Genomic DNA, 288,358 nt, shown 5'->3' with positions numbered 1-288,358 from the left:
TTGGCTCCTCTCTCTTTCCAACCTGCTCGACAGCTCTTTGAGAAATGGGATGTGCAAACTTTGCAAGCAAAGCTTGGGCTGTGGCTGGACCTTGCAACAAGGGTTTGTCAGGTTTCTGGAGCCAGATCAAAACCACATCATTCACCAGTATGTTTCCTCTGTGACACGCTCACTAGTTCAGCCTTGCTCAAACAGTATTAACGAGTTAACTCTGCACCAATGGTGTTTAGGTCCAATCATGTATTGTCTGTGCTACTTCTAGTTTCTGTTGGATTAGGTAATGCCTGTGTTCCTGCAGCTGGGCTGGAAGCACAAACTTTCTGTCATGTGGCTGGGTTAACCCATATCCAGCCTGTGGACATGCCTGAACAAGGCTGAAGTTGTTCTCTTCCAGGCTTCAACATTAATCCAGTATTAATGAATGAGGGATGCCAAGCTCACTGACTTCTGCAGGCCAGTGTAAAGGACTAAGCACTAGTGAAAGAGTGGTGTCCAGCCCTGAGAGGTTGTCTCTGTAAGTCTTTGATTTAAGCATACATACTTCCTTTTTCAAATGATATTTTGTTCTCTTGAAGGTTGTAGTGCTGACACCCAGCTTTGCTCAGCAATGAACCCTGTGTGAAGAGTGCAAAATACACTGCCCTGGCAGTCTGCCCAAAGCCTGTTTTTCTGTGATACGCCTTAAAGTGGAGGTATGGAAGATCTCCATATGCTTCATGGTGAGCCTGCAATGGAGGTGTCCTGGCACAAAGACAATGAGACCTGCCCAGGAGCAGGGTGGATGCAGTGGTAGGGAGCCAAGCACCTGGGCAAAGGGCGGGAATTGAGAAGAAGAGCTATGGGAGCAGCTGGAAGATGAGAAAAGAGGTACAGTTTCCAGCATCTTGTTGCGAATTTCAAAATGGATAAGGCAAAGCCTATCCTCGACTAGCCCAGATAACATACAGATTACACATGTCAAACAGTTGCTTCTTTGCATCAGTACTATAAAACAAGCACAAATACGTGCTTTGCTTTTCAGAGATTTAATCTCTGGGTTGCTGTCTTTTGACTTTTCCCATTGGAAGAAACTGTCTCAGCTCCTGTGAGTTTGTTCTCACAAGTCTCCCTTTCAACAAGGAAAGAAAGCTAATGTACAGAATTATATTTCAAGTTTATGTACAGAGGCTTATTATAATAATTAAAAAATTCATAGCGCAATCAGTAAATAGTTTCTATGCTTTCATTCATGTACACCAATTTATCTTCTTGGAGTAATATGTTGTTGCAGGGAGCTCCCAAGATCAAAGTCTGGCTAGTGCAAAGACATTATCTGATCAACTCCATGCTGCTAGGGATTGAAATTGAAATTTAATGCTGCAAGAAAAGAATGCAGTAGTTCCTGCTGTAAAAGCTTATTTCATAATACTGGCCGACATATATGTTGTTTTAAATGCTGGTTAGCATGCCATTGTCTACTAGTTGATTCCAGCTGCTGCAAGTAACTTGATACGTCATGGTCAGGAGCAGCTCCAAGAATAATGCAAATAGTGCCAGATGCTGGAAGCCCATATTAGGAGAAGTGTTGCTCTGTCCTTCCGCATCAGCTGAGTTTACGCCTTTTCTTTCTAAGTGAACCTTTTTTCCTTATCCATTCATCAGTGAGTCCGTTGTGGGTTTCTGATTCACTTTTCCAAGGGAATGCTCTGGTCTTCCACTTTAGGGGAAGAAAGTGAGCCTTACTTTCAGATTTCTTAAGGTCATCTTCACCTATAAATGTAGCTGTTATTGACATCAATTAATACAGTTTTACATAGCAGACTGTTCCATTGTTATTCCTGAAAAGGTGTGTGTACCTGTGCAAAAATATAGATGGGGAGGGCCTTTTTGGTAGCTGTAACAGCTCCCCATGCTCCATCAATATGATCAGAAGTAAAAGAAAGTACTTTTGTTTGAAAGACAGAAACATCAGAGTGGTCCAGGGCAAAATTCATATTTAAACCAGTCAATTTTTTTTCCTTTCTACCATCTCCAGTATCTTACATGTCTTACATATCTTTCATTCTCTTCATTCTCCACTAGCAGTAGATACAAATGTCAATATTTCCAATATAACTGGATACCCATGGAAAGAAAAATTGTGACTAACTATTTCATCTGTATATTCATATTTTCTTCAACTTTTCAAGGATATTCCCAAGACGTTGGTTTATTATCTGTTTGTAAAACAACTTTTGAAATTATTTGGGATCAGGATTTAAAAAAAAAAAAAGGTGCAGACAGCCAAAATTATGAAATTAAAAACACAGATGAAGATTTTTCTCACAAGTAACTCAGCACTTTTAAGGGACTTCTCAAAACCAAGAGAAGTTCGGTGAATGCTGTATACTCACAGAAACAGCCTTCTTGCTTTATTGTATTTTTGAAAATCAAATAATGGCTTTTAGAATTCAGTTTAAAGGAAACTATTCCTTTCTTCTTTGCATTCACCATCAGTTTTTTTAATACTTTATCTAAGGTGTTTTCACTGATTTTCATATTTGGAGATTTTCACTCGCATAATTGAAAATGGTGATTGAAAGTTTCTACTGGCAAATGCAGTCTAGTACTTCATCGAGACAAGTTTACATCACAGAACACAAACCTCACTATATATTGACATCCTGTCCATCAGAAGAGAGGATAAGAAACAGAGAGCACCACTATACTATATCTATGCAGTGCATAAATCCTATATACCAACCAGTTAAGCATTAATTTTGTTTGCCTACAGTATCATCCTTCACATGGTACCTACTTTTCATGGAATATTACAACACAAGCTCAAATTCTTTTATCCCTTCTGGTTTTGGTTTTCCATCAGCTTTCAGTCAAAAATATTATTTTTAGAGGCACTATTAACTGACCTTTGATGTGATGCCAAGATCTTGCCTTGAAGCACACTCAAATTTTTCATACTACGACATGGTTCCTGATGTTGCATTCTGACATAAAATAGTATGCATTGACCCCTCATGAGTTTAAAAAGTCCACACATTATTTTAACTTTTAATTTAGATCCATAAGAAGTAAGCGAAAGGAAGAAAGAAGTATCTCTGTACCAAGCTGTGACCAGCACCACCAGTGTTGGGAGCAATACGAGTAAAAATATATCCTAACTTTGATCTACTGTTGTAGACTGTTTTCACAAGAAAGATACTATATTTTCAACATTTTTATTGAATGTTCTGTGAACTAATTTGTTGAATATATGAATATTCGTCAAGCAAACAATTCAAAATATTAAGGTCTGACGTCTGTCCTAAGGCATGCAAGGACATCTCAGGACAATGGTTCAGATTCATCTCACCTGTTTCAGGTTCTAGGTGTGCTGGGCATGCTCTGTCATCAGTAGGCCACATAGGCATTTTCCAGCTGGATAGTTAGTCCACTGAAATTTCTCTGTCGACTAGAAAGGAAATCAAGGTGAATACACGCTTCACTTAATTAGATGTCTCATTTCAGCACGATGCAGTAAGTGCCAGCAAGCTTGAAGTTATAAGCAGGAGATCACAATTTGGCACAGCCTGTGCATGGTATTAAACCATACAACAGACATCGACTTTCATTCAGCAGAAAACCTCACATTACTTAAAGTGCTAATTAAAGTACATGTCAAAGTAACATACCTGTACCCACTACAAGGAACAGGTTTATAATGTTGTTCTGTGAGGACTGTTAAGTATAGACAGCCTTATGTATGGAAGTCATTAATAATTATAAGTAACAAATAACACTGAAAAGCAGTAACCTTTTGTTGCAACATTAAACTTAGTGAAGCTATCGAACCACTCACTGCATTGAAAGGTTATGTCTTATTGCAGCAGCAGTACATTTAGATACAGATAAAACAGCTCTGGAAGTAGCACAGTTAAAGAAGTCATAATTACAACCAGTCCTTACCAACAATCTGTCCCGTCCTTGCTTAAAATTAAAATAGTCTTTTGTGCACCTGATTAAACTCTAAGAACTATAAATTACTGATCGCTTCCCTGCTACATGCCTCTTTTCTTGCTCTAATCTCTTTATCCTTACATTTTTCTCTCATAGCTGTTGTGAGGAGGGACATAATAATTTGGGCTCAGGAGGATTTGCATCAGCATTACATCAATGTGTTTTCAGTCTCTTCTATCTTCTTTAGGCAACCGAGAGCACTACATAGTGCTTAGGTTCAGAAGCCTGCATAACCCTAACTAGATGCTCTGTATCACCTTCATTTTTGGAGCCCACAGAAAATGGCAGTAACACCTCTACAGGGAAGGCTGTATTTGCTGTTTGAACATCTGCAAGAACCTGGCCTCTGTGATTATATAAGATGCGCACGTAAAGCCAATTTTGATGTAACGATGATTTGACAAATGTAAACTCCTGCTGATAGAGCTACTAATTACGTTCTGCAACTGTGCTATTAGATCAGAAGGATTAATATATGATATTCATAAAAATTCCTAGTTTGATGGATACCATGCATTAATTTAGTAATTCTTCATACATCTCTGTTCAGTGAAACAAGGAATTACTGGCTCGCCAAGGACATATAAAATCACACTAGTGTTTAAGGGGAGGTATCCCCCTAAGTTCCTTCCATCTTTGCTACTATTTCTTATTTTTCTTTGGTATTTACATTTTTAGTGCAAGAGTAGGGTTTCTAATCTTGTGCTGTGAAAACTAATGCAGTTACTGTTACAAGTGAATAGGTGACAAACAAATGTAGATACAACACCTGAACTGAGATTTCAAACAGTATTCCACCAAGCCATTCCTTACCTGCAAGAACCATCTTTGAAAGAAACAAGATAATCCAGACTACACATCAATTTACTACTTAGTCTTTTGAATGGGATTACAGGGAAGGACACAGTTTTTGACCATTTTTGTGATGCTTCACATGTTCCTGGGGAATTGTGTTGCCAGGACCAAAAAGTCACCTGCAAGCACCTGGGCAAATTTTCATCAACTGCCTGCAGAGAGCTGAATGATTCTGTAAATATCAGAGACCCCTGAGATACTCAGATTGTGAGGAACTTTGTTTAAAAAATAAAGCTTCCAAGAGCTCAAGCTTATGGAATGTATACTTTTAACTTCCTTGCTGCTGTACTTTTAAAGCAAGCTATCATTAGTGATCAGTTTGGTTGAGACTCCAGGCTCCGACGTTCTTTTGTGAAGACTCCGTATTTTTCTAAAACCGGCTCCTAGTCCTGTAAGAATGATCTAAGCCATAGCAGATGCCACTGACTCCAGAGGAAGAGTGTTTTTATAGGATAGCAACATGGCCTGATTCTCCTTTCCTCTGAAATCACCATATAGGTGACAAGTAGTTTCACTGGAGTTAGAAGAAACCAGCAAGTGCAGGACTGAGGCCAGTCAGAAGGGAAACCAAGGCTCTGCAAATGAGTCATTTTTAGTGTTAACTATGATGATTGTGGGTCTGAGAGTTGCCTCCCTCATGCCACTCATCACCCATCAGGCTCAGGCAGGGACCCTGCCAAGTTGGAGTCAGATATTTCATAATGACAGCTTTACTAAATCCCACTCTCCTTAAAGAAAAGTGAACCTTACAGAATGAATACTGAACTTCTCCAGACATTATCTTTCTTATTTATTTGCCAGCTTTTCCATTTTCCCAGACCTCTCCAATCCAAAAGCTTTCTGCATGGGGAAACGGAGATCTTCATAGTATGGGATGCCCTCAGGGACAGTTTTAGCTAGATGTGATGATGTGGACATAGTTTAAGCTAAAATATTTGGTAGTCAAGATAAGTGGCACATGAAGGGGTAATCCCTCAGTTTTTCACATGGTCCTAAGAGGCTGTTTGGCAGGGCTCCCACAGGACTGTGGCAGCTGAGCATGTGGCCAGCAAACATGACATTAGGGAAACAATTAATCTTCATTCCAGATTATCTGCCATTAGTCACTGTGTACATGTACGCAGTAATTAATCCCTTTTCTTGTTGAAGGGCTGGTTCACTGTCATGTAACACAAATTTCTGCACCCTCCTTTGCTGCTATGAGTAGCTTTGCTTGGGCTTTCTCCTGATCACATTCTTCCTTCTCTCCTCCTGATGCCAGGTGCAAAAGGGGTAGTCAAAATTCAAACACTATCCCAGAGGTGTATCTCTTGGACAAGGTAAATTTATAATTAGCCAGGTGCAAAAATCTGTTAGAGATGATGTAATTTCTCTCTGTATCCCATGGTATATATAACAATGATAGGACAAGGGGTAATGGGTACAAACTGGAACACAAGAGGTTCCACTTAAACTTGAGAAGAAACTTCTTCTCAGTGAGGGTGATGGAACACTGGAACAGGCTGCCCAGGGAGGTTGTGGAGTCTCCTTCCCTGGAGGCCTTCAAAACCCACCTGGACACATTCCTGTGTAACATTATCTAGGTGTTCCTGCTCCGGCAGGGGGATTGGACTAGATGATATTTTGAGGTCCCTTCCAATCTCTAGCATACTGTGATACTGTGATACTGTGATTGACAAAAAAGATGAACTATGCAGGCATTTTTCATAACAAGATAAGCCTTTAAAAAAAACGTGGGGTGCAAGACCAAAGTACGTGACTTTCTCCCTGTTTTCATTCAGATGAGTAAATCCTTTTTTCATTCTGGAGCATGGAAGGTGGGTTTGGATCAAATCCTCCAACAAAACACCTTAAAATAATTCAGACTTGAATTGATGTTGCTCACATTTTGTATCCTGAGTAAGCCATCTCTCCCAGAGATGTGACATGCAAAGGCAACTTTTACAATGTTCTGGGTTTTTTATACTTATTTATTGCTATTCTAGCCAACATAGTAATAATAATAATAATAATGTAGGATTGGGAATTTGTTGCCCTGACATTATTTATTTTGATTCTTTTTTGTAAACTGATGTGGGAAATGTTTTTAGAATGAAAATTTATGAAAAAAAAAATATTTGGTGCACAGGTTCATTTCATTTGTATTATTTTTAACTTGAAATGTCAAGTTTTGTTTCCACACATGGTAGCAGAAATCATTCTAGAACTAATGTCTGATTAGAATAAAATGCGTATCTTTGGACTAATTATTTATGTACATAATTCAAACTATGATTACCAAAAATAGGGTAATCTCTTTCAAAATTAGCAAGAATCAGTAATTCCTGCATGCAGAATACAATTAGCGCAAAGTTACTGCTGCAGCAAATAGTCTTAAATGCATCACAGCTGACTAGCTGGATGTACCCAGAATACACAGAAGGTGGTCCATGCAATTAGAGATTCCAGCTCTTCCTTTAATAGTCTCAGTAGTATTTGCATAATTAAGCAAAGCAGTTGTAATATTAAGGAATAACACCTGGGGAGGGATCTCTCTGAAATTACACCCTCCTCCCCTGTTCATGCCACATGATACCATTTTACATGCAATGGCTTAGGTTGAGTCCACCCAAAGAACAGCTTTATGATGATGTCCACCACTATTACTTGGTTAATTATAAAGCTAGTATAGTGGTATGCAGATGCTACATTGGGGTCTGCAATGTCAGTGAGCTGTAACTGTTAAAGGAAATGCACACTATGGTTTTGCATTTCCTCATCTTATTTTCCCAGAATGTACCTTTTCTGAAAACTTCCATCTTCTTTTATCTCTAAATGCTACCTTATACTTCAGCTAAATAATGGTCCTAAATTAACTGTTGTTAACCTTTTCAGCCTAACAATTCTCCTTCTGTTACTATGCAAGCATAAAACTATGAGCCAATTTAATATGTCCCCAATTTTTTTTTTTTCAATTACTTTCAGCTTTGTAAGGAAGGAAGAACAGTTTGAAGCATCTTAAAAAAAGAACAGGCGGTGGATTCCTGCATTTTTTTCAATGGTTTTGCCAGTAAAGTGAAAGACCTGTCATATAACAGATATCATAAGTCACAAAATAAGGAATGATTTTAGCATTCGTTAATGAAACTTAAGGGAGGGAAAGCATAATATTTAAAACATTGAAAGAAAATCAGTAAGGCTAAACTTTCTTCTACTTATCTGTATTTGAGTCAAGTGGATTATTTGGAATTCTGATGAAGATGCTCAGATAGCTGGGGTTTCGCTGGTATGGGATTTAGCAGCAACCTCCCTCATGCCTCTTTCCCTGTCTCAGAGATGCTCAAAGTAAACGTCCACAGAGTATGGGTAAAATATTGTTTAAACTAAGCTGCCTTGTAAAGCAACACAAACCAACTGCACAAAGCAAGGCACAGCAAGAACAGTCAACTGTAAGTCAGCTTCTGCGTTTGAAGCTTGCAGATCATATGGCACATGACCCAGTCAGCCACCCTTGATCTCAGATTTACTCCACTGCCACTAAAATGTCTTCAGATATGTTACTATTGTTTTCTCCTGGCTGTATTTAGGAGGAAAATGTTTTAGCGCACGATTAGATTGGCTCCAGATGGCTAAACTGGACTCTCAGACAGACTCCTGGTTTGGGTTCTCAACATCTCAGATCCCAGGTTCCATAGTTTCTTTGGCCTTGGCAAACCCCATCTGATACCCAGGCAGAGTAGGGCTGCAAAGAGCATTCTCCTTGCTGGTCTCCTTGATGGCATCCCCCTTTTCTCCCTCTTCCTTAATACAGGATGCTTGCTGTTGCTGGTGCAGCTCCTCAGTGGTTATTCCCTTTCCCTATCTCTACTGTTCTCCACCCCCTGACAAACTTTCCTTTCTCATTAGGTAGCAGGAGGGGAGCTTCTGCTTCATCTTGGCCCATGATGTTAACTTCAGTCACTAATCTTCAAACCAGGACCTTCGTGCATACTTCCCTGCTTGGGGGATACTCCCTGTAACCACCTACAGAGCTACCTCACTGTCCTCTTACAGCCCCTTTCTTAAGCCCCCCTCCCCTTGCTTTGATAGCAGTAAGAGACGTGTGTCAACAAGGTTGTAGACGTGCTGTAGCTTGATGCTTCTCTGCAGAAGAAAACCAGAAGAAACCTTCTGCAGAAGAAACCTTCCTCACAAAGGAGGCTTTCAGGAATGTGTATTTTTTACCTGGAACTGCGTCAAGATTTATAGTGTATTCAGTGACAATGGCTCCACTTGGAGTCAGGAATATCTTAGCTAGATGTACCAGGCATCAGCTCATTCCCACTGCTTCTGGGGGCTGGCCAGGGACCCTTTCTTCCATCTCCTGAGGTCAGTCAGACCTTCAAGAGGTTCCCAAGCATGATGCCCGGGCGCCACATGAGCTCTCTGAAGCAGTCACATATCTTTCTTGGATGATAATGGCTTGTGAGTAATGGATCGCCATAGCAAGGCATGCTGATGATCTATTATTCAAATGACAGCCATACCCAAAAAAGAAAAAGCCATGCTTGGATTCTGTATAATCATGGGACAGCAATCAACCTCCAAACGCACGGGTGGCTGCTTCCCTGGCACCACACGTCTGGTAGAAGAATGCCAGGCTTGCAACCCTTAATTAGTACTTAATAAACTGAAAAGGTGTAATTTACACTGCTCATTTACCTCTGGGAGAGAGTCTTATTCTTCTTGCTGGCTCTGCTTTTCCAGGCTTCAGGCCTTCCTGTTTTCCTTTTGCTCTCAGCAGCGACTGAGAGAATACAATGGCATATTTGAGCTGAGCAAGACAGTTCCTTTATTATGATTGGTGGCACTGTTCTTGCAGCTAGCTTGCAAAGCCAAAATCACATGTCTTTTTACATATAACACTCAGCTAAATCGATTCAGGAGCAGTATTTCAGCAAAATGTGCAATGCAGCTAAGGCAGTACTCTCCAAGAGCACAGACGCTGAGTCTCCCCAGTGAAGTGAGTCTCCATTTGGCTGCATTTAACCCAATGAGGACATGGTCTTTAGACACTTTGTGTAGTTATTTCAGATTGCTGCATCTATGCAGAGAAACACAGCCCCACCACTATGGGGCAGGTTATATTCTAGTAGTCAGGAAAAGACTGAGGACTCGGGACATCCATTCTGGTGCTGGATGTTTCAGTTGCCCTTTCTATAGTTTCCAGCAGACCTGGCAGTGTATATGTCTTCTCTCGTTAAAACAGAAGCTGTACATAAGGAGGCCATGCATGCACACACACCTCTGCTGTTCCTCATGAACATCAGGAAACTTGGTAATTTCCATTTGCTGTGCAAAGGAAATGCCTGGGATGATAAACCGTAGCTCACAACCCTGCTGTATAATGGGATACCAGTCACTGAGCAAGTGGTGTTGACAGAAAATGTCTTCAGCCAGATGGCAAAATTGCTTGCAACTGTGTCTTTATGTCCAGCCAAAGTATAAGGAATATTGAGAGTGTTTATTATTCATGATACAAAAAGGAGAAGTCACTAAACATAGTTGCAAGAAAATGAATGTGGAGAGCAGGTTAAAATATAAAGCACATAAAAGCTTAAGAGCAACATATATTCTTTTTGTCCCAGAGCATTTTTTGAAATACTGTTTCAAAATACACTTACTCTGATACTGTAACGATTCTACTTCTTTCAAGAAATTAATCCATCCACTTACATCTCTAATTTCTGTCTTTTACTCAGCCTTAGCAATGGTTTTGAATTAACTATCATTAAGCTTTTCAGCCTTGTCATTCTGTTTGTGTTGCCATGTAAGCATAAAACTGCCAGGACATTTCAGCTGACCTAAAACAAATGAAGCAGTATTATGGATAAATACCTAGAAATCACAGTTGGAGCTCTCGTTGACTTCAGAAGTGCCAATGTTTCATCCAGATGTTCTTCTCCAATACAGTGTCTTTCTGAAGCTACAAAAGCACTTGACTGTCTGTAGCAAAGTACACACAGATCCAGCTGAAGTGCTGATCCTTGAATGGTGGGTTTCAGCCTATTGGCAATAGATTTGCATTTCTTAGTTGCCTTTTAGCCCGTATGTACCTGTGGACAGAAGACCAAAAGCCTGGTCCCCACTGGAATGGCACAGACCTGTAGCTGCATGGCAAGTTCAGCAAATGGCAAGAACTAGTGATGTGCAGCTGCAAAGCTTTGAAAAGCAGTCTTTGTACACCACAGAAAGTGATCTGGAGCTACCTTTTCTACTACTTTTGTATTACAATTGCCCAGTATGACTTTGACATCTTCAGAAACGACAATGTGATTTAAGAGTGTAAGATTCTTTAGGTTTCACTCCTGAAACTTTTCCAAGCATTGCACAGAGCTTCTTCCCCATTAGTTGCCAGAATTTGGTGTATCAAAGGAGTGTTAAAGTTGAGATTATTCACATATTTAAAGGTAATACCTCCCTTTCATAGATTTATGTCAAACCTTTTGCAATACATCCTGGATCTGAGGGTTGACTGTGCAGACAGGCTTATTTTTCTGGGAACACAGCTGTCCTGTCCAAGCCTATGAAACATGGAAACACAGTTTTGTATAAAAAAAGAGAACAATAAATTGCTGGGTTGCCTTTAAAACACCTTTGCACAGCTCTGCAGCATCCAGACACTGAACTCTGCAAGATCCCCTGTAGAACCTGCTGTGCTCACAGGAGCAAGTGAACAGGGCTCCCGGGGCTCAAAGCTGGCTGAAGAATTTAGAGGTTTTACATTGGATCTAGCGTCAGGAAAGTTCCTTTGTTCTGGCCATAGAGGCATAGTGGCTAATGCAGCAGAGGAGACAGGTTTGCAAAACACAAATGTTTGGTGATCACAAGAGGGAATCTTAAATATGGACCTTTTACTTCAGTGAGAGAGAAAGAAATATCCAGTTCTGAGATTCCAAATACTGAACTGAGATAAAAGGAAAAGGGCTTCAGGGAAGTGAGGATTCATCAATTTGCAGTACATTTCATTATTTAAAAATTAATTATCTTTCTGCTAAATTAAGCTGAATCAGTAGCTGAGTTTAATTCTGTCTACTGTAGTGAAATCCATCCTCATTTTCTGATCACTCTCCTGCCCTGCAATGGGAACCATTCTGTGTGATGAATCATTGGTCTAAATAAAGTAAGCAAACATAAACACTTTGGTTATGGCCATTTCAATTAGAAACCCAGTGCCTTCAGGAAAATAACACTGAGTGTTGATCCATGATACATTTGAAGAACAGGCCAATATATTCATGCTGGTGGTTTGCATCTGTGGAATGATTTACGCAGGCATCTTGATCTTTCAATAATCTGACTGTGGAGATGTTTTCCTCTTTTTTCCACCTCAATTGTTTAATTTTTTTTTCTCTCTCTTTTTTCTTTTCTTTTTAGCAGAGGTGTCATTCCACATCTTCCAGGATGTTTCACATATATTCTAGCTTTTTTTGTTCCAGAATTGCTTTTTACTTAATGGACAAAGTTTAACAATACTTGTTAACCTCATCTCAGCCAATTAAGCTTTGAAAGTAATAAAGTATAACCCTGTACTTGAATTAAATAAATATCTGAGATATTGTTTTCAGTGAACACCAAGATATTTATTCTAAATAAATAATGAAGCCGATTGCCATATATTTTTAATGCTCTCTGCTGCAAAAAAAGATATGTTATTGCTCTAGATCATGCACGTAGTTACTAGTTTAGAATGTAAAAATAACCAGTAAAAAGCTAAAATATCTTTTCATTTATAGGGAATAACAGAAATGTTGTTTCTCCTACTACTGTCTTTGGAAATTGCATGTACCATTAAATATTCCTAGTTTAAAGCACTTGGCTGCTTTTGACTGGCAACATTACTTACTCCCACCCAGAATGTTTTGCACAGTGTTCACCTCAGGATTTTGTGAGGAGCAGAACAGCCTTTACTGAATGCAACACAAATCAAAAAACAGTGATGAGGAAGACTCAAGTAAGGAAATTATTGCAGTGGTAACTCTATTCCTGGCAAATCAGGTGTGTTTGTACAGATGATGCTCTTAACACCCAAGAAAGTAAAGGGTGGTGGTAGGAAAAGCCTTCCCTTCCCTTCCCTTCCCTTCCGCAGTTCCCTGGTAGGACTCACTGCTCAGCCCCACAGACAGTGGTGGCAGCATGCCACCAGGACATGTTGGCCCAGAGAGCCTGAAGCTGATATTGTGGCTGAGGAATGCAAAGGAGGAATCAAGCACCATGCTTGATATCCACATTTCTGGGACTGCATGGAGACTCTCCTGGCTGGAAGTGAAATTGCCTTAATTTGGTTTATTGAAAGGTTGGTGAACATCTGTGTACCACAGTCTGCTGTGCTTTAATGAGGTATTTTACACACTCACCTCTAGTTAACGCATATTTCCTGAGGATGTGCCTATACAGGATGTTGTTTTGGAAAGGCAGCCCCTGAGTGCTCCTGTGTGTGCAGTTCAACTCCCAGAGATGCCCCAAAGCCCCGCAGCAGGGTAGGAGCTGCCCCTGGCCTCTTCCCTAGCCCCAGGGGGCCATTCCTTCTCCTGACAGGAGGCCCAAGGACACAGAAGCCAGGAGGGCAATCCCAGGGGATTTCCGGCTGATGGGATGGACCCCCCCTCAGCTCAGCTTGTTCCCTTTCTGGTACCCCATAACGGGACAGACAAAAGGCAAGTTTCTGGCCTGGGGACAACATGGCCTTCTGCAATTTATAATGAAGCTTCCATGAAATTACTTTGTTGTAACTTTGTCAGTACCAAATGAATGCACCATAATTAGTGCCTTCTGTGTGAATCCCAGTGGAAGCAATAATGATTCCCAGTTTTTTCAGAAAGGTTGCTATTTTCCCTAACAAAAAATGATGACCTAAAAATATCTGATGTATTTCTCATTACTTCAGTGACTGTAATGATATGTTTAGAAGAAACACCAATTTTCCTGTCTACTGCTTTTGACACAACAACAATTAGTCATAAGCAATGAAAAAAATACTTGCATTAGTTAAGAAGTGGTGAGAAATCCACAAATGTTTCTGTATTCATAGCTGCTGCAACATTGTTTTGTTATATCCATCTGACACAATTTGTAGGAGCAGGGAGTTGGAAAGCATACCCTGCAAAAATTAAAACTTGTTGATAGTAAAGAGGCAAAACAATTGTATTTCATCAGGATAGTCCTCCCAGAGGAAAAAGATGCTCAGTAGCATGCCAGCATCATATCAGGTAATGAAAATAACAATGCTGTTGTCAGAAAACAAGTGCTATCCTAGTAGTGTTTGTCTCCTTACAGAGAAAGAACATAATCACATCATATTATCTCTGTGTTTTGTCACTAAGACTGGGTGCTGTACCTGTAGCTATTCAAGTGAATATATAGAAAAAATACATTTTATAGAATGGTTTGGTTTGGAAGGGATGTTAAAGCTCATCCAGTTCCAACCCCCCTGCCATGGGCAAGGACATCTTCCACTAGACCAGGTTGCACAAAGCCCCATCCAGCCTGGCCTTAAACACTTCCTGGAATGGGGCAGCCACAGCTTCTCTGGGCAGCCTGTGCCAGTGCCTCATTTCCCTCATAGAAAATAATTTCTTCCTAATGTCTAATCTAAATCTACCCTTTTTCAGTTTAAAGCCATTCCCCCTTGTCCTATCACTACAAGCCCTTGTAAAAAGTCCTTCTCTGGCTTTCTTGCAGTCCCCCTTTAGGTACTGGGAGGCTGCTCCAAGGTCTCTCCTGAGCCTTCTCCAGGCTGAACAACCCCAACTCTCTCAACCTGTCTTCACAGGAGAGGTGCTCCAGCCTCTGATCATCTTTGTGGCCAGCTCTGAATGTTCTTCAATACATCCACATCCTTCTTATGTTGGGAACCCCACAGCTGAACAGTACTGCAGGTGGGATGTCACAAGAACAGAGTAGAGGGGCAGAATCACCTCCCTCGATCTGCTGGTCGTGCTCCAGTTTGATGCAGCCCAGGATATGGTTGGCTTTCTGGGCTGCGAGCGCACACTCCTGGATCATGTTGAGCTTCTCACAACCAATTCCCCCAAATCCTCCTTCTCCTCAGGGCTGCTCTCAGTCTAGTCTCCAGCCAGCCTTTATTTGTGCTTGGGATTGCCCTGACCCAGGTGCAGGTCATTTACTTTATTGTTCTTTATTGGCATACTCACTGGTAACTTCTTTTATTCATGTATTTGATAAACATAAAAAGCTATTATAAAAATAGTCACTATTACTATTTCAGAAATTTAAAAAACATTCTCTATCACAACTTGACTGTATCAAGTTTTGCATTTACTTTCGCCTTCCTTACTCTTCACAAGTCCTTCTCCCTCCAGATATTGCTCTTCCAGTTATTCTTTTTGCACATGGTATCTTACACTTGCTTTCCCATGTTGCATCATTTTCTGTGCATCCATCTTCATCAGTGATGCATGGGGGAAGAATCTACAATTTCTCTGTCATTTCTTATCTCTAGGATAGGTTCATTCTCCCAACCAGCACCAACAGGTGAGTCACTGACACACATCACCCTTGTCATATAGACTAGTTCTCTCAAGAGTGAGCTGCATCTTTCTCAGCTTTTCCTAGCACTGTGTACTTATTACATAATTATGATTTTTTTGCCTGTTAAACATAAATCTAACTTGGTTTTGAAGTCTATAATCCCAATGCCACCATCTATGCTCTTGATGAAGGATGGACAGTGGCTGAGGTCTGGGGCTCTGTGAAGGTCCAAGCTGTTTTGTTCCTTCCCATGTAAGGATGGGACACGGGTTAGGCTACACATGCCATCTACCTCTCTGGTAAGAGAAATCCTGAGCCTGGATGCTCCCAAGCAGAGTATTAATCCGAGTGCGAGCTACAGCTAAATGGGTAGAAGACACATGGTCGTGGGCCCAGTGCATGGAGCTCTGATGAGAAGTAAGGTTTGTAGGAAGAAGAAAGAAGTAGGAGTCGAAAGGAAATTAGCCTCTTGTTCAATGCAAAACCAAGTTCTACCACAGCATGAGGCTATTTCTCCACTTGTTTCTTTTTCTGTCAAAGTTGGATAGCTTCCCTCCCCCACTTCTTCATTTCTTACTATTTCTGGTAGACTGAGAAATCTCATTCTGATGATTTTTATATTTTGAACACCAAAGAAAATGTTTTCATTTCATTACTGCTCACCCAACAGAATTTGTGTTTCCACTGTGCATTTTGCCATCCAGTTTCCAACTACACACAAAGATACACTATTAAAATGTAGAATAACTTGCACTATTTGCACTTTTCTAAGCCCTACTGTTTATAGGAGTAATTTAAACAGCACCTACTGCATCAGCTAGACAACTCTGTACCGTTGTTTTCTACAGATAATGGGGATCATCTGTTATTAATGAAGCTTTATTCATTCACCTCATTTTCGTTGTTGAGTTCCCTCAGCAACAGACCCCAAACAACAAACAAATGAGGTTGGAAATTTTTTTTAATGCACTCAACATTAGCATAGAGCAAGCTTTCCAAGACAGAGGCTATGAGGACCCTGCCATGGCAAGACAAACCCTCTTTGAGGCTTCTTTAAAAAGCCCCTCTGAGAGTATCTTGCCTCTGACACATGGGGGGCCAATGAGTCCCACTAAAGCTGATGTCCAGCAGTGCTGCATCTTCACCTCTCTCCCTGTACGCACAGGAGCCATTTCTCAGAGGGTGCTAGTGTGGAGAACCAGCTTTAAGTAACACCAGAGTTAGGAAAAATCACTGAAGTGGAGAACTGTCTGCACATCTCCTCCCTGGGGCAGGGTTCAAAATGCTTTATGAAATAAGCATTACACCTGGTGAAGAGCTGAGTTGTTCAAAACTCATTTTGTTTTACTTACAGAATTGCTATTTTCTCATATGGAGCAGAAACATCAGACTGTAGGTCACAAAATCAATATATATGAATGTTTCCAGGCCTCTTGCTCCCCTCCCTGATCTTATAAAGCTCTTTGAAGATAAAAAAAAACCAAACCTCTAATTATCTTAAGAAAACCTGTGTGAACAATGGGCCTTACCATCAGAGTAAGAATTTTACCCATCATCTATTCTCTCCTTTATTCCCATGTAAAATACTTATTTGCACACTTTCTAAGGCATCTTCCCTCTGGTTGACTTCTGAAGGACTTGAAGTGAAGGTTCATTTGTACCAGGAGACCAGAAGAATATGCCTTTTCTCTTTGAGTTCCTTGTATGCCCTATAGAAAAGTTGCACTGTGGTGATATTTGCCAATAATATCACCAATCATGAAATATTTGGTTTAAAAAATGTAACGAGAAAATCTTACATTTATTAAGTTCATTGACAGGCCAGACTGTAAGAGAAGATGGCCTAGGTTAACACAATAAAGTGGCCCCAAATCTGGATTGTACACTGAGAGAGACAGAAGTGTTTGGGTGAGAGGTTTCTCTCAGCGCTAATTTCAGGCCTGTTGCAAACAGAATGAATCATTTGCAGGCACTCAGGTGCTAAGTCAGTTCCAAGTGCTCAGAGATACCTATGATCAAGGAGAGAAGGGTAATTTCTCTATCTCAGTGGGTGAATGAGTGATCTCAAGTCCATCAGCTGCCACTGCTGCAGATATTAATGTTAATTATCACCAATTTGGAAAATCAGGTCATCTGTGTAAATCCTTCACTATCAGCACATTCAAATTTTAAAATCACAGATATAAGTAACAAGACATGCAGACTTTGCCATGGGGGTCACCAGCTGTGCTTGAGAATCCCACCAGGCTTCAAAAGGCAGTAAGAGAATGAGCTGCCCTGAAGGAGGAGAGAGCTGACTTGGTGGACAAGGTAGAGCTGACCCCTTTACTTATTTGTCAGCATATTCAGCTAGTTCAGAAATTTTACACTGAATGCATTCTCTCTTGATCCTGTGGGCAGCACAATAGATCCCAGGGATGCAGATGGTGAGAGACAGGAGGTGAGCTGTTCCGCATGCTGCTGCACAGCCATGCTGGCTGTGTCTTAGCTGTAAATGAAGGAACTTGGAAATTGCCATAAATTACTTTGCCAGCCCCAGAGGCTGTTCCAGCAGTTCTGAGCCACTGCCATGTCAGAGTGAACACCAAAATGCCAGCCCCCAGCCTGTGGAGCTATGCACAGGCAGATGCAGGAGCTGTGTGTCCCCTGGGGACTGCCTGATGCTGGATACAACCTCAGAGAGGCAGATGAACTGTGTTAAGTGCTGATTTGCATGTCAGTCACTTATACCAGTACTTCAGAGGCAATGATTTGGTTCTTAGCATCTTTGAAGATATCAGTTGCTGCCGAAAATAATAAACAGAAGTTATGTGCATCCCAATCAGCTAATACCCATAAAAGATCACATAGCATAAAAGGTGTTGCCAGAGAAAAAGATGCACCCACTTGAAGCTCTCGGCAGCAGCTAAACTCCAGACTGATTGGCTTAAAATTAGCCCCAAAGGCAGCTGAGAGCAGTTTCATACATCCCAAGTCACATGTCAAAATTTCATTGCCTGAAAGGGTTCATAAATCGCAAGGCAGTGCAAGAGCACACCAAGTAGAGGACCATTAATTGCATGCTAGAAGAAATAACCTTTTTAACAAGCAAGTTTACTGGGTCTACCATAACCAGAAGGGAAAAAAGAAACTCTGTATGGTCTGTCCTTGAAATTATTTGCCTTCATCTGTTCTGCCCTCAGAAATCTCTAGGTTTCTTCAGTGTAGTCTTTAATTCTGTTTAGCAGCTGGAAGGCCAATGTTCAGTTTGATAGTGCAGAAGGTATAGACTGCTTTGCTGAATGAAACACCAACGGTTGAGTCTGACCAAGGACCTTGGGAGAAACAGGCATATGCTATATAAAGACTGTTTCACGTGCTAGGGCAACAGCATTTTTGCTGCCCTTCTACCCTTACATTATTGGGCCTCAAGATAACCATATATGCTGGGCTTGCTGTACCAAGGATGCATTGAGCATTGTGTCATCTATTGGTCAGATGTCTCGAAAAATATGGGTTAGTTCTGAACAGTGAAAACCAATAGATTTTCCACTATATGTGCATGCATACATGTGCCTGTGTATCATGTGTACATCACAATACCTGTTTGTTGCAAGTGTTGACTCTGTGAGCGCCTGTGCATCCACATGGGAAGAGGAGAACTGATGTAACTGTGGCTAGCTTACGTGTCAAAAGCGAGGCATGTGCAAACTTGTGAATTTGAAATATAAAAGAATAATCCACACACACACTCTGAGGCAGGAGGAAAAGCCCGCGGACATGTGAGGATTGACGGCGTGCCAGACTCTCTGGAGAGCTGGTTGGTAGAGGGCTTGCTGTTATAAAACTTGTAAAACAAGAATTCCCAGAAGGCAGCCAGTCTGCAGGCAATTAGGAGGAATCCGCAGTACCTCTGTGTGGGGCGCTCCGCTTGTACGGAGGAAGCATGTAACCGGGTGGGTATGGGTGTATGGGTATTGTCACACACGCCAGAGCCAGTGGGACAGTAGGATCACACTAAATCACTGCCTGAGTTTCTGCTGCATTGCTCCACTGATGGTTTTTCAGTATCATTTTGATGTAGATCAGCCAAGGGGCTCCTCCCCAGGGCTGTGCCTGGGAGGAGCATGCTGTTATGCTTGGAAAAAGAAACCTCTGTCTTACAGCAGCCTTTAAAATCCCCCCGCCCCAAGTCATTAAGTCCCAATAAAACTGGTAGCACCTCCTCAGATGTCCTATTTTCTCATACCATCTTTCAGGTGTGCTCTGTGGGCTTCCCTGTTTCATACATGCAGGATACGTTTTAAGAGCCTCATGAATTATTTTGGGTAAAGCAAAAGGAAACAAGCTCCTGACTTCTGAGGGGAGTTTAGTGTGATAGCAGCTCCACAAATAGGTACCCTGGATATCAGCCCAATCCTCTGTCCTTCCCAATCTCCTTTCCACTTAGGTATGATTTCCAGGCAGGCAGCTGGACAGCAGGAAGGAAGGAGATACCTCGGGTGGATGTGGAGGATCCAGCACCAAGTGCTTGCCTTGCAGCAAGAGTGAACAAAGCATGAACAAAGGATGCTGATAAAAGTGCAGCATGCACAAAGAGGACACCCATGGGCAGCTTTTGTAGCAGGCAAAGGAAGGTCCTGTAGATGTGAGCTCATTGGCTTTATCAGAGTACACATCTGCACTCCTCAGGATTTGCTTCACTTTTGCAAATGCTGGGTTTTGTTCTGGGCTATATTGCTCCAAAGGGATAAAAATTAAAGAGCCAGATTTTTACAAAACTCATTGCAACACTGTTCCAATATGAGAACTTTACCCCTTCCTTTCCTTGGCACCGCAAAGACCTGCATAAATTTAATTACTCTATTTACTTTGCATTAATATATCCCTTCTCCCTTGTCAAATCACCATGCATTAGTTCCTCAGTTTAGGATTTCTTGTATTTCAGAAATTAGCACAGAAAGGATCAGGCTAACGCGGGGAAAAGGCATTAGAGCTACCTTCCAAAAATCGGTTTCTCACACAAACACATTTTTGCAGGTATTTTTCTCCTTTGGGAAACTTTTGTTTTTCTGACTTGAAAATGAAATATCTTCATTAGCAAGTATGGATTTTGGTGGTTTTCTCAAAAAAGAAAAATAAATATGGTATAGTTTTTTATTCCTTTTCCCTAAATCTGTTGAAAACTGCTGAAATAATAAGCTACCTAGGCACTCAGCTTGCATTAGTCCCGATGGGAATAAGATATCTAAGAGTTAAACATCTAAATAGTCTAACTAATTGCCTCCTGAAGAGAGACTTTATGGAATAAGCCATTCAGCCCACACAATTGTCTTCGTTACCTTCAGAGAATACCATTACAGCTGTCAAAGGCCTGGTAGAAGCTAAGGGTTAACTGAGGATAGATTGTTAAATATCTTGATTTTCATGGATAGATTTGATGTGATTTTCTGCTTTCCACAGACTTTTACATACAGAAATAATCAGCTTAAGGACAGAACAGCAAATACAATATTGCTGCTTTCCACAGGGCCAGTGTAGCCATAATGGTGGGCACTTCGCCCTCTTTCCTCATTGATAGAATAATATCAGCATGCTAAAACCATTACAAATGGCAGCACATCTTCTGGCCAGATATAAATTCCCACTCTTTGAAGAGCTTGCCTTGACTCAGCAGCTAACCAAGATCCCACCAGTTAATCCAGTGCTCACCTTGGAAATCCATCTGGGAGATGAAAGTGGGAGCAAGCATCATCTCCCCATACAGCACAGAAGTTCTCATTGAAGGTAGGTTCCAGGGGATGGTGCGAGCAAAGCCTGGGAAGACCCCAAAACAACCTAAAACATCTCCATCTTCATCTCTAGAGAAGAGAGAGTTCAGGGCTGGAGGGATCCCTGCCTTTTGGGATGTTTTGCCGGGTTGTCCCAGTCCTTAGAGCAAGACTGAGGTCATGCCTGAGAGCTAGGACAGTGTGCTACAGTGAGATAACCAGTCACTGCAAAAACTATGCCGAGTAGAGGTATAAGCAAGAAACAAAAGCTGAGAGTTGGATAAGAGAAACAGCACACTGGACCAGAGGATATGTCAAGAGCATTGTCAGGCATTAGAGGCAGAGAAGACAAGAAGCTCATGGTGGACCAGGTACTGGAGCAATGCAAGGTAGGAGCAAGAACCAGGGTAAAACAAGAAGAAATACAGCTCCATGCTTAGCCAGGAATAGTTGCAGCGATTGCCTGCTCTGATGTCTGGGTGGGGACAAACCTGGGCTGCAGGTGGATCTGAAATTTATTGGGCCCTGAAATCAACCAGGATAGAGGGTGCATAGGCTGGCATGCACCAGAGGCAGGGCTTGAGTGGAGCCAACACCATCGGGGAGATATGACAAGGTAACACCCTCTCACTGAAGGCATGTTTTAAAATATAATACGGGTTTGAAAACCACAGCTAAATAATGTGTTGTTTTAGGTACTTATATATTAAGAACCTTATTCCCACAGACAAATAAAGCCTGGTTTAAATTAGCACATTGCCTGATAATTAAGAAATTTACTACAGTAACAACAACACGAATACCCAAAACCAACATTGTAAAAATAACTTTGTGAAAAATCTCTGACTGTTTGTTAAGGTCATTAACTAGAGGAACTATGTTGCAAGGATTCTTTTAAGCCAGTGGTCATATAAACTGAGACATAGCAACTGCTGGTTAGCAGATATGTCAGAGCTATTACATTGTATAAAAGGAGAGAATATTACATACAGACTATAAAACACACCATTGTGTATCTCATGTATTTTCAGTAATCTTAAATTGATACGTGTACTAGATAGCTAGAATTGCTACTAACTCCAATGGTTTCAAATGAGAGGGGTCATACAGCTAAGTGCTGCGTGGATGGGGAGTGGAGGAATTAACTTTCAGCAACTATGGTTCTATTACCACAGCATTTTATTTCATTCCCTTTGGCCTCCCATCCCAGAACATATTGAAACTTTTTTTTTCTTTCCGATCTATGAAGCCACAGGCATGACAGGCCCCAGAGGCCATTCCAGGGCTTCTTTTCATTCCTTTTGGGCTTATTTCTGTACCTCTTTTGAGGAGGACAAGGGGCCCAGTGGTGCCATCTGTAAACATAATTACCTGTTCCTTCTATGTGATGCACATTTGTTTGAATCCTGCCCCACTCCCTTCTTGGATGACTGCTTCCAGCACTGACCACCACAAGCTTATTGTGGGAATAATTCTTTCTATTTCTTACAGTTTTACTGCTCTTTCAAGTAAACATTGTTCTGTTCTTTTAATATAAAATACATTCAAGACAACGGTTTGATCTGTGTTATACTAATCATAATCAATCAATTCTTACTATATAGTCTTTCTGCTGAAGATAATGATTCCCTGGGTTTGTATTGTCCTCACTAAATCTGAGTCTCACGAAATCCCTACCTTTGTTACTCTTCCCTGGATCTTTCCTACTTTATGTTCTTTCTTGAGATGAGAAACGGTACTAAAGAAAACATTCCAGATTTATGCACACACATACATTCTGTTTGCACTTTTCAGCTCAATAGTTTCTATCTCTATTTAATGACCTTTAATGAGTATTTAATCGGCATTAATGCATGATGTTCACTTCACTGACACCCAGAAATTATTAGTGTTTTCCATAGACCCAGCCTAGAAACCAGCAACATATGAACAGAGGACTTCTTTTTTCTAACATCCACACCTGTTATACCTAATAAAATAAAAACCTTTTTAAAAAGTTTCTTATAATTTTCTTCAACTCTTACTAATCAAATCATTTAAGGATCAAAATTCCTCAGTTCATATAATAGGCACAGCAGGAGGGTGCATATCTAAGATCTGCTTAGCATGGGACCCTACATTGTTACCTCCATGGTTGTGAAGGGCTATGTGCAGTATGCACTATATTAAAGTTCTCTAATGCTGATGTACGTCAGTGTTTTAAGTGGGAGGATACTTGTGAGAGGAAAACATAGCACTTTAAAGGGAAAGGAGCTGCCAGAGCTTCCTATATCACTGAGTAAGAGAGGAGTTGAGAAAACAGGAAAAAAGAGGAGTAGGAAGAAATGTGGGCAGTATATTTTTCAGATGTGGAGGTCACTTACCCTAATGCCATTCTGTCCTCAGGAGATGTGCTCACACAGGCAGTGGTCAGGACAGCAGGTCTGCTGGGCCAGCACTGCTCAGAGCAGTGAGCTGTGACACTGCTGCTTCCTGCAGCGTGACCCGGGAGGCGGGCAGGCTTCCTGCTGCGATGGGTTCATTTTGAGCCCTGCACATGAGCAATTGCCACAACCACAGATGAACTGGTGACAAGGCAAAAAAAGCCATAAGAGACACTTAACACTTGGATGTGAACCACCAGCTTGGTTCCCTCTGTGCATTCCTTGAGATGACCTTGGGTGCATGCACTCGGTAACATATGCTTTCTATCTGAACCCTATGCCTTTGGGGAGCCACACACATAAACTGACTGTAGTTACCTAAAATGCGGCCACTGAGTCTTACCCTTCATAACTTCCCACTGACCAGCACTGCAGCACAGGCAGACCATGCTCTGCAGGATGCTTCATTTCTGCAGCAACCTCAGAAGAGGCCAACAGAGTCAGCAAATACTGTTGGTAAGCAGCAAGGCGAAGATTACAAAAGGCAGATGGGCTGAGGTCCTTCGGTCCTCCCAGGAGCTTTTCAGGATGCCAATGTAGGCCTCAAGAGCTCTGGGCCATTTCTTGAATGCCCTCAAGAGTCAATAGGAAGGGAAGAAATTCAATGCCTCCATGGCCGTGTGGGAAGCATTTCCGTTGCAGCACCCACATTTGCTGTCTCACATTGGGTGAGGTTAATACTCTCCCTCTTCATGAACACCTGCCTGCTTACTAATTGTATACAAATTGTCTTCTCTTTCTGCTGTTTGAGCTCTGTCACATTCTTTTTTGCTTATTACCTCTGACATTTACTTGAAGTCCTTCAGATTTATCTTCTTTGAAGGACGCGGTCTTGGTAGATATTACAAGATATTTGTGGCGTGGCCTATAGGTTTTCAATATATGCAGCTGAAAGATACTCAGGAAGATAACAATATTGAAATATAATTACTTTCTACTGGAAATGAGTTCTGTACTTCATGGATCCTCAGCAGGATGGATGGAGGAGAGGATTCATTTCAGAGGAGAGACGTAGCCCTGGGCCCTCAATGCAATTCCTACAGACTCTCAAACACAGGTTTGTCAAACCAACTTCCTTGTGTAAACACCAACTTCATCATATTAATTACATTCTAAAATTCATATGCACTCGCTCAATATTTGCAAATGATCTCCTTGCAGCAGAATTCTTTTCTTTCCCCCCTGAACTAAGTACACACACTTTGTGGCCCATAAGAAAGTGCACGATAAAAAGAAATTTAAATACCAGCTGGCCCAAGCCTATACACGTTTGCACTGAGCTGCAATTTACTCAGCTGAATTCATTTCCCAACAGTATATTTAAGGGTAGAATGTAATTTCAAGGTCTAATGGCTGATAAAGTTAATGTGCAAGCAGGAGACACAAAAGGTGCTGTCACTGCTGCAGATGATTCCAGTGCAGATCCACACACATACATTACTGTGCTGAGATGATTCTCCTCGAAAACATGACATGCTCAGCCACGTTCCCTGGGCTGAGCTGGGGGTAGGGGCTGTGGGGGAGGACAGGGGATACAGTGGGGTGTTGGGGGACCATGGGGAGGAGACAAGGGGGCAAAGGTGCTGGGAGCCAAGGACAGGCAGGGTGAAGGGGAGAGGAGGGTGTTCAGCAGGGGTTCAGGGCACATTAAACAGCCTTTTCACCACAGCTGGGAAGAGAAAAGGGATAAGGAGCAAGGGGTGAGAGAATACAGGGATCAGCTGCTGAATATAGTCTGTGATCCTGCTGCTGCAGCAAGGACAACCCCCAGGTATCACACGATTGACTCTGCTCAGCCTGGAAAGGCACCATCACTTAATGGCTCGGTGCGCTAAAGCCATTTTCCTTTCCGAGGATACCAGCTGGCTCCTCATTGCTAGAATTTGGCTGAAGATGAGTTTAAAAACCAAGCTCTGCTTTTTTTGTGCTTTTCCATTGTGAGAAGTCCTGTTCTCACTTGGGATCTGAGGAAATGCTGAAATAAAAGAAAGGTATTGTTTAAAGTATTCCTCACAGGAGAGCTGGAAAAGTACATTTGGGGCTGTTCTAACCCAAACAATCCTCATTTTGCTAACCTGAACTGTGAGAATTTTCAGTACTGAGGGCCAAAGCAAAACTCTTATCTTTGTGTACTTGTCAATGGGAATTTATTTTATAAAGAGTGGTTCAATTTGGAATTAGTAAAGACAATAAAACCAGCATTGAAATGCCAGGGAAAGCTTCACTTCAACTTTGAAGAGGCCACAAATGCGAAGAGTCAAATTTATGATAGTGCATCAGGACAGACCTGAAAGGAGATCCTGGTGCCTGAAGGGGAATGAAGCATTTTAACCCCAAACCCTGATCTGCTCAGCTGAAGTTCACAGTTCTTTTTGTGCTACTGGAAAGCTCTCCTGCTCTCACCATTTATCCCGCTGGAGCTATTTACCCCTACAGAAAATAATTTGGGGTACCTTATGCCTGGTGGCACAGCATACAGAGGAGAAAGGCATTGTCTGTCCACCTTCCATGGCTCAACCTCCACAGTAGAAGTCCTGGCCCCTCTCCCCTGTCCCTCCTGCAGCTCAGTCCCATGGTGCCTGGGAGAACTGATAAAGAGGCATAGATTCAGACCTACTTCTGAGCACAGTGACATAAGAGAAGATGCTACCCCAGGAGGGCAGGTGCATGGCTCTCCCTGTCTGCAAAGAGGGTTCACCTCTCTGGGGGGGAGCAGCCGCTGCGAATGCACCTCCACAGAACCACCCTTTACAGGAACTATTCTGTGCTGAGCCTGCAAGAGCCTCAGCCTTGGGACAGAGATGTATAAACACCATGCTGCGCACCGTGTCCTCCACACAGCTCTCCGAGAGAAGAGAAGGTCTCTGAGACCTGTAAAGATTGTGTCATACATGCCTCAGGCCAGAGCTGCCGTGGCTGTGCAGAGAGCCTGTCAGAGCTATGAAACATCACATCAAGGCAACGAATGTTAATCTGTGCTCAGAGAGGGTTTCAAATGCTATCGCATGGGGCCGTAGGTGGTAGAGCTCCTGTTTAACCCTCAGCAAAGCAGCAGATGCAGATTCAACAGCAGATAAAATAACTGGACCAGCAAATTCATAGCAAAACCCTGAATGCTTTCTGTGATGAGGCAGCCACAAAGCCTTATATTAAAAAAAAAAACCAAACAAAACGAATCAGACCTAGGAAAGAAGACAAATGAAACCCAGAAAGGCAAAGCCACTGATACTAAAGGAAAAAGCAGGGGCTGGAAGTGAAAGGTTTGCATCCCTTCCCCCTCAGGATCTCCCAATGGGACTGAGAGGTGGAGGCGATGCATTGGCACAGGAGTGCAGCCACCAGGTGCTCTGGACCCTGCAGAGAAAGGGGCTGCCCCAGCCTGAACTCTGGATCTAGGACTGGGAGAGCCCCTTTTCTCTGCCCTTCTGGAGGCCACATGGAGATGTTGTTTCTAAGCAATTGTGCGTCCCACCAAAGGCCAGAGCTTTTGACTACTCAGCCTCCCAAAGCAGTCTCCTGCTAGTCTGCACTACCACAGCAAGGCACCAATAACCTGCAGTGTCTGGAAATGGTCACCCAAATTGTGACCTGAGATCTACTTCCAAGCACAGGGTAAAGGTGGTGGAACAGATGAGCTGAAAAAAAACAGCAAAGCTTCATTTTGCAGAGAAGTTTGTACAAAACAAGGATTTTAAACCAGTTCTCCCTCCCCACAGAAGCATTTATCACTTGTATAAAAAAGGTTGTGATAAAAATCACATTCATAAATGGGAAAATGGTCAACTGCTAATCCTCACTCCAAAAGGGAGGGAATGCAATTGTGAGGGGAAAAAAAGAAAATGGGCAAGTTGTAAAACAGTAGATTGGAAGCTGGTGACAGCTTAGGACAATCTAGTGGTTCATCTACTCAAAATTCTTCTGAGTAACAGAGATGTCTGCCCCGAGCACCCTGGCACTGATGCTGCTGACACAGGATGTGTGACAGCATGGGGACCTTTGTTGCCTGCCTACCCTCATCTGCCAGGGCTCTGTCTGTGACAGAGGTAAAGTCCTTTGCAAAGGGCAGGGTATCAACTTGTCTTTCAAACTGTCCCTTGCACAACCCTGCCTTTGTCTTCCATGGAGTTTCTAAGTGTTACAGCCAGGTACCTAGAGAAAGAGGGAAAGCACTTAATCTCCAACACTGAGATCCACAATTAGACACTGTAACACTACAAGCACTGTAACAGTCTGGGGAGACTGTCTGATTATGCCATAAAAAAAGGTCATTAAGATGTTGGATTTAAAAGAAAAAAAAACTTAGGCCTGGAAAAACTCATTAAAACCTCAGTATTAGGTGGGACCGCCATTGCAGAAGGAGGTGGGCGTTTGGGTAATGGACCTTGCATATGCACAGAAGGACCTCCTGGTGATGCCATTACAATGCAAGATTATAGCGGCTAAACAATTTCAGTGCCAATCTACAGAGACCCCATTGAGTTGCAGAAATGAAGCGAGGTTCTGCTGTGCAGAAGTCCCGCTACCGCTTACAGACATAAGAAAAATATGTATATATTGCTTATAGTTTTCTTTTGCACCAGAGGCAGTCTCATAAAGCAAACCTCCCACCTTTCCAAGGGTTGCTACATGCTGGCAGTCAGAGGCTGCTGCAAATCAGCCTGCATGGCCAATGCAGAGCACACACCAGCAGCACACCCTGGTGTCAGTTCAAAATGCCATGATAAGGTATGATACACCTAAATACACCTGCGCACTTTTAGCCTACCATCAGCAAATGGGTAGCTGCAAAGAAAAGAAACACATAACATCATATTTTGCTAATAAAAAATGTTTACCCTGTCCTCATTAAATATTGAGCTCTGCTTCACTGGGAAACAATTTTCCTGAGTGTTTGGCATGGCTTTTGCCCTGTCCTCATGGGAAGACATGTACACCTGGTGCACTGTGATGAACCCGACTGCAGTTTGCTCACATTTCCTTAAGTTATTCACAGTAGCTCCCATCCATCAGGGAAGGCCCTGTTGCCAAAGAATATGCTTAAGTCTGGTAACTTTTGTATTTTTAACCAAATTGCTTGTTGCACAAGAAGTCACAGTTGCATTGGGTGCATTTAAAACCTTTTGATTTCTCAGTTGAACCCTGCTCAGCTGTGGAGGTTGCTGGAGGGAACCGAGGGCCCTGGTGAGCTGCAGTTACAGGTACAGAGTCTGAACTGGTGTGCGATGCTCCCAGCAGTGACCCTGCTGCCTGCTCTGAAAATGGTCCTGCTTAAACAAAATAAGCCATCTTTGATGAAGGTGTGCAAGTGCCTGGTCTCAAAAATTCCTGAATCATTAAAAGGTAAGGTAACCCATAACCCTTTTTTTCCCTGCACTGTGACTCTACTCCCTGCAGATATGACAGCCCTGCACAGCAGCCAGAAGCCTGGTAATGCATACTGCATACACTAGTTTCTTTCTGGACAACATCTGCTTCCCATTAGCCTGTAAGTGACAGTTTACATCTATTTCAGTAACCATACCATTGTGGTAGCTGGAATCAAGACTTGGCAAATAATATCCACTTTCACGACAAACAAACTGCAGCTTCTTTTGTTTTCTATTTCCATCCAGCTGCAGTTATCAGGAAAAAAACTGTGCAAAAGCTCAGGTAGGTTTACTGTTACGTCCAGAGGAACTCCTGAAGCCATCTACCAGTTCACAGGGGTATTTTCCTACCTATTTCCAAAACCTCTGCCATATTTACAGGAAAGGTTGCCATAAACTGGTTGCTCACCTACCTGGATTGCAGTGACACAAATCCCTACACCCGCTGGCAGCCAAGCTGCCTATGCTTCTGTGCACACCAGCAACAATTTAGGGGAGAGAACCTCACCCCTTGTTATGTCCATATGGGAGAGGGTCCCTCCAGTTTTCAGAAAAGTTTTGTATGCCCATGGAAGCAAACATCAACCAAGGTAGGAGCTACCAAACTGCACATGAAGGGCAGGCTGTTGTTCTACTTTTAAGCATATTTATAATATTCCAATAAAGGTGTAACTAAATAAGTAATTAAAGTGGAGCCAGGTTTCTTGGAGCATAGCTTCCCAATTTAGCTCTGAATATAGCCTGAAATAGCTACATACAGGCAAAACACTGTTTGAGGAGAAAGCCTTTGCTAAGAGGGCTTGCCTGGGAACCTCCCCAACCCAGGTGGCTCAAAGTGGGGGCTGGCCATTTGCCATGACTTGTCCTACTCTTTGGATTAATTCCCGGAGTAACTTCAGGAAACTTCCTGGCCCTCCTGCATAAAAACCACCTTTCCCTATAAAAGCTTAAGTCTTAAAATACCCACTGGGGAGCAGACCTTGGAAGCAAACTGTGTTACAGACCAGCAGTTGATGGCCTGAGGAGGAAGAGGACTGAATGGTATTAAGAAATAAAACCTCTCCTTGCATTTCTTGGGCCCCTTTCTTTCCACTTACAATAAATGAATTTGTTGTGCTTAAGCTAAAGCAGATCATTTGCTTCCTCTGCAATATCCAGGTTGGTTATTTGAGTAAGGTGGTGAGCAAAGGTGTGAATTCAGCTGAGATTATCAATGTGGATGAGATGCTGACTGACAGCTCTCTAGGCAAGCTGTGCTTGGGTCAGCATGAAGGGTAGCCATCTACTACATCTGCAGCGTGAAGTGGATTCTGCGGACCTGACTGCTGTGTCCAGGACAAAAGTACCACTGACTTGAGGTGTTCACATGGTTCCTCCAGGGAGAAGGAGACAGTTACTGCAGAAAGGCTCTCACTAGCTTTGCTGAGACCAGTGTCCATCTGTCAAATCATTCCTCACCAAAGGGCGCAGCAACCTAATTACATTACCTGTATACCTGCAGTAACCAGCAACCTCGATTATGGCTTCAGATCCCACTGTAATATTTAGCTGCATTAGCTTCTGTCACAGTTAAATGCTAAGAAAAAAGGGAATAAATGTAAACTGCATTCCTGCCCTTAAGGATGCAGGTGTGGAATGGACATGATTAGTTTGTGAATGGGACTCTAGGTGAAAACATATGCCTTCATTTACTTACTATTATTGTGGAACCCTACATGTCATATGCTATACTTAAAATTGCTAATTTTAAGGGTTCAGAAAGGATGCTAGGCATTCTAATTTGAAGGTTTTGGCTATTCTCAACTCATGGTTTTAGGGGGTTTTGTGTTACCAGGAAGAAATATAAGCATGGATCACAGAACCAGGGCTGGAAAAGATGTCAAGGATTATGTAGTCAATCCTTCAGCCTGATGGCTGGATTCAGTGCTCCCTAAACCACTTCTGTTGGTTTACCTGGTTCTTAAAGATGTCCAGAGACCTCTGCAGCAATTCCATCAGCACAATTTATTTCCATTTGCAAAAGAAATCCTAAATCTGAATGGAGAATGGATGGGAAAGTCCATCAGAGAAACAGAATAAGAATGGCAGGGTTAATAGCATCTTTCTTAGCAGGTCATCAGGATCCCATCACATCTAAAGGAGCTTCTCCAGTCACCCAGACTAAGAAAACAAGGAACTACCTAAAACGGGGAGCAGCCTACTAACAGACTAAGAGAAGTCATTAAGACTTGCAGTCCAAGCTGGTGGTTAGGGTGGTGGCTGCAGAGGACAGCTCCTGCAGAACCATCCCATTTATCAGGAGAGAGAAAACCAGAAGATAAGGCAGTGGGCTAGGCTTGTGTGATCGCACCCAAGCACCACTTTCACTTGCTCAGGGCAAGATTTTGGAGGTTGTAGTTTCCATCGAAGCAGAAAAAAGGAAGTACATTTATGAGTAGGTTAACAGATACAGATTCAGCACTCAAAGCCACTCTGCTGTGTCCATACAATCAGGTCCCTGTGACAGCAAGGTAGATATAACTGCTGTGAAATAGAACTCCAGTGACACAAAACAATTATATTAGTGTTAACTAAATCTCTCACATATATGAACATCCTTCATCAGACACTACCCAGGAAATATGCACTTTAAGCAGCATTAACGAGTGTATCAAGACAGCCATAACCTGAAGACAAATACTTCCTTTATTCTGTTATTAAGATTATATTAAGGTTAAGATTATTATTAAGATTATACAGGTGAGAGGAATGAATCTCCAGTTCATGCATATTCTATCAGTCTGCAAGCAGGGGATCTTGCAGTGCATTCAACCTCCTTCCTCGCAAAGGCACCTTTTCCAGTTCAAGGTAATTTCACTGACCTGATGTGGAAGGTGGAACTGTGGTGCTGTAAACTATCTTCTTTCCTTAGCACTAGGCACTGTTCCAGCTCTAAATGCCAAAATCATAGTGATGGGTATTTAATTTTCTACTGCTGTATCTAGATGTTCAGGAAAATGTTCCTAATTGCAGATTGGTTTTGCTGCATTTGTGGGTTTGTACCTCCATTGAAAAGTCCAGCCCCTCAACTACAGTCAATTCCATTGACATCAATATCAGGCTTAATGCTTGCAAGTTTACAAGCAAACTAGGGTAACAACAAACTGGAGAATAATACCTTGATACCTCATTTGCCATCACTTGATTCTTACAGGCCACAAGTGCCCATGTTATTAACCCAATAGTTTTATGGGGTTATGTGGTTCTTTATGAGCTATTAATCACTTGATTGTGGTGAATTATTGCAGGCTGTGATATTTTGTATAGCACTCCCTGGCAGTGCACTGCATCACAGCTGGGCACCCAGCCCCAGCTCGGAGGTGCTGCCCAGCAGAAGTGTTTAACCAGGTGGCTGCAGCATGAGGTCAAACCTGGATGCATGTTTTCCACATGGGGCTCCCATGTACAGCATAATGCATCTGTGGGAAGCAAGAGCATCCACCATGTCCCTGCTCCAGCATTCATCCATCACAGCCTTCCCCGTAAGCCCAATGCAGCCAGAAGGGAGACCTGAAAACTTGCTCTTGAAAACACCTGGTTTTCTCAATAGCAGGTGTGCTGCTGGATTGATGCAGAGGACACAGATGCTGGTGTGCAGATGAGCAAGGGCAAGGAGATAGCCAGGTTGAGCAGGATGTGTCCTAGGAGAGAAAGGGATCCCTTGGAGAGGTGGGTAGAGGAAGCCACAGCACGTGGGAGAGGGCATACACCTACTGTCACTGTGTCCTTGCCCAGCACTGGGTTGCTTTGCAAGGTGTTAATTCTATTTCTTTCCTGCAGAATGCATAGAATACAGGTAACATTCAAAGGGCATTTCTCATGTATACAGCACTGATCACTCCAGAGCATGTCACACATACAGTGGCCAGTGTGTCGAATTCAGCATCACTTCCATGACTGCAAATACCTTACCTCCACATGCAAAAGGCAGTGGAGAGCCCAGCTCTGCAAGGTATAAAAGCTGCATGGAAAGTTATGATTTTTGACCACTGTCAGGGACTACTAAGAAAAAGAGGGGTTGTTTTAATGTTACTACCACTTTCTGGAAAGTGGAAGGCAGAAATGTATTATCTATGCACTAACCTCAGGATTGCTACTGCAACCCAGTGACCAGGATAACACCAATAAGCTTTGTGCACAGAGCAAACCAAATTCAGAGAGGCCATCCCATAGGACAGATAACAGACTAGATGGAGTGACAGCCCTGTCACCTCTTGGTACCTTGCATACAGCCTGTGGCCTTTCAGGGGTTAGTTTTCAACTTTGCTTTCCAAAATGCTGGCAGAGGATTCGGGCTTCCTAACAGTGTTCCTGGTTCTGTTCTCAGTTGTCCTCCACGGACCTGTCAGACACCACCTCCAAGCACCACTTGATCACGGTCTGAGAGCTACTGCTCAAAAGCACCAGTGAGAAGATTTCACCAGAAACAAGCACTCAGGTGAGCAGGGAGCAGGAAGGTTGTTCCTCACTAAGACTTTCATTTCTGTCCCCCACCCTCTCAGCAGGATTAACCACATGTTAACAGTTTAATTCCTAGAACCAGATACACAATCATGGATTTTGAATTCTGGGAAAAAAAAAAAAAAAAAAAAAGAGGGAATCACACAGACAAATTATCAGGAGAAAGGTACAGTGGGAATATGCCTTCTTTCCCTGCTTATAGGCACTGCTGTGGGTCACAAGACAAGCCACTTTACTGAGAGGTGCCTCCGTAGGTGCTGCTGTTAAGTTCCTACTCACAGCTCCCATACACAAGTAAAACTAACATCAATTCCAGCTTCTACAAAGAAGAAAGGCTGTTGGTAAAGGTAATCACATAATTTATTCCTAGAGTTCAGTTTTCAACATCAGTGCATTTGTTATAATCCACCATATGGATTTGCCTTGGATTTAATACTTAGAAAGAAGTTTTTTTAAGTTTGGAAAGATTGCTTAGGAAATCCAGGACTTCAGCAACCAGACACGAGATGAGATGATTTGCAATCTGTGCAGGATATATCTATTGCTTTGAACCTGGCTTTCATTTCAGAAATGGGTATTAACATGGAAAAGGCTCAGTATCACCTCCTTTTCTTTAAAGAGGAAACATTTCTGTTCCTGCTTTAAATTGTTCCTGGACGTTCTTGGCTTTCACATCAGCTCTGCTGTTGTCATACCGGATTTGGGTGCACAGCTGGAGTGACCCTGCAGGAGCTAGGGGCTTTGCCCCAACTTTCCACCAGTGTTAAGGAAATCAAAAGCTGGGCCTTGGAGTTTTTCTTTGCTCCAAGTAAGGACAGAGGCAACTGAATGAGAGAGGGGAGATGCAATTTCTGAGGCAGAAGTTAATTCTAATCAGTAATTGTTATTTCCACCTCTCAACAATGCTTTGATCTTTCTGACAGTGCTCAGCATGTAGAAATAAGTCTTGGCACAGCTCCAGGCTCAGCAGGAGCCAGGAGATTTTGTCTTGTGTAGCTCCTTGCAGGGCCAAAGTTCCAGCCTCAGGGAAAGCAGCAGGGAGTCATTCCTGCCTCTCGTGAGCTGGGAGGTCCCAGGGCATTGGAACACCCACTGAAGCTGGAGAGGAAGAAGAGGAGCTTCTCTCTTTGTGCTCTCCCACTCTAGGGGGGAGCCAGACCCTCCTGTTCCTGCCAGAAGCAAAGTATCAAGGCCATCCTGCCGGGGGAGAGGCAGTAACTCCTAAACCAGTGTGCTCCAAACTGCCTGAGGAAACCAAGCAGGGCACATGTTCTCACTGAATGCATCATCCCAAATGCAACACATGACCCCAGACCTGACAGTGTATTTGTTTTCTTGATTTAAAATAAAGCAGGATTACACTTCACCACATCCAGCCTAACCTGGAGCACTGAATCCCATTCCATTGAATGCTACTCCGTTCATACAGGTGCCAGATTCTTACAGAAGTCAGTTACAGAAGTTGCCTTTTGCAAGGGATGTTGTAATGAGGCAAAACATGACTGAAAGGAACTGATCCCATCTGGTCTGCAAAGTGACCAAAGATGGTTGATTAACGCTTAGGACAGGAAGAAAACTCCATTATCTGGATGACATTTTCTGGAGACAATCTGCCTTTTTAGGACACACTTGTGACGTTTGCTTAGCTTTGGACTTGCTGAGAATTTGCAAGAGGATGCCAAAATACCATGGCCATATGCTGGCTGTTCATGCCACGCAATACAGGACAACAAATGAAAAGCAGCAAAGCAGCAATCAGAAACAAAAGAGTGTCTGGCCCACCATATCCAAGCCTTTGTGCAACCCACTGCTCTTTGTGAACATCCTCAAAATAAGGAGAGAATCCATTCATATATCAGACGTTAGTGTGAAATGGCATTCCATGAGTTACACAAAAATAACCTCCTTCTATAGAGCTCAAATCAAAGTGGGTTGCACTTTTCACCTAGAATTAGTACTTTCATGTTTGCCAGCAAGACCCCAGCAGCACGGGTTCCTAAATATTCCTTTATGTTGAGTTTTTATATTAAAAACTCAATATAAAATCCTAACAAACAGCCCAGTAAAATTGTTATGTTTGCTGGTTTTCATCTCCAGCTTGGACGCATCAGAGGTTGTTGTATCAGTCTGCACTGAGGCAGCATGCTGTTGCAACATGAAAAGCATAAAAACAGCATCAAATGTTTCACTCAAAGGTAATGTCATGGTTTAACCCCAGCCAGCAACTAAGCACCGCACAGCCACTCGCTCACTCTCACCCCAGAGGGATGGACGAGAGAATCAGAAAAGAAAAAGTGAGAAAACTCATGGTTTGAGATAAAGACAGTTTAATAGCACAGAAAAGGAAGATAAAAACAGTAACAGTAATAACAACAATAATAGAATTAGGATTTACAAAACAAGTGATGCACAGTGCAATTGCTCATCACTTGCCAAGCAATGGCCAGCCCACTCCCAAACAGCAGCCCACAGCCAGCTTTCCCCCAGTTTATATACTGAGATGACATCATATGGTATGGAGTATCCCTCTGGCCAGTTGGGATCAGCTGTCGTGGCTGTGTCCTTTCCCAGCTTCTTGTGCACCCACAGCCTGCTCACTCGCAGGACATGAGAACCTGTAAAGTCTTTGACTTAGTATAAACACTGCTTAGCAACAACTAAAAACATCAGTGTGTTATCAACGTTATTCTCATCCTAAATCCAAAATACAGTGCTGTACCAGCTACTAAGAAGAAATTTAACTGTATCCCAGCCAAAACCAGGACAGGCAGCCATTTATACTTTTCTCCTAGAGACAGACAGTTATTTCCTCATTATTTGATAGGACCTAAACCCTGTAAGAGAAGCTGCAAGTTAATGGTCTCCTTATGTCTCTACAAAGAAGGTTTCCCTACTGCTGGCAGTAAACCAACTCTTATTTGACAGATGCGCTATAATTACATCTAGGTCAGAAGACATAAACTGACAAATGTTATATGGAAACAATAATTGGGAAAAGAAGCAATAACCAGGCAGAGCTAATAATTTGGGATCCAGTTTTCCTTCCTGGAAAGGCTTTTCACAGGTTCTTATTAGCATAGGAATGAACATAAAATGCATACCCTGAAAACTATAGAAGAGAAAGCATGCTAAAAGTATTAGGCATACCCTGAAAATTGTGTAATGAGCTCTGCAATCTCAGCTGAACACTCCAGAGTAGGAAAGGGAAGCAGTAGCCCAAGAGCTCCTGTAACAGGGATTTGGACAGTCTGGTTGGAAGACAAAGTTCCCTTTTCCACACCTCTGGGAGACAAGACACCAACTTGGTCATCCATTTTTTTGCTGCGTTCAGTGCTGATTTCTGAACTCTTGCTAATTACATTGACTGAATGATTATACCTTTAAAGTAGTCTATCACAAAGTGCCCAAGCACTGGTTAGGATACCCTAGACCAAAAGACACTTGTGGAAGGCAATTTTTCTTCCATTTTGGAGCTTCTGATAGTTCAAGCAGATTCCTGACTGAATGAGATCATCAGTGACTGAGCTGAGGAGAGAACATGTACAGAAAACAGAGACTGGTTAGCTTCAGATGTGTTTTGAGAAAGTTTCCTTTAGGTGGAGGGGACCTGTAATACCCGCATAAGATCCTCTCCCTGCTGTGTCAGGGAATTAGACATGACATCAGGAGAACATGAAAGAAGTGGTTGCTGTGTCTCACTTTGCTGTGGATGCAAGACAATGTAGTATATAGGTTGTGCCTCTGAGATGCAGAGATGAGTAGCAGCTGCGTGCCTGTGCTGGCTCCTAGCTTGGAGAGAGGTCAAGCACAATCACAACAGTGAGTCAGAAAGGAGCAGAGGAGACTTTTCTCCCCTGTGCTTTCACAAGCCCAAGAATCAGGCTCATCTTGGGTAGAGGCTGTCTGGGAAAAGGATAACAGGAGAGAGGGACTAGGGTACAGCGGAGAGGAGGTGAACTTGTCTAAGGATGGAGGAGAAGCCCTAAATGTATAAAATGTGTAAGGTCATAGAAAGGAAAGGGAAAAGTAGAAAAAGTCCAGGCAAGGATGATTTTGGAGAAGTCAGTCAGGGAGGAGTATTTAAGAGCATGGAATAAGTTTTAATCCTAGCACAGACAATTAAGGTACATTTTCTTTAATGGGTTCTAGGTTAAGAAAGGTACCTAAAGCACATGGAGCACATTGCCTCAGTTGAGCAAACTTCTCTGATACTCCATCAAGGGTTTAATGTCTTTCTAGCATTTGCCTTTGTTACCTACACCTCCCCATGAGAAGATCCTCAGCCTATTCAGCCTAAAACCTGCCTGAAGAATGAAAGAAACTTCTGATGGTCACCAGTGTGAGGTCAGGTCCTGGTACGTTGCAGCCTCTTTCACTCTTCCCAGTGTTCTTTCCAAAATACTGATATCACTTTGTTCCTAGAAAATATCAAAAGATCAACACAGAGATGTGGCAACAAACAATGCTTGTTGTTCCCACACAATTCTCCCCCTCAAGGCTACAGATCATTTAATGGGAGAATTGGTTATTTCACAATGAACTGTTCATTACGGTATTTTCATTGACAGCTCAGTGAAACTGTCAGCTCTTCTCTCTCTAATTGCTTTTGATCAACAAAAGAAGAACATGCACCCTCAAAAGAAAATTATTTTGACACAGCCAGAATGGCTTCCTGTTTAAAGAGACTGACGTGTAAAAGAGCAAGCAGCAGACAATGATCAGAAGAGAAAGAAAGGGGGAAAAAGTCTAACACATTTTCCCCCAAAACAATCACTTGTTCCTTCTGTATTTCTGCAGACAAATGCAGTTACTCCAGAGAAAAACTTCCATGTCCTTCAGCAACCTCTGCCAGATGAAGAATTTATTTGGATCAGCTCCTCCCAGAACTCAAGAAAAAGGCAATTCTCAAGTACTTCTAGGGGAGCAAGTTGTGGCTTGGGTTGCATGAGTCAGATTTCTCACTGGTGCCATTCAATCAAAGTACGGAGATTAACTTGGCTATACAGTCCAGAAAAACCTGCCATGGAATACCCATAATTGAATTTGGGCTACAACTGTATTCATAACACAAGTAGCAGATGTGTAATCCTAAACTCTAGTGGAAAGTGTGATCCCTCAGCACTTGGGTTTTAACTGATTTCTGTAAAACACTTTGCATAAAAAACCTGTGGTCCCTCATTGCTTGTCCTTGGTAATTCACTGAGCATTATTTCACACTGAAAACTGACTAATACCATAGTTCTTTAAAAATTAAATAGAAATTTGTGTTCATTTTCATCCCGCTTCTTTTCCACAAAACCTGAAATATGAACAAAAGAAAATATAAATCTCGAATCCCAGTTAGATTTTGGGATCAGAATAAAAGACCTTGCACATTCAGAAAAAGCACAGGAATACTCCCAAACGTTGGAAAACTGTCAGCTCATTCCTTCATGGGACACTGGAGTAGTCAAGGCTCTGTTCCCTCACAGGGTACCCTCTGCATGAGGCAGGATGGGTCTTTGAGGCTGGATCTTGACCCTCCTGCTCAGCTGCAGCATTTGCTGCCTGAATGTTGGCAACCCTTCCCTTCTCCCCTCCTGGTGCTGCAGACCCCATTGTTCAGAGCAGAAATGTGTGGGACCCTGTGTCAGCCACCAACCCCATCCTCCTTCTTGGCTCAAGGCTCCCCTTCTAGGACTAGGAGCATCAGGCTTTGACTCCAGGAAAAGCCGCTGCTGGAGAGCTAGAGGGACCCAAAAGGGTGATGCTGATGAGAGTCACCATTAGGTTCCTAGCCAGAAAAGTTGGATCTGATATATGAGCTTAGGAAAAATAAAGCCTCAAGACCAATCACTGAGAATATTTGGTTGAGGCAACAGTGTGCTCTCTGGGAAGAACATGGCTGCGCACCAGGCAGGTTACTCATTGTTATGCTCCTTTCTCTTGACAAGGGCCTTGATTACTGAACATTTAAAATAAGAATTTATTTGGTCTGGTTTTAAAAAACCTTTATATATAGTGTACATTATCTGCTAGCCAAAGTGGTCACCCTTAGGATTTCAGCAGAATATGTGAACACTCAGCTCTTACAGGAAATGAGTAGCTCAGATTTATGTACCTAATTATGGATTTAAAATCTTTGTTTCTAATACGTCGGTTTGAAAACCTCCACCTCCTTCATGGTTATACACAGTAGTTGTGAAAAAATAAAAGTGACAAGTCAATGTCCCGTAGCCTGAAAGAGCTTGTTTTGGCATCTGGAAGTGTGTCCCGGGAGCGCATGGAGGATATCTCTGCTTAAAAAAAGAGAGATGAACTGACCAGATGTGAGACAGGGAGGATGGGAACATACCTTGATTTGTCACATCAAATCCAACCATTGTGTGAAAATCCACTCCCAATTTAATCCACTAGTTCAAATAGCTGTACTCAGGCACAACAAAGACTTTGAAGTTGAACTGCCGACTCCAGAATAGCAAAGGGAAAGCAGGAGCTTTCCTGACACCTCCCTGACAGCCTCTGTCATCTCCATCTACCCATTTTCCCAATACATGTCTTCCTTCTGGAGAAACAGTGCAGTATAGAAAATCACACTGGGCTTCATGCGATCGTATTTTCCACATGGTCTTGAAGAAGACAAAATGAATACCCAGGTGTTACGCCATACCTTTGCAGCACCGCTCTGCCCAGCCTATAAATGATCAAGCCAGGGGACATTTAGATTGGATATTAAGAAAAAATTTCTTCACTTTAAAGGGTTGTCAAGCAGTGGAACAGGCTGCCCAGGGAACTGGTTGGGTCACTGTCCCTGGAGGTATTTAGAAGATGTATAGATGTAATATATAGATGTATAGAAAATGTGTAGATGCACTGGGAACATGGTTTAGTGGTGGACTTGGCAGTGCTAGGTTAGTGGCTGGACTCAGTGATCTTAAAGGTATTTTCCAACCTAAATGATTGCATAATTCTCTAAGTGTAAGAGCTGCAGGAACCTGCAGAGCCCACATGCTGTATCTAATCCTGCAGCAATAGCAAACTTCTTCACTTTCTGATGGTTTAATTTTTTTAACTCCTTGCTCTGTAACTCCCCAAGAAGCCTCCCAGTCAGATTTCTCCTAATTTTGCCTTTTTTCTCTATCAGACATTGGTTATTTTTACTTCTGCATTCCTAATGTAGCTTGAAATTAACGCAGCCTTTTTATTTATGTATCAGTCTCCTCAATGGTGTATGCACAGTTTGAGGAGAGAAATAATTACAGGCTGTTGTGGAAGAGCACAACAGGCTGGTGTCATTACATCCCAGGCAAACTCCAGCTTTGTTTGGAATTTGCGGCATATGGGACTTTTATTTTTTTTAAAGAAAGATGTTTGATCTGAATGTTGTTTCCCTAGACAACATTTTAATTTGAATCAGAGCAGGATGCAGGCGGTTTCCCACTATTCATAAGCAGCTGTCTTGTGCACCGTCAGAAATCAGAGAGAAAAAGGGCTAAGAAGACTGGACAGGGCAGTCCCTCATCTGGGGATTTTTGAAAGCAAATAACAAATACGACTGCTTTGACTAATACTTTAAATAAAAGCACTCCAGATAAATGTATCTAAAACCAAGTGGTGAAGATACAAAGTTCAGGTGAAAAACCTAAGTCCCCTTTGCAATGACACTTTGCAAATGCAAAAGTGATCTTAGATCACTCTTGGATCTGTGATGTGTTATTAAGCTATGGACAACACGCTTCTTGCCAGAAAAAAGAATGTAAACCTTGCACTGCTATTTGAGAGAAGAGGGTCGACTGTGACCCACTAGGCCCAGCTGTGGCTGTGGATTCCATATGGTGAGGGCTACAAATGAGAAAAACAAGGGACGTTTCATCTGGAGGCTCTGACCTGAGGCAGCTGCTACGTAAGAATAAAAAGAGAAAAAAGAGAAAAAGATTAATTTTCAAAACATATAAAGCCTACTTTTGACACAAAATAGAGCCCCATCCAGAGATGCTATGTATGTTTGCTTTACAACAGGGATTTTAATATACTTCTTGAGGCAACTGAGGTTTAGCCTTTTGATTTGCCATTTCTATTCATAGCTAAACTCATTTTCCCTCGAAGAATATTTGTTGAATCTTCTTAATTTGTCCATTGTACAAATGGCATATATAATAGAAATAAAGACAAGAAATAAAGAAAATGAGACAGTCAAATTCAATTTAAATACTATGACACTTATTTTTATTTAAATAAGGCAGCACTTTTTGTTTAACACTCTTTTTTTTTTTTCCCCTAAAATAAATTTTACACTATGGTCCAGGAAGCAAACCAAGACTATTCTGAGCATTCTAAGTATACAGTCTGGACAGTGGGATATTGCACAAACTTGTGGTCAGAAGACTTTGTGTTTAAGTTGACTTAAGGCACATGTCTTACCTAGGTGTAGGCTAGATTAGTCTTATCTAATCATGTAGATTTCCTCCTCTGGCAAAAAGGAAAAAGAATATCTCCAAATGGCAGTTCATCTCCTTAAGTGTTTAAGATTTGCACGTAAGATAGCCTTCTGTAGGTGCCTCTCGCCTCTCTCCCTGATCTGAACACGGAGGAGGAAGTAGGAGAGTACTTTTGGCAACTATACTTACTATTAGATGAATAAAAATGAAGATGAATTTATTCTTTAATAAACTGATGAAATTAAAGCCAGGAATTTCATTTATTTGCTTTGGCATGAACTGTTGCACTAATTACTAGGAAAAACAGGTGCCATATTTCAGGAAAAAAACAACCAAACAAACATAGAAATAGTAGAACATGCAACACTTCAAAAATGACTGTTCCAGGTACAGAGTTCTATGTAAAATGGTAGATCAGAAACCAATTTAAAAAGACAGAGAGGGAAAAAAATTATCTCTGTAGTCTGTACAATTTCACTGTGATAAGAAGCCACCTTAAAGCTGCCTTTGGTTTGGTTCTACTCTATAAAGTACATAAAAGCATCTCAGAAGAAAATCTCATTACACTACAACAAAAACAATCAAAACACTTTTAGGCTGACCAGCAGAACAATTATAGAGAAATGCCTATGAAAGTACTTAGCAGAAAAAAGTGGATGGATTTTTCTTACTTTTACACAAAAACTCACCTAGGGAAACCTAGGTGAGCCTCAGCTCAGCAGACCTCTCCATTTAGCAGGAGGTGGGATCTGTGCTGCACTGCGTGCTCTACCACATATTCATCAGTCATGTAGCAAAACCAAAGAAGATTAGAGATGGGCTTTACTTAATGGCACTGAGAAGCACTGTAATCCACATGATAACTTAGGGGACACATAATAAAATGCCTAAGACAAAAACCAAGGGGCAAGGAACCAGTGATTTGACCTGTTCTCCTGATGACGCCACAGTAAACGCTCCTCAAGTCTGGAGCAAGACTTAGTCCCTCCCTATGACTGCAAAGATCAGAATGACTTCTCCTGTGGATATCAAGAAGAAATAGCTACTACTTATCAGCCACAGAAACATTAAGTGCTGTATTCCTACCCCAGAGCATTGCCTGGGCAGATCAGAGGTGTGCCCCGCTGCAGCTCGCACAAAGCCCCTTTGTTTCTTGAGAAGTGAGTGTTGGATTTCATCCGCATCTCAACCTGAAATCTCTCTGCTATCTTTTATTTCTTTTCACTTACCAGGAAAAAAAAAATCTGCATGCTCAGCCCAAGCTAGCTATCAAACAAATGCCCAGTTATATATTTGAAAAGGAGATGGTGAACATTAAGCTTATTCTGACTGTAAAACCACCCTACTCTTGACAGGAACCAGTATACATCACCAGAAAAAAAGCTGTATTTCAATGTAGTATTTTGTAAGAAAGATGGTAATACTATGATGGCCTTGTGATTACTGCAAAGGTTGCATAATTGAATGATTTAGGATACACAGGGCTTTTGAAATACACTGGTTTTGATCCTTTCAGTAAGATTACTAGCACTTTCTTTTAAGTTGCTCATTTTACATTAATGCATTCATTTTACAAAATCCCCTCTTACTCTAGTACTAGAAGGAAGTTCAGTTGGGCCAATTTCCTTTCTCTGTACCACTTATTATTGTACATCCTTCCACCATGTCTCTGCATTCATCTCTTCTCTAGCTGAGAAAAACTTTTCTTTTTCCCAGAGATCTTTTCCTGCTCTCATTAATTTTTATTGCCCGGTTCAGAGCACTCTCTGCTCTGCTAAACAACAGGCAAATAGAACAGGAGCCACATTTCTGGTTAGGTGGACAGCAAATTCCTTGAAAGAATAATTGTTTGGTTTTTTTTTTCTAGTCTGTCCCTTACACAGTCTGGCACTTGGGTTATTATTTTTAAATCACTAAATATATCAGCTAGAGGTTTTCTGTGATCTGCCAAGAGTCACATCTAGCTTTTTCCCTCCATCCTGCCTGCGAATTAATCCAGCATCCCCAGGGGTAAATCCGTAGTTCAGTTCATTCCTGTCAGCAGCTCATGAAGGACTTGGCCGGCTCACCAGCACAAGCATTGATTCCAGACCTTGTCACCTCAGTGGGAGCACAGCTGCTTCGTGCCATGCCAAGCTTGGTCCTGTTCCTCAGCAAGGGTCATGGCACCCCGTGGCACAAAGCCACTGTAAATTTTGTCTCTCAGCAGGAGACATGGTCAGGGCTTGCTCTCATTCGTCATCCAGGATCAACAGAAGTACTTTTTGCCTCCACCGCATGCTCTAACCCTCTCACACACCAAAACACAAGACTGTTAGTTAATTGGTCTTCCCAATCTGCCTGTTCTAAGGGGAAATAGCTACTGCCAAGGAATAATAAATTGTAAATTTGCGTATCTTCTTTTTCATCCTAACTTACAGATTTGATGTAATTTGCAAACTATGAATCTAATTTTTTTTCTAGCCTTTTTTAGGGTTATTAATACATTGAAGAAATAACTCCATGGCTCACCTACAGAAAGTGGAAGTGCTGGTCTGCTGAATGGTGACAGTTTCAAAATGAATTATTTTTTTTCCTTCTTGATTAAGAGAAAAAGATCACAAAAGGCTGTTTGCTTTGCCTACTGTCTAACTCCTTTATTTGAGCTAAGGTATTTCCACAAGACATTCAAGGCATCAGGGCTACTTTGATGGAGAGCCTTCCCTCCAAGCTCATGGAAAGGACACCACCACAGCTCCTGAGAAGCAATTCCTCTTGGGAAAGCTGAGATGGGCCAACCACCAAAGGGTAGAGACCGGATTTGCTTCAAGCCCTGAGGCACTGACTTTGGGCAACACAGCCTCAGCAAGGTGAAGGAACATCCTCATGAGGAAAGCAAATCCTGCCTGGTCAGCTGAGTGCAAAACCTAATGGAAACAATGCCTTGATCAATATATTATTTTAACCTGAACACCACTGAGGTGGAGCTCAATTAAACAACATATAGGCTTGGGCTCACATAGCTGTGGTAGAACAAGAAAAAATAACTTCACTGGTATTTTTAGGTTATAGGAGCTATTTCAGTGCTTTTACAAGATTGCAAGATACTCCCACACCACAAGTGACAACTACTCTTCCTTGCAGGGCTTACAATTTGTTTTCTTCTCCCTTAAAAAGCTTCTTGAAGGATAATATCTAAAAGTAATTAATTTTCTAGTTTATCTGCAGAGAGATTGAGTAGAGATAATTGGTTTATGGTGCTTCAGTAATCCAGAAAGCAGTTCAATGTCATCTTTTCTGCTGAGAGGATCCAAGCTTGCAGATTAAATATCAGTAAACATACTGAAGATGCATAACTCTCAGTAAAAGCTAAAGCTTGTTATATTGTGTGATTTTGATGATGACTATTTTGCCACTAATTCCAGCCACCTGTCATAGTGTTTGAAGTAAGCAAACTGCTGAATTGACGATGCTGGGAGCTGTACTTCTTCGATCAAAGATGTCTTAACAAGACAAGTGCAGCATCAGCACCTGCAAACTGCTTGTCTCTGACTTTCCATGTCTATCTGGAAAAGCTGTGGCTGTCACAGCATGAAAAAATTCCTCCTTTGCTTGTTCCCATTCTCTGTGCCAAAACAGGAGATAGCAGCATGCTTCTGAAGTACCAGCTTTTGCAAGGAGTTCCCTTGGCTGGTAGTTGAATAACACACAGAATAATGTCCATGACCCCACATCCCATGATTAGAACAGCTGTGGGTGAAAACTTCAAGGGGCAGAAACCTTTGCCTCCAACCCATCCATGGGAAGGTCCATTTGCTGTCATCTGACAGAGGGTAGATTTAGATTAGATATAAGGAAAAGGTTCTTCACTATGAGGGTGGTGAGGCACTGGCACAGGTTGCCCAGAGAAGCTGTGGCTGCCCCATCTCTGGCAGGGTCCAAGGCCAGGCTGGACAGGCCTTGGAGCAACCTGGTCTAGCGGAAGGTGTCCCTGCCCATGGCAGAGGAGTTGGAACTGGATGAGCTTTAAGGTCCCTTGCAACCCAAACCATTCTAGGATTCTATGATCTCATGCTCTGCCTCTCCAAAATCCTGCTGCTGGACATTCCTGTATCACCTGGTACTTTCCTTACTGATATAACTCATTTATCCCTGTTTATAATGTATCAGACACTGTGTGCCTTCCATACTCTTTTTGTAATAGACCCATGAGAAGAAAACCTAAAAGTTAACCATTAACCATTAACTTGCCTAAGACATGTCAAAACATATGTACCAGAGCCAGTGTGGCACAGCACCAGCTTCCACTGCTTTTCCATAGGCACAAGTCAGCCCTGAGTTTGCCATGCTCCTCACTGCCAAAGCATGTCCTCATCATGGCGATGGAAGGAATGCAGGGTGCCACAGCAGGGTGGGCACTGGCAGGGTCCCCATCTCATGCTCGCACCCTGAGCATCTGCCCCAGGCAGCACTGATGGAGCTGCACATGCCCTCGGCTACCAGCCAGGAGCAGGTTTCACCACACACGCCAGGGAGGTATTCCAGAGTTAGAATCATAGAATAGTTAGGGTTGGAAAGGATCTTAAGATCATCTAGTTCCAGCCCCCCTACCATGGGCAGGGACACCTCACACCATGTCACCCAAGGCTCTATCCAACCCAGCCTTGAACACTGCCAGGGATGGAGCATTCACAACTTCTCTGGGCAACCCATTCCAGTGCCTCACCACCCTAACAGGAAAGAACTTATACACCCTTATATCCAACTTAAACTTCCCCTGTTTAAGTTTTAGCCCATTTCCCCTTGTCCTATCACTACAGTCCCTAATGAAGAGTCCATCCCCAGCATCCTTATAGCCCCCCTTCAGATATTGGGAGGCTGCTATGAGGTCTCCATGCAGTCTTTTCTTCTCCAGGCTGAACAGCCCCAATTTCCTCAGCCTGTCTTCATACAGGAGGTGCTCCGGTCCCCTGATCATCCTCCTGGCCCTCCTCTGGACTTGTTCCAACAGTTCCATGTCCTTTTTATGTTGAGGACACCAGAACTGCACACAATACTCCAGGTGAGGTCTCACGAGAGCAGAGTAGAGAGGCAGGATCAGCTCCTTTGACCTGCTGGTCGCGCTCCTTTTGATGCAGCCCAGGATACGGTTGGCTTTCTGGGCTGTGAGCACACACTGAAGCCGGCTCATGTTCATTTTCTCATCAACCAACACCCCCAAGTCCTTCTCCACAGGGCTGCTCTGAATCTCTTCTCTGCCCAACCTGTAGCTGTTCCTGGGATTGCTCTGACCCAGGTGCAGGACCTTGCACTTGGCATGGTTAAACTTCATGAGGTTGGCATCAGCCCACCTCACAAGCGTGTCAAGGTCCCTCTGGATGGCATTCCTTCCCTCCAGCCTATCAACCGAACCAGACAGCTTGGTGTCATCAGCAAACTTGCTGAGGGCGCACTCAATCCCACTGTCCATGTCTGCAGCAAAGATGTTGAACAAGACCGGTCCCAACACTGATCCCTGAGGGACACCACTCGTTACTGGTCTCCAGCTGGACATTGAGCCATTGACCACAGCTCTTTGTGTGCTGCCATCCAGCCAGTTCTTTATCCACTGAGTGCTCCATCCATCAAATTGATGTCTCTCCAATTTAGAGACAAGGATGTCGTGTGGGACAGTGTCGAACGCTTTACACAAGTCCAGGTAGATGACATCAACTGCTCTACCCCTGTCCATCAGTTCTGTAGCCCCATCATAGAAGGCCACCAAATTGGTCAGGCAGGATTTCCCCTTAGTGAAGCCATGCTGGCTGTCACCAAGCACCTTGTTGTTTTTATGTGCTTTAGCATGCCTTCCAGGAGAATCTGCTCCAAGATTTTGCCAGGCACAGAGGTGAGATTGACTGGTCTGTAATTCCCAGGGTCATCCATTTTCCCCTTCTTGAAAATGGGGGTTATATTTCCCTTTTTCCAGTTGTTGGGAACTTCACCTGACTGCCATGATTTTTTAAATATGATGGGCAGTGGCTTAGCAACTTCAGGACCTGCAGATGGATTTCATCATGTCCCATGGACTTGTGCAAGTTCAGGTTCTTAAGATGGTCTTGAACCAGATCCTCTCCTACGGTGGGCTCAAATTCTTAATTCTCACAGTCCCTGCATCTGCTTTCCAAGACTTGGGTGGCATAGTCAGAGCCTTTGCCAGTGAAGACTGAGACAAAGAAATCATTAAGAACCTCAGCCTTCTCCAAATCCAGGGTAGCCAGTTCTCCTGAGAGCTTCTGGAGGGGGCCTATGTTGTCCCTAGTCTGTCTTTTATTCACTATGTACCTATAGATTCCCTTCCTGTTATCCTTAACATCTTTAGGCAAGTTTAATTCTAACTGGGACTTAGCTTTCCTAACCTGGTCCCTAGCTTCCCGGACAACATCCCTGGATTCTTCCCAGGCCGCCTGCCCTCTTTTTTGCTTCAAATTTTCCTCAGGAGCTCCTTATCCATCCAAGGAGGTCTCCTGACCCTCCTGCTGCACTTCCTTCTAGTTGGGATGCAACACTCCTGAGCTTGTAGCAGGTGATCCTTGAATATCAACCAACAGCCTCGGGCCCCCCTGCCCTCAAGGGCTATATCCCACGGAACCTTACTAAGCAGGTTCCTGAAGAGGCCCAAGTCTGCTCTCTTGAAGTCCAGGGCAGTGAGCTTGCTGCACGCTCTTCTCTCTGTCCTGGGGATCTCAAATTCGACCATCTCACGATCGCTGCAACCAAGGCTGCCCTGGAGCATCACATTTCCAACTAGCCCTTCCCTGTTGGTGAGCACGAGGTCAAGCATGGCACCTCTCCTTGTCAGCTCCTCTATTACTTGTAGAAGGAAGTTGTCTTCCACACAATCGAGGAACCTCCTGGATTGCTTGTGCCAGGCAGTACCGTCCCTCCAACAGACGTCAGGGTGGTTGAAGTTCCCCATGAGAACAAGGGCCTGCGAGCATGAGGCTTTTCCTATTTGTCTGTAGAGTGCTTCAGCCACAGGTTCTCCTTGATCAGGCGGTCTGTAACAGATCCCCACAGTAATGTCTCCCATCACTGTTTTCCCTTTAACCCTGACCCACAAACTCTCTGTGGACTGCTCACCTGTCCCCAGAAAGAGTTCCATACTCTCCAGCCTACCCCTAACATAAAGGGCAACTCCCCCTCCCCGCCTGCCATGCCTGTCTTTCCTAAAGAGCCTGTAACCTTCCATTCCAACACTCCAGTCATAGGAGCCATCCCACCATGTTTCTGTGATGCCTATTATATCATACCTCCGTAGACGTGCACGCATCTCTAATTCCTCTTGTTTGTTCCCCATGATACAGGTGTTTGTATAGAGGCATCTGAGCTCCAAATGAAGCCGGCTCATTGGCTGGAGCGGCTGGAATATCTACATTGCTCCGAGCATTTATTATAGGTGCTGGCAACTGACTGGGAGTGTTGGGATGGAATGATGTCCCCCACCCCCAACACATCTACTTTAAAGCCTCCTTGACCAGTCTGGCAAGCCTCCTACCAAAACCGCGTGCAGCCCAGATCCACCAGCCCCCAGTAGACCTGGCCTACAAACCTGGGTCCTGTGTTCAAGACACCCAAACCCCTGACTATGACACCACCATTCTAACCATTTATTAACCTCTTCAATCCCCCTGGCCTTTTTGGGCACTTCCCCTGTATCCCGGAGAATTGACAAAAAGACTATCTAAGCTCCAGAGCCCCTAACCACCTCTCCCAGGGGTCTGTATTTCTTCTTTATGTTCTCCAGGCTACTGCTATCTGTATCACTAGCACCCACATGGACCACTAGAAGTGGGTAATAGTCAGTGGGACTTACTAGAGCAGGCAGCCTCTCTGCAACTTCCATGATCCGTGCCCCTGGTAGGCAACACACCTCCCTTGAGACGGGATCTGGCCAACAGATGGGTGCCCCTGTTCCTTTCAAAGTAGAGTCCCCTACCACTATGACCCACTGCTTTTTCCTGGCAGCACCAGTAGCAATCTTCTTTATCAGTGCATCAGCCGGTTATTTCTGGCGCAAGTGTGTTTCCCCATTAGCCCCCTGCAGGACAGCAAAGAGGTTCTCGGTGGGGACAACAGATTTAAGAGGAAGCCCCTTGCTTTTAATTGTCCTCTTCCTCTTTTTTTTTTTGTTTTGTTTTTTTTTTGTTTCCATCATTCACGTGACCAACACTAATTTATTGCTTAATTACATCTCAGTGAGAAATGGTCTTTCTCCTGACAGAAAATGTTACTGCCAGCACTGTTAGGGGTGCAGGGCGGGCAGCAGAAATCTGTACTTCGCTTAAGACAATATCAGAGCAGATTGTTTCCCCCTCTTCTATTTTAAGTAATCAATCGTTATTTAATTAGAATTCAGCAATCGCAATACGTGTTTAAATACAATGCAACAACTGTAGATTAATTAAAGGCTACTTGATTAAAAACATTTGAAGGTTGATAACTTTGCAACTAATCTTACGTTTCATAATTCCTGTTCTCCAATATTGTTCGCAAAAATCGATTGGCATTTAATTAACCTTATACCTTTGCCCCATTCAATCAAAACTAAAAGAACTTTCAACATAAGATTCCATTTGTTAACACCCTTGTTAAAGAAAATAGCCAAAGCCCCAACAATATTTTCATCATTAAATTTCTGTCCCCAACTTCTTGTAAAATAAGAATGAGTAGGAAGAAGTAATTTTTATCCTGTGGGACCCTTTGCTCACCTAGTCAGAAACTGCCATTGACCCACTAATGGAGAACACTGGGAGTGCTGAGGACCATGTACTAAGCAATAAGTCTAGTAACAGATGTATGTGGACATCAGCTATTCAAAGCACTACCGGATGGAAAGTCTTTCTCAATGAAATGTTGTTTGTCAGCCACAGTCAATTAGCATTACAGCTGAAACATCTTTATAAATATGTCATATTTCTATAGCTCACAGAAAATTGGAGACATTAGAGAGCATTAAAGAGTCCTCAGGACACTTTCTCTAAAATGCAGCCTGCAAAAAAGTTCTTATTTTCCTCAACACACTGGAGAAGGTAACAGTCTTATTGCTACTCTGGCATCACAGATAAGGTTAAGGGGAATGCAGTAGCAACATATTATGGAGCTTATGGGCAGTTTTCCCAGTGACTTTGGCTGGTATTGAACATAGGACACTGACCTGGGTGTGGACCAGGGGTTATCCTGGAAGGCAGTTCCTACATCCATAAAACAGTGATGATGATCCATTACCAAGAAGCCTTCACAGATGTTTGTTAATTATTTTCTGACACAGAACAGGAGAGAACAAAGACTAGGGAAAGCACTTCCCCATCAGTGATTTATGGCCCCATATAACCCCACCTAGGCACTTGCATGCAGAGAGACAGCCACTTCGCACTGATAACAACCACACCTTCAGGCAACCAGGCTTCAGGACAGCTGTAACCTAAAATGTAGCTCAACTTCTCTAGCTTTCAAAGGTGCTGAAATTTGAGATGTTCTTTCTTGGTTTCACTTTCTGCCTAGGAGAAAAATTACACATTTTTTCAGGGTGGACCTGGCTCCTCATTCACACCACAAAAATCCACTAAAATGAAAAAGATTTGGAACCACTTCAGTCCGTGATACTGCAGGATGGCAGGTGAAGAGGAGTGCTTATAGCATTTTCTAACCTTCTCTGGCTTTGGTTAATTAACAGAAAAAATAATTGTGCTAGTGACACTGAGTATTGCATGGACGTTTTACACTCTTATAGCCAGCAATGTCTGGAGCAATATATGAGGTGTATTTGGAGGTGCCATAGAGAAGTGCTTCAAGCTTGGCATGCCACACTGCATGAGAGTCCCATGACACTTTCAGGCACCAGCAGCTTTTGACAGAGACTCAAGACTTTGAATCTGGGGTGCTCTGGTGGTACTGTCTTCAAGAAGTTAAAGTCAAATGGTGAATTGCTTCCTCTCTTGCCAGAACAATGTCTAAAGCATAGGCAGAAGTCCATTTGCAGAAGGTGAGTCTATGCCTTGGAGGTGCAAAAGCCTGAAATACAAGCTTGGTTCTGGTGGCTGATCATAAAACACACAGAGAGAAGAGAGAAGAGCACTGCTAGGACCTCTGCTGAAGAGCACTGAATTAAGAGAATTAGTAGGACTAAATATGAAAATGCAAATCACTACTCTGCTCTGCCACTTAACTGGAAGGTAACTCCAAGAGGCCAGTTCATACATAAAGGTACTGAGCCTAGGGCCTTGGACATTAAAGGTCAGCCTGTCCAAAAAGCCATGCTACCAACTTTAAGAGAAAAGACTTTGGAAGGGTTTATTCTTTTTTGTCTGCTTCCTGGGTTTACACGGTGGGATTCGTCTTTAAAGGAAGAATTACAAGCTTTTAATAGATCTTCCTTTTTGTTTACAAATTCAGTTGTGTAGGCTAAGGAAGGGCATTAGAGGCAACTTCTCACTGGCAGATCATGAGAAACTGAAAAGCCCTTAACTTAGGGTAAGTGCTACTTATAAACAATTAACATATTGGTGTGTTACCAGCATTGTTCTCAGACTAATTCAAAAACACAGCACTGTACCAGGTGCTTGGAAGAAAATTAACTATATCCCAGGTAAAACCTGGATAACCACGCAGTGACACAGTAGTGGAGCTACTGACGCCCAACACAGGGATGAGTTGGGAGCATCGGGATGAAAAGGGCAGACCCAGACTTTCTGAGGAAGCCCACTCCTACATCTGCTTAAGCACATCAAGGTAGACTCAGGCAATATTGGAGATGTTTATACTGAGACTTTGGATGTAAAGGAGAACCTCTCTACCATTCTCCACACTGAAACAAGCAACCTACCAAATGCGACCTTATTGCTTTTGCTATGAAAACTCAGTGTTGCATGAGCTTTAAACATTAAAGAAATACCAGAAGAAGGTTCACTAAGGACAAGCACCACACAAGTGTGGTTGGCTGAGAGTTAAATGCATTGGCTGCCAGCAACTTTACTGCGTGTCTATGTATACATATTTTCATGCTTTTCTGCATAAAGTATGTGAGGGTACCTGGAGGCAGTAATTTAAGGGGCGGGCACAAAACACACTCAAAAGCCAGACCTGTAAATAGGGTTTAATTGTGTTTCTCAATTTGATTATCCCAGCACCAGAGGTTGAGATTGGGATAGGTTTGAATCAGCTGACTAAACTTTTTTTTCAGTGCAGTTCTGGATTTTAAGGTAGAACCATCATTAGCCAAAGTTTAAGAAGTAGACATGATCTAATACTTTACTGAGCTTAATACACCTTAAATATCAGTGATTAAGATGTCCTTTCCAAGCCTTGTTTTCTCTCACCCACAAAATGAGTTAGAAACACATACAGGTCTGTCTCATCTCTCGGAGAAGATGCACTTTAGTATTTCTCGCATGATTTTACTTTTTGGACAATGTCTAGGTCACTAGTTATATTATTTTTTTCCCATCTGAATCTTTCTTACTGTTTCAGAGGTATCCTGCTTTGCCTCGGTGCGTGTTTGGTAGTCTCTCTTTTCAAGGGTGTACAGATGATTATAAGTTTATTTCCACAAAATATATGGAGTGGTTATCTCCTAAGTACCCGAACGGTATTCTATCAGGAGAATTAAGCTTATGAAAGAGATGTTAAGCCAATGTCAAAGATCTTTTAGGAAGACAGAACTTCAATGCAATAACAACATGGTTGGATTAACTTTACAACAAAAGGAAATTAGACTGGATTTCTATAGAGTCAGTTTTGTTATTCTAGCTAACAATATGGTTAACATTGAATGAATGGTAAAGGCCTCATTCATGCTTCACTTAGCCCAAATTAATGTAACTGATTACCCAGGCTCTCCGTTCTGGCATAAATTCCCGTGCCTTCTAGGCTCATTTATCCAGGGAGTATCACTTTTAAGGAGGTTGACCCCAGGCAGAAAGAAGCAGTAGCTGAAGCTTTAGAAGCTTTTGCACTTCATTGCCCTTTCCTCTGGACAACCAGCTCCAACTTCATGTTTAAGTGGGTAAAAGTCTACAGCCCCAGCTACTGTGGGAGATGCAGCTGAGCTCCCCAGTGGGCATGCAGGTGTTTGACATATGATTGCAGTAACTTCAGGAATCACTCCTTCCTCAGGGTGGTTCAGTTTATTCTGAAATTATTCCCATGATCCACATTGCCAATAACCAGACCATGCTAGACAGAGGCTAGTGTTAGTTTTGGGATTAGCTGCTCACCCTCCTTGAGGAGCATCCCTGACTCCCCAAGGAGCTGTGAATTAAGCTGCTGATGAATAACCCCTTTCTGCCAAGCACCTGAGGAACCTAAGACCATATGGGCTGTGAAAATGACAATATGCACATCAAGTGCTGTTTGTGTTTGCTGTGAGAAAACAAGTCGGCTCAGGCTGACATCAATGTCAGCATGATGAAGGCTGAAGAAAAATAAATGCAAGCTGTAGATTTATCCTAAAAGGCAAGAAATCAGCGGAGCAGGTAACTCCTGTCCCTCCTTTCTCCCTCTGCCCTATCCCATCAGTAATGCCCTCTCACTGGAGCAACCCACTGCCAAAACATAATCTGCATGAAAAGCCTTGACTTTTCCTTCTCTTCACCCTTAGCTAGGTACAATACAGATAAAATTACAGGCAATGGAAACAGTCCACATACACATGCAGAAGGAGGCAGGCAGCTTTCCATGGCATTCACCTCTGGAGTAGGCAGGTGTCTTTCCATACAACCAAGACAACCATCTTTCTACCGCTTACAGCAACTGTCGTGGTGCTACAGAAAAAGGTGACCCTTTACCACTGATGCTCCTCACCAGGAGCTCACATACTCCATATGCTATCCCCCAAAACACTTTCCATGTTCAGTTGGAGGAGCCCACCTTTCATAAGTGCACGGGAGGCACCTGCAAGGCTGATGCCTTTGGTGGTTTCAAAATCTGGTAATGCTTGAATCCAACACACAACCCTCACCAAAAACATCTCCAGCTGGATTTCTGGAACTGGAATTTCTGGTAAACTGAGTCTGACTTCATCTGTACACATTCATGGTTGACTCAAAGGGAATCCACTAAGGAAGTAGCTATGCTGCACTGCCAGGATACTCACCAGGGTATTGGCACTGACCAGCAAGGATCTTATTGATCACCCTTCAACTTCTATCTTTCAACCACCAGAAAAATTACCATGCTTTCTTAAATGGCACTTATTTTCCAGCTGGACCAAGTGCAAGTCAGCCCCAGGCTCCACTACTATGAGCACTTTGTGCTTATGCATTTAAATGAATGCCAGTGTGTAAATACTGGGAAGACCAACAGTGCTGTGTTAGGGGCAAAGCAAGGGAGGCAGCTGACCCAAGCACAGCCTGGAAGGCACAGAATAGGAGCAAATGCACTAAGTAAGTAGCTTAATAAGCTACCTATAACTTATTTGACTTCTGGTGTTGAAAGGAGGGCAATGGAGATAGAGAGCTCTCGGGAGCCAGAGGAAGCCATGGGGACACAGAAGGAAGAGACCTGAAGAAGGCTCTGTTGGTCTGTGGGTGGGAAAGGAAGAGAGCAAGCCACTCAGATATCCAGAGTGAACATCAAACACAGCTAGGGAAGTCCTAATATTCATAGAGTTATAGAATGGTTTGGGTTGGAAAGGACCTTAAGATCATCTAGATCCAACCCCCCTGCCATGGGCAGGAACGCCTCAGTCTAGAACATGTTATGCTATTACTTCCATTTTTAAAGGCACACAATGAAGTTAAACACCCTACACAGTACAGCGAGTTTATCCAAGCTATAAAAAAGGATCCTAGCTCTGGAAAAGTGAAGGCAGCATGTCCATTTGTTGTGGACTTTGCCCATGAAGAGTGGCTGAAGGAAACAGTTCAGATATTAGTCATTAGGCAAATTACTTCTATTACAATTCTTAATACTACAAGCTAGGCAAATCTTAACTGCTATGTTAATTCAGATGGACAAAATCCAAAACCAATCTTGTAGCAAAGCTTGACATAAAACTAATTACTGCTGACTGTGAAACATATGCATATCTTGGAGGCCTTTGATCTTTCAGAATAGGTGACAGAATTTTCTCCTTGCAGCACACTTTATACTGAAGTGATCTGGCAGTGGTGTCATGACTCTGAATGCTGACACAGCCAATTTGACTCAAAAAACAAAAGCTTTATTCCTTTACACCAGTCACTGGTTTGAGCAGTGGAAACCACTGTTTCGGTCAGTTTTCACAAACTCCTGTCAGAAGCACAAAAGGAATTGGTGAATGTCTTCTCTAAATTGCATGCAGTCATCAGTACCAGTAGCTCCTGAATGTCAGTGTTTGAGTCTCCCAAAGGCTTATTTGGCATCTGCAACGCACATGTTGGTGCCAACCAGAACCGAATCAAATACCCTGAGTCCTCTAAGATGAACGAGAGAAGAATGGAAAGCATCCTAATATTCTCCCTGGCAAAACTCTACCAAGGCTTGATTTTTATTACCATAGTGTAGATTATGTCTGCAAAAGGAAACGGAAAAGAAAAGAAAAGGTTTCTCCAAGATATGCATATAATTTTCATAGCAGAGTAAGTCCTTGAGTCATGCAAAGGACAAAGCTGTGAGAAAGCTAATGCAGCATCACCGCATTTTTCAGCCCTACAAGCTCTAATCATTTCATATGTAGCAATGTTTATGTGCATTTTAAAAGGTAAAAATAATGAATGCTCACAGAAAGGATTCATACATACATGTAATATATATTTGGCTCTTGGCTGGAAAAGAAAGAGGTTTATAAATTAAATTGGAAGGCCCTGTAGTACAAACGATGGTTCCAGAATGAAAAAAAGAGAAGAAAAGAAGACCCCATTCCAATAGATTGTATTGTCATAGTTTGTCCTCAGCTGAAAGCAAATCCGTGATTAATTTTAAAGATTTGGCACTGGGACAAATATATGTAGCAGTCCAAGCAAGAAACAGGGAAGGCAATTGGATTTTGTTACATGGTGTGTCGTTTGTTCTTTTCATGGTAGTTAATTAATCTATAAACCTAACTACTTGTACAAAAGGTTTTGTAGAGCTCAAAGGCTATGCTTCTGAAGTCTATCCTTTTGCACAAAAAAGGCATCCTGAAACTGTCAGTACCGCAGATCATTGTTTCGATGATGGTGATGGCTTTGAAAACCAGTGAGATAGCTATCCACCTTCCTGAAAAAGCACCTTGCTTTTAGGAGCATTTCTAGAAACAAAATAACAATAGAAATACGGCACTGCAGCACCAAAAGGGTGGGTATATAAGAACAATAAATTTTCTGACAGAATAACATTAAAGGATTTGGGGAGAACAAATAAATGACTCAGCTCCTGACAAGACAAACATGATCTCAGAATCCAGGACAGGATACATATGGGATTCATTTCACAACAGGACAAACATCTACAGTCATTGATATTTGTGAAATACTATATATACAAGTATGCATTAAACATCTGCACACTGCATTATGTACTGTCCTTTTTTTAATTGTGCAAGTTTCCCTGCTCCATCACACACATAGAGCTTTCCAGGCTGGCTGTTACAAGGACAGAGCCCATTTACCCAAGGTGACTCTGACAGCAAACCCCTCAGGATGGATGAGAAGCTGGAGCTCTCCAGGGCCTCCTGCCCAGAGCTCTTTGATCTCAGCTGCAGGGAGTACGGCACATGACGGCGCTGCGCCAGCCGCACTGTTCGTCCGTGGCTCTTGGCAGGGAAAGCGTGTCATTCCTGGGGAGGAAAACCTCCTCTGGATGCCAGGGGAACAAAATGAAATGACTCCTGGCAGGACGCAGAGCAGGGGTTTTTCGTGTACAGCGCGTTTAGTACTGGTTTGCAGAGTCAGAGATTGAACAGCTGACAAGGCAAATGCAACTGGGAAGAGGAGCAGGGATAGACAGGCACTGAGAAATCTCCCTCCTTGCAAACAAAATGTGATTAAGATTTAATTACTAGGTAAGAGCAATCTTAGAATCCCCAAGGGAAAATCTTGCATTGTTCATGGCAGGAATAAAACACCAAATCATTTTTTTGTCAGCATATATACAATTCAGACTGACAGAATTCCTGGTAGAGCAAAGCTTTGTCCTCTCCTGACAGGGATCCAATGCCCATGAACACACTCACTTGAGGTATCATAAACCAGTAGGATTTCTGGTAAAATAAACATACGGAATAAGTTTTACAGAGCTCGTTTCATAAACCAGACCAGGCAGTAAACTTGGAAAGGCTGCCAGTGAACCCAGCTTTACATCTTCACTCTAAGATGGACAGGAGGACAAGTTGAATTCCAAGTGGGAACATGTGGCTGCCATTCTCTCCCCACAGCCTCAATTTCTCCTCCAGAGAGACACAACATAGTATATTTTCCATGTTTTCACAGAGGACAGAACAACAGAGTAACGCAAGTTTGCCAGCTGAACATCTGCTTGGATAACATCACCCAGCAATCGCTGCATGCTCAATAAGCCCTGGGGTGCAATCACTGAGCTTAGGTCAAGTGCTACCATCAGCTGGTTTCAAGCTCAGCACTGGTTTTAATACCGAGCTGAGTGACTAGTCAGACATCTATTGTAACATCCTGGGTTGATTTCCAAGCAGCACATAGCTAAACACATCAAACACAGTAGACTGAGTGGCAGGAAGACAATCACCACATCCTCCTTTAAACCTGTTGGCTTTATTCCCAATGTCCACTCTTCTTCTGCAAAACCAGAAAGAAGTGCCAGCTTACAGACTGATTATAAGAAATAGGGATACTTCCACAAAATACTCAAGAACAGCCAAAAAACTAGCGGAAACTTTCCCTGAAGCCCAGTTAAAATACTATTCTGAATATCAGTTGTCAATGTTATCACATTTTCTCAACATATGGGGTAGAGGTCCGGTTTTTAATGCCTTTATTTCCCTTATCAAGAGAAAGTTAAGTCAGTATAATAGTAGTAAGCTCATTACTTTGGTGAAAACCAAAGGATCCAAAGGAACTAGTATCTAGTTAGAGGCTGGGAAATTGATTGCAGCAAATTTCCATTATGCAGTTAGGGAAGAGGGTGTTTAAGATTCCCGGAAACCTAAGAAATTAAAGCTAGTTAAAATAACTCCTCTGAAAAATGTTTTCTTCAGTAATAGCACAATAAGCTTTGTTGGTCTTCATGTTGGCAGCAAATTTCTCATGAAGTCTTAAGACATTTATTAATTATTTTATTCACAAGCAAGCTTCTAGTCCTTTGCTGCAGGCAAGTTTTAAGGGCAAGCCAGCTGGTAGAGAGGATCAAGGGAAATAAAGCATTCACTCGAAGTTTGAGAACTGGGTGTTTCTTGCTGGTCTCAGGAAAGATCATGAAGAAAGCTGTAGGCAGCAGCTAGAAGTGTTCAGAGATCTCAGTTCTTCCATTAGTGAAATGGACTCCCAGTCAGGACTCCACATTATGTCCTTGACAAAATAGCAAATAAAATGGTAAGTATTAGAAAGAAGAATATGAAAGGCTTCCTCTACCAAGCTGCTATCCTCAGCTGATGGTAATGGCAGTGGGTTCAAACCAAAAACATCCAATGCTCTTAAAAGGCAGATGGACTCCCAGTTGAATTCCATGTGCCTTCCAAACTCATGCAAATGGGGATAAAAAAAAGACAGTGGCTTGATATTTCAGCAGAACCTTGCCACAGGCTCTGACCATTGTTGGTTGAAAAAACATTTCCTACTGAGTCTGTGATAAAATTCATAAAATTATTAAAAACCCCCACAGACCGTGTTGTGGTTTAGACCAGGTTGCTCAAAGCCCCATCCAACCTGACCCTGAATGTTTCCAGGGATGAGGCATCCACAACTTCTCTGGGTGACCTGTGCCAGTGCCTGACCACCCTGACAACAAAGAATTTCTTTCTAATATCCTGTCTAAGTCTACCTTCTTTCAGCTTAAAGCCATTTACACTTGTTCTATCCCTACATACCCTTGTAAAAAGCCTGTCCCCATCTTTCTTACAAGCCTCTTTTAAGTAGTGAAAGGCTGCAGTAAGGGTTCCCTGAAGCCTTCATTTCTCCAAGCCAAACAAGCCAACCGTTCAGCCTGTTTTCACAGGAGGGGTGCTCCAGGCTCTGATCATCTTTGTGGCTTCCTCCGGACTTGTTCTAACAGGCCTACATCCTTCTTATGCCGGGGCCCTAGAGCTGCACACCGTACTGCAGGTGGGGTCTCACCAAGGCAGAGTAGAGGGAGAGAATCACCTCCCTTGACCTGCTGGTCACTCTCCTTTTGATGTTGCCCGGGATACAATTGTCTTTCTGGGCTGTGAGCACACGTTGTCTCATGACCAGCTTTTCATCCACAAGTACCCTCAAGCCCTTCCCCCAGCCTGTATTGGTACTGGGGTAATCATGGCAGTTAAATAAATTGAAGCAGCAAAGTACAGAGACATTTTATAAGATGATGCACACAGACACATGCAGGGTTCCAAGAAACTGGGAAGACCTCATAGTACAAAACTATAAATATTTCATCAGCTGATGCAAGTGAAGCTGCACAATTTTGGGTTGCTTAAGAGCAAAACTGGATGTTACTGCCTGAGGTCTGAAAAAGCCTTGTGGGTACAAACCCACATCTGTTAGATCTGTTCATACAGCTAGAAAACACAGATGATACCTGTATTAGACTCCAAGCCTCACCTTGCTCTTTTTCACAGTGACCAGGACCAATGCAGCTCTGAGAACTGGGGATGCACACCTGCTGGAACTCCCAGGGGTGCCATGAGCCCTGGCAGTCCACTCACCCCACAGCCCTGTGCCACAGATACTCCATTCCAGAGCCAAAATGTCCATGTCCACCTGAAGGCAGCTCTGGACCAAAGCACTGTAGCTATTTCTGAGGACCAGGCTCGAATGGTGTGCATTGGCGCACCATTCCCCAGGCACACACCAGGCTGCCCAGCAACAGCTTGGCTACCTCAAGCCTGCCGTCTACACCCTGTGCACATAAATAAGCCCTCTGCAGTTGTGCAACTCCTCTGGATGTTTCACTGACCTATATTCCCACATGTGCAGCTCGCAGAGCAGCACACGCCATTTCTTCTGCTCTCCGCAGCAGTTTTCCACTGTGCTCCCCAATTGCATTGCACACTGTGAAAAGGATCACTTGCAGCACAACCTCAAGCCTCAGATGAAAGCACAGATCTTTGGCTGAGTAGTCTGGTGTCACCCCAGCTCTGATACACTCACCAAAGAGGTGCAGGAGATGGAGCAGTGGATGTACATTGGATCACCAGGTATACAACTGTGTCTGAACAGCAGCGGGAACTCACTAAACAGGCCTATTAGCCAGGGAACTGGAGCACTCTGCCAATTCAATTATTAACCTCCAGGCATATATAAGTGCATTGATCATATTTACCTTTTCCAGTTTTACTCCTTTTGCTACACTCAGTAACATATATGTGTCACAGCGCTGCTCATTTCTAAAGAGTAAGGTGCTTTATGCTGCTAGGGAAACATCTTTATATCATTTTGTAAGAAGAAAAATAGAGGCTAAGTCTGCAGAAGATCATACAGCAAGTCAAGGGAAGAGCCAGAAGGTACAGCTCCTGACTCACTATCCAGATCTCTATCCACCACAACACGTTTCAGTGTAGGGACATTACTGCATTAGCCATGTGCTAATAAAGTTGTATGAGTTGAAACAAAGGTGCCAAATGCACAGGCTAAAGCACATGGGATTTTTGCCTAAGTAAGTGAACAGTCTCTTGCAGTTCAACTTCTTACATGGATGAAGTTATATGCACCTTAAAGTCTTTGTAGGCCACATTTTTATAAGTGCAAAGATCTTGCATTTCAAAATCTTTAAGTATAAAAATAAATTAAAAAAAAAGAATTGTTCAATAGAGCAGGGCCATCTGTATTAATTAGTTCAATATAAGAATATCAGAGTGGTTTCCATAAGTTAACATATTTGACAGGCATTTTGGGAGGCTTGGGGAAGTAGAAAATACTTTTACACAGTCAGAGCAAAAGCAGCAGGCAAAACCAAGTGTTAAAAAGACTCTAGCACTGAAGAGTTTCCCTTATTATAGCTTCTTTTGACCACTGTGTTGTAGTTTCACACAGCTGTTAGGTGAACATCATTTTACTCATATGCTCTAGCACCATCTAGCTTGCGCCTAAGGTAACTAAGTTCCATTACTTTCTCCTGAAGTAAGCAGATCCTTAACCGTGTAATTTCCTGTAAGTATGACTGTCTGTATTTGTCTATAGTTTGGTTTTTTTAGTTACTTTGACATTATAATCCAAATGAAGGTAAATATAGTGAGTGCAAATCAGCCTCATAGGTTAAAGAGGCTGATTCATGGAGCAATTTCTTCTACTGCATCCTTCTCCATCTGTTGATTTCTCTGTTCCCTCTTTTCTGTGTTTGAATTCTGCCAAGGATGCATATGCTTAAATATTTCTGAAGTTTACATTTCAAATTTTATTTGCTTAAATGAGGTTCCTTAGAGGAACTCATTAAGAAAAACAACAACACAATACCAATTCTTGTTCCAAAGGAAAAAGCATGAAACCATGAAAACCAGATAAGAGCTACTGCTTATCACAGGCATGGCTAATGGTCAGTATTGGGAGCGGGTTTGCTCATGGAGGATTGAGGTGGGACCCAGTGGCCTTCTTGGCCCACAGAAACCACCTTGCTGCACCCTCTGGCTCTCCATCTCGCAGCCACAACCAGCAGCCAGAGATCAGACATGAGCAAGGCAGGTGAGAAGAAAAGCTTCCAGTGAACAGTTATGTGGGAGCCGATGTTTAATCTGGATCACTCAGCATATTATACATTGTGAATCCATTCAATACTTCAGCTGGCATAAACTCCCCTGCCCAGCTTCCAGAGTGAAATTCACAGTCAGGACAAGGAGCTGCAGTTATGCAAACTGTGATAAGGACCACCATTACCCTGTGACAAATGTCAGAAGTCATCTCCTGAGGAGTCAAGAGGTTTGCTCCTCTGTCCTGGAAAAAAGATGCCAGAAGAGCTTTTGCAAGTTGTGAGGACTCTCTAGTCATGCCTCTGCAGGGCTCATCAGCAATACTTGTGATGACCTCACATTTTGGGGTGGGCTTCTAGCTGGCTTGCCCCCTTCTACCTAAAAAGCATCATGTAGATGAACCCTCACTCACGTGGCTTACACTGTAGCACCGAGAGCAGAGAAAGCCAAGTTAATAAGTTAAATTCTCCTCTTCTTGGTCACTAACAAAACCAGGCAAATGACAGCACCTCGGTCTCAAGTGCCCATTGCAAGAACCGTACCACCTGCTCACAACAACTACAGCTCATTTCTCACACATGGAACAGACACAGGCTTTCTGTTTGAGTGGCTTAGTTAGGTTCACTGAAACAACTAAAGAAGGAATTAAAACAAGGCCTCCAGGATAAAGCAGAGCACAGGGTTTTTTTTTGCAATGTTATGCACCAGCTTGGTTACACAAATGGCCAGTTTCCTCTTCGGACATGCAGCACACTCCCTGCAAATGCAAGCATAGAAAGAGGGGAACATTTGCTCCAGAGACATACTAAGGTGGATGCCTGACCCCCCAGGTGGACCAGAGCACCTTAGCATGATGCAGCATGTAGATTCAGTAGAAGCAAATTCACACGTACTTGCCACAAGCTGGTTATTTTCCTGCATTTGTTGTTAAACACAGGCTTATCTATTGAAAAGAAAGGACTAATATTCCAGGATATGTTGAATGAGACGTTTTAAAAACAAAATCCAACAAGGCTATACTGAAGCAGAGCAGTGCACTGACCATGTGTCCTGGGAGCCTGCAGGGCCTGGGGAGGGAGCTCCGTTTGCACTGCTAAAGTAGATGTGGAAAATGTGCTTTTCATCACATTTTGAAATGTAAAATCTTCCCAGAGGGGAGGCAGTAATTGAGAAGAGAACTGCACAGGAGCTTCTGGAGGCATTATCAACATCCAGCTGGGCATATACCTGGAGAAGAAAATCGACACAAGTCTGAATAAAACCTGTAGAAGAGGGAGCAAAGACAAGACACACAAGTGTCAGGATCTTATAACTCCACAGTCCACAGAAATGCTGTAAGTCTAAGGCGAATTGTAAGGGAAGTGACCTTGGCTCCCTCTTCCCATTCTGTGTAGAGCTTGTGCTCCCAGGTAACCCATGCAACAGTGGCCGCTTTTCCTCCCTCCCCAGAGTAAGAGCCAACAACTCCAAACAGCAAAGGGACAACTTCATTTCTTCTGAGATAAGCACATTTTTGTACTAGCATTTTTGGAGAAACATCAATTTGATCCCACAGTCAGTGAGATTTCACCCACATTGAACTCTCTGTTACACCATCAGCACTATGCCAGCTGTTGGAGAAACATTATCGGACTACAGAACCCCTTGTGAGCCTACGTGAGCTGGCTCCTTGCCATTTACTGAAAGGCAGACACACAGCAAAGTTCAGGAAGAGGGGTTAGGAGACATCTGTGAAAAGGCAAAGCCTTGGAGGCTGTTTTGCAGTTTGGAAGATGCAGTTTCTGCTTCTTGCTCTGCTAGGGCCCTCCTGGGTAACCCCAGGTATAGTAACCTCACCTCTGCTGTACCTAGCTCAGCTTGACAATTTATCACCTTGTCCCTATTTCATGCACATCTGAGTTGCCTGTCAGTCTAAGTGGAATTGTTGTACTGACATTTTAAGGTATACCACCACCACTACTGGTTTGCCCTAGACATTATTCTGTTCAGGGGTGAGCCACCTTCAATTTCTTGGTATGAAGAATACATACTTCTTCACAACTACAGTGAGTGAAAGCTTGCAATTGCCCCAAAAGCATAAATAACTACAAGTTACAATGTCTTTCTGTTAAGCAAAGATTATACTGCTTTCCCCTTTCCTGTGATGCATAGGTGAAGGTGCATAACCCATTTGTTTCAGATTCGATGTTGAGGCAAGAGCTCGAATACAATACCACAATTTGCAATCTAACACTTAATTTTAAAGCTTCATTTTAAGATTCCACAAATGTCCTTGGCCTTCACAAGGGAATCAAGCCCAGAAAATCACTTCTGGAAATTGCCCATGCTGGGAAAATGCGCAACCAAGGTTACACACAGCTGAAATGAATGAACTCATAAGCAGCAGTAACTGAGCGAAGCTCCTGTTTTCTAAGGATGTTGCCAAAACCCTAAACATTATATAGTTTATTGATGGCAACAGTGCTTCTTACAAGTTGCTTGAACTACATTTGTAAACCAGGCCATCACCAAAAAAGCATCAGCTAGCACCAAGGCAATGACACCACCACTTCAGGAGAGCTTTAGGACACCAGAGACAGGACATCAGAGCTTCTTCTCCTCTGCTAGTGCAGTGGGAACAGCCCTCTTCTGTACGCGAGGCAGAGGATGAGGCTTGCAGATCAGCTGTGTGTAATGTCACTGGGGTGTTGTGGTTTAAGCCCAGGCCATAAGTCAGCCACGCAGCCCTCTTTTTTTCACTCACCCCCCTCTTTCTTGCCCTCCTCCCCCCCCCCCCCCAGGGATGGGGAGGAGAATGGAATGAATGTAACTCCCAAGGGTTGAGATAAGAACAGTTTAGTAACTAAGGTATAACACAAATCACTGCTGCTACCACCAATAATAATAATGATAAGGGAAATAACAAGGGAAGAAAATACCCTTCGATACCCAGCCTGACCGAGCAGTGAACCAGCCCTTCCAGGTAACTCCCAGTTACAGCCTGGGCATGACGTGCTGTGGCATGGAATACCTCTTTGGTCAGTTTGGGTCAGGTGTCCTGTCTCTGCTTTCTCCCGGCTTCCCCTCCTCCCTGTCAGAGCATGAGGCTCAGAAAAGTCCTTGGTCAGACTAAACATTACTGAGCAACAACTAAAAACATTGATGTTATCAGCGCTGTTCCCAAGCTGAAAGTCAAAAACACAGCGCTGCACCAGCTACTAAGAAGGAGAAAAAATGACTGCTACTGCTGAACCTAGAACATGGGGTAAGTCACATCGAACTGGCACTCATGTTGTCTCCTTCCTGATTGCAAGCACACAGGCCCTAAGGCCACAGTGTCTGCAGCGCTGGCTCTGGCAGCCCTGGGAAACAGCCTCAGCTCAGCTCAGTTCCGCCACCACAAAGGACTTTGGCAAAAGGGAGAAGGTTTTGATGGGGGGGATCATTCCCATTTTTGCTGTGCTGAAGCTTTAGGGAGGAACTCAATTGGTTTGTTTTCCTGTCAACAACTTCAGCACTAAATTAGCTGGCGAGTTATGAAGTGGTGATGCCAAACACACAGCAACATAGGGAGCTTGGTCACAAGCAGGTGTATCTAGAAGCAAGCAAAACTTATCCTTCTGTCTAAGATGCAAGTATGCATGTTTATAGCAAAAGCCCTTAAGGCTGTCAGCAAGGGGCTTTCAAATTTATTTTGCAAACATGGTAAGTCTCCAAGACTCGAGTCTTTTCTATACAAGGTGATGTAAAACACAGGAACCTGGCTGAGCAGGAACAGTGCCTGTCAGAGCCATTCAGAGATCTCAGGCTCAGTGCTATACCCAGGCAAATCATTATTAAGACCTGCATTTTCCTGCCTGCAGGTTACAATATGCTCACAGAGGCACAAAGCTCATTGCAGACCCTCATTGAGAGCTCATCCTTCCTGACTTGATGTCTGCACATGCCCTGGGGGTGGGCATATCCCTCAGAGCACCCCTGGGCAGGGAGCTCACGGGGTGTGCAGCCAGAGCACGTGCACGGTGACAGACAGCTCATATTCCGGCGGTGTTTGGCAACGCGGCATGATTTCACAGAGGACGCTCCATCTGTCACTGTGTTCTGTGGCACAGCCTGACCTTGCTAGCACTAAGGAAGCCCCAGCAGATTAACATTTAATGATGCTTTCAGTTTCAGCCCTTGTAATTTTTCATCTTTCAGAGCACAGACATAGAAGAGGAAGGGAGTCGTGTATTACGTACAGCATAAGGGTCGTCTTTTTTCAACCATCTCCTTTAATATGCTTGACTTTGACAGGTTCAGATTTTTTTCTGCTTTCTGCATTGAAAAAACTTCTCTACGTATATTTTACTCCAGAAACAGAACATCAGCTGCTTCTTGTATACACAGTTTTTCGTTTGGCTTGTGTAACCATCATACCTGATGCAGTTTAAATAAGTAAACATGGAGGGGGGGCGGGGGGAAACAGCTCTTGCTAGCTGTCTGAACAGAAGCAAGGAAACTAAACCTCTCCAACATGGATATAGACTGAGTGAGATTCTTCAGTTCGCTCTTTGCTGTCTGGAAAAATAAATTTAACCACATAATGCAAAAAGAAATCCTTAAGGGACAGTAAAGTGAACCAGAAATGCAGAGTTTGCACTCTTTTTGTTAAGCAAGTCTGTTCATTTTTGTATTTTGTGCTTGTGAAGGGCTCAGCTTGTGTCCCATGCTGAGAAGCACATGTGGACAAAGCAAACACAGACCTGTTATCTGTACCCAGAGGACCACCAGTGCTACATGGAGCACCAGCTCAAGTCAGTAAGACTATCCCAAGCACAGAAGACATTGAAGAAACAACGCTACGATATGAAAGCTCCTGAGATACTTATTTAGTGCATGGCTAAATCTGTGACAATTCAGGTTAGAATTTGTAGGAAATAGTGATGTGGAAGAGGCATTTACATTAGAAAGCACAAGGGCAAAAAGGGGAAGAACATAAAACCCAGTAGAGAGATGCTAAATATTTCTGGAAGACAAGGGCACGAAGTTTGAATTGAGATGATATTTACCAAGAGATGAAGCAATAGACAGATCCTTAAAGCAAGTAGATCACGAAGGAAAGTGATACTGCCAAGAGGATAATTTGATCTGCTTCAGCCATGATGCTGCAGGGGGAAGCTAGATGGGAAAGCAGGGGGTTACAGGGGAAGAGCATCAACTGGATGCAACTACTTCTGCATCCAGAGCCCAGCTGCTACAGGGCGTATGTTAAAGGAAATGTGTGAGATAGCAAAAGTCCACTGAAATTAAGAGCTGTCCAGTCATGAAGAGGAAAAAGAAGACAATTCATCTGCCCCACCCAATAGCCTTTTGGGTTTGTTTTTTTTAAGTAGTGACCATGAGCCTTCAGCAGCCAGCCAAGCAATGCTTATCAGCACTCTATAAGCAATGAGGTTACCACAGCAAGCTGCTAGTGCAAGTTTTTAAGTCTGCAGAAATCAGAGCTTCAAAAACCATTATCAGTGCCTGGAAAACTGGCAAAAATAAACTGGGGAGAGGGGAAGTCAGAACTGACATTTTTGCAGCCAAGACCCTCCAAATTAAGAAAAAAGTAATTGCTTTTTGAAGACTCCAAACCAGCCTAGAAACTGAGAAACATGATTTTAGGGAAAGGGCACCCTACAAAGGCTAAAGACACCTGCAAGAAGATAAAGAACAGCTCCATTCACAAAAGACTAATTCCCAAATAATCACAACCTGTGTTCAACAGCTCAGGTCGTAGCAGTGCTGGCTCACAGGAAGCTTCCTTCTTCTTAGTGTCATTCAAGGCCATGGGTTTAACACTGCAAGTACTTCACATCTTCACGGACCAAATCTGCCCTACTCTGCTGTAGGACAGATACCCCTGCAATGGTGAGAGGCACACTGAGCTGAAGCATATAATTCCTCAGAGTGAGAGAAAAGTTTTTAGAAGCTTTTGGGGCCCTGAATCTTCAACCTGCAAACCTTATAGCCCCTTGCTAAAGCCCAAAGTGATAGCAATGGCATAGAATTTGAAAGGCAAGTTATTTGGAATAGTAAAAATGGGTGTTTGTAGTTAATAGGAACAAAAGAGTAAAGCCTAAGACCAAACCAGACTCCCTGTAGCAACATTTTGAGGCATTAATATGTGTTATTTATAAGCATCCATCACCACTTTGTGCTCTCTCTGTGCCAAATGTATGAACTCACTGACACCGTCCCCAGCAGCAACTGATACAGTAGGGAAGGGTGCACCTGTAGGCAGATCTGTCTACCTATGTAATGTTTTCATTGAGTAGCATCCTTAAATGTAGGATCTTGGCCTAAGTATGGTGACATAACCACTTTAACCATGCCTAGATGCAAAGATATCCAGACCCCTCAGTAAGAATATCCACAGTCTTAATTAACCTTGTGAGAAGTCAGGAAAAGATAGATCATGCTTAGTTACTGCCTCATTTTGTTAACGAGAGATAATTGAAAAAACACACTAATTGCTAAAGCAATTGCCTAATCATCGCATCAAATCAGTTTTAAAAAACATCAATTCATCAGGATCAAATAGCTGTTTACAAAAAAGCAACAACACACAGAGAGCATTACTTGTTTGGGGTGAATCGCATCCACTCCGGACAAACGGTCTTTGTGCAAGGAGCTTTGCAGAGCAAAGATCAAGGCTGTGCCCCAGTAGCCTTTGCGCTGATTTTGGGAATCAGAGCCGCCTTTCCAGTGTTCCATCACTTCCCATTTGAAGAACATTTCCTGACCTTCTGCTGTGCATCCAGAGGAACCTCTGATCAGTGCTCCCTCTTGCAGCAATAACCCAACCACATGCGTTTTCCCTTTAGCGTCAAGGTAAAGGCAATGAGGGGCCACATGAAGAGCTCACACAACTCTACATTGACAAAAGGCAGGACTAGGCCTATTGACGAAAAATCTTTCTGTCACTCCTACCCCCTAATGACATTCTCTTAATCTAGGTTTTCAGTGAGGAAATGCGTCAGCCAAACACATAATGAATTATTTGTAAGTAATTTAACCTGAAGAGTTTTGTTCCAAACTCATACAAAGCTCTGCAGATGTAACAAAGCCTTCAAGATACAACTTATTTTAGGAATCAGCAATATGCTTGAGGCAGAAATCTTGATTTGTAAATATTGCATTCTGGCCCAGCAGATTTCCTTCCTGATAGACCATGACCAGTTCATAATTCTAGGGCAAAACCATGAAGATTAATAAAAAACAGAAAGAGGATTTTAATCAACACAGCCAGCTGGTCTGTGGTTTAGATTATGTTGTGGAAGGGAAAGTGTAACATTAAGACTGAATGAAAAATGCAAAGCACTGATTACCCCACAGGATATCTTTACCAGCTAAATTAACACTAAACTTGAATTTGCAAATCCTGTGCTTATACTACTGCATGTAGGCAATTGTGATATATTTAACATCAACTAGAAATTAAAACATCTGCCCTTAAAATAATGAGTTTTGTTTTAAATCCTGTTCATAGATGTCACTTTTCTTTCTATGTGTAACCAAGATGACCTGTTTTAAATCTCACCCTTTAAAAGTATTGTAATGAGTTCCTTTTTTGGAGGGAGTAAAGCAGGACACAGGACGGCTGGAAAACAACTAGTGAGGGAAGAGGAGAGGGATCCTACTCCAACCCAGGAGCAGGAAGATGAAGGCTTTTCCAGTACAGGAGCATGCAGTCAAAGGATGGGAACTGTGGTCTGCACGAGAATAGCTTTGTGCGCCAGGCAGAAGGTGGCTCCTCCAGGAGGTTGGCCTAGAGAGGCAGCAGAGGCTGCAGCCTGGCTCCTGTTCCTGGCCAGCAGATACGGGCTGCTGCCGGCTGCTGCAGGGTGGAGCAGGAAAGGGGGAAACAAGCTGGCTGGACCCAGGCCAAGGAGCAACAAAAGGCTTGTGTGCCATGGCCACATCGCCCTGCCTCGCCAAGCGCCCAGCCTGCAGAGCACCATAGCAACCAGGGTTAAAACTGGGTCATGAAACCTGAAAATGCTCATTCATGTGCCATTTTGACAGAAAGCACGCTATTTGGGAAGCTGGAGGGAGGAGAGGAGGCTATATTTATGAGGATATCAGGGCCCAAAGTGCTGTACATGCATGAATTTTTTTCCTTTTTCCAACCTACTCTGGAACTGGGCAAGGCACACTAGGACCGGCTAAAGTGCTTTAACATGTCTTGAACCTTGCTGCTGCTCTGGCTGTGTTCAGTAAGTCTCCACATCCCGACTCTCTCTGGATAACACAGGGCCAGGCAGGTATCTGAGCCCATCCCCTCCAGGCAGCACCCACAGTCCTGACCATCACTCAGCACTCCCCAAAGCTTAACAGGAGGGGAAGCAAGTCAAGGGACAAAACACATGGAACCAAGGACTGGAACATGCTTATGCCTTGGCCTTTCCTTAGAAAGCACTGTTCTTTCAGCCAAATGATACTGAGAGCACAGGACATAGACAGCAGCCGCCACTCCAGGCATTAATTAAAATTACTCATTCCACAGTGAGCAAATGCATCCATATATTAGAAAAAATTAACAAATACTATGCATGCTTAAGAGCAAGGGAGAGGTGTGGAAATGTGACAGTGAAACCGGTTTCTTCCAATTGTCCAGAAAAAAAATGTGCTTGCTTTTTCTGGAGAAATATTTCGATAACCTAACTTTGAGTTAACATGCCAAGATCAAAGCATTCAAACTGAAAAGCTAAAGTTAAAGCTATATGCTCCCCATTGGGCCTGACTTTTCAAAAGTGCTGAGCACACTGTTTTACTAAAAGAGGTTCTGTTTGATGAGTCCCAAACATACATAATCCTGACACGAGAATCTATGTATTAATACATTTAGCCTTACAACAATGCCCTACTTCCAGTTAGTCTTCCCCTTCAAGAAGGGAAAATACTATAAGCAAAGTTTTATTAGTGAGCAATGAAGGCACGAAGGCTTCATAGTGGCCCCAGGTCTACAGAGGAATGAGACTGAATCCCAACCTCCTTGTGTCAAAAGACGTTATCCAAAGCTCTGGATCAACAATCTGAAACTTCCCCAAAAAGCACCATCTTCCCTAAGAAACCTGAGAACCATCACTGAGGATCATTTTGTCTGGAATTAATCGAATGGTGGCTTTAAAAAGAACATCAGATTTCCAAGCTGATATAATCAACCTCCCTGCTCTGCTTAGTAATAACCTTTAATGTGTTGACCAATTACAATCAAATTCGATAGAGGCTTGGCCATGTCTTGTTTCTACAGGATTCAAGAAAACATGAAGCCAAGAAGAGAAAAAGACCCAAACTGGTGCCCACACAAAGAAACAGACAGGAACAATTTAGTATTTCCAAAGGCAGGTAGGAATTCTTCATGTGACAGAGCAGCCAGCTTTTCCCTCAGCTCAAATCAGAGCCAGTCCTGCCTCTTGCCTCATCCAGCAGGTAGGGAATGTGGGAGGAAGCAAATGTTGTGTGGAAGAGCAATCCATGGAAGCCAGCAGAGCAGCTGGGATTTTCACAGTCACAGACTGCCAGCAATACCCAACACAAATCTGCAGGACATTTTTGCTCTGTAGCACAGTTTACCTGGGACATTAAAGAGAATTATTCCAAGATGAAGTAAGATCATTAAATGACTCCTATAATGAGTTTCCATCAGTTGTGTTCAATGTTTTTAAGTGTACTATAATGTCATATATAAAATCCATGTCTTCATAGAAAGCAACATATCATGCAAAAGTCTTAAAGCACTACAACTAGATTATAAATTATGAGTAATTTTCTGTGTATCTTGAAACTAGTTTCTCTACCTACTGATGCATTTTAAACATACTATAGCACTCAGATCAACAGAAAGAGTAAAACTGATGTAGATCAGGTTTTCATTTTGCAGCTGGATTGACTCAGGTTCTATGCAATGGACTCATGATTTAAGAAGTCAGTGACTCCTGAGTGAGCAACTACTCACACTCTGAGCAGAATTTAACCCACTAACAATTCTTAATGCAAGTATTTTTCTGATCCTAGAAAGCAAGCTATGATCCATCTGATCCCCAGTGAAGATGGTCAGAACACTACTGTTAATATGTCATCCCATTTTAAAAAGTCTTTCAGCTCACTGTCATTCACAGATTTCAGGAGCCTGAAAACTGTTCATCACAGCTTTTCAATGCCAAGTATTTAATTTCTCCTGGTTCCTTCCCAGCTTTTGTCAAGGCTGATTTTTGTCACCTCGGACATGTTAGAACACAGTTTTTGTACAGCAACTTGGCATCTTAAAAATCTGAATAAAATCTTCAAGAGTACCTTAATGAAAAATATAACATGAGTACAGAACTAGCTGAAAATTCTTGAATAAGCAAAGTAATGTGTCATAAAATCACAACAAGCTTTTTCACAAAGAAAATAGTGGCTATAGTGCATCCCACATGCGTCTACAGCAGACTCGGATCACAGAAAGTTTTTTGATAACCGGAGACACTGGGAGCTTATATTCTCCTACTGCAGTGCTCTGTGCCACTGGGAAGAGTATTTCAACCCAGAACAGTGTGATGAAAACCAGGTGGATCTAGAAAGGTGCAATTTTTGTTTAAAAAGTGCATTATTACCCATGACCAGGTGACACTTTTTAGGTATTACCCTGAAGAACAGACCATTAAAAAACCTAAAGGCACAAACTTCTGATGCTTTTGGATGCAGAGTTCCAAGTCCATTTAGTCCCTGCCATATTACAGAACGTGTGGTCTGCACCATAAATATTTCCCAAGGGGCAAAAGAAATTAAAAAGGGACAATACAAACACATGTTTAAGGTCAAAGTAGTGAGTCATTTAAGGCAAAAAAAAACTCCAAACCCACAGACATTGCAGTTAATCCCAACTGAAGCACATACTTCTAAAAAAAAACCCAGTGAGAAGGTCAATCCTTAAAGGAAATCCCAAAACAGTAGCAAAAGAAATGCCAAATGAAGGCATAGAAACAAATTAAACTCTCCCATTGCATCAGCAGGCAATAAATATAGAATTAAGACACATTGGTGTTTAAAAACACCCTGGTCAGCTCTTTTGTAGAGATTAATTTTTCTTCCTAATGTTTCTCTTTCATTGCTAAATAAAAAATTTCATTCAGAGTAAGGTTGTTCAAATGTAACTTTTACATTATAAATCTTTAAAAGCCTACAGCCTCTTCATTAAATTAACTTTCTTTTCTCTACAGAAAATGAATGATTGTTCCAAACATATACAACAACACTATTTATACTGTGTTTGGTTATTACATCTGTTTTCCTTCTGTCTGAGCAAATAATGTGAACTTCCATTCAAATAGCTTTACCTTAAAAAAGCATTTCCTAAATGTAAACAGAAAGATTTCTCCCATGCAAGAGTGTATCCATATGGCTCTTAGAAAGCTGTGCAGGCAAGACAATCTTCTTCCTAAACATTTCTATCCTTTTGTCACACAGCACAAATCACAAACTCCAAGAGAAAATAAATAACCTGCATTTAGGAGTAAATCGTTCATTCTTGCTGCAGAGTTTACGAAAACAAAAGAGAGAGCTGAAAGATACCTCATGCAAACAGCAGCAGCATCCTTAAATCACACAACTGTAACTGTAATGATGATACAGCTTCTGAAATGTATATACACAAACTGTGGAATTGCCCTGTTGTACTCTAACTTATAGCACTTACTTTAGAGGGTATTTGCACAGTACTATGTTTCCCTCCCAAAGTTTGGGTTGGTTTGGGGTTTGTTAGCAGAAAAAAAAAAAAGTAATAAAAGAAAATAAATAGATTTATATGTAAATAAAGGGCAGAAGATATTAACAGAAGGTATATGCTTGTAGGACAGAAGCATGTCCTGACTGCAAGTATCATTTTATCATCTTACCATTTTCTCAGGATTGGAGTGTATCCCAACTCAGCAGAATTCAAACCCATTTATTTTTGTTTGCTGTAAGTACAATATTATATAACTTCACTATGATTAATGGAATTATTTTATTCACACATCAGATACTCCGTTGCTTCACATCCTTTTAGAAACAGTTCCCGGAAATGCAGAGCTATGGTTGTTGTCAAACACTTTATTTTTCTCCTTTATTGTTTTAAAAGTGAAACAAACAAGAGAATGCCATACAGCTCAGCAAAAGTTTTAGAAAAATATGCAGGTCCATTCACAAGTCTTCTCATTCCTTGTCTTTTCCCCAAAGAACAGAATGATCAACAACATTTTAGCTACACTGCCGATAAAAATAGAAGTAGTAATCAGTAAAAAATATTCCAGCAAAATAAGGATCTGTCAAGCAACTTGCAAAACCCTGCAGAAGAAAAATAAAGGGGATTCATATAGGATCTTCTCTCAGTTCAAATGCTATTTGTCTTTTGCTATGTTGCCATTTGCAAAGGCTTACCGGTACAGCTACACGGAAATAGTACGCGCTGTCATAGAATTTAGCTACAGGGAGAGTCCAAATATGCTGACGTCCCTAGATGATAAATGAGAGAGAGAGATTAGATAACCTTATTTCACATTAAACTGGAAAGAAGGATAGGCTCTGGAAACATTCCATTGACAAATGCAGTGCAAAGTAATTATGATAACACGACTTGATAGCTATAGTCAGAATATTTAAAGACAGAAAGTGCTGATTTAAAACCCTGCAAATGTGGGCTTGCTCTGATCAGCTCTGTGCAGGAGCTGACAGACATCTGGCTCCTACTGACATGCAGCTGGCTCTGAATAACTGAGCTCCCTCTCTAGTTATCCAAGCTAATCCCACAACAAATAGGGATTGTTCCTGATGTGCCAGGTGGCCCAAGAGCTTCAAGGTGTAATAGCAGCAAATGGCAATTCTGCTGATTTGGTAGTCCTCAGAAGGCAGTGAAAGTTCCTGTATATTTTCTAAAGATATGGGTAACATCTTCACTCAGTATTTCAGAAACAGATGAAGGTAAGATTTCATGCTGGCTTTAACAGTCATGTACAAATAAAATAATACATTCTCTATCTGAAATGTTTATGCTACATTGAATAGCACAAAATTCAGTCCTCACCTCTTTTTAACCTAATGATCCATGGTAACTTTTATTTCATCTTTCACTCCTCTGTTCACTTCCTGACATATTTTCTCTGTTGGAGATATGTTCACATGATACAATAGTTTTTTGATGTGGATTTCAGGTTGATACAGGAAATCTCTTTTACCAGTTTTGGCAGTAAGCTTCAAGAATACTTTTACATTGTGAAACTGTCTGGATCCAACTTAATTTCAATTGTGTTGGAAATACAGCAGACAGGTCAAAATTTGGACAATTTTGGTTTTGAAGGCTTTGCAGCAATTGCAGAGAAGCCTGTAACTTCACAAAGACATCTGAAAAGTTGATCAGAAAGTCAGTTTAAGGCTGGGGGTATCTCAACTGCTCTAATTTGACAAAGTACCAAAAAAAAAAAATTATAATCAATGAAGAACATATAAGGTGTGGTACCATAGACCAGAAATGTAAAGAAGACTGTGAAATTATTTCCAACTTCAGGGAAGTTTCTCCTACAATGTGTTCAGAAATGCTACTATCCTTGCTTCTGCCCTTCCTACAGCTATAGCCAGAATAAGCATTTCCAAGCAACGTGGACATATCCAGGCCTTGAAAGTCTTACATTTCCAGAGAATTTGAAGGGAACTTAAGGCCTTCATCTAGTCATTGGAGATATTCAGAAGTTTTGCAAGATCTGGTCTCTAAGTAGTGTTTTTACTGGGAAAAGCTAACGTTTTAAAAGCTTTTATTCCTGACGCAATCCAGAGAATGACATGAAAAACCTCCTGTTTTTACAATTAAGAATATTCCCTAGAGACACTTATTGGTAAACTCCTGTTCACACAGAAATAAAGGGGAACACTACCGTTGTTTCCAGTGAATTCAAGACTTAAAAACTGGAATTCATTAGCCATAAAACAATAATGGAAACAGTAGAGTAGAGTAGATGAGAGTTTAGAGCCCTGGGTGATAAGTACTCCCATTTCTTAAGTATCCCTGCAGATACAGTGAGTTATAGTGGTGAGTTAGGCTGAAGTAGATTCAAAACTGTCCTTGCAGAGTGTCACTAGATAGATCTTTATAAAAAAACAGGAGAATATTGACTCCTACAAAAAGGCTACATCTCATTATGATCATGTCAAAACTAGCTATGACTGGCAGACTCAAAGTACCATTTGGATTTTTACTACCTTAATCAAGATCAGAATTTGGCAGCCATTCATTTTATACAAATTATCCCCACAAGGCAGAGTATTGCTGCAAAAATCTTACCTGTGTGGTTTCTAGGAACTTCTTCTTACTGGTTTTGCTTGAAGAATAATGGGAGCAATAATTTCCAATAGTGACTTCGCAGAGAAATACAATTAATGGCTCTGTGGTGCTTCAAGAAACAGAGAAAAATAATGATCCTTCCCATAATTGTTCTCAAATTAGAAGAATCATACATATAAATACAATATACATATAGGGGAAGAAATCCAAAGAACTGAATTGTAGAGGAATAAAGCAGAGGAGCTTACTTCACCAGTTGATATGAAAGAGATAAACCTAAGCCACCAACCTCTAATCTGGTTCTAATCCCTCCCACAAATGGAGGATGTTTTGCATTTGTAAACCTGGGTGATCTTCACAGTTGTTAAGACAAATCCAGAAATGTACACTAAACTTCCTCAAACCTTAAGCATATCCATACCAGAAGTTATGGTATATGACTTTTTACTAAATGGACATGGCATGCTTGAGTCACATGGCTTACATCATGCACAGGCATAACATACCTGTGCCAGAGGGTACCCGGGTATCTAAACACAACATCAATTTTATGGACAACAGACCCATAAGGGACCTACATAAATAACTCTTATTTGCCACTGTACTCATGCAAATATGACATTAAAAAGAAGTAAATATATATTAGACATTGTCTGGCAAAGCAGTGGTAAATGGAATTTCATTCAGAATTCTTCAAAAGCAATGACTTCATGGTCAGATCTTCTCCAAGCTATCCCTAGGGGGAGTTTCCAGCACTTCCTAGGTTACCAGATGGCTTTCCTGAGAAGAGTATAGACAAATAAAAATGCCTTGGAGATCTAAAGGAACTCGGATATGGCAATGTCAAGCAGAAAAAATGAAAGCAAATGATGAGGAAAAGTTGACACAAATATTTACAGTTTATACTTTGGGCAACAATGAATCACTCCCCAACTAAGTGGGTTTTCACAACATTAACAAGGTATTATAAGAAACATCCATTTTAAAGCGTATAATTCATGTATGGCAGATTGTCTGTCCTAGTGGGCTCGTTAGTTGTGTGTATTGTTTTCATTCAATTTTATTCAGCAGGCATAGAGGTTTTTCAAATTTTTAAATTATTTACTTATCTTGCAGTATTTAGACATGGCAGTAACACAAATAAGTTTGGTCTTTGTGAAGTGTTTTGGGTTTTTAAATTTTGCGGCTTTGTTTAGTGAAAGCATATAGAAAAGGTATATACTGAAAATCCCTCTCCCCCAAACACCTCAAACCAGTATCCAAAATAAATTCAGTAACTGCTCCAGTAAACTCCAAGCATGACATATTAATCCCTATATGGGAGGGCTGTATTATTAGATTATAATGGCATACACTTCGAAGACAAATTTTCAGCGGCTGTAGAAAACAAGCAGGCACTTCATGGGGTATTTTTATGTTTCCTCTTATCTGGAAAAGGCAGATGTTTACAAAGATAACATCAAAAGACTTGACCTAAAGACAATCCATAACTTCACAGGGCCCTTTCTTTGGAGACACTGAAGTCATGCAGTGTCATCAAGCAGTGTTTGGCAGCTGTTATAGCTGTCGATGGCCTTTCTCAAAGAAGAGCCCAAAAGAAAGGACTTGTTACTTCTGGGAGAATACAGGAGAGCTAGCCTGTTATTTGAGAAGAAAATATCTGCTGACAAGAATAATACTGCTGTTTATTCCTGCTGTAAGTCACAATTTTATGCCTTACCAGAGATTCCTGCTCAAAAGTCCCCTTTACAGGGTTTGGAACAAGTAGTGAAATAGAAAGGTGTTCTCTGGAGTTTATATATGTTTGTAATGTTCCTAGTAATATTTCTCTAGGAAAAAAAAAAATCAAAATAAATCAAATCTTTAGGCCAAAGGCCACAATCCTCCTAATGTATGTGTACCTGTCCACTCAAACGATCATTAGACCTTAACACTACTGGATTTTAATATCTGCATGAATAGGGGAAATTGTGATTGGGCTGAGAGCAGTATTGGGCCTATGCTACTGCAAAGAATCTACATTAGGAACTTTGTTGTGCATAGATTTGACCTATTCCTCTTAATATGAGCAAATTCATGCCACAACAGAAGTCAGATAAGAATTACTATCCAAAATATTAATTACTGTCTTATTATGAGGTATTAGCTTTAGTTGTACTTACTTTATTTCCAGTGATATTTCTACATCCATGGGCATGTATTTGCTAACAGGAATAACATAACTGTAATTTCCAGACCTGGAAAAGGTAGCATTAATGCACATAGGCTTTTGAGATAGACAGTATCTTTGCAAAAATGTAGAAATTGAACTTAAAGAGTTAAAAATGTGAAAAGGTATGCTGGAGGAAACAACCGTGAGAAGGAGCCAGCAACTGTGAGAAAGAGCCAACCAAGCAACCGTGCCATGTTAATGGTATTTTATTTCACCATAATAAAGCAAAATAATTTACCTACCTGCACTGTAGATTTTTACTACAATAGCTGTTGTCAATGCTTTGCTGAGTTTCCAAAATCTGTATGGAACTGATTGTTGTATCAATCCCTAAACATATTAAGAATAATATTTTATCTTTTATTATTTCAGAAATATTAGATAAGAATATAATAAAACTGCAGTCAATACAGGGCCATCTACACTCTCGCTTGCCACTACAGGAGTTGCTGCAGGTCTAAATTAGAGCTTGGTAAAAAGCCTCGCCTCTGGTTGATTACCTTCATTCTGCCATCGGAATGATGGCATCTTACTTCAGGTAAGATCTTGAAGGAGATCTTACCTCAAGGTAAGATCCTTGGTCAGTTTACAAGGACAGGTATGCTGGGCACCTAATATTGTAACATTTTCTTTTGGGCAGGCATTGAAGGCTATTTTGATGTCAGTCCAAGTAGAATACAAATGTGACAATGTTCATTTTAATGTACTAGAAGCCATGCTCATGCAAGTAACCATTAACTTGAAAAACATTACCTTTGCTCAGAGAAATAATTTGGAACGCGACAAAAGTTGTTCCTAGTCCTATGTGCAGGAGAGCTACCTAACTCTTTATGAATATTATAATTTCTCCATAAAATGTTGCCTTGAACTTTCAAGAACTTAAAGAGTTTTGCAGCATCCTACATATGCAGTGAAGGGTATAGTCACGATGGTGTGGCTCTCCTCTGAGGCAGATTAGCCCTGTGGAGAGTTGAGCAGCAAGAACCAGTGTGCTAACACAGCAGCACAGCTTCTGCTTTCACAGCTGGCCTAGGAATCACTGCACTGAACTGCATCCTGAAAAGCTTATTCCTTCTGGATACATCTACAACATTCGATCAGTGCAGGTCCATAGTTAAGACCTGCAGCATCTCATACCCGTAAACCAGCCAAGTTCAGTCTGAACTGTGGAGAGCCCTCAAGTGGATGGAGTTGAACAGGTTTAATCCCCTTTCATGGACCTAGGCCCATATTGCCAGTGATTTGGGGAAGGCACTGGGGAAGGCCCAGATGTGGAGGGAGTGTATGGGGCATCAGCAGAGGGCCAGATTCCAGCCGTTGACTACAGCATCAAACATATTTTAAGTCTTGCAGTTTGGTGCAGAAAGCACAAAGAGGACCTGGTTCAGCAGGCCCAAGCCTGCTCTTCACATCTCACTTTGAACACTGCTTTTGTGTTTCCGTTCCTCTGTTCTACAGCAACAGTTCCCTGCTTTGCAGAGAAACTTGATGATTATAAGTTGACCTGTGCTCTGATTATAAAACATCTGTGTGATAGTATATACTTAACTTTCAGCATGCAAATATCCACAAGTATGCTTAATTGACAGAAAGCAATTGAGCACATAAATCTCAAAGAACTAGCACAGGAGAACATTTCCCCGTGACACAGCATCTTATCACAACACATATCACAGTAAAGCCACAAAGGACCTTTTCTGAGATACGTAGACATGTAAAAATATCAAAAGAGGAATTATTTTTCCCATATTACCTGATTTTAGTGCATACCAATGTATAGACTCTTTTACCATCCAAATACTGCCTGATCATTATTCAAATACTCCAAAACCCCAAACCTTAAAACAGAGCATCCACATAAACAGAAAAGACAAGGCATACTCCTGCTTATACTGAATAAATGCCAGAGCATGCTGTTCTAACATATGTAATCAGCAGATACTGATCTTCATGGAAATGAATCAATATTCTCAGCCCAGACTGGCTCTGACAGCAGTGCACAGTCACTAAAACAGGAGCCTGACATCAAGCCAGAAGTCCTGTGCCGACAAACTTCATACCAGCTCCACTGAGGTAGGAAGTGTCAGGATCCTAAGGTAAGGATGGCCCCTTTCAAGCAGCTGATGCTTTAATCCATTAGGCCAACTGATACAAACCCCAAACACTGCGTTTATATTCCATCATGTTTTTCCTGCACACAAATACTACACTTATATACTTAAGCATTTTGCTGTATAAGGGTTAGCAGTGTTAAGCACCTTACAAGATTTCAGTCCCTATCAAGCAAAATATCACTTGTCATTTTATTGCATCTGAAGACAAGTCAAGAGTCTCTAGAGAGGGCAGCCAGAATGTCTATAAAAATCTAATAAAGATGTAAGAATAAATTGGAATGACAAGATAATTACAGTGAATCACAGGTCTTCAATAGATTCCTAAGTGCTAATTCTCTGTAATGCTCAGTTATAAATGAAACTTCTCTAATTACAGCAGCAGAATTCCAACCCTAAAGGTAGCTCTTCAGAGTTATACAATTATATATTTCAACAGGTTTTTTATAAAATACGGGACTTACAGTCACTTCCAAGGTCAGGTTTTCCATTATATTTTTTGACTGGCTTTTGCTCAGGCAACACATTACTTCTGTTTCCTGTGAAAGGATGTATGTAGAAACGTGCCAAGTTAGCCTTGCACAGTTGTAACAGCAAAATATAAATACAACACCAGGAGATGTTTTGTTACTTATCTCTTAAAGGTATTCATAACCACAAGAGAAACCTTTAAAATAAAAAGCACCTATATTCAGAAGAAGATACATACAGTCAAAAGAATTTGTAGATAACAAGAAACAAGTTTTTAAAATGCTACAGGATATATAAAACATTTAAAAAAATAGTCTAATAGAATAAATTTCATCTCACACACACAGAATATCACCAATTGTTATAACACAGAGACAAAGTGAAAGTCAACATCCAGTAAGGCACTTCAGCACAAATCTGATCATGAAGCCACATCTTTCTTAGTGAGAGTAAGAAAACATCATTATTAATAATAGGCACCTGAAATGCAAACATAGGCCAGGGGAATAAATTAGCTTTTTGCATGCAAGATGCAAGACATCAATACTGACCCAAGTGAGACACAGCACTTCAGAAACAGAAAGATGAATCACCAAATTAAAGGAACTAATACACAGCTCTAACAAACATGATCACCATGTTCAGTGATGTCACCTCTGTAATTTGGAATATTGAACTAGAGTGGGAAACAAAAGCTCATGATTTTTATTGTTATTATTCTATTAATTTTCTCAGCACTTCTGTAGAAAAGTGAACTTTAAAAGCTCTTTTGAATAATCATCACATAGTACAACCTGAGGAAGGCAAACGGCCCTTCAAGCCCATGGGAAATGGTTTGAAGCTATTCTTGTGCTTTTACACTAACTGACAGCCAATAATCTGTCCAGAGACATATTAGCAAAAAACTGGCATCAAGAAATGTTGATCTTGCCTAAACTAACATGATTCATCAAACACCATTTCATCAGGGGGTGGGGAAGGAAGGAATAATGTATTTGTAGAATATCAAAATGCTCAGTTCCCACATTTTCCAAGGGAAACTTTCTGGTTTCAAAATGGCTGTTTAGAACAGAAGTCACTGTTTCATTATATAAAAATTATCTTACAAAGGAAGAATCAAAATTAATTATTTCACTGAAACAAGATAGCTGGATTGACCTTACTGTTTTCTTATTCAGTCCAGATTTTGGTTTTCATTTCAGCATTGGGAAAGAAGAAAATCCAGATATTTCCATGCTATTAGGTGACTGAGAGCACAGAACAACATTAACAACTGGAATATGAGAGCCCAGAAACAATGCAGCACAAAATTATCTTTGGAATTGCTATAATTTTTGTGCTTTGTTATGAATTTGTGATATTGCTGCTAATTACTCCTTGAATTCATTTTCTATTTACCTGCTTGTTGTACAGTTCTACCAGTTATGCCAACTTAGGTGGTAACTTTTGCATTTAGTAATTATCTGCTGTACCGTTTCTTTGTGCTGTTCCACACACCTAGACAAAAGGCTACTGAACATGTGCAATCAGTTATACATGTACAGTAGGTCTTCAGACAGACCAAAAAGAAAAGCCAATCAGTTCGCTCTTCCTTTTAACTTACAAACTAGTTGTCACATCTTCCTTCCATCACTTTCCTCTGTTTTCTCTTAATAGCCTAGGTGCATTAGCAATGCATTTAACGTTCCCTGACATTTTGCATTTTCATTAACAGAGAACTATTCCGCAGGAAAACCTGTGTCCCCTGGTAAAGGTAAAAGATTGCTCACTGAAAGAAAGATGTTCTCCCTGTAGATAAAAAATACTTCAGCTGCACGTGCTGGCAGGAATATTTATTGAGTATCCTGAATTACTAAACATTTAACACTGTGATTCTTTCACAGATGATGGAGGTAAGTATGAAGCAGAAATGAGAATTTTATATAAAAACCAGGATGAAGACAGATTTACTTCCGTAAGATCTCAACTGTTTAAATTAAGTCAGTAACCAGCATAGAAATTTATTTTTACTTTTTTTTTTACTCATCATAAAATTACCATTTCATTGTCCTTTAAGCTGATGCAGTCCAAACGAAATGTAGAAACCTGGCCCCTCATGCTATTTTTATTTGGAGCTCAAGTTAACAATTGAGAACACCAGGAACCACCAAAAAACACTTTAGCAGTCTTCAATAAATCGTAAACATCCACTCTGTCACATACAGTAACTCTGAGGGCTTTTTCAAGGCCCGTGTGGGGTGTGAAGATCCAATTCAATAACAAATATTGAAGTATTACCACGACCAGAATGTAATGAGGAAAACCATTATCTTCAGATTAGATTCAGATAAACTCATCCAATTTTTTATTTTTTTTTGCTTCAAGCACTTTCTGGTTTTAATTCAAACGAGTTGTTATATGCTATAAGCATTATGGAAAAAAAACCTGCTGGTGATTTCTTGTGGTGGCTGTAGCTTGCTATGAATCCATTAACTGCCATCTAAAAGCAATAAATGCAAATGCTTGAAGTTGACCAAATCCCAGCAGGAGCCCTCACCAAGCTTTTATTGTAAGGGAGAGACACCAGGGAGAAACAACACTGAAAGAAAGTAAGGACAGCCCCTGGTTACCAGAGACACTTAACATGAAGGGGCAAGCAATAAGCACTAATGGCATGGAAGCAGAGTACAGAAAAGGCCCAGATGCTGAAGGGTATTCACGCTGCTCATCTCCACTGAAATCAATAAGAGTTTGAAAGTCTAAATCCTTTGAGAAACCAGATCTTAATAACAAATAAAGTATGAGGGAGAAAGGCCACATTAAGCTAGATTACATAAAGATGTGCTGAATTTTTGTTAATAAATTCTGTCTTGCGTATGAATGCTTTTGTTTCTACTTGAACACTTCTAATAGCCTTCTACTCAACAAATCTGAGATGCAAGGGCTTAGTAGCTACCATGGATGTACTCAGCAATTGCCTACACCCACTGAATTCAGGTATCGCATAGCAGAACATGTCTGTTGAATTTAATTCAACTGTAATTTCAAATAGTTTCATATTTCCACGAATCAGACTAATTGGCTGATTCTAAAATATCCACTGTTTATCTTGATTATTGCCCATATTTCATTCTTAGCTTTTTATTCTGAAGAAATTTTCTTTTTCGTTTATCTTGGCTACAGCAACATTAAGCAGCTTGTTGGTTTTCCTTCTGTTTGGGTTTCATATTGACATTGTTACCTTCCATCTGGGGATGCATTCAGCTTCATTAACCTTGTACAGATCTGAAATCTTTCTGTAGCTTGTGCACTGTGCTGATTTTTCACTCTTGGCTCCACGCTTAATGCTATTTGGAGCATATGACCTTAAGAAGGTAATGCTCTGTGTTTACTCTTTCCACCTAATATCAAAAGCAGCCAGTTGGGGATAGGCACCTTTCAAATTTCATTTTCATCTGTCTACATTTCTCTAATTTGTAAATTAGATTAATATCTTTTTAATTAGTCAACACTCAGACTGTAGAGCAATACAAATCACTTAGGTATAACCTCTTGAAAGCACTGTACCGAGCTGTATCTGCCACAGGGTTTACTGCAGCACTAAGAATCATAAGGACATTTGCATGCAGCTTGTCTGCAGACAACGCTTTGCAGTATAAAGAATGGCCAGTGGGTGAATACCACTGAAACAGTTTATGTGGTTAAGAGTGTCCAGCAATTGGCAATGGCTGCCCTGGCAGACGTTTGTACTGCAGAGGCTGAACTGCATCTGTCCCCAGTTTCACCTCAACTTGTTAGCTGTAGTTGGTGCAAGAATTGTTCCCAAGGCCAAGAAAGGAAGAGTATAAATGCTAGGTTTAGTAATATTAACACTTGCTTCCAGACATTGACAGTGTTAAGGTCTGGGAAAGAGGAATACAGCTTCCAACAACTTGTACATCCCTTTATGCATAAACTCTTTCTTATAAATATTATAGAAGTTCTAAACAGTACACTTACTCATCTATTACACACATAACATCAGGCAAACAGTATCTGAAAGAGAATTAGTTCCAGTAAAAGTAGTTTATTTCATAGGGCTCTGCCTTCAAATAACTTCTGTCTACTCAAAAATCCTGCCTGAATAAGCAGAGTTTTAGTTCTAAGCTTTCTGTTTTCTGCCAGTTGAATTTCTGTTTCTGCCCACAAAAAAAAAAGGTGTATTATTGTCCCACTGTGATACCATTAAGTCTTTAGGGTTTTTTTTTTTTTCATCTGTTACCCTCCACCACCTCCAATCAACTCCTGTCCAACTGCAGCCAGAAGTTAATTAAAGGTATTAGTGACTTTCTGGTTCACATTAAATCATTTATGGTGAATGGCCAGGAAGAACAGTGACATCTGACAAAACATCTTAGGACCCAAAATTCTTGATGCTGACCAGGCCAGATTTTTCAAAAAACATATTGACTGCAGTGCTGTTTAGTTGTATCAGGATTTTTTTTAATCCCCTGGATTAAGCTCTTTTGTAGGACCTAACTACCTTCCTCTACACTCTTCATAGAGTCTTTACTCGCACAGCAAATAACGGAAATTAATGCTTCAACTTACGTTTCATCTGTGCATTGGTTTCCTCATAAGTTGGAGATTGGACTTTTGGTTGATGAATTGGACAACAGTAAACCTTGTCACAAGGCAAAATGTCACAGAAATTCACCTCAGGGATCCTGCTGACAGGTTGAGTGCTCAGAGAAATTGTGCTTTCCCCATTAAATGCTAAAAGAAAGACACAATTCTCACTAGTGCTGTGTGTCTATTGGCATTTTATAGTAGCACAGAAATTGAAAGTCTATTACGCACATGTGCACCAGCAGAAATACCGTACCTGCTGTAGTAGTAGAGCGAGAGAGTAGAACAGAACTTGAGGTACTGCCAATGACAAAAAGCAATTCATTAAGAAATGGGCATCAGAGCTGTGGACCAAAACAGATTGGTCCACAACCTATTACTAATTCTAATTCAGTAACACAAATTTAACTACTTGCCTGTAAACTGGATGGTTTTCGAAACGTCTGTCATGAATGCTAAGTAAATACAGGGTCGAGATTGTCAAAGCACTGTAGAAAGAGAATTACTCTGCAGATTTACATCCATCTCTTATGTAACATAATATGAATAATACTTTGACAGCACCTTGTTGAAATGTAGTAATGTACAAGTCAACTATCTGATCACTTTCCCTGCAGTGGGAAAATTTTCAACTGAATTTAACAGAGTTTAGATCAGATACTTGTATAAATGTATGCATATACTTGTATTCAACACAAAATATGATCAGTTTTTGATTGTAAATAGAATTGCAACACCAGTTCAAAGTACTCAGTTCACAAAGAGATTGTAAGACCCAGAGTTTTGGACTGGAAACAGAAAATGGCAGTCTCAGAAGTCCAGAGCATAATTTCCTTTCCACAAGTCCAATGTCCAAGTTAAGCTTTCATAGTCACAGGACTGCCCACTTGCTGAAACAAGTCCAGCTTCATTTCACAGAATAGAGTCACTGTGTACATCAGAAATTGTACTTCAGAACAGAATGATTTCATAAAACATGTAAAGTCTCATGAGTTCAGCTTTGCATCTGTCACATGAGCCACCAAGATTCATTCAAGGTGCACCATACATTGTGACATGGACAGAGATTAGGTGTGTGTTCACCACATGAGTATCTTACTTTTCTAAAACAATTTCAACTACACAGTATTACCAGGCATAGTCACTGTCAATTTTAATACATTCCATTATTTGAGTAGGAAGGGTGAGAAGAGCTAAAAAATCACAGTCTTCTTTCTGATAAGTAGGAAGGGGAAGGGAGAAGAACCAAATCAACTTTTTAATAATTAATTGTTACCATAGTGCCATAATAGCAATCAAAGCTATTACAGTCACCCGGAAAACCTTCATGGAGCAAGACCCTTTTGTCTTTGACAAGCAAACCTAGAAAAAAAAAAGATGCTTGGTTAATTTAAGTGACAAGTGACTAAGCTGGTACTAGTAGATTAGGGAATACTACACAAGTCTGACTTTAGGTTAACCTTGTTTCTTTCAGAGGAACCATACAAGCCATCCTTATACAAGGGCCACGTCTAAAGAGAAAAGCTTTAGTAATGAAAAGCTCCCTAAAATTGTGAATGCAATGTGCATTGTTGATAGTCTGGGGACACAAGCATTACAAAGGAAGAAAGGATGGGTAAAAATAACAGCTCCTTCTCTTCCTGCCATTTTTCATACTCTTGGAGTATTTAAAAAGGAAATTATGAAATCAGCGGTGGCCAGAACTAAGAGGTGAGCAGCTTTCAGTATATGCTCAGACCAAGTTAAACCAGGGCCAGTGTAAATACAGAAGACACTATCCATACAAGTAGGATGATTTAGATGATGAAACGTTTAATCGTCATTATGGAATAAAGGACACTTGACCTGTTATTTTCCTTTGCTCTTTGACACTGGCGAAAGCAAGGTAGACAAAAGAACATTGATTCATTTAAAAAAACAGGACTTGGCAGCCTAGAGAAGACTGTCTTGGAAAAGGTCAACTCATTCAATCTCTCTGAAAAATGATCTCCTCTTTATATATCAAGATATGGGCAGTCAGCAATAGCAGTGACATCCTATCCAAGTCTTAATCACCTGAAGGACAGCATTAGCCAGTATAAATCAGGAGATACTAACTACAAACCACAGTGAAAGGCTCCTCCAAGGAAGAAAGCTGAGGAAGAATTATCGCTGTGCAGACTTCCAAACTGAAATGAGCATTTCTGTGCAAGGCTGCACTACACCATGTGAACACACCTACACGCTCAACAGCTCTGTCCTGTTGGTCTTCTCCTTCACACCATTACACAGTGTGGATCTAGTCTCACACACTAGTCTCTATACAATGTATAGGCAAGAAACAGAAGTGTCTCATACATATTTTCCATCTCATTACAGTTATTTAAGTTTCTAGCATGACAGTAATTATTTTATTCTATATTTAGAAACACAAAAGCTTTCACCAGTATTTCAGCACTTACAAAACCTTTTTCATAGGCATATTTCGTACATTCAATTTCACTCACCTTGCTGGATTTTAGTGGGACTGATTTTTTTGACGGCAAAAGACTAGTAGCTCGACTATACCTGCTGTAAGAAACAAGACCTTTTTAATATGCAAATGCTTCAGCAACTAATAAATGAAAAGGAGACGTTTTCAATAGGGTGTTAGTCACTTGCTTTTGCAACTTCAACATTTAAGAAGAGAAAGGCAGAAGTGTCGTCAGATTTGTTTTAAAGAACAAAGGCCTCCAGTTAATTCATGCAGGTGAATGTTATTAAATGCTACATTTGGTTTCAAAGAAAATTTGGGGAAATGATTTAGAAATAGGAAGCACTTGTCATTTCCACTGAAGAACTAATGAGGATTTCTCCTTGCAGAAGCAGCTCTGCCGATTTCTCTTTGCAATTTCTACACTCCAGGGCTGTAACTGGACATAATCTACACTTGCTTCACGCAACTGAAGCAATTACAAAACCTACTACAATTTAACAGCTATTCCAAATATTAATTTTGTCAGTGAGTTAAGAAATATGAGAAATTGGCATTTTTTGCACTGCTTCAATGCTGGAAATGAGCTGAGCTCCACTGTCAAGCAGAATCAGTTTTCATTTCCACCACCAAGAGCACTTTACCGATCTCTGTGACAACCATCAGCAAACATCCCAGATAGGTACCTGACTTTGCTCTCTTCACTGAAAGTTGACTTTAAACTGTTCATTCGTTTCAGCCTGGCCAGTTTCCTATTCCACTGCTCCAATTCTTCTATTCTGACTTCAAGATTGTTGGTTAGTTTACAAAGCTGCTTTACAGCACCAACATTTTCCATAAAGATCTGATCCTGAGAAGAAAACAATGACAGTATATTCGTCAGTCATATACAACAAGTAGTAAAAAATATAGAATTCACTTATGTAAGGATACATTGAATATTTAAAATGCAAACACAAGGTACCTCACTGTAAATGGGACATGTTTATGACTATAAAACCTTTTTTGCTAGATTGTAGAAATTATGTTCTCTTCATGGCAAACTGAAAATGAGGACTTGCAGAAGAGCTTGAAGAAGCTTTGTAAACCGAGAATTAGAACTATATTTTATCTGCATACTGTGTTGAATTTTAAACCTTAACACTGTGACAACAGGCATCTACTATGTGATTCGTAGTGCTGCCTTAGTGTCACAATCTAACACCATTGCTCTTCTGTGACCACCTAGAAATCAGCTACAGTTTGGAATCCTGGTCAAATACAGCAAATTTTACATAAGTCTCCTTTTCAACAGCATCTCTAGAAAGTGCTCTCCCCACAACTTTAATCAAGGTTTCTAATTCATGCTTCCCTTATATGGAATATAGCATAGCAAATTTAACCTATGAATTTAAATTGCTTGTAGCCTATCAAAAGAAAACAAGCAAAATGCAATATTTTGAATAGATATTTTCTCCAAGTTCAGTGATGTAAACTTGTGTTTCCTATAGAATAATGAAAGAATGCATTATTATAACTAATACAGAATCATGTTCATGACATCATCCAGACAAGACGCAGTTACCAATCTGTAAAACCTCCCCTTTCCTATTATCAGCTGTAAGCAGAAAAAGGCTAGGAAGTGGTCCTTTGACCTGCAGTGAACTGCACATAACAGAGGGGTCTCTCTGAGCAATGTTCTGGACAACCACTGTCTGCAGTCATACGTAACTGGACTCTGCAACTGACAGTCCCTTGCAGCCCTATTTCTACAGGAAAAGGAGGGGAAGAGAGCACAGGACAACAGACTAAGCTATTGTTTCCAACCTGCGAGCATGGTAATTACTTTGTGCACCATAAACATTTTTCAGTATAAGATTTGGAAGCTATAGTAAGGATTTCAGATGGCTAAAAAAACTACCTTCCCACAGATCACACAGAGCTAGCATTTGTATTTGATATGAAGTGATTACACCAGGGTTAGAGTAAGGAAGTTTTTATTTAACAAATAGAATTCTGTCATTACTTAATTCACTTCTGGAACACTTCATTCATTTCAACACTTAAACACAAAAGAATGTTTTGGAGTCCCACTTGTTGAACCAATGCTATGAAATCACTATTGCAGAGATGTTTTTTTCCTTTTCTCTTTCATTGTATGTTTATTTATTATTGTAATGAGATTTTAATGTAAATACTTTATGCGATTATAAGATTCAGCCATTTACTAACATTTGGTTGTTCATTTTTTTCTCAGGGACTTGTCAAACACGATTTTTATAAATACATGTGGAGGAATACAGCTCTGTATAAATCATAGCGTGTGTTTATAGCTTCATATACAAAAAGAACGGTCTAAATACACGCCTCCAAGTGCTCTCTCAAGACCATACCTTGTCAACCATGAGAAAGTTTTCTATTTTTTCTCCATCATTACAAGCAACATCTCCAACTTCTCTAACAGCTTGAGGTAAAAGCTCCTTCACTTCTTGAGCTATTATTCCTGTTCACAAGATAACATAAAGTCAGGAAACACAGCAGCATACTACTGACCATGGTTGCGTGCTTTGAGTTGACCATCCTGTAAGCCACAGGTAGGGCCAAACATGATCTAGAATTTGTCTATGGTAGGAAAATCCAAGATATCACTTCTTTTTTTCCATTCCACAGAAAACAAAAAGAAACCTTTAGAATTCCTGTTACTCTGCAATAAAAAAAATTGTTTGTGATTAATTAAACTTCTGTGAAAATACACTCCTATCTTTAAAAATTGGTACAGAAGTTCAAAAATTACCAGAATTGCTTATTCTTGGCATTTTTGTATCATTAGAAATACACAGCAAAGTATGCAATTGTAGTATTCTAAGAAATGAGGATGAAATAGAACGGGTGTTAAAAGATACTGTGATACAATGAAAAACAGTGGAAGTTAATGAAAAATGGGAACAGAGCTGACTGAATACCTGTTTCATGGGTGTTTTTTATTCCCATAACAGATGCAAATTCAGGCTTGTAGTCATACTCCACCAACCTCATTTGTGTTATTCTTCTCAGCTGCTCATTTGTGTCAACCTGGTTGGACAAATACCAGGATTCACATGTTGAAACACTAAGAATGTCATGGCATCTAGGACATCACTGAGCTAGAACAAGCCTGACATGGCGACTTGGCCAAGCTTCACATTGAAAAATATGGACAATCTTCCCATTCCCCATTATCAGAGTGCTATTTGTACTGCCAGTAACCCCTCAGTCTGACAACTCCCGCTTACACAGATATCCCAAGTTTCTATGGACAGCCTCTTCCAATGTCCAGAGGCGTTGGCTCTGCAGAGCACAGTGGTACATCTGATTTCTTTAGGCCAGCATTTTAGCACACCCCAGATAAAGAACCTGCTTCACGTGTCAGAACAATGATCCACATGTGTGCTGTGGTGCAAACATAAATGGCCTAAATACTCCACAGCCCTCACCTCCCGGATATTCTGCTTTGCTCGGCTGTCAGATGGATGCATGACTCTGCCCATAACTTTGGCATTTCCACAGACAACCAGTGCTTCATCTGGTGCATCTGTGTTAATTCCTACTCGACCATGATAGACTGTTGTCTCTGGAACATGTCCTCGCTGCCACAGTACATCACTGTCATTCTCAAACTGCCCTGGGTTAGACGCCTGGAAGAAAAAAAGATGTTTAAAGATATAGTATAGTATAGATGTACTATTGCTTATTCAATTCAGGGAAAATTAAATGCTAAGTCTTTAATATTTAAATTGCATTCAAGAGCTTTTTTAACACACCAACAGAAAAAAAAACAGTGGAGTCACTTCTAAGTGTCTCTGCTCACACAACATTGGCCTCACTGCTTTTTCCCTTGAATTCTGCTTTATTATCACTTTATGCTAATCTGTCAATGTCCAAAGCTTACCAAATTTTAACCTTGACATTATGGCACCTAACCATTCTTTATTTACCAGCAAATTTTAGCTGAGGCTGGAAATCAGAAAAGAGCAAACAAGGAAGAGATTAAACACATGTGGTTCACCAAATAATCTGTAATGTTTTAAATTAACTCCAATTTCATGTCAAGGAAACAGAGCTTTTCAAGAACAAAGCAGTGTGTATAATTAGAAAACCCACTTGATTTCAATACTTGATTTTGTTATTAAAAACAAACAAACCTTTGAGTACAGGCTTTAAAATTTTACTCTGGAGAAAAACATGCTCATGATAAAAAGTTCACACTCATTTAAAGAAGCCAGGCTTTCACAAGGCTTTGCCATCTACAAGCCATGGTGCTGTGCACTTACCACTGTTTGTCACAATTAGAGCATGATCTGATATGCCTGATAACCACTACTCAGCTGGTAGTTTCATTATGTTTGAGTGTATAAAGGGCCGGAACATGAGTTGCTTTCTCCCACAGTGTGTTTGCATAGCTTTGCCACTTTAAGTTAAGCAGTGCCTGGCTTACTGTACCCTGCCACTGAAGCCCTGTCAGACATCTGGAAAACTACTTTTGTTTTTTCCCCTTTCCATCTATCCTGTTGATTTTTTCACCACTTCAGATCACACCCTCTTTACCCTTCTGCTTTTCTGCCTTCTTTTTAGTTTGTCTGGAATAGTGGCCAGGTTTGCAAAATCTCATTCCTGGACTCCTACTAAGAAACTGTCTCGCTCACACAGAAGTAGCTCTCTCTTCATTGACATTTCAGAAGAATCTAACATGAAACATGATAGAAAAATCTTGCACAAAAATATATATAAGGTAACAATAATCCCAAGGATGACTCAAATGTAAACTTTTCCAATTTAGTAAAGAGTTGATATTTGTAACACTGTTAGATGTAGAAAGAGAAATTCAGATGAAAGCAGTATTGTGGAAATTATGGACAAAAATGTGGACAAAAAAAAAGAACTAAATATGCAGGAATGATACAAACACAATGACCAGTGTCCTGAAATAAAAGAACCCACCGCAAGAGCCAGGATAAAACTTCTCATCAGGGCAGAAAACTCCTGAACTCCAAACACTGCTTTCAAAGCCTTTTCACAGCTCCACCCAGAAAGGAGCTCTCTGCCATACTGCCATCCAAAACTCAACCCTAGCTGCAGGAAGAAGGTTTATGGCATAAGAGAACACAAAGTTATGGGCTAGACAAAAAAGCAGCCGCAAGTGAAACCAGCTGTAAGCCCTCATCTCCCGTTGGAAACCTCTGTGTAAACCACACATACTGGGGATTTGCACTTTAACTCTCTCCAAACCTTAATGCTAAACCAGGCTGTAATCGCAAGTCTAGGCAGACAAAAAGGACCCAAGCAATGGCCTGCAAAAAAGATGCTAGGACCAAAGCTTTTGACAGCCCTCGCTTTTCCTTAGAAACCCCTTTCCAGCCCCACTTTTAATACAGTAGAGCTCCCAGTCTTACTTGAGTCAGGAAGGACAGGCAGCGGATATGAGGAGAGGATGTCACCCTCTATGTTAATGACCAGCTGGAGTGCACAGAGCACTGCCTGGGAATGAATGAGGAGCCAACTGAGAGCTTAGCTAGAACTAGATGATATTTAAAGTCCCTTCCAACCCAAACCATTCTATGACTCTAAACCAAAATGCTAAGCCTGCTCCTCACCATAAGACAAGGACTAGAAAGACACTGTGCAAATAAGAAGCAGCTCCTTGACTGGCCCACACAAAAAAGTTCACTGGACTGCAGTCTTCCAGAGGCCCTCATCCCTCTCAGCCCCACTACATGGCACCTATGGATTTTTCATCTTTCTATGCCATAAACATAAATAACCATAACCTTATGCTATGCCCAGCTCAAATGTTAACCAGGTATTGGTCACACAAAAAAGGGCCAGTACTGAAAGTTTTTGGCAGCCCTCACCTTCCCCTTGCAACCCCACTCATGTTGGGGCTGACCCTAATCCTCCATAGCTCCTGTTACAACAGAGGTCTGGGTTTTTTCTCTCTTGCAAGTCTAACTGTAACTGTAAACTAAAGCCAAGTACTAAAAGGAAAGCTTTATGGGGATCAGGAGACTGAAAGATAATGGTCATGAGGAAGAGAGACAATGCTTCCTTTTCCTGTTCTGAAACCAAGATTACAACCACCAAATTAAGAGCCAGGACACACTAGCTCTGGGATCACGCTAGAAAGGGGCTGCTTGACCACCTTTCTTTGCATTTCTTTTTCATTCTTATCCTCCTTTTAAAATGAATCATCTACCCAATGAAAGCATTTACCAAATTCCTGGCAAGTGCAGGAAATTGTTCCACCTTGAAGAAAAAACAATCTGGAAAAATCAAGGTATTTTGTACTGGAATTCACAACAGGTTTTCTTTCTAAATTCTCTACTTTTAACAGTTTAAAGTCCTGATAATTAAAAGATAACAACACACTCATACAATATGCGGCTGTAATTTTTTCCTCAATCATTTTGAGTCAGTGGCATATGCCCAAGAATCACACACATGCACACACCCATAGTGTCCTGTGAATATCAAAATAGTAAATACTTTTCACATGAAAGCAATATAAATTTCTACCTACCCTCACAATGATCTTTTCAGATACATTCGCAGACAGAAGATAGAATTGGTCCTGAGAGACAGCATACAGTCCAACTACCAGCATGAAGTATCTATTTTGAAATTGATTTAGTCAAGACAATAATTGAAGTAATGTCTTCTCACAGAAAACAGGAAAATGTTTTAAATGCAACCACTATTACCAATACACAAAAAGATGAAATGTTTTAAAAAATGTATTTATGTTCCAATATGAAAGAAAAAGTATTTTCTTTTCTCTCAAGTAATATGCTCTTTCAATCCCCACTATCACTGCAAATGAACAAAGATTACAATAATTGTGACAAATTTAAGTAAAGAAGACTCAAGAGACAAAGACCCTTCCTTCCTCAGAAGAAAATGCTCATTATTTGGTTTGTTGGCTTCTTGATTTCTTCAGCCATCCTTATGGCAATGATTTCCCAAAATGATCTCTAACCATTAGAATGAGGTTTGTGTTTTTTTTTCTCAAATCAGTCTATGACTCTGAAGAGAGGCCTTTAAGCAGATGCCAAGTGCCACAGAATTAAAATCACAGATTCAGCAGTGCTGAGATTTTTCATAAGCATTAACTCCACTCTAAAGCAGACCCTCTTTGTTTCCACTTCACACACACAGGCCAAATAGCTACAGCAATACCTCTGGTCAGGGTTTGGTTTTCCCTTTTTTCTCATGTTATTTGCTGTTGTTTCACTGAAATGCAACCTTCCCAGTGTTACTTTAGTTATCTGGTCCCCTGGCAGATCAACTCTAAAATAGAAAAGGAAACAAGATCAGAAATAAGCATTTGGAGATCTACCTGGCTCAAGCCAGATTTCCTCGAACTCCTTAGAACAGTTCTGAGAAAAAAACTGACAGATGAAAAAGAAAGAAGAACCCCAGTAAAAATGCTGCAACCATGGTTTATAAAAATGAATTAAAAACACAGATTATGTCAAGAAGATAAACAGGATAAAGCACCAGCAGTGAGAAACTGCTCTTAGTAATAGGAACCTTGTGTTCCTTGGTCTGTTTGTTCACAGCCTTGAGCATAATAAAACCATATGTGTTCCATATGATGAGTATTTGTTGCTTGCCAAGGTTAACATTGTTTATTATTGGATCTGAATTTTCACACTAAAATAAATAAATTTTACTGTTTGTCCTTTTTTACACCTGCCTCTAATTTGTATGTCTGGAATCATAACATACACACCTATGTCTCAAACACATAGTGGCACTGTTCCTGGAAGTAATAAATAATATGAATAAAGAGTTTGAGTGGAGAAAACCATCGTCCACTGAAAAGTCACCCGTGAAACGGCTTACATGCACTCAGAATCTATTTGTCAGCATGCAAAAGGAAGAAAAATGCCTTAATAGAGGTAATTTAGTGAACATTGAGCTCTTCTCCCAAGCTCAAAGTTATTTTTTCCAGATTACGTACTGCAGGCTTTATCCTGTCAAATCTGACACTGTCTCATCTTTTTCTGGTTCAAGGCTTATTTAACTATAAAGAACAGAACACCTCCAACAGAAGACACTCAATGCCTGGAGAGCAAACATTGATTCTGATGGTAACTTAAGAAGCAGAAGAATGGCAGAGCATTCCTAGGAGAAGCTGCATGTATGTTTCTAGCAGAAGCACTCCCTCTTAAAAGCACTGCAACTATGTCTCATGCCCATGTAGAGCAGGAACATTACTGACATTTGTAAGATGGGAAATGCACCTGACATATAACTCTGAACACCATACAACAGTGCTGCTAGCTGAGTATAAATATTTTGGATAGGCACACTTAACACATTTGTAAAGCTGCTGAAAATATTCCTTAATGAAGGGAGACCAAGTATATATTACTACTGTGACTCTATGTGCACACCCAGAATGGAACTGGGGTAAAGATCAGAAAACTGGCTAAAAGCTACTGTAAGTTTCCAAGAAACAAACAACTATTTCACATGTTAGACCAAGCACGTATTGAAATTAAGTGGAATAATTTTCTCAAAATTCTTACTTAACTGGATGGAAAGTTTTTTTGCTTCGATCTGACTGAGACTGTTCAATAGCAATTGTTTGATTTGGAGCTTCCACCTATAAGGCAAAAAGAATTTTCAAAAATAACAAGAATATGAAATTTTCAACTATATAAAATTTTAAAAAGAAATTAATAAGCAAATTGTGTCTGAAACAGTGTAATCTCATTTCTCATGGAACTACACAGAAATTAACATGGGAACTGATCCACTGACACCCAGCAGCAAGTCTGAAGACCCAAATCTTTCTGTGGATGTAATTTGAAAGAAGGAAAAAAAAGGGAAAGAAGGGAAAGGAAAAATGGAAAAGGGAAACTGTAAAGAAAAGAAAGGGAAAAGGGAAGAGGGAAGAGGGAAAAGGGAAAAGAGAAAAGAGGAAAAGGGAAAAAGGAGACAGGGTGAGGGAGAAGGAGAGGAAGAAGAAGAGGGAGAAGAAGGAGAAGGAGAAGAAGGAGAAGGAGAAGGAGAAGGAGAAGGAGAAGGAGAAGGAGAAGGAGAAGGAGAAGGAGAAGGAGAAGGAGAAGGAGAAGGAGAAGGAGAAGGAGAAGGAGAAGGAGAAGGAGAAGGAGAAGGAGAAGGAGAAGGAGAAGGAGAAGGAGAAGGAGAAGGAGAAGGAGAAGGAGAAGGAGGCTTCTGGAATGGTACCAAGAATCATTTTGCTTCAGATGGGAACAGATGCCAGTAATATTCATAAATTTCTTCTGCATTCGGATGCATGAAGCAAAACTGCAGTAACTGCCTTGTAAAACATGGATATTTTTAAATCATTGAATTTTGTAATTTTTAAATCACTAAATTTCACTCACTGAAAAAGTAAATGAAAAACCTGGTAAAACTTCCAGAAATATTAAAATGTCTGACTACTTCTGTATATGCAGTTTGTGGACCCATATTGGCTGGAAGAATTTGATTCTTAAAATGAAAATTGAAAGCATGACAAGCAGAAATGGGGAAAATTTGTTGGTTTTCTACACATGAACTGTTCAGGAAAACCAGATTTTATTATTTTTCTTTGCTTTATGAACTGTTTGGGGTTTTTTAACACATCTTTTTGACTAACAGGTAGACTTGCCACCTGCACACCAGCTGATGCCCCTGAACTGCCCACTGAGGGAATAGAATTTTAACCAAAGAGAGGGAAGTCAGTGAGACCATGGCAAACATGACAACTTTTCATATATATCAGCACAAGCATCCATAAAACCTCACTTTTCTTGCAAAAGACTCCCACACAGAAGTCACTAGCAACTTGAAAGAGTTCTCTTTTGTCAGTTCTTGGTCAAAAATTACTAAGAAAAGAGTTCATTTTAATTATTGACTTCATCCTATGGATAATCACATGCTAATTTCTTCAATGCAATACTCACGGAGAAATACTTGCCTTTATTCCAAAAGCCTTCAAGCAAAACTTTTCTATTGGTTTCCCCCCCAGCTGAGTTTTGACATATTTTGGATGTCCAGCAATTCTAATATGGACTGTGATTTGGAAATGATTCTTCTTCTGGCACACAAAGGCATCGTCTGTTATTGAAAAATTAAATCCTTTATCTGTGACAATGTGATACCCTACAGCAGGTCTACAAAAACAAGAAGAAAGAAAAGCAACTTTAAGGACAGGCATATTTGAGTGACATCTTGAACATAGTATGAAACATAATGTGGTCTGAAAATCCGTCTAATTTTTACTGACAAAATGGGAGCCAAATTACATCTTTGCAATCACCAGATCTATCAGTATTATTTTCTTAGCCTCTAGAGGTGTAAAAATGAAAATGCATACAAAGTGTTCTCTGATTCTAGTCTGACACATAAAAAGTTTGGAAACCAGAGGTGGAGAAGTTTACATAATCCTCATTTACTAATCTGGTATAAAGGAAGCCTGTGCACCTAAAACCACAAGCAAATTTTTTAGTTTATTCAAGCATTCATTACAACAGTGCTATAAACAACAGAGCTGAGCTAGTGCTGCAGACAACAATGTGCTAATGAGCCAGCAAGACTCCCTGTTTTTTCATTCTTGAATTCCCACACCAAATGCTTCTACAGAAGCTACTGGAGTTCAAACAAGGCTTTACTCAAGCTGAAGGAAAAGCTATCAACACTAACCCTCTGGCAAAATTACTATAAAACTCCCCTTTATCCATCCAGCTCAGGAAACCCTATTCTATTTATTCAAAGGTCTAATTTGTTGCCCAAAAAGAAAGTGTATTTTGTCTTTATGATTCACAACAAACAAGGAAAGTTATCAAAAGGTATCTTCCTAAAAGTGCCAGTGAACTCACCACCCCATCAATGTTTCCACTCCTCCAGTTTAAGTGATGGATAATTCTGAAATAATAGGACTACACGGCAAGGTTCTCTTATATGGGCATTGGCTTTTCTTGCTAATGGAAGTGTGATAATGATGATCTCATCTGATGCCACTGAGAACCTCTCATTAATGCAATTACTGAAGATGGTTTTTCAGAACTCATTTGTTTACACATTATTAGTTGGAAAAATCAAAGTGTACAGACTTTACAAGAAATGTACTAACTTTATTATCTTTTTATAAATTATGAACAAAAGGCCCTTTTCAAACCACCACTGGTTATTCTGTAACTGCTTCAAAACTATGAAGTCATATGTTAATTCATTTTAAATTATAATTGTCTAATAGCTCTTAAAACCACCATTATTAAAGAAGAAAAACCTCTTCCTTTTTTTTTCTACAACTGGTAATTCTTTTTATTTATATAGGGAATATGTGTATTTCATAGCAAGGAAAGGAGTAATTTTTCAGATTTAGGTATGAAGCAAGTTTGTTACCTGATAGCCTTAAAACAAAGTCAGAATATTTGCTTCCACGCAGGCAAGCAGATTGAGAGGCAACAAGTACAAATTTCCATTGCTCCAAGTTGAATTGTTAGGAACAACGGCTCCCAAAGAGGAATTTCATGTTTATCATTTTCTGAGTACACCATTTAAGAGCAAATACATTTTGATCTGATCGCACAAAGACTGGTCAGTCTTAGCAAGGTGTACAGTAAAATTTGGAAGACCGTTCAGCGATATCGCTATCACACAAGTGTCTTTAGCAGAAAAACACTTCAGATTCCTCTTTCTATTCAGAATTTAAGTCTTCAGACAAAGAAACAGACTTCAGAGTGTTTCTGAGACAAAATCTTTGGAACAGTGCCTCACCAGTCACAACAGTAATGGGGCAAGGGGCTAAGAAAGTACCAACCAAACACAATGCAGGGCACAATTAATGGTAGAGTAACCTATTCTAATGAACCTGCCTCAGCTAACAGCATTTTGTTGGGAAAATTAAATAATCAAAAGGTTAAAATACTGGATGAATAAAATGGAAAACTTCAGAAATGCCTTTAAAGTGCACACAGCAATTTCCAGGTGAAGGACCAACCCATCCACACTGAGCAGTGATAAACATGTGACTCTTTTGAGGCTAATAGAGCACAGGATCACTACTCAGAAAATCTGTGCACTGTACCATAGTTGCAGTGCATCTTGGAACAAAGACACTGCTATTGACATAGCTTAAAAGTAACCCTGGCTTCCTCTGCAAATAGTATCTCAATCCCCTTTCACAGCAATGGCAGCATTTATTTGGATGCTTTAATGCTCAGCATCATATACTTTTTGTTGACACAAGCCATCAAGATATGTGAGTCTGGAATTTCAATTTTAAGCATACAGGAACCAACGTCAGCTCAAAGCTCTCATGTACTTGTTCACTGAAAACATAACAGGAGCTGGAATCCACTTCCATTTAGAGTGACGATTCACATCACAAACACAGCTGAAGGTTTCTTGGCCCAACCAGCTCCCAACAAGTAGAAAGGTGCAGGTACTGAACTGTCCACTCTCTTGTCATGTCAGTACCCTGGGAGAAGGGTTGTATGGGACACAGCAAGATGAATGTTGCCCTTATCATGCTGTTCACAAACAGAGAACATCAGTGTTCAGCAATGACACTGATACACTCCAGACTCTAGCAGTTTGAGCTAGAGGAGCACGAAAATTTACTGTGCTATTTAAGTTCCACGGAGACAGTGATGAATTATTTGTACCAGTCCTGGGGAAATGATCAAACACTGATGAAGGGTTTTGTTAAAAGGGATCATTCACTAAATACTATAATGGAGAAAACCAAGCATGTAAAGTGAACCTGGAATGACCCTTTCCCAGATCATGTGGCTAAATTCAACTATTTATAGTTCTGATTTATACAGGAAAGCTCTACATCTTTGACTACATATCATCCATATATGTCTATATTTGTAGGATTTAGGTTATATGAGCCTAAAGTAATACAGGTATCTTCGATTTCCATTTTTCTTTAGTATTTAGGTGACTAGAAGAAAAGCTGCTATTGCTCAGTAATTACTTGCCCCAGTATATATGTTCTGCAAAATAAACAAAAATTAACAGGTATTTAAAGTTAAACTCATTTTCCATTTGCCCCCAGATCCCTGAAGGAAAATCAGAAAACCTGACAGGAATTCCAACCAGTGTTTAAAGTTCTGATTATCTGACACATCCTCAAGCTCGTATTTCATCATGCCTGTTATTCCTCCTTCTCCAGTCTTATTTGCAGTAAAAACAAGGGATACCCAACATATAATTTGTTCCTACAGAACTACAATACCAGAAACCAAAACAAAGCAAAACCACAGAGGAAGCCACTTTCTCCAAGTGCAGATGTCAGTGCTTACAGTTTTTCATAATTAGAGTTCAGTAAGCTGTTCCACTGAGAAGTTTGATATGGTTGCCATGTTAGAGCTTGACAGCATTTTTCCAGAGCTGCATTCTGTCCATCACTGTCATATTCTTGCACTTCAGCAGCACAGTCCTTAACGGTTGCTGCAGGGAGATAGTGACAATTCAGTTATTACATTTATGACTAGCCAAAAATCCTGCATAAACATTTTTACAAATATATTCACATATACATAAAGCATAAATATATTGCATATATATTTATATCTGATTGCCCTTTGCAGTTATTCCAAAAGGTTGTGTTATATTCCCATGCCCTAGAAAATAAAATTTACAGCTTTTACTGATTTACAAAATATTACACATGTAGCGCTTCCTATTTTTATTCTCCCCGAAAGGAGGGATAGTTTCCTTTAGGAGGGAGGAAAAAAGAAAAAGGAAAGCTAAGCATTTTGCTGTAAATCTGCAACACTACAAGAAACAATAAACAAAACAATTACATATGTTTCCTTTAATCTCTACTACAGGTTTAAATTGAATATACTCCAACTCGCTGCAACTGGTACTTTGTCCCAGAGCAGGAGGCACAGCTTTCCAATAGCAAGAGCATTCACCACTACGTTTGATTGAGTGGTTAATGCTTTCCGAGCATTCTGAGATAGACAAGGTCAACCATAATTCTCTCAGATATTATACATTTTATGAAGACAAAGTAAAATGTGGTAAGAGGGAGAGATAAATGGAGTGCAGTAATGACAGGAGAAAATATACCATTGAGCATATAAACTAAGATCTGTTCACAGCCAGTGGCAGCACAGTAAGACAGAGACTAAAGAACCATTTCAGGCCCGAGCTTCATTTGCAATTCCCTGCTTTGGACATAGAGCAGAGAGAAAATATGTTAAAAGAACACCAAAAATCCCACAGAGTAAAGAAATTCACATCTCATTTCTGAATTATCCCCATGCCATTTTTATCAAGGCCTGTGCTCTTTTTCCAATAGCACGTGTGTCAGTGAGGTTTTATTAATAGTGACTCCCAAGGAAAGCATATTTCAAAGCTGTGTCTATAAGTATTAAAACCACCAAGAGAAATTTTAGACACAGACATATCTGTTTGTCTTCTCTTTCCAGCAAGGGTAGATTTAAGAGGACTAGTCACAATCAAGAAACACTGATCAAATAAAAGATACCAAGGAAATGTAACCTACTAAATCCAGTTGTTACTCATTAAAATTGTTCTAAAAGACTGCTTTAATGCTGCAAAATTCTTACTCTGAAGAAATAATCAGCTCTCAGATTTTCTACTAACAGACAAGCATGGAATTCCTCAAATGAACTGTTCATTCGCAGAGAGCCTCACGCTTCACAGAAGCCGATCCATTTCTGTACTTGCCTGATAAGCTTTTTTGTATCAATTGGTATAAGCTTAACAGTTTCATCTTGATAAAACAATGAACTGAATTAATTTGGGGAAGGGGAAGAACACACAGCTTTTACCAAGTTTGTGCATTGATACACTTAGTAGCAAAAAACTGGAGTTGAGGTGATAAAGGGAAACTGCAATCTGTTTACTCATCCACTGCATTAATTCCCTGTTAAGCTGACCCAAGATGATTTCTTTGCCCAGTCAATTTAGTGCCAAGTAAAGTCAGCAGAGTATGGTATCATCTGCATGTGGTAGGCTCACACATGGAGAAAGGCAGAATATTTTGCCCAGAGAGTCCTCAGGAAACATCAGCCTCTAATGGCTCTCTTTGCCCAATATAGAATCACAGAATCATAGAATAGTTAGGGTTGGAAAGGACCTTAAGATCACCTAGTTCCAACCCCGATGCCATGGGCAGGGACACCTCATGCTAAACCATGTTACCCAAGGTTCTGTCCAGCCCAGCCCTGAACACTGCCAGCTGTTCAAGTTATATAAATAGGTCCTGGTTTTCAAAACTCCTAAAAAGGTAGATTCCTCCAAACCTGGCAGTGGAGTACACACTGTTAATGCCACGCTACATTTTCAGAGCTAGCAGGAGCTGTGCTCTTAACATATTTACTTATATATGACATGAGCCATTACGTTTCATCTTCACACAGTTGCTTACCTTGTCTGGAGTCCTGAGCCTGGACTGGAGAATCAGTGGCATCCCCCAGTAACTGTGAGAGCTTCCTTTTTCTGCCTGATGCTGCAGAAACACTTTTTTAAAAGCACACGTTGCATTACTCATTTATGAGTTTAAATACAGATATGACAGAATCATAACAGCAGAATACCCAGGTATCTCATTCTAACTGTACTGTCGTCCAAATTCTCGTTTGTCAGGGGAGGAGACCATTGTTGGCTTTTTAAAACTGAAATATGCAATTTTTTCCTTCCAAAACACAAATTTGGTTTGATTTTTTTTAATTTAATATAAATAGAGAAGCTCATCCTTTTTAAAAACTTAGTGCATGAACAGCAGAGGGTTACTGTTTCCTGATATTTGCATTAAAATCACAGCTTTTCTTGAATAATTGTAGTGCACCAGGTACGAACTCACTTTCCTTCTTATACAGAAAATGCTTGTAGCAGTTAAACTAATCCCTTAATAAAAAGATCTCGAGGGGCAACTGCTGGGTAACAGTCCCCCATTTCTCAGGAAGTGAGATTTTATAAAATGCTCCCATATGCAAAGAGAAAAAAAATATTCCACAGTTTTTATATCATAACATGTAAATTAGGATATCCTGACAGATGGTCACTCCTTCTGGGTGGGAGAATAAAAAGCCAAACTCCAGGTCTTGGTCATACCCAGCAGGTATTCAAATTCAGGTTTCTCCACAAAGAGAAGAAAAGCCTGCCCACCACATTAATTTTGATTGGTTTTCTGGGCTTGTTCCAAAGTTCCACATTTGGTCAAGAAGAGTTTTGTGCCTGAAGTTCAAATAACCAATGCATTCCCTCAAAAAAGAACAGAATTTTGACTAACTGGCATCTTCTACTAGAAAACAAAGACCACAGAGAGCTCCACTGAGAAACCCACGCCCAGCTTCTTTCCCCACATCCCATGTAACATGTAATTGAGCTCTGCACATGACACAGAGCATCTGCAAGCCCAGGACTAACACTGATGAATTCACATTTCTCCCCCCTTAAAGCCCTTGTGAGGGGGAGCCCCCTCTGGCATGCATCAGTTAATTCATTCTTACCAGGTATCATGGTTGGATGCTTGCAGCAGTCAGTGTATTTTAAATAATTAAGCATCCACAACACACTGGTGTGTGAATATGGCAGATGATATGTGAATACCATTTCACTTGCTTACATAGATATGATACCGGGTTTTCTATATCTCTTAGGTCACTTGTCAAAACACAAGATCTTTACGGACAAATCCCTACAACAGGTATTGCAAAATGCCTGAATACTTTAGTACTCCAGTTATGAAACACCTGTTGATCCCTCCTTGGCCTCCTAATGTTTTAAGAATGGAAATCCATTTCTACTTCCAATCTGAACGTCAAGATAAAGAAACCCCAACCAAAAGTGTCTCAAAAATGCCTAAACACTGCCATCCTGTGGAAAACCCTACACCCACAGGGATTTTTACCAGTCTTAAACCATGTGTTCTAACCAGGTCTTTTTTTTGCTGTATCTGCCTCATCCGTTGCATTAAAAGCTTTATCATTTACCCAGAAATCTGAGATGCATTTGGCTGAAAGTATGAATAATTAAAACCCAAACAGCTGGAGGATGTAGCGTGATTCCAAGGAGTCGCAGCATTTCCTGTCTTCAGGCAGTAGCCTTGGGGGATGGTGCAAGGATGCCCACTGACACTGGGGTCAGAGTGAGTCTCCATGAACCTGCAGGGAAGCCTGTTGGGTGTCACAGCAGATGGGCATGGGAGTGGAGGCTGCAGTCCACTGGGCCACATACTGTCGTACCATGGGGCTGCAAGAAGTAAACAGACAAGAAAGTAAGGATGAGGAACAGGAGCTGAAGATCTTCCTATGAGCTTGGGAGAGGCTGAATTTATGTAACCTACTCTGGCACTGTGGTGGAGAACACGGTTCCGATCCAGAGTCCGGTGGAGAGTCTGGCAACTGGCTTTGCCTAGGGATGAAAAAGAGATTTTCATTTCTACTGGCAGAAGACACAGAGGATGACCACAAAGCAGCATGGAAAGCAGCCGGAGGAGAACCACCAGACTACTGACAAGGGTCTTCAGAAAGCATTGCTCACTGTGGTTGCTGTTTTTCTCACAGGAGCAATGTCACTTACACTTCATCAGACTATCTCCCATGGCCCTCCACCTCTCTCCCAGGCAGGGACGCCTCAGCCCTTCCAGCTCCTGCCCAAATTCCCCTCCACAACCCACTGGCTTCACTCCTCCTTCCTTCCCATGAGCAGCTCTTCATTTACCTCCGGGGGCACCAGCAACTGTGAATACACAGAGTTCACAAGGGCTTTAAACCCATTCTCTGCAGGATACAGGCTAAGGACCTACAGCATCTTCATCCACCGCTGGGCTTCTTCAGACTTTACTTTGGCCAAAGCACTCCGTCTCTGTCAGATAGATGGTAGCAGGTCCCGTCTTAGAGGTGCAGCCCAGATGCAGAAGGAAGCAGGGGCTGCTGCACAATCGAGGAGCGCGCCTCCCCGTTTGGAAGCAAGAGCTCTTACAAGCTCCCCAGAAAATACAGCAGCTTAATGAGGGGTTTCTACAGGTGACAAGCAACCTTCCCCCTGTTCAGTCCCGGGCCCTCGTCCTGCCCCGGCGAGATGCCCCGAGGGGACCGAGGGCTGTGAGCAACCCACGCCGGACTCGAGTAAGGACCGAGAGGAAACCGCCATGCAGCGCACTGCCTTCACCGGCGGCAGTGGAAGGGGCCGAGTGTGAGGAGCGGCGGCCGCACGGGAGGAAGGAGCAGTGCTGTGCCTGCAGAGCCTCCAGCAGGCTGCGGGGAGGAATGGTGTTTTCCTGACTGTGTTTTCTCTGTATGCGAGTCAGTGATCAGGAGTTCGTGTTAATGGGTAACAGCCAAAATCTGAGCCTCGGGCTCGCTATCCGTGCGGCACCCCGTGCAGTTACTGTCGTTCGACAGCTTCCACGCCTCCTGCCATGAAAACACCTGCCGAGGGACACCGAGTGCTGTGCCAGATTCAAGCAGAGCTGAGCTGCTTTTCTCTGCGTAAGGTTACACAAGAAGAGGCTCATCTGCCACTTTACATCCTATGAACTGGAGAGCAGGGCCACCTCCACGGCAGCTCGGGGCTGTTGGCAGTGAGAGCTGCGCAGAAGGAACGCTCCGCACTCTGTATGAGGCAATCTCCCCTAACGGCACAGCACCTTCAAACGGCCGGTGGGAGCACTACAGGGAGGAGGTGCCGAGGCAAGGGGTGGGAAGGCAGCTATGCTCTGACAGTCATGATGAGAGCTGGGGACTGGCGGCATGACTGGCTGTGAACCAAGAAATTCTTCGTGATCCACAGCCACGTCCTTGCCAAACCCCATAGCCAAGCAGCAGAGATTTAAATTTTAACACTTATGCTTGGAAAGGTCATTGTGGAAGGCCAAACAACTTAAGCGTGCTCTGTGGTTTTTAGCACTCACACACTGAGTTCTGTTACTCAAACAGGTAGCTCTCTGAAAACACACCCTCTCCTGATTCCTTTCTAAAGAACAAGTACACTGCTCTGTACAAGAACAGGCCAGCCCGTATTTTACTGTGCAGCTTTCTTCTGATTTTCAGGTAGGAACTGAGTGTTTCCTTGTGTGCAGCTGACACCAAGAGATTTGCTCTCAACATGCCTCTAACAGATAGCCCCTTCAGATGCATGAGGGTTTGAAAAAAGGTTCTTGATTATTTAATGTTTGGTACCTAGCTTGATTATATTGTATCATATCTCCCTGTGATGCTTTCACATTTACAGCCTTTCTCCTATTAGACATTGTGTGAAGGATTACTCTCTTACAGTGAGACCTGGAATTACACCACAGTTTGAACTAGGCCAAGCCCTTCATCAAGCTCACCACAACACACAGATGTTCCCACACCACATAGCAAAACCACTGAATTCCTTCTGCACTGAAAATAGGAACATCCTAAGACAATACCAGACCGGTACAGAGAGACAATGCTTCTGTCTCCAGTCAGTTGACAGCACAGGTCTCTCACAACTACTTTAAGCTCTCCAGCCCATGATGATGCTTTCAAAGCAGTTTAGGGAGAGAAAATCCTAATCTCTGCCATTTAAAGAAACTACGGAGGGTTACTCTGTTACAGTAGGAATAGATGGATGTTCAAGAAATGGACTTTTAACCCTTTCAGGTATTCCTATGAATTGTAGGCTCAAACACTACTCTGTAGCACTACCTGAAAAGCAATGGTTTAAGTTTAGTATGTTAGGCTAAAAATGCTGGGGCAGAGAAAGAATGACAGACATGTAGTGGGGCACACCTCCTTTACTAAGGGCGTTTTGGCAGAAGTTAAATAAAATAAAACTGCTTATAGGGGCATCCGTCATATTCAGAAAGCAGATGTGCTCCCACATACACAGCAGATATTTTAAGCATCAAAGGAAAATGTCCATCACCTGATTTTCATTCTAGTGTTTCTACTTCCGGTTTTGTATTGCTGAGTTTGGATGCAATGTGAGAACAGTCTCATTTTTGCTCACAGTCTGTTACTCTTGACACGTCTTTATGTATTTCATAACGGTATCACTACTGGTTTTCTAACAAGTGCCATCCACAACCCTGCATTTTGGATTAGCTTCAGGTACACGATTACTCCTAAAAATAGGTTTAAAAATTCTATGTTAGAATAATCTTTAATTTCCTTCAAAGCAAATTTTATGATGCTTTTAAATGCCTACTGTGTCTACTGCTCTAAACATTGTTTGCAACTTTGAATAAAGTAGGAAGTTAGTAAACATTTTTATTACTATTTATTTATTTATTCATTTTCCCTGTGGGATACTTGATCTGCAGCTACTGATTCCAAATGTGCTTTGTAAAATTTAAAAAGATACATCCATCAAAGTTTAAAACTTCCCTTCTACACGTTCAGTTCACGTTCCTGGTTTCAAACACTGCCTTCGGTACTCAATTTGTGCTTGAGGTTAGAGTAATTTAGTAGAATACAGAGACAGGCACTTTCTAGGAGAAAGATAGTATTCAGAAGTACAGAGGTAGTAGGGATATGTGTCCAGGTTAGAACTTTACTGAAACTGGCATTGTGCTTTTTGAGGTAAAAATATTCTGCAGTTTAAACGAGTCCCCATTACAGACATAGCGTAACAATCAAATACCTCCTTAGAAAAGGCCACGGCCACCCTTTTTCTCCCTTCAACACTCAAGATTAAATATAGCAGTAGGAACAGATGAGGAAATCTGATGAGAAACAGATGAGGTGCTATAGAGAGAGAGAATATGGTGAGAGATATATATATGGAAGCTTTTAATATTTTTCTCCTTTGACACGTTTTGGCAAGTTCCTTTATGAGATTGTATTCTCTCTATGCACAAAGTCTGCAATACAGACAAATGCTTCATAGTTTTACTTTTATAGATCTAATGATTCAGTAAATGTTCTTCTAAATGCCATAATTAATGAAGAGTAACTGTGGCATCAGTTTAAAGCCTCCAAACCCATGGCAGCGGCACAGATTTTCTTGCATGTAAATACTTTGTAGCACTGCAACTGTAATAGCAAACATAGTTAGGCTACATAGTAGCATATATATAGACCTTTTATATATCTGCTGTTTCATGCATAAAAGTGAAAAAACAAGATTTTAAAGCTGTCATACAGGAATTCAGTAATCTGTTTAACCTGAAATAAATTTAGTCACCAAAAATAAAGGTTATGTCTATTTATATACAACAACCTCTCCATTTTCCTTTACTTTTATAGCGTGGGCAGAGGGAGAATCAACTCATTCATGATTTAGAGCATGTAAAAGCCTACTTAGCCCACTATGAGTAAATATGTGTGCTGCTGAGTGTGCCTGGAATCAAAAATCCCCTGTTCCATTATTTTTAAAACATCACCTCTTGCTCTGCTTCTTGGCAAGTGCAAGTGTCACCCTGTTAATATTTTGCATCAAACAAGAGTCATCTGACAGTTGCCTAGGTGAAAGATTTGGGGTTGAAGCCTTTGACAGATCTGTGCTGCATGACTTCCCACCCTTGGCTAAAAGACCCTTTGCATTATGTACCCTTTGTACCTCTTAAAGTCAGCCTCAGAAGAGAGTAACGGGTAGTTTCTCTGTTCTAAATGGAGCATTAGGATGAAAACAGTAGCCTGCTCCCCTCAGACTGCGAGGTTTCTGTCATTCTCTCAATTTATTATACATTAGTCTCACATCACTTATTCTGTACATAAACGCTTAAAGGAATGTTAACATAACAACTTTGCATTTACTGTCGTAATTAGTGTAATGGTTGTGAATTATCTCAGATTTCATTATCATTCATTCTGTTGAACAAGATGACCGTATTTCCATCACTGTCTGTAATTCAGTTTCCCAAGTCTTCTTACACAGCTTCAAGTGACAATATCAAGAGAGCCACAGACCACTTGAAACTCAGATTTCAGGTCTGTTGTGTTCAGATTTTAGGTCTGTTGTGTTCAGATTTTATCATGGCACTAATGAAAACAGTTTAGGAGATGTCACTAAGGAGAAGTAGCTCTTGCTGTAATACTTACGAAGTTCCAAACTCTACGTCACTACCGATGAATTCTTCCAGCATACTTGTATCCACCATGGGATTCTCCAAGGCTCCATGGACATCTTGTCCTAAAATTAAAAGCATCAAAAAGAAATTATGAGAAAGGAATTCAGGGGCATTAAGATGCCCACTCTTCGACACAAATGAAAACCAAATCCATCCCATCTTGTGTACAACACATGGGTTTATTCATTCTAGGAGAAGGGATATTGGGAAATGAAGAGTAAATGAGGGTGTGCAGGGGAAGCTGAAGATGACAGCAGCACCAGGCAAACACCCATTCATGCATGGCTTTAAGGCTTCAGGGAATTCCCGCAGCAAGAGCCTGCCACTGGAAAAGGTGGGTTTGAATCTCACATCATCCCGTTACACTGGGATCAGAGCAGGTGACTGAGGCAAATCCCAGGCATTGTCGCACACTTCCTGCATTAGTACTACGAGTGAGTTGCTGAAATAGTTTAGAAATCCACCATCCTGCTCTTGAAGAAAGCACAAAGCCTTAGAAACATTTGATTGGTGGCTTCCTTTTATTCTCCCAGAAAGAACAGCCCACTGATGTGTTAAAGGTATTAATGAATAGAAAGGTTCCGTACTTTGCCCTTTGTTGCTTGGTAACCCAAGGCTATAAACAGATTTATGATTATAAAGTCTCTGGAATTCATGATAACTTCTGCAGAAAGTCAGCCAGAACTCTCTGAAACACCAAACCAGACAGAACTGCTTTGCAGGCTCCCACCCCTCCCACCAGCCTGCCATAAACAAGGGTGCGAACAGCCAGAAACCAAACCAGATAAGGACCAAGAAGTTCCTGCTCTCCCTGGAAGGCACCAGCACTGCAGGCGGCACTGTCCTGCAGCTGCAAAAGATGAAATGGACTGGCCTGGGCATTCAGAGTGGCAGAGCTGGGCCCAAAGTGTCTGACAACAACAGAGCAGAGCAGGGCAGGAGAACACAAAAGGTTAATCACCATCACCCTGCACAGGAGCTGAAACTGCCCTTGGTGATTTTTCTAGTGTCAGATGTGTGCATGGTAGGAAGTCATACCGTAAAATTTCTTCTGTTCTTCTCCTGATGTCTCTACCTGACATGGCTCCTCCTTGATTCGGTGTAGACATGACTTAACTGCAAGCAGCATCTAAAGATCTACTTCCACCACCTTGCACAGGAATTTCCTTGTGTGCCAATACATAAATTCATGCTGCTAATAGACATCTCCTGAATTGCTGTGTGATCACAGACTAATCTGAGCATCATTTGTTTATTGCTGCTACAGACTTAGTTTCAGCTGCCTTTCACTGTGAGATAGCAACTAATAGTTGTGTTACCAGATATGCTACTGCACACCCTGGCATCCTAATACACTGGCGCTGTATGCAAACATGTCCTCTGCATACCAGATTTAATAGGTGCAGTATATTTACTTGCCTCAGCAAAATTGTAACAGGGAAGTCTTGAAGCAGTAGCAAAGCACTTTCAAGACGATTTTGCAGAGTACAAAGAAGGCTGGCTTTCCTTAGCAGCCTTCCTCAAACTTGTTGGAATCAAATCTTTTTATTCTTCATGTCTGAATTTAGGATATTCTCCCTTGAACCTCAAACATTTCTCCTTTTGTTAAGGCAGTACACAGGAAAATTATTCGACACCTTCTTTTACCCACCTGTTCCTCCTGCTCAAAGTGCCCAGCCCTCACACAGGATAACTGTTACTAACATGAGGTCAGAGGTCAGATACAAAGTGGTTTTCCTGTACCACAAACCCCAAGAATTCCTTATTTTGATCAAAGTCAGACACAAGCAAATCAAACAAGGGCAGGGCCTTTAAATACGGGCATCCCACAGTCCAGAGGTTAGTACATCAACATGTACCATTCCCTCTGCACCTCTCCACTTCACATAAACAGTTAAACGGGTAGGAAAGAATGACTAATCTTGCGCTGGGAGAGGAAGGAAACAAGCCAACAAGAAGACAGGCTACCGCTGATAAAAGTTTAGGATACAGAGCCAGCATATTTGGGTGCCGTGTAGAACTTTCTTTTCTTTCTCAAAAATAAAGGTCAGCGGCACCATGTGCTTGCATTGGCACCTATTTCAGTGGAGGAGGAGCTGTTGGATCACATGCACATTTATTTAAAATGGTAGCATCCATTTCACAGGCATTTGATAACAGTGAGTACTTCATAGATATGGGTGGTCACAAGGCAGTCTATTACCTGGGTATCAGGTGGCTGCAAGAGCAGAGACCTGTATGTACAAGCCCTGCTGAGAGGCCACTGTGATCACACAGCTTCCTGCTCAGACTGGCTAAGAGCTGCCGGAGCACATGCAGAGTCAGCAGCCTTTGTTATCAGCTTGCACCCAGGGACCTCTACTCCCAGTCCACACTTCACACTACAATGTGCCCAGACATCTCTAGGAAGTCTGCACTGGATGACATGAGCACCTTCAGTGTCACTGAACAGAGGATTGCAGCCACGCGAGAAACTGATGAAGATGAAAGGCCATGACGGTGCTGTGGCTGGAGTTTCATCCACAGTTGTTTGCAAAATGGAGCCTGCAGTCACAGGCAGTGTTTAATTGTATTTTCCCCATTTCTTCATAAGCTTGATATTCCATTGTTCAGCCCCTTCAATCTTAAGTCTAAAACCTGTTAGTTCTACCACTGTTTTTTCTTTCCACTGTCCATTCAATTGCCTGTCCCTATTCCCAGCCCCAGGTGCCCAGGAGTAGTGAGAACTCCAGGCTCCTCATCTGGCAATTCCTTGCTTCATGTATTGCTCTTTGGCACACATCCCCTCCTTTCCTCTGGCCATGAGGCTCTCATCACCTGGCTCTTGAGCTTCACTCCCCAGTCCTACAGCCAACAGCCTCTATCCCAGAAGAGCCTGCCTTGCTTAATTCTCCCAAAAGCTTCCATGTAGTGCCTTACATATGTCTGCATTTAAATCAGTCACCTCCTTGTCAGTAATACCCGATACGAAGTGAAGGATGGAGAACAGAAAACCAGAAATTTCTTGTAGTAAGTTTTGTATCTTTAATTGAGCAGCTATTTCAGAGATGGTCATTGTGAATTTGGCTTGAATGACAGCCATTACTCTCCAAGGATTGCCCAAATAACCAGGCTAAAGGGGTGCTCTCTCTGCAAAAGTAAATTCAGCCCGCAGCCAATAAACTATTCTGTTAAACTTCTGGTATTGACTAAAACTCAATACTAAACTGATCATTTCTTGATATTAAAATAGGATGTCAGGTAATTCCCAGCCTAGCCCAACTACGTAGCAAGATCAGTGTCAAACACCAGCTACTCTAAATGGGGAAAAATCCTTAAATACAGCTTGAGGAGTAAAACTGGCACATAGAACATGGTCAGTGCTCAGTAATGCCTATGTGCTGAAATTAAAATCTCATGTTTGCTACAAGCACTTGCAACTCAAGGGAAATGTTTCTACTTGAGAACTATTAACTGATTTTCATCTGAGGATACTTTACCACTAAAATAGGCCTCAGCACTTTAGGAGTTCCACCACATAAACTCAGTGGAAACTCCAGCTGAACCTCATTGACTTACACCAAGGTAAGTGTTACTCATGAGGCTTATAGTTCCACAACCTCTTTCACACTGAAAAACACTGGTCACTATTTAAATTTTTGAAGACTGCCCAGTACATTTTGACTGGAGAAGACCTGGGGTCACTGATAAAAGCTGCAAAGCCAGCAGAGCTGTGGACATGGACCTCAGGCACGCGGCAGCCACAAACAGGAAGGGATTAAGGACAGAACAGCTGTAGCTGGCAGCCAGATGTACCACAGCCTAGGTTACTCAACATCAGGAAGACCTATAACTCCCAGCTGTAAGGAATGAGCTTGCATTTGGCTTTTTCCCAAAGTAACACTTGCCAGAGAAACAAGTAATGCCATTTATATTTTAAATTTCTCATTTCATCTGTTATTGCTGTTCCAATCTCTATCCTTAAAATGGAATGAGACATCTTTGGGTTTTAAGTGTTTTGTGTTTAAGAGCATGTTTGTTCTTGCTTTATTTACCAAGAGCTCTAAACTATATTCCGTATTGTCCATGCAGGAGCAGAAGTATAGAGAAAGGTGGTGATTCCACACAGACTTCTTCAGAACACAGAGAGCACCAAGACCAAATACACACATTCCTCAGTGTACCTTCCAACAACAACAGAAAAGAGAAGGCTGAGTTTAACAGTGTCACAAAATCAGCCTTCATCCAGGTTTCTCAACCCACTGATAATGTCAGCAAGAATAGATTGCTTTGCTACACACAGGCACAAGAGCTAACCAGCTCTGACCTTCCCTTGACAAACAGGAAGTTACTGATTCTAAAAGACAAATGTTTAATTAAAAATACTAATTTCAATAAAAATCACAGAAAAAACTTGCAAAGATGAAATCTCTAGTGCGGGACTGAAATGAGACAAAAAAAAGACAAGAACTTCTGGGAACAGCCATTTACTTGAATGACAAAAAAGCCAAGGTCAAATCCCAGCCAGACTCATATCTAATCTAAGAGGTCTATTAACTATTGAAATAAGTGATTGTCAGGAAAACAAACATTATCTTCCTTGGAAAAAAAAAAAACACCTTTTTCAGACTGTCCCCTCTCAATAATGCAAATGTGACTTTATCTTACTACTGAGTGTCAAGACAAATATGCATTGTAAGGAACTAAACCTTTTCACATAATCTCACAAAACAGATCCATAAATATGCGCAACTGCCAGTTTATGTATTTGGAAGCCAAAACTGAACCACTGACCAAGCAGGGAGCCTTCCTCAGTGGCAGCATTCTCCACTTGGTATTGCAGGACTCAGCGTTTTTGCAGCCTTGAAACACCACATCCAAATGCTGCAGTGACTAATCTCAGAGGCCACCAAGTCAGCACTAGCAACTTATTGCTCTTGCCTTATGAGGTGGCCTTATAAATCCAACCCATGAGCCATAGCGCTAAGCTGGAGAGAGGCCATCAGTTAAAGCTGGCCCTACATTTAGTAAAGGTAACCCTTGCTTGAAGAGTGCAAACCCTGCTGTAAATCAGCTCTTTCCCTTTTCATATTTACCTACGGCTTAACAGCAAGGGGAGCCTAGCTAATCCCTGCTGAAGGAAAGAATGATTAGCTCTTGTAGCCTTCACACATACCTAATCTGCGAACAGATAATGAAATTCAGCCACCTAACAGCATCCCTGCATGCTGCATGGCATTAGGAATCCTCTGTCATGTTCCAGCACTACACAGCAAAACCACACAACATTCCCAAAGGAACATAACCTCCCAAGATGTTTCATTTTTCCTGCAGCTAAACGGAATTGACAGTCCTCCTTCTCCTCATGCTGGCCCAGACAAGTTCTACCAAACTGCCTTCTAAAAAGAGTTGAATTAATAATTCTAGCATTACAATTTGTAATTCTAGTTAAAGAGCTCACACAGGTGAAATCTGATACCTTCTACCATCAAAATATCAGTTATAAAAGCCAACAGAACCTAATAAACGCTCCACAGAAAGTCCTGTTTTCCAATTCAGTTTTTAAAAAACACTCTGATTCTGAGATACTTTAATTCATGTCAAACACTATTTTGAGTATTTAACAGCTATGCAATGCGGTACTTGAACAAATAGCTTGATAAAAGCAAACATGTTGCTGAAAGCAAAGCCAAGAAAGTTTGCTAGCTTTTGATCTCCATGACTTAAAAGTGAACTTAAGAAACACGGTATTGATTTCCTAACATTTACAAACACCACATTTGCTGGCTAGCAGCCCTAGATTGTGGTCCACTGATTTAAATTTCTTGGCCTAAATATCAGTGCTAGAGAACCTTTCACTTTCTAGTTTGAGATTACAACTTCAGAGTTAGAGTTGCCACCTCTCACCAAGGCCAAGCACAGTGCTGGGGGGAGAAGGAAAAAGAAGGAAAAAAATGACTTATTTAGCACAATTGGAATTAAACTCAGGGAAACAAAAATTGTCCACATTATCCAATACAGAAAAGGCAGCTTTCCAAGTGAATGTGAGATCAGTATCACACGAACAATTGCACAAGTAATAGAAAGAAAACAAATATGGGAAGAGAAGCTTGGAATAAAAAGGTTACTATTAAAAAAAAAAAGTGTAAACTGGAAAAAGGGAAAAAAGATTCAGCAAACATTTAAAAAAATGCATAAGCCTTTGAACAGCCATTTTGAATCATGTTATTACAACAGGGCCTGAGCAATGCCATTTTATTATGGAATCTATTAGAAAGTAAATTGTGTGGCAAGAGAAAACAGGAAATTAATGGAACCTGCTTGAATATAACGTATCTTTAGGAAAAAGGCAGGAGGACAGATCCCAGCCAAAAGACCAAAATAATCTGAGTTTAACTTCTCAGAAGGATCCAAGTATAGCACCACAATGACCACTTTACCAATTATGATACTAGGGAGAGAAAACCCTCTGTAACCTGGCATGACAGAGCAGGGAGGAGCGCGCTAACCTCATGAAGCTCACTAAGATTTCCGAAGTGATAAATTGCATGAAGATGTCAGCCACTTCCCAGTTTTTCTTCCTGGCAGTTACACAGTGGTGCTGTGGGCTCTGCTGGGCTCACCTTCCCTTTGGTCTTCTGGCCAAAGCACAAAGAAAAAGGCACTGCAGCACATCAGTACCATTTACACTGTTTCATTCTGGTAGTGCCTTACCTGATAGCTTTGTGTAAAAAGAGCTTAGGGTTTCAGGGCTCTTTTTCTTCCTCTTTTCTCCTTCAATTAGCCCCAAACAATTACTGTATTTTCACTGCCACTGAAAATTGTTACAGCTCCCTCTTAAAACTAGACTCTTACCTTCAAAGAACTGCTGCAAGGCCTCATTTTCCCCCACCACATCCATAAAAAGCCAGTAGAAGTGTTTTGCTTTTCTGCTGCTTGAAGAGTTTCACTGAGGAAAATGCACCGTCTCTCTTCCAAGCGGTTATGAACAAGCTAAGGAACACATCGTGGTTTTGTCTGAGGCTTCAATGACTTTGTCCCAGCAGATTCCACTCCTTGAGCCAGGGCTATACTTAAACTCTCCTGTATGTGAAGGAGAATCTGACAAGGCTCCTGAGGCAAGATGAAGGTGATGTACGTTCTTCGTTCAGTATGTCTAACGTTCTTGTTTTAAGACCTTTGGTCCCAGTACTAACTATAATTACACATGCGCAAAATATACAGCAATAAAAGTTACTTGTCTTGTCTCTGTACTTTCACACAGGTGATGCAATTAATGTTACTGATGAAAGCAACAGCGATCAAAATTGCACGAGCAAAGCCAGCATCAGTTTCACCATGTGTACTATATCCCATTTAAGCAGGTGAGCATCAAACTATCCAACTGCCCTAAAAAAATTTTTTTCTCACAGTAGTTTGATTACAGGGAAGCAGAATTTCTACATCATTATTATTAACAAAACTAAGTTACAGATTAACCTGTTTGTCTTTAAGGTAACACTGAAAAACATATGGAAAAGCTGAAATTTTAACAAAGGTCTTTTGCAGTAAGTAGCAAACCCCATTTCACTTCCGTTAAATTGATCTTCGTACACTGAAAATTGCCTGTTCTGTCACCCCTAAGTAAACAGGAGGAAAATATTTAGACATTTTGAGTGGACATCTTTAAAAAGAGGCATTTGACTATGAACAAAACCTTCACTGAAGTCAAGAAGTCTCAAATCATAGTTCTAACCAACCTGCCACAAGGGGCCTTCCAACAAAGCCATTTCTGAAGCCATTTCTAAAGTAATTTTCTGAAGTAGTTATAGTCCCAGACAAGTAACTGCTATGCATTTTTTTCCAAGCCCCAGGCACTCACAGTGACAGAGGTTCTCATGATAGGCAGCTTTATATTAAAAATATAGAAAGTAATTTCAGGGAAGGGACTTAAGACAGTCATTACCACTGAGATACATTGGGTATATCTTTGTAGTACAAGAAAATCACCTCAGCATAATAAACTTCAGATACCATTTATGTCTTGACACTATCATGTCTAGAAAGGATCCTTCTCTCTGCTTGAATGAACAACGCTTGTAATGTATTATTAAGAAGAACAATAGCTACCAGGTAGCATTTACCTGCAGTTAAGCTAATCTTGGAAACAGTTCAATCTTATTACATAAATGGATTAACAATCATTTAGAAAGCATTTGAGCCTAATGCAAGACATAATACCAACAAATACATTTGTTTTTTAAGTCTGCAAAACCAGGCATTACTGAAAGAATAAACCACACTTTCACAGTTTAAGGTAGGTTTCTGCAACAGGAAGTAGCACCCAGTGATAGGAAATTGATAGAAGTATTTCAGGAGTACTGAAGTAGCCCAGGCTGGACCTACTCCTTTATTAGTAAAATACTTCAGTTCAGTTGTTTGCAAAATGTTTTCAGGCACATACACATACAAGCAACACAAGGATGGTATTAAATCTCACCGCTCATTCTGTGTACTTCTGTCAAACAGAGAACACACCAGTAAGACAGTGATGAGTAGTGTTGGTTTTGTTCAGCATCAAACAAAAAAATCTGCATCAAGATGCTTCTTGTTAAAGAACCAGCTACATAAACTTGCCTTTATTTCTCCTGTTTGTCAGGTTACCTGCCAATACTTTAATCTTATCTGTAATTGATAAATGTCATGATCAAGACCTTGTTTTTTTTCCCAAAAGGGCTTTTACACAGCATAACTAGCCCATGCCCACAACCATCTTTTTTGTAATAGGGTCAACTGTTTGCTTTCAGCTTAGAAAATGCCGAGGGAAAACGGACCACTTGAACTTCAGGCGCCAAAGTAGCACTTCAGCAGAAAAAGCATCTTCCTTAAGAAGATATGATCGCTTTTTTATTCTCTTCATAGCAAAGTGTGTGTGTTTGTGAAGCAACTGGTAACATTCTATGGAAATCGTCATCAGCATGTTAAAGAAATCACATAATTGATCTTTTCCAGTGTCAAGAACAGCTGTGGGATTTGACATATAAACCACTGGCAACTGAACAGCCAAATAAAGCAGGAGGGATAAAAAAAAAACAAACCAAAACAAAAAGTAATTTAAAGGAATGAAAAAACTCCAATGAAAGAAAGTTAGAGGTGACGAGACAGTTTTCAGAAGTCAGAGCAGGACAAGACAGATATCTAAACAAAGAATGAGCAAGGTAATTTTATTGTTTCTTAATGTTTGAAAAGCACACTACTTCAGAAAGAAGATACCCAGATTTATTGTGCTGTTGAGTCTTCACTATGTCTGTTTCTTTTTTTTACGCTGTTTTAAAATTGAAATTCACAGGAAGTGATCCTGCCTCTCTGCTCTGCTCTCATGAGACCCCACTTAGTCAACAGTTCTGGTGCCCTCAGCATAAGGACATGGAGCTGTTGGAGCAAGTCCAGAGGGCCACAGGGATAAGGGAGCTCAAGCACCTCCCATATAAAGACAAAAAATTCGGTCTGTTCAGCCTGGATGATGACCTCATAGCAGCCTTTCAATATCTGATATCCAATACAAGGATATCAGAGAGACTCTTCATCAGGGACTGTAGTGATAGGAGAAGGGGTAATGGATTTAAACTTAAATGGGGGAAGCTTAGGTTAGGTTAGGCTAGATACAAGTAAGAAGTTCTTTACTGTGAGGGTGGTGAGGCACTGGAACAGGTTGCCCAAAGAAGTGGTGAATGCTCCATCCCTGGCAGTGTTCAAGGCCAGGTTGGACAGAGCCTTGGGTGACATGGTCTAGTGTGAGATGTCCCTGCCCATGGGAGGGGGGTTGGAACTAGATGATCTTAAGGTCCTCTCCATCCCTAACCATTCTATGATTCTATGAAAAATACAGGAAAACAGCACTTCAAAGAATTCCAGATTCTCCTAATTGTCTGTTAACTGTACTGACATACAAGCATAGAGAGACATACATGTATTTAAACATTACAGTAAACAAGATGTCAGGTATTTATTCCTTCTTCACAAAATCATCTCAGTTTCACACTTTGGAATGACAAATGAGGGAGGTTCCCATCATTCTGCATCACAAAGAACAGAAGACATACACTGCTTCAGACTAACACTTTAATCAGAAGTTCTGTTTTTAAATGTAAATTACAATCACTAATACACCTGCAAGTGCTTACCACATTTGTTCAACTAAGTATTATATGTATGCATACACAGCATAAGTCAGTTTAAAACAATCAAAGTACTTCTTAGTGTCATCTGCAAAAGGATAAAGATCTTGGACCCACTTCGTGGAAATAAATATCAAGTGACAAAAAGAAAGATTCAGCAATTTTAGTTATATATATTCAATGAAGTTCATGCATGCGCAAGAGTAAAAAGATTTAGAGCTCTTCCTTGTAATAGCCAAGTTTTGCTAGTGACATCTCTCTTCTCAGCTGCATAACTTCCCAGAACATCTGATCCACTAAAAAAAGACAGAAATATCATTAAATATACTGAATTCATGTTTCATCTCAACTGACACATACAGCTGCCTTACTGTACATTAGTTTAGGCGAACTTCAGAAGCAGCAAACATCTAGTAAAAGCAGAACCAATACATGAGGGCTCTTTGTGCTTCATTCTGACAAAACTGGCTGAAGTGTTCACTTTAAAAATTCTAAATGATAGTCCTACAAGGAATTCCCCAAAATTTAGATTATTTCTTTTCAAACTGGGGAACAAAAATACACCAGTACTTTTTGTCAGCTGCAATTCACTGCAGTTTCTTATTTTAATTGCCCTGCCCCTGCTCATTTTCTGCAAAACTAAAAGACTACAGGAAGAAAAAGGTAGAACTCCTTTGAGAATAACTATTTCATCACAAAATCTGTAATTTTATTATAATCTTTCCATTTGTAATCTTTCTTCCTCCCTCTTTTTTTCTACCAGTAATCTGCCAGCAACAATAAACTGGGGAACAAACAGACTTTTTTTTAATTTCATCTGTATTTTGCTAAACTTGATGAGCCTGGTACATACTGTAAGCTTCTAGACACCTCAGGAACACAAATCAATACTGCTGAGTATAGAACTATTGAAGACAAAAATAATTCCACACCGTCAAGACCATGATGTAGAATGACTAAAGATTATTAACATGAGCAACACGTATACAAGGTCTTCGCTATTGTATTTCAAAATATGGATAGAAATACAAGTAATGCATTATGCTGACAACTACCCCGAGCACCTACATTCTTGTAAAAGTATTGCTGAAATACTTATATCAAGCTACAACTGCCAATTCCGTTTTTAATGGTAAAGGTGACAACTGAGCTGAAACACCAAACTCAGGGTTTTTCCCAGAAGTTCTTATGAAGAATAAATAATTATGATAATGCTGAAAATATTTCATTATTTAATGGAAAAATATTAGTTTTCTTTATCTCAATAGCAAAGTAAATTTTTAGTTGAAACTACAAAGGTCCTTTTGGTCAAAGTAAAAGCCTTTTTAACTATAAACTGAATTAAAGCTTAAATAACATTTTCAAGATCTTCTGCAATGCTAGTAATGTAGAAAAAGTTACCACCATCTGAAGGTTTTATTAGACATAATTTAGTGTATGAGACAGGTGAATTCCTGGTGGATTCCACAAATACTATTCCCTTTGACAAGGAAAGTTAGCAGCATTATTTTGTGCAAAGAACAGTCTATCTATCACCTCAGGAGTACTTCACATTAGAAACGGAAACAAAAGATCTGGGTGTAGTTAAAATAGTGAGCTCTTGAAATCCAGAAACATCAGAAGAGATGACTACAGATGAGGTAAACCAAAGGGGAGCTAATTCTAGCAAAATTCTGGATGAAGCAAATCAGCACAGACTTGACGGCTAAAGAATGAAAAGCCCAGACATGCATAATCATTAAAGTGTTGTTTTACTCTGCTTTCAAAAATGAAACTGAACTAAAAAAAAAAAAAAGTTAAATCCATTTTTAAAGTAACTATTGGCACAGGGCTAATGGCACTTTTCCCCCTATCTGTGTTTAGCAAATTCGGGAGTCTTAAGAGGTATGGTCTGTTTCAAACAAAAAAAAAAAAACAAAAAAACAAAAAAAAAAAAAAAAACAACAAACAAAACTGGACTGAAGGCTTTTGGGCAATATCCTTTCCCATGGACAGGAAATACAATTACATCAGTTATGTACAGTTTAAACAATGAAATCAACATAATTTTCTTTTACAGGGATAAACAGGTAAAATGTGAATACAGACCAGTGACTACCTAAAGAGGCCTACAAGAAATCCAGAGGGACTTTTTACAAAGGTGCATAGTGATAGGACAAGAGGAATAGTTTTAAACTGAAAGTGGGGAGATTTGGATTAGACATTAGGAAGAAACTCTTTACAGCGAGGGTGGTGAGGCACTGGAACAGGTTGCCACGAGAAGCTGTAGCTGCCCCATCCCTGGCAGTGTTCAAGGCCAGGTTGTACGAGGCTTCAAGCAATCTGGTCTAATGGAAAGTGCCCCTGCCCATGGCAGGGGGCTGGAACTAGCTGATCTTTAAAAGTCCCTTCCAAACCAAACCACTCCGTGATTCTGTGATATGGACATATGAAACTGAATAGCACAGCTAAGCAAGTTTCTGAATTACTGTGCAGGCAGAGTTTAAATAGGCAGTTGTTGGATATGCTACTGACAGAAACAAAGCAACCTGGTAACAATGGTGGGGGTAAAAGAAACACAGCCTGAAGCAATGGCAGTAAAAATACCACATTTCCCTTTTGGGGTGGAGGATAATCAAGCTTTACATTTATAACCAGAGCCCTAATCAAGAGAGTTTGCCATGCCACAGCAATGACCAAGACCTCATTTCTCAGCTGCACTGAGACAACAGTTACTGTACGGTTTTCTGTTCATTTTTTACAATTGAGCCCAAAATATTGTCATCCTTGCCAGTCCTCCCTCATACTCTGACACAAACAGCTGTCCGAATTCTCAATGCATGAAAAAAAGATGCACCAAGCAGGAAGAAAAAAAGGCACAGACCAAACCAAAATGAAGTTTTTTTCAATTTAAAATATGTCCACATTCTGTGAGAGAAACTTGATTTTTGAATGCTGTGTGGCAAAATTGTAACTGCTCTCATTACTGAATTTTTTTGTAGTATTTTCTACTGAATGACATTAGATGGACTAAAAGTCACTACTTTTGATTTTGTTGTTGTTAAAAAAGTAACTTTATTGGAGTTTATTACCAAATTCTCAAAATTACAGCAGACTACTACAAATAGCTTTCCTGAAATGTCAGGTCACTAGTATTGTGCACAGACAGCAAGTTTTAAGCACATATACTACATAAATTTCTATTTATATATGCACATGCACTACGTAAATTTCTATTTATATATGCCAAATACAACTTCGTACTCACCATCTTGCTGCTTCAACAGCCCTTGCTGGATGTATCGAATGTACGTGAAGAAGTTACACACAGAAGTGATCTGAACCCATATAAAATAATGATGGTTAATACAATTTTCTATAATAGTATGGAAAAAATAACTAAATAACTGCTACTGAAAATGAAATCGCAGTAAATCTACTTACCCTGTAACGACAGAAAGGAGAAATGTAGTAATAACTGCTTGAATCTCCTAATTTGATTCGATGCTTACATGACTTACTTTGTCCACTGAGAGCACATTTTCTACAAAATACAAAGTTTGCATTATTTAATAAACCAATCTGACATCAATGTCTAAACATCTGCATGTGTTTAAGGAGTTAATGTAATTGTTTCATATTGGAGCGGGTACTCAAGTCTCCGCCTTCATTTTACAAGCTGCAATTATTACATTATATTGTCAATTATTTTAGCTCCACAAGCAGTGATTTTGTTTCAACAAAGGTGCACCATGATGCATTCTGATTTTGAGAACTTTCTTCGGCTCTGGTCATACACTTCACTAATTCAGGTTGGCTTGGAATAGTGGGATTTCTTTCATTAACTCTTCATATATGAAACAAACACTGTTTACATTACCAGTTGATGCCAACATTTACACAGTCTTTTAAAAAAATCTGCTTGGTGTTGCAGTTCATCATAAAATATCAGCCCTACAGAATAGCAGCCAATTCCCCGAAGCCTCCAGCCTGCCTCAGATGTGTTCTAAGACCATCCCCGCTTTTATGCCCAAATTGAACTCATATTTTATATTTAGAATATAAAATCATTTGGGACAAAGGAAAACAGGCTGCCTGGCAATAATTCTTTTCACTGCCATTACAAAAGTGATGGTAAAAAAAAAACAAATTTACTTCTGCTGGTGTATTGCAAGTATGTCATATTCAGGAACAAGGAAAGGTAAGCCGCCACCATGAATTCTTCTCAAAAAAAGAAACAAAACAAACAAAAAACACAGGAAAAAGCAAAGAAAATTTCCTCTAACATTTTTAGAAAAGATTTGAATCTCCTGAAGAAACTGCTATTAATACAATCTTAATAAATACAAATAAACCAGGAATTTTATTTACTTGGAATATCTATCTTGCAGCATCTCAGATGAACAGGGTTGTCATGGCACCCACTGTTCCATTGATTCTAAAAGCTGCTGGCTCTTCTCCCTTCCATTTCTACCTCATGAAATTAGGAAGCCTAAGAACAAGCAGCCTTTCAAAAGTGAAACAAAAATTACTAAGCTTCTGTGGTTCTAAACAGTGGCTCAGAAGCCCTTTTAAATAGCCAGCAGCTGGTCCACACAACCACATGAGACAGGAGAAAATTGAAGAGTCTATATGACTTTCCATAGCAATTTATGAGGACTGACAGCAGTCCATTGATCCAAGAAATCCTATAGTAGCTGAAGCAAGCTGATCACAGTTTCAGTCAAGCTTTTGTGAGAAGACAGACAGACTTTCAATGCGAGGAAAATAAAGCCTTTTTTTTTCCTTCTGGCTACAGAATTACCTTCTATATGTTATCTTCCATCACACCGGGTTAAATGCTGGCATGACAGCTACTACTAATGACTCTGTTCCGCGCTGTACGGCACACATGCAGCTTAGAGCTTTGTTCCCCATGGGGACAATTATTTGAATCCTGTGGGGAAACCCAGCTGTCTTTTGTTAAGGCAGCACTTACTACACACCATCACAGGCACCATTCAGTAACTTCTATATATAAAGAACCTTTCTTCATTATTATCACAGTTCTCCATCCTCGGCTATTTTGCCGTGGGTTATTACCTGCTGTTTTATGCATCTGTTCCCCCATCTCCCAGGCTTTACTGTACAGTAAAATAAATTCCTTTAAAAACATTACTCTAGTTTTTGTTATTATTTGAAGTTTGTGTATATTATGTTACCTATTTCAGTAAGTGTTTTCAAAATAGTGCTTTGCAGTGTATAAAAATAAAGAATGCTAAACTGCCTCTCTGATTCAGAGAAAACTGGAATGCCTGTTTTCCCTTCAGTGCCAGTAATCATCTATAAGGCAAACCACATTTGTTGTCAAATTATACTTAAATATTGTATATTCCTTACCTATTACTTATCTACAAGCAACACCACAAAAGTTTTTGTTGCTACATAACAATGGGAAAAGGCAGAAACGAGTACACCTGGCTTTCAATACACCTAAAGTAACTAAGCTACAATTTGTGTATTGTCATCTCAAAATGTTAATCTATACCTAGCCAACTATTTAAGTATTACATAAGTTCTAATTAAAAAATTATCTGACACTGGAGAAAGCAGATTTAAAATCTCATGAGACTTCTGAATGATGCAATTGAATCTCCTGGTTTTGAGTAAGTATTTCATCATGTCAAGATGTAGGGAAGCTGCTTGAACCACAATGATTTAAAATCAATTTGCCAATTGCTCATTAATGACACATGACTTGTTTCAGTAGCTTCTGGCTGTCCAGATTCTTTACTACATTCATGGAACACAGCTCAGAGTGATATATCTTGGACTTGAAATCACCGCCCCTTGTGTAGCCCCATTGTTGGTGGTGGGATCTTACAATGAGGAGTTGTTACAGCTCAAAGAGCACATTTTCAGGTGACAAGAGTAAGCTCAATATATGAATGCCTGAATTTTGTAGGCTAGAAAGGATCAAAGATTAAGTCATAACACACAATTTTGTTTTTATACAGATTCATTAATGAAAGAATAAAAAATTCTGAAATCTGATTAAATGTATTTTATCTTCCACCCAGAACCAGAGGAAAAAGAAACAGGAACTAAAAACCAACAGCAAAGAGGAAAGAAAAAAAAAAAAAAAAGAGACAGATGAAAACATTTTGATGTAAGTTTCCCATCAGAAAACTGAGCTCTGTCAAAACACATATTACAGAAAGAACTGTCAACTCATCTAAAAGATCTCAATCAGAAAAATCAAGGCTTTCTCAAGATTTGGAAGGCTCCAGGTTAACACTGACCTTGCTTGCTTAACCTGACACATCCCTTCCTTCTCCTCCACACCCACCAAAGCCCTAGTGCCTTGGGCATGGCCCTTCCACCTCACTCACTTTAATGTCTGTATCAGCACCTGACAACAAATCTTGCTTCACATTACTCCAGGAACATTCCAAAACTTCTAAAATTACCTTCCTGTCATTCAAGCATACCTTCTGCTTTAGGTTCAAACTCAGGTTCACTCCCACCTTCATTACATTCCTCCTACTCAAATTCAGAGGATTTACTTTCTTTACCGCCTCTCAAATCCTATAGCTACCTTTGTCCATGTGCTACGTAGGTCCCAAATTTCTTATGCCACAAACACTGCAGATGTCCAGTATGCAGCCTATGCTACTTTGATACCTATTTCTTTCATAACTTTTTCCAGGTAATAACCCCTAGTTCAAATACATCTGTTTTAAGTATCAGGATGGTCTTCTCCAAGGAAGCAAATGTTACTTTTGTGGTCAATGCTTAAAGTTAAATAAACAGCTCTCCCCAAAAGGGGATTTGTCTTAAAGGTTTGTTCGACATTAGTCTTTTTTAAAGTTTAATGTATTAATTGCTTACTTTCCCCATAAAATTTTATAACAGCAATAATGAAGTCTTAGATGTTTAGGAAATAAAGTTTAAGTTACACAAACTGGACTGAGGTGATCAGTAGGTAGCAGCTTTCTCAAATGAGTCAAGATTCATGCTCTGTTAGCTTAACATACTTTGGTCCGCCACATTCAACTGCAGAAGCTTTCACAAATCGAACAGGTTGCAAGCCAACAGGTTCAATGCTCAGAGTGTTGTTTTCAACAGCTTCCAGAACAGCTGAAGCCAACTGCAAGAGAAATTTAGAAAGCAGTTAAAAACAGCTCTGTGTTATCCATTGCCTCAAAGCAGTGACATATTTCTTCTTCTGTAAAGTAAGGAACACTGAAAAAACTCAACTCAAACACAAATTCAATTACAAATGAGATTCTGCTTTCATCATAAACAAGAGGACCCATTTCCAGACCTCTGAAATGCTGCCCTCCAAATAACCCTGCCCTCCCTGAGGCAAGATAACTGGCTTTACATCCAGAAATCTAGTCAAGCATGTTTAAAATGCTAACTGTCTTTTCAGTTATCCCTCATAAGACCAATAGCACATACATTTGTACATGTGACAGGACTGGACATGGCATAAACTTTATTTTTAAGAACTGCTCTGATTTTATTGTGTTCTATGGAAACACAAAATGATGCAACATGCCTCCTTATCTTGCAAAAGCACAAGTAAACATGCTTTTCAGCAACAGACAGCTTTAGAAATATGTTCAAACAAGTAAAACAGAACAACATACAGAAAAGACAACATCATATATATAAAAGCCAGTTGCAACTTTCAAACCCTAGCCTAGTTTAAAAATCATCTTCATCAAAGTACCACTTTATTCAGGCTTTTTATGTTAATTCTTTATAGACACACAATCACAAGACACTAGAAATACACTCATTTTGCTTGTTTGAACTAAACACTTGCCCAGGACTACTGTTTAAGTATGGACAAGTAATAGCTATTACCTGATTTGAAAGAAGGTGTAAGTTGTGTTATTAGTGAAATAGTTCTGTGCCAAGGTTCCTTCCCACTGAGTAAAGATATTTTTCTATTATACTTGGAATATTTTGAAAACCGAATGTTACATTATAGTAATTCATATGAAATATTCTTTCTCTGCCATCTCCCAAAAACAAAACACCACTCACATACACAAGAGTCTACTGAGAATTAATGTAACACTGCAGCCATTCAGAGAACTGCATTTCCAACTATTCAGAAACAATACTTGTGCAGTTTATTGTTTGGTTTAACTACACATTAGTTTATCAATATTCAAATAAAACAAAAGTTGGTTACTATGTGCAATATCTAGAAATAATAACTGATTTAACTGACCAAAGTGCTGGAAGCTTCATTTTTTCCTTGTAAGAAAATACAAATCCACAGTAATTTTATCATCACTGAAGAAGGAAAAAAGAAAATGAAGTTGCTGGGAAAGACAACAGGATGGCCTACTTACATATACTGCAGCAGCAATTTAATTCCCATAGTAACCAAGTAAACTTTTTAGTGAGAGGTTCACAAGATACTGTATACCAACCATAATGAACCGGTCTACAATTAACTAAGAGATCATGAATGCTTATGGCCAGCAAGTAACAACAGATGAAAAGCATAAGAAAAGAACATAACACCACATGAAAACAACAGATAAGCATTATGAAGAAAATACAGCTTTTCCCATGTGAGGTGTGGGCTTTAAAACCGGTTCTCATTTTAATAAAGATCTAAGAACATGATTCTTTTGCCTTAGAAACTGATATCACAGCTACAGCCTGTAAATGCTGCTTAAGAACAAAAACTAAGAAAAGCAGTTGGAGCTGGAAATGGTCCCAAATTATTACCAGGATAGCTAAAACACCTGTCCTTCCTCCTTATGGGAGACTGTATAGGAATAACACGAGCTAAAAAAAAAAACAAACACAAAAAACAAATGCCAAACCCAAACCTCATTTTTTGTTTCATCTAAAACCACATTCCCAAATGTCCCCTGTAGAACCATATAAAATTCCGAAGTCTGATTCTTGTAGCTCAAGCCTCCCTTCAAGAAAACAAAGCAAAAGCCAAGAAAAGACTGTGCTTGCAGCTTGCTGTGATTGATACGAGAGAAAACTGGGTCCACAAAATTCAATATATTGGTCTCTACTGCCCCCTATATAAACAAGAAACAGTGACAGGATACTATTTCTACAAAACAGTATCTTCAAATATCAGGAAAAATACCACCATCCATTTCTACAAACATCTGATTCTGCTGGAAAGGAGCAACATGTGAAAGAGTAGACCTAAAAAGGCGATATCTGCAATAGCATCAGTGAAGCAAAAAAAGGATCAGTACAATACTCCAGACTAAACTTCACCACTTTACTGTAATCTGTCACACTCTAGTGAAACAAAAATGGTTAAACTTCAGATGAAAACATTTTTAATAGCCTATTGGCTTCATGAAACATATTTAAGGGAAAAGCATCAGTGACCACATTTAGAGTGTTTCCATTACCTCACTTTTTGAGAAGGTTAAACATGGAAAAATATCTTCCCGATAAATTTTGTCCAAGAAAGGACATGTTCTGTCCATAGTAGGCTCATCCTTCCAAGATCTGAATTCATTGTACAAAGACAGGTCAGCCTAGAATACACACAAAAATTCATGTTAGTACTGCAATTATCACACTACTACAATATTTGCGAATAGCCACAGGGAAATAATGAGCATCAGAACTAAATGCTTTCCATTGCACTGTAAAGGGATACTATCATGCCCTAGCTACGAACACTTTCTTAAATCCACCTTCCTAAGACTGTAAATATAAGCAAATCAAAACATACAATTTTCAAGACACAGAGGTAATCCATTCACTGCTCACCACTAAACCAGGGACAAGCTCATTACCTCTTCCCCATTTAGTAAGCTTCCAGGGTAGCTTTGAAAAACGTAATTGATGGTTCAACAGAAAAAAAGAAAATTATTCTTCACTACAGTATTTTAGTCCCATCTCCATTTCTGTGAGTTACAGAAAAGCATAGGAATCTTAACAAAACAACTGCAACCCTAGAAGTTTTATCCATTCACCCTACACCTGAATATAACACACCGCTATCTGAATGCCTTCAGAAAGTAGATATTTAACACACTAAATATACTAACACAGGAAAACAGGAAGTCAATATACAAATCAATTAAAACTATTAAAACTTCATTTTTCATCTTTATGCCCAAACTCTCTCTATGCCATGCTACAGCAGGACAGCAAGAATATTCAGCGGGCGTGATTAATGAGCCTGCTCCCCCATAGCTCCTCTAGTCAATAGAGAAATACTCAACCCATTAAATCATGCTATAAGCAAGCAAGCATGCTCTGTGTTAGGAAGAAATGGGTTTATCTGCATTGAAAACACCTTGGGTTTTTATCTCCATGTTGAGACTGATTTAGCAGTGGGAATGCACCTATTCAGTCTGGGGCTCAGAGAACAGCACTAGGTCCCTATGAAAATCCACGTCTGCGTTAACGGAACAGCTTGTCACATGGGCTGGCCACCCACTAACTGCAGCACAGTGAGGTACTCCCAGTGTACATCATCTGGTTTAGGGTTACCTGAGAAGGGAGGATCCTGTTCACAGCCACCAACACTGCTCCAAGACACGAGCCAGGCAGAGTGGGGATGAGTGCTTACTTACAATACTTACTCCTAATCCAATGAAAAAGACTAATGCCAGTCCCCAATGGGATATGCAACACCATCCTCAGATTGGTTTTAACATTCTGCTGACACAGACTTCAGCACCTTTCCCCTCCAACTGGTTGTTAAATCCCTTTCTTGTACTATAGCAGACCTATACTCCTAAAACCCAAACCTAAAGCTATAGGGAGCAATGTATGCTGCAGGCCCAAAGATAAGTCAGGATCTGATTTAAAAATTTTGTAATATTAAAAACAAATAACGTAGGTGAGATAATGAAAGAGGAAAAAACATACAGTAAAAAATAAAATCATTTTTTAACCCTATTAAAAAGATCATTACAGTTCTTTGCACCAAACTCTTTCAGTCTTTTGCTCTTTCCCCATGCATTACCTCTCCTCTGAGCTCCCAGCTTGTCATTCTTTTACATATACATTTGGGGGAGTTCATTTGTCACTTTTGTGGGTTTTTTCCTTTGAAAAGAACCTATAAAAATTAAGACTGGCAAATTTGCTTTCCATTAGAGCTACTTGCCTTACGCTCAGGTACAATCAGGAACAACCATCTTAATTAAGATAGTCCATAAATGCTCTGGTTGCTAAGCCACCAACCTCATTCTACAAATGAAATTCAATAGGTGTAAGTTGCTCCCTAAAGGAACATTTCCCATACCTTAAATCCCATCTCAGGTCCAGCTTTAAAATAAATACAGTCAAGAGGTATCAGCAGGAAAAATAAGAAGGCATTTTGATTTGTACTATAGTATTCTAAAAATTAATGTGCATTTCTTATTAACGTGGCTATGTTCAGTGGATATAGGCTGATGCACTTCCTTTCCAAACTACACTGGATGCCACATGTCTCCTCACTGCCTTTACTTGCGCTTTCACTAGATCAAAGTTTTGATTACCTGCAATTGATTAGACAGCCAATGGAAATAATAATTTTAGTGAAATGTTTAATGCTTTAATTTTACAGTAAAATACAACATCAGAAAAATGCTTCAACTCTTTGAACAACACTGATGCATCTATCAGCATTTACACTGAGTGGATGCTACCTGCCTGCCTAAGATCCAGGCAGCTATTCAGCTTGCCTAAATCCTGACAGTATCTGAACTAATTAGACATGTATACTTATCCTAGAGGCTACTCACACTTGCTAGGAAGCCTTTCTCTGGGATGCTGGCATGTTTCTGGCTCCACTGAAGTTTAGGGTAGATAGCCAGCCACTGCCTACATTCCACAAAGAAACCTGACAGCTGACACGTATTTACATGCAGCTCCATCCAACATGTTGAAACGCAAAGCTCTGAGTGGTAGATTCTCCATAAGCATCCAAAGTTATATTCCCCCTACTACCAGGCCATTACATACCCCTGAGCAAGGGTACTCCTACTTCCTCTCTTGAAAAAAAACATGCAAAGGGTAACCTAACTCAGTGGCAAGAACATTTAGCAAGAAGAAGGCAGAACTAGGGTTTCAGACCCAGCTCCCAGAAATGCAAAAACATTTACCTTAGGCCAACAATAAACAAAAGCAGTAAACAAAACCACAAATCACTGGATAATGGTAGCAGTAGAGAAGGCATATCTTTCTGCTTGGAACGATGTCCTAATCACCGTGCAGTCTTGTTTTTTCACCCCATGTTGGACTCCTATCAAACACTGCTCAGAGGACAGATAGACAGAATCGCACCACAGTGAGTGGAAAATCCATGTGTTTCTTACTAATTCCCTAGGCTGTCACTGGAAGAAGGTCACCTGTTTTGAGCATCCTCAATCAAACTTTAAGTGTCTCCTTATGCAACTAACAAAAAGGAGACTGAACTAAAGAAAAATGTCAGGCAGACTGGACCTTCTGCAGCACAGCCTTCACATTCACCACTTTCTCTCCACAAGAAAATGAAGCAAAACAGATTTCCCCCCCTCTCTCACTCCTGCCCAACAATAAAAAATTTCACTGAGTCACAACCTCAGTGTGATGTTTGCAAAGTAACTGGATTCCATTCCATCTCTCTTCTTTTCTGAAGTGCAACAAGGATTCAATTTTAATAAGGAAAACCTCCTGGATACCACCGAAAGTGGGCAGGCAGGATGTAAAGCTTCTCTTTTTTTTTTTTTGGAAGCCCAAGTATGAAACAAACTGGAAAATGCCTTTATCTTCTAGATTTGTAGTAAAAAGATGTACAGCATAAATGATGAGTCGCAAAATGATGTATAAAAATGGCCACTGTGAATCACATTAAAGATCCAGTTACCCTGTTACCCCTCTGACAATGGCATACTATCACAGCACTGGCTGCACAGCAACACAAGGGGAAAGACAGTGATGTGTCTTCATTTCACAGTCTCCCAACTTGTAGCCATTTGTAGTTAAAGAAGCTTCCTAAGCCAAATGCCATACCTATCTTCTACATAACTTGACAAGTTTTTCTTTTGTCACTTTGCATGGCTACATTTTGAACACATTTACATTTTTAGTCATGCTACCTAGTGACAATGAGTTGTAAAGTTTTATTCATTATGTACTGACTGAAAATGATTTTCCTTCTAGCTTCCAGAGTCTTATTACAGGAAAACATTCATATTTGTTCGCCATTAATCTTCCCTGTGTCACCTGTGATTGCACAGATTTTTCTTCTACCTCAGGCCTCTCTCTCTACACAGAAGGTTTGACCATCTATGTCACACTTCCTCATATTTTCATTATGTCTTTTCTGAGACGAAGACATCAAAGCTACTGACACAGACACGCATATTTACTATACATTTATACAGGAGTATGCTTTTTCTGTCTATTCCTTTCCTAACAACTCCTAAAGCTCTGTGGGTCTTTAACCATTACCGAGTTTTGGGGTTTAAAGAGTGTTCACAAGGACACTACTTTTAATTCCCACCCCCCCTGCACAATACAGCTATTTCTAAGTCCACAACTGCTGTGTGGAGAGTTGAGGGGGTTTTCCCAGATGTCTAATTTCTCATTTAGCCTTTGAATTTCATCTTGCTATTATATTAATCACTCAGTACCATAAGAGCCTACTCAACTCTTTGGTCACTTTTTGCTAATACCATTCCAAGGACTCAAGCACTAACCTGTCACCTCATTATTTCCCCATTTTCAGTTACAGTAGATCAAAAAAAGTCACAGACCACTATGCAACTCCAGTGGTAACTCTCCTGTTTCCTAACAAACCCTTGACTCCCATCTTTTCCCAGGCCTCTTTCACCCATTATCGACCTATAAAATTACTCTTCCTCTTTTCTATGGCAGTTTATGAAATGTTTGTGAAAGTTCATGAACTTTCAGTTGTGGGCTTTGTAAAAAGCCACCAGGACTTATTATTCAGTTATATTGGTGTGTTAGGTTTTCTTAAAAATCCCATCTTTAAATTATTCATTTCAATATTTCAAATATTATCCCAGCTTCCCTTAATGATATAAAGCTTGGAAAAATCACCACCTATTGGCATGTATGAAAAATTTTCTTTCATTAATGAAATAATTTCTAAAATAGTATTACATGAAGATTTAATATATGCTATATTTACTGTGAATAAAACAAAACAATAAAGTCAGCTTATCAGCAAAAAGAGGACAATCCTTGTACTGTTACCTCCTTACAGTCTTTTACAATTGGCTGCATCACGGTAAGGTCCTGATGACTGCCACCCATAGCACTGCTTGTACTCTTGTTTCTTGCATGGCCTTTCTTAAAAGGAGCTTTTCCACTAGACTGAAACTCTTTAGTTGGAGATGTTGGTGAAGTAGACAGTACTAGTGTTTTCAGTGCTGCTACTTCGGCCTGGAGGACATCAATCTTGGGTGGGAGATAAAAATGAAGTCATTAACAAACAAAAATACTGTAGTAGGCTGTGAATATGTTAAATTATTTAACATAATTTCCATTTATCTTTAGTTCAATTCAAAACTTTTATCTTGCAACAGTACTAAGAGGCAGATGCCTATGCAATTGCCTACAGCAGTAACACTGGCTTCCTATGCACTTTGCTAGCTACCTGATGCTGAAACACCAGTTATGTCTACAGGCTTTAGCTAAGAATATGTCAAGGCAACACAAAACATCTTTATGTTTTAATAATGTACACAGGTTATGCACTATTCACATCTTAATGATTCACACTTTAGATTTGTAACCATATGAAAAGACAAAGCAAGCTAGAAAAAACACTTACCTTTCCTTGTGCTTCTTTTAACTGTTTTTCTGCTGCAGCTTGTTTGACATTAGCTTCTTTAACCATTTTGTGTGCTTCCTATAAAAAATATTTAGCTAGTGTAAATGCTTTACACAAATCTACAAGATCCAGTAAAAAAAAAAAACAAAACACACAACCAAACCCAAAAAAAAACCCAAACCCAAACTAAGGACACACACTTTTGCTTCACAGAGACTACTTGTAAATAGTAAGTTGTGCAACAGTCTTGATGATAATTACGTACCAAAAAATACCTACAGATATATCATTTTTATCATTTGGATTCATCACTGGCCCACAGAGTTTCTTCTCCTTGATCCTGAGCCCAGATTCAGAAATTCAGCAACTCCACCCATCCCCCTCCAGTAGGAACAATACCTGTCATGAATGCCAGGCTCCATTCATGTTTCAGTGGCTGACAAGTCAAGTACCTTGACCCCCAAGACTCAACCAGTAGCAACAAAAGCAACATGGGCACAGTTGCACATTGAAAAGAACTTCTCCCTTCTTCTATCCAGAATAACCAGTTTTAATCAACTATGAATTTCTACATGAAGGAACCAGTCAGACAACTATGACGTCTGAATTCTTACCATCAATAAAACAGACAAAGCAACACCTTAAAAATAGTTTGTGGGTTAATAAACATTTCTTAAGAAGAACAGAAAATGCACTAAAGCCCAGTCCAAGAAACAAGGCTAAGCCAATCATGAAGCAAGCATAAAAGGACTGGGGATTTTTTAAACACCCTTTTACCTCATACCTCTAAAATTTTTGGCTGCATAAAGTATTTATTTAGGCTCTGATCCATCAGTTTGCGCCTGTGATCAAATTACTGCTCTTACTCAGTACTTAATGAAGGCAACAAAGACTGAAAGATCAGAACCATCAACTAAATTATTTGGGATAAGATCCTTCTCATATCTGTAAAGCGCCTAGCACATATCTGGACGCTATATAAATAAAACAGAAAAGTTCATACATCATCACACCAGAAGATTTGGCTCCCAGTGGCATACAACACAGCTGTATAATATGGGTTTGTAAAATTCTCTTAAGTAACAACAGACACATGCAGGAATGGGAACATACACATTTATACAAGGTGTACAAATACATTTAACATTGAGCATGCAGTTTCTGCATAGTGATGCACCTTGAAAAGCAAAGCATGTTACAGTGCTATTACAGTGTAATAATGAAATATATACATCCAGCTGTGCAAAACAAGTCTCAATCCTCCACTGAGATGCATTAATATAAACTGTAGCATATCCACTTATACGGTCATTGAAAGTAGTGGAATTCAGAGCAGAACGTGAATTCAAGAGCTATAGGTCCCAGTGCAAAAATCGAGAAGCCTTAACACTGTTGTCAGTGCCTCTTAGTGAAATCAAACCACAAAAGAAAATTCAAGTGACATGCTCACAACAGTTCTAAATAATTAAAACTCAACACTGTATTTCAAACATAGCTTTCACAAATTGATACATTGTTCTAAGTTATGAAGTGTCATTAATATAAAACTTCACTGATATTTTTATGCCTCTACAGTTAAACTACCTGCCCAACATCCTCCTCTCCTCCCAACATACACAAGCATTTATGCTAAAAAGTATCTTTTCAGTCTCCCATTTATTTTCTACACACAGGAACTGCTTCATATTTTAAGTAACTCTGCCCTACCAGGATGATGAAATAAAACGCACTGCCAACCCACAGAGCAGTTTGTAATTTGGTTTTTGAGCGTCAGTACTTTCAAGGTTTTAACAGCACTTTTATACCAATACAACATCATGTTTAAATACCGCTTTTAAAACATACTTCATGTTTTATCTTTATGCATATGCTGAAAATGGTAGGCTTATAAATCATGTTTGGATTATGAAATTTATTCTGACAGTTATAGGTATCACAATTTAGCCTCTAGGCATTTCTAAATATTCCTGTGATAAAATGGGAACTGATCCTGCTACAAGTGTAGATATAAGATGGGCTTTTTTGGCGTACTACAAACTCACAATCTTTGCTGGCATTTCTCAAATGAAAAGGTCCCACTTAAGGTTCAGACTTCTCACTTGGTAACCAGATTTCACCCCAGTGCATTACTCAGTATCAATGCTTCTTATCAACTCTGTGGGAGTAGCATGCTGCCAGACCCAAAATTCAAAAGCTAAGCATGGTTATGTATACTTGGTACCTCCATTGATATGGAACTACGTTATTTTTTTTATTTAGTCACCATGGCAACCCCAAATTTAGCTCTTATCCAGATAGCCTTGTTGTCAGACAGAGAAGCTGTCTCAAAATAGTTATGCCAAAAAAACAAGCCTAAATAGTTTTAAGCTTTATATTTTCATTATTTTCTTAATTTTGCATCTAGGCAGATTGACAGGCTCAACAAGGTCTCTTGCATCTAAGTGGAAAGTCTATTGTTTGCTCTTAAGTCTCTGCTTCAACACACCCAGGTCTTCAGGACACAAATCCTTTTATGAGCTTATTGAAATAAAATTCAGCTTACAATATACTGATTCTACATAAAACAACTGTCTCGGCTTCCTTTAAGTATATCACATGGAAGACTCCAACAAACCTCAAACAGACTAGCTGTAAGTTCTTCCAATTCCTGTCCAAGTTGATCTCGCACTTTAGAAAGCCTTTCACATTCTTCATCTTTTAACTTCAGCTCCTATGGAAAATTGAAAGTTATTTATTCTGACTTAGAGTAATAATTTGGCCTTTTAAAGCTAATACCACAGAGAGGAGGGAGAAAAAGGAAAAATAAGAAGAACATAAAACCTTTGCTAAACAAAGCCTTTCAAAATATTCATCTTAACACTAGAAGCAATTAAATTAATGCTGCACATAAATAGCTATTCCTGCTACATGGAAACATACCAGACCAATCTAAAGTATCTCTAAGCTAGACAAAAGCATTTCCAAAATACTCTAAAGTAAAAAAAGCTTTTTTTCCTGGAAATACAGAAGACTAAAGTAACTTAAATTATAGAACAAATTAATTACTGGGACAGACAGAATAACTGTTCTGTGTACCCACTCCTCAACAGACACTTAAAGAAAGTAATCCTTTACAAAGTAAATAAATAAATAAATAAATAGAAAAGCTTTGTCTCAAGATAATACCCACTTCTAGAAGAACCTTAAAACACATTGTACTATATAGCCTCCTGTGTATCTGCCTGCAACCAATAAAATTTCAGTCATACTGTAATCATATCCTTGCTCTTATTTATGCAGATGTATAAATCAGAACAACAAAATTAAAAATGTTATTTGTCTACACCACTAAAATTTGAGTGAAGGCCTGACCAAACCACTTTTAAAGTAAGATTTTAACAAAGATTTGGCAGTATAAGGGTTACAGAGACCCAATCTCATTTTCTACTGTCCCAAGCCTGAGGGGAAAGTGGGGTAACTTGCTGAGAAGTACAAAAGTTCAACAAGAAATTTTAAAGGTTTTCTCTCTCCTCCCCCAGCCATTAAGACCTGGAATATCTTGGAACAAAGAGAAGGATGGAAAGAAAAAGGGAAAGAAAAGCAGCAGACAGCCAATTCTGACCTTGCAAGCATTTTTTTCTTTTTTTTTTGGCCATAACTCCCCTCCCATCCCTTCTGTTTCTTCCTCATCCTCTTTTCCCCTTGCCAAGCTAGCTATTACACTACCATTACTCCTGAAATGCAGGACCCAAGCCTGTCATTGACATGTTAAAGACGCCAAATACAGTCTGACAATGATTTGGTTTGAAAATCTCCAGAAACAAGTAAAGAAAACAGCTGCCTTCAGAAAACTCTGGGAGGCCAGCCACTACAGTGTCAAAAGGAAGCCCACATGGCAGCTTCCCTTCATGGAAGATGGTCAGTTTTTCTCCCAAATTCCTCATGGTGAGTAATGTTGCACACAGCAATGCAGGAAACCACATCTTGCCTCGCAGCATGCTGGTATTTCTGCTGGTACTCAATTTCTGCAGTGAGACTGGCAATAGATTTCCTCACAGATGAAGGGTTCTGTTTAACTTCAACTCCTAAATTTGTGTTTAAAGACTGCTCTAGACACATTTAGTATCAAAGGCATTATTTGTCCCTTCTTCTATCTGGTTTTAACTTTGGGCACTTTGATTTTTAGTCTAGTTTGCTTTTTTTTTTCTTTCCATAGGCAACCTTTTAACTGCTTTGAAAGTACCACTTCTTTTTTCCAAAACCATTTTGTTTTTTTCAAACATGGTACTTCTCCAAGAGTAATCAACTCTTCCTTATTAGCTACTGTTCTGCACACAGTGACCTATCTTAAAAAAGAATTAAGAGGCAGCAAAATAGCAGCAATGGAGGGAAGAGAAGAAAAAAAGGAATACAAAATGCCAAAGGAAAAAAAAATTGGAAAAAAGGAAAAAAATAATAGGGAAACAAAATTTAATTAAGTAATATTGTGTTGGTTTAAAGTATTTCCCACATAAAGTATGTGGTTTAATAAGAACATAAAAGATCCTGATGCAAAATGTTTAAAGCTCAAGTTTCATGTGCAGAGAATACAGCCAATACATTTCCTTTGTTTTCTTTCACTTGTAAGAAAAATGCTACATACACACCAATACGTCTTAAAAGGAGATTATACTACTATTCAGCTCAAGAGTTATCAAATTCACAACAAAGACAGAACTACCCCAGGTTCACTTTGGGGCAATCACTATCAATACAGTATTTTAAGTGAAACTGTTACAGTTTTGCCTGCAACTGGAAAGATTTGGGGAGCTCAAATTAAAATTTATGCAGACAAGTAAAGCTGCTTAATGAAAACAGGAGACACCACCAGTCAGTCTACTACACATAGCTGCTTAGCTAGATTTGTCAAAGCCTGGGCAAGTTTCCATGGCATGATTCAGAAGGAGCATACATAACATTTTGCTAGAGCAAGTTTAATAGCTTGGGTTTTTTTAAGCAGGGCAGAAATAAAGACTGCCCAAAGCAAAAAGCTTAGCAGTTATTATTAAAAACATTACTACTGCCTGTGTCTTAAAGGCATTACTGGAGACTTCCTAGCCATACAAAATACAGAGGCAGAAAAGACAACTGAATGCGCTAGACTCATCATCCATGCTGCAGTCCTTCCCATATTACTGTTCTGAAAAAGTAACTACATGAAGATGATTGGCACAACACACAGTTACCAAAATAGGTAATAAAAAAATTTAACTTGCATGAAAAAAAAAAAATCCTATATCAAAGAGTCATATTATTATTGCTTATTTCACTTTGATCTTCACAGATTACAAGGTGGGTCTTTAGAAAGAACCAGTGAGAGAAAGAATGTGGATTACTGCTTCAAAACAATTTCTATTTGAAATTCTAGTAAGGAAATCAGCCTGAATGAAGATCAACAAATTAAGTAAGTCAGACCTAAATGCAGAAGACCATGGAAAGAACAAAGATTCTCAACAGATATGACCTACAATCAGAATTGTAGGACACTGCTAAATTCTGAAGTTGCTGATAAAGTTTGCATTTATATTAGAATGCATTTCTATTTAACTGGTCTTCACTCAGCACTCAAGTCAAACAAGATGCGGAAAAACTAGTCCATTGCAACCACATTTACAATGTTATCTGATGTGACAGAAGGTCCAGGATAATGGAAGAAAAAAAGAAAAATCTGCTTCAAACCCTGTATCAACACACAAGATCTGAAGACAAGAGATCAAATTGTATCACTCTGTTTCCGAGATGAAGAATGCATACAGAAATTGAAACCTTTGAAAGAAAAACCTAGATCTGAGGATCAGGTTCTTCAACTACATTGAAATTTACAATACATGAGAATCACTGTATCAGTGTGGAAAAAACCTCTCAATTTCACCCTAGTAGGCAAATACTAGTAATTTAGATTTCTACTACAAAAAGTCAAACACAGTTTTTCACTTGTTACCAACAAACCTACAGATCTTACTCTTAAGACTGCGAGAGCATAGAATTCATTCTCAAACCAAATACGGTATTTGCAATCAACATCCCTAGGAGACTGGCCTTTCCTCATCAGAGGAGGGGACTAACCATCAGTGACAGCTGATAATCTCAACACTCCAACAGAAAACACATCAACACAGAAACCAAAGGTTCTCTCTGCAGTCATGGATGACATTATTACATTGACAGTCTGATCCATGAGGAAATAACTTCAGGGCCACATCACACAAAAAATCAAGGAAAACATGACTGAATGGCCATAGCTCAGAAACTACAAGCAAGCTACCCAAAATACATGCAATGTGCTGGTTATTCAAGATGAAAAGCAATCAAAAGGCATTCCTTCAGGACTCCACTAAAATTGCACATCAAGAAACACCATGTATCATAATATCATTATTCTCTCAGATGTTAGCTACATGTGGTTGATTCACCTTCAGTAACCACGGTGACACAGCTCAATTCAGGTATGGAATAAAAATTGCAAATGCATAGAGATACCAGGAGCTAAGGCTGCAGGCACTGAATCACCATGCCTTTTAACACCTTCTCAATTTTCCTGATGCTGCTTTAAAAGGATAGTAGCAAAACAAAGAGAAAGGTTCCAATGACCTAAAGCAAGGGCTTTTCAGCTCCACTTCACAGAATATAGCCAGAAATTAAGTCTTCAGTGGGGAAAAAAGAAAAAGAGGGAGCGGGAGGGAGCAGCCAAACTTTAACTGCATGGTCTCAACAAAGAGTGAAAAACTATGTCATTTTAATTAAGGAAGCACTTTAAGGCAAAAGTATGTCCAATCTTACATGCTCCATCAGTACAGAATGCTGCCTTGCTGTTACCTCTGACCCAGCCTTTCTCCCAGTCTTACGACATGATTTGGTGCTGCAACTGACATAGACTGAAGTAAAAAGTGTACTTCCTGCCATAGGGAAACACATTTTTTACAGACCTTTTTTAAACAATTTTGCCAACAGTGCTGTTCATGAAGAAGTGAAGTCTGTACTCTTAAACATAAGGCATACATATAAAGGAGAAGAAAAAGGAAAAAAGAATAAACCTTTAGTCTATTCCTGATTACTTTCTTCAAGAACCATACTTAAACATCTACACATCATACCTATATTTTCCAATATAAAAAACTGACAGCATATTAATAAAAGTCACATTCCAAGCAGAGACATGGAAAAAAAATTAGGAGTTTTGAAACTTAGGGATCCACTATTTACTTTCTATTTCCCTTTCTGATTGCAACAGCGACAAATTCAAATCAATCCTTAATGCATAATACAATAGCATACAGTTTGGGTATAAGAAATTTGGAGCAAATGAAAAATGCAAGATAGCAAATTTGTCATTACTTTGGTCACTCCTGGGAAGTCTAGTCTGTAAGGTTTCCAGGCTCAATGAGCCCAGAAAATTAAAGAGCAAACTGTAATTCTCATTTTTCGCATCATTCCTAACAAGCAGCACAGAGACTTACGGAGAATTTAAAACCAGCATGCAAAAAACAACCAGCTATACAAACAACCTATTAATTATATCTCTACAGATTTTTAAAACATGTACTCATCAATAAAAGTGAAAAGACTTGGAAACCATAGAACCAAAGAATGGTTTTGGTTGGAAAGGACCTGAAAAGATCATCTAGTTCCAATTCCCCTGCCATGGGCAAGGACACCTTTCACTAGACCAGGTTTCTCAAAGCCTCATCCAAACTGGCCTTGAATGCTGCCAGGGATAGGGCAGCCACAGCTTCTCTGGGCAACCTGTTCTAGTGTCTCACTACCCTCTCAGTAAAGAATTTCTCCACAATATCTAATCTAAATCTACCCTCTTTCCATTTAAAACCATTCCCCCGTTGTCCTATCACTACATGCCCTTGTAAAAAGTTCCAAGTTTAAAAACTGCATATTACACAGTGGGCAAAGCCTTATGTGAATACCCATGACTTTCAGAAGAAAGCAATCAGAGATGAATTAGGGATAGAAAAAATTAGTCCTCATACAGACAGTGGAACAAAGTAGACATTACAGAAGAATAGGGTTTATTGTACTATCTGTAAAGAGTCCTGCTACAACTCCTGTGTTACTCACCAATTCTGAAACAGTACACATTTAGAAAGACAAGCAGACAAAAGCTATCCATCAAGTAACACTGGTATGAATCAACCTGATGGGTTGAGAATTAGCAAGACCTTTGACATCAGCAGTCTCAAGTTAGTGTTGAATTGCTTTTGTTAAGAGCCAAATGGTTTGAAAATATGTGACATGCAGTTAATATGTCCTAGCAGCCTTAATGGCATTTCCTTAAAAAACAACCTTAAATTTCAGTGTGAAATAGGAAACACTGTGATATACACAGTGAGATAGCGATATATACTGGAGTAAGATTTTCAGATAAATCCAAGGTAGCAGTAGCAAATCTGAGTTTTTGAGTACATACACTCCAGTACAGTCAGGAGACAGAAGAGTTTTTCTGAAGTTTAAACTTTAATTTGCTCTTACTTTCTAAGGTTCCAAGTTTAACTGCTAGGATTATATATTCACATGCGAGGTCCTAAAACTTAACTCAGGTTGATGTTTCCTTTCAGTGGTCAAACACTAAGCAAACAAACACACTAGCAAAGTAAACAACTACTCAGCAATAAAACAATCAACAGAATAATTGATGTCAGAATCCATATTTAACACTAACAAGTGCAAATGCAACTATGACAGAAATGATGACTATATTCAACAAGATGAGCTAACAAACAGAAGAAAACAAGTTCAAACACAAGATAGGATGAGCTTAAATCTAAACAAGAATGGGATCATGTAGAGGAGAGGAAAGGGCACAGACACAAATAGCACAAAATCTACTCAAACATTGAAGCACTGTGATGTTAAGATTATAAATAATGGCTTTGCATTTATATAGCACCATCCATCCAAACAAGACAAAGCGCTTTACAAATATTAATGAATTGAGCCACAGTGTCTTCAAAGGTATCCATATTCAATTTGAAGTGTGGCGTAACAGTGATCTAAAGAACACCAGTGACATCTTTATTGCTTCTTTCCTAGGGCGGCATTTCCCTATGAAACATCACAAGTACCACTCTTCTAAAGCATTTCTGTATTCCATGAAACATGCTACACTTTCACACTCTGGGAGAAAAACAACTCAGTGTCTATAAATACTTATACAGTAACAATGCAATGACAGAAAATTATTCCTATTCTCAGCTGGCAGAATGAAGAAAAAACATGTTTCAAAGAAAAAACATGTTTAACCAGATATTGCAGCAAAAGCTTTCCATGGTTAAGTAACAGCAGCACTACAAAAATACATTATCAAGCAATAATTCTAAAACATTAGCACTGCACACATTCAGAAAACTTTACATAAAATAATTGCATCCTAATAATTTTAACAGAAATTAGTGGACTTGATTGCACCTTCTGGCTCATCTAGCATTCTGCAGTATTAGAATCACTTTGAAGAGAGAAAAAGCAGGAGACAAGACAAAAAGCCTTACCCTCTGAGCTTTTGCAAGTTCTTCTTTCAACCGTTCATAGCCCTTTTCTCTTACTTCCAGTACAGATGGGCTCCGTAAGTGAGATAAACTGTCTGTACTCAACCCAAAAATATCTTCATTTCCTTCAGCAACATCTGCTACTGTAGCACCCTGCAAAAACTCTCTCTCTACGTTATTGCTCTCCTTTCTGGAATTATTGTGATTGAATGACCCACTCTGGGGTCCAGAGGTAGAACAAAGTACTGTGTCAGTAACACTGATGCTGTAAAGAGAGAGATAAATTCTTTTTATTTATAGAATACATTAATAAGAAATATTTTAGAAATAGCAGTAGCAGTGTTGAATATACCATTATGGACACAATTTAATATTACAACATTTTAAGTAGAATTACAATTATATCTTTAGTAAAGCAAATAATTTACATGCAGCAAACATCAGCAATTTAAATAAAAAACCCACACAGAACTTACCTGACACCTGATACTTCCCCACAATTCAGTTGTCTGGGAGATGAATAAACAGGCTGTGTGGGAAGATCAGAAACATTTAATGCATTGGGTTGGATTGGTGTGGAGGACACAACAGAAGGATGTGGTCGGTAGATAACACTGGGTGAGGTAGTTTGTTCCTGAGTCCCTGGCTCATTTACTCCAAGAAGATCTGGTGTAGTAGGCGAAGCGAGGTTCACTTCATGAAAGCCTTCCAAGGGATCACTGGCCATAATAAAAGCCTCATCATACGAAACCTTGAATTAAATAATCATATTATCAGAATGCAAAAAAGAAATACTACATTATATCTGAAAACTATATGAATTAAATTAAAAACCACTTAGACAAATATGTTTAAAATACTTCATGATTTAATAGAAACTCTGGACTAATCTTGCAAAACTATTAACTTCAACCACCAAGAATGTTTTTTTTCCACACATTACACTGTTGAGCCCAGAAGGTCTAATACTGGACCCCACATCTAAGTGGGATGATGACATCAAGAACACGCTCTATCATAAGACAAAGCCATCTTCCATATAGCCTAAAGCTCTTTTGAATCAAAACACAATACTACATTAATGAAAGAGAGGCAGACCTGGGAAACAGTAAGAAAAAAACAAAAATAGTAATCTTAAAACCTAAAGCTTCCACTTTTAATCTCAACAAAGCAAATAATCTGGAGACAGAAATCAGTGAAACTTCAAGTAAATTGCAGTCCATAGTGATTTTGGTAAAATTACACTTCTGACATGGTAACAGTTCATAGAAATGACTGAACTAGCCAAACTATTTATTGAAAGAGGGATCTCATCTATTTCCTGGCTTCAGTGGATACATTCATAAACTTAAGAACTATGTCTCTTTTCAAAAACATGAGATACAACTTGACAATTACTTTACAAGTGGAAGGAGGGAAGACCCTGCAACTTTCAGAAATACATAAATTATTGTAAAATATTAATTTGTTGAAAACCTATTTGTGTATTTTCTAGAATATTAACAAAGCAAGTGTATATCTATTTAGTAAGCAGCAGAACCTGAAAAATTCTGTGTTTTGAAGTTCTGTGGTGTAAAAACCTGTTACGCCCTTTGAATAGAAGACTTAATGGGTCTTTCTAACGAAGAAACAGCTAAACTCACTTGGAGTATTGCGTACAGTTCTGGTGTCCACAATATAAAAAGGACATGGAACCCTTGGAACAAGTCCAGAGGAGGGCCACAAGGGGATGATCAGGGACTGCAGCACCTCCCGTATGAAGATAGGCTGAGAAAGCTGGGGCTGTTCAGCCTGGAGAAGAGAAGGCTGCGTGGAGACCTCATAGCAGCCTTCCAGTATCTGAATGCTTATAAGGATGCTGGGGAGGGACTATCCATTAGGGACTGTAGTGGTAGGACAAGGGGTAAGGGGTTCAAACTTAAACAGGGGAAGTTCAGATTGGATACAAGGAAGAAATTCTTTACTGCGACGGTGGTGAGGCACTGGAATGGGTTGCCCAAGGAAGTTGTGAATGCTCCATCCCTGGTGGTGTTCAAGGCTGGGCTGGACAGAGCCTTGGGTGACATGGTTTAGTGTGAGGTGTTCCTGCCCATGGCAGGGGGTTTGGAACTAGATGATTTTAAGGTCCTTTCCAACCCTAACTATTCTATGATTCTATGAGGATGTGTATTTAATAGATCACATGATTAACTGCCATCATGGTATCATACCAAAAATATATTACAGGTAAAAAGAATACTAAGAATTGGCAATTTAACTGACAGTATCCTTTAAAAAAAAAAAAAAAAAACAAACTGTACTTTTTTTTCAACAGAAAGCAAGTACAACACACAAATTTTACAAGCCCTAACTGGACACTGTTTTACAACCAATTATCAGAGATCACAAAAATCTTTGCATGATTCAAGACTATGAATTGGAAGTACTATGGAGAAATTTCCAAAGGAATTACTTAGCAGAGATTATTTACTGCAAAAAAACAAAAAACACACACATTTTCCATGTTATATAAATAAATGAGAAAATTAAGGCTTTACAAAAAAAACATACAAAAAAAAAGAATTGTAGCATCCAACTGAAATAAGAAATTGCATTTTACAGAGAAATCTGCTTGGATCTTAAAATTGAAATCACAAGGCAGAGAGAAGACAGAGAAACATGATGGTCAGAACCATGAAGAGATAATGCTGTCAACTTACATGTACATACAGTTAATCAGCCACTTCATAAAACACATAGACAACACCAAGAATGGAATCCCCAAATTAGCGTATGCAATCATGTTTTAGTTACAGTAATACTTTTTGATCATCTTAAACTCAAAGAACACTTCAAAACTGATTTGCACTATATCTATATATACCTATGTCTATATACCTATGCTAAACAAGTTGCTTTACCACATTATCAGGTACACATGGAAGATACTCATTTGCTCAGACAGCAAGAATGCCATTAATTTTTCTCTGGCCCTGCTAATTGCTCCCACATAAAGAAAAAAACCACACATAATTTACAGAGAAAAACGCTGTCAGTTTGTGCTTTGAAGCTTTTCTACATAACACAGAAATGAACAGCTCATGTTTAAGTCTAAAAAACATTATTGTTTTCCCTATACTTCTTAACTATTATAAGCATTATAACTAAAGCTGTATGTAATGATAAAGCCTTGTTAGTTTGTCGAGTCAATAAATTAAAATGGCAGCACTGCTGGAGCTATAGGACACTTCTTCAAAGTTAAATTTCAATAATGTTTTCAGCCCTACAGTGCAACTATTACATGTGGTATACATTTAGAAAGCTAAAATACATCATCAAAACACAAAGCTGCAGAAACAGTTCTTTAAAGTTCATTAGCCCGGTTGAAAAATACCCACCTTGACAGTCTCAAAGTAAGGCTCACATCTACACAAATACATTTGCTTTCATTGTTCCCACCAGCAAGTAAGCCACACCTAATACTATTCTACTGGCAACACCACCAAGATGTTCCAGTTCTTTGGATTCCAGTCTTCACAATTAACAGAAGATGCAGGCTTGTGAATAGGGATGTCGAAAGGCTACCTGGATGCTTTGGCCTTTTCTATGCCTACAGCACCTAGGAAAGTGCACCAAAACCCACCCAACAGAAGCAGAGATTGAGAATACAGCTGAGAGCAAAACACGAACAACTCTTCTGACACATCTTCCCCTCTGTTGACCAGTTTTCATGTCAAGTTTGAAATACACATTCCTAATACCACTGAAAACTCACAATCTGACTTGATGCTCAATTATGGTACCTTAGTATTTTGCACCACCAGTATCACTGGTTGTTTTCAGTTGCATACCCCCTTGCGCTGAAATTTTCTAGGAAGTCTTTTTGGAAAAAAATGGATTTGGGGAAAAAAAACACTATTTAGCAATTTCCAAGAAAAAAAAGGCTCAGGAAAATTTATTTGTCAATTTTTAATGTACCTTACACAACAGCCCTACTCAAACCTTAGGGCTGTTTGCAGGAAATGCTTTCAGTACATCAAATAAATTATAAGATCAAAGATCTACCATTCTGTATCTTTACGATAATTTACACAAATTCAGTTATGTTATGAAATGCACAAAGTCATGCTGGCTCACACAGAGATATATGATTAGAAGCCTGCTTATCTTCCAAATGCTCAAATGCATTTCTAGCTCCCCCTCCAGACCACCATATCAATCTGATAAGTGATGTAGTTACGTCTGTAAAAATAACTAAACAAATCTATCTCATCTACATGCTCCTACTCCTATGAAAAATGTTCCACTTAACTCCTTTCCTACAGCTTTTCCACCTAACCTGCCTATATCCTGCAGTGTTTTCAATAGTTAAAAAAAAAAAAGATTATGGCATTTTATTTACAAGACTATCACCCCGCTAATACATTACATATCAATCTCAGCCTAAACAGACAAGTGAGATTTATGAGTAGGTAAATCTATGCATAACTTCACGGTTATCAAAAAACAAGCTCTTTCTGCTACACTAAGTAAAAAAAGTTATACAAGTTATTCCTGGCAGAGCTGAAAATAAAGTCCCTCAGCTAAACTTTTCCCATAGCCTGTCAAATGGGCACTCAATAAGCATACCATCTGTGTAAAACACTTTCCATTCACAACTTTCTTCCTTCCTAGCATTACTTCTCACTTAGCAGGGAGCAGGCAGAAGCTGGGTACACCATCCATACAAGACAAAGAAGCCCATATTGAACATCTCAGTTTCAAGACCCACCACCACCATTACCTTGTTACCCAGACATCACCTGAACACACATTATGCACTAATGAAATCAAACATTAATGCAAAAAGCTAGGCAGTCTGAAAAATACAAGCTCTCTTTTGGGAAAGAACTCTTCAAAGTAATGGTAAATAAAAGGAGGGAGGGGGAAGTACATTAAATTTCAGTGTCATTGAAGGTTATGGGCTTGGTTAAGGCTTAGAGTGGGGGGTTCATATTATTGACTAAGGCAGCAGTGAACAGCCTTGCTGTGAAGGAACATGAAGCACATGGTATGGAGAGAGCTTTTACTATGAGCCAAGCCGACAGTGTATAAAAAAAACACAGTGTTGGCACAGCACTCTACAGTAGTACTTCTGCTACTGTGAACAAAAGCTGATATTCTGACATTTCAGGGCATCACACTTATTAAACAAAATTGTGAATTTTCTTAATACTTTTTCCAACACATTAATACATGGTGAAAGTTTCAAACAGCATTCGTGCCTGCTAAATACATGATTATGTTTCTCTTAGTTGAGAGCATGCAATTTGGATGACGTACAAAATTCAAGTAGTGTAATAAATCAGGATGAACCACCAAAATAATTTCCTTAGACTTTCATCTGGAAATAATGCAAATTTGGTGGAAGCTGTCAAAATGTTGCAACTTTTTACTCTCCATTGCCACATTTGCACTTGCTGACTACCCACATAACTGCATGAGGAAACTATGCCCAAATTGTTATTTTATCTAAACAAAAACGTAATACAAAGAAAACAGTTTAACAACAGCCACTTTAACACATTTCTACAGCTTCTAATAGGAATCAAGAACAGCGAACATTTTCAACAGCAGTCAAATCAAACTGCTTAATCTAATTTTCCTGTTATTACTCTAAGAGGGGTCCAGCTACTTGCCTGAATCAAAGCAGTCAACAGTAAACATTTAAAAGCTCCCTGAAAAGCTGTAATTTGTGATGGCTTCTGGTAAGGATGAGGAAAAAAAAAAAAAGTATTGTTGAAAAATGCCTGCTACAAACTCTGGAGTTCATCTTTCACAGACTGCTTTTAAATACAAAACAGGCTGAAGATGACAAGTTTGAACAATCTCCTGTTATAGCCTGTTTAAAAGCAATGCCAACGCCAAACATTTCATGCATTAAAAAAAAAATCTCATTTTTCGCCTTAATAGTAAAGAGCACCATAACAGAATGGTTACCTGCTAAGGGGCGGGGGGGGGGGGGGGGGAAGGAAATCACATAAGGAAAAAGAAGTTACTGTTTCTAAGCATTGTGATGAAAAGTAAATTCTAGTTAGCATTTACTAAAAAAAGGTGATTATTTGCTATAGTGTTTTAATCTTCACACAGCAGGCCTTTCAAAATGTAATGAAGTCTCAAGGACTTCCCCTATTAGACTCCAATATTTGCTTTAGTTAATTTGGGAGGTGGGGGGAAAGTGTATTTTTCTGTAGCAGTTCCTCAAAAGGACTGGCATTAGCCCACCATTGGGCCTGCATTATCCTCAGTGGGTTAAAAAAAAACAAATATAATTCAAAATATTTGGCATTTTACAGTCGGGAGTGTAATATGTTTTAAGCACTAAAAGAACTCCATCAGGAATTAGAGGACTAATAAATACGTTTTAAAGAAGCAGTTCAATTAAGTACTGCTATGCCATACCTATAACTATGAGATGCAAGCAAACAGCCTAAGAAGTAAAACTGTTGTAAGGCATATATGCACATTAATTTAAAATTCAAAACCAATTCACTTACAGCTATCCAGTATGAGATATTCATCAGATGTTGGCACAGGACGAAGTTTGGTGGATTTTTTTTTTTTTTATAAACTGTTTTATATTTAAGCTGGGCCACAGAATCCAAGTTTAAACAGAGAAGTTAGAATGCTAGTTCATTGTACAAACACAAGTCAAGATTTGGCATAGGAATTCCCTTAAGGAGAGCAAAAAACAATTCCCGCCTTTACAATTTTGCAATTATGTAGCCCAAACTCGCAACTTTTTTTTTTTTTTAACTGGTAAGATGCACGAGAAAAGAAAGCACTGACCTACTCCAGTCTTTGCATATTCTACTTGTAATCTGCAGGTGACCTTACACTACATTTTTACCAACAGATAGTAAATTGGGCAAGATGGTAAACAGGAGGTAAACTGTAAGCTAGGCAAGTCTACAGAATTTAAGAGCTAGTGAAACCACATTTGGTTCAACAGGAGAATATTTTTCTATGGCATTCCCAGGAGTGTTGTCATATAATGCTATGATGCCGGTCTTTTTCTGTTCTTTAATCTCACATTAGACATCTAAAACACTATTTCACACCATTTTAAAAGCAGCATGTAGTCTATGTGATAACAAGACTTTATAGAAGATTTTTTGTTGCGTTGAACTGATGATTAAAAAGAAAAAACTCTTTAAAACTTTATTACAAGCATATCTTCAACTAGGAAAAGTAAAGTGCGGGCAGCAAGTGTCTCACAGAAACAAGCAGCACACAAGATTCTACAACCTATATTTATGAAGTGCTTGTGAAATCTATAAATAAACATGGTTTAGAGTCTGGCACATAGTACACCTCTTACTACAGAAAAATCAGTGGTTTGCAAGGTAGGATACTTCAAACTTTTATTGTAAACAAGCATTCAAATAATGCTGTTCAGTTCACAACTACCTAAATCAAGCTAATTTAACTGCAAATACGATTCTCTTTGCAGACACTGTTCTTTTTTTAAGATAGAGCACTGTTCTGCCTTATCTTGGAAACAACTTCAGAATCCCATCTCAAGTTTAAGCCTGTCCACAGTGACTGTGACTGCAGCGTCATTCTTGCCAAGACTTGAACCTAAAGACCCTCTCGTTTTCAGTCAGCACCAAACACAATTAATTAAGTAAAAATGGTCACAATTTTCATGATATGCAAAGCTTTCTAAATGCATCTCCAAGTGCATTTAAAGAAACATTTTCTTAATTTCTGAAAAACATGGTTAGCCTATTATTGAAGCGTCTAATATAAGTTATAGTCAAGCTACAGTAAGACAAGATTTTAAATGCCATATTAAAAAGGGTCTTAAAAATAAAAATCCAAAGTACACATTTCCTTTTTGGGAAAATCCATAAACATTAAGTGGAACAAACAGTGAGACCAGCTCATCTGGTATTTTACATGAATTTTACATCAAGTCAATAAAAGCTACAAAGATAGCTGCAATCTATAATCAAAAGGCTTATTGTGACTGTTTCCCTACAGAAAAGAAAAAAAGCACCTTTTAAATATAGTGTAACAAGATTACAGGCACAGCTGTGAGGTCCACTCCCATTTGTTATTTATTAAAAGCATAATGAGAACAGTAAATTATTTATCCTTCTTTGCTCACTAGGTAACATTAACCAAGCACAGCAGATTAATGACTGCCAAGACACAAATATAGAAGGCCCAAGATTAACCCTTCCCAGAACTCATTAAAAAGATTTGTAACAAAAACAACAATAAAAACATTAAAGCAGCAAGACCTTAGGTTTTGCCCTACATTTTACCAAAGCATACAAATATTTGAACAGATGGTAGGTGCCAATACATGCTTCTAGACTGAATAACCAAATAACCTTGCATCTGCTTCAAAAGAGAAGCTGGTAATTTCACAGTTATGGCAAGTCTGTGGAAGATTAATTATTTTTGCTATCTAGATGACCGTTTTTGATATTTCTAATATTTTTTATATTAAGAACATGCTTACAAATGAACACAGCCGTCAAAACAACCAATATAAAGCTTGTTACACTATCTGCAAACAGAACAGACAACGCTCTCAAACCGATGATACCACTGTTGCTTTTTGTCAGCAAGACGAGCATCGAGGGCATCATTAAGGCTTTGGCCATTCGGTGTCCTGCTTCCAGAGCCCTGCGACTCTCGGGGAACTAGTGGAGCATCAGCACTTAGGCAGCACAAATTTCTGCACCGCTCATCACTTGCAATCAACTCGTAACCAGAATTTCCTTTCCGAGAGTCACTCTGTCACATTACGAAATTCAGGGTAACTGAAATCCCCGCTGCTTAACTACTATAGCTTACAAGACTACTTATCGGCTACCAGGTATTATCCTCAATATTGCTCTAAGATCTTAACGCAACCAGTAACGCTACCGGCGAGCACAGCCCCACAGTCCCACGAAACAAAACTCCCCTCCGACCCCCAACCCGCTGCCTTCGGCACCCGTCGACACCGCCGCCCTGGGCCTAGACGGAGTGGGGCGAAGTTCGTGGACCTACCGAGTGGCCCTGCCTTGCCCTGCCGCTCCCCCGCGCCTCCCTCCCCACCGGCCGAGAGATCTGTAGCACCGGCTTAGCGATCTGTAGCACCGGCTTAGCTTCCTCTCCGCACTTCAGCCACTCCTGCCCGGCCGCCCCTCCCCACGGGCCCTAAACCGCCTCCAGCCCGCCACCGCCGCGCTGGCAGCTCTGAGGGAAGGACGGCTGCTCCGAGTCACCGGCCCCGGCGTGCAACTACAGCTCTTTGTCCAACGCTGCCGGCAGCTCTCCCGGGGCAGGTGCGCCTGACACCATCCAGGGTGACCCCGAGAACTACTGCGCAGCTCTGCCTTCGACGGCGGCTGGCTCTGGGTCCAAGCGCACCCGCGCCGCCGGCTGCCCCCGCCGCAGGCACGCAAGCCCCGACGGAGCCCGTGCCAGCGGCTCCTTCCCGCCGGGGACGGCCACAGTGGCACAGCCCGGGCCGCCCGCTGACCCCGCGCTCTTCCGAGGGGCACCCCCAGCCCCCACAGGAGACGTGCGACGGGGAAGCCCGGCCATCGCACCACGGCAAGCGGCAGCCCTCCCAGGCGTCGCTGACTCCGCCCGCCCGGGCACAGGCTCCCGGCAGCGCGGCGCCAGGCAGGTGCAGCAGCGGCAGCGGGGACCCGCAGCCCGGCCGGCCGCCCCCGTCCCGCCCGCCGGGCTCTGCCGCTCAGCCCCGCCGCCACATACCTGCCGTGCCCCGGGAGAGCGGCCGCCGCCGCACCGCGTCCCCTCACACAACCTGGGGGGGCGGGGCGCCAGCAGCCGCGCATGCGCACCATCCGCAGCGGGGTGCGGGGGCAGGTGTGTGCGACCCCGCAACCGCCACTGCCCCCTAGCGGGGTGGGGGTAACTGACCCCGCGGTACCCCGTCCTAGCCCTGGAGCCGGGGCAAAGCCGGTCAGAGCAGCGTCCCTGCATGCCCTCCTCCACCCGTGACACAGAACACTGCGGAGGGAGGTGTTCGGGAAGGCTTTTCCTTCCACGCTCCTCAGAGTCATCAGGCGGTCGGGGTTTCAGGAGCCAGGAGGTCTGGCCAGAGACTGAGGAAAAGCAAGCACGTTGCACGGCCAGGATGGATCGGGGCAGCCTCCAGCCCTTCTCTGCCTGTGGTGCCAGAGCAGCCCACAGCAAACGCTGTCCATGAAATCCTGTTAGATCAATTAAACTAAATACTGATAACTCAATGCTGTTTCCTTAGGGCCTGGCTGGAAAGGTACCAGAGAGTCACGGGTGACACAGAAGAGGGCAGAAGTGCAATCAGGCACCACGTTTCACAAGAAAGGAGGGAGCAAATGGACAGCCTGCAAACACGTCATGACATCAGGAGACATCGGCTAAAATTTCTGTGCCTCCACTGAAAGAGTGTTAGCTAAAACACCGCTTCTGTTCAAGGGCGGGCAAGGACAGGGCTGTTAAAACTGAACATTTTGTTGCTGTGATAAACACAAGGATGTTAATAATTCTGTATTTAATGGCACACGGTAACAAAGGCACAGGCTTACACGATTAAAAATGAGAAAATGCAATATATGACAGTTCATTATCCACTGATTTTCATTCACAGGGCACGCAGTGCTCCAAATCAGGTTCTAAGCCTGCCTAATGTATGTAATAATTAAAGACTGAACTGTAATTTATATACAGGAGACTTGTGAAATAAGGCCACATAAAGTGCAAAAATAGAGCTCACCTGCTAAAAAGATGTGGGCTTCCAGCTCTACCAGTTTGTCTGATAGACATTACTACTACCTCTCATCTTGGCTTGCCTATGCCCTTAAGCTGTCATTACTGCCACCTTGACACAAGCAGGGTGGCTGGGACAATCTTCCTGCCTTTCAGAGGTTAACAACGAGCCTTTATTTTTTTTTCCTTTAGAAGTCTGGTCTTTACTGTTCAGTGTTTCCTGTGCTTTTAAGAACAGTAGGCAAAATGTTGGAAAGCTGCTATAAACAGGTCTACATTTTACCACTGCTCTGATTACTGTGGCAAAAAATATGCTTCCAATGACAGCAGTATTGGTTGGACGATGTACTTGCCTTGCTAGTTTCAGCTGAAGTGAGCCACGAACTGCAGTGGTAAGGAGCTTTAGCAGAAAAAAAAAAAAAAAAAAAAAACTGTTGTAAACAAGATCTCCTACCATTCAACAGTCAAGGAATCTAGGCCACATTCCAGTCAATAATGGAAACGTTAATTATCTTGACAGGTTTCCACTGAATGTGAAAGAATCCTGTTTGGCCAGTACTACAGGACATAGCCATAGACAAATAAAGTTCACTGTGGCACATTCACACAGCGTTAGCTAAGCAAGAAGTTCACTGGGGTAAAAATAATATGACAAAGAGATGTCAAAAGGCAAATGTATCAATGCCATCCATCATTAAGTAAATATATTAACTGTAAATACTAAGACCTTCTAAATTCCTTTTGAGTATGTAAAACTACACCCGACTACAAGAGGGCTCAGTGATTCGGAGAAAACTCCGGGAACAAACTTGCCAGCAGAGTTTCAGTTGACAAGCAGGTATTCTTTATTGCGGCGGCGGGAGACACGGGGGATAGCTCCTCCTAACGTGTGTCCCCGAATTGCTATACAGGTCATCCTTATATGGGCACTGAGCATATTACATCATTTTCCAAAAAGTTTCCGGCATGCATACAGAAATGTGGTGGTCTTTAAGGGTCGTTTACTTTTCCCAACAAGCTTAATTAACATTACAGACATAGCAATCATCCCGGCCTTCTACTTATCAGTTCGTTTAACCGCTCTCATCCTGGACATCTGCTAGTCCGGGATACTTCCTAGTAGATGCTTACACCAGCTTAATGGGTTTATTAACACCTCAAGCATAGCAATCATCCTGTCCCTTTACTTATGAGTTAGTTTATCTGTGCCCACCCTGGACATCTGCTAGTCCCAGATACCCCCCATCCCCAGGTCCTGTCCTTCTATTCTGCTTTTCTCACACCTTTTGTACTGAGGTCCTGAGGGCCTGAAACTATGTCAACTACCTTCAAGCACCGCAGTTATTTTCCATTAAAAAGCCATCAAACTTAACATTACTTAGAACTGATTACATTTTGTACTTTTGTGCCTCCTTGTCTCAAATCCCCCCTTTTTCTGTCCTTTTGCAAATTCTTTTGCAACATTTTTTATATACATATTACCATGCCTCCTTGTCTCATCAGGAAGCAAAAAATGGCTACAGAAAATCACCATCTACAGCTTTTCTGAAAACAGTTTGAAAACCTTTGAAATTATTTAATTTGCTAATACTGATATGCACTAGAACCCAAGCAGTGCTCTCAGAATACAGGTTTGCCAAATTAAAAGGTTCATCAGAAAGGTCGTTAAAAACATGATTGCAAAAGAGACATGCCAAGTGGAGTCAGAAGTTGAAAACAATGCGTTAAAACATAGTAAACTGATAAAAGCCTATAATTAGGATCTGTAATCCTATAGCTCTTAATCCTGTACAATGACTGTATTTAGCATTAGTCTGCTGTCTTAACCAGATTAAACATCTTGCATTTCAAGAAATAAAAGCTACACAGTTCAAAGACATTTGATTATGCTAAAATTAATCACCAACAGATTTATTTTGTCAAATTACTCCTGTATTTTGTTGTACGTAATACTTTAAAAAGTCAGGCAGTAACAAACCACAAAAAATATAATTTACACGCTTAAAGTTAAAAATTGAAACAATCTGGATTAAATTCGGAGACATAAATGAAAAGTAAGCATTTTTTTTTCATTAATCTGTTTTAAAGGAGTACTTTTACCCATCCTTTGGTTCCTTCCTGAGCTGCACATGAGTGTCAAAGCAGGGCTGTTCCTCCAGGCATCATCAGCTGGAAGCCTAGGATAATCCCATCAGTGAGGGCACAGTCAAGAGCAGGGCTAAGGTGGTGATAGTAACAGACTTAGTCATACACCTAGTGACCATCACACAAGGTGACATGTCAAATCAAGTCCAGGATCCACCCAGGAAGCCTTACCAGGAAGTCTTTTACCAGGAAGAGTAAGAGACAGAACTAGACAGCTATATGTAGAGCTACACCTATAATGTAGATCTGAGGCTCCTCCAAGGAAGGAACAAACAAGACAGACTTATCCAAGATAAAGCACAGTCAAAACCTGGTGGCCTGGGCCTGAGCTTAAATGGAGGCCTGGAATCCCTGCCCACAATGGGAAGATGCTGGCTGAGTAGGGGCTCCAGATGAGGCTAATCAGGATGATTAAGGCCTTTCAGTGCCCTCAGGTCCCTGGCAACCAGGAAAACTGGAAGTCCTTTTAGAAATATAACCATGAATCACTGTTGTTCTACGTGAGAGGAAACACTGTTGCCAGTGGGAAATGCTATGCAATTTGCAGCTTTGGTGGAATAATATACGCCATGGGTGTTGTCTCTGGTTACATAGATGTAATCTGAAAGAAGCATTCAACAAAACAGCACAATGTACAAAATCTGGAGTACGGACTTTGCTGAAACCACATTTTTTTCTAATGGACATTAGTATTTGCTGCTCTCATCAAATCTATTCACTCAGTTTGTTCAATCAGTTTATCTGTTCCTTTTGAACTCCTTGGTATGGTTAAATGCCCCAGATCAGAAATTCCTATTCTGTAGCTAGTTAGAAAGGCAGACGGGTACCTTGGCACAGACTTGGTTCCAGTAATCTGTGTACTAACAACTGGTAGTCTCACTCGCGTAGCTTCTCTCCAGTCATACTTGTGCAAAATGTGGTAAACACCATTGCGAATAGTTCCTGCACTGCACAGAGTCCCTCTGAACTGCATCTCTCTTGGCCCAGGTCTTCTGTTGCATTTGAACCACCCAAGAGAAAGTCTTCTAGTGAGGCTGCTAATAGTTACAATCCGCTGGACCTAGGAATACTGCTTCAGGGAGTATAAAGCACAACAGACAAGTGTTTTGGAGAAGGTAGCCCCAGACTATTAGTAGGCTTCTCTGTTGAAGGCAAGAATGGCTGCAGGACTTGAAAGAAACTAAGTACATCATTTTTCTTTGATCTGAATTTAACTAAAGTTTCTCATCTATATACAAACACAAATGCCAACAGCTAATCAAATTTTTCCTCCTACAGGTTGAGAGAAATAAAAGAATGAGATAGTTGTTCTCTTTATAGTAGACACTCAAACGTGTGGTGGGGGAGGATATCTCAACAATTTCATGGGCAAATAAAGCAGGCAAATGTTGAATTCTTATTTTCTACTTCCCTATGATACTTCCTACAAGTTTCTTTCATTGTGGGTTTTTTTTTTTCCTTTTTAATACTGGATAAGCTGTAATTATTAAATCTACCCTCTAAAATAAACACAAAATAATAACAAATAGGCAGGATTGATGTTAACTGATCTTGAAACTCTTTCTCAAAACTTCCAGTGATGGAAGACAGCACAGCCTCCCTTACTGGTGCATTCCAGTGCCAAACTAACCTTGGAGTCAGAAGTGCTTTCCAAAGTCTAACCTTATCTCCTTTGTTGCAGTGGAGGACAAGAGGTAATGAGCTTATCTAAGAGGATGCAGGAAGCAGCAATTTTCAGGGTGTTTGATGGCATCATCTATGCCCTCAATTTTGCCAAAGAATAAACACAGTTATTTTAATCTTTCCTCACAGGTGATGGGTTTTAAACCCCCAGTTGTTTTTTATTATTCTCTCTGAGCTTCCTCCTTCCGGTCCTCATCTCCTCATTGTAGGAGAACAATGCTCAAGTCCAGGCACAGCACTCCAGCTACGGTCTGAACAGCACTGCCTTTAACATATCACACACCTGCTTATACACCCCAGCAAAGATCCCTTGCTTTTTTTTCTTATGGCAGCAGAATGCTGCTTAAGCAGTCTTTCCCCAACTTGTGTATGACCTTACTTGTGAACTTTCGATTATGTCCATTGGTTTTTATTGAACTCTAATCTTATAGAATCATAGAATAGTTAGGGTTGGAAAAGACCTTAAGATCATCTAGTTCCAAGGCCCCTACCACGGGCAGGGACACCTCACACTAAACCATATCACCCAAGGCTCTGTCAAACCTGGCCTTGAACACTGTCAGGGATGGAGCATTCACAGCTTCCCTGGGCAACCCATTCCAGTGCCTCACCACCCTAACAGGAAAGAACTTCTCCCTCATAACCAATTTAAACTTCCCCTGTTTAAGTTTTAACCTGTTACCCCTTGTCCTATCACTACAGTCCCTAATGAAGAGTCCCTACCCAGCATCCTTATAGCCCCCCTTCAGATACTGGAAGGTGCTATGAGGTCTCCACGCAGCCTTCTCTTCTCCAGACTAAACAGCCCCAACTTTCTCAGCCTATCTTCACACAGGAGGTGCTCCAGTCCCCTGTCCCCACATCCTCGTGGCCCTCCTCTGGACTTGTTCCAACAGTTCCATGTCCTTTTTATGTTGAGGACTCCAGAACTGCACACAATACTCCAAGTGAGGTCTCACGAGAGCAGAGTAGAGGGGCAGGATCACCTCCTTCGACCTGCTGGTCATGCTCCTTTTGATGCAGCCCAGGATACGGTTGGCTTTCTGGGCTGTGAGCGCACACTGAAGCCGGCTCAAGTTCATTTTCTCATCAATCAGCACCCCCAGGTCCTTCCCCGCAGGGCTGCTCTGAATCTCTTCTCTGCCCAACCTGTAGCTGTGCCTGGGACTGCTCTGACCCAGGTGCAGGACCTTGCACTTGGCATGGTTAAACTTCATGAGGTTGGCATCAGCCCACCTCACAAGCGTGTCAAGGTCCCTCTGGATGGCATTCCTTCCCTCCAGCCTATCAACCGAACCACACAGCTTGGTGTCATCGGCAAACTTGCTGAGGGCGCACTCAATCCCACTGTCCATGTCAGCGACAAAGATGTTGAATAAGACCGGTCCCAACACCGATCCCTGAGGGACACCACTCGTTACTGGTCTCCAGCTGGACATTGAGCCAATGACCACAACTCTTTGAGTGCGGCCATCCAGGCAGTTCTTTATCCACCGAGTGGTCCATCCATCAAATTGATGTCTCTCCAATTTAGAGACAAGGATGTCGTGTGGGACAGTGTCAAACGCTTTGCACAAGTCCAGGTAGATGACATCAACTGCTCTACCCCATCCATCAGTTCTGTAGCCCCATCATAGAAGGCCACCAAATTGGTCAGGCAGGATTTCCCCTTAGTGAAGCCATGCTGGCTGTCACCAAGCACCTTGTTGTTTTTCATGTGCCTTAGCATGCCTTCCAGGAGAATCTGCTCCAAGATTTTGCCAGGCACAGAGGTGAGACTGACTGGTCTGTAATTCCCTGGGTCATCCATTTTCCCCTTCTTGAAAATGGGGGTTATATTTCCCTTTTTCCAGTCATCGGGAACTTCACCTGACTGCCATGATTTTTCAAATATGATGGACACTGACTTAGCACCTTCATTTGCAGCTATATTCTGCTCTTTTTTTTAAAAAAAAAGGCCATTAGTATTTTACATATTTGATAAATGCATTGTCAAATAGATCAGCCAAGTCATTAATTAAAGTATTTCACTTTATGAGAACTAGAATCATAGAATCATAGAATATCAGGTTCCAAGGGACCTTAATGATCATGTTTTCCAGCCTCTCTTGGAAAAGCACAATCTAGAAAAGATGGCCCAGCACCCTGTCCAGCTGAGAATGGTTCTTTGAGATGAGATGATATACTTTAACAACTATCCATCCAAAACCATAGTATGAGCCTGGTTTTTATATCAGTCTTTGCAGTAGTTTATGCTAGACAGTGTGTCCCTCTTTTTCTATGAGATGTCATAGGAAGATATTTCAAAAGACTTACCAACCTCTATCTATATCATATATATTGATTCTTTCACATTTGTCTTGGAATGACTCAGATGATGTCCTTAAATAATATGTTGCAGCATCAAAACCTCAAACCACTTTCATAATTCCTCGGTTAGAGTTCTCAACATGCTATATCAGCATCAGAAAAAGAAGCTTAAAATTATGTCTAAAATGTAGATGCTCATTAAAACCCTGTATTCCTTAATCAGAAGTCAAGACTTGAATACAAAATAATTATAAATTTGGGGAATAAATTCCTTTTATACACAGCATATATCATCTATATACAACCTGCAGAATTCATTGGTGCAATATAATAAGAATGGCAAATTTTTTCCTGTGTTAAAAAAAAAACAACCTTTGTAGGACTACACAGAACACAGACTAACCAGGGACGATCCAAATGAATAAAGAATATAAATTCTCTATTAGCTATTAAATGACAAGGATTAAAAAGAAATTTCCCCTTCAAGCATGTTAGTTTACAGTTTTCCACTTTGGCCATAAGATTGATTCTACGAATAAGCTGCCCATGTGGGCAGATTCTGCTGTTGCATAAGAAATAAATAATGCTTCTAGGCTTTCTGAAGGTTCTTATAAATGTAACTTAGTACTAAGCAGAAGAAACAAACAAACAAAAAAAAAGAATATGAAATAGCCTTACCAACTTATGTAAGGACTGACATGTGGTTTCGTTTATCTTTAGAAGCAAGCCAGGGACGGATCCAGAATGTGATTAAAAATAGTACAACATGTTCATCTCTAGTTGGAAGACAGCAGCAACGCCAAACCTGTACTTAGAAATCAGAAAATAAAAATACAAAATACATTTTCACCCAAAAGTTAACCCCCCAAAAGCCGAACAAACTTTGTAGATCTGAAAAAAACTATAGTTAAAGCTCAAGAATCCTTTTACCTGATAAGACTCTGAAAATAACTCCACCAAGTACTCTGAATAATAACAATGAAAAGCATAGGTCGAGGATTCTGGAATCCTATGTTTTATTCACAAATCTGCTTTGGACCTGGCTACCCTTCCTGTGCCTTAATTTATTCATCTCTAAACTGAAATTCATGATATTTCTTCCTCCTTCCCCAAAACATCTGTCACGTGATAAAGTTTAAATAATTATTTTTATAATGGTCTTCATTCTTTCAGACCAAAGTTGCTATAAAATTGAAGATGTGGCTTCAATGGGCTTCAGTTTTTCTTTATTTTTCACAATGACCCAGAGATTCAAGAGCAGACTTCAACCAAGGCTGCCAGTTATTGCTACGGTCTGCTCTGTGAGGTGAGCTGGTCTTATGGGAAAATTTTTGCAGGTACCAGTCATTTCCCTGTGTGATAGAAATACTGTTATTAATCTTCTGTCCAGCATGACCTAGTTCGTATGGACATCACTCCAGTGGGCATAGGAATACCTCCCAGTTTAGGGTGGCCTTTTCTTCTACTTGCATCTTTCTGCCTTCTCCATCTCAGCACACTCATGGTGGCAGTGCTCTGCAAGTTCAATGCAGCAGAGAGGCATTTCTGAAAAATTATTGGAATCCTTTACTCTGTTGAGTCGATGGTAAAAAATAACGAAATAGTATTGAAACCAGAGCAGTTCAGTTCCACAAAAGAGAAGGATTACTCTGTTGCACCTTCCAAAGTGACCTTAAAAGTCAGGCCCCCCAGGAATCTTGTTTCCACTAGCATTTATATCTGTGTTACTTACCTTGACTGGAAATGTGTGCACACCCACCATGGCAGGAAAAGTTTTCCATCACCTCAGTAAAACAGTCAAAGCATGGATCTATTCAGAGGAGTCTGAAGACTAAATTCCTTGCGTAGGACCGTTTGATGCCTGTCTGTGTTCTGGGCCATGTACCGGCTCAGCAGTGACATGACAAGTCTAGGGTTTGTTTCACCTGCTCTAGGCTCAGAGACTAAACCTCATGTCTGAGGAAGCAATGAGACTTTCGATTCTGAACTAAGGTAAACAAACACAGCTTAGTGCATGTTTTGCAAAAGCTACCCAGGCTGCTTGGGCATTTTTTAAGTGAAAAGTTGCATAAAGCAGAGAATGGGAGGGTTTGTGGCAGGTGAGGCAGAAATGGTTTGTTGTCCATAGAAGAAAGAAAGGCTAGTTATTTATCTCTGTTGGTTCACTAAACTCACTGTTCTTTTTCTTGGATGCTACTTTCTCTTTTTTTACTCTTTTTTTTTTTTTTCTTTTTTCCTTCTTATTCAATATTTGTAAGTGAACAAAGAAAGTTCTGAGGGAAAGGTTTAGCACTGAAGTATGCAAGGGAGGAAAGCCAAAGCTAGCTTTCATACAGGATTGGCAGGACCACCTGAATCACAGAGAAAAGCCCTCAGTTTCATCCTTTTCACATGTATATCAGGCTCCAGTTTTAATAGCAATAAATATTATTAGGTTTTGTTGTTTTGTTTTGTTTTGTTTTTTAACTAGAACTAGCTAAATAAGATAAGGAACTTACGTGAATTGTTCACTTTACAAAAACAAATGGATGGTGGACAGCAATCCTGATGTAATCCTTTTTTATGCTCAATTACCAATAATCCTATTCTCACAAACACAGCAGTACTGTTCCAAGTCCATTCCAGACAATACCTAACTAAAAAGAACTTGCCTTTTCTAAACACTTTTCCCTGCAAATGCTTTTCTGCCTGTTATTAGCCTCTATGTCATTCTTTGAATCTCTTCTGTCTCATCTTTGCATTTCATACAAGTAGATAATTTCACAAATCTCCCTGCCCAAGACATAGCTCATGAAAATCCTCCATCCTTACAGTTCTGGTTGCATTCATGGCTCTACATTTTGGTTTGAAGGTCCCTTTAATTTGATTACAGATAATGAAGGGTATAGTTTCTCCAGTCAGATGCATCATGGTTTAATTGTATATCTAACAGTGTTGCATATTGTAAATTGCACCACAGTTTGCATCAGTCGTTGCTGCAGTGTTTTTCTCTTAAAGTCATGCGTTAATCTGGATTGCCATTGTTACAGGTGGTTTTTAATTTACACAAATCAAAATACATCTGCACAGAGAATTTCTTCGAAGAATAAGCAAAGCTGTCCTCATTAACTATTAAATGGGAGAAACAGAATGGTTCAGTTGTACTGTTATGTGTATTGTCCATTGTTATGTATTGCTGTTGTTGTTGTTATTATTTTTATTATTATTATTATTACTGTATTTCCATACAGGTAACAGGAGTTATCATTTGCTACTCTCAGAGATATAATACTGCTCACTGAAAACCAAGCTCCTTAAGCCAAAAAGAACATGACCTTACGATGCTTCTAGTGATACCTCAAAAATAGTGACTGAGAGCACAAACATGCCTGTTGTACAAAGATGCATTATTAACTCTAATACAAATAAACACTTTTGGTATTCTTATAAAAGAAACATTCTGATGTGAGATCCTTGTTTCTCAAATCTAACTTCCTAAGAAATGCAGGAGACATTAATATACCTTATGAAGCACAGAACATTTATCAATCATAAGTATTCTTCCATGTCCACAACAGTACAAAATTCTGTTAACATAACTTCCTCATTAAAAAAGGAAATCACAGTTTTGCAGCAACCTGTGTGTGCAAAAGGAGGGTGATGCAAATAGTTATGCAATCAGCTGCCTTTTTAGGCAAACAAGGGAATTATCTAATATTAAATGTTTGACATTATACAAGTAGTTTTGAAACCCTGGTCATCTTGTGAAGCAGAATGACATTAACTTCCTTAAAAACAGACCATAGAACAACATCAGGCACCTTTGCTTCTGTGATTGCCCTTTTGGCCATTCAGCTTTCACTTAAGCTGAAGCTACATTAGTGTGTATTAGTTAACCCACGCAACTTGTTTCAGATGGACAAGGTAGGCAGCACTTCAGAGAGGCAGGTCTTAAAAGAAAGCTCCCACAGTCAATCCAGGCACTGACTTTTGAACCCAGTTCCTGGACACCTTATTCCTGGTTGCTGTGTTGATCCTGTCTTCCACCTGACAAGTCCCATGCTGTGACATCAGTTTGCCTGTGTCTCTGTGCCTTCTGGCAATAAAAGAATTGCTGAGGCTGATAACTGTCACAGTAATAATAATATTTCCAATTTCTAACTCAGCACTACCACATAACAAATTATGTTGGTTTCATGGCAAGGAAGTTGCAAAACAAAATGCTTCTGAATGTGATTTTACATTACTCAGAGAATTGATCTGTTGGGGCAGCAGGCTTTATCCTGAGGACAAATTCGTTTGTAATCCTCTGAAGTATTCTACCATGTGACTTCCAGAGATAAAAGAGCCTCCTTTAGAGTATATTTCCACAGTCCACACTGGGTGATGCTAAGTACGGTGGTATCTCTACCAGTAGATTAACTTTTAATTATTGCAATTTCTCTCATGAAAGAGACTGCAAGGTATCACACATTCTCTACAGCTCTCTACATGCTCATTCTACAGGCAGAGGGCATTTTATGTTAATTTACTGATTTCTTTAAGACAGGAGTTCCAGTAGCGAGTGACAGTAAATGGAAAAATAAAACAAAAATCAATATATTATCATCTGAGAAAATCTGACAGCAGCTTCTTTAATATTGCCCTCTTCCCAACACTGTAATAATTCACTTCTTTCAAGAAGAAAATTCTTTCATGCTGTTCAAACCCCATTTTCGCCTAGTTATTATGGTATTTCTTTGGATATTGACATTAACATTGTTGTTACACATACTGGACTGTTTGCTTGAAGCTTCACTAGCGCACAGTATGAATTCCAGAAATCTTCCAGTGTAAATGAGCACAAAAATGAAGAGCAAAGTGGATCAGAAAGATAACTTGTATCTGATGGATTTCTACCATCTGCTACACTGCACTATCTTGCTAAACACCTGTGGATGATATTAGCAAAACCTGTCTAGTTACACAGCACTAAAATGCTTTTGTCTCTGTGCAATTTGTATGTGTCCAAAGCACATCAAGAGAACATAAATCCAAAATACACCATTAGCAGTGATCATTAGTAGAGCTGCATATACAGGAACTTCTGAAAACTATTTCTGTAGATGAGACCTCTCAAATTCTTGTCTATGATATACACTTGTAAAACAAAATAACTTCTTTTGCTGTTTTTCATAATGCAATAATATTTTCTAAGGATGTCCACCAGGAAAGGTCAGAAAAAGGACAAGAAGTGATAAAATTAAACTATTCATTGCAAATGTGAAATACTATTTTACACACTTTGCAAACCCATCCTTTTTTTGTTAACCTTTCAGGAACATAGTGGATATGAACATAATTTCTTTGTGCTATTTGCAATATGACGCCTATTAAAGATAATTGCATGTGATAGCAAAGGTGTGAATGTCTTAACAAAGTATTACCTATCATGGCTTGAAGATTAGAAGTCCCTAATAAGACTTCATATAGATTTTTAATGGTCTCCAAGATCAGCAAAATCATTTCTTCAATATGAAGGTGAAAAAATTAGTGGTTTATAGTGTAAATTCTAGCAACGGTTTGCAAGTCTTTGCTCATTACTATCAGATTTTAAGAATTTGCTGTAAGACTTAATGTTCTGCAGTGGACTTGGTTCTGTTCAAAAATCTAATAAGTGGTTGCAATTATCTATACGTCTTATGGTAGAAACAGTCACATAGCAGAGGGGAAGCAATACAAAGCCAAACCTTTATGGAACTTTGTCTTCTTTATTCCTTCAAAAATATGTATTTATTTATTTTCTCTATTATGTTGCACACATCAGCTGCCCATTAGCCAGTTAATCAGTTGGCATCCTTTTTGAATGTGCCTCTTCATTAAGTAGTGTATTAAAGTGTTTCACACTCAGATTGCCCAGGTGACTCTTTGTAGCATAGATTGGCTCATTCAACAAATTCAGCGGAAAGAGGGTTATGAAGAAGTGTGAGAGAGGAGTTCCAGTGCTTAGTACCATGTCACATACTGCAGGTCGCTCTGTTCTTCAGTCTGTTGCGAGTTCAGTGTTTGATGGAGAAGTCTTCACTGTGACAGCTTGGAATAAATCATCAGAATTATTTTTAAAAATTGTTGAATCTCTGGGAATTAGTCCAGGCTTGTTGCTGGATAACTCTAGGCAGATAATGCTGCAGAGAACCCATGTCCCCTTTCCTGTCAAATTGCCCAAGGCTGCCTTGCCCAGCTAATGCCTGCTATCCCAACACAATCTATCTATCCCCATTTTTGAAAGCTCATCAGTGGTGAGCAGCATGTAGCAACGGGGGTTCACTGTCAGGCGATTTGGAGGGAGGCTGCATGAAAGAGCCTGCGGAGGGGGGGTGTGGATTTTTGCCATAAGGAAGCAGCCCCACCCAAGCTTGACTGCTGCTACCTGAAGGAGGCCAGGAAATCAAGTGTCCATGAAACCACTGTATAACAGGTCAATCTTTTCTGCACAAAGCACCCACTGGGTACCCTGTTCCTCCTGACACTGCCGCCAGGCTGCCTCTTGACACAGGCATGTAGTGGACAGCAGTGGGGGGGGAGGAAGAAGACATGGGACAGTTGTGCCTGGTGTGTCTCCATCCCCAGTGCTGTAACACCCCTATGAGACCGCTGCCCTGCAGTAAAGGCAGAGGAACAGATGCCACAGGAATCTCTTTGCCCTGATGACTCCGTACAGCTCTTAGCTGTGTGCTTGCTGCAGCAATGTTCTGTACATGGCTTCCTTGCCAGCAGCCTTCTTAAAGCTCCAGCAGGCATTTCTTATACAGCAGGACTGTCACAGCCATGTCAGCATCAACCAGAAGCAAAGGAGTGTGACGGTCATTAACCAGTATTTTCTCAGGCCTTAGCCTTAGCTTACACTTTTGTCAGAGATTGGGAACACCATTTACTGCTATTTCCTTCCTTCCAAGTCCCCATCCTTATCCTCTGTCTCTAAAGAAGAAGGAAGCTTCTAATGTCTTGAAAAACAGGATTTTTGCAGAGCTCTATAGGTAGCCTTTGCTGGACCTTGAAATTGGTGCGGTGGCTTTCACAGCCCTTCTGTAATAATTAAGCTTTTGGAGCCAAGAACCAATCTGTTGTTAATGTTGTGGATTCAAAATATCAATATAAAGATAAACTGAAGAGCTGAATTCAAAGGCAAGACTGCCTTAAAATTTACAATAAATATCTCCGCTCACTCATGCTAACACAGATACAAGCATCAGCTAGAAACTGTAGTAAGTTCATTAACTGGGAACTCTGCAGTAGGAGTTACAAATTGTCACTCCCTCCTCCCTTCCTCCCAAATCCAGGTAGACGCAAGCAACCTATGGGGACTGCACCCTCAAATGTCCCTGAAATGAGAGCACCATTACCTGGGAAAGGATATGCCCAGCCAAGTCAGAGGATGCTGTAAAACCACACTACAGCCACTGTTAGCAAAGGTTCTACACGAATCAAGTATGCTTCTCTTGGGGAGGAAGGAAATGAAGGAGAGATAAAAACATTGCCTGTCTTTGGGTAACATTCAGCAAGGACTTAGGGGCACCTTAGCAATAAAAAGAGGAGTGTTTCCTACAGAACCACTCACAATGGAGCTACACAGCTGGAAACCTGTATTTCTTTCTGCCTCTGAACACACAGGAGCTCTAAATCTCATGTCTTCTGCAAAACAGCTCAGAGCCAGAGGAGCAATCTCAGCTGCTCCAATCTGCAGGAAGAATGAAAAGCTGCCAGGAAAACCACCTGATACCCACTGACACACAGAGGTGCTATTATTTACTGCTCAGTGAGACCAGCAAATGATTATACTCAGCAAAGAAAAATGTTTTAGGTCTAAGTAATTATTTTACCCATGACCTTAAAATATCCCTGTTGGTAGGAGTTTTCCTTGCAGAGGGCAGTCACTGTAATAGGATCAGGCAGTATGTTTCTTCATCCCAAGTCACTGAATGTTAAAATAATTTGTCATCTTTTGCCGCAGGCCACTGCTTGACACACACATGCCACAGTCTAATGTCTCGTCTGTTTTGACATCAAAGTGTCTTCTTCTGCCATTGCCAACAAGAAGAAAGGCAAACAATGGCAGCAACTACTTTTCTTTCCGAGGGATTTCTAATTAAATAAGTGTCCTCAAATAGCTTTATGGGACTAATGTGGGGGTGGGGAAACCTTTAATAATAAAATGTATTAAATCCATAAACCTTGTTTTCTCTCCCCCCCCCCCCCCAATTTTTTTATTTACTTCAGAGTTGCATTATTTTAGTCTCCATAGAGATTTATGGCAACATTATATGACATTTCCTGGGCTTTTACAGTCTAACACCTTTTACAACTCCCTCTTAATGCCATGGGTCATAAAAGACAGAGTTCATTTCATTTTACAAAGGGGAAGGGGGAAGATGTTCTGTGCAGATCCACCAGTTGCAGAAAGACTTTTACATGCTGAGATGTACCATCATTAATAGGATTATTGAGTCTTTTAGTAGCAGCAACTCTGCCTGTTTTGAGGGATGGGTGATGTTTACAGCACACCCCAGAGTCCTGATTTCCCAGTTCAAACCAGCAATGCAGCAAAGGTGTGCTCCATGGTGGGACTGAGGTGTAGCTGGAGCACACTTCCAAGTTTGGTGGGGTTGTCTTCGGTTTTCCCATTTAGATGTAGTCAGTGCTATTCACTGATGTGTCCTCACAGAGAGATCAGGCTTTTCAAAAGAAGTCTCAGATAAAAATGCTCCCTTCTTGTCCATCCCATTTTGGGGATGGGAAATCAGCGGTAGAAAACTGGAGGTGCCAGCCAAACCATCACAAGATTCTTCCTTCAAATGAAAGGGGTCCTTCCGATGGCAAGTGGCGTTATAATTATAGACCAGAAAAGAGCAAGATCAGCAGCTGCTGCTGCTGCTGCTGCTTGCGTTTGTTCCCTCTGTAACTGACAGGACAGGGTACTTGGCAAAAACAGACTTCCAGAAGTGGAAAGACATTTAACCCCTGTTCTTGTCAGTCCATTCCTCCTGGGGCTCGGCAGCAGCAACCCCTTGCTTCAGGTTAAAAGAAGAACAAGGTGACTACTGCAGACCTGAAGGGGACTTTGCGGTGCCTGAGGAAGAGGAAGGGTCCAGGATTTGCCTTCAGGCTTGGACTGCCAAATCAAAATAGCAGGTTAGTGGGATACAACATTAGCTTAATATGCTTTTATAGTTAGCTTAACTTGAATCTCTCTCACTCACTTTCTCTACTACCTCATGAACTAAGAAAAAAGGTGACACAATAACAAGGGGTAGGTCTGAGCAGAGCCACTATTTAGACATTCTCTAATGTGACTTTCATGGTCACTTAGGACACTGATAGCTGTTATTTTTTCCTGTGGTTTCTCTCTGAATCCCAATGCATCCTGAAATTCTCAGCCAGGCAAAAATCCCATTTACAGGTGGGCTCAATATTAGTAGGGGCTGGGGGAAATGTTTATTTTTAGGTGTTTATGCCTAATGGCTTCTGATGATCTTAGCAAAAGTGGTGTAATATATAACTCACATTTCAGCCTGTGCTTGAGAAAGTTTCGGAAGGGGAACAAACACCAAACAAAAGGAAAAGCAGCATCATAGATATGAGCCAAAGTCTCTGCAGGCATAAAATGGACATAACTTGTGTTATGTCCTCAAGCTTGCAAATCCAGCAGAAAGCCTTGCTCTGTACCTGCTAATGAAGTTAAGAACAACACAATTAATATAAAAATCTTTCATGACACCAGTGCCTGTGGTATTTAATCTAACACTCTCTGTCCTTCTGTGGCCTGGCCAAAATAGTGCCCAGGCAGGAATGTGCTGGGGGGGCATTGTTATGCTTTGCTCTTCCTATCTGTCTCAGTTTTAGCTTTTTCATTTCCTGTGCCCATGACTAATGTTGGAAAGACTCTCAGTCAACATGCTGCTCACGAAGCAAGGTCTTGGGACCACTGTGCAAGAACCAGACTCGGGGCAAGGCTTTATGCCAAAAGTTCCCGGGAAGCAGGGGGGGAGCTGCACCCAAGTTGTTCCCAGAGGAAAAAAGCACAAGTGCAGATTTAAATCTATTTGCTATGTTGTGAAATCTAGTCAGACAGACACGTGGCTGTCTCTCATAGCTTCATATAGTCATATAGTCTAAATCACCTAATCTGACCTAATGTATATTTTAGGACATTGAATTATATTACCCTGAAGTCCCTATATGAACCCAATCATGTATATTCAATTAAGCATTTGCTTAGCAGGAAGCAAAACCACAGTGCATCACAGGCAAAGCAGGGCAAGGAAACCAAGGTACTGAAGGCTGAAACTGCTGTAGCAGTCCCACTTTTCTTTGCCCCATTTCAGAGGTGGAAAGAAAAAGCTGCAGATGACCAGTGCTTCTCAAGCTAATGTGAAGAGTTTCTATTAAGAGCCAAGGACATCGAGTAAACTGCTAAGAGAGATGGCTGGAATCTGATTAAGTGAAATATAGTTGTTTGAATCAAGCAGGCAAATAGTACTTGATGAAGAAAACTCTCCCAGTCTAATGGGATGGGGAAATATTCTTAATTATGAATCCTATTGTAATTACAGATCTGCAGTTGTGGCCAAAACCCATCCACTAGGCCTTGCAAGACAGGATTTGCTGCAGGTCTGTAGAGGAGGTGGACCCATTTTGTTCAGTTCAGCTCCTGACCAGTTTCTGGCACCATCCAGTCATGGATGCCTGGGAGGATGACTCCTTTCTGAACCTCATGTCCAGAAACTGATCCATGACCTGATCTAGTGGGAGGTGCATCTGTCCATGGCAAGGGGCTGGAACTAGATTATCTGTAAGACCCCTTTCTACCCAGAGTGTTCTATGATTCTATGGTTTTGACACCAGTCACTGCCTTCCTGCAGAGCTGCAGAGGCTATGAAGGTGCTGCAAAGCAATTTTTTTCCCTCCATGGCCCACAACAAAAGGGACTGCCAGAAAGTTTCACAGGTGCCCAGATACCAGGGGAGACCAGCAGAGCCACTCAACCTCAATCCTGTATGTCCCAGCTATGTGAATTCTTCCTGAAGGTCATCTTTTGTCCAACTACCTGCTCTCATCTTAAAGATCCTAAACCACAGCATGTCTATCCAGTCCCATGTTTCAACAGTTTGTTGCCCGCACAGTTAGCAATTTGTATTTTACTTCAGACTGCATTTGTCTAACTTTATCTTCTAATCATTGCACTGTGTTACCCTGGGGGTCTGGATTCCTGCCAGGCTATAAGCCCTCACATTATCAGATATCATTTTTAGATCTAAGCCCCTACACGTGGGTAGTCCCACCGGAGGTTTCCATTACAGATTAGGTATTAGTGGGGAGCTAGAGACACATTTCTTGATGTTTTGGGTTGAATACATGTACTCCCCAGCATTAATGGGCAAAGGGCAAGGACTAAAGCCTCCTATACTTTTAAGAGAACTCAGTGTATCATTAAGAGTATTTTTTTACCCCATTCCTCCACTATAGCCCAGTCACAGATTTCCCTCATTGTTTATAAAGCCCCATTTCTGCTGGGAAATGGAAATCTCTGCTTCCATTTTCTTAAGTGTTTCATCCTGACCACAGGCTTTTTAGCAGACAGAACTGCATTTCTGCATGCCAGTCAGCTTGGCTCCTGAATTGAACTTTATGGAGTTCAACAACAAGAACAAAAATTTCAAAGGCCTCTTCCAAGTCTCAGAAAAAAGGAAAACTATCATTTGGATGCTAAAGAATAAAACCCATGCATCTTAAAAAAACCCAATAACACCAAAAAAATCTCCAAGCCCATGCTGGCAAACCTTGAGCAGCCATCCTGCAGAGGAGAAGAGACAGTCTGTCAGCAGTAGAAGGCTTATGTGTCTTTTTCCTGCTAATTCCCTTGGTGACTGAAAGAAAAAGTGGCACTTTTACAGCTGAATTTTAATGGCTTACTTCATGCTCTGCATCAAAGACACAGCCATGTTGCATGGAATTCCACCAAGCCACCTATTAACTAGGTGTTCAGATTATTTTTTCTGAGAGTAAATGACCTACAGTGGAATCAAGAGAATATAGACAAGAATCTTATTTATGATACACAACTAACTTGAGGTTTTGTCTTGTCTTAGTTACTCCCTACCTTGAGGCTTTGTCTTGTCTTAGTTACTCCCTTTCTTCCATGCTGTACAAAATTGGTTTCATCCACATTTGGACTTTGTTGGGGGCATTTTTGTAAGCACATGAAAGTTCCTGTAGTATCTCCTTGCACTGGGTAAGTAAGTAACAAACCCAGCATAAAATATTTACTTGTATACTTCTAGTGCTTTAATTACACTGTGTCACATGCTTCCTACCAGGACAAACCTATGGCTTTTTTTGCATGTTATTTTGAGTATGTGAGTATTGATGAGTATGTCTAGCTGTCAGGCTGAGAAATAACAGGGCTCCCCACCTGATCTCAGCTGCTGTCGCAACCACTAATGAAGGAGGCAGTCTCCAAATCTCATTTAGTTTTAGATGAGTATAATTACCAAAGCTAGCTAAAAATACTGGCTGGGGAGGAAGGTGTATTTGTGGAATTCGGCTTTCCTTCTCTGTTGAGAAGCCAAGAAATTTGGAAAAGAATTTCAAGCAAATTTATTTCCTTTTCTTTCCTCACACCAGACTGGAGAAAACTGAGAGTAAGCCGATACTTCAGAGGTGTAACATGTCCCTGCCACTGCTCCCCAGGCAGATGGCCACATTCAGTGCTAGCTGTTGCTTTTGAGTGGTCTTTGAGGTAAAGCCCAAAACCAGCCTTGCATCAGTCAATCTGCAGGTCTCAAAGGGGCTTGTAACTGCACGACTATAATTTTTCTCTGTCTATATATATAAATACATACAGCATGTATTTATGTATACCTATGCCGTTATATGCATATATATGTGTATATCTATGTGTCTACCTATACAGGGGTGCATTCAGGTTAGAATATGATGTCTAAAATATTGTTGGTTTCCTGCTTCTCTTCTACGTTTCTAGGCTCAGCCTGCCAAGACGATGACAGTCACTTATTCCAGCAAAGTAGCAAATGCCACTTTCTTTGGATTTCACAGATTACTCCTAAAGTGGAAAGGCAGCATCTACAAATTGCTGTACAGAGAATTTATTGTTTTTGCTACTCTTTACACAGCGATAAGTGTATTATACAGGTACACTCTTTCCAATTCACATCTCATTAAATGTTATACTGAAGTTTCATACTTCATAGTGTTAGGCTGATGAATGATGGGGGGAGGTTATAACATAGTTATTGTCTTTTCCTTGGACCTTTTCTAATGCTCTCTCCTTTCCATGTTTACTTTAATGTTCCAGAGAAAGCATGTAGGATATAAATAAAATACTTTCTATCATATTCAGCTGATTCTACTTTCATCCCACTGTTGAGCAACCATCCTACTGAAGTTAGGCTAAATAAACATCCATGGCTAGCCTATGTTATACAGCTTTTATCATTCTGACTTGGAGCTGGCAGCAGTGAGCGTGCCTCTCTGCTTTGGATGATAAGTATAGACTTTTTACTCTAATTGCAGAACTGTGTCTTCAGTTGCTCAGTGGTAATTTCTTTAACAAACCTGAAAGGTAATAATCTGAGAGCCAGGTTACGTAGTCAGGAGAAGAAAAGTTTTGCTTAACGCTAGGGTGACATGCAAACTTTATTTCTAAGCTTGCAGAAGGCCAAGCAAGACTTCATGGAAACCAGAGGTGGTTGTTAGCTCTGTGTCACCCAGCACCTGGAAGAGTCACATTAGGAGAGCTGCTTCTTCCACCAAGGTGTGAATTAAACACCTGTATGACAGATGCAGTTGCATCAGTTAGTGAAGTGAAACTTTAATTGATGAAGTACACCACACAGAAGTATAAAAATAATGATTCAGCTCTTGCCTTGATCTCTAATTAGACCCCAGTGTTTGCTCAAGCAAAGTGAAGCAAGGAGAAAATGAGCTTCAGTTTCTCTGTGATTAATCACTAATTTTGCAAAATGTTCTATACCCGTAAACTCAGCATTAATACGTAAAGAAACACAGGAGTCTCAAATGTATTAAAATTAAAATTGGCAATTAAAGACCATGGTAAATACACCATCAAAAGCTTTCTATATGTGCTCCAGGTTCTATTGCACAATTATAAGCAAAACCTAACAAATATTTGTCGTGTGTTCCTTTTATATAAAATCAAAGAATAAGTGTAATACTAATCTATACAAATTAAAACAAATGCTCTATTTAGGCTTGTTGTATTTCATTAGATATCCTTTTTCCCATGGGCAGAAGCTGCCATACTCCACTCATTATCTATCATTTGGTGAATATCGTCCTCACTGAAAAATAAATACAGTAGTTGTGTTTTTAATCTTGTGGAAGAGAAATATTTAGTAGGAGTAAGAATAAAAAAAAAAATACTGCAAAAACGTAACATTTCCAAATAAGAGCAGTTAGGGATTAGTAACCTTTTGCAATTCAACCAGACCTGACCGTTTTTAGTAAGTAGCCCTCTGGAAAAGGAGGGTAAGCTCTACTTACAGACTTACAGACTTGCTACCATGGTTGGTCCGTTTGAGACAGCAAACTAATTCTCCAGGCGTAGTGATCCTAATTAGTACTGCCAGTCAAATTAGCCATGAGAAAGCTGCAAAAAAAACCAGGGAATAATACTGTCTTCTTCTTCAGCTTCTGTATTACATGCCAAAAGTGTTAAGGACTTTACCTTTAAGAATTCACTTGAAGACATTAGCCGAGGTTGCTCCTGATTGCACATACCTGATTATTTATACCTATTTGCACTTTGTAGCTAGTGCCAGAATATTATGAAAGGACAGATACATTTTATTCTTGCTGCAGATTTTTTCTTACAGGTAGCCAAAAACGGTTCTTTGAAAAGTTATCAATTTACTGTGACAAATATGCTGAACAAATCCCGGTAACTTTTGTGCTTGGTAAGTACCGGTTACATGTGAAATCAATCTCCAGCACTGCCTCTGTTCAGGCATTTTGTGAATGTCTGTGCATGGAAGCACTTCAGAGCTGAGGGGCCTATGGGAGGTTAGAGGTTCACAATGAAATCATCAGCTTCAAGCAGACCTCCTTAAATTCAAGTCGCTTGTGTCAAATCAACATTTATACTCATGTTCAAATTATACCAGCAAAAGAGTAAAGTTATTTATTTAGTATATATATTATTATATATTTATATATATATATTTATTATACCAACAAAAGAGTAAAGTTACTATATTTAGTGCCCACTAACACTGATACATTGTGCTCAATCTTTCAAATCACTAAATCCACTTAAGGTTTACTCAGAAGAGGAAATTTGGAAGTTAATGAGTATGAGAATCTCAGCTGGAATGGGCCATTAAGTTGCAGTGTCTATTAAATAATGAGAGTTGATTGCATCATGGGTTTTGACGTGATATACTGCATTTATTCTGGGAAATGTAGCAGCTTAGTGATATGAATAACACTCTGTAAACCAAATCAAAGTGACCTAAACAGAAATCCTGACAGGCACTGCACTTTTTTTCCCCTTCTAACTCCCAGGTTTCTACGTGACTTTGGTGGTGAATCGCTGGTGGAACCAGTTTGTGAACTTGCCATGGCCAGATCGTCTGATGTTCCTCATCTCTAGCTGTGTCCAGGGCAGAGATGAATATGGGCGCTTGTTAAGGAGGACTCTCATGCGCTATGTGAATTTAACATCTCTGCTGATCTTTCGCTCTGTGAGCACAGCTGTGTACAAAAGGTTCCCTACCGTGGACCACGTGGTTGGAGCAGGTACTGGTGTCCTTCTCCCCTGGATTTCTTTCCTTTACTTCAGAGGTGGGGGCACAAGGAGGGAAGGAGGCAGACTCATTTTTTCTTTCCTCTTTGGCCCCATGTGTGCCTCATACTAACTCATGTCTTTTATAGTTGGACTAATGGATCCATAGAATCACAGAATGGTTTGGGCTGGTTCCAACCCCCTGCCATGGGCAGGGATACTTTCCACTAGACCAGCTTGCTCAAAGCCCCATCCAACTTTGTCTTGAATACTTCAAGGTCTTAAAGGTCTTTAAGATCTAGTGATCTTAAAGGTCTTTTCCAACCTATGGTTCTATGTCAAAGCGACTACATTTTTGTCAGTGGATTAAATGATGTGCCCTTAAGTGTGTGGCTTTAATGCTCTTAAAGTCTTCATCTAGTGACACTATAGAAATCAAATGAGTTGGAGACTTTTGTGTGGATCTGTTTTCTGACATCAAGGAGGCAATAGGCATGCCCCAAACACACAGGTATATGGAACATGTACAACCTTCTCCAAAACATGAAAAATAATGTATCTGCAATGCATTATGGTGCAGTAGGAAAGGTGACTTGACACATGGCATTGCCTCGATGCACTGGATACAACTTGTCTTGTGTATCAGAGACTGATCTCTCTAGGCGCTTCACAAGTACAGCTTTATCTCTATTTATTTTAAGTAGATTGCACTTTGAGTAGATTTCCCATTTTAAGTATTACTTAGAAGAAAAAAAAAAAAACAAACAAAAAATCCAAAATAACCCTGAGGGCTTTTTCTTTACATTTAAAATCTCACTTTAAATACAATTTTTCAGGGGTAAATATAATAGGTATTAATAAGTATGTCTTTATTTTCAATTTGTTTTGATAACATGGTAAGTGTGATGCTGGGAAAGAGAGCTCAGTCGTGTAAGACTGCTTGCCTGTGAAGGTCTGACTGCTGAGTATTTAAAGGCAAGGCGTGATGCCATGCCTTCTGATTCACATGGTCAGGGATAGAATGCCACTGCAGAGATATTGGGATATATTCTAAATAGAAGAAGTCATACCTTTTTTGCTGTCTTGCATTTCTCACTTAAAATTATTCATTTGGCAGAGATTAGCAAGCAAAGTTGTAGCAAGTTAAAATATGCAGTGTGTACATACATATCCACATTTGACATATGTGCGAGAAGCTTTGGATATTAACAAAAATGCAGGCAGAATGCGCTGATCTTACTGGAAAAAAAAAAAGAGTCTTTTATTATCCAAAATTTATGTTGGATTCAGTTGGATTTTGAAGTTCTCTTCCTTGTGCTCTTCAACAAAACTGTTTACCTGGGCCTGTGAAAGGTCAGGGAAGCTTCTGTCACTCTCCCCAGCAATCTGCTTCTAGTACACACTGGAAAATTACAACATTTCCAGCAGGCTAATCCAGCTCTGCCTCCCTATTGCTAAAGACAATCTGTTCCAAAAGAGACAAAATGTCGCAGTGTTGTACAAGAATTGTAGACTGGAAAGCAAGTTTTTGTTGTTGGGGTTTCTTATGAACAATGAAGAATATTCTATAAATGGTATAAATAAGTACTGACAGTGTAGTCAGCTCCTTGGATTTCAGTGCTTGTTCTGCAGTTTTTAATACATATTGTGCCACATAATTTTTGCAGTACTGAGCACTTAAGGGTATATTTTGCTTCGTTAACATCCAGTGATTAAGACAGTACTCTGCAATTATCCCCTCCCTAGCTCCCTGTGGCATTACATGTGAGACTGCATGGGAGTGCAGCATTTAGTATGAACATGACCAGCAGAATCTGTCATCATTGCAACAACCTGTGCAGGTTTTGCATTTCTCTATGAAACAGAACTGCCACAGTGTAACTATTGCTACACATTCCTCTCTTCAGTAAGTGAACTGCTTAAATGCATAGGTTTTAAATCTGAGAACAATACCATGATAATGGAGTCTGACTCATCCATAACACAAGGCATAAACGCTTACTAGCAACATCCTTTGTCATGTTGCAGTTTCTGATTGAGCTATAATACCTTCTAGGAATATGACCAGCCCTGATCTAAAATTCAGCCGGGTATACTGGAGACTACACTGCATCCTAGGTGAACTGACATTCACAGTGGTGAACTCCCTGCTGAAAAGTGGGATTTTATTCCAGTCTGAACTTGCACAGGGTCATCTTCTGATCACCAGATTCTGGAACGGGTTTGAGTTGTTATTTTTTTAACTAGGTTAAAACATCATTTTTCTCTCAATTGCTACCTGTTAACAGAGTGCATAAAGGATTGAATAAACTTAGGAACTTTACCGTCTATAGTGTCTCCTTACAAGACACTGAAGACAGTGTCTTGTAGGGAGAATCTTCTAAGTCTTTTCTGAACTTTTTTTCATTTGTTAGCATTCTTTATGGAGCTGTAAGCAGTAGATGCATGTGGATTCATGACATTATGGTGCTGAGTGCACGTATGCCATAAGCGTCAAATGCCTAGCAGCAGTTCTAAGCATACCAATACTGTTGGCTGCAAGGTACGAGAGGGAAGTTGGATGCCCAAGAACACAAGTCTTAAAAAACATGAGTAATGAGTCAGGAGATGAGCAGAGCAGCCTAAAACAGCTGCTAGGAAATGCCTAAGAGAAACATGAGGTGTGAGCTCAGTGACATGAATACCTACAAAAGGCTGAAGTATGGAGTTCCAAACCCTCTGGTGGAAGGAAGTACCTAAATTAACTCTTTCTCACATAACACAGAAGCAGGTAGTTAAACTTCTATCTACCTGTTGCAGTAACAGCACATGGTTCTGAGCTGCATGTTCATGCCATAACTTACTCTGCTTTCATGAGGCCCCACCTGGAAGTACTGTGCAGTTCTGGTGTTTTCAACATGAGAAGCTGTGGAACCAAGTCCAGAGGAGGGCCACAAGGATGATCAGGGACTGGAGCACCTCCCGTATGAAAATAGGCTGAGAAAGTTGGGGCTGTTCAGTCTGGAGAAGAGAAGGCTGCATGGAGACCTCATAGCACCTTCCAGCATCTGAAGGGAGCCTATAAGGATGCTGAGGAGGGACTCTTCATTAGGGACTGTAGTGATAGGACAAGGGGTAACGGGTTAAAACTTAAATGGGGGAAGTTTAGATTGGATATAAGGAGGAAATTCTTTACTGTGAGGGTGGTGAGGCACTGGAATGGGTTGCCCAGGGAGGTTGTGAATGCTCCATCCCTGGCAACGTTCAAGGCCAGGTTGCACAGAGCCTTGGGTAGCATGGTTTAGTGTGAGTTGTCCCTGCCCATGGCTGGGGGGCCGGAACTGGATGATCTTAAGGTGCTTTCCAACCCTAACTATTCTATGATTCTAAGAACAAGGCTTTGTTGAACTTTTCTGACCAAAAAGATGCCCAGGTAACAGTGGAGAGCTGAACTGATCCTTGTACCTTCGCTGTTCTTCAGGCTGTGTTCTTCCAAAGGATGACTTCCCAGAGCCTCTGAAGTGACTTGCATCCAGTGTTTACTCCAGACTGTCAATTTTCCGATATTTTGTCTGTCTCAGTCTGATAGAAATATCGTTTCCTGTCCCATAATGAGCAGGCTGACCAGCCAAAAATCAAAGGCAGTCTGAAAAGCTGTCTTTAGGAGTCATGACTAGCAGGTCTGTTTGTCTGGTTGCCTGATTATTTCTGTGCACTTGATTATGAGAGCTGGCTGCAAACTTACCAAATTCTGTGATACTGCAGGAGTACTGTGTCTTGTTGCTGAACTTTTATTCTTCCATGGAATTTTCTGTCCCGTCCTTGTGTTCCTTCTCAGTAGCAATATTTCACACCTCCTGTGCTGACTTGTTGCAACTGTACAACAGTGGCATTTTTCTCAACAGCAGAATATCTATGAAGATTGCTGTGTTTCATAAATCTCCTTTTACCTTATTCACATTTTTATACAAAACAACTGGGTTTCTGTATTTTTTCTCTGCTTCATGTATCTTTAGCAATGTCAGCAACAATGAGCCAGTTTAGCAATTGTTAGCAACAATTCTTAGTTACGAGTTGGAGACAAGAAAAAAATCCTGTCTACTCTCAACTCCCCTATTGAATTTTCAGCACTCGGGCTTCTGATTGATTGGCTGAGCCACTTTTTTTGAGGCTGTTATGTACTAACTTTGTCTTCTTTTGGAGCTGATGTCAACAAAACAGAAGAAGCCTTATACGCACCCAGGGAGGTGACACACACCTGAGCAAAAAGCTAAGATTCTCCAAACCTGAAGATTACTCCAATCACAGAAAATACAGGATTTGGACATAAGAAAATGTGAATGCACCCTTATGTATTTTCTGAGGTGGTTTTTCTCACAGGCTGGCTGGAAGGAGAACAGCAGCACAGTGCTTTCTTACCCAAGAGGGTAGAGGTAGAGCTGCTCCCCTGCCAGTCCCAGGCAGCGACCTGCTCTGATGCAGGTGCTGTCCCTCACAGCCCTGGCTCCCCTGCGCTCTGACCTTGGGCTTGCTTGCAGCAGGGGGAAGCAGGACTTCACAAGGCCAGGGGAACTCTTCAGGAAACATAATACCTTTCCAGCACCCCAGCGAGGCAAACTGCCAGGCAGAGAGCAGCTTCAGCCAGCAGCCTCACAGCATGTCATCTGGCCCGGTGTCCCACTAGCAGCAGGATTTCTGTGCATGGTTCCCTTTCCCTCTCTTTGCACGCCTTCATAACCCCAAAGAAAACATGAAACACAATCTGGCAGGGAAGTGTTTTGCCAGCAGAAGGCACAGTCTCTGTGGAGCTCTGTTTCATGCATGTGCTTGTATCCTTTGTTGCTTGCTCACTGCTTTGCAGATTTACCAAAAAATCATCAGTATCAGAAGGTCACCTAAGTGCCCTTACAGCATAGGTGGAGATGTGTCTAATGCCATCATTGCTGAAAAGTAACAGGTAATTATTGCAAAAGCAGTTGTTTCAGGCAAGATCTATCCTAGCAAAAACCTCAAATAAAGGAAAAAGGAAGAGACCACTTAGTCAGAATTATAAATAGCATTTAGGATAGTTCTGTGTAAATATCACATAAACAGACTCAAACGTATTAAAAATTTAGACAATCAGTAGGACCGAAAGCACAGAATAAATTAAGTGTTTGGATTTGTTTTTTGTTGGCTAAACAGGTTTTATGACAAGATATGAACGAAAAATCTTTGATGACCTGAAGTCTCCCCACCTGAAATACTGGGTTCCATTTGTCTGGTTTGGGAATTTGGCTTCAAAGGCACGAAAAGAGGGGAGAATTCGAGACAGTGTAGATCTGCAGACACTGTTGAACGTAAGTAGAAAAAGTAAATCTACAGAAAACTGATCTCAAATTGCTATGTGGTAGCTTTTCACTTCCATAATTTGATTTACTGTGCACAGCTCTCCAGTGTCGTCTAAGCGATCTTACTCAGGATTTATACTGCTTGTCTCTGTGTACCTCTGTACTCTCAAGTACACACAGCAGCAGTTTGCTGGGATTGTATTTATATGACTAAGAAGGTATTAACTAAAGCACCAAATTGATGAGTAAAAATTTATTGTAACATCACTGTGAATTCATACTTGTTCCATTGCTGCAGGGTAAAAAAAAAAAAAAAAAAAAAAAGAAGAGAGTAATGTGACATTTGGAAGATTTTAATATCAATTGCAGGAAGACAATCTCCCTGAATATTTCATTAAGTAGTCAGACATCCTTTTTATGATATAATATATTCTCTTTCATGTATCACTTGACTGTAGATAAGATAGAAATGAAAGATAATTTGTGAAGAAATCCATAATATACTAAGCATTCCAACTCCATAAGCCAAATGAATATTCAAATGTGACAGTGGGGTGCTGGATGTAATTATGATAACAATTTCTATATACCAAACTTTTGTATCTCCTTGTCCTTTCATATGTGCAAAAATGACTTGTAACAAGATATTTATAATTTAGAATTGAACCCCATGCTATTTTAGTTTTTTGGGGGCTACTTTTTCTTTTATTCTTTGTCTCTTTTTTTTCTTTTTAGGAGATGAATAAGTACCGGTCTTGGTGTAGTCTTTTGTTTGGTTATGACTGGGTTGGAATTCCACTGGTCTATACCCAGGTACTGAGCTCTAACCCTTTACAAAATTCCAAACACCATCTCTATAAAAGGGGAGTTTGGTGAAAAATATCCATAGACTCAACCAGATTCTCTGAGCTGTTGAACACTCCTTGACTCCCACAGGATCACAAAGGCCTGGCTGACTTTTAAGTCATATTTAACAGTCACATTTAATGCAGAGATGTTTTGAAGACCTTTCATAACCTGGGGGAGAGGAGGGAAGCACTGAAAGGTTTTTATGTTTCCTGGGTCTTCTCCCTGGCCATAATTGTGACCCCTCTATTCATAATACCTTCCTACAGATTTGTAAATTATATGCAAAAGGCAGTCAGAAGCCTTTGCATATGTGTTGCTTTATGCATCATTACATGATTTCAATGAAGTTTTATTCTTTGCAGGTTGTTACTCTCGCAGTCTATACTTTTTTCTTTGCCTGCCTGATAGGGCGCCAATTTTTGGATACTGACCAAGGGTATCAGGGACATGACTTAGATCTTTACATTCCGATCTTCACACTGTTACAGTTCTTCTTCTACGCAGGATGGCTCAAGGTAAACTAGCTTTATGGAAAAGTCATGGGCTGAAAGGGACTGAATCATGCTTTCTTTTGATCAAAGCCAGCCTTTAGTATCTACTGTTAACCTAATCAGATGCAAGCAATTAAAGGTCTCCAGTTCCAGAGGGCTATCAAACAGTAGCAGCCAATATTGGCTGCAACCCTACCTCATAAAAATGTTCACTATAAAGAAGAGTTATATATAGAATTGGATGCTACCCATTGATGTCTGCTCAGTTAACATACCACCATCAATCTCATAGTTGAGTAATTAAGGCATACCTCATGGCAGTTCTTGCTTCTGCAGTGACTATCAAGGTAGAAAGGAGAAAAGTTTCAAATAAAAAGCAAATTGGTACATTAGGGTCTATGTGCATTAAGATTTCCTTTTGGGATTATTAATCATGGCTGGAAACTTAGAGCTGACTTTTCTGTTAGAATATAAATTGAGCAAAATTGGCTAATTTTATAGCCCCCTTTCCAACTCCAAAGGGCAGAGTAGAGAAAGCAGCACACCAAGCTGTCAATTGCAGGGAAAAGTAAAGTGTCTGCAGAGCAAGCTCCTCTAGTCCTGTGTCTTAGGAACTCATGGGGAAAGGGGTGTGCCACACAGGGACCAGCCTTGAGGGGAGCATGAGAGAGAGGAAGGGAGGCTGCTGTGGTGGGGAAAGCACATTGCTCTAGGCAGTGTTGTCCAGAGATTTACTGATTACAAAACTCTTAAGCTGTTCCTCTTGACCATCCTGCTGGTGCATTTGAAGGATGAATGGTTTCCCCTTCATCAGCACCCAAGGCTGTTAGTAGCATCTCTTCCAGGTTGGCTCAGGGCTACCAGCCAAATCCTGGCTATAGCAGGTATGAGATGCCATTGTAACTGAAGAACCTTCTGCCTAAGGAAATGAAAGGGAGGAGAAGCAGTTTTTAAAAGCAGATTTAATACTGGCAGTGCTCCCTTGGTCCAGAGGTTTGTTGAAACCTGCAGAGGCCCTGAGTCAGGATATTTCTGTCTTGAAGGTTACAGCCAGTTTCCTGCTGAGTGTGTTGAGCTTTGGCTGCCAGGCTGCAGAAAGAGCCTCAAGCTATTGACTTCCAGTAACTTTGCTATTTCTCAGAAGTTATGGCTAAAATGAGCTCTTGCCTTGGCCTCAGGCCTGGTTTGTTATACCTACAATACAGGAGTAAAGTTTCCCAGACACTCCATTATCATTACAGGTGTAGACAGACTGTCCAAATACAGGGCTTAGTTGTCCAGCACCGCACTCCTTTCCAGCAAGTAAAGTCGTGTCTCACATACCGGGACCAGCTCAGCCAAAGAAAAGGCCATCAATGCTGTTCCCTCTGTCCCAGCCCTGCTTAATTCTTTTAGCTCATGTGACAGGTTTTGCAGTGGATTTTTGGGTGGTGATTCCCTGCAAAAGCAGCATCTGTTCTAGGTCATTCTTATTGCATTACTTCCATAGCTATACCCAAAATTTAATGCCATGGGGCAGGCCAATAGTGTGACCAGAGGTGTCCCCTGTCTTGTTTTCATTCCTCCTGATTTTGGGGTGTTTCTGTTGTGTTAGTCTGCTTGGCACTTCATTTGATGTCTTCCACTGCTGGCCTGGGAAGTTGTGACCTAGGAGAGTCAGCAGGTGCTTACCCACTGGTGCAACATAGAAGCACATGGGAATAAATAGGCAGGGAGTGACTCCCTTACTATTATAAGTTATTTAGATCATAGTCATCCATTGTGAGGCTCATGAGCAGGGCTGTTTAATCATACAGTTGATTTACCTGTACCCAAGTTAAACTGAGGACTTGGCCTGGCCCTGGTGGCCATCAAGAAGGCTTGGGAGGGTCAGCAAGAATGTGATTGGCTTCAAAACTGAGGCTTAAAAAGACAAACAGAAGGAGAAGAGCATGAAGGGGAGAGGATATTTAACCTCAGTGTACCAAGGAACTGAGAAATAGAGAAGCAGTCTGAATTTCCTAAATCTTTTTCAGTTTTTCCTACATCATCTTTTTTTTCTCCCCCAGCAGCTAGAAGTTTTCTCCCCACAATCTACTTTGATGATCATAGAGTGGGGGCAGTGTCTGTTGCTTTTCCATATATTTAATCCTTGTGGAGTGAGGGGAACAGGACAGGATAAGGCTATGGGCAGCCAGAGAGGTTTCCTTTCCCATCCTAGTTCCCAGACTAGGGCACCTCACTACAAAGGTGCTGGAGCTCACTGTTTGGTAGTGCCTTCCACAGGATGGGCTTCTCCCCTGCAGTTTTAATCACTTCAAGTGCAGAAACACAAATCAGCAAGTTGAATGAAAGAACAAGCTCAGATTCTCTCTTGCCTTTAGCTAGCATGATGCACAGCATTCATTTGAGTCAAGTCTTCCGGTGGGCTGCTTTTCCTGGAAAGCTTCGGGGGTATGCCATCAGCATCACCCACGATAAAGAAGCAGGGGCTGCGGACTGAGCTCGAGAGACAAGCTGTGGTCCTTCCAGCAGACTGCAGCTGCAGGGCTCAGGAATACGGACCGAATGGGCTGGTGGAGCATTGTATACCATAATGCAGTAACAGAGCCTCTAGCTGCCAAGACATTCATTTAAATCAGCCAAAGTCAACAGTAAGGAGAGGTAATGACTATCTTATGTGACAATTGCGTGGCCCAGACATGTCTCAATTCCCAGCAGGCCAGCACTGACAGTTATGATTGATAGCACCAACGAGACACAGAGGTATGAATCTATAGGGAAAGCAAGCTGTTCCTTCGCTAGGCTAGCAAAACCATCATACGGGAGCTCAAGATATGATTGGAAGTGACAGGCAGGGAGAGAGAAAAATCCAATCTTATTTTCTCTGTGGCAGCAGTCCTGACATGGCATGCCAACCTCTATTCACTGTCTCATTTTCCTTTCAGGTTGCTGAACAACTTATTAATCCATTTGGAGAAGACGATGATGATTTTGAAACTAACTGGTGCATCGATAGGAATTTACAGGTTGCTGTTGTTATTTCTACTTCCAGCTTTACTGTACTATAGGTTATCAATCATTACATTTAATCCTATTCCTTATACTGAGGCACAAACTAAGGACAACAAGTGACAACATAACAAATTCTTTCCCTGAAGGAGTACCTATGGCTGTGATCCACAGATTTTGTTTTGACAAGTCAATGCATCTTGATTTTAGTATTTGGCATTTATGATGCCTGACTAGACAAGTAAACAGCTGACCTCAAACTATAAGCTCACTTTATGCCTGGAAAAACATGTAATGTAGGTCAATCCTGCAAATCCAAAAGCCATCTACTCCCACATAGATAAGGACACGTTTTGCTAATCTGAATGTCTAGAGATTACAGTATTGTATATGAACCTGCCTTTAAAAAAAAATGGCAGTGAAGATCCCAAAAAGACCAAGCAGGGCCATGAACTAATAAGCAGGGCTTATACCATGATTTATGTTGTGACAGCAGCATCTGTGGTGGGCACAGAAGCCAGCATCTTCAGTGGCAGGAGGTCTGAGATTGCCAGGGTACAGATTTACTGCAGCTACCCCTGATTTCCAAACAGCTCCTGTCGTCAGCCTCTGTATGTCTGAATGAGCCCAAAGACATGAAGAGTGGCACATGCTGCTCCCCTTGCAGGTAGAGTCAAGCATAGGTTTGAGCTGCTGTTGGACCCCACGTCTGCTGGGGACCACTAAGACTGGAGAGCAGAGCCCAGATATTAGGGGAAGCAAGGGCAGGGCAACTAAATCAGCATATTAAGCAAAACAAGCAATGCAGGTACGGAGAGGAGTGGGAAAAGCCTTCACGCTGCCAGAGATGGTCTCCAGCTTAACACTGCTTCAGGCTACTTATGCTATGGTGCCTCAGAGCCCTTTGTATAAAATGTATTGGAATGTCCTAGAACAGGATGGCCACGTGCTTGGTTCTGAACATCTTAAATGTGGGCAAAGCCTATCAGAAAGCTTCTCTACTTCTGGGCATTTTAAGGAGCACAGATTTCCTATAGCATGTGGAGGATCACATGTCCATTTATCTACATCATGCATGAGGACTTCAATCTGACACAAATAACTTTGCAGCACAGAAGACTCAAGTTACAATAACACTTATGCTTTCAGGAGTATAGGAGGATATAGGGGGTATATTTTTTAATACCGAGTCTCTTCCCAGTATGCAGGCCAGTACAGAGATTACTTTCAGGTGTTTCTGAAAGAAATGTTGACCCGGGGAGTCCAGAGCAGATTATGTCTTATACTGTACTGTGCTGAAACTGACATGATTTATACCAAAAAAATCTAAGGTCTCACTTCTAGCAGTGGATGAGATGCACATGAACTTACCAAGGATGGAGAAAGATATTTACTGGAACGACTCCTCTGCCCGGCCACCTTACACAAAAGCAGCTGCTGATTACTGTATTCCTTCATTTCTTGGATCGACTATTGAAATGGGGTGAGTGGCACTAAGGGTTCTTAATGCCATCAGAAATATCACCACCCCTACAGCCCATGTTGATTGATGGACAGCAGGGCTGCAGGCTGTGACAATACCTTGAGCGAGGAAGGTGGAAATGATGTTAGGAGGGAGTGGACAGGCTGGTGTTCAGGTGGTGATGTCTCCATGTGCTCGTAGGTCCATATGCTCATAGGAATTTGGCACCCATAGCTTAAATTGTGTAATTACTAAATAGAGTATATTGGCAGGGAGAGTGTTGATAGTCGCTGAGCACAGGATGGCACCTGAAGACAGTAACTGACTTCTCTTAATAATTATTTACTACTGCTTCTTCATACATCCCCCAGTTAACAAAATAGCTATTCCTGTGCTTGTTTAGGTAGCAGATGATGGCTGAAATCAGTTCAGATTTTTGTGAAGATAAACAAGAAATTATTGTAAATGCACAACTTTTCATAGACTGATAATCTAGGCATGGAAGTTGGAGCAGCCAGATTTTGTGAAGGAATGGAGTTATTTGTAGAGATTGACACAAGAACCATCGTTATAAAGAAACATACAGACAAGAGAGGACTGCCTGGTGCTGTCAGAATCTATATGAGAAATCAGTGATAGGCTAGTTAGCTTAGAAGCTGTTGAGTTTAAACATTGTGACATACTTTAATATAGAACAGGTCAGTAGGTGTAAATACCACCATGCCTGAACAAATACAAGGGCAAGTAGATGTTTTAATCTGAAAATTTTTTAAAAACTTTATAGTAGCCATTTGTTAACTTTAAAACTTATTTCAAGAAGTTTTCCATTTCTTCAAAATTTTCCAGCCTTTCTCAAAATTAAATCTGCTTGATTTTTGCTTTGAAAAGGTAAAGAAGAAAAACTCATAGAATATATTTTACTGCAATTGCAAGTGGAGAAAAGGTGGCAGAGCAGAAACATTATTAAGTCTGCAAGCACTTTTTTAATAAGAAGCACTTTGGACAAAAAATGAAACGGGGTGAATGAAAAATGGCTCCATGTTAGCCCCTGTGAAATGCAAACAGCTCTGATGTGTTGAATTTCTTACCAATTATTTTCTCCTCTAAACTGTTTCTCTGTTCATCTCTCTAAAAAAGTTGGTAGCTCTTGTGCACAGTTCAAAAAACAGGTCTAAAGATTCATCCAAGTTCAAAGGGCATAAATAAAACTTGAGCCAAAGTCTTTCCCAGCCCCCTCAAGCCAACATCTGGCACAGGTTGCCCACAGAAGCTGTGGCTGCCCCATCCCTGGCAGTGTTCAAGGCCAGGTTGGATGAGGCTTTAAGCAACCTGCTCTAGTGTAAAGTGTCCCTGCCTTTGGCAGAGGGGTTGGAACTGGATGACCTTTATAGGTCCCTTCCAACCTGAACACTTCCATGACTCTAAGAGCTTCATAAATGCTGGATGAAGTTCCTCTGTCCCTCTGGGTTGGTGTTGCCTCCCTGTTCTCCTTGCCTCAGGTCTGGCCTGAGTCCCTTTGCCATCTGCACACAGAACAGGTAACTGTGAGAGTTTGACTTGTCCTCTGGGGCACACTGGGTCAGTAATGTGTACTGAATTGCCTGGCAGATGCAGCAATAGTTGTTCTCAAGAACCACGAAGGCTGGGCAGGAGAAGAGTACCAGGTACAGGCGGGACTTTCAGACACACTGTCGTGCCCCAGAAGTAAGTGGGATTTGGCCGTCTGAGTAATTCCAGCATCTTTTGAAACCATCACACTGTTGCTTCCAGGAGCAGCCTTTTCACTCTTGTTATTTTTGCCTGAAGAATTCTCCTCGAAATTATCTACAGCACCAAGCAGGGTTCCTTTTTCCCCTCTCCCTCATGTTATTCATAAGCCTAACCACGCGGAGCTGCCACAGAGGGCTGCAGCTCAAATATGAAGTAGTGCCAGATGCCCAGCTGGATGCCCTCCCAGCCTCATCCTCAGGAGAACAGACACTTGGATGTGGAGAGCTTTCCATGTGATCTGGCTCGTCTAAAGGCAGGGGCACTATTTCCTGACACCCTCACCCCTTTCATGCCCTTCCTTGGGACACACTAGGGCCTTGGTTCCTAGGTCTTCCTGCTGAGACGGAGGGATATATGTGCATGCAGACTACATACACTTTCTGTATATAAGCGCCACCTACTAACAGGATTTATTTGGCAGGCTGGCTGACACTGAATTCCTCTACGGGGAAGAGTGGCCCTGGGAAGAGGAGAAACACCGAAGGCAACGTTCAGTGCTGAGAAGAGTCAAGAGATTCCTCAGTGTCCACGAGGGCCCTTCACCTCCAGCTCAGCGGCGCTACAGTCGGCAGACAAGCGAGAACTCAGTGTTCTTCCCAGCAGATGAAAAGGGGCACATCAGGCGCCTGCAGGAAATGCACACAAGGGGGAGATACTCCACCTCGAGCTTCAAGAAGAAACATGAAGGACTTGACAGAAATAACAGACTTCACAGTAGCCGAGACCTAGGACCCATAACTGAAACCTCAAGGAACGAGGCACCATTTGGTGACAGCGACACTTCATCTGAGACAAACAAACCAGTTCCTGAGGTCATCATCTCTGAAGCTGAGGAGGAAGCGCTTGATGTGCTGAGCAAACCAGATCCGCAAACACAGTGCAACGCAAGCATGCCAGAAGAGAAGCTCCAAAGGAGCCTAACTGAGACAAATGTGAGTCTTCTGGACGACCCTTTTTTCCCCCCAGAAGTCACTACATACCTCCCAGGCTCTGAGGTGCATCAGTCACTTCCTACTGTGATAGGGAAGCCCAAACATGAACCCTACGTTAGTAATTTAGCCGGTTTCATAACAGATCAGGAGAGAAACATTCAGCGATGGAGTTTACCGAGCTTCCATAGTCAAAATACAACGTCAAATGCTGACACTTTAACAGATTCTGAGACATCTTCACAGCAAAGGACCCCCAGTGATGGAAAAAATCTTACTTCTGCTGCTGCTCCAGAGACATTTGAGATGCAGCACCTGTGGGAAAACCTGGATAGTAAAGAAACAGCTATAGTGGAATTTTCTAATGAGAAAAGTGAAAGAAAACTTTGACCGTGCTTGCTCTGGGTTTGACTGAACTTCTTGTCCTCTCGCACAAGTGGTTCTCACACAGGTTTGCTGAAAGTGTGAAGGGCAGAACACAACACTCAGACAAATCCTGAACACGAGGAATTGGGCACCTAAAGAGAATGCACTATGGTGACATGCTTTAAGCCACTTGGTTGAAATCTGTGATCCTGTAGGTAAAACTGTAGGGAGCCTCACGGGTGAACGCAAGCTAGCTAGCGCAAATGGCAGCGAGCTGTGCAGGCTCACCCACTGAGTTTATCAGGAAAGCAGAGGTGGCTCTTCTGTCCACTTTGGATCCACCTTTGGCCGCTCCTTCAGATTAAGGTCTGTGACATCTCTGTAAGACCTACCAATAGTTCCGGTTTCCACTCAAATGGCTAGAAGGGGAGGTGTGGGCTCCTTACCCAGCCTGGAGAGATTCAGCTCACCATCTCTGTCTGCAGGAATGCCTGAAAAATCAGTCTCCCCACATGTGTGGGGCAAAAGCCCCCCCTCTCCTACTGAAGCTGTGCCACTGCAGAGTGGGAAAATAAAAGGATTAAATGTTTAACTTCAGTAAGAAAAATGGAAGAGGCAAAGGTGCTGATGAGCTTGGCATGGGGGTCTGAGCCTTGACCTCTGCTCCTTGGAGCATGTGTATGTTGTACCTGGTGGCTGTTTATTGTAAAATGCTGCTCCCAGGTGGCCTCCCTGGTGATGCCAGGACTGTGGCTCCCTCTCAAGAGGTGATGGAGCTGCAGGAGCAACTGAGTTTAGGGCTCCACTCTTGCAGAGATCCTCAGCTGGAAGGCTTCAGATACCCCAGGTAGACAAGTAAATGGCCCAGGACCACTAGCAAAAATTGGTCTCTGCTTTCTTCCCCCCCTTGTCTGCTCCCACACTTGTCCAGATGTGTCACACACATCCTCCATTAACTCAGACCTGAGCCAGCATTAGGTGGCTCCTGCTGCTCCAGGGGCGGCTAAGCCACCTCCCTGAACCTCCTGGTAGCAACCTGGCCTTTCAGCTGCCACTTCTACAAGAAGTCTCAAAGCAGGCCCTGAAAGCAGCAGCAGCTCTTTGGTTTCAGCTCTCATTCACATCTACACAGACTCAGACTGGAGCGTGAGTCCAGCGTTCCCCCATGAGCGAGCATCCAAGTAGATGGTCTCATTAGACAAGGGAGAGTCCAGGTAGCTCAGTGACTGGGAGGAACAGAGGGAGGGGAGACAAGGGAATGATGGGGCTGCAGCAGCCAACAAGTGGCATGGGCTGTGTGGATAGCCTGTCCACCCAGCAGTCTTGCTCAGAAAGTTGCACTTCAGCCAACAAACCAAGGTCTCTATCAGGGTAACTGGTAGCACCAGTGGCTCCTGAGAGTCTTCAGGACCCCCTGAAGCTGGGAAAGGAATGAACAGATTTGCTTGCTCCTGCTCCTATGTCCAGCTGCTTAAGTGAGGAGCCCTTCCAGTAAGGCTGTCACATAGCACACGACTCTGCTATTCCATCTGGGTAAGTTTGGGAGGGGAAAAAATCAACCACTCTCCTCACTTCTACTTCTTCCAGCTTTGTTTCAGTCTGGGAACTGTTGGTGTGCATTAGACATGCTCTGAGCAGTGTCTCCCTTTCAAATCCTTCAAAGACACGAGACAAAAGCACATGTATCAGTTTAGGAAGCAGAGGACACTTCTTAGCCCCAGGAAGATGTGTTTAAACTCAGATTATGGGAATTTCAGGTGTGCAGAAAAGCCAAGCACAGATTTCACAGGCACTTACAGAGGCACTTCTCCATGCTGTGGGATGAGGTGGTGCCAGTGTCTGACAGCAACTGAGTACTGAGAATCAGTCACAGTTTTGCAGTAAGGCATTCTGGTGCAACCTCACCCTTGCCACCCGCAACAAGTCCTCAGGCAAATCAAATTGTTATGGTCAGGTTTGACCAACAGGATGAGAGCCTTGACAAAGTGAAATGATACTGAAATAAACAGCACCTTAACCTAGCAGTCTGATTCTTTGGGTGGCTGTTACTAGGTAATAGCAGCTTCTGGCAGCATCCTCTAGCTTTTCAGCCATCAGAGCCCCGGTCTGCTGACTCTCCCCAGGGAAGAGGACTCTATCAGCCTGTGACAGTGGTGGAAACACATAGCTTTCCCTTCCCTACATTAGCAGAGAAAAAAAGGCATTCTTCCCGCATTCACTCTTTCTTCCCTATTCTCTACTTTTTTCTTTGAACCAAAGCAACACTTTTCAATTCAATATTTTCTTAGTTTAATTGCATCTGTAACTGTCATGGAACTTCACTTACCAATCAGCTTAACTTTAAGAAACAGTAAAGTTTAGGTATAAATGATACATTTTACACGTGTCACACAGCTAGACACAAAGTTAAAGCAAATGCTGCTCTCCTTGAAACACTCCTCTATAGAACTTTGTTAAATTCAGGAGAGCAATACAGGTTTCGGAGGAGTTTGGCCATTCTCCTCCCAGCTGTGCATGTACAGGAAGGGTTTTCAGTCATTATGGAGGAAGTCTGCCCTGTTGTCTAGCTGTGTCCTCACAGTACATAAGCTTGAGGAGCTGTGCTTCTCTCTGTAAGGGGATTTCAGCCAGAAAACAGAGATAACTGTAAACTGCCCAGTACAAACCTGCACTGAGGGTCCACTCCCACTACATCTCCTTACTCTTTTCTCACCTCAGCTTCCACCAGGGCTTAAGATGTTGGAGCAAAGTGCTTATCCTCCCCAGCCCAGACATCAGCATATTTCATGAGGCAGTGCTAAGCCTGAAGATGCCGTCTTAGCTTCACATCGTCCAGCTCTGCTTATCTGCCATCACCTTCTTCTCAGCCTAGCTGCTACCTAGGACACACACTGCTGCTTTCCACCAGGACATTATGCATCTATAAGGAACGATTTTGCTACCTCTGCCAGCACTCCCTGGCCCATCAACTATGTTTGTTCTTCAGTGGAGGGTAAGGGTAGCCACACCGTAGCTATTAGGAAGATAAAAGCTTCAGTTAAGTCCCATAGAGATGCCTGTTAGACATGTAGACACATTAAATTAGGAATGACTGCTCTGTGAAGTCCCACAAATGTAATCTGCACTACACAAATAGCACTGTGCACGTAATGGGCCAGCTCCAGATTAGCTGCAATATTCTGTTTGTTGCTTGCAAAGAAGCTAGTGTTGGGATGACTTCCCAAAAGAAATTTTGTCTCCTCATTTAGTCTGTTATCCCACTTTTGCAAACATCTGCAGGCTCTGATTTTGGGGTTCTGTGCTCCGTTACTCACGTCTCCCAATACACTATTCTCCTCAGCATGGTAAATGGACTATTTTAGCAAGCCCAACAATTTACAGTTCATGTTTGCTTATATAAACAATGTCGAATCATTGCATGAATAAAAGCATTTTGAGAAACACAATTGTCTTGGCTGTATTGAACTGTCAAGAAGCACTTCTTGCAAAGGTGTCACCTATCATGCAAGTCAGCTTGATGCCTACCAGAATCTGGCAAGGCTGGAGAAGACTGAGGATAGAACAGGGCAGGATAGACAAGTCAGAGCAGCAGCTTGCTCCCATCAGATGGTGTTAATCTTGAGCAGGATGAGATATATCAGGGCAAAGAGAGGGCTGGTCCCTGCACGCACTGCCGAATTTTGCACCTATGGCTTGGATGTGTGAATGCTCTGTGCTGGAATCTGTAGAGCTGAGTTGTTGGTGTAGGGGCTGACTGGCTGCAGGAGCATGTCCCATCATCTTTAAATTCCTCCATCATAAATAACAGATCTCTAACTCTGACTGCAAGCTCATGTTTGAGGAATATATACCTATTTTAGAGAAACTGAAAGGTACCAATATGTTAAGTCTGCTGCATAGTAGGGGAAACAAAAGTAACCCCCTACTGTTAATTGACTGAGAAGGCTTTATGGATGTTTGTTGCAGTTTGCAACTATACAAACAACATTTTCTAGACCAGTAAGTAAGTTATCTCATGGTCACTCTGCTCTTTAAGAGTGACATGGACAAAGGTGAAACAAGGCAAGACTGGCCTGAAATACATGGTAACTTCATACAGCTCCATCTTGTCTGCAGAGAGACAAGTGGCAGCAGGTCCCCACTGCTACAGGTTGACAGCCTGGATGCCAAATGTGTAACACAATGTGGCTGCAAAAAGGGTCGTGAAAACATGCGCCAGAGAGAGGGAGTATTTCATACTGGAAGGCAGGATCAGTATTTCAGAGATACCTACAAGCAAGCGATCTTGCTTTAATAATAATTATTGAGTCTTACAGCTAAAGCCTTCAAATCTAAGGGGCTGTGACCCCAAAGCTGCCAAGGCCAGTAATGGATGTTGTGTTGGGTCTGCGCTAAGCACATCCAGACAGGCAGCAGCAACAAGTCCCCTGGGGCCACCAGCCCCTGCCCCAGCCATGCCACAGTGCGGCCAGTCTCCAGCTCCCCACAGCCCTACCTGGGAGGTGCCTGCTGCATAGGGTTGGAGCTGCAGGCATTTACCAGCTTTAGTGAGACACAAGCAGCCCCAATGCCCCAACACATCAAATCTCTCCCCTCCAGGCTGCAGAGCAACCTGTATTTTCAATTTCTGTTGCATGCCTTCTTCCCCCTTGCCCTGTGAGACAACACAAAATGAAACTGAAACAGCACTAAGACCAAAGCAGATTTTGTTTGGTTAAGTTTTATTCACATGTACAGGGGCAGTATCTCTTCTAACAATCCACATACTCCTACGGGTGTAATTTAGGTAAATCTTCTTTTGCCAAATGAGCACAGCTACCTATGGCTGTTTCACACCTCTTCCAGTGCTGAAGCAGCTGCCACTGGTGACAAGAAGTGGCTGAGCAAGAGACAGTAAATGTCCAGTGCTGGTGCATTGATCCTGTAACTCATCTGAGGTGGGGAGGATGCATCGGTACCCCTTTGTACCTCCCATTGCAAGGGTTGTGGTCTGGGTTTAGTAACGCATATAGATGCTGCTCCCAGCTGCCCACACCGCCAAGGGACAGAGGTGTCAGCCACTAAAAGCAGCATCTGACCTAAGAAATAGGCATTGAATGCTGAGACCCAAAAGAGGAATAGGAAAGTGACAAGTGAGAATGAACCCAAGGGAAAAAGCAAATTTGAGAGATGGCATAAGGAGGAGGAAATGGTGTGCAAGTAACAGTAGTGCACATTAGTGGTCATACAGACATCAGTCAAATTCCCCTTTATATAAACTGGTTGGAGCAAGCCAGTATAAAAAGAATTTCCATGGTACTAAGGAAACAAGGATGGACAAAGGACTAGCCATGGAAAATAATGAGGAAAAGGAAAGCAGTGAGAAACTAGCACACAAGAATAAAAAAGAATACCCAGAGCAGCCCAGACTGGGGTTAGTTTCCCCTGCTCATAACTGCTATCTTGTCAGCCTGGCACTGTTCAGCCTATTTTATCCTTCCTGCTCTTTTGCAGACCTGAGTGCTGAGCTGTTTGCACTTCACCCTGAGAGCTGTGATGTCCGTCAGTTGTTTAGGAAAAATAGTTTCTGAGATGTAAACACACGGAGATTGAACCAAGCTGTGTAATTTGGGACAAGTATCACATCAAAGCCCTTAAAACCTGGTGGGGGACAGCACAACTGCATTTAGGTCCAGAGTTTCAGTTAAAGCCCTTCTTCACGCTTGTGTTGAAGATCATTACATTAACATTTAGGTTAAGGCAGAATAAACGCTATTAGGACTCAGTCGTAATCCTTCCTATGAGCAGCTTTTGCAAATCCCACTCTGTCATTCCCACGGTCAAAAATGCAGTAAAACGCAGACATAAAGACGTCTCCTAAAATCCAGAGCAGACCATTGCGAGTCGGGATGTCAAGAGACTGAAAGCCGCTCATGCAGAAGGTTTGGTCTTCAATAGACTCCTGGAAGAGAAAGCACAAAGTGTCCTGGGGTAGCCTGCTCCAGCCCCATCTAAAGAAGCAGGAAATATGGAACAGGGAGGCTGCAGATGCGCACCTTTATGATGTACTGCTCTGCTGTCAGCTTGTACTCATGGTGTCCAATCGTGAAGCTTATGTGAGGCAAACTGGACAGTCTTCTGCAGTCTACAAGAAACTGTGTGATGCATGGATTGAGGCGGGATAGGTTTGCCTTTTTTTTTTTAAGTATTGCCCTTTGAATACAAGACTTTAGCAGCAGGTAATAGCGAATTTGCTACAAGCAGCATCAGGATGACTTATGGCCCAACACTGCCCTCCAGCTTTCTAGCTCCTGCACTGGGTCAAACCAGCCTAGCAGCTCAGACCGCTGCACCAAAGCCCCAAGAAACCCAGTACTGATGAAAATCCTTGTGAGCCTCAGAAGAAATTAGGTGAAGGGAGACTGATGTGCCCCAGGTAGAACTCAGAAGCAAAACTGAGTGTGTGAGCCCCAGTGAATCCATTTCAGCAAGCAAAAGACTTGGACTGGATGGAGGAAACTGCCTCCAGCCTACGTAGGGAGCATTCACCCCACTCCCTCCCCTCACATCGTCATTTTAGGGGAAAAAAGCCAGTGAGGAATACAGTGCTTTGTGCTTACACACTGCTCTGAAGTGGGATTTAAAGATCAGAACTAAACTCTGGCATGGTCATTAATTCCCATAAGTAATACATCCACTTACAGTAATACAGAAGATAATTTCCTGGCCTTTCTTGTTATTTCATGAAACAACGGGTATGTTAAATGGCACTGCAGAATGCTCCAAGCCCCAGAGGGATCTTTGTGGAAACTGTAGTGTTTAAAGTCATTGTTTTAGAGACTTCCTAGAAGGAAGAATCTATTTTTGTTGCTGTTAAATCTGCTTTATGAAAACATACCTCTAAATCTTGTGTATATTTATCAGGTGTCATACCATTAGAACAAATAAATGATGGGATACAGAGGATAAGACTGAAAAAGCCAGTGTGATAGTTTGTAGGAGACAAGAAGCAAGACATTTTCATTTACATTTATTCATTCACATAGCTAGTATGTCCAGAATAAATTAATCCTTGCTGGTAAGAGATACAAGTTCTGGTAAAATCATTGATGGATGCACCCACTTACAGTGGGATAAATTTGAGCCTATATATTTAGCCTATCTGTGCTTGCTGCAAAAAGAGTCATAGAAAGTCTTGCTTTCAGGATGCTTTTTTGCAGAAACTGAGATGCTGGCTGAGTGTTCTTGTGTCAGCACTGGAGTATATAGACTTATACTGCCATGACCTGTTCCTGGTTTATATTATGCTAATATAAGTACATTGGAAATACGCAAGTGCCACTCCAGGTCTTCCTTTTACAAAAGGAGACAGATTAAAAGTCCACTTATGTCTTTGATCTTTGCGGAGCAACCATAACACTCAATGCTCTTCCAAGAGCAGTCGTGGGTCAGGATCAAGACAGCTAGCTGCAAAGTTGACAGAAGTCATACAGGGCAGCTTTACTTGGTGCACTGGAGCTGTGCTGATGTGGCGATTACCCATGGGAATCAGCCAAGGGCCAGCAATAAGGCATTTGAGTAAAAATAAGCTGCTCTTTCCCTGGCGGCAGGTGGATTTAGCCGTCTCAAGCTTGCTAACTGAGTGCTTAGATGTTACAAGGGTTCAGTTACACCATGTGAAAACTGCCAGCAGGGAGATGCAAAGGGCAGCAGAGAGACATCCCAGCCTGGGATGGGAAAGCCTAAGCTACCTCAAGCAACTTCGGCTCATGCAAGCTCCCCCAAGACTGGTGCAGGGAGTCAGGGGTTGTAGGAGCAGGGTCACAGAGGCCATCAAATGGTACAACAAAGATGTTCTGTCCCACTGGAGGAGAAGGAGGTTCTCCTCAGAGGGCAGGCATGGTTGGGAGAGGGCAGGACTTGTGGCAGAGATGCAAGGGGGATGCAGGAGAGAGCAGAAAGGAAAAGAGGAAAACCAGTGAGGAGACAGAGGAATAAGAGACAGAGAGGTCTGTCCAAGCATGTGGCCCATCTGCCAGGAGCCAGCATGGTGAGTGACTCCCAAGAGCCCTGGCACGACACTGCTTGCTCCACTGCAAGCTGACAGTGAGAGGTCTTGTCAGTGGAGCCATTGTATGATGCAATTAAAATACCTTTCCCTTTTCATTTGATGCTGATGGGGCTGGCCATGGCAGCATCACTGGGGAGCCAATGTCTACAGCTGAGGACAGTGAAAATCCTCTGATTTTACGAAAGAGAATGATCCCTGATGTAGACTACAGATGGAGTCCTCAAACAGATTCCCCCATTACTTCTTTACGCACTGGTACAGATGAGTATGGGAAAGGAAGTGGACATTTGTGAGGAGGGCTGGGGCAGCAAGGCAGATGGGTCAAAACCAGCTTGGTTGTGAGTTCAGTGCTGTCCTGGAAGCAAAGCTTTTGCTGGGACATTTCTGAGCTATTATTTTGGTTATTTTCCCACCCTATAAGCTTTTTGCACCAAATACCAGTTTCTCTTCCTGTTTTCTGGCTGGTTTCTGGCTCTATAGTTTTTACCTCTCCAGTACGTGATGGACTTGCCCCAATATACTCCTGTAATCGCCTGATTTGTGAAGAGGGGCCCGTGATAAGAGAAGTGCCTGAGTCAACGATGGCTTCACAGCCGTGGGAGCAAAATGCCACCCGGCCCTGGATCTTTATACTGCAAGCGAAAAACAAAGCATCTTTAAGCAAATGGCATATACATTGTGACTGAAGCAGCACATTATTGCTAGCTAAAGTGCCAGAGTACGGACTAAGGTTAAAACTAGCTGCCAAGCTTTGCCAGTCTTTAAAGACAAGAATGTCTTTAGAAGCCAAGAAGGTAATAAAAGGAAACTGCATGAGGAAGATGTCCTGTCTGTGCACTCACTCTCTCAAGACTCCTACTGCCCTAATCATTTGCTGCCTGCAGATGAATTTGTTCTCACCCACAGGTATGTGTTGTCCTTGATTTACACAGCATGATGGAGGAGGAGCAAAGAGACACTGACTTCTTTGACCAAGGTTAACAGGAAAGATGAGAGCAAGACCCAGAGCTGGATTCTGTTCCTGTGTGCCTTGACCTCTTAACTGAATAATCTACCAAGAATCAACTTGACCACTGGTGTATCATACTAAAACATATTAAGATGCTCTGCCAGAAAACAGCCACCCATATCTCAGCCTATTCAAAGAGCTAATATACCCCTGCCTCATTCTGGTGAAACCCCTCTTCTAAAGGCACAAGGGTAAAACACTGCAGCTGAGTCCTCCTGTATAACCAGGTGTTTCTGCCTGCAGGTTTTACCTGGGGAGGTGAATTCCACCAGATATTTCATACATACATACATACTTGTTCACGTGTATTTGCCAATAGCTTTTCTCGGTGACTGGAACCCAGTGGATTGAACCTTTGTAGAGAGAATGGTCTATCCCCCCCAGAATCAACTCACCACCATTCTCGGTGTCGTCTCCTCTGAAAGCAGAAGACAGGTTAACACAGACATGGGAGTGTGCCAGCAGACACTTAAAAAAGCAAAAGACAAACCACAGCCGTTTCTAAATTCAGGTATGGGAACTGAAAGGGATTATTTCTAACCTATAACTGCATATGTCCCATCTCAGAGCCTCCAAACAACCTCTGAGAAGATGTTCTGTAGGCTGCCAAGGACTGAGATAGGCAGCAGGAGCAGGCTGAGCCAGTTGCTGCTTTTGCCTCAGAATAAACAAAGCAACAAAAAAAAAACAACAATCAAAACCCAAGAAATGGGGAAAATTCCTTTCTCGAGTTGAAGCTTTATAAAGATGCATGGCTGTCAACAGTTAAAACAGATGTACTTCTCTTTTGGCAGTGTCGCTTTAAAGACTGACCTTTTCAGATAGAAAGAGAAGACCGGCTCCTCTACCAGCTGCTGGTTCATGATGCTGTCAAACACGGGCAGAGCATTGCCTACTATCAAGGAGGGGTATCCCAAGCCCAGCACACCATCAAAATGGGCAAGGGCGAAGGTTGTTCCTGGCTCAAACACCGACTCGCCAAAGTCCTGGCCCTTGATGGAGATGTTACTGATCTGTTTGGTACCAAAAAAAGAAAAACAACAATCCCAAAACAGTTGAAAGCAAAGACACCATCATTTAGAATACATTATCCACATTTCAGATCCATATGAATGGATTCATTCCTTTTATAAAGCCTGCACAATATCCTTAGGTGACTTGCATCAATAGAACAGGTGCTCATTTGGCAGGTAGGCTACATCAACTCCTTGTAATGCCTGGATTCTATGGCTGTTTGTTTATAAATCCATGACAGGACCCAAGGAGACAAGCAGAAATGAAAAACAGAATCTTATGGGTTTGTCTTGGTAGCACAAAGCTGGAACAGCACCTTCACCTCTCAGCACCCAGCTTGCTGGGGCCTCCACCCTGCCCTTGCCTAAACCAGGTAAGGCTTTCCAGGGCAAAGCCAGAATGTGAACTGCCTCAAAACAGCTGACCTGGAGGCTGACACCCATTTGAGGTGGATGCTTACCTGCAGTGTGTCTTTGCCAGCAATGCCCAGAAGCTGTCCCGTGCCATACTGCAAGGAGAACGCTTCCCCACCATGCTCATATGAATCTGACAGAAAGGACTTAAATTTCTGGTGCACCCCTACACAAAACAAATGACATTTGTGCACTGAGGGGAGGTAATGGTGATGCACCTGCTCCCCAGTGCAGAACCAGATGAGATGCAAGAGGAAGGTGTTGATGGAGGTGGATGTGCCCTCCAGACAGCCCTATTTTTCTGTACCTTGGAGGTTACTTGGGGTTGTAAAGACAAATTAAAACAAAAATGGGCATTTTCACCACTATTGGTAGCTCTCAGGTTTATTTTCATGCCCTTTACATTAGGTACCTCATGGTGCAGAAGGACCCATGGCAGTGCAGCCAGTGCCTGCCCTGGCTGTGGGGTGATGCGGAGGGACAGAGGAGCAAGCCAGGGAGAGTACAGTGACCCTCAGGGGTGCTCCAAATCTTCTCTTCCCAAATCCCTGCTGCAGGCAAGCTCCTTGGGAAAGGAGAAGTGTCCAAGGAACCCAAGACACAAAGCAAAAGGGAGAGTAACATTTCTTACTGCACGCTTCGCTGATGCAATAAGCAGAAGGGACCCAAAAGTTGGAGGAGCCGGTGTCAAACACGACGGTGAACTTCTGGGGCGGTGTGCCGACACTCACAACTCCATAGTACTGTGCCTGGGGGGCAAACAACACAACCTGCTCTGGGCTGCACTGCTATTCCCGAGAAACAGGCAGACGTGGGAGCATCACACAATGCTTTCTCAGGGGGTTGGGAGCAATTTGAACATGAAGGCATGCACAGGGCACTGTGTGTGGCTCCAGGAGTGGCTGTGTGCAGCAGGTTTCACTCCAGCTGCATGCATAACAGTGCAGGATTTTTAAAGCCTGTTAAGCAAACACTCAGTTGGGTTCCCCCATGAAGTCAACAAGCCCCCTTGCACCGACTTCAGTGGTCAACTCCAAGACAAAACTCTCGCACAACCACACAGGCAGCTCCTTACTGATGTCAGTAAGAAATGAGTGGTGCAGAGACAGCATGACCGGCCTCTGTCAGAGTCAGAGGGCTCCAACCGATGGCACACTGTCACACGTGGCTGAGCTTTTTCCTTTGTAATTATCAGCTTTTAGAAAGTCAAAAAACTGCTCTGTTGCACTGACTGTGTCTGATGAACTGAACAAATTCATCCAGTGGAAATGAGTGACCATTCCTGCATACCAGCTGAGGATAATCTGTGAATACATGAGTGCTGAAGCGAAGAGCTTATCCACATCCCGAATACAAGTGTCTAAGTGCCCCTATCTGGCCCTGGAAGAGCATTTCAGCATTAAGAGGCCTATTTTTAGGAAGAGGCATTTCTGGAATTCAAATGCAGATAGAAAAGCAATAGCCAGTGCCAAGCCTTTTGTAGCAGTGCAAATATTTGAATGTGTATCTTCAAGAGCATACTTGTTAATACACTGAATATAGTTTCTGACCACAGAGTTTAGGGTCTGGATGAGATAGTCATGAAAAGGGAAGCAAGTGCACCATTTAAGAGAACATACAGTAGGATTTTATTCCTTCCTGTATTAAACAAACCTTTATCAGTTAATCTGTAAAGTGAGGCAGTTCTAAGACATGTACATCAAAAAGAAAAAACACAAACACCTTGCACTGAAACCTCCACAAAAGTGTTCCTGGTGTTAGTTGGATATGCTGGGGAAGGGGGTGTGTTTTGTCCTTCTGAGATTTATCCCCTCTTTGATAAGCTTTAAAGCAGGCTGATATGTTTCAGTCTCCTTTATTCTTCTTTTACAGAAGAATACATCTTACACACATCTCTAGCTCACCTTGACATATTTCATTACAGCTCTCAAGTGTCAGGAAGTTCTTGCTGAATTAATTCAGCCTTCCCTTACCTGCTCACATGCAGCCTCCACAATGTCTCTGCAACTTAGCTTTGCTTTACATAAGCATAACAGAAGGATCAAATAAAACAGAGAACAGAGACCATCCAAGAGGACAACATGCTAAACCCAGGAAAGACAATCTACAGAATGGCTGACCTGCTGACTTGCCTGTCTGAGATCCAATGGAACTCCTTTTTTACCTTTTTCAATTTAGGTAGTCAGTTCAGCCAGGTTAGTGTGAGAGCCAGGTCAGTCTCCAATATTTAATACACATTAAGCTCAGGAGATAAAAGCAGACAAATAAAAACCCTACTTGGGTCTTTGCTATCACTGATTTATGACGCCACATGGTCAAATAAATGAGATTTGGGGGATTTCTTTTATACCATGCAAACATCCAAGTTTCTGATAAATAGAATACAGCTAAATGAAGCAATCAAGTTCTGCCCCCAAAAAAAAAAAGCAGTCCTGAACACAGATTGATACAGGCAAACCTACATTAGTCCAGATTCCCAATCAAGTCCAATCCAGATCTACACAAAAATGAAACTTGTCAGAGAACTACCACTGCTAGACTACATCAGCTTTCTACACAGGTCCCATGCTAACCTGGATCTAGACAAGTGATATTTTGCAGACTAGCAGACTATTTTGTATGATCGAATACCTAGTGATATTATGATCTAATAGTGTAGAGCAGCAAGCCACCTCAAGCCCTATATATTCATTGAGAGACTAGATTTGAAATGTGCTGGAAAAAAATAAAGCATCTTCAAGAGAACAACAAATCCTTACGATTGCATTACCAAAACTGTACTTACATTCATGTAATCATACAGCCTTTCTGAAGCAGTTCCAACTGATAAAGCAATATCTGCAGGGAAGCAATGAAGGTACCTCCGAGCAAAAATGTCAGGGTGGTGATTCCTCCAAAACTCCTCTAATTCTCCCTTTTCTTTCAGCTGTTTCTTGATAGATTTGAATCGAATGAGGGGGATTCTACAGAAACAACATAAATGCACAAAAATTCACTGGCTCTCCTTTCTGGAGCTCTCATACACTCTTTTATTGTTAAATTTGCTTCTTTTTTGAGACCTCAAGTAGCAACGAGCACCCTGGAAAGCATCTCAAACGTGCCAGTGATGCTAGATGCATTTTCTTACCGTTCCAGGGCCAGGGTTAATGGGACATAAAGCACAGCCAACAGCATCACCCGCATGGCTCCAAGCAGGTCAGAGTCTAACAACACTCATTTACTCAGAAGTCCCTTTTTTATAGCCTGTTGTCAGCAGAGGGCTGTTCGCCAGGTCAATCAATCACAGGAGGTCAGTGCTTTGGCAGAAAAGTGATTCATTTGCTCTCAGAGTAACCGCTGGATTGTGCAAATAGCAGTGTCCAGTGGAGCTACTAAGACAGATAACCAGGGCACAGTGTAGACCAAATAGACATTTTATTTGTAGACCAAATAAACATTTTATTAACAATCCTTAGTGTCATTTACATAAATACATGGTATGAGCTTGGCTACTGTTAGGATGGGAAAGAGGAGGTGGTCCAGGAACTTGCCTGGTTCCCTCCAAGTAAGCTTCTTTTCAAGGTTATTTTAGTGACAAGCAGCCCAGATGTATCCAATGCAGAGAAAGAGGACGTAACATGTAACCATTTCCCTTTTACATGGAGGTGTTTCAGCAGGGCATTTGATAGGGTTGTGACAAGTCATCCCTTAACAACTGAAGCTTAATTCCCTATTTATGGGAGAGCTCCAGGCTAAACATAAATGTGACTGCCACATGAAAAAACGGGGATTGAAAGTAAAAACCATGACAGGCTGCAACACACAGTAATAAACAGCCAGTGGCTTTGTGCGGGTTTCAGCAAGACACTTGGAAGTGCTTGCTCGGGTTTATTTTCCTGCGAGTTTCCTGAGGTTAGCGGTTCCCACCCCTGCCTGACACTTGGATCCAACTCCAACTGGCGGAAAAGTCACGGCGTCGAAGAGGCTGATCTGACAGAGAGCAACCCCAAACCCATTAACTGCCTGCGAGGAAGCTCAGCGCTGAGACTGTGAGTTACTTGTGAGACATTCTGAATCTTTCCTCTGCATGAGGAAGCGCAGTGAGCAATCACATGCTGCAGCCTGGCATGCGACAAAGCTAAATGTGAATAATCAGCCTGTTTTGTTCAAAGGCCTATGCTAGGATGCTGGGAAAAGAGCAATGACAACTTTTTCCCTGGAATACATCACTTATTTCAGATGAACTGCTCACCACATGAGGGTGAACTGGAATTCAGTACCTTCCCAAAAAAGACAGCAGATGTTTTGCACAGCGAAGAGTGAATGTCAAGAACATGAAGGAAGCAGGAGTCATCATCTGCTCTAGCAGCAATGCTCCAGTCAAGAAAAAACAGGAAAAAAAACCCAAACACACAGTGTTTTGCCTTAAAATAAACTAATTCAGAGCTCTAGTCTTTAGTCCCCTGGATTTTGAGACACACATTCTACTTTTTCAAACTCACCTGCAAAAGCATGAGGGCTACAGAAACTCAGCAAAGGCTGTTGTCCAGAGCTGTGTGCAGAGCTGAAAAAAGCACCAGCAGCTCTAGTTTTAATTTACATAAAAAATACTAAAATCTAAAAATCACAGCTTTTACATTGGTTTTCATTTTACTGCGATTGGTCTTTAATTCCTTAGCTCTGAGCAGCATTCCCTGTTTCTTGCAAACTCAGAGGTTTTACACAAGTTCTCAGCAAGCAACTACATTTTCTGCCCCACAGATGTCCCAGCCACCGAGCTGCAGGAGTTGGGTGCTGGCAGTGAGGACAGTGAGCAATAGCTGTGGTCATCTGTGAACTTCCAGGGAGCAAAGGCATTTCTCAAGGAGCCTACATGCGCCACCTGATGCGCAGCAGAGCAGATGTCATGCCCTCTGGTAGAGCAGTGTCACTTTGACAAGAGCAAGACAACGTCTGTGCTGAGCACCTTTATCACTTGAACTTTTCCTCAAATGCCAGAAATGCTTCTGGGAAGTCATTAATGTTCACATTGGAGGGCATCAGGATAACTCTGAAGACACGAAGTGGCTTTCAAAACACCGCCCTGGGTCTGGTGAGGGGACTGCCTTTGCCTTAGAGCCTCCATTGAGTTGCTGGTTCTCAGAAAGCTCAAGATTATTCATTTATTGCAAATGTAGCCCTTTGTTGTCTCACCACACAAAGGTTATAGTTTCCCCAAATACTCTGATCTCACCGTGTGTTCCAAGCAGACATTCATTTCGCCAACAGAGGTACAAAATGCGGCAACAGAAGGTCATCGTGACTTATTTTGATAAGCTGGAATAATGATTAAACTATAATGCAAAGGATCCCCAAGCTGTTTGCAGCTTAAAAGTTCCAGTAGAAATAATTCAAGTAGAAAAAAAAATGTAAGTACCTGTGCCTATAAACATAAGGTGTACTGCAAAGTTGTTTCTCTCCATATGGATTATTAAGGAAAATATGACTAAACAAAGCAGCTGATATACTTTTACCTAGGCTTTTATGTTGTCCTGATCTGCAGGATTTCTGATGAGATTTGTCTAAGGGACATGTCTTTGCTATGAATGTTAATTCATTATTATTTATGCCAAATGCATTTGGTTTTCAACCCCTCTAGCCTACAGTACCTTACAGGGCAGGGAGCTTTGCATTTAGAAGATGCCACAGCTCCTCGGAAATGGAAACATATACAAAAACCATGAGGGCCATGGGTCTATTTTCTTGTAAGTCAGATGACATTCCAGGGTACCTGCTTGGGAAAGGATGCCCTGTGAACTCTGGGAATGAATGACAGGACCCCCACAGCAGTCCTCTGCCAGGGTGTGTAGTGCTCAAGCAGTAAGGTGGCTTCTCTGAGGTGCTCATTCAGTGTGAAGCAGCTGGTGCTGTTGGGACGCTATGCCCAGCATGTCCCACCTTCTGTCATGACAGCAAGTATTTTCAGAGCCTCTCTTCCACAGCACAGCCACAGATGACTGCAGCATATCTTTGTTCTCCAGGCTTGATATTCTGCCCAGCTTCTCCATCCAAAACCTACTTCATGGCGTTCACATTACAGCACTCACTGTTCTCTGTCTTGCAGCAACACTAGTTCCCAGATGTTCTCTCTGTTGTCCTCCCCCAGGAAACCCTCCTTACATTTCATAGCATCGCTGCTGCATGGCACAGACACATCTTGCACGGAAAAGACTAGTAAACATCCTACAGCATACATTCGATTGATAGCTAAGAGCTGCTTTACCCTGGAAAACAAGTGCCAGTAGAGAGCTCTCTATTCCCAGATGTGACCAGAGATCAGAGGCCACCTCAAATGTGTGATATTGCCTTTTTCTCAATCTTCTGTTTACTCTGCCTTTTGTTTTTCCAAGAATATGTGACTCTCAGCAATCATGTATTTTGGTTGTGTAGAATGTAACACCCAGAAACCTACTGCAGGTTCTTGGAAGAAAGTATCTTCCCTAAATTACGGTAAGCGTGGAAAATGACAGCAACAAGCTGTAGGTATATCAAAGTAGAGAGCCAGCTGCTGGAAAGGCCATTTCACTTTAAAACAGGAGAAGGCTCACTTGGTGGAGACCTTAGAGCAGCCTTCCAGTACCTGAGGGGGTCCTACAACAAATCTGGAGAGGGACTTTTTACAAGGGCATGTAGTGATAGGACAAGGAGGAATGGCTTTAAACTGAAAGAGCGTGGTTTTAGATTAGACATAAGGAAGAAATTCTTTACTGTGAGGGTGGTGAGATGGTGGAAGAGGTTGCCCACAGAAGCTGTGGTTTTGAGCAACCTGGTCTAGAGGAAGGTGCCCCTGCCCATGGCAGGAGGATTGGAACTGGATGATCTTTAAGGTCCCTTCCAACCCAAACCAGTCTATGATTCTATGAAAACATTCTGTCAGTTTTCATACCCAAAGGTCATGGTAAAGCTATGTCCAACACACAGGTAGGATAATCCCCAGGAAAACTTAAAACAGAAGCAGTTCAAAAAGTCAAAGTATACAGAGGTGCCTGCACATGGGAATTCAAGATTTCCTCCTAGAAATCAGAGGTGCCCCTGACCTGAACAGCAATGAGTCTTGCTGAGAGAAGGAGGGGAACAGTTTACACTGTCACATCTAAATAGTCATAATTCTTAACATTGTATGTATCTCGCTCATACCAAGTGAGAATCTGGATGGAATTAAATTCATGGGAGTTTCTTGTCAGGTTTTGGTAGGAACACAGGGACTGCAGTAGCACAGTTGGAAGGTGGCCGGAGGACAGCGTTGGCAGGTTGTGATAGTGAGCATATTAAACAGGGGTTCAGATAAGATGTAAAACATAATGTAATGAGAAAGGCCCTACAAAGTCAAGAGTGCCAGGAGCTATAGTAAACACCATTAAATTAGGAACATAAATAGTAGAACAGCTCAAGATAGCAGTTTGCCAAGTATTTGTGTTAAAGCTTTAAGATAAGCACTGGGTGGCAAGTTACACTCTGAAATTATGCATTTGGCACCTTGCAAAGTAAATCCCTAGAAGTGCCACCCGTCTGGAAAGTCAGTCGAGCCCTGACAGGTATTTTAAACACCAATTCGATTACATCCGACGTTTCCGCTGAAGGTCTCATGAAAGCTAAACATCTGAGTTTAGAAATCTGGTCTTCTGCGCTGTTTACTCTCCCAAGCCAATCCCTGCAGAGAGCACCAGCTGCACAGACAGCACAGCCAGAGCAAGAAGTTAGGGGCTGGGGCACTGGGGAGATGGTCTGGGGCAAAATCAGTGAGCATTTACAGTGTGCATTGCAGGAAGAGGCAAGAAGGAATGTTGTTGGGGAGGGGCGAGCAGGAGTGTGGGTGAGAGAGGGAGACCCGCACTCTGCATCGTCCCGTCTGTAATCCCCATCACCAAACACTCATTTGGTTATCAGAAATGTTTCAGAGCCCTTGAGATTAACGGCTGGTGCCATGTAAACAGAGCCTTATATTGGGAAGACGGAGTTACTGGCAGGCCAGTGCACAGGCGGGCTCCTGTCCCGTACATACACTCCCAGCCATCCCCAAAGAAAAGTCACAGGATGGGCAACAGTCTGAAAGCCGTAGTTGCTTTTGTGCCCTCCAATGAGTGCCAGAAGTACCTCGTGGAAGACCTAGAAGAGATGCCAGTGGATAAAATGGTGGATCTGAGCGGCAGCCAGCTGAGGCGGCTGCCTCTGCACATTTGCTCTTTTAGGGAACTGGTTAAGCTGTACCTGAGTGACAACAACCTGAACCATCTGCCTCCGGAACTGGAGCAGCTGCAAAACCTGCAGATCCTGGCCCTGGACTTCAACAACTTCAAAGCGCTGCCCCTGGTCGTGTGCACGCTGAAGCAGCTGTGCATCCTCTACCTGGGCAACAACAAGCTCTGCAGCCTGCCCCTTGAGCTCCGTCTACTGCAGAATCTCAAGACCCTCTGGATCGAGTCCAACTGCCTGCAGTACCTGCCCGAGGTGGTGTGCGAGTTGACTCTGCTCAAGACCCTGCATGCTGGCTCTAATGCGCTGCGCACGCTCCCCACGCAGCTGCGGTACCTGCAGGAGCTGCGTACCATCTGGCTGTCGGGCAATCTGCTATCTGAGTTCCCCGCTGTGCTCCTGGACATGCCTTTCCTGGAGGTGATCGACGTGGATCGCAACTCCATCCGGTTCTTCCCCAGCCTGGCTCACCTCCCCGGTCTGAAGTTGGTGATCTATGACCATAACCCCTGCAGGAACGCACCCAAAGTGGCCAAAGGAGTTCGCAGGGTGGGGAGGTGGTCAGAGGAGACTCCTGAACCCCGAAAGCGGTCCGGGGCGGTGGTAGAAATTCCACTCGATGAGAGACCATCGCCACCTCCTGCCATCAAGCCTGAGCTGGAAGTCGAGCCCTGTTGATGCTTCAGCTGCCCACTCTGGCAAAGGTGGCAGTGCACTCACACCACCACCCAGCCTCTACTTCTTTCTCCCTTGCTTGCTGGCATCCAGGGAGCCCCGCACTGCCTGGTGTAGGTGCACCAGCTTGAAGCTAGATGAGAGCAAAACCCTCTTGTACAGTCACCTGTTTTGCACAGCACCCAGCACTCTCTAGAGCAAAGGCTTCATCCTCTTCCCCCTCCACCCACGTGGGGACCACTCAGAGATGGCAGCAAAGATGAGACAGTTCAGATGTTTTCCATGGGTGGACTGTGCAGAGCACGAATGGACTTGCTACTCTTCATCCATGGGCTCACCCTTCACCTTGCTGAGGTGTCTGAGCTCAGCTGGATGCCACTGTTCAAGGTGATTGCTGCTGAGTCACTGCTGTAAAGTAAGCACAGCATTTGTCTCAAATGCCTTATCTGAAACACAGGAACAGCTTGAAGGGTTCCCTCCCTGCCGTGTGGGAAGCTGTAGCAGAGCCCTGGCTGTGCTATCAAGGAAACAGTGCGTATGTACCAGCAAGCTCTCCTCTTACCAGTGCAGCCTTCTTCCTGGAAAATTTGCAACCACCCTTGTTTTGTTATTGCCAAGCAGCATTCTAAATGATGGTAAGGAAAGCAACAGGCTTTGGTGCTAGTTTCTGTGACCAACAACATTGCCATTAAGGGTAGCTTTACACACCAAGTTCTCATGCAGTAGCAAAGAAGAAAATCAAAGCCTAACTAAAACAGAAACACCACAAGAGCTGTAAAGGTAAACTTGCATGAATAAAGCCCTGGGCTGGGAGCCTGCTGTTACACACTTGCACCTAACTTGAAGCTGGGGCAAACTCCACTCTGTTGATTTCAGCTGGGTATTTCTGCAGCTGTAACTCAGCCAAGTTCAGATCCCCTTCAAAATGCACTGAACTCTTTTTTCATTGTATGTTTTGCTTTCATTGTTTAACACAGAACTCTGGCTCAAAATGACATGCTTAGCTTTTGATTCCACAGCACAGATCACTGAGTTTGGTAGAAGACAGCTTCTAAAGATGGTGGGGAGCCTGTGGCGGCACGTAACAGCCACTTTCCTCTCTGCCTCACTCATCGAGTGGAACTGTCTCACCAGCGCAGCCTGCAGCAGCGGCAGTTGACTTCCCAGAACAGAATTGAGCCAGTGCCAGTTCGTGACTGCTTAATGTCATTTACATGCTTGAAAAATGATCTGGAAACACATAGCCTCTGCTAGCACTTGCTGTCTTGTTAAATGAAGTCTGAATTTAGATCTGGCTGGCACCCATGTAGCATGTAGTCAAATTAAACAAAGTACACTAACACCTCGGTGAGTTAAAACAGCCTTCTTTGGAATTAACCAAATTCTCTTTCCAAATTCTTTATCTAACCTGTTTCTTCCCAGAGGATTACTCAGCAGGACAAATGTTTTGGGCTTTTTTAACATCCAAGTTCAATGGCTTACTCCCTATGGAACTAACCTGGTATTTTACTTGTCTGAGTAGGTGGGCAAGAAGGTGCTTTCACTTGCTGGTCAGTGGTTGTATTTCAATGTAGCATTCCTAACACATATTGTCACTTTTGGAGATCTGAAGATGTAAGTTTAAGTTTGGAGGAGTGTTCTGTAAACAGACTCGCTTTTGTTTCAGGAAACCTAATGAGAAAAATGTTTGCATAGATAATTTGAAATCAAGAAAGTACTCTTGCTGCTTTGGCAGCCTTGCCCTGGTGTCTGCCAAGGTACTGCATTATGCTTGCAGGGCCGGAAGGGTCACAGCTGGCTCAGCTCTTGGGGCTCCCACATAGACAGTGAGAGCCTCTACTTTTCCCTGCTTCCAGCTGTTGAGAATGTGCTGCAGGCATCATGGACTTTATGAGTTGAGCATGAAGAAACTAGTCCAATTAAAAAACTTTGCCTTTGCAGCAACCACTGGAATAGGAAAGGGAATATAAAGACAGGCTACAGCAGACATGACAAGGGAAGGGGGGGCACGGAGCACAATGCAGCCTGCCACACTCGCCACCAACCACCCTCTAATGCAAGGTTTTGTAAAGTTGGCTCGAGTTCAGTATTTCACGGCATGTTTGGTCATCTCTTCCAGATTGCACCTTCCCCTCTGCAGAACTCCCACCTACATAAAATTTCTAGGGTAAAAAGCTGTAAAATCCCTTAAGTTGTAGCTCTGGGCACTAAATTCCTTTTCAGCTTTTTCTCTTCCTTTTATCAGCAAAAAATGAGTAACCCCCAGTATCACCAGAAAAACGCAGCATTTAACTTCAGAACCTATTTCTAGGATCCCAACTCAAGGCCCCTACAGACAGGACTGGTTATCCTTTGTGCTGATGCCTGAAGCATCTGAGGACTGAGGGTGTGGGCTGCAGCTGCCTGAATGGAACTGCCCTTCTTGCTTCTACACAAAGACAACTTTGATGAATATGAATTTTTATTTATTTCCATGTATTTTAAGTGGAACGTGGAGAGGAACAGAAGAGGGTTGTATAAAGCCCCTGATTTACTTGAAAGTGAATTCTTCCCCACAACATACAGAAACTGAAATAAGTTAAAGCCAACTGAAGTCAGTTATTTCATGTTATTGATGGAGATTTGCTCTTTTCAAGCTTCTGTTCCACAACCTCACAAGAAACAGATCATTAAAAAAAAGCTACTAGGTGAGATCTGGTCCACACATCCTCACTGTGCTCATCCGGTACTGAAGAAAATTTAACATGGGCGATTGTCCGGTACACGTTTTCTGGGGAGAAAAAAAAAAAAAAATCAGAAAATTCCTCACACACAACGATGTCCACCAGCCTCCCAACCTACCCTTATTTTTAAGTTGATGTTTTGTGTTTAGTGCTTATCTCACAGCACAAAAGGCAGCATCATCTCAAAGCTAATACACCACCTCCGACCACAGTAAAAAACCCTGCAATTCACAAAGCAGTGCAGACCACCTGGAAGCAGGCATGCTCAGGATAATCTGCCTAGAAGAGGCATTTCTTCCTGAACTTCTTAACAAATGTGGTTTTGTTTTAGCCACAGATTCCACTTTAAAAGCAGCTAGGCATTTCACCGCAATTCTTGCCAAAAGAAAAAAGCAAAGCAGCATGATCCCTCACATTTTAGTCAGCCACTTCTGCAAATGTTTTACTGCTATCTATGGCATATGAGTAGCTGGTGACCCAAGATAAATTAGCATGCCTGAGCAGTGCCTAGTTAAAGTGCACTGATCGCTCAAAAGGCCTGTTTATATTGCTAATACAAAAAAATCCCCTCATGTAACATGGACGTTAGCACGTGAGATGTCAGTCTTCATTACAAATGGAAGTATTTCTAGAACTGCAGTTTACTCTTCCACAGAAGGTTGCTCTATACCACAACTGACCATGCAGACACTCAGCTCATACCTTGGTGCTGCTTTAATAATGTCATCTACACGAAGAATCATTTCTGCTGCTTCTGCTGCGCTCAGCAAAACTTGTCTCTTAACTTGGAAACTTTCTGTTACTCCCAAGGCTGCCATGTCTCCAATGGTACCCTCTCTCATATCTGGAAGGAGAGACAAATTAAGAGCTTGTTTGTTTGAACTTGTGGGGTTTTTTTTTAAGGAAATTACAAGGAAGCTGGCAGTATGGTAACTCACCTGCTCAAATGAATGACATTAATAGTAAGGAAAGTATTAAAGTCTTTTACTTCAAGGGTCCCAATTTAAACCTAACATGCTGCAATTATATACATTTAAAAAATGGTTTTAAATCAATACCTTTCTTTTTAAGCTTCATGTAACTAGACTCAATGTGAGTGAGCAAAGTCGTCTCTGCAGGTGGAACCCATCCCCTTGAAAAACAAAGCATTTCACTCTATTGTGGAAAGTTTGGTAGAATGATAAACGACTAAGTGCAGCCCATGCTCTGTGCAAAGCAAACAAAAATCAGCGTACTTCCAACTGAATGTATCAAAGACAAGTGAGCAAGTTTAATAAGCCTCACTGCCCTACCAAACAGCAGTCCAGTAACAGAAGTAACATGAAGCCCCTTACCAAGTCCGTAAGTAGTCTTCCCTTCACTGTGAGCAGCTCTGAGCTGAGCAACCAAATCTGCACTGTCATAGCCAGCATTGTCAGCTATTATTGTTGGGATCTATGGGGAGAAACACAGGCTGGTTTTAATTCATGCAGGGCCTGATCCCTAGTAAACAGGAAACATACTTTGATATTACTATTTACTGTTCAGTTTCAACAACAGGAAGTTTCAAAAGTATGGTAGATGTGTTACAGTGATCAGAAGACAGAGAAAACAGAAAAAAAAAAAAACAAAAATCAAAATACTTCTCTAAGGATTTTGCTTAAAACCTTGTTATAAGAGAGTATCTGAGAGGGCAGGATCATGTTAGCAGTTTTTTCAGTTCTTTTTACATGGGCAGAATGAAATGAAATGAACAGAATGAAATCTACCTATTTCAGACTACAACTGGAGAAACAGTTTCATTTTAAGAATATGAGCTTGCTGGTAAGCATTAACCACCTGATCATTCTGTTCACTGTGCAAGTGGCAGGAGTGCAAATTGCAGGCGCTGGCTCAAGAAGTAACACCAAGTCTTACCATGCTTTTTTATTTTCTTGCAGGAATGTTTTCCTATGGTCTTTGGTTTTCCCTAGATTAAATAACAGGAAGGCATTTTTCCTCCCCTCAAATGGATAGCCTGTTAGCACAATAATATTCTATAAACGTTACTTGCCATGCATCTTCTAGGAAGTAAGAGTAGACTCCAATGCAAGTTAGAAACTTCTAGACAGTACTAGAGCATGAATACAATCAATAGTATCAATAGAATGCTCTTTCATAAATCAGCACAAAAAAATCTCAGCTTATTCAGCTGACATTTCTGCTGCACTTTTAACCTTGCAGGTTAAGAGGAGAAAGAACCACTTAAAAGAGGGCTAGCATTAAACATTCAGAATTCTGTAACATGCTGCATTATTAACACACCAATACTTATTTCCTAAGAGAGAAAACAGCAAGTTTTTCCATTTGTTCATCCAAGTTGTGTTGCTAAATTTCACTTTTTTACTTTTAGACAACCAAAACTTTGACAGAGAAACAACGATCTGATGCCAGAAGTTAGCAAGTTTGGTGAAATTTTATGTCTATTAATCCAAGCAATCTGACTGAATAAACTTACCATCCGTAAGGCTTTAGCAAAGGACTCCATTGCAACAGACTCTTTGCCGGGTGTTCTGATGGCAAGTTCTGCAACAGCATTAGCCATCAGCATCTCTGAACAACCTAGTCATTAAAGACACAGATGTTGATGTCTGACTTGAACAGTTATTACAAAATGAATATCATAGATGAAGAATCTAACATTCACCTCCACCATACACAGTTCTAGTGTCTTTCACGGTCTGGGCAAGAACACAGAGAGCATCATGCAAAGACCTCTCTGCTTCATCTAGAATCTGCTGTGTTGCTCCACGCAAAACTATGGTGCAAGCTTCACCTAAAAAGCACAAATGTAAAAAGATTAAAAAAAAACCAAAACCAACACACAAAAAAAAGAGGCTATTGCAAAGCATTTCTAACAGTTTTGCTATCACTGCAGTCAAGTTCTACCCAGATCAGTTTCAGGGGAAAAAGGAAGCATGATGACATTTCACAGATAGAATGAAATTATGTACACTATGGTATCACATCAGTGGTAAAACACTTACCCATTGCCACTCCAGAGAAATGAATGAGCTTATCTTCTCCAATCATGACTTCCTCAATAAGCTTGCAGCTTCCTAGTTTTACTAGCTCAGGGTGATCGAAGGTTGATGCAATTTCACCACCTACAAATGTAAGATCATATTAAAGTTAGAACTCATGTTGAAGACATCTGTTCAGGCAAGATTTAACCCAGGGGGGATGAGGGGTCTGAAAACAAACAACAAACAAAACAGTATTCATAACTGCCCAGGTTTAAATTAATACTGATAAGCCAAATTTTTCCAGTGTCAGCATATGGTACCAGAAATCTACTTCCTTAACAAATCAGTATTTTGTTTCACATCTGAAAAATTACAATAGCTGCAATGCTTTTGAGTTCTGTCTGGGTAAGAGACTAAACATTAATCTTTGCCAGTATTAAAATGTCAATCTGTTTAAAGTTTTAACAGCATTTATTGATATAGTATTTATAAAATACTAGGTCAAGTTTTTTTAATGTTTTTAAACTTGAGCTTGTGCCACTACTCATCTTGCCTGCCTAACGATGGCTGAGAACCACTAGCCACCACTCTCCTGAATTACAAGTGTCATGCAGTGTTGTAGCAGCAATATTGTGCACTATTTGTAAACTTCCATATTGTAAACAAAACTGATATTACAAAGACCAAAATGCCTCTGAATATTGTTCTAGTACTTTTCCTATTAAAAAAAAACATTTACATGTATTTACTCCCAATCTATTCTCAATTATTCCACATTGGCTTGCAGCACTGCTGTAGCTGTAGTGTTACAAGGGAAGACAAGATTTGTAGTAGAGAGCTTATGCTTACTAAAAGCCTGTCTATTGTTTTCAGCTATATTATCTGATCCAGTGTGGTCTAGATATGGTCCATTTGCTCTGCCTACAAAATTTGCTTTGAGTTTGCTCTGGAACATAAGCAACATTCCTCTCAATCAAGCATTTGCCTGTGTCAATGAGTCCTCAAACAGTTACACACAACCGCAACTTCAGCTGTGCTAAACTAAAAAAGCCAGCGTATTTTCCTTTCTCCCTGCAAAGCCAGTTCTTTGTTCTTACGAAGATTTTCACAATAAGCTTTTTAATAACATTCCAGTTAACTATCTCTAACTTCAGCAACAAGAATCAACTGTAGCATTCCAGATGTTTTGTTTTCATTGGTTATTAGAATCACATTTACACTGACCACTACTAAAAATATCCAGGTTGTTCGTGTTATTTGAGGTCCGCCTCAAGATGATAACTCAGGCCCACATTTTTAACAAGGGATGACCATTATTACAATCAAACAACAGATATTTATAACCAGATGGCATTCATTAACTAGTGGATTCATCTTCTTATTCTTTCTATTGCTAAGTTTCACCTTTTCTCTAGAAAACAAGTATTTCAGAAGCTTATCAAGCAGAGACTTAACTGAAAGTATTTTTAAAATATGAAAGAAAATAACTAACTGGCACTACTATCTGGATAAATGAAATTCCACAGTTCACATTATGATCCTTTACTCACAGTTACTATGGAAAAAAAAGGTATGTTTAAATTATTATGCAGGAAGGAATCAGAATCAAAACAGACAGTTTATGGGTAAAGTATAACATACTAAATATAGAAACTGAGTTACCTGCTTCTAAAAAAAAAATACTGACAGTTACATAGGAGTTGATAAATCAACAGCGTAATTTCAAAGTTACTTATGGCCAATTTTGTATTGTATTTAAAGATCTATAAAATAAAACTTATTTGGAGTACTTTTCATATTCACAAATCTGCTTAATAATAAAAACTACAATTAAGTGATCACACATTAACATTTACTAAAGGTCAAACAAATAATGCGCCCTTTCAAGTTTCATGCAAGATACTCCACAAACCTGTAACAAGAGCCAGACGTTCAACACCAGCAAAGTCCGCATGTTCAATAGCCATGACGCCAGCAGCTCCAAAGAGCTGTTCAGGGTAGTTGTAGATCAACTGCCTACAATTAGAACACAGACACATCCTCCAGTTACCCACGCGAGAAAACCAGTGTAACAAAAGGACACCTGATTCTCAGTAGCATGGTCATGCAACAGGTTTCTGAAAACTACAAAAGCAGTCAACATTTGAGACACCTACCACACGTGGAATGTTACACCACACAGAAGCAAATGCACTGACGGAAAAACACACAAAGCTAAGAAAAAAAAAAAGGGAAAAAAATCAAACCTCAAAGCTTTTTGAAATACCCTTCCCTGAAGACACTGTCACACTAAGCACAAGGACCCACACGCTTTAAATACTAAGTCCTTTGATCCAAAGTGCCTGCTGAGCACTTGACTGCCTATTCTAGCAGGGTGCACTAGAACATGTGAAGTAATGTCTTTAATTCCTTCACCAATACAAAATCCAAACAGTTTACAAATCTGGGAACAACAATCTTGTAACGTATACAAATAGTAGACCAGAGAAGAGTACATGTTCCCTTATTAATACATATCCGCATCTTAACAAAGCAGCCACCTGAAGTTCAATGGCCAATGCCCACTGAGGAGAGCTACGCCAGATTATTTTTCCATTCCTAATTAAAGACTGAGTGTTGTAGAAATTCAGCAGGAGCTGTGAGATGTCATCTCCAGCAAGAAAGGTGTTTCTAATCTACCTTCAAAGTGACAAATGACACTGCTGAGTACACACGGAGAAAACACCTTCTACCCCAGAACCATATGGCCTTGGCCTTTATCACACATATCCTCAGGGGTAATTAACTGGCTAACATTTACAGTATCTGATGTGATGCTGATCTATAGTATAAGAAGTCAATTTTATCAGGGAATAAATCTGAAAGTCAAAAGTCAATCTAACTGCAGCACCACTAGCCTGGTTACAGTGACTGATGCTACCTGAGCTTCCTTAGGGCAACTACCCATGTTACAAGCATACTGGATAGCAGCAGTGGAGCTAAGGATTTTCTGAATACTTCAAAGGATTCTTCCATCAATTTACCAACAGGACTCCTGACTCTAGGACTCTGTATCTCTACCATGTTCAATGGAAAGAGTATTCATTTTGCCTGAAGAAGAATGCAATGTGTGTGAAACATGACATAGATGGAGGGGCTGTAAGATTCATCGGTCTGTCAATGGCTCTTACAGATGTTTGACACAGATTTATAAAGTGAGTTATAAGAGGCACCATGTCTTGAAAGAGTAAGTTTTTGCTTCTGTGGAAAACAGTGCCACTTGTACAACTTTGTGACTCTCCCCTTTTTCCAAGAAAGGACATACCTGTTAATAAAGCAGTTTATGCCATGCTTCAGAATACTCTCAACCTTCTCCTTCATTTTTTCTTTTTCTGCCTGTTCTATTTCTGCCACTTTTGCTGCAGAGTCCACTCTAACACGAGAGCCAAAAATCTAAATAAAAGAAACCAAAGAATTCAGTCTAAAAATAAAGTCAATTTACAAAAAAATTGTTTCACAACAGTAGCTGAGTCCCATACCTTAATTTTGTCTGTATCCATACCAGTATTTGCAATTAGAATCTTTGCATTTTCTATTCTTTTTGGCTGATTTACACCAATCTTCTTGTCGAGTAAAAAGCCTGTAGTAACAGAGAGGCCTTGTAAGACTTAAAAAGGAGAGCAATTAATTTAAATTATTAAAAATCCCCCTCATATTTAGTATTCAATTTAATAATAACATAGCAATGTTTCCTAGAACAAATTTGACAGCTTAATTTCTCAAGCATGCTTTCAGCCAACACACAGACTTACCCTCATCCAAGTAGGAATCAGCCAAACTTCCACCAAGTTTCTTAATGACGTGGATAGCCTCCAAATTACCAGAACCTTTCAACCTAAGGACAGCTTCTACAGCTAACTTGACAAAGTGATCTTTATGATGAGTAAGTAATTTGGATGAAAGGGTTGTTCCTGCAATGTTCATCAAATCTTCACGGAACTTCACTTCATCATCACTAAAATAAAGGCAGTACAGTTAAAGTGGAAAGTCTGAAAGCTTTAATTATCGTTAACCTATCACCATAAGTCTCTCCCCGCTTCCTGTTGCCTGTGTCTACGTACACCATGTTCCATTTTGAGAAATGATACTCGGAATCCTGCCAGTGTCCCAGAATACAACCTTGCACTTGAAATTTCAATTAGGAAAATCTTTGCATTCAGCTTTAGCAAATCTGTGCTCTCAAAGTGCTGGGTAAAGAAAACAGTCACATTTAAAATCAGAGCAGAAAATCTGAAGTAACAGCTCACATTTTTGTTCTAAGGAGCAACTTACTCCTTGTATTTAGTTTCTGCACATCATAACTAATTTTAAATCATTTCATAAAGCAGCTTATTAAAAAAAAAAGCAAAAAGCCTTTCTTAACTGTTACAACTTACAAATTCAGCCTTCACACTACTTAAAAGAAAGCAAAGAACTTCGCAGTGGTATATAATTCTTAGAGATGTTTTAGTCTTGACTGGTTTATAAAGACCTACAGCGAATGTACATTACTAACCCATGATCCACAGCTGCTTTCAAAAGTGCCTCTCTTGAAGCTTTTGTGGCTGCTCTCCAGCCTGCAATAATCGTCTGAGGATGAATCTTCTTTGAAATCAGTAATTCTGCCTCCTATTTAAATGAAATAAATAATCATTTTTTTTTCTCCCAAGGTACACTTAGTGTCACTAACTATGAAAGACACTTCCAAGTAATAAGAAAATTCTGAATGGCAGTGAAAACCAGAGAGCTGTAACAATGAAATGAAAGTGACCCTACTGGCAGCTTTATTTCCAATCTAGGCAAATACAATCTGCCCTTGGAATACTGAAGTTTGATTAATGAAAAAAAAACAACCAGACATAGACTTCAAAATAACTATCTTTGGCTTCATGTTTTAGATCAGTTTCCTGTTCACTTAAAGCTGCAATTTAAAGTGTAGTTGGAAAAACAAACATCTTCTAACTCCCTTTTTGAGAGGAACTTGGCAAGCTGATGGATCATTTCTCTGATGTTTTTGATCACAGCTTCTGGATCTGAGATGATTAGATTTACTGGCACATCTCTGCTAACAATAATTCCTCACTTCTGAAGTCTCTTTCATAGTAATTTCGAATTTAGAGTTTGGCAGTATAAGATTTTATGTAAATATGAAAACCATACAGAATTTAAAGGAACATTATTTAAGGAAATTTAATAATAATTTAAGGAAATATAGTAATTATTTAAATAATAATTTGAAGAAATTAAAAGATAAATTCAAGTCCTGTGCACACAAGAACAGAATTTAACATGCCTTTTTTTTTTTTCTCTCTCAATGATGCTATGGAAAAGGATTTCAGAGGAGTGAATGTCACAACTAAGCAGTGCTGCACGCTGCTCAGTGCGACATCCAAGAAGTGACCTGTGAGAGATACTTCACTGTTTCACTTATATACTAAAGGAAGAGAAAATAACTTTCTAAAATGTACCAAATTAAAATACTAGTGAATTTGTCAACAGTAATATAAGGAATATAGTTTAAAATATTTTTTATATATATTTGATGACACAATACCTAAATTGTTTTTTTCCCCCTATCAATTTCAATGGCAATGGAGCAAGGTATTCCTATACTTAGGGAGCCCTCTTCATAAACATCAAACACCACACCTCGCACTGACACCACAGGAGCACACTGCCAAACAGAAACACATATGAAAAACTGTAATACATCACCCTCAGTAATTCAGCTGCCAACACCGTGACAGACGTAGTCCCATCGCCAACTTCATCATCTTGAACCTTTGACATGTCTGAAGGAGGAAATCTCTGCAGTAATTTTTTGATTCAAAATACCACGCTCACCAGTACCAGATTCAGATACAATTACTTTCACTTCACATTTGTTTGAAGAAAAAAGAATCTTATTTTTTGATAGTTTAAAAAGGTCACTCTGTAAGTCACAGAAAAACCTGTGCATATCAAATTCAGCATCCTCCAAATTCCTGCTCTTTATTTGCAACCTAGACACCAGTTCCAGCATGGTGATGGTCAAGAGCTATCCCCCTCTCTCCCTATTCCTAAACATAGTCATTAAAAGGAAGCAAGGCCGGACAGAAGTTCCAAGGTATCCATACTGGATCAGAGAATACAATAGCCATGTAGGCTGCATGAACAACTGATACAGAAGGACCCAGCAAACATGAAACCATTAAGAAACTCAACACTGAATTAGTTGTTCAGTGTCCTGCTTGAAACTAAAAGTGGACCACTGGCATGCTAAGACAGTCCTTTACAAAGGTAAACTGTCCAGAGTACAACGTTGATTAAGTGATAAAAAGAGATTTACATCAGGGAGAACCTGAGAGATCCTCTGTACTCCAGTAGATTTCTGTTTCAAACTTTCCCAGTGAAAAAGAAGGACACAGTTTTCTTTTGTCTCTCTGACTCCTGGAACAAACCAGGGCTGAGGGAAAACGAGACACCAGAACAGTTTTGCAAGAGCAGCATATACCTCAATTTTACTTCTGCAGAGTTCCACAATTCTTGCCACACCCTGGCCTCCTTACTTCAGGAATTCTGCCTCCCTCCCCTGCCCCTACTTCAATTTTTCATATTATTTAAGAAAAGTTAATTCTAAGCACAAAAAAACCCTGCAATAACAAAGTTACAAATGAAAAAAATGCCAAGTATTGCAATTACAAGCTGTTAAAAACTCACCAACCAAGACCTTGGCAGCTGGGTTGTCAACTCCAATAGCTTTCAGGATGGTTGCACCATCATTGGTAACTGTTACTGTGCTAGCTCTCCCAGTACTTAGAAGAATCTTGTCCTACAAGACGCAAGATTTAGAATACCACTTCAAAATGTACTGCAACTATTAAAACTAAATTAATAGGTATGACTACTGAGAATTTGCAGCTGACTTACCATGCCTTTAGGCCCCAGAGTGCTCTTGATCAGGTCACCAATAGCAATGGCACCAACAAAGGACGACTGAAATGAAAGCAAATATATCTTAGAGAATGACTTACTTCTACTTTAACGCAAGAATTATATGCTAGCCCATAATTTGCAAGGTGACATCTTAACCCAACCCTTCCACAGCACACTTTCTTTCAGCAGAGCCTGGGGTGAAGTTTCTTGAACTGATACATTTTTATAACCAGATCAAATATACTGAATTCCCACAGAAACCATAAAAGCCTGTCTCATAGGCAAGAGAAATGCCTCTCAATGAACACCAACCTCCTGAGCTAAACTTATTTAGTTTCTGAACTATGAGGAGTTTCTGTAATTATCAGCATGAACAACACTCCTCTTTCCGTCTGTTCACAGAAATACAACAAGAAAGAAACAGTAAGAGAAAGATTAAGTTCCACATCACCAAAAACTGAAAGCACATTTAACAGTAGAAAAGACATGGTTTAACTACCCCAAGTATTACCAGTTTCTTAGAGGCTTAAACTTACAAGCCGAGCCGTTTCTGCCTTTTCTTCATCTGCGCCTGCCTTGAAAATGTTCACAGGAGCAAGGGAAAGGGATGCCTAAAGCAGAGTTAACATAAGAATATTCCTTTAGCTTTAATAACACTATGCATTTTAGAAACAAATTCCTGGCACTAACAACCTAAACAATTACTGCAATTATTTATTTCCATACCCCATTTGGTTTTGATAAAAGGTATATTCAGGACAAATTCACTTTGACTCTTTCTTTAAATCTACCTTGCAATCTCAATCACATGAAGATTACAAGATCGACTGCAATCTGCTCTTAGAGACTGTACCCCATATTCCTTTGGAAGGCTGTTACCAGAACCTTACTTCATGGTCCTGTTCTGCATGGCTGTCAGACTCAAACCATCCAAAGACAGGCACCACGAGCAGAACCTAAAAGAATCTCGTTAACTAACCATGTCGGGTCTTCAATATTTGTGTTGAGCCCTATCACTTTATTGCATTCCCACGCAAACTAATTACAGCAGTAATGAACAGACTCCTTTATAGACCAATGCTTTCAAGGAACTCAGGGCATTAACTGGAGTAGGACCAAATCCGAAAACAAGGGAGTTCGGCGACATTTTACTTTGCTGTGTAGCAAGCTCACCCCTTTTGCTACGCAAAGTGCCCGTTACATCACTGCTTTTGACAACAAAAATGAAAACGCTGCTGCGGTAGGAGGCCCCACACAACGGGAGGGCAGCCCTCGGCCGGCGATCGACAGCGGCCGCTCACGCTCGGGGCCTCTGCTGCCTCTCGGGGCTTTCTGAGAGATGCGAGGAAGAAGCAGAGGCTTCCACGGCGGCAGCCGCGCCGCGGGCTCAGGGCACGAGCAGACCCGGAGCCCCTCTCCTGCGGGGTGATTGGGAAGGCCGAGAGCAGACCGGGACTCGACCCGTATCCCGCCCCCCTCCGGCCTGGCCCGGCCCGGCCGCGCCCTCACGGACCCTCCTCGCGCGCGCTCTAGAACCTTCCATGCCCAACACGCCGCCGCCTCCTCTTCCTCTCACCTCCCTCCCCGCCAGCCGCGCACGGGGCAGGGCGCGAGGCCGCCCCCACGCGACCGCCTCAGCCGCCGGGCCGGACAAAGCGCGGGAGAGGGGCGCGGCCGCCGGGCCCTTGCACGCGTGTCTGCGGGGAGTGTGCGCCCGCCGCTCCGCTCCGCTCCGCCCCGCTCAGCCGCGCCGCGCAACACCGGGCGGGCCGAACCGCCGCCCCGCCGCGAGCTCACCATGGTGCCGGTGCTGCCGCCGACCGGGACCCCGCCAACAGCCGCTGCCAACAGAGAACCAGCGCGCGGACCCACAGCCCCCACGATCTCCTGCCGGAACTGGCGTCAGAGAAGCCACCGCTTCCGGCGGCGCGCGGCACGCTGGGAGCCGCAGTCGTTCCCCCCCTCAGGAGGAGGAGGCTGGGATTCGGCCCCCAGTGGCTGTGCAAGGCAAAGCACGGCGCGGGTGTGGCCGGGGGGTGGTTCCGGGTGTTTTAAGAACTTACGCGACTTAAAGCCATGCTGCTGCCCTCCCGCGCTAAGGCCGCGTCTTGCGCGGCAGCACCTGTTACGGGCTCGCCTGGCAGTGCCCCGCAGCACCCTTTCTCCGAAGCGCTGCCATCTGGGCACTGTATTTCTGCGCAGAGTTATTTCTGCCCTTCCGAAGGAGGTAGAAGCTTCCCTATTTTAATTTCATCATACTCCCAGTGCTCAAACTGGTCAGAAGTATTTCAAATTAGCAGCTCCTGTCTTCCAGTGACCTTGCCAGCCTGTCCGGGATACCTGCTGTTGTATCATGCAGATCACCGATTAAAAGTAGTGAATGGGAGACAACCCCAGCACAGTCCCACTCAATACATTATAAGGGTATGTAGTGACAGGACAAGGGGCTTTAAACTGAAAGGCGCAGATTCAGATTCAATATTACAAAGAAGTTCTTCCCTGTGAGGGTGCTGAGGCTCTGGCACAGGCTGCCCAGATAAACTGTGGATGCCCCATCTCTGGCAGCATTCAAGGCCAGGTTGGACAGGCTTTGGAGCAACCTGGTCTGGTGTCCCTGCCCTTGGCAGGGGGGCTTGAACTAGATGAGCATTAAGGTCCCTTCCAACCCAAACCATGGTTCATGGGTCATTTCAGTATTAAAAAATTCGTAACAGCTTTACAGACACGAGACCACATCCAAGCCTTGTTCTGTTGCTGCTTTTCCTCCACAATTAAGCCCATTAGTTACCGGTTAGTTACTAAGAAAAAAAGTGAATTGCTTTGTGTGATTTGTTCCTCAAGAATCAATTCCAGCTGCTATTCCTCTTCCTGCTGCCAGATAGAAATCTCTTTTTCTAGATTCAAACTGGCCCAAGACAGTAGGTACCTATCCCAATGGAGACAGCAAATCTCTACCGACTTTCACATCTATCTATGGTTTTAAGTATGCCAACATCTTGTTAGTATTTTGCTAGAGTTCTTTGGGCTTTTCGCTTTGTTAGGTAAGTTCTCCCACGCCCCAACCTTGTTCTGGAAACTAGAGTGCCAACTGAATTCTAGTATCTTCAGTTTTCCTCGGTTTTGTTATGTACAAAAATATCTTATGTTTTGGCTAGGGCTAACATCCAACTAAAACAATGTTAAGTGCTTTTATCTCAGAATTAGAGCGTTTCTAAAGATGTGCACTGAACTAATGATTCATTTTCATTCACATTTGCTGCTACTGAGGTGGGACCTGTGAAAAGAAAAATAAAATAAAAAATTAAAAAACAAATTCAGTGCCTCAGAGAATTGAGCTGTGGCCTTTGGAAGATCAGATTCTCATAGATAAACTTACTAGAGCAAACCTTTAAGTTTGGTTTAAGGAGCTTTTGCTTATTGCTAAGCTATGTTTTAATGCGTAAAAGCAACACCAGAATAGGAACAGCCCAGCATCCACACTAGTTTTCTTCCTGCCTCTCACTTCCAGTTGCACAGTGCTGTCACCTCTGTTGTGCCAATGGCAATTTTTCAGGTCATACTGTGAATAAGTGAAGGAAAAAATTGCCTCATTGTAATGGTTCTGTAAACCCGCATCCTTTGTAAATACGCTCATCTCTCTTTCAAGGTTAAAAAACAGAGCATGTTTCAGCCCCAAGGACCGTTCGACACACTGCACAGATCAGCAAAGCACAGGCTTGGTTGCTCAGGGATGAACTCTCAACCAGACCTCCACGTGTCTCAGTATCTACTGCTAGTGTTTTCATTCAGATGGAGACCTCCTGCTTATAGCCGAGCTATTAATGATGTAGGAGGAGTAGTGGAACAGCAACCGCTCTCTGGTTTCTCTGGGACTAGTAACTGAGGCGTTGATCACAGCATCTAGTTTCAGGTTTAACTTCACGTCAGGCCAGTCAGTTAAGCCTCTAAGCAGATAGGATTTTGAGGGTGGGAGGAAGGAAGACAGAGACTCTCCACAAAATCCAACTCTTCAGGTGCTCCCAACAGAGAATAAACAGATATATTACTGTTGATTTATGTATAGGGATTTTAACAAGGCCATTTTATAGCATTACTGGAAATCCTAGCCCTAGGCATCTACAGCTGGAAGGTCGGCTCTTTGATGTTTGGCTGCTCAATGCCACCTTATCTTGAGCTGGCTTCAAAATTTTATTTCAGAACAAAGCATCATTAGCTCAAGGACGTGAGACATATGCATATTTTAATTGGAATCACATCAGCTGCATTATGTTTTAGTCATAATATTGCTAGAAATTAAGTTGTCTAACTGCATATATTTTACCTGCTATCACATCAGGAAAGGTGCACAAACATCTCTGGGAAGCTTTTTTCCTCTTCGAAATGAAGATAAAAACAACCAGAGTTTCTGCTGAACTCTGTATCACCTTATTATGAAATGTTAAGTGTCATGAACTGCTAAGCAGCCATTCCCATTAGGAAAGCTGCAAAACTATGAAGATCTTCTTGAGAACTGAGTTTTCAGCTAAGTTTCCTAACCAACATGTTGTTGCTTAAGAGGTTCTGAAAACAAAACATCACTTGATATTTCTAGGGTTTTGGTCATTTGTTGACCAGAAACCATTAACAATATGCCTTGAAACAGTGACTGGGGAGAAAAGAGGAAATACTGAACTTTGAAAAAAAGTGACAAGGCCTTCTGGACAGGACTTCAACTTTGTATGTTCTCATTACTTTGTTTCTGAATTTATCAGTACTATCCCAGCAAAGCCCATAGGGGTTCTGTGGTATCTCAGGCACTTTGTAGCTAAGACAGGAGCACACCTGAATTGCTAGCACATGATTCACCAGCCAGTAGTCAACAGCAACAGTACTACCATAACAACAACAACAACAAAGATATCTAAGTCTACATACATGAGAAAGATGTGACAGAACAGCAGTAGAAGTGAAACAAATGTCGGAGAAAAATTCACAGACTCCACGTTAGCATATTCTAGTTTCTTTTTCAACCACTGAGCAATGAGTGGTATGCAAGTGGAACAAGTTAAACTGAAGTGGAACTGAAGCAATGAGTTAAGGAAAAGCAACAAAAGTGATCCTAACGAAATACAATAAGCAACACTGACACTGGGAAATCCTAAAGTAATCCACAGGCCATTTTCCATAAAAATCAATAGTTTATTGCCATGCTACCTTTTTTCTTTTTTTTCCAAATGAAGTTGGCACTGGTAAAGGGGAAAATGTTGTCATAATACAGATACATGTAAAAAATGTGCATTTGGTAAGCTTCCTCAGAAATGACAGCTTCAGACAAGTGAAACTAATTTCTTTTTAAGATAAATGTGGAATGGCATAAAAATACACTCTTTTCTGCATAGTATAATATCACTTTTTTCATAAAAGAAATACGGAATGTTTGTAAAAGCAAATTCACTGAACAGGGCAAGTTAATTGAAATTTTATAAACAATTTGGCAATGGTACTCCCACTGTTTAGACTTTTTTATATAAAAGAAATAAAAATCTAGAAAGCTACCTTTATACAAAGTTGCTATATTTATGCCTTTAAGTAGGAAAAAACATTTTATAATGCAAATTAGGACATACAATAATCTTACAATATCATACAATGTAATGACAAGAAAAGAACATACAACATAAGATTTTGGCCTTTGTAGAAGTGTCTATTTCTGCATTTAATAAATGCATTTGTGGCACGCTGGTGACTATTGTATTCTCACTACTACCAGTCAGCTTTTGTGCGAGCGCAGTATCCAACTGTAATGGCAGGTCTGCAGTTGAGTTTAAAACACAGCCTGTTTGTCAGGAGGTGAAAGGTGATGACATTGCAGCAAAGCGAGATGCGAAAAAGGCAACGGGCCTGCTGGTTCAGACATCTGTATTGCGGGACACCAGACAACACTCTTTCCTTTCATACCAGAGCATTTCTTATACATTCAGTTATTAAGTACCAAAGTGTTACAAGTGAGAACACCTGTGTTCGAGATTTGGCAAAATTTCAGGGAAAATACAAAGTTAGTACCAAACATATAACATATTATATATAAAATGTGGGTGTATGATATACACATTCTAATGCAAAAAAACTGCATTAATATGGAGTTAGATGTGCTGACATCCATTCCTAACTAATACAACCATTACAAAACAGGTGTAATCCTGATCTTTCACGCACTTCAGAATCACTTCCTCTTTCATACATAATAGTTAAAGCAATATATATGCCAGTATGACTAAGAAATCAAAATTCACATAATAATCTGAACTCTGACCACAACAAATAGGATTTTTTTTTCAGTACTTGTTATTAAATATATTTATATTTTTACAGTATTTTTAGACCTTTCCTGAAGAACTTGACCAACCAGGTCTTCAGGTGTAACAGAGCTGTTACGTCAGCAGAACTTGATCTTGCAGGAGCACGTCCAGTGGCCCTTGAAGTCAATGCAAATCACGTGTTTGGCTTCAAAGGACACTGCATGAGGCCTGACCAAGCTCCAGAAGGATTACCCTGCAAACAAGGAAGATTCCCTGATGACATCAAAGCTCCTACCTCAGACTTCCTTTCCTACTGCCAAAGGGAAGGACTGAAGCAGAGACATGGACTCTGGGCATTCTGGTTGGCGGGTGGTGTTGGGCATGACCACGTACAGCACAGCCCCAGCGTGTGGCAAGGTGAGTTTCACGGCACCTTTTGTACCAAGGCTTCTCGTGGAAAGCAGAAGAGCCGCTCCTCCACACTCACTGCTTGGCAATTAGGTCACCAGGGGTCTCAGATGTGAGCTGTGGCTGTGAGACCAAGGCATGAAGTACTTTGCAGACACAGAGGAAGACAGTCCCTGTTCTGAAGGGCTTGAGCCTATTTCTTAATCATCTTTTTTACATAAACTCCTTTGTATATACACATATTCGCTACATAAAGTAGAATTACACCAAAGTAATGGATATAGCAGAAAACATTGTCACAATATATGTATGCAACCACACTAAATAATTATTAAAACTGCAAGAAAATTTTCAAAATGCCCGTTGTAGTATCTAAAAATATAGAAATGTCCAACACTTGTTTCATCAACTTTGAAGGTAACTTCATCTCTCATATTCTATCTGTACACCTACATATTTCAAAACAAAACACCGCGTTAATCTGGAGTAAACACCATGTTTTAATGGCTAATATCCTAATAAGACATCTGAAAGACTTAGTCACATACCTTACAGCACGGTATCACAAGACATAATGTATACATGGTCAGAGTTACAGCTGCTAAGCTGAGGGTTTTTTTCCTCCTTATTCACTTATCTTGTCCTGAAGAGGAAGTAATTCCTAAAGATTGCGAAAAGAACCTTAACTGATGACTTAACTGGTGACTTTCCCATCTTTTTTGTATATGCTCTACACGAAGGACATCAGGAACCTTGACTCCATCTTAACGCAGTTTTTTGTGGTGGAATTTCTTCTGACTTTTTTTGGAGTGTATATGAATTTAAAATAAAGACATCATAAATGAACTTATGTTTATATTAAGTAAATACTGTCAAATATAAATGCCTGAATTGCTACCTCAGGGAAAAGATGGGAAAGATCGTACTAAATTCCAAAAATACCTAATTCTATCTATCACTGAAGAACCGAACTTCTTCAGGGGAAATGGGAGAAATTCAGATTTAAGTCCACAATTAGTTCCTACTAAATCAGCTTCATCTTATTTGTAGCCATTAAATAAATTAGTACAGTGTAGAAATGGAATTTCACCATTGATCCCACCTTACATGTAAAATACTGTTTAGAAATAGAGGTCCAAATCAGATACATCATTACACGCTTAAAGAAGTAACTGACATTAATCAGAACTCGCATTTTTGCATCACCAACAGTGAGTAAAGACAATCTGCTCTCTCCTGATCCTGTCTCAATGAGAAGTGGTTAAGTATAAAACAAAAGCAAGGACAGCCAGATTTTGAGTCAATACACACAGTTATAAAACCAGCAAAATCAACTGCTGGTCTGTCACCTACAGAAGAGCAGCCCTTTTTTGACACTGGCTCAGACTCCATACAGTTTGCACCTTTTTGTGGCCCTTTTTACACCCAAATCCTGGTCAGAGGGGTAAAACACACAAATATCCAAACATCTCAGGGAGAAGGGAAATAAGCAGTTTATGATATGAAAGGTATTTTTGAACACTTAACATTTCTATAAAATTTCTGTAGACTTTTAGTAGGAACGGGATTAGTGCTTTCCCTTGGAAACTTACTTATCCAGGGAAACAAAACCTGTTCTAATGAGAATTAAGGTTTTCAGAATGGTCTGGCTTATATTTTTTTATGGAATCACCAAGAAACACCACAAAATTTTTAAAAATTGGTCCTTCTCTTGACATCAATTTGGGAAAAAAATACTTTCCTGACATAATCAATGGATTAAATTCTCACTAACTGTATTTCTAATACAATCTTTATTATGTACTTTTGGTCACTGTTTCATCTTTGTCAACTCAGTTTTTTCTTTGTTTAAGAGATACTCTAATGTATGTCTTTCCCAAATCACTGCATTAAAGGAACACCTACAGTTAAAGGCTTTCCCTTGTCCAATGTGCTTAAAGGGTAGAGGCCAACTGCATGTTATGGATGGGAATTATAACTGATGGAGATGTTGCCGTTTTTGCAGGATCTAGTTTATGTAAACTTAACATGGCTTGGTTACTACAGAAAATGGTTACATATTTGTAGTTTCTCAGTCTACACACCTGTGGGCCCAAAATAAATATGACCTAAATACTGTGGAGAGATTTCAGCTGAAAAACTGAATCCTAGATTACAGACACTAAACCTAACATCACAGCCTTGAAGAGACTGAATTGAAAAACTATTTACTAAGTCTCAAAGGGTAAAGTGCATTGCAACTATATCTACTTCAAGGGGAAGAAAATAAGGAGTGCTACAAATGAGCAGCATGGGTAATGGGGACTACCCAGTATGTCTGCAGTGCACACAAAACAAGAAAGCATTATCCCACCTGAAAAATTTAAGAGGGTAAAAAAATAGTCCTGGCAAATATGTCAGACTTGTTAATATAGTTAAGGTTACAGAAAGTTGAAATTTCTCAATTCTGGGGACTAGAGCTAAGAAAACAACCCCTATAAAGTACTGTGAAACTTGCAACATTAAAAAAAAATACTCTGAGCATCCCTTGTATCTGAGACCAGAATAAACATAGGCCAGCACACAAGAACTAAGGAGGGACGTGGTTGGTGGCTGTAATTGCAACAGGTCACTCAGGATCTACCTGAAGTCTCCGTTCCCCTATTTGTCAACTAAGAATACTGTCTCCCTGCCTCAAGGGTGTGTTTATTCACAGGTCCAATTAATTAGTATTTCTGAAACACCCACACCATACAGATGAGAACCAAGTATTTCTAGGCAGCTGGTTAGATCAAACACACTTGCCTCTAAACACATGCTGAAGCCTTAGTTCAGTTCACAAATTAAAGTGAGCTCCAAGCTAAGAGCCAGAATTACACCAGTATCATTAACCTACTACTTGTTTTGCAATATCTGGTAATTTCTCTTCCGTATAGACCAAGACTGGTCCATAGCATAGGGTGAGGCAATGGCAAAGATGTGAAGGAGCACTAGCACTGCAGACCTGTAAAATGTTTCACTCCAGACCTTCTTGAGTACCAAGGTCTCCCCACAAGTCAACACGTCTATCACAAGAGCATGCATGGGTTGACCATGAAATTATTAACAAAGTGTTTTTTTTAAATCTCATTTAAGTTCCTCACAATGATCTCAATGACTCCCATATTTTACTTCTGCAAATTATTTTCTTTGTGCATCTGGTATTTCAGTACCATACGGTCTGTAAAAAACAATGACAGTCAGAGTGTAAAGGTTGCCTGGTATCCGTTAATGGTGTGACAAGACACGTGTTTCAGGTGCTATTAGTGCTGCCACTAGTAAAGTGAGAGAAGACCAAAGAAAAAGTTAACAAAGGAACAGGGAACACACTCCAATTTAAAAGACAGAAAGTAATCGTAGTTTGTTTGTTACAAAACTTGAATTCAAATATTGCATGAAGAACCTTAACTATTTTACATATCTCCAAATGGCTTTTCTTGCATGTTTTTCTCACTCACAGTTTAAGGGTTATTTTATATCACACCAGTTCACAGAAGTGTCATTTCCTTTGCAATCACAGGCTCAAGATTAATCTCCTCTGCTGCTAGTACCAAGGTGCACCTGCAATACTGCCAGAATTCTAACATTATTCAGAGTATTAGAAAAACAACAAAACAAAGAACTTCTGCTAAGGGTGCATCTGGCATATTCAACAAACAACATTCTACCTGGATGTACCTGTTACACTAAGCAGCCATCACTGAAACCAAGTTCACCAACTGCAAAAGGAAAAGAAGTATGCTCGTAGATAATACTACCCTCAGATAATTCACTACATATCTTTCTAAATTATACTATCAACTATGGATGCACACTGCTAGGATGTACAATTTTCTATAAAGAACTATCGAGTCCAGTACCCTGCCTCCCGTGTAACCTGTGACTGATGCGTTAGAGGAAGACAATAACTGCATAATAAACCTTTCCAGTTGTGCAATCATGCATGTTGCTGGAGAACTGGGATATCTCTGTCAGGCATAAAAACGTAGAACACTGGACAAAGACAACCATTTGACCTTCAAGAGTCTTTCTTTGTCAAATGCAGAGAGTAAGACAAACACATAATGACCCTGAACAATAATTAAAGCTATGTACAAAATGTTGACCTTCAAAAACAAGACATTATGGAACAGGTAAAAAAGAAACACACAAATGCAAAGGAAGGAAGGCACACTGAACTAAGAAATGACAAGAGAGCCTTAATTCATATAGCAAATATGTGAATTCCTTCACAAAGAACCCCAAACAAACTCTAATGAGATTAAAGTTGTCAGATTTCACAGGGAACTTGATATACCACTGTGAATTCTCTTCTAGCAGAAGGAGCTTAAGGCTGGGTTTAGATGTGTTCATAGCTCTGATCAACTAACTTTGATGTAACCTCTCAAATATCACACAAGTTAAGAAAACTTCAGAATTAGAGGCCTTCTTGTCTATGTGGTCTAATAAAAAAAAAAAACTAACAAAAAAAAAACAAACACAAAACCAAAAAAAAAAAGACAAAAAAGGTGTGGTGTTTATACCCTTTGAGATGAACCAATATATCTTGTGTACGTCAAACCGAGTGAGTTAATGCATTAACATACATTTCATTCTGGAGGAGCCACTTCAATGAGGAATGAACACAAGATATGTATTTTGAAAGATCAGGTTTACCTGCTAGTAATGCACATATCAAAGAGGCTTTAAAAAGTGTTATAAATGTCATTAACGAGTATAGGCACCAGACCAGAATATTTATAAATTCAAAACTGGCATGTCACTCGGAGTCTAATCAATTTAAAGAGGCACTGTGAAAGGTGGTGATGCTGCTATGCAGTAATTACTACTACTGTAGAATGAAATAGTGTTACCTAAATGAATACTTGCTCTACATTAATTCCCTTTAGTTAAACAAGTACATGAAGTAGGCAGAAAAAGTTCTATTAGTCTATAAAAGGCGTTAGTGTTAAGAAATGCAAAATACTTGCATCTTCAATTCTATAAACTTCACAAAAGGTGCAAATGATTTAATGCTTCCCAGGCTCACATAGGCAGGTCAGTACTGTTATGTCTAGTTTTCCTAGAAGTACCATCATCTCGGGGCAGTGCTTTTTGCAAGCTTGACATAGCAGCAGTTCTTTCAATGTCTATCACAGCATACAGCTCTGTGCGCCTGGTTGGAGTTTGCGGAAGTGGAGTGGTGGGGGTTTTTGGAGTCTGAGGGTTGTCGGAGTCACTACCACCTTCCAAGTCAACCTGTATGTAGTTGAGCTGCCTGTGTTCTAAACTTGGACGCCTAATGTCAAAGTTAAAGACTGTTGGGGTACAGTCCCGACGTCGTGTAAATTCTACTTTATGAGCACTTGCTGGTACTGTTACATTCTCTGTATTGACATAATTATGCATTGGATCTAGGTTATTGTGGTAGCCATTTAGAGATGGGGTCTTTGGTCCTAAACTGTCATCTTCATCTCTACTCAGCTTGCGGGCTTCCCAAACAGGAGGCAAGGATGGCAAGTTCTCATAGTTCAACAGCGCAGTTCTCCTCTGAGCAGAGTTGTTAACATTCTGGGTGTCTGAGGTACTGGTTGATGTCAAACGACCTCTCCTGACCCCTGAGGCACTAGGGATTGATAACCTATTTATGTTTTCATACACCAATTTACTACCAGATGGAGTTTCTCTGCGTTCATCACTGTCATACCCAGTGTCCCATTCGGTATTGTTTGTGCTGCTGCCACTAACTTGGTCTCTCCCAAGTTGCTCCAGTTTCTCTCTTTCCATTAATTGCCTTTGAACAGGTGTTGGTCCTAAAACAAACTTGACTCCTTCAGGCTCCAGGAGAACCTGAGCATCTCTGTCATCAGTACACATCTGATCCTCTTTTGCTTTTGCTGTTTCAGTGTTTGAAAGCTTTGATTCCAATGGCGCATGCACACTTGATCGACTTTTTCTTTCCTCTTGTACCCCAGTAGTGTTGACGTAAGTGTGCACCTACAAGGGGAAGAAAAAACAAGTAACTTCAAATGCTATTCATGCCTTTTCTCCCCCTCCAAATTTCTTTCTAAGTCCCTGCTTTTCTAATCAAAATACCAGAAAAGCAAATCTCATGATAGCAGCTGTTTAACAGCAGATGTCATATCTTTCACATGTTGCTGAACTGTGCTGCTTTAGGGTTTTTTTTCCTTGTTGGTTTTGTTGATGTTACTCTAACAAAAGAATAGAACTTACACCTAACACTAATGATTATTTTGATTTCGTATTTTACCTCAATTTTGCTCTAGTTAAAGTTTTTAATGTTCTATTCCAGGTCTGCTCTGGTCAGGGCAAGCTTGAGCTGCTCCAACTTAGCTCATTAGTTCAAACGAACAAATCAGTGAGCTCTGCTGTCCCTCACTATGACAGTGACCAACAGTTCAACAGTTGCTTTGGATAAATTTATCTTCGTAATTACAACACTGCAAAGGAAATGTAACTTAACACACCCACCCACCCCATCACCCCTAGGATCAAGCCATGCGTACTACTCAAGCAATGAGAAAAGAGGTTGGCTCTACTGGAAAAACAGTCCATTCTTTCTTCAAGAGCCAACAGTCTCCTAAAACCAGAAACTAATGGAGAAAAATACACAATTCCATATGAACCGTGGCACTCAATTAGAAACAAGAAGGAGTTGGCACTGAATGCCACTAAGAAAGGCAGGAATATACCAAGTTCCCACAGTGGATCAACACAAGGCTGAACGGGAATGACTGGAGTAATGGATTCCTTCTCTAAATTTTAATTCTGTGTCTGGATACCCAAACAGCAAAAGCAGTATTTGACAGCAGCAGTCATCTAGCCGTCCCTACTTCTCTGTCAAGCTCTACAAGCTGAAGTGTTATTTACAGCTCACTTGACTCCTACACTCACTGCTTTCTCTTAAACTCATTTCTCTTCAACAGCTTCAACAGCAACACTTGGACTCTTCTGTGGGGGCTCTTAACAAATCCTTCCCACAAGATGCTTCATTGCACTTGGTTCCAGTTACCTTCTCTGATTTCCAGCATTGGCTCTTGTGATACATATATTCCTAAATCCCACCACAAATTTTATTAAACTTGACTAACATTTTCAGCAACAATCCGAATGAGGAGACAGAACACACCCTTCTGGAAGTTTTCAGTCTATCCCAGACTAGTAGAGAGGGATCTCAGCAGAACTGACCTCATAGAAACCTCATGAAGTTCAGCAACAGCAAATGGGAAGTCCAGTGCCTGGCAGGGAACAACAACTATACCACAAGCTTGGCACCAACTTGAAAACAGCCTTGCAGGAGAGCACTGGCAGTCCAGGTGAATGGTAAATTGAATGTGAGTCAGCAGTGTGCCCTTGCAGCAATGAAAACCAAATGTGCATTGCTTTGTGTTAGCAAAAGAACAGCCCAGTAGGTTAAGGAAAGTGATTTTTACTGTCAATCCAGCACTTGTGAGACTGAATCTGGGCTCCCCGGTACAAGACAGACATCACCACACTGGAAAAAGTCCAGTAGAAAGCCATGTTTAGAAAGGCACATGACATACAAGGAGAATTTCAGAGCACCATCCTTGTTCAGTCTTAAGGCCAGAAAACCACCTAAAAGCTGTTTTCAACTTCCTAAGAGGTAAAGAAAAAGACAGAGCCAGACCCTTTTGGAAGCTGTTCAGCAAAAGGCTAAGGGGCAATGAGTTACCAGGTGTAACAAGAAAAAAATCCATTGACATATTAGTGAGAAATGCTTTCATAACAAAGGTGGTGAAACACTGGCTCAGAGTGTTGTAGAATCCCCTTGGAGTATTCAAAGCATGACAGGACAAGGCTCTGTGCAGCTGCCTCTAACTTTAAGATTTGATCTAGAGGACTCTAGCGGTCCCTTCTAACCTAAATTATTCCACAATTTCTATTCAGCAAATAGAAAACTTAAATGTAAAGCAGCTTCTTGACCAAGATCTCTCATTAGAAAGTACAACTCAGGTGGTGTAAAAAATATTTACTGAAATTTTTGAGTATATGCCAATACATACTTTCTCTATCTTTATTAATATATAAGATGAGCAACTTAAAGCAGTTACTTTCCTCCACAAGCTATCCTACAAAGTGTCATTTTAAAAAGGCAAAGCAAACACTTTTTTGAGGCAGTTAATATATGGTAGGAATACGTTACACCCTATACTGAAAAACACAAATGAAAGCCTAAAGAGCAAGCATTAGAAAAATCTGAACTAATGCAGAACCTAACTTACATAAGAGGAAAAAATACCCACTTGCTCCTCTGCTACAAGTAAAGGATGTGTTGATTCTTCACCAACAGAGGGGAGGCGTGCACTTCCGACAGAAGGATGTCTGCTGGAAGGATGTGATGAAGCATCTCCAAAAGATGGATATCTGGGATAGCCATTAGGTAAACTTTGTGCATTGAACCCAGGAGCTGATTCAATTAGAAAACAAGTAAAGCCATATTAAAATAGAACATTTTACTGTATATGAGTAAGATGCTTTGTATCTTCATTTTCGATTTTCAAAGGAGAAATTAAAATATGTAAACCAATGTTAAACAGTCACAAGGGGAATTGCTGGGGGAGAGGAAAGGAAAAGCAAATTGGAGAGTACAGCATCCCAGTATTTACTGAGAAAAATCTCTGAAGCAACCACTGAAATCCAGGTGTATTACACATCATAGTTCCCCCAGTAAACCCCCTATCCAACTTCTCATTTTACATTAACATGTCTCCTTAACAAACAGTACACATAATAATAAGCTTCTATTTCTCTGAAATCATCAATAACCTGGAATTCCTAGTTTCAAATATCAAGCCATCTGTCTGAGATTACTTAAAATCCTCTGGTATTTTTGAAAGGACTCCACCCATCTATCTACTCACAGCAAAATAAGTATTACAAACCCACTGTAGATGTGATATTACCATTACTTTTCTCCCCCTAATAAAAAGGTTGGAACATTACCCAACATTAACATTTCTCAGAAATGCTGCAAGTAAAATATGGTGACATATTATAAAGCAACACTGCTTCAGTGTTCATACCCATACACCTATTGAATTGCTTTGTAATGCAACACTGCTTCAGTGAAGCAGTGTTCTTATGAAACAACCAAGTTCCCAAAACTTGTTTCTTAAAGCTGAAGAACTTGAGTATGGCAGTTTTGTTACCAAGACTTAGGATTCCCTAAAAAAATCCTCAGCAAGTACCTCAAGAGAATGCATTACTGGTACTTAGCCTCTTAGCTTTAAATTAGTTTTCTTTTTAATTACTTAAAGATTTAATGAAAATTAAATGCTATTTTCAGCTAAGCACCACATTACATTCAGGTACGTCATCTGACAGTATAACCATACTTACTGGTAGGTGTTCGAGGGGTTCTTGGAGCTTCCAACTCAGTTTGATGATTATTCCTTTCTACTACTGGTTCTTCTACCACATTTATGCTATTATTCTGCATTATCTCTTGCAACATATTAAATAGCTCTTCTGCACGGGCACATTTAAAGGCAAAGATTCCTATAAATACACAAGGAAAAAATCAAAATCCTTTAACTTAAGAAACATGTCTTACAATGTATGTAACTTTCAAAAAACCAGAACTGGAATCCATGGAATGAATACCTGCCAAAGAAACAAAATGTTAAGAAACTTTTATTGCACCAAAATACACAAATTACTGTAAAAACCTTAAAAGTGTTTATCTAATAGAAGAGTAAGATTCCCATGCACCAAAAGTTCAGTTAGAACAGAAAACTGGTTCAGATAAGAGCAAACTAAGTTTTGAGTGCTAAATGAGGGGTTTAAACAAAACAAAACACACAAAGCAGGGCAAGGTTTTTTTTTTTTTTTTTAAGCTGAGAAAAAGGATACCTGTTTGATAAATTAATTAAAAAACCCAAAACACAACTACTAAATGAAACTACTGTGGTGTTACACAGTCATATTTTTTAAATCAGGTTTCTATTAAATTACCATAAAAACAAGATCCCTGTACAACAGCAAAGAAGAATTTAAACATTGGATAAAAGTTTGGTTTCTTTGAAAGGATTAAAATGAAAAGCTAGTAAGACAAACTGTGTGAAACGGACAGTAACAAACCAATTGCTTTAGGCTAAAGGATAGACACAGAAAACAAAGTTAGCAGCAATACCATGTCTTTTGCGTGTGTATTGTGCCACTTTGCCTTTAAACAGCAGGGAGCGCCCCAACTTACCATCACCAGCAAAGTCGCAGCTTTGGATTATTCTTCCATTGAAAGCATGAAGTTAAAGTTGACATGCTTGTTAAACGTGGGTGGGTTGCTCATTTTTTAAAGTGAGTATTACAATCTTAAAACACTCTACTAAAACTACCTACCTAAATAGCTAGTTCTGTAAGTACAGTTATGGTAATACACTGGCAATTACTATCAAAATATATTTATTTAAGGACAGAGAACTGTGACATCAGAACTACCAGAAAGGCTCCACATGGCAGAAGTTCACAAAACCCCAGCTGGGAATATATCAAATGGACTAAGAGGAATGACACTCCACAATTAATATTCAGCTGCTGTGGTGAATAAGCTTCATGCTTGCAACACAGCAGCTGCAGAGCTGCTTCTCTACGCCATTTCTCCAACCCATGATCCAGTTCAAGTATAAACCATGTTTAATTTTTTGTATATTTATGAAAATTCACACAAGATACTTAAATCTTAAGGGACAAAAAGTAAAATAAAATTGAAAAAAAAAAGAAAAAAATCTAGGTTCACAAACTTTAAAAAGCTCCCAGTATGTTTCTGAGAAATTCAGCTGTCTTTACCTATTTGTTTTAAAAAGTGCTTCCAAATTGCTGATTCCTTAAAGTAGGAGGTGAACCAAATTGGCACTGAAACTGCAAGCAAAACCAACCTGATGAAACCTTGATTTTTATTAAATATGTCCACATTAATACAATGTGATCTGTCATTTACAGAACACGGTGACACACAATCTCCCCCAAGTTTTCTACCCTTAATTATCTATTTAGCTGCACTCCCAAAACTCATCAATTAATATAATTTGAGATTAAATGGAAAACACAAACGAGAATATCAAGTAATGCAATCAGTAAAAGTTGCTGGGCAATATTCAGGGTATACTCAAATGAAATTCTTGGTCATCTCACCAAGTGAAGTTTTGCAACTGTGCCCAGTGTAGGTCTCAGGAACAATGCTCCACTGCAGAAAAGGCAGCAGAGAGAACATTTTCTGGCAGATTTCTTTTTCCTCAATACTCACAGACTTTTAATATTACATAAGGAAGGCAAGAAACAAAAGAGGGAGGAAAGGGCTGCTGCTTACACAGGCTGCTTAATCTTCTCTATTAAAAATTAATATAGGAAGCTAGCAGAAAAGTCATTTAGACTTTGGTGGAAAATTATGCACATTTGCTAACAGGCCATGGGAAACAACCTTTAAAATAATATTTTCAGTTTAATTTTATCTATTTTACGTATTTAGAAGCAGCAGTAAATTAAATCTGAAAAACCAATTAAAGTGATTTCCTTCAAGACAAAGTTTATCACTTGCTTCAAGGAGCCTGAGAATTTAAGTCAGTATGGAGTGTGCTGTAACATTTGAAAACATCTCCGTTTCTCATTAGGAAATAAGCTGAGAATACCCCAACTGTCTGCTCTTACCTCTGCTTGGACAAGGAAGATTGAATGGTAAACTTTGTTTATGATCAAGTTCTTTCATCTTACTGATTTTTTACAGTCAAATTTTAAGAAGGTGCAATTGCTAAATAGCATTATTGATAAAAGCACTACTAAATGCTAAAAATCTGTAAGAAAATGAAAACGCAACTTAATTTCACAAGATACGAATATGTAAGAATTCCAACTACACACAGCTGCATTCCAGTGGAAAGATGCAAAACGAGGCCAAAACCACTATACCCTTGGGGACTGCTGCAGTGAAGAGAGAGAAAAGCCTAAATCTTCTCACTGGGAGCCAACCTTGGCAAAGGCAGGCATGATCTGGGAACTGCAAAGGTAACCATCTTTTCCAATTAAAGCCACACACATAGAAAATAACTAACTGAGCATAACTGGAGATTACACTTCATACAAATAATATGAATTTGAAAATGGCATCACTGATATAAATGGAAGTGGCATTTGTTTTAGGAAGAGGATGAAAGAAACACAAGTGTGTTACTGAAGACAGTAACAGAGTCAGGATATCCAGTTCATATCAGTGGTCCAATCTTTTAAAAATCTAAAAATTGAGAATTCTTTGAATTCCAAGGAGATTCCTCCACAGTTCCAGGTTTCACTGCCCTTCTCTGAAGGTCAAGTCAGCCTCTGAGGTAGAAGGATTTCCTTGCCAAAAACACCTCCTAAGTTGATGAGAGCTATCCAGACCTACAGTGCCAAAAACTGTGTAACTGAAATCCTCATTTTACCGTAAGACCATTCCTCATAAGGTAACACACTTTCTTACCCCAGAAACCACCTTCCCATATAAAACTATAGCCTTTAGAACTCTTGCCAAAGGACAGGCAGATATACTTTTTGTTTGGGGGATGGGGGAAGAAGGAAGGGAAGTGTCATCCAACATCAAATAATTTCCAAAAAGCTTTTAATATAAAAAGATCACATACCTTGTCCAGTTTGACACCTTCGGCCACTTTCAAAAGAGAAAAGATTTGAGTCATAGCCATAGCGACGGAGACAGAGGTAGTGCCATTTTACAGAGTCCCTTTTACGGGTGTACAAAATTAGTTCTGTATCTGTAAGTTCCATTATGCCAGAACCCAGTTCATTACCATCATCATCGACATTAATAACCTATGAAAAAAGAAGTTAAATAGCATTAGGTCAGTACTGTCTGAACACCAATACTACTACTACTAATGTTTCCCTGATAATGCTTCACCTGCTCTGTCATACTGGTTATGATCCTTGAGGTAAAAGTTAAAAACACAAAACACCTCATCAAACCAGTTCCTTTGCTTCCCCCACCCAGAATTAAAAGTAATACATATTTAAAAGCAGTTTGAGTAAGACTACATGACATTACTGTAAAATCCAAGGAGAAATTTAAAACACAAGAGATTTGTAAGTTTAATTTTTTTAAACTAGCTTTATGTACATGTTCTAGTGTTTTCATCCAGATAAGGCATACCTCAGATAATGAAATATTTTTAGAGACCCATTTCTGAAAAAACATTTGATTTGTCATATAACCCCACTTAAAGTTGGGTAAAGGAATGAAAAAGATAAGCAGCTCCAAGATAAAGCTTCCTTCACATACGTGTGTAGCCTTGCACTGTGCTGAATCACCAGACTGGTTTAGACTTTTTTATGCCTTTTCAAAAAAAAAACCCCAAATAATTCAAATATCCTATGATTACCTTGTGTGAAAATGTGTACAAAGATTAAAAGCCTTTTTTTCTGCTTTTAAACCAGTTTGAGGTCATCTGCATCCTTTAGGCAATCTGGACAATGTCTATTTTCACAGACTCATAGAAATGGTTTGGGTTGGAAGGGACCTTCAAAGGTCATCTAGTCCAACACCCCTGTATGGACATCTTCAATTAGAAGATTCCTCTGCATTTATTTTATCTCACAATACTGCTTCTAATGGGATTACGTCTTACTCAATAAAAAGGCTACCAAAAAAATCTTCCCTATGATATTGATGAATGTTACTCCTTAAAGAGAGATTTTCAAATTGGAATCTAGTCAACTGAAAAGAATTAGGAATAGTTAAATCTGCCACTGAGGCCTATGCCAACTTTCTTCATTTTACAAATTACATGCTTGCATCTCCTCCCCCTGCTGCTAAATCAGTGACCCACACAAACAATAGACAAATTCTATGAGGAGAAAAATAGGAACTAGTAACACAAAGTGATTGATGTCAAATGCATAAAAAGCAAGAAAACAGAAAAATATTTTATCCTTCAGCTTTTTCTACTGATAATATGAAACATTTCCAGAAATTCCCATGGCTTTAAAGCTCATTTTGGTGTTGCCCTAAGGCAACTCATGAATAGTTTTTCCACTATGGAAGCATTACATTCCTTTGCCAACTCACAGAGACAGTCTGGAGCACAGAAGCAAATCTGACTTGTGTGACTATGCAAAGGTATGTTTACTTAAAGTCACTGACTTCAGCAGCTTCATATTAAGCATGTTAAACATATGAACAAGTGTGACATAAGCTTATAAATTCCAGGGATATGAGGGACAGAAGCACATTTATAAATAAAATTTCTTAAACGACAAAATAAAAACTTTTTATTATCCTGACAAAAATACTGCCATTAGTAGTGGGCTTCAAAAATTTTCCATTGCTGACTCCACATACAGGTTCACAATCACACTTCTCCAACAGATCTTCCCTTATGCTCACAACTCCCCTCCTAACTTCCATAACCTCACAGAAGCAAAAACATTTACTAGGGCCCTACCAACAAAAGCACAGGACTGCTGCTCTTTCCTGAAGATCAAAACTGTCACAAAAAAGCCTACCCATCTAGAGAATTCCTGTCACTGCTGGTAAGAGAGGATTTCTCAAAGGGGCAGTAGAAACCTGTAGCTATGGACACCTTCAACTCTGCAATGTTTTAACTGTTCAGTAATTCTCACCCTTTTTTTACTTAATTTTTTTAAGAAAAAAATAATTACCTGCTCTGCAAGAAAGCAACAAAATAATTAAGAACGTATCACATCATTTGCTTACCTTAAACTTATTTCGATGGTTATCTGGGACAGTTTCTTTATCTGGACAGCTACAACAGCTACCCATGACTTCTTTAGAAGACCATGTGATCTCTAAAGGCGAAAAAAGACCCAACCAAACATGAGAAGTATCATTTAGTTGAAGAATAATTAGAGTATTATCAATAAAAACCCCAAACAAATTGCTCTTTGAAATGACAATTCTTCATGATGAGTTTTACAGTCATAAGCAATAAAAAAAAACCAAAACCAACATAAATATTAGACATATTTTTAAATAGTTAAATTAGATTTGGCATTTAGGAGTGGCAACACCGAGCTGTTAAAGTCCTACCAATAATTCAACTCTAGGTTACTACAAAACAGACCCATTTGATTTGTCACCTTAATTCCCATGGCAGCAGCTTGGGGAAAACAAAACCCAACAACTTACTGTGTGCAATTCTCATCTCCTGAACCAGGGCCTTTACACAGGGCAACTCTCTGGATTCCAGTTCTAAATGAGCACTCCCCAGCCGAGACTGCCGAGCACAGCCCTAGTGATGCTCATACAAGCCCTGGGCTGTGGGAGGTTACCAGGCAGAGGCAACACAAAGAGCCTGCATGGCAGTCCTGAAAGGCTGCCCTGGCTTCAGCAGCTCCAGGGCTGGCTTGCAAGAGAGAATGGAGGCATTCTAAGCCCAGAGGCAGCCCTGTGCTGGCAGCAGTGCAGCGAGCCTCTGTGCTTCACATTTAAATACTTCCCATATAGCAATGTACATAAAACTATGCAATCAAAGTCAAGGGAAGGAAAAAAACCCATATTCAACACAAATATTTCGAAACTTGAAGGTTTTTTTATTTCAGTTCTATTTGGATTGTGTTACAGAGTCTACTTCATTTGCTATAGAACTCTAAAATATTCAACTAACCTAAAATAAGGAAATAAAAATATTTGGCATTTAAATATTTTCATTTAAATATTTTTCTATGTGTGGTAGAACTTTCATAAAACAATGATAAAATGTTCATAGAACCAAGTCTCACAACAACCTTCTCCTCCCTCTACCACCTTGCAGAACGGGTGGTAGAGGGTATTAAATGGGTATTTAAGAAGTATGAGAGTCAGACAAAAGAAACCTTGACTATTTACCTCATCTTTATACTGGGTAAGAACTAGAATTTCCACTACAAAAATGAAAAGTGGGGCAAAATCCTGGAAGAGTAAGTCAACACAAGATATGCCATTAGGAATCAAGAAAGAGGAACTGGTTGGTAACTTTGCCTGACTAAAGGGGAAAAAAATCTGATGTCACCTTAATAAGACTGAGACATGCTTTCTAGACAGGCATTTGTATTAGCATGCAGAAGTAGTACCCCAAGTAGCACTTTAGTCTGCTGAGAAGTAAGGTGCAAGAAACACAATGAAGAGCGGATAACTCTTCCACTCTTCTTGACCAGAAAACCCACTCAAAAGAGATACTGCTATCCTAGAGACTGTATAAATCTGCCACTAAAGCCCTGAAGAGGTGAAATGGAGAATTTAGCATAAAAGGTAACAATATGGCTTGGATTAATCCCAATAAGAGGCAAAGTGCCAGACACACAGTCAAAATCATGGATTCTCTACTGTCATTTCTGGCTGTAACACCAAAACATGCATTAATTTGATGGAGCTTTTTTCCCCCCGCTCAATATGAAACTGGGGGGTTGATTGCTTGCTTGTACTGTTAGAGAATGAAGCTATGCTACGCACAACTGATTTTTGCATAGCGAAGTCCTAAATCTTTTTCATCAGTCAAATCACTCAATTACAGACTATTTTTAACAGTCTTCACACATACATGCCATAGTTAGTTCAGCAAAATTTTTACTTCTGAATTCTGCCTGATTTGTTTAGAGAGGGAGATACAGGTAATAAAACCTATTACTAATTTCCTACCCTGCACTCCACAATGCCTCACTACAGTAATGTTCACGTTGTTGGTCTTGCTAGCCTATTGATGGTACCCTACTCATGCTGAGAATTCACTGCTAAAAAGAGCAACAAGTGACAACAGCTGCAATGCAGATTCACAATGAATATATAAATTTGCAGCAAAAGTTTTCAAGCTCTGGTCCATACAGCAGTCATAGCTGTAGATGCTTCCAGCAGCTTTCAGGCACAGATAACTTGCACTTAATAAAGCTCAGTGTTAGACCTCCCCAAACATTTTGACAAAGTGGAAACAGAACTAGACAGTAGCATGCTGTTTTAGTATCATGACTTTCTCGGCATTCAGCATAAAACAGCTGATAAAATCTGTTGTAGGCAGGTGCTTGCAAACTTAAAACAATTTAAAAAATCCTTAACTGCAAAATAGTTTGGAATAAATCACTAGAGTTGCAAGCAGAAAGCTTGCAATAAACTATATGAAATTGTATGAAGTATGGCCACTGTATCTCAAGAAAGACAAAAAGAAAGGGTAGGGTCTTGATAATCATGTAAGCTTGTTACTTTGTCTCCAATATATTCTGATATTAATACTTCAGAAAATCAAGAACTGCAATGTTGGTTCAAAGAAGAGATGTAAACTAAGGCTACGAGGAATAAATGAAACAGTTAGGGAACCAGCAGAATTAAAAATCACTCACCTAGATTTGGCCATTAATATTCCCAGCCTCTCCTGCAGCATCAGGGCTTCTGTCATACTCAAAGTGTCATGCTGCCTTGTCACAGAACTAATCATTTGACCTAGAACTAGAAGAGTACAGAGAAATGTAATTTTTCTGGGTTTTAAGATACAAGTTAGTAAATAACAAAAATACGTACTTTAAAATTATTTTGGCAGTATTATGTCAAGTGAGGTATTGCTGGCCAGGATGCATCTTAAGTGGAATTTTAGACAAGAGACTGATCTCTCAGAGCTTCCCCAGCATTTCAGTGCCTAGCTGGGTCTTGGAAGAAAATCACCTGGTGTCCCTTTCTGCATTGTCACCTATAACACTGGGGACTCCACTCATTCCCACTCACTGCTTACCCAATTCAGTGTGTGGAAGTGACAGATATGAAGCTCCCATTATCCTTAGCACATACTGAACCAAAGCACAGGACACAAACAGAAGGAACACATACAGCTTCCTCTGCCTAACTCCCTCTTGCTTATCCTACTGAACACACACAAGTGCTGACTTGTATGGCTAACACTGCAGCACTGGTAAATGCAAAATAACACAACTAGCATAGGAGCTCTATCTGGTAGGAAAAACAGTCATGTAGTCACACAGTTCAACAAAACACTAGCTCTGTAGCTATCATAAAGCAAATGAAACAATTGTTTGGAAAGAACTCGAAGAGTCAAACCAAAAATACAATTCTACTGTATGCATCCCCAGTGCACCCACAGATGCAGTAAGGTATGCAATCATGCCTTCCCCTGTCAAAAAAAGCAGAGTAAAACCAGAAACATAGTGCTTGGACTGCTCAGCCTGGAAAAAGGAGCCACAGAGGTTAGAAAAGATGAGTACAGAATCATAGGTGACATGGAGGAGATAAATAAAGCACAAGTACTTTCCAAGTGCAAGCATTAGGGAGAAGCAGTGGACACTATTAAGAGGCAGGGTCAAAAAAAACACAGTAGCTTTGCACATGGTATGTAATTAAACTTTGTGATCCACAACATATTGTGGGAATGAGCTCCAGAAATTTAAAGACTCAGAAAGTAATTGGGAAAACACAAGCTCCATGAAGAGCCTGTAAACTCAAGGATGTCACATCTGGCTCAAAAAGCCTATAAGCTGCAGATATTTAGAAGGGTCTTAGAACACAGACATGCTCCTTCTTACTGTTCCCTTATATTTAATATTGGCTGTCAGAATTCACTATTTACTGTCAGAAACAGGATACCGGAGACACTTATATTTCACGTTTGATCCAATAAAGCTATCCTAGTTAACACTAAAGGATGACATGGACTCAAGGTAAGTTTGATTGTACTGCAGTAAGACATTAAAAAAAAAAGAAATAACCAACTTGTATTTAACTTGAAACTAAACCCTAGATTTCACAACGGTAGAGGGCTAAACTTACTGAACTGCTTGACAGATACGTTATTTTGCATACACATACTACACATACAGATTCTCTGCTGTGCATAAATAGTATTTAGCACCAGGAACTTGGAGCAAGTCACATATGCTTCCTATAATTTATTTGCCCTTTAGCCATAAGCTTTCTTGATCTTGGACAAAATCGTACACAGTTGTACTGAAGATCTGTCCCTCTGCAACATGCATAGGGCTCTGGTTCTATGATGGCCTGACCCATCTAGCTGGTATTATTTAACTGTTTTTTGGTCACGTTACATTTTTGTTGGCTCAACATACCAGACCAGCTCAGCAGAGAGCCTAGCAAGTGCCAGAGCCAGCTGGGGACAGAATCACAGCATTAGCCATCTCTGCCCAGTTTTCAGAAAACTTAGCTGCTGCACTAATGACTGGGATTTACTTAGTTTACCGGATTCCCTGCTAAAAATCTTTAGGATGGGAGAAAGGAAAGAGGGAGCAGAAAGCTTTGCACACGCATGCACTCCACTCCAGTGGAATCTTACAGGTAGTCATTAGAAAAATAGTAAAATTAAAACTTTTCACAGGCAAGCTACACTCATGCAGGTGTGTTTGCACAGGTATTTACCCTGATATTTTTCTAGCAGAGTTATAAAGCCTTCACATGGTTTGGCTACCCAAAGCAGAGGAGCCTATTTTCAGTTACCTAAGAATGATACTTCAAGTGATCTAAACAGAGATTTTAATGGATAAAAGAAAGCACACAAATTTACAGCACCTAACTTCTTTTAAACGTAAAGAAATAGCAAAATTCTCCAACCAGTTGTTTCCAATTACAAGTTGGCCATTTACTCTGTTTGTGATTTTCTTAAATCTTCCCAGATTGCAAAATATTTACCCAAACTTAAACATACAAGGAGTAGACATTTTCACAGCCACAACCCTAAAAGTTAATCTTTTCAGTTATGTCTAAAATGTCAAATTTAGGAGCTGTAATTTCCCGTTCACAAAATATCAGTGGTGGTTGGGTGCAGTCATGCAAGGAGGGGGAAGGGGTAAGTATTTTCTGATTCTCCCCAACACATTCATTACTGCTCTACAAGGTAAAATCCCAAGCAAGACAAATGAGGACCAGCGCTTATCTACACCTTGTTAACAAAGTTAGGAACTGCCATAACTTCAGGAAGATTTATTACTTGGCTCTGTAAAGTGAACCATGTCCTTTTCCCTCAAAGAACTACGCATCGGCAACAAGTTATGCTAATCTGAAAAGTCAAAGAGGACAAAGTATCAATGTAAATACAGTAGATATTTTTTTAAAGTCGTATGCCAAAGCTTGGGGAAATTCGGACACTTGCAATTGTGCAATGTCCCCAGCTTGGGAATCGTCAGAACATACGTGTTTCCTTCATGTAAGAAAAGCCACATGGGCAAGCTGCAGTCATATTCCTCCTTCTGCTCATGATAACTGGCTGACCCATTAAACTCTGCTCACTGTTGCAATGCCAAGGTAAAACCTGGCGTTAAATTAGCTCTGCATGCTCTGGTTGCAGAATCAAAGATTAACTTTGGGGGATATTTCAATTCCGAGCACACAGCTTTTAAAACTCAGGGAAGGAAAACTCCCAAACCATAGCATGGCCCAGAAGAAGTATGGAGAAGCAAAGATGCCTTGTCTGTAAATCCATTTTTTTGCATGAATTCTTTTCAAATGAAAATGTGATCTTTCAAATCACTAACTACCACAGTGCTAGATCCTCTGTATGCCTTGCTCTTACACCTACAGGGAGAGTGCAGAAAACATAACCATAGCACATTAACATAATTTTAAAGTGTCTTGTACCACAAAAGTGTAGTTTAAAAAAAATTGGGGCTTTTTTAAATTGGGGCTTCAGAAATTTTAGTACCTAGAAAGGCCAATGAGTACAATGGAGTAACTGGAGAAAGATGCCTGTGTACAGGTTGTTAGCACTCAGGCTGACAAGCACTTGAGTGTATTCATTCGCATATTATCAAGCATCAAAATATCATTTTGATCACAGCTAAGCAATAGAAACACACACTTAGAACGTCATTTTTGTCTATAATATTCCAACTTTCCGATTTAGAAGACTACATAAACTTTTAAATTTAAAAGTGTCATCATCAACCATTTTCGAAGACTGTTTCTCATTTGGCCTAAACTATGTAGAAAAAAATAAATAAATCAAATGTATATACATGTATGTAAAAGGACATAATCCCAACTACTAGAACACCAAACTCCTCTGCACTTTTATTTCCTACTCATTTAAAGTATTTACTGAAAAGGTAGAGTAAAAGGAAGTATTACCAAACACTCTACATTTAACATCAATTCCTGTGGAAATACGTCATTTGGAAACATGAGATACACGTATGAAAAGGCAACTATTATTATTTTTAAAAATAACTATTCTGCTAAACCAGTATTTGAGGGAGTAAGGCAGTTGAAAAATGGCTAGCATCTTTTCTTCCTAATTTCTTAAAACTTTGAAAGAATGGACCATGCATGCCATTTCAAACTCAAATTGTGCCATGTTTCAATTCACATGTATCATGCAAAAGACACTTTACCACAAAAGGGAAAATTTTTAACTTGCACATGACTCTCCATCCTGGAGTCATCAATGCTATCATGAAGCACTTTCATCTCAAGAACTGGCAATAGCCCACATAACGGAAATGCAGTTTACTTGATACCTAACAAAAATGGTACCCTTCACAGAAACCGTGACCTTGTACATATCATAGCCTGTTTAAAGTGACACACATTTGGCTGAGAGACAAATTTCAACCTTCTGATTGATGGCTGTAACAGTAGTTGTGATCAGACCTCGAGAAAAATCAGGAGGCTCCTGAGATGCCTTCCTGGAAGTTTACAATTGCCTTGTCATTGACCTAAGCTATATGCCACATTGGAGCCATGTTTTCCTGTGACACAGCTGCATATCTCCACATAAGCCGTAGTGCAGGCAAGCATGAGCAGGGGTTCTTGTTCCTTTATGCCTGTTGTGTTAGCCTGTTTGAAACTGGACAGCTTGAGGGTGCCCCTCCTGAAACCTCTCTCAGGTAAGATGCAGCCTCAAACTACGAAATGCAGAAGTGGGAGACAACAGTTTTTTTCTTTTTTTGTTCTGAAAACCCATGAAGTCCCCACTAAGAGACGCGAGTTCTCTCGCATTTGTAACTTAGAGGGAGAAGTAGAATTAGCAATTCACAAAGGACTGTCCCAAGCCCAGAAAGTGCCGCCTTCTTCATTTCTCAGGAATTATCAGAAGTGATGATGATGGCAAATTATTTTACCTATAGAAAAAATAGACACAAATTGCTAAGTATTAAGCAAAACTCCCTTTTCTCCCTCCATCCAACTATTACTTAAGATAGCTAACACTTAAAATATTTTGCATAGGACTAGACCCATCACACTTCTAGAACTTTACTTTTTTCTCTACCCCACTTAGAGAAAAAAAAATAAATACTTCAGGTGAAAAGATGCAAAGGGAAACCAGAGGAAGACAGAGGAAAGGTTTTTATTATTCACAGAATCATAGAATAGTTAGGGTTGGAAAGGACCTTAAGATCACCAAGTTCCAGCCTCCCTACCACGGGCAGGGACACCTCACACTAAACCATATCACCCAAGGCCTCATCCAACCTGGCCTTGAACACTGCCAGGGATGGAGCATTCACAACCTCCCTGGGCAACCTATTCCAGGGCCTCACCACCCTTACAGTAAAGAATTTCCTCCTTATATCCAATCTAAACTTCCCCTGTTTAAGTTTTAACCCATTACCCCTTGTACTGTCACTACAGTCCCTAATGAAGAGTCCCTCTCCAGCATCCTTGTAGGCCCACTTCAGATACTGGAAGGCTGCTATGAGGTCTCCACGCAGCCTTCTCTTCTCCAGGCTGAACAGCCCCAACTTTCTCAGCCTATCTTCACACAGGAGGTGCTCCAGTCCCCTGTCCCCACATCCTCGTGGCCCTCCTCTGGACTTGTTCCAACAGTTCCATGTCCTTTTTATGTTGAGGACACCAGAACTGCACACAATACTCCAAGTGAGGTCTCACAAGAGCAGAGTAGAGGGGCAGGATCACCTCCTTTGACCTGCTGGTCACGCTCCTTTTGATGCAGCCCAGGATACGGTTGGCTTTCTGGGCTGCAAGCGCACACTGCCAGCTCGTTCATTTTCTCATCGACCAGCACCCCCAAGTCCTTCTCAGGGCTGCTCTGAATCTCTTCTCTGCCCAGCCTGTAGCTCTGCCTGGGATTGCTCCGACCCAGGTGTAGGACCTTGCACTTGGCATGGTTAAACTTCAGGAGGTTGGCATCAGCCCACCTCACAAGCGTGTCAAGGTCCCCCTGGATGGCATTCCTTCCCTCCAGTGTATCAACCGAACCACACAGCTTGGTGTCATCGGCAAACTTGCTGAGGGCACACTCAATCTCACTGTCCATGTCTGCGGCAAAGATGTTGAACAAGGCCGGTCCCAACACCGATCCCTGAGGGACACCACTCGTTACTGGTCTCCAGCTGGACATTGAGCCATTGACCACAACTCTTTGAGTGCGGCCATCCAGCCAGTTCTTTATCCACTGAGTGGTCCATCCATCAAATTGATGTCTCTCCAATTTAGAGACAAGGATGTCGTGTGGGACAGTGTCGAACGCTTTACACAAGTCCAGGTAGATGACATCAACTGCTCTACCCCTGTCCATCGGTTCTGTAGCCCCACCATAGAAGGCCACCAAATTGGTCAGGCAGGATTTCCCCTTAGTGAAGCCATGCTGGCTGTCACCAAGCACCTTGTTGATTTTCATGTGCCTTAGCATGCCTTCCAGGAGAATCTGCTCCAAGATTTTGCCAGGCACAGAGGTGAGACTGACTGGTCTGTAATTCCCAGGGTCACCCATTTTCCCCTTCTTGAAAATGGGGGTTATATTTCCCTTTTTCCAGTCTTTGGGAACTTCACCTGACTGCCGTGATTTCTCAGATATGATGGCCTAGCGGCTTAGCAACTTCATTCACCAGCTCCTTCAGGAACCGTGGATGGATTTCATCAGGACCCATGGACTTGTGCACATTCAGATTTTTAAGATGGTCTCGAACCAGTTCCTCTCCTACAGTGGGCCCAAGGTCTTCATTCTCACAGTAGACACCAGATTCATCTTGCATTTTAGGTTACTAGCCTAAATACTCTTAGTCAATGCCTTCACTCCACAGACACTGACCTCCTTCCATTTTGCGTATGAGAAACCAAGTCTAAATTTTGGCTGTCTACATTGCATCTGACTTAGACACTAGCAGTAGACATCACAGACAAACTGCTAGACAACTGAACACATTGAAATAGGAAAAATTAACTTTGATACTTTTCTCTCAAAGTTCAACATTCGTGGCCTCCAAGTGTTTGGATGTTTACATTTATATAGGTATTCAGACATGAAGCATCCCCAACAGTATTACTGCAACCATCAGTTGCCAGCACATGCTGCAAGACTAATCACAGACAAAAGACTTGGTGACAGAGGTGACCTATGCAAAACAAGAAATCTAATTTCATTAGAGTTGGATGAATGGCTTCTTATAGGAATGTTACTGATGTCTCAAAACTGATTTCTTTTAAAGCAGAAGTTGTATTTAATCTTTTTTATGGCTTTGATTATATGGAAACAAAACTGCTGTCAAACAGATAAAAACCACTCCACAACTTACTTTTGATCTCTCTTCCGGTCCCTCATTTTTCCCTTAAGGACCTATTTTCCCTTATAAACTCTTTACAGAATAATACTAAACATAAAATTATTTCAGATGTTATACTTTTCAAGTTTCATCATTCCCACCCTTACATAGCATGGTAAGTATTGCTCGATATTTTATTACAACTGGTGTATTTAAGTTTGTTTAACAGCCAACCTTCACCCTGCAAAAGAACAAGCAGCAAGGATGGGATGCAATTTATGAAGCAGCCTCTTCTAGATCCTTCATGAAGAATATTGAGGAAATAATAAGTCAAAGGAAAAACATACTTTAAGCAATACTGCATGAACTGTGGATTAAGTCCTTATTTAAAAATTTACCCCAAACAATGGCAAAGGTTACATTACCTTTACCGGTCTCAAATCTTCTTATGACAGAACCTGAAGCTTACATACTCAGTTCCTTCAAACACTAGCAACTCCACTCAACTTCTGTTTTGTTTTTCTGTTTGCCCTATGATGAGCCACACAGCATAGAACTGTCCCTCCCTGAAGCTCATTCCAGTACATCTTTCTCCTCTTTTAAACCCTCACAATCGAAAATACTTGAAGAAAGCACAGCCAAATCCCTACAGATGCATTATGGTAAGCCATTTTCTCACCTGAAGGGTTTTTGAGCACTATTGGTGCTAATGGTTATTCTACAGCATGGAATTTCACCTGGATACTGTCAGCTTAGATATTAAGTACAAACTGAGAGTATAAATCTGAGCATTTCAGGTTACACATAGTCAATTTCTAAGTAACACTTTACACATCCTCTGCTCCTTAACCAGAGCTGTCAGTAAAGCAAAGCAGTTTGATTTTTTCGCACATAACAAATTTAGGATGCAAGTGGAAATCCTACAGGCATTTGAGACAGCAAACAGACTAATAAACAGAGAAACCAACTTACCACATAAGAAAAAATGTTACTGAGTAAAATAATGATTGGTTTATTGCCATGTTATTCCTTCCAGAAAATAGGTGAAGAAAGCTGAAATGGTACTGCAGTCAGCCCTTTGAGCTTTTCTGGTAGCCAAATACTGCCTGCTTCATAACTGGCTAATACGACGGATAAAATGGATAACCTATCTATCTGATGTGGCAAATCCTGTGTCTTCAGAGTCATGATGTAATCCATGGTGGCAAATTCTACATGATTTAAGAATCCTGGTATCCTACTTAGGACTTAAAATAGCCCATACTTCGACCTTCTATTTATTTTGGCTAGCGTATCTTCACTACCACAAAGCCAAGTTCTTTCAATTGGAAAACAAAACTTAGGTTTCTGGAACACGGGACTCCCACGTACCAGAGCTCACATGCACATAAGAGATGTAGCACCGAAATAAGACATTGCCCTGAACTAGCAATTACTGAGCGTGGTCAGCTCCAAGAACCTCATTCTCCCCAACGGTCACAAAAAGGACCTCTTCACTTTATAATTACTTGGGAAAAAAGTAAGAGATTTCTGTACATCAGCAAAGGCTGACTAATTTACTAATGTTTGGAGACTGAACACATGTAAGAAGTGCCAGAGCTGGAATGTTCTCCTGTGGAAACACAGGGCGTTAAAGGGATACAAGTGTTCAGCAGAACAGGAAGAAACCCTGAGAAATAGAGCAAAAGGGGCACAAAATGTTCTCCTTGACTGCCCAAACATGCCACCATCCTTCAAATCAACTCCTCTTCTTCCAAGTGTCCTGGAAGGCCCTTGTCTTGCACAGTCTGAGAAATGGTGATGTAACAATTCCAATTCACCCCCAAACAGCAAATGTATGTTGGGGAGATGGTGTTTTAACAGTAAAACAAGCTGAACTAAGGTCAGACATAATCCTTACCCTTCATCCACTTGGCAATGATTACTAAGAAAATTAATATTGAAGGTACCTAAGTACTACAAGGATGAAAAAGCAGCAGTACTAACAAACCATAACAGAGTTAAAAACAGTGAAGGAGATCCAAGGAGAAACTAAACATGCTGAGAAAGAGTTTGGTGCCGCTGGCTGCAATTATGGAAAACAAACTATGAATGGTAGAGGTGAAGTTGCAGAATCCAGTTTATAACTTTGCTTATGCTAACAGGTGGAGTTTTACCTCAAGATTTTTATTAAATGAGCATGTTGTCAGACTTATGTTTAACATAAAGTAATAAATATATGCTCCTTTTCTCTCTTCAGCCCTTTCCAAAGGGGAAAAAACACCCCAAACAACAACAAAAAACAAACCTGGCAAGACTCAAGCTAAACTGAAAAGCCTTCTGGCTCCTGCGAAAACAAAATTACAGCAACCACACACAAGCTCCAGCACACAAGCTTGCCACTTCGGCACACCGCCCTCAGAGCCCGCTTTGAACGCTCGGCGAGGAGGCTGATGCAGGATCACACCAGGAACTCGCCCTCTCAGCAACATTCCTCTGCCGGCACCTCGTGCCGCTGCCAACTGCCTGCTTCTCAGACTCACAGGAGGTTTTCTTTTCTCACTCGTCCCTTTGAACACCCAGATCCTCACAACTCGATCTGTTTTGCTGTATATGTAACAGTACATTTCGATTCAAAGTGAACACCAACTTCCCCCTCCACACCTCACTCTGCCTTAGTGCAATATAATACCCAATACCAATTTAAAAAGCAGAGGAAAAAAAAACAAAACATAAAGAAAAGCAAATGAGGAGCCTTGTTGATTTGTTTAAATTGAGGATTGCCAACTGATCTTCAAGAGTCATTATGTAAAATTTCAAAATGGCATGTTAGCATTAATTTAATTCTCTACAGTCCTCCTTAAAAGTGATCATTTTAGCAAAATGCTCAAATTTAGGTAAGCTAGTTAAACATTTGTTGGAACACTTCATCCGTAATTCCTTAAAACACATGCTCATTCTAACTGAAAGGCTTTTATTTGCCACAATTACAGTAGAACTGAAGATTAAAGACCAACTCAAACAGCTGAGTTAGACAAGCAGAGAAAACTGCAGCAGGCAGTGATGTTGTGCCAACTCTTAAATACTTCATGACATATAAGACTGATTTATGTGAATCTGATCCTAGACCTCTCCACTTCCCATTAGCATTTAATTCTAAGACCCACAATCCCTTATCCTGAAGTGAAGCAGCCCCATATTTTGGCCTATCTTAATGTGATACAGAAGGTAATCACACATTTCATCCAGGTACTAGGTTGATAAACTGTTCTATTCAATATGTGTGTGCATATATATATATATATACACACACAGCATTAAATGGAAGTTTGAAATCATCACCTCAGCACACTTCAAAACCTCTAGGTCTTTAATGAATATGCATCTTGAACAGAAGCACACACTCTGTTTGCTCCACTATCCCCATTAATCCTTCTGAGGATGTGGGACAACGTTCCTTGTTTCTACTCTTTAATCACTCTCCAAAACCCAAGCCTCTTGCTCTAAACTTCCAGAGAAACAAGACTTATATTTTACTTGGTATTATTTTTAAAACAACTTACACATATGCAAATATTTTTCAATTTCTTACTAAAACAATTTCTCCAGATCCACACCACCATATTGTTTTCTGTGAATGACTGCCAGATTAACTACATCCTTTTAAAAGAAACAGCCAGAACATCAAACTCCAAACCATGACATTAGGTTAAACAAGCAAGCACTTCTAAATTATTTTATTCTTGGAAATTCCAGATCTCTTTTAAAATGTCCTCTCAAGAACAACATACACGAAAAGCATTATTTTTACACATTAAACAGCAAAAACGGGATTGAAGTTTTAAACATGGGTGCTATGGAAAGGCTTTTTGAATACAGGATCAAGGAGAAAGGCAAGGAGATGGGAAAATAAAGCAAAAGGCTACAACAAGTAAGTCAAGTAATGGGGCCTAAGAGGAAGAGAGAATGTAGTTTAATTCTCAAAAAGGATGCCTGGCTTGAGTCAGTTTAACTAGTGAGTCAGCTCCCCAATATTTAACCACAAATGCCTTCTAAACCTTGAAGCCCACAGCTTTTGCCAAGTCTTCAAAGCCAGCAAAGTGCCAAAATTTGTAATTGAGTAAAAGGCATTGAGTTTATATTCTGTAGTATTTTATTCTCTGAAAGACTGTTTATTCAAACATTTCAGGAAAAGTTTTGCTTTATGTTTTTGATATGTCTCGTACCCAGTCTTCTAGCAGATGGACAGAAACAACACTGAAAAAATCCTGCAAGGTCCTTCTTACCAAAATGTTAAACAGATTCAGGAAGATGTTATCAAAACCAAGACCACGGCAGCATGTTTTACAAAAATAAATAAGAAGATAAATACAGTTTCAGTATCTGTTTTCAAGAAGTGCCTTTCTTCCATCTGTCATTTGGTTCCTCTTTCACTATCAGCAAGTTCTTAGCACTTGGATACAAGGAACCTGGCCTTACCTGAACACCTAGCTTTTATTCATAGTTTTTGCTTCTTAGAAAACTGACAATCCCATCCTCCCAAGATATCATTAAATCTGTGTTCTTTTAAAAATTGCTTCCTGTGTTTACCATTTCTCCCTGTTCTGCAAAGAACTCTACGGCACATTTGAAAGACTCCTGAATTTCCTAGTTCTGTTGCCTCCGCAAATGCTCCTTGTCCATTTTTAGTTCCTACTTTAAGGAGAAATTCTAACAATTATTTAACTCTACGTCCCCTGTGACTCCAATTCATTGTATGAAAGGTAAAGATTAACAATGTCTAGTTACTCCTCTAAATCAAGACTATGTAGACTCTTCACCAGCAGCTAATGAGACATCAGATCCACAACCCTAGGGTACCTTTTGTCACCACTGAACTGCATCTGCCAAAAAGCAGATTTAGGTTTGCTTTTTTTTCTCCTTTGCATTTGCAATACAAAAGAGCATAAACACATTCAGTTAACGTGTCTGATTTGTTAAACCATGGTAACCTGACTGTGTAGACACCTGTCTATGCTTTGGGCTACACCAACAGATTAAAATTCTGATTATTAAGATCTGCCCAGCAGATTTAAGTAATACCCAAGTATAATCATGTTTATACATCCACTTTCTTTTCACTGCTGAATCTCTTACAGTCAACTTCTATATAATTAAATAACTAAAACATTCTCTTTAGTTTTGAGTACTCTTTTGTTAGTGATTTAACATGCTCCCTGTTAGTCTAGCTGATCCATGACCTGAAAAGTATTTTCCTATTTGAAATGGAAGTTCCCAAAAACTGTAGTTTGATCTACCTGTACACTGGAGAGCAAAGCTCCATTAAACAACAAATCTTTATTCTTAGTGCTTTACAACTAACACAGCTAAAAGCTCCATTTCCTTCTACTGTATTTCAGTCTTTTTTAAAAGCTCCTTTTTGCGGCTTATAAAATGCTTCTTTCTTGAATACTGCTGAAACACTACAGAAATTTCTGTAGCAACCTGGAGCTCTCAATATAGAGTCCTACAGAGCTTTATTCTGCTGGATGACTATTATACTTCATTAGACAACTGCTGCCCAATGTTATCACCACAGAGCCTTTTCATTTAGCAAAGAATAAACATACCTTTCTGCAGGATCCATAATTAATTGTCTGATTTGTATAGATCTCTTCCTAAATAAAGACCTGTAAAAGCAGTATTAGAAGGATAGAATAGAATCATAGAATAGTTAGGGTTGGAAAGGACCTTAAGATCATCCAGTTCCAACCCCCCTGCCATGGGCAGGGACACCTCACACTAAAACACGTCACCCAAGGCTCCGTCCAACCCAGCCTTGAACACCACCAGCGATGGAGCATTCACAACTTCCCTGGGCAACCCATTCCAGTGCCTCACCACCTTCACAGTAAAATACTTCCTCCTTATATCCAATCTAAACTTCCCCTGTTTAAGTTTTACCCCTTATTCAACATGAATGGAAACACGGTATTTGTCCATGCATGTGTCAGTGTCTACACACCAGAATAAGCAGTAGAACAAAGATTAAAGCTCAGCTTGTCCTATTAAGGAAGAGCTTCTTTGCCACAGCAGTGCTTCCAGTGGCAAGGCTCCTCCTCTGATCAGACCACAGCATGGACCACTTGCCAGTGGAACAGCCTCCAGCCTAACAAAAGGAGAATAGTACTGAGGCTGCACCACACTGCATATACAGTTCTTCTCCCTGTTAGTGCATCCTCAAAAGAGGATATTGACACGTATAAAGAAAAATAAAAATGTCAGAAAAGGAAAAACAATGAATGAACAGCTGTCCCTCCTGAGATTTATGGAAGCTGAAGACTGAGAAAACCACACCACAACACCTGATGACAGTTAAAAGATATTAAAGAAAATAAAGAGTTTGGCATCACCAGTCAGTAAGGACCCCAGAGGTTTTTTTTCTTGTCCTGTCCCACTCACAAAAGATCTTGGCTAAACCACTTGGCCACAAGTCTTGCTGCTTGTCAAACAATTAGACACAAGTGCACAACCAAATAAAATGTCACAGAATGTGTCAAGCATTGTAAGAGATCAGAGAAACATATACCACCTTGCCCTTCTATAGGATCTTGCACTGAACTTTGAACCACCCTTCCTAAAAAGATAAACTAATTCTATTTGTAAGTAGTATTGTAAAATAACTGTCCCAGAACCATGGGTTTCATTATAAAATTAGCTTGAGTAACCATTTGCTCTTACTTTTCAAAATAATGGACTGTAACATAAGAATGCAAATATGGCTTGCAAGCCCAGCCACATTTAAAAATTCCTCAATACCGTGAGTTGTGGACCACATGATTTGCTACTACTTACATAATTTCTTTTTTTTTCCTTTTTTTCCCTTGGGACACCTTTCTAAATCACTATTACCAACTGTATCTTTACTAACTGTAAGAGTATGGCCAGGGTGAAATGGAGAGAAAAGAATCCAAACTCCTGATTATTTTTTTTGTAAGACTGAACTCTTCCAAGACATTAGTGAAGCTTCTTCTTCAAGCATTTTATTGTCCCAAATTTGTAGTTTGAAAGACTGTACGTACAGTGAAGGTGCCCTTTTGAAGAACAGAAGTTTACAATAAAATGAAGCTCCTCTCACCAAAAAAGTCACATTTACTTTTATTTAAACAAGTCCTTCCATAAGATTCCTTCTATTACATATTCCTTCTATTACATATATATTCCTTCTATTAATAAAGTTTGACCAGGTGTCATTTAGAAAATAGTTTCTGTCAAAAGGTTTTCAGGATTAAACTGTTGACTTTGTGTGTCACATGATATTTGTAAGCACTGGTACCTTCAACTACACAGAAAAATCGTATTAACCTTATTGTACTGAAATTATCACTTGTTATTTTAAGTAGCAGATAATCTTTATGGATAAAAAACTGTTCTGAATTCTTGTGTTGATAATACACACGCATTCTCTAATCAATAAATATGATGCCCGAGTATGTGCAGCACATGATCTCACACAGCAGTCACATCCAAGACTGGGATTTGTAAGGAAGTATGAAGACTCGGCTCTAATTCCCCATGAATGAGCAAAACAGTGATACAATTCAGTTTAAAAGAAAAAAATTAAATCCTAAATCAAAAGCCTAAGAAGCACGTTGAACTTTCCTGGTGCTGGGATGGTAACATTTCAGCCTCAGACAAACCCCACACACCTCCACCTCTGCTTGGCTATGGGGAATTCTGAGCACTGTACAGCGTCAAATATCACCTGAAATACTGAGCCCTCAAGGACTTCATACAGATTTTTTGTTTCTCTACCAACTGCATTCAGCAGTAATCTCTACATGCGGGTTCACACTGGCTTAATGTTTCTGTTTTATTGTATGAGCCAATCTTTTGTGCTTCAAATTTCTGCAGCTTCTAGATATTATGAATGAGACTGATGTAGTTTAAAATACCATACTAGAACTTCAAACACTCCTGTATACAGAAAACAAGCTGATTTGGTTTATAGCTAGCACAGACAAGCTTGTCCATGCCCATCGATTTTGCTAGCATCTGACGGCTATATTGAAAGCCCATTTTCTCTCATAAAGGATTAATTCTAGAGACTGCTGAAGATGCCAAGACTTTATTACCATTACTAGCCATGACTATGTCAAAGCAGAAACCATAGCACCCTTTGAAAATGGTATCAATTCCACAACAGGGTCTTATCTTTACCTGGGACTAAAGCTTCCAAATTTACCCTTCAGAGCTACACAATTATTTTTTTTGTGATGAACCTCCACAGTGGAAAACACACACATTGCGGGGGAAGGCACACACACCAGCCAACATGTATGCTCCTGGGGTATGCTACATTAATTCTCGATATTACATTATATTCTTTCATCAACAACAGATCACACTCTCATTCTGTGCCAGCTGTGCTATTTAATGGATATTGAAGTAGTACCACTTGGTAGAATACATTAGCTTAAAAGGTATAAAGAGTAGCTCTTCTGTGACATTTTTCATTATTAAACTTGCCTTGCAAACGAGAAACCAAAATAAATGTACTACTGATGCTCTGAAAGTCCTGCAGAACTTCATGAGATGAATTGTAGATTCTGAAGTATTCTTGATATTAAATGCTTTACTGGCTAGAGAAGACAAATTGTCTCTTATGAAAAGTCCCTATCCATATGCCAGCCACCACATCTAAACCAGCATTCCTCAAATCAAAGTCCTCAAGCTCAAGGCATGTTTCCCCACCCCTGCTACTTTTCCCTCCAGTCTGGCAGCACTTTGCAGAAGGCGATGGAGAATGGCAAAGGTGCCAGGGGAGCAGAGGGTAGAGGCGATTGCTGAAACCAGGCAGGGGTAATGCAGTGACAATGTGGAGGGTCTGGCAGGAAGCACAGAGAGCAGGAAGACAACACAGCTGCTTAGAAATGGATGCAGCCACCTTTCAGCATGCCACACTCCTGGTGTATGGAGGCTACACAAGTCAGAGGTACAGCAGTGGGCCCTCCTGCTGCTCCTGGCCACAGGTGAACTCTGGCTCTAACCAGTCTCCATGGAGAGCTGCCTCATGGGGCAAGGGCAGCAGAAAATATATTTCTGAAAAGCTACATTTCAGCCAGTTTAGCTTCCTGAGCTGCTTTCCTGCTGGCTTAGTGATGGAGCTGGCACAACTGAGAGAAAGCCTGAATGTGCAGGGGGAGCAAGGCTACAAACAGCTATGTGCTTTGCTCAGCTGGGACTTCAAGCCGCATCCAGATCACACACCTCCATTAGCACAGCTTGACCAGAGATCATTTTACTTATGCTCCTGCTCCAGCTAGAATATATATCTCTACTTAAATGTATGCAAAATATCCTTTACTGCTATGGAGAAACAAAATACAAACAAAAATACTAGTAAGAAAACCCTATAATTGAAATGCAGGTATCTCAGCTTCCTACAAACATTTTTTTCAGTTACCCAACACTTCCAAACATCAGGATGTCACCCATAACTTATGTGGACTAAAAATAATCATTATTTCCCTTGCTCAGCTATTTTTCAATCTGGACCAGCTTCCTGATCAGGTTCACCTCATGAACATCCAAGCACATATAAGGGGGGTGGCACTGTCTATACGAACAGCACCACAGAGAGAAACGCTTTTTGAAACTACACCCACAAATACACCTTTGTAGTTACTCTGTTCTGTGCTGCAGTTAAATAATCAATCACACCTTACTGTCAGTGAAAAGTCACAGAAAGCCTCAAAGAAAGGACAGAACACAGAAGAACTCAGATTCAGGCATTTTAACAGAAACATTAAAAAAGTTATGATTCAGGCCCACCTATGGGTCTTACAGGTTAATTTTAAAGTAGGTGCAATAAGAGAAATTAATACCACCCCAATCCAACAATTTGCTAGGAGAGGACAGACAACTTACATTACAGAGTTTCAACAGCCAGTTTGCTGCTTCAGGGTATTATAAAACTGGCCAAAGATGATACAAAAAACAATCATTCACAGATTCTACAGCTAGAGCATTTTATGGGTGAAAACTCTGTGGTCTCTAGCAAAACAGCACAATTTCTTTAAAAACATGGCACGTAAAATGTTTTGGCATAAAACCCATTTAAATAACAAGCCCATAAAGCTTGCTGGCACCTACTTAGACAAGAATGGAAAGAAAACAATCCATTCTAATTCACTCAATTCTAAGAACTGGATTTGTGTTTTAAATTTAGTGTTAATTTACATGATTCCACGTTTTAAACTAGACTTCAGGTACACATGACTGCAAGTTAAAAACCAAGTTCAACAATTACTTAAGTTGACTTACTACGACCTTTCTCAATGCTCTATATGAAAATATCTATAGAATTTGTGCTGGAAACAGTGCTGGTAACACAGGGATGTTTTCCCTATTGCTGAGCAGTGCTCACACAAAGTCAAGGCCTTTCCTGCTTCTCATCCTACCCCACCAGAGAGCAAGCTGGGAGTGCACAAGAAGCTGGGAGGGGACACAGCCAGTACAGCTGACCCCAACTGACCCAAGGGACATTCCACACCATATGGCATAATGCTCAGCATATAAAGTTGGGGGAAGAAGCAAGTGACATTTGGAGTGACAGTGCTCATCTTCCCAAGTAACCACTAGGTGCGATGGAGCCTGACTCTCCTGAAGATGGCCAAACATGTGCCTGCCCATGGGAAGTGGTGAATGAACTCCTTGGTTTGCTTTGCTTGCACAAAAAGCTTTTGCTTCACCTACTGAACTGCCTTATCTCAACCCAGGAGTTTTCTCACTTTTACTCTCCCGATTCTCTCCCCCACCCTGACATGGGAGCAGTAAGCAAGTGGCTGTGTGGTGTTTGATTTCCCATGGTTTGATAAACCATGACAGCTAAATATTTTAACAAATATTTTTAAGTAAGGGAAACTGCTTGTTACCATTGTTAATAATCAAATGCCTGTAAAGTAGATAACAGATCTTCTCACTCCCTACAACACATTTCAGCTGCTCAGGAAAGGCCAGGGAATGATACACAAAAAGTGTAAACCAGCTAAACTGAACCACCACTGTCCACAGAGGATTTGTTTTTACTAGTTATCATAACAAAATATAGTAATTTAAAAGAAGTTTCTGAGAGCTATGTCATATATATTTTATTAGCTGAACACTCTGGCACCCAAGACCCCAGCATAATGTTTTATTCTGTGAAGAAATGCAGTACTGACTTTTGAGGTGCTCTTTTGTATTTGAGAGATGTGGGATACTGCCAGCGTGGGTAAAGCCCTTCCCAAATCTTCATTCACAAAGTCAAGCCATCATCATCATCATAGTTTGATAAGTACTTATATAAAAAAAAAATTCTCAAATGGACACAAACAAAAAGGTTTACACTTCAACATGAGATAACTTAATAGAACCTTTGAGAATTAAAAAAGTGGGTTTTTTTTTAAATCATTAAGTACAAACCCCACCAAATAATTAAGCATATAATAAATACATAGCAATTAATGTCTGTAATAAACTGACAAGAAAACTGGTGGAGCTTTGATGTCTTGAGTAGCTCCAAAAATCAAGGCCAGTAAACATTGTGGAATAAATTATTTAGGTAGAAGTTAACTGTTTCCAGTTTAAGAGTAAATGGGTGAGCTGTAGTTTCTTATCAGAACACAAAGGACTAAGACTAGGTTCCTCCACTCTAGCCTTAAGCAACCTATGACTAAGAATAAATGTTGGCATTAAAAAACCCAAACAAACAAAACCCAGCCATTTTCTCCAACATTTAAAGCTTTTCAAAAGCAGTATTAGAATAAAAACTACATTTGAACTTGGTGTTAAAATATATTCCTGCCATGGACTACGTTTTAGCGTATCACTGCATTACATACAAGACTGACATAACAGGATTACTGAGTACCTTAAAGCACGGAACAGTGCAAATTAACATGCAATAACCTGTGAACACACAGGTTTGAAAGTAGGTGCATCTTTGGATAGAAAAATCAAAATGTTTGCTATGTGACAACGCTATGAAGTCTTAAGTGTAAACTTTCAGGTTTCATTAATGTTACTTTTGATCTAGAATCTTTGAAAACGAGTTTCACCTATTCCATACAGGAAAAAAACCAACCCTCGCTGTACTGTATAAGAGGAGGTTTTCCAGAAGCAGTCAGTTCAGGTAACAATTTTATCTGACGATTTATAAAGCATGAGTGCTGGACATGGTGTTCCTCCCTTTTCTGTCTACCTCAGATTTTTTCCCCCATCTTTCCTATAGCATTCCACCTCCTGCCACAGGAACTTCAGCTGGGAAATACCATGAAAATACCAACTGGCCCTTTTGTACCAACTCTGGAGTTTAGTGAATCAGTAGGGTGATGAGTTCCAACCACCATACTACAAATTATCCTTGCCAGAGGACAAGGCCAGTCAGATGAAGCCCAAAAAGCACCCCACGTGACAGGACCAGAAGCAGCTAAGGCCAGGACCTTTGGTTTCCAGAATGTTTGAAAGATTCTCTGAACATCTCCCCGACTGTCTTTCCTATGTTGGCTTGACCTTTCCTGTCCGTTACAATCTTCATCTCACTTCCTTGCTCCTCCTCCTCTCACCACATCTCATCTATCTCCCTCATTCCATTTTCCTTGTTCAGCTCATCCCTAGTTCATATAAAGGAGCCTGCTACCATGATTGCTGCCAATATACAATCAAATAATCCATTTTTTTTTGTTATTTTGTATGCCTGTTTCATCCATTTAGACTATAAATCCTAAACAACAGTTGGTAATTCCCACCCTAATACTTATACTGCAGCTACCACAAGAGAGATGTAATTTCAGCTGACCATTACACACACTGTAACAGACATGAAAACTGTAAGTCCAGCCACAGTTCCTTGGAAGGAACACCTCTACCAGTCTAAACTGGCATCCCCATTTTATTGCACAGTTATCTTGTTGCTTTTGTCTGTTCCCATGCAATGAAAATATTCTCTGTCCAAGAACCAGCAATGAGCAGACTCATTTCAACTACATTAAGAGTCTTATGCTTATCATATATTTTAAGTGCCTTGCACTTTCTCCCTTAATCTGAGAATACGTTATGAGTTTTTACATGCCATTTATACTTAGAGAGGTATTGTTTGATATTGTGCTGCTTAATAACCCTTCAAACCCATAGCTGTAGAGACATCAAACACACAGCTGATGAGCACAGGCGTGGAAGGGGGAAAGTGTACAACTGGTCAGTAAATTCCACTTGGAAAAACCTTCTTATGGGCCTTCAGCTATATCTTACTTAGTCATCACACAATGCTAATAGATCCATTTTTATTTTTATGTTTAAAATCTTTGTCTGCAATAGTACAAGGGACAAGGGAAGAAAAAGCAAGGTGAAAGACCTTGAAATTAAGACATTTTTCAAGACAGGCTGTGCCAAAAGTAGTTTACTTTTACTACAGGAACTGTATTCTTGGAGATAATACAACTAGTGAGCCCAAAGGTACATGCATAGGAGGCTCAATCATGTGAAATTACAATCTTTTCTACAACCATGTTCAGAGCTTTGCTCATTTAAATTCAAAGGCAAAAAGGGCACCTGGTCAAAAAGTCTCCCACCATTCCCTTACAATCTAACGGCTATACAAGGGTGCCTATGTGGCAAGGGGAAAAGATGGCTCAGAAGACCATGTACCCATCAAACATTTCAAAAAACTGTTACTACATGTTAAATGCAGTTGAGCATCTATCTGTATGGACTGCACCATAAACAACCAGTGAGAACTTGAATAAACAGTTAAGATGGTGCAACTTATTTCCACCAAATGCACAAATATCTCATGAATCTGCTCAACAAGCTTATAAATTTTGGATACTGGCATGCTTTGGAAACAGATCCGCAAGTGTGCTTGACTGGTTCAAAGAGCTTTGGCTATTAGTTGGATTAAAACATCCATTAATTACTTAGTTTCAAATACACAGCATTATCCAAGTTAAGTCTCTTAACGCAAGAAGTTCCATCTTTACCAAAGCTACACAATAAACAGGCAGAAGGACATGATCATGCTTTACCTACTGGCATGGTAATATAGACACAGACAGGTCCTGAGCATGCTGTTTCTCCTTTCTGAAACTTTACTACACACAAGAACACACACCCCACCCCCACCCCCACCCCCAGTTACCCAATGTGACTGGTTTTAAGCAGGATGGATTTTACTTGTGGTCTCATAAATAACAGTTTTTGCACCACCAACTCTGAAAGAGGTGGCAGGTCTTAATTTTATAAAAAGGACTAGTCTCTTTGAGCCTATGCCTCCATCTCCTCATTGCTATTGCTGCCTGTGCTAGCTAGATAATGCATGCTACTTGTAAAAATAATGATGGATCCTCAAAAAGTTGCAATTTACCTATGATGACTAACACAAAGATTATCATTTCACCTTGAGTTAACAAACACTGGCCTCAAAGCACCACCGAAACCAGTCACACAAGTTGACAGAGCAGCATGTGTGCACGTTTTCGCATAGAAATGTACCTATATAACCAATTTAATAATATTTTAAATAACATTTTAAACAATATCAAGATAAATAGAAGCTATTAAAGGATGCCATTAATATTTATATTAAAGTCATTCCTTTAAAATCACATCTTCAATTACCAAAAGATGATTCTTTCAAATTCAAAAATATTTTGGTGTTCTTATTTAGTTTATCCAGAAAAAGACAGCAGTACGAATAGCAAAACCAGATGTTATTAATAATATCTAATTAACTTCACAACTTTCCTACTGATTCAGTGCAACCCGAGAAACACAGAGTGTTGTCTTCAAACAACCAGGACAGATAGGAAGTCTCTGGGAAGAACAGATTTAAAAATTCCTGTTAACAACGGTGTCCTAAAACTACCCCTCACAGTCAGTAAAGCTACAAGTTAACCTTAAGAACTTAAGTTTCATGTAATAATCTTTCCATCATGCTGAATTTAATAGTGAGGACAAATTGCAAGTAATTTCGCACCTTAAATTTGTTCCACACAAAGAACAGCACTAATCTAGGCAGAATATAACAAAAAGCACAATGATTTTATAAGCAGTAACAAGTATTTATACTGAAAAGAAAATATTAAGGTAAAGGTTAAATAGAATGGGTGCTTTTTCTACTTGTATAAGCAGATGCTTATATTAATAAGAGTCACGTTTTATGTCAAAGATTTTAACATTACAGGCAGACCGTTTTCTAAACAGCTAAGGATTGTGAATGCTGTTTTAACCACATACTCAAGATTAAAGCTAAACATCTAAAAGTTTTGACTTTCTCTTAAATATTCTCTTTCACAATTTAAAAAACCACACTACATTAATTGTGTCCCAGCAGCCATATTTATATGTGGTACAGGAATGACTGGGATGTAGGGAGAAAGATATAAAAAGTCCCATTTACAGAAGAAACTCAGTTGTATTCTATTCATATATCATTCCCATTATACATAATATCGATGTACTTAATTAGAGCATTTGATATTAGTTATGTAAAGGGAATAACTATGATGCCCACACACCTTTTAAAAAGTAAAAAAAAAGCGCCAAACCAGTTAATATTGATACACAAAACAGCTGTGTAACACTCACTAAAGGCCCCTCTATATATTGCAGATTAAATATTGGGCTACTCCATAAACTCTTATCCTGCCAAGCCCTGCTTGCTTCCTTGAAAAGTAAATAAATAAATAATTTCTTACTGCTGTTGTGAAATCACAGAGAAATCCAAATGACTCAATACTAATATTTACATATCTGTGTTCCACTCAATTTTTTCTTTTTTTTATGTGTTGTCACAGAAAAATGCCCAATATAAGTAGTTCTTTTATAAAAATTGTAATTCTCTACTAGAATTATGTCCACTAGCACTGACAGGAGGTAACAAAAACACCTCTTTCAAAACCAAGCCTATGTTTCTGAGATAATACAAATTCAATCTATAACAAGGACATATTTTTTCCTCCCATGTATAGAAAACATGCCTGGCTATCAGGTAGTGTGACGTTTTATTTTTGTGAATTAAGCAGTCATATTAGATATTTTTAATTAACTGCAGTGCTCTTCTTTCTCAGAATGCTATTATCTGTTACCTTCAGGTGATCTAAAGGTGACTGCATCTGAAAGACATGGTCTTTTCCTACTTTGGCTATCTTATAATTAGCCAGACAAGCTTCAGTTCAAATCACTGCACTCATCTTCTTCTTGTGCCAACAACAGGAAGGCTGGACCATGAAGCCTAAGGAGAAATCATACTCTTCTATTTTGGAAGCAGGTCATACTTGGACCATTTCAAAGTGGTCACAAAAATACAGCTTCATTGTGATGTAAAGAGATATTACAGTATTCTGCTAAAATAGATCAACTTGTGTATCAGTTTTACAAAAACCTATAGAACACCTAGTCTCTGAAACTGCTTTCTCTGAATGTATTTTATGCAAAGGTAAGTTCATATAAAGCTACATTTAGTTACGTGTGCAAAGTATAATTTCAAGCAAAATCTGACATCTGTTTAAAAGCTGGGAAAAAATTTTTATCAAAAGCATAGTATTCCAGTTGCAACATCAAGAATGAGATTAATAAGGCTCATTAAATCTAGATTTACAGAAGCAGCATGTTGGCATTCTACAATTTCTAACAGTGCTATTTCTAACTGCCATTTTCAGTGCAGTAAAAGTGTCAACAATTCTGCATAGATACAGCTTCAAAATTTCCTAAACGTTTAGGAGCAGGATTACTGATAATTTAGGCAGTACAGATTTTGTTAAAAAAGTCCACTTACTTTTGAGTTTTCTTTAAAACAAAAACGTAAAACTTCACCGAAGTGTACAAACAAATATTAAACTCCTGACACTTAAGCTGTTTCACTTGACTGATGGAAATCATTCCCATCGTTTTTCAAAAAGTCAACTATGGATGTCAAGCATCCTTACAAACTCCAGCTCAAGCATTATTCAACTCAGTATTAAATTACAGTTTACATAAACACACAGCATGAAACCTTTGGAAGCTTGTGATTTGCTAAACCTCATTGTTAAAGTGTTCAGCAACAACAGCTACGAACAGCAAGACTTCTGTGCATATGTCCCCCCAGCATAAGAAAATCAACAGCATAAATATTGATTTAGAGCAAGAACATAAACTTTAAGACTTCATATGAAGTAGCACATTCACATCTGATTTCTAATGTGAGCTAAATGGCTTGCTTTTACCTTAAAAATAGCATTTAGTAAACTAGAAGGACAGCAGTATGTTTTAAAAACTTATTGCACTACTTAGTATTTCAAGTTAAAAGGATATCTTTGAAATGATAACTATGTATTGTTTGAAAATATTTTGGCACCGGCACATTCTGGAAAGAATAGCCCAAGCTTTAAGTTAATTATCCTTTTACAAGAATTGTGGTTTGAGAAAATACAACAACTTCATAAACATAATAATCTCTCAGCATAATAGCCTTTGGCAACAATGTTCCACAGCAAGTTTGGATAATCCAAGATAAACCACGACTCCCATTCTTTCTCTCTGTACTTTTGCAGTTCATATAAAAAATTCAAAAGCAAACATAAATGGTGTGTCTCAGACTGTACAAGCAAACAAAACACATTCTTCTATGAAAGCAACCCATTACATCCACCAATAATTTAATCAGTCAACAAGAGTATGTTACAGAAACTGCGATTCAATAACAAAATCTGCAAAAAACTACTTTATGTTCTAAAATACAGAAAGGGACCAAAGAAAACTTAGTCACAGGTTCAGAAGCTGTGTGAAATAATCATGATGCTACTTACGGTGCACTCTAATCCCAGATGCTCTGTCCTTTTATCTCAACCCCTTTGTCTACACTGGAAGACACCCAAGAAAAAAAAAGAAAAGAAACTTCAAAGCCACTTATCCCTGCCTAATAATATTGTAGATATTTTGAAAGTAATTTAGAATTAAGAAACATGACAATTAGCTACTGCTAAGACAAACACTGTAATTCAAATTCTGTATTTAATGATACTAGAATAAACCAAGTCAAGCACCCAAAATTCAAAATATTCCAAAAACCAAGCTTCTTCCTAACCAATTCCTAGTCCCCTTTCGTTATCAGCTCCCATTAAATTCCCTATGCTCATCCACTGCATTATCTTGCCCAGGTCCCACAACTTCAGTTTGACTCCCTCAGCCTTTAAGGCTGCTCCTCCGTATGAAGCACAGGTCCAGTTCTACATCTCAACTGGATGCATCACCTAGAATAGCCTATCATTACACTAGTAATTTGCTTATTCTAAACATGGTATCTAGTCTGATACTGTTGTATGACTTCAAGTAAATTATTTCACACTGAATATTTGAAAGATTATCAACCTAACATCCCTACGCTCCTTCATAAATTCCAACCCATATATGCTGAGAATCTGAATATGCAGATCAATCTCAATGTTATTCCCTAAATTACAGAAGGAGAAAACTGTTGGATTTCATTTAGAAGCCAATACAGCATGCTTAATAAGTGGCCTGGAAAACAATAAGAGAAGCAAGAGATTATGCAAAGCATATGTATTGATGTTACTTTCCTTGGGAAGGAGAGAAGACCTTTAATTCGCATTATTTCAGTCAGCCTATTTTTTAACATTACAATTGAGAGGACAGCAAACTGTAGTGCAGAAGGGAAAACAAACAGTTGAAAAACTTTTAAATAATACATGATGCAACCACAGCCAGATTATACTCACGTCTCACTGCTGTGGGATCACTCCCCTATTCTGCTGTGCCAGCAACCAAAAAGCCTGTACTATGCTGCAAGGAGGGCTGCTGAAAAATTCTGAAACCTGCCTAACATTATAGACTGATGCAAATTCTTCTACTGCAGCAGTCAGTGACTTTTGCAAGCAGTCCTATTGACCTAGCCTACTTCAGACAGGATCCCGAGCATGTCAACATTCCCTACCCTAACAGCCCTATACAGCAGCAACATGGATCAGTTAGCCCCAGTAGTGTAATTTGTACATTATTCTATCTAAAATGCATTAATTCTTGGCTGATGAGGTGATACCTTTTGTCTGTTATATTCACTGAACTAGGGCCAAACTGGATAGAACAAATTTGTAGAGGTATATTAACCTTAGCCATTTTTGTAACTCGCTATATACTGAAGCAATAGCCAAGTTCTTTAATCACATCTAGACTTCCTTGCTAGCCATCAGATAAGCCTAGGGAATAAGGTCTTCAGAACTCAGTCTTCTACTTACGTGATACTGTACATGACTCACTTGAGAATTTCCCTAGAAAACCATCTATAGTTGACACTTTTGAGAAGTTTAATTACATTTGCAAGTGTTTAAAATCTCTGCCAAGTCACTACTATAGTATAGCCTTAGATGCAGCACATACAGCAGCTTATTTAAGAAAAAAGGCACTAAAATGGATGGGTAAATAATGGATAATATCTGTATGAAAAATTGCAGGGCACCACATAACCCACTGGTACAATTCATTACATTACGCATAGGCATAAGGTGTGCCTGTGAATGCACATAAGGGAACATCTGCAGTTTTCTTAGAAATAAAATGAAGTTCTGGGAAGTAGCAACCACCATCACCAAGGAGCCAGCAGCTAAATTCACTACCCTCACAAGGTGCCAGCCCCCCAACAAAATCCCTACCTTATTCAGAAGACAAACACTGTACCACTCAGGAATCAGCTGCTATATTGCTGCAGTTCACATCATGGCCTCTTAAAGCAAACAAACAAAAAAATACTGTAAGGCATACTGTAAACTGATTTACAAGTAGATTATCATGCATGCACAGATGATTTTACAAAGCAAACTGTAGAAAAGGTGCCCTGCCTACCCCAAGCTATGCTGTCACTATCTTTGAGTTCAAATAAAAACCTCAAAACCTACTGACATCCATTTTAACTGTTCACCCAAGTGTAAAACAGCTGGGCAAAACTGTGCCATTCAAACAACTTAATAATATGTTTCAAGGAAGTGGGAATGATCTACTCACTGTGCATATGCATCAGCATAAAAATTTCAGGTCTCAGTAATAAAAAGCTTCTATAAAAATATTTATGAACAACCAAAACAGAGTGGAATTTGCTTCTTCTCTGTATCTCAGTTTGGAAAGAAAGTGTGACGGTATTTTAGCACAAAGCAAGTGAAACTCAAATTCTAGGTTTCTGAGATTTTCACCAAATTTCTGTTGGAACAATAGGTTTACTCCCACCAGTAGCATAAAAGATATATTCACAAATACAGATCTGAAACCCAAAGAAAGTTTAATGGTTTTTATTAGGGTTAGCCTATGACTAACTGGGCAAGTAGCTTTTAACATTAAAAAAAAAAAAAATTTACATCAAACGTTCTGGTGACAGTTTTAATTACATTTCATTCACGAGGCTTGCATTCTGAAGACAAGATCCCCTTATTCTGTCTAGTTTTATGTTCATTTTACACAGCCATATGTAACTACAAAATTTTCTACAACTACCCACCTCAAAATAGTCCATTCATAATGAAAGGTAATCAACGATGTGACTTCACTGAAGTCGTGTTTGGTATTGGAATTAATTCCTGGAAAGCCTTTACAATGAATGTAAAACAAGATCTCTCTCAGATTCCTAACAGTCAGCCCACAACATTTACTGTTTGATGTAATATGTAGAATACTTTTACTGTTCACCATACACTGCTAGCCTGCATTATTCTGTCATCTCAAGCATTCTCTGTGATATTTCCTTGCTTGTTCTGAAGTCAAAAATATAGAAGGCATTCTGAAGCTACATTTCCTTTATATAGCACACTTGAGAAATAGCATTTCATACAGAACAAATCTAAAATCTAACTATTTAAAAACCGCACTAATACACTATTCCACTTATTCCTCCTTGGCTGACAAGAAAGTTTTATATATTTCAGTATACAAGAGTTTACATTCTTTTCAGCTCCTCGGTTATGTCCAATTCTTGACAAGCTGAATGCCAGCGTTTCTATAAACTAACGACAGAGCAGAACATAAAGCTGAAAGCACCCAAGTGATGGAAGAGAGCTTAAGATTTTCTTTCTCTAAAAGAATGCACACTAGTAGTCCCTTCCCCATCCTACCCCCACCCAATAATTTTAGCTATTAATCAACAATAAAAGCTATGTTAACTTGCATAACTCCGTTAAAAGAAAAAACAAAACCCACACACATTCAGGCCACACACTTTTTTGTGAGGCACTGCATTGGAAAGCAAGATGAAGAAATACAATCTGCCTATTCTAGGCATTTTTACATCTGACAGCAGGATTAGAAAACAGGTCTTATTTCAAATATGTTTATTTTCTTTAAAAAAAATCTAGACCTGTATGTAATGAGCACTTTAAAATATGCTGAGCACAGCAGCTCATAAAAAACTGTTAGAATTTCAAAATAATTAGCTACTTAATGTGTAACATTGAAACAAATACTTAACTTTCTTTGTTCAACAGCCTAAAACTACATATTTCACGTACAACTTGAAAACTTACACTTATGATAGAACACTTCGTAATAATCCAGTGCACCTTAATGCAGTGCTCACTTTTTAAGTCAGCAATACAGCCAATCAATCTAATAGTACCACTGCAATCAGTCATCTCATCATGAATGCCAGAGCAGCTTGGCATATCACATAACAACTGGTAAATATCACTCTACTTATTAGCATAAAATATCTCATGGTAGTCAACACTTAATCATGCTACTAAGAGCTTTCCCTAGAGTAAATTACTCATCATTAAGTATTTCAGCCTGTCCCCAACACCTCAGCTGAACAGGTTTCCTCCTCTTCAGACATCTTCCTGATGACTACAAAGAAGTCACCCACCTTAAGGAGAGCTTAAACTCCAAACTGAACAGCATATGCTTCAATTAATCCCTACTTTTCCTACATATCTCACTAAGTTTTGTGACCTGTAGTTCAATGAGAAGTTAAAACACCATGCAAACTCTTGCATGAATCAGGACATCAATAAAGAGCCGCTCAAAACTGTACTCCAACTTACTTAGCCATAGGTAAGAGTATAGGAAGCTATCAGAGGTGAGGCGTGAACATAAAACTTCATTTAACTGCTTACTAATTAATTTTTTTTATACACTTGTACCTGTGAGCCTTAACACTTCACAAGTATTTAAACCTGGACACAAATCTTCACAGCTTGCCTTAGGCTGAGCCCCAGAGTAAAATGGAGGTGTTTATGTCCTTGGAGGAAGGAGACGGGGTAGGGGACAGGCTTAAGTATTAGTAAGTGTAATTGATTTCTTTTGACATGAGCAGTGAAAAATTCACAGAAACTAATAACTGATATGGTATTGGCACAAGCAAACCTTCAGAGAGGTAGTTTACTTTTTAATTTCACACTGACAATGTTAAACAGCTTTTTACTTTGATATAAAACCATTTAAAAAAACATACAATTTAAAATTATTGACATCCATTTAACAAATACAATCCTGTATTACAGCTGACATAAGAAACACAAACTCTTTAAGAGACATAATTTTAGCAGACATACATGATGTCCCCCACAACTGTGGGACCAGTTTACAGGGCCTTAACAGAACAAGGAACCCCGAAGCAGAAAGAAATAAAGATTTATTAAGCAAACTTAGCGAGACATACAAACTAAAATCATAGTAAAACAAAACACATTTGTGAAGGTCAGATGATCCACATTCACTGTAAGCACAGAAAATCCAAGACAAATAACTTGAACTTTAGATTTTGAAGGGCACTTTGCTGCCCTTTACGAGTAGAAATATTTCAAGATCCAAAGTGGCTAAGTATCTTAAAATAATAGTCATAATATACACTTAAATCCAAAGAGTCTTACAGAAACTAGAAGCTTATCTAAGTTTCTGTGTATGTTGTACCACAGAGACAAAACACTCGCTGCTCTAGATCTAAAGACCCAGAGGACAAGCTGGAGATGGTCTTCCCACCTCTGTTACAACAAAAACTTCTGGAACTTGAGGAGATAGGATGTAAGCACTGGGTAAGGAAGGTTCACCCATCTACCTGTCTACAAAAATAAGGAGAAGGAGGAAGAAAAAAATAAAAAAAAAAAACAACCAAAAAAAAAAACAGTTTGTCTGAAGCCTACATAGTACATTCCCTTTTTCCCTTCCTGTATACTTTCTTTTCTAGTCCAACAATTTTTAGGAATGAAGCACTCTCTGGGGTTGCAGGACTGATCGACTGGCATGTATTACTCAGAATTTCTCTAAATATAGCCACAACAATGTTATAATATTACTAAAAGAATACCACAAAGTTCAAGTTTGGAGAACAATTTATTGGATAATATTGTATTTAATATTAGCTTGTTCATTACTTTTTAAGATCCAAAATGTCTTAAACAAATGCCTTCTAATAGCAAAGATTAACATAATATTCTTCCTAGCAAAATTGCAAGTGCAGAGGAAGCTCTCAGGAACTGAATACCACCATTCAGAACGTAAACAGTAAATTAAGAAAGAGACACCTATTAGAAGGTAAGTAGGCATTCACATTCACACAGAGCATCCAAGCATTGCTAATTTAATGCTTTTAGGAACCTTAAAGTAAGGGCCAATTATTTAAGAATTTAAGACTACTTCCAGTCTAGCTGCACAAACATGGTACAGACCTATATGAAACATCCAGCTTACGTTAGTATTAACATCTGTACACCTAAAAGAATCAACACCAAAACTACTTTTGCTCTTGTCCTTTAACATTTATGGCAATACAAATTCCTGAGTTACACATACAGTGCACTCTCAAATTCAAGGCATGAAAGTAGATTTTGAGAGACTGAAACACAAGGGCAAGCTGCCATGACCCAGAAGAAGTTCAGGATGATTTAACTGTGCTATCCCAAAACATTTCTAATGACAGGCACAGCAAGCTATATGTTAATTATTTTAGCTATTATAATTGTTTTACTTTTTCACTGCACTACCAGCCAAAAGCATTCAAAACACAAGCCACAAAAACCTTGTGACCTAAAGTTTCATGAGACATGAAAAAAATATTTAAGAGCCACTTGGCTTTCCTTATTTAAAGAGAAAAAAAAAAAGTATTACCTCTGTTAATATTAGCTTTTATTCTGCAATAAGTCAAGTACAGGACATGGCACTTAGTACTACTTTTAGTGCCAGTTTACTCAAATTTGTATAGCGTTTAAATAAAAGCTGCAGATTACATCTGATTTGCCTCAGTAAAGAAACCTGCCAAGTGCAGAAAAAAATATTTACTAACTGAAATCACATACGATAATAAAAGTCCACAAAATCTGACACTGCACTCTCACAACAGAGTTTAAAGCATACCACCAGTGCTCTTTGCTTACTCCAGAGTAAGAAGTATAGTCATCGGACAAGTGAACCAGTTTGGAAGATTTACAGCAACATACATTTCACAGGTCTCTGTAAGGAAAGATCCAAAGGTAACAGCATCCCTGTAGTTTTGGTACATCAAAAAGTACTTCATCTGTATAAGCAGAGACAGAACAGGACACTGTAATACCCATGAAGAAAAGCCAGAGGTGCAGTCATTTTCTCCTGTAGTAGCATTAACATATATAACATACAATTATACTCAAGTTTCCTAATCAAAGTGAAGAATATGACATGAAATGTAAGTAAAGATATGGGGGGAGGAGAAAGGGATCAAATACAGATCTGAACGCCTAAAGTAGCAGGGGGAAAGAATATGATGCAGAAATGAAAGATGATGAGATGCAGGCCTTTGAATTCAAAGACAATGAGCTTTAGATAGCAGTCAGACTACTGAAACATGGTACCAGCTGTATTTTAAACAGATTGCAGAGACAAGAATATCAGCAGAAGAGGGAGGAGGCACTTGAAGTACTCCAGATACGGGCCTCAGCTTCACTTGTAAAGACAGAAAAAGAAAACGTGGTCTTGAAAATGTTGTTTGGACAAGGAAGAAGAAGGATATGAATAAAACATGACTGTGGATTCAAGGGAAAAAAGAGGGCTACTCCCAAACAACTGCCCTGGGCAAGAGAGGATTATATCACTGTCAGCAGCATTGCAAATGGCAAGCAAATGATTTAAGTTTGAGAGAGATGATAATGAGCTCCCAGACATGCTTATGATAATAAAAAACATTGCAAGGACTGAATGAAGGCACATAGAGCCACGAAACTCAATAAAGAAATGCACTAACCTCAATAAAGGAGATAGCATGCCAGATTTCTATGAAGGCTGAACAGCTCAAGATTAGTGGGAAGAAGTTACAAAAGAAGAAAGATTCTTGCAGAAAGCAGTACCACAGATGCCAAAGAGGGACAGGCTGTGACAGACAGGCAAGCTTCCCTATGTCCTACCTCTTACTCTCACAAAGCTAAAGCAACTTAGTGATATGCTTTATAAAAAGCACAACTAGACTTTAAAAATGTAAATAAATTTTTTATTGCATTATGACATCACCTGACAAATGCATAACAACCACTTTCAATTACAATTATTTTGGTGATTAAGTAGCAAGAGCGTATTTCATTTAAACTACAATGACGTATTTTAATCAGTGCCTGAGTTACTGAAAAATACAGAGAGCTACAAAGAAAGGAGTATTGCACCCTCTACTTCTAATGGCTGTCTGAAAAGGCTAAACTTGCTGAGTGACATCAAGAGGAAAAAAACAAAACAGTCACCTTGTGCTCCAGGAAGATTTTTTTAAAAGAAAAATAACAACGATTTTGCTTTAAAGGAGTAATTCAAAGAGATAAAAAAAAAAAAAAAAAAAAAATCAGTACAACAAACTAAGATGTCAGAAGAATCTTAACACACTTCTCTGAAGAAGTAGCCCTCCCTGTATTTGCTTGGTATCTTAATTTGCCTTTGGCTTCAAAACTCTAGGCTTGCCAAGAGCTATTCCTTTCAAAACCTCAGGAATTCCATTACTAGTTTTAAGCTAAATTAAAGGAAAATAGAAGCATTCAACGCATGGCAAAAGTATGCACAAAGTGTTTGTTGATACTCATAAATAGACTGAAAAATTTAGACATGTCTGAAGGATAACTGCTGCACAGCCAGCTCTGTTTTGCTCTACTGTGCAGCTAAGCAAAAAGCTACTGCTGTCATTTCAGTAAAGCTCAGCAAGAGCTAGATACATTGCTATCCAGATTGAACATAGCACTAGATCCTTCATTTTTTATATATTGGTATATATAAGTTTATATATACCAATGTTTGCATTTCTGCAGGGGAAAAAATAAATAGCTCCAGTTTCCCTGTTAAAGCTACTATTTCAACATCTCCATTTGGGAAAAAGACGTCACTGTCCTAAGGCATGGCAAAACCTGTCAAGTCTCCACCCTGTCAAGCATCTTGCAAGTCATGAAATAAAGACATTCCACCTCAGAAATGCATCTAATATTGTGCTGATATCTTTCCAGTGTTCTCTTAATGGGTCCCTTCCAACTCGCCATGTTCTATGATTCTAAACAAGCAGTATTACTATCATTTTTACTAAGTTATGGTAAGAATGAAATGCCCCCACCTGCATATTGTGCCACTGTCACACTAACACACGAGAAGATAATACCCCCCTTGCAAAGCATTTCAGAAAAAGTTTGCTTGAAAGACAAATATTTATTTGTGTCAAGGTGAGTAATCCCAGCAGGCAAGAACTACTATGAACTACTATGCAGTTTAACTTCTTTGGCAGCAGTCACAGGAAAACAGTGGAAATATCAGCACATCAGTTTAAACTGCAGTTCCGGTGAGACAGAGAGATCAAGGTTCTGTATCTTCCATTAGAAACACAGGAATCCAGGTACCACCATATGCCAACGTCTATTTTACCCTTTAAAAGGGAGGCAATTAAAGCAACTTTTCACCATTGAGTCAGTAACGGATCAGTGGTTTACAGTAACCATTACCACTATATGAATGGCAGCAGGAGCATCTCAACCCTGCCAGGACCAAAATCACTATGACAAAAAGCCAAAGGAACAAGGGTGCTCTTCAGACTAATAAAACAGTGCCCCAGTCTCTCCTGAGTTTGGAGTACAGTTCAGGAAAGCTACCACTATCTCAGATATACCCTACAGTTCTCAGCTTTTACTGCAAGCTGAGATAATTCATACAGTATTTCTGAATCAGATTTTCCTCAACAGAAAACGTAACAGACGCACAAAATCACAGAATGGTTTGGGTTGGAAGGGACCTTAAAGATCATCCAGTTCCAACCTCCTGCCATGGGCAGGGACACCTTCCACTAGAGCAGGTTGCTCAAAGCCCAGTCCAACCTGGCCTTGAACACTGCCAGGGATGGGGCATTCACAGCTTCTCTGGGCAATCTGTGCCAGTGTCTCACCACCCTCACAGTGAATAACTTCTTCATAATGTCTAACCTAAATCTCTCCTCTGTCAGTTTAAAGCTATTCCCCATTGTCCTGTCACTACAAGCCCTTGTAAAAAGTCCCTCTCCAGATTTCTTATAGGCCCTTTTAAGTACTGGGAGGCTGCTCTTAGGTCTCCCTGGAGCCTTCTCTTCTCCAGGCTGAACAACCCCAGCTCTCTCAGTCCATCTTCACAGCAGAGGTGCTCCAGCCCTCTGAGGATCTCTGTGGACTCCTCTGGACATCCTCCAACAGCTCCATATCCCTCTTGTTTGGGGACCCCAGAGCTGAACGCAGTACTTTAGATGGAGTCTCATGCACAAGAAAAGCTGAATAGCAAGATACACTTGAGTACATTTGCTAAAACCTACATTTGGGAGCTTTTTTTTAATCCTGATTCAAAAATGTACCAATACAGAGGTGTTTCTACCAACAGCCCATTCTGAACCTTTACATAATAAAAAAATCCATGTGAAGTGGCAGGTCTAGCAACTGTGGCTGGTTCCAAAGCTGAAGTAAATAAAGGTGGCCATCCAGCACAGGCAGCTACAATAGCAATGACACACAACACAACGATTTTACACTTACAGTAATTCAGAGCAACACACTGCTTAACACTGATATTAGTATTACACTGTCAACTGAGAATCAGGCAAAAAGTTTAGGGATTATCCTGGACCACCTGAGAAGTCAGTGACAGATTAAGTATGGCTCATTGTGACAAGAAGCTTCTTATCTCACTACCCCACATATGGATGTGGAAGCATGTAAAAAGAAGAACAAATAACATATAAAATTAAAGTACTGTAAGACAAGACAAGGAAATAGTCAGTAATCACAACACCATTTCCACTAATTAGAAAAGAATGCATATAGTCAGTCCCAAACATGCAATAAGCATGACATTTTATTGTATAAACATCAGAAATAATTTATTAGTTCTTTTTGTTACAGCCAAGGGATAATTATTTCTGTTGTCATTTCAAGCTTGAGGGAAAGACTGAAATTCCGGAGAATCACACGGCTGCAGGAAGATGGGCCTCAATAAAGAGTGAATTAAATTGGTTGTCATGACTATTGCCACCCTGTCAGAAGCAGTGAAGAGGAAATTCTGAAGACTACACTATACTTGAAGAATACATGACATATATACACACATATATGCATACATACTTACATGAGAAAACACCACACATCAGTTTTATCACCAGTTCAAAAAGAATGTTCACATCTACCACTGATTACACAGAAAGGCCACCAGAAAAGATGATGCTTAAGAGCCAAAAATTCTAAGTCTGCTACATTAGGGCTGTTGTTCTACAGCTTGCATCAACTAAAATATCATCTGCATATGCTGTGTGAAATTGCACATCTCTGGACAGTTTTCAGCCAACTGCTCCTCATCTTTGATGAAAACCGATGTTATTCAGTAGCAGACAAAAATAAAACCCATTATGTTTGCTTCAGAAAGAGTCACTGAAAAGCTGCAGATAGGTCATCTCTTCCAGGAGCGGCTACTGCCCAGTTACTCATCACCACCCAGCAAAGAGGTTACCACCCATACAGACTTGCAGCAGAGTGAATCCTGTAAGAGCACACTAATACTCTGCAGGAAAATTAATCAAGGTAATTGACTGGTGAAGGCAGACTGAGCTAATACGATGCATTTAACTGCTGATTATGCCTAAAGCATGTAACACTGCATACAAATTCTTTTGTGGAAAGGATCATTAAGCATGGTAATAATCTATGGCAGAGGAATAGAGACAAAAGGCAGGGGGCAGAGTGTCTACAATTTTCACAGCTGTTTGGGAATAGGAGGAATAAAAATCAACGCCTGTCCATATCCTGAAACATTTACAACTTCTGTGATAGCCTGAAAGCCTTAAGATAGATTTTGAAAACCACTAACCATTAAATGGTTACTTAAGAAGTCACGCACTGCCTCCTAGGAAACTGTCTAAAGTTATATGTCTTAAGTCAGCCTCATAATTTTCATAGGTTTATTCATCTGGGGTTTTTAATCTACTTATTACTTCAAAATACCTTGCAGGTTTCTTATTTTAGTCTTTAAAAACAGAATACATATGCTGAATAAATTCCCCATTTCAAGAACTGGATGAACAGCAGTTACAAACAGGCGTGTTTGTCCATTAAGTGCCACTAAATTAAGCAACAGGTACCAAATAAAAATGTTAAAAAAATTAGTTACTATACAAAAGGCCATATTCTTCACCCAAAATCCCTTCAAAGTACCTAATGAAATCAGAGACACCCTGCCATGGATTAAGGGGTCTTAGATGTAAAATATGCCCATGAACCATAACTGAACAATGTCTTCAAATCCTCCACGCTGCACAAGCTTAACCTCACTGGAGGACAGCACTGAATATACTTTAAACTGGCATAATGTGTCACTGTCACCAAAAGAAACAGACACACCCTGCTCCCCTTACTGCTTGCTTCCACCCCCATCTTTGCGCCAGCACAAATGTTTGTGCAGCAAACTGATCCAGCTTAAACCTAACCCTCCCCTCCCTACCCCTCCCCCAAGTTCGTTCAAACCTCAACCCAGTTCACCACATAACCATACAAGTATTTGCCTGCACAAAGAAGGAAGCAGCAGACCGAGGTGGAAACAAACAGGACCATGTTTTTTAATGGTTGAGCTGGTCTATACCAGCGGATCGCCTATGCAAAGTGGTAGGTTGCAAGCTGGAGCCCCCTAGTATCAGTCTCACACTTTCAGGCCTATGCAGTGTCACTCTTCCCTCCCTCTCTGGGATGCCACCTCTGCTCACACAGCCCCTGACAGGTATGCAACTGCACGGTCATTCAGGTCAGGGTGCCGAGTCAATCAAAAACTGACTACCAAATTGAAAAGCGTTGCTAGCTTTCAGCTAGTTCAGGTTCCTCAACCAGCTTCCAGTGCAACCCTTACCGGCACAAGGAAGGAAGAGGGGGAAGAAGGCTAGGAAAGCATAAGATCCAATTTTAACCAGCTTGTGATGCTGTGGTAACACACTTGTACACAGCCACATTTTACATTTAAACTTGTCAAAGGAGCTGACATTGTTATTTTAATTAATTTGTTCCTAAGATTAAACCTTGTCCCATTCTTTTTTCCAGAAACCTAAGCAGCCATAGTGTATCTGGGCACAAGCAGCAGGAAGTGACATCAATTCACTACATTAAACCAATTTTGCTCTTCATGTTTAATAAAATGAAGATAGAGCATTAGTTACTCTAACTTAATATACTTTCACCAGATATTCTTTTAAATATCACTGATTAAATCACCCCAGATATTTGCATTGAAGAACACAGACAATTAAACCAATGAAGTCATGTTAAGTCATCTTAACTGTAGTTTAGTATTTACAAGGAATTTAAACAATGGTTCCGGTGATTAAAGTGGTCTTACAAACCTCTTTGCTCAGGAGTGAATTTCATCCACTATTCAAAAAGTTGTTTTGCTTAAACTACAAGACACAATGGTTGCAGAAGTGAACAAAATTAATTTCTATGTGTTCAGAATCAGACCCCTAATAAACATGGATACAGCTACTTTCAAGCTAATTTTTGAACAGTAAAGTGTCATAAGTAAGAGTACAGACAGTTAGCAATCATCTTGCTAACATCCAGACAATAGAAATTCATTACTAGAGCATTAGATTTGGCAGGGAATTATTTCCTATGCAAATAAATACATTTATGTTGAGCCAGTTAACAAGTAAAAGAAACAATCTTATCAATTCAAAAGACAAAACATACCAACATCACAGTTCAAGAACTGTAGAACTGACATGAAGAATCAGATTCATGTATCCAGTCTTCCCAAGTGCCTTGTATATTTTTCCAGTTCATGAAACTCTCCCTTTCTTACAAATATAGATTCTTCCACAAACTGCCATCTGCCCATTGCAACAGTAAGACAACCTTTCCTCTCTTTAACAGAGATTTCTTGTATCATGAGAAAGCGTTCCAAACTACTGTGCCTGTAAGAATTATGCAGAAATGAGAACAGTTTATTCTGACTACAACTCAGCACTAACACTTAAGACAAAGACACTGAACTGGAAAGTGAGCAAAACCCGGGAAAGCCATTTAACCAGATTAACATGTGACTGCTAGCACATTGTTTCAACAAATGTTTTCAAAGTATTCTTGACACAGAAGCAAATAAACTCAGGGAATCTCGGTCAACAAATAACGTTCTTAATCCCCTTCCATTTGGAACGGAGTTAACAGGGTTTGGACTTGAACTGTTGATTTATACTGATACAGGTTTCTTTCTACGCAGGCACAGACAGGTGTGCTTTTCAAATGCACTTACTAACTGTGGAAGACACACAATGAACTTCACTGGCAGTTCTGCTGACTTTAACTAGAAAACAGGATGCTTATTGGATCTGGAGCCATGTATCTTAATACCAAATTACTTTTAACACAGCCATAAGTCTTAAAAAAATTAGTTTTTCAGTCCCCTAATATTGTAGAACTAGCAGAGCAGATTTAATGGTAAATTCATAATACAGAATTACTACTAACAATGCCATTAAAGAGATACTTATTCAGAAAACATTTCTGCTCATTAACACTAAATGTAACTTTGTCACTAGCACTTTAAATAGGAAAAAAAATAAAAATAAATCAAAGGCTATTCAAAAAAGTCACAAATAAAATACTGTTAAAAACATTATTAATATGAAATGACAGTTCAATGCTGACTAAAATCAACTCTGATTTCTACAGTAGGTATTCACTGCAGTAACAGGATTATTTTCAACTCACAGTCCAACAACATTCCAAGCGATTTCTGGTCATGATTATTACCTCTAGCGCCTAGCACATTAACAGCGAACAAGATGCAGTGACCAGGGAGATGAGGAAACATGCTTTCATTTCCCACATGAAAACGGAAAAAAAAAAGGCACAAAAAGACCCAAAACCTAAACTGCAAGATCAAGGTGAAGAACTGAGGCAAATGAATACGGAGACACCTTTTGACCTTTGCAACTTCATATCTGACCTCACTACATTCACACGTAGGGTTATGTCAGAGGAAGAAGAGTTTAAAACAGGAACAAGTAAGCTAGGTATCACTTTCAGTGATACAGACAGCATCACTTTGAAAGGCCCGGAAGACGCCCTTCCCCTCGAAAGAGGCTCTGTCTGTTGACCCTAACTAACCCACTGACCCGACAGAGCTCTCAATTAGTCTCAGGGCTCACACCTCGAAAGCCCCAGGACTTGATCGGCGACGTGGAACAGAACATGCGCTTGTCTTGAGAAGCATGTGATGGAAGCAGCTGAGCCAGAGGAAGGTGCAGGCGCTTGACAGGTCACCCAAGATGAGGCTGAACTCGCACACCCGCCAAGCGCGCGGGCGGTCAGGCAGCCGGGCTCCGCACCCCGCGCCAGCCCTGCCCCAGCGAGCCAACCGCCAGCACGACTCGAACGTCTTTTGTTTTTAAACTCACACTCCGCTCACCCACCCCCGCTCGCTCGCTCCCTCCCGCCCCAGAACACGGCGCTGATCTCCCGCCGCCTTCCCCGCCAACAAACGTCCCCCGACCGCAGCCCCCCACAAGCCCGTGCCCCTGACGGTCCCCACCCCAAGGGTCCCAGCCCCGCCACCCCCACAGCGAGCCCCCACACTCCGGACCTACATCTCGACCGGGGAAGGAGCAGGTCCCCCCGCATGGCACGTCCCCGCGCGGCTCTCACGGGAGGAGTCGAGACACGGGGCTGCTCCCGCCCATGGCGAGCCGGGCTCGGGCTCGGCCCCAGAAGACTCCACTGCCGCCCCCTCCCAGCGGAGCCGGCTGGGCATCCCCACGAGAGGTATCCAAGCAGAGAAAGGAAAGGAGCAGCACCCACCTCCGCCATAAGCCCCACGCTGGCCGCCGTGCCGTGCCG

The 288,358-nt window shown here is 40.6% G+C and overlaps 7 protein-coding genes across 16 annotated transcripts; 2 read left to right on the top strand and 5 right to left on the bottom strand.

Moving 5' to 3' along the window:
• Window positions 1–74,620: 74,620 nt before the first annotated feature.
• On the bottom strand, window positions 74,621–110,971 carry MYRFL (myelin regulatory factor like). Its single transcript, XM_062613721.1, has 24 exons — window positions 110,669–110,971; window positions 106,000–106,067; window positions 105,647–105,905; window positions 104,080–104,171; window positions 101,978–102,125; window positions 98,641–98,836; window positions 97,241–97,317; window positions 95,883–95,993; window positions 95,227–95,317; window positions 92,147–92,347; window positions 91,637–91,745; window positions 91,067–91,176; window positions 89,381–89,544; window positions 88,729–88,792; window positions 87,519–87,604; window positions 86,641–86,730; window positions 86,499–86,542; window positions 86,225–86,389; window positions 81,649–81,723; window positions 79,316–79,403; window positions 79,024–79,098; window positions 76,862–76,970; window positions 74,968–75,042; window positions 74,621–74,874 (listed from the first exon to the last, which is right to left on the bottom strand). Exons 1-24 carry the CDS (start codon window positions 110,854–110,856, stop codon window positions 74,788–74,790), a joined length of 2,772 nt encoding a protein of 923 aa, XP_062469705.1. The 5' UTR covers window positions 110,857–110,971; the 3' UTR covers window positions 74,621–74,787.
• A 9,792-nt stretch (window positions 110,972–120,763) lies between these two features.
• RAB3IP (RAB3A interacting protein) lies at window positions 120,764–154,956 on the bottom strand. Of its 4 annotated transcripts, none has more exons than XM_062613717.1 (11): window positions 154,833–154,956; window positions 145,568–145,842; window positions 145,095–145,356; window positions 138,194–138,289; window positions 135,580–135,657; window positions 135,000–135,203; window positions 130,205–130,333; window positions 127,829–127,941; window positions 124,257–124,356; window positions 124,081–124,150; window positions 120,764–121,129 (listed from the first exon to the last, which is right to left on the bottom strand). In XM_062613717.1, the coding sequence occupies exons 2-11, from the start codon at window positions 145,816–145,818 to the stop codon at window positions 121,047–121,049; spliced, it is 1,386 nt and encodes a 461-aa protein (XP_062469701.1). In that variant the 5' UTR covers window positions 145,819–145,842; window positions 154,833–154,956; the 3' UTR covers window positions 120,764–121,046. The 4 variants fall into 4 exon arrangements, with proteins under 4 accessions (XP_062469701.1, XP_062469700.1, XP_062469704.1 ...); XM_062613716.1 differs by lacking the exon at window positions 154,833–154,956 and adding an exon at window positions 148,469–148,689; XM_062613720.1 differs by lacking the exons at window positions 124,081–124,150; window positions 154,833–154,956 and adding an exon at window positions 148,469–148,666.
• A 15,982-nt stretch (window positions 154,957–170,938) lies between these two features.
• Window positions 170,939–192,245, top strand: BEST3 (bestrophin 3). 4 transcript variants are annotated; one of them, XM_062613712.1, is made up of 10 exons: window positions 170,939–171,113; window positions 174,964–175,133; window positions 176,823–176,917; window positions 177,525–177,758; window positions 182,908–183,062; window positions 183,789–183,866; window positions 184,265–184,417; window positions 187,321–187,401; window positions 188,716–188,867; window positions 191,038–192,245. In XM_062613712.1, exons 2-10 carry the CDS (start codon window positions 174,982–174,984, stop codon window positions 191,933–191,935), a joined length of 1,998 nt encoding a protein of 665 aa, XP_062469696.1. In that variant the 5' UTR covers window positions 170,939–171,113; window positions 174,964–174,981; the 3' UTR covers window positions 191,936–192,245. The 4 variants fall into 4 exon arrangements, with proteins under 4 accessions (XP_062469696.1, XP_062469697.1, XP_062469699.1 ...); XM_062613713.1 differs by lacking the exon at window positions 174,964–175,133 and having other exon boundaries at window positions 170,941–171,113; XM_062613714.1 differs by lacking the exon at window positions 170,939–171,113 and having other exon boundaries at window positions 175,008–175,133; window positions 176,837–176,917.
• A 4,370-nt stretch (window positions 192,246–196,615) lies between these two features.
• Window positions 196,616–205,634, bottom strand: LOC134161154 (cathepsin E-A-like). Its single transcript, XM_062613730.1, has 9 exons — window positions 205,525–205,634; window positions 205,183–205,360; window positions 203,029–203,146; window positions 202,445–202,563; window positions 201,784–201,983; window positions 201,266–201,388; window positions 200,449–200,593; window positions 197,947–198,045; window positions 196,616–197,852 (listed from the first exon to the last, which is right to left on the bottom strand). The coding sequence occupies exons 1-9, from the start codon at window positions 205,578–205,580 to the stop codon at window positions 197,673–197,675; spliced, it is 1,218 nt and encodes a 405-aa protein (XP_062469714.1). The 5' UTR covers window positions 205,581–205,634; the 3' UTR covers window positions 196,616–197,672.
• A 4,669-nt stretch (window positions 205,635–210,303) lies between these two features.
• Window positions 210,304–213,628, top strand: LRRC10 (leucine rich repeat containing 10). Its single transcript, XM_062613731.1, has 2 exons — window positions 210,304–212,063; window positions 213,595–213,628. The coding sequence occupies exon 1, from the start codon at window positions 210,450–210,452 to the stop codon at window positions 211,284–211,286; it is 837 nt and encodes a 278-aa protein (XP_062469715.1). The 5' UTR covers window positions 210,304–210,449; the 3' UTR covers window positions 211,287–212,063; window positions 213,595–213,628.
• A 98-nt stretch (window positions 213,629–213,726) lies between these two features.
• On the bottom strand, window positions 213,727–225,877 carry CCT2 (chaperonin containing TCP1 subunit 2). The gene is made up of 16 exons (XM_062613729.1): window positions 225,721–225,877; window positions 224,460–224,534; window positions 223,918–223,983; window positions 223,708–223,819; window positions 222,724–222,800; window positions 221,525–221,637; window positions 220,782–220,984; window positions 220,509–220,609; window positions 220,295–220,422; window positions 218,903–219,006; window positions 217,012–217,131; window positions 216,672–216,800; window positions 216,483–216,586; window positions 215,341–215,440; window positions 214,709–214,850; window positions 213,727–214,053 (listed from the first exon to the last, which is right to left on the bottom strand). The coding sequence occupies exons 1-16, from the start codon at window positions 225,721–225,723 to the stop codon at window positions 214,023–214,025; spliced, it is 1,608 nt and encodes a 535-aa protein (XP_062469713.1). The 5' UTR covers window positions 225,724–225,877; the 3' UTR covers window positions 213,727–214,022.
• Window positions 225,878–229,080: 3,203 nt separating this feature from the next.
• FRS2 (fibroblast growth factor receptor substrate 2) lies at window positions 229,081–277,587 on the bottom strand. 4 transcript variants are annotated; one of them, XM_062613708.1, is made up of 7 exons: window positions 274,718–277,587; window positions 247,956–248,061; window positions 245,344–245,435; window positions 243,257–243,443; window positions 239,988–240,146; window positions 238,892–239,055; window positions 229,081–236,603 (listed from the first exon to the last, which is right to left on the bottom strand). In XM_062613708.1, exons 3-7 carry the CDS (start codon window positions 245,407–245,409, stop codon window positions 235,653–235,655), a joined length of 1,527 nt encoding a protein of 508 aa, XP_062469692.1. In that variant the 5' UTR covers window positions 245,410–245,435; window positions 247,956–248,061; window positions 274,718–277,587; the 3' UTR covers window positions 229,081–235,652. The 4 variants fall into 4 exon arrangements, with proteins under 4 accessions (XP_062469692.1, XP_062469693.1, XP_062469694.1 ...); XM_062613709.1 differs by lacking the exon at window positions 274,718–277,587 and adding an exon at window positions 271,157–271,275; XM_062613710.1 differs by lacking the exons at window positions 247,956–248,061; window positions 274,718–277,587 and adding an exon at window positions 271,157–271,275.
• Between the last annotated feature and the right edge of the window lie 10,771 nt (window positions 277,588–288,358).

This window comes from Pezoporus occidentalis, unplaced genomic scaffold (assembly GCF_034315485.1).
Source record: "Pezoporus occidentalis ecotype Australia unplaced genomic scaffold, CSIRO_AGI_Poc_V1 ctg17, whole genome shotgun sequence".
Classification (NCBI taxonomy): domain Eukaryota; kingdom Metazoa; phylum Chordata; class Aves; order Psittaciformes; family Psittacidae; genus Pezoporus; species Pezoporus occidentalis.
Note: the sequence above shows the minus strand (reverse complement) of the source record. Positions and strands in the feature narration are given on the sequence as shown.

What these genes read in the sequence shown, in the direction of transcription:
- LOC134161154 (XM_062613730.1), bottom strand. Translation starts at nt 205,580, where the DNA reads ATGCGGGTGATGCTGTTGGCTGTGCTTTATGTCCCATTAACCCTGGCC. An exon ending in CTGGCAAAGACACACTGCAG is followed by an intron (nt 201,984 to 202,444) that starts GTAAGCATCCAC and finishes GGTACCAAACAG; the next exon opens with ATCAGTAACATCTCCATCAA. An exon ending in TGGCAAATACACGTGAACAA is followed by an intron (nt 200,594 to 201,265) that starts GTATGTATGTAT and finishes TTTCGCTTGCAG; the next exon opens with TATAAAGATCCAGGGCCGGG.
- CCT2 (XM_062613729.1), bottom strand. An exon ending in AAAGCAGCTGTGGATCATGG is followed by an intron (nt 220,985 to 221,524) that starts GTTAGTAATGTA and finishes CCTTTATTTTAG; the next exon opens with TGATGATGAAGTGAAGTTCC. An exon ending in TAGAACTGTGTATGGTGGAG is followed by an intron (nt 216,587 to 216,671) that starts GTGAATGTTAGA and finishes TTTAATGACTAG; the next exon opens with GTTGTTCAGAGATGCTGATG.
- RAB3IP (XM_062613716.1), bottom strand. Translation starts at nt 148,510, where the DNA reads ATGTATTTGTGTAGATGTGAGCCTTACTTTGAGACTGTCAAG. An exon ending in AACTTGCAAAAGCTCAGAGG is followed by an intron (nt 138,290 to 145,094) that starts GTAAGGCTTTTT and finishes AATTTTCCATAG; the next exon opens with GAGCTGAAGTTAAAAGATGA. An exon ending in TAAAAGAAGCACAAGGAAAG is followed by an intron (nt 135,204 to 135,579) that starts GTAAGTGTTTTT and finishes CTCCCACCCAAG; the next exon opens with ATTGATGTCCTCCAGGCCGA.
- LRRC10 (XM_062613731.1), top strand. Translation starts at nt 210,450, where the DNA reads ATGGGCAACAGTCTGAAAGCCGTAGTTGCTTTTGTGCCCTCCAATGAG.
- BEST3 (XM_062613712.1), top strand. Translation starts at nt 174,982, where the DNA reads ATGACAGTCACTTATTCCAGCAAAGTAGCAAATGCCACTTTCTTTGGA. An exon ending in CCCGGTAACTTTTGTGCTTG is followed by an intron (nt 176,918 to 177,524) that starts GTAAGTACCGGT and finishes TCTAACTCCCAG; the next exon opens with GTTTCTACGTGACTTTGGTG. An exon ending in ATCTGCAGACACTGTTGAAC is followed by an intron (nt 183,063 to 183,788) that starts GTAAGTAGAAAA and finishes TTTTCTTTTTAG; the next exon opens with GAGATGAATAAGTACCGGTC.
- FRS2 (XM_062613708.1), bottom strand. Translation starts at nt 245,409, where the DNA reads ATGGGTAGCTGTTGTAGCTGTCCAGATAAAGAAACTGTCCCAGATAAC. An exon ending in ACCATCGAAATAAGTTTAAG is followed by an intron (nt 243,444 to 245,343) that starts GTAAGCAAATGA and finishes CTTTTTTCATAG; the next exon opens with GTTATTAATGTCGATGATGA. An exon ending in AAGGTGTCAAACTGGACAAG is followed by an intron (nt 240,147 to 243,256) that starts GTATGTGATCTT and finishes GTGTATTTATAG; the next exon opens with GAATCTTTGCCTTTAAATGT.
- MYRFL (XM_062613721.1), bottom strand. Translation starts at nt 110,856, where the DNA reads ATGGGATGGATTTGGTTTTCATTTGTGTCGAAGAGTGGGCATCTTAAT. An exon ending in AAAAAACACCCATGAAACAG is followed by an intron (nt 91,177 to 91,636) that starts GTATTCAGTCAG and finishes TCTTGTGAACAG; the next exon opens with GAATAATAGCTCAAGAAGTG. An exon ending in AGTAAAAATCTACAGTGCAG is followed by an intron (nt 79,099 to 79,315) that starts GTAGGTAAATTA and finishes TACCTTTTCCAG; the next exon opens with GTCTGGAAATTACAGTTATG.